This window comes from Indicator indicator, chromosome 40 (genome assembly GCF_027791375.1).
Source record: "Indicator indicator isolate 239-I01 chromosome 40, UM_Iind_1.1, whole genome shotgun sequence".
In the NCBI taxonomy this organism is placed as follows: Eukaryota; Metazoa; Chordata; class Aves; order Piciformes; family Indicatoridae; genus Indicator; species Indicator indicator.
Genome location: NC_072049.1, coordinates 220,243 through 462,640, shown reverse-complemented (window position 1 = coordinate 462,640; position 242,398 = coordinate 220,243). Strand labels below are relative to the sequence as shown.

At 52.7% G+C, this 242,398-nt stretch overlaps 12 protein-coding genes and 1 non-coding gene across 15 annotated transcripts; 8 read left to right on the top strand and 5 right to left on the bottom strand.

The window, feature by feature from the left end:
- Window positions 1-4,118: 4,118 nt before the first annotated feature.
- ASH1L (ASH1 like histone lysine methyltransferase) lies at window positions 4,119-58,765 on the bottom strand. Of its 2 annotated transcripts, none has more exons than XM_054397034.1 (28): window positions 58,304-58,765; window positions 51,834-52,445; window positions 47,693-51,677; window positions 43,220-43,321; window positions 39,938-40,682; window positions 36,979-37,161; window positions 33,493-33,591; window positions 28,473-28,569; window positions 26,100-26,145; window positions 25,104-25,212; window positions 24,181-24,387; window positions 22,902-23,048; window positions 21,642-21,750; window positions 20,745-20,906; window positions 20,437-20,531; window positions 19,566-19,720; window positions 18,513-18,665; window positions 17,630-17,684; window positions 17,376-17,508; window positions 15,880-16,128; window positions 14,152-14,238; window positions 13,159-13,249; window positions 11,977-12,115; window positions 11,155-11,327; window positions 9,285-9,451; window positions 7,937-7,977; window positions 5,900-6,201; window positions 4,119-4,480 (listed from the first exon to the last, which is right to left on the bottom strand). In XM_054397034.1, the coding sequence occupies exons 1-28, from the start codon at window positions 58,724-58,726 to the stop codon at window positions 4,389-4,391; spliced, it is 8,958 nt and encodes a 2,985-aa protein (XP_054253009.1). In that variant the 5' UTR covers window positions 58,727-58,765; the 3' UTR covers window positions 4,119-4,388. The 2 variants fall into 2 exon arrangements, with proteins under 2 accessions (XP_054253009.1, XP_054253010.1); XM_054397035.1 differs by having other exon boundaries at window positions 28,473-28,546; window positions 33,497-33,591.
- Window positions 58,766-67,272: 8,507 nt separating this feature from the next.
- On the top strand, window positions 67,273-82,841 carry DAP3 (death associated protein 3). Its single transcript, XM_054397050.1, has 13 exons — window positions 67,273-67,304; window positions 67,907-67,953; window positions 71,387-71,509; window positions 74,920-75,021; window positions 76,122-76,230; window positions 77,054-77,146; window positions 79,038-79,168; window positions 79,300-79,380; window positions 80,289-80,447; window positions 81,017-81,076; window positions 82,156-82,245; window positions 82,495-82,612; window positions 82,747-82,841. The coding sequence occupies exons 2-13, from the start codon at window positions 67,912-67,914 to the stop codon at window positions 82,830-82,832; spliced, it is 1,194 nt and encodes a 397-aa protein (XP_054253025.1). The 5' UTR covers window positions 67,273-67,304; window positions 67,907-67,911; the 3' UTR covers window positions 82,833-82,841.
- A 230-nt stretch (window positions 82,842-83,071) lies between these two features.
- On the top strand, window positions 83,072-87,933 carry MSTO1 (misato mitochondrial distribution and morphology regulator 1). The gene is made up of 14 exons (XM_054396925.1): window positions 83,072-83,146; window positions 83,218-83,332; window positions 83,401-83,455; window positions 83,526-83,709; window positions 83,770-83,858; window positions 84,609-84,788; window positions 84,904-85,021; window positions 85,126-85,260; window positions 85,364-85,516; window positions 85,882-86,013; window positions 86,154-86,341; window positions 86,563-86,664; window positions 86,758-86,876; window positions 87,559-87,933. Exons 1-14 carry the CDS (start codon window positions 83,072-83,074, stop codon window positions 87,795-87,797), a joined length of 1,884 nt encoding a protein of 627 aa, XP_054252900.1. The 3' UTR covers window positions 87,798-87,933.
- Window positions 87,934-88,049: 116 nt separating this feature from the next.
- Window positions 88,050-134,876, bottom strand: GON4L (gon-4 like). Of its 2 annotated transcripts, none has more exons than XM_054397036.1 (30): window positions 134,848-134,876; window positions 133,935-134,131; window positions 132,007-132,081; window positions 131,639-131,689; window positions 130,841-130,891; window positions 129,504-129,599; window positions 129,146-129,250; window positions 128,151-128,321; window positions 126,963-127,155; window positions 123,623-123,724; window positions 122,106-122,146; window positions 121,388-121,491; window positions 119,408-119,606; window positions 118,665-118,751; window positions 116,991-117,162; window positions 115,750-115,894; window positions 114,149-114,299; window positions 112,350-112,466; window positions 106,343-108,085; window positions 105,396-105,639; window positions 104,605-104,786; window positions 103,377-103,574; window positions 99,746-99,889; window positions 98,852-98,995; window positions 94,266-94,385; window positions 93,882-93,995; window positions 92,672-92,879; window positions 90,656-91,424; window positions 89,697-89,799; window positions 88,050-88,608 (listed from the first exon to the last, which is right to left on the bottom strand). In XM_054397036.1, the coding sequence occupies exons 3-30, from the start codon at window positions 132,049-132,051 to the stop codon at window positions 88,459-88,461; spliced, it is 5,949 nt and encodes a 1,982-aa protein (XP_054253011.1). In that variant the 5' UTR covers window positions 132,052-132,081; window positions 133,935-134,131; window positions 134,848-134,876; the 3' UTR covers window positions 88,050-88,458. The 2 variants fall into 2 exon arrangements, with proteins under 2 accessions (XP_054253011.1, XP_054253012.1); XM_054397037.1 differs by having other exon boundaries at window positions 103,377-103,457.
- A 1,101-nt stretch (window positions 134,877-135,977) lies between these two features.
- On the top strand, window positions 135,978-145,826 carry SYT11 (synaptotagmin 11). The gene is made up of 4 exons (XM_054397049.1): window positions 135,978-136,011; window positions 140,156-140,979; window positions 143,637-143,763; window positions 145,516-145,826. The coding sequence occupies exons 1-4, from the start codon at window positions 135,978-135,980 to the stop codon at window positions 145,824-145,826; spliced, it is 1,296 nt and encodes a 431-aa protein (XP_054253024.1).
- Window positions 145,827-154,196: 8,370 nt separating this feature from the next.
- On the bottom strand, window positions 154,197-160,684 carry RIT1 (Ras like without CAAX 1). The gene is made up of 4 exons (XM_054397055.1): window positions 160,594-160,684; window positions 159,745-159,818; window positions 157,501-157,692; window positions 154,197-154,653 (listed from the first exon to the last, which is right to left on the bottom strand). The coding sequence occupies exons 1-4, from the start codon at window positions 160,646-160,648 to the stop codon at window positions 154,423-154,425; spliced, it is 552 nt and encodes a 183-aa protein (XP_054253030.1). The 5' UTR covers window positions 160,649-160,684; the 3' UTR covers window positions 154,197-154,422.
- A 1,535-nt stretch (window positions 160,685-162,219) lies between these two features.
- Window positions 162,220-179,696, bottom strand: KHDC4 (KH domain containing 4, pre-mRNA splicing factor). The gene is made up of 14 exons (XM_054397043.1): window positions 179,605-179,696; window positions 179,225-179,462; window positions 174,952-175,080; window positions 174,177-174,256; window positions 172,927-172,979; window positions 171,797-171,960; window positions 171,043-171,254; window positions 169,981-170,041; window positions 169,112-169,169; window positions 168,177-168,430; window positions 167,171-167,326; window positions 165,901-166,013; window positions 164,552-164,643; window positions 162,220-163,560 (listed from the first exon to the last, which is right to left on the bottom strand). Exons 1-14 carry the CDS (start codon window positions 179,694-179,696, stop codon window positions 163,361-163,363), a joined length of 1,902 nt encoding a protein of 633 aa, XP_054253018.1. The 3' UTR covers window positions 162,220-163,360.
- LOC128978994 (small Cajal body-specific RNA 4) lies at window positions 171,339-171,469 on the bottom strand. Its single transcript, XR_008489445.1, has one exon. It is a non-coding gene; the product is annotated as a small Cajal body-specific RNA 4 (non-coding RNA).
- Window positions 179,697-184,421: 4,725 nt separating the features above from the next.
- HORMAD1 (HORMA domain containing 1) lies at window positions 184,422-194,628 on the top strand. Its single transcript, XM_054397051.1, has 13 exons — window positions 184,422-184,454; window positions 185,236-185,404; window positions 186,200-186,263; window positions 186,934-186,970; window positions 187,370-187,390; window positions 187,502-187,528; window positions 188,108-188,175; window positions 188,610-188,761; window positions 190,027-190,274; window positions 191,776-191,833; window positions 192,960-193,036; window positions 193,736-193,816; window positions 194,548-194,628. The coding sequence occupies exons 1-13, from the start codon at window positions 184,422-184,424 to the stop codon at window positions 194,626-194,628; spliced, it is 1,116 nt and encodes a 371-aa protein (XP_054253026.1).
- Window positions 194,629-196,550: 1,922 nt separating this feature from the next.
- GOLPH3L (golgi phosphoprotein 3 like) lies at window positions 196,551-205,458 on the top strand. Its single transcript, XM_054397053.1, has 5 exons — window positions 196,551-196,611; window positions 197,208-197,401; window positions 202,388-202,519; window positions 202,712-202,826; window positions 204,501-205,458. Exons 2-5 carry the CDS (start codon window positions 197,219-197,221, stop codon window positions 204,926-204,928), a joined length of 858 nt encoding a protein of 285 aa, XP_054253028.1. The 5' UTR covers window positions 196,551-196,611; window positions 197,208-197,218; the 3' UTR covers window positions 204,929-205,458.
- An 810-nt stretch (window positions 205,459-206,268) lies between these two features.
- On the top strand, window positions 206,269-212,205 carry ENSA (endosulfine alpha). Its single transcript, XM_054396965.1, has 3 exons — window positions 206,269-206,325; window positions 209,388-209,513; window positions 211,804-212,205. Exons 1-3 carry the CDS (start codon window positions 206,269-206,271, stop codon window positions 211,972-211,974), a joined length of 354 nt encoding a protein of 117 aa, XP_054252940.1. The 3' UTR covers window positions 211,975-212,205.
- Window positions 212,206-218,991: 6,786 nt separating this feature from the next.
- Window positions 218,992-224,453, top strand: MCL1 (MCL1 apoptosis regulator, BCL2 family member). Its single transcript, XM_054396968.1, has 3 exons — window positions 218,992-219,535; window positions 222,670-222,917; window positions 223,998-224,453. The coding sequence occupies exons 1-3, from the start codon at window positions 218,992-218,994 to the stop codon at window positions 224,112-224,114; spliced, it is 909 nt and encodes a 302-aa protein (XP_054252943.1). The 3' UTR covers window positions 224,115-224,453.
- A 12,772-nt stretch (window positions 224,454-237,225) lies between these two features.
- On the top strand, window positions 237,226-240,178 carry LOC128978888 (methanethiol oxidase-like). Its single transcript, XM_054396924.1, has 9 exons — window positions 237,226-237,408; window positions 237,884-238,004; window positions 238,086-238,268; window positions 238,579-238,757; window positions 238,921-238,999; window positions 239,194-239,315; window positions 239,416-239,508; window positions 239,725-239,843; window positions 240,016-240,178. The coding sequence occupies exons 1-9, from the start codon at window positions 237,241-237,243 to the stop codon at window positions 240,176-240,178; spliced, it is 1,227 nt and encodes a 408-aa protein (XP_054252899.1). The 5' UTR covers window positions 237,226-237,240.
- Window positions 240,179-242,398: the final 2,220 nt, after the last annotated feature.

Genomic DNA, 242,398 nt, shown 5'->3' with positions numbered 1-242,398 from the left:
AATCACACAGCCTACACCCATGCAGACTAAAAAGTTCAGCTCTAGTTTTTGTTGGGTTTTTTGTTGTGTTTTTGTTGTTTTTTTCCTTTTTTGTGTGTTTTTTTAGTTTTTTTTTTTTTTTTTTGCAAGTCCACATTTAGTGCTCCTTGGGTTCAAGGTGCCAGGCCCCCCCTCCCACCCCTCCCTCCCACCCTCCTTTCTCCCTTTCCCCTCTCCCCTTCCCCACAACCACTTTGCTTTGATTTTTTTTGTTTGTTTTCCTCTCCTCAGTATTTATAAAATAAGCCTCCCCCAAAACAATAAAAAAAGTCATTAATTTTCTACACCAGTAAGAAAAAAACCAAACGAAACGAAACCAACCCAAAATTTCTTTTTGCACTCACCTAAATGTTTTTTTTTTTTTGATTGTCTAAAAATCAGCTTTTTTTGTGTGTTTCTTTTTGTGTTTCTGTTTTCTTTTTAGTCTTTCAACAAAAGAAAGAGAAAATGACAGAGCTAACGTCTGGCTTCTGTATGCACTTTCATTTTTTTTAATTTTTATTTTTCTTCTTAAAAACTTTTTTTAAATTTTTTTTTTTTTTAGTGTTTGACACCATTTCAAGACTTTTTTTTTTTCCTGTTTTTCTTTTTTTTTTTTTTTTTTTCCTCAACTAAATGAAGGACAACTCAAGATCCTGGACATGCGAAATTCCTACTACACGCACGAGTATTTGATACTCAGGGGTCCTGGGGCTGTACAGTGCTTCTCTACAGTAAGAAAATATTCCAAACTATTTTCTTATTTATTTTTTTTAAGTTTTTTTTTAATAAAATATTTTTTTCCTCAAAGGGTTTTTTATTCCTTTTTATTATTTTCTTTTTTCCTTTCTTTTTTTTTCATTTATTCATTTTTTTCCTTTCAGTTTTTCCTTTCATTTTTCCTTTCTTTTCCTCCCCCCATTTTTTCCTTTCTTTTTCATTTTTTCCTTTTCCTTCCTTTGCCCCCATTTTTTCCTTTAATTTTTCTTCCATTTTTTCCTTTGATTTTTTGTCCTGCCTTTCATTTTCTCCCCTTTCATTTTTTCCTTCAATTTTTCTCCTTTCATTTTTTCCTCTCATTTTGTACTTTTCAATTTTTTTCCTCTAATTTTTTCCTTTATTTTTTCTCTAATTTTTTCCTTTATTTTTTTCTTCTTTTTCCTTTAATTTTCATTTCTTTTAATTTTTCCTTTAATTTTTTTCTTTTAAAGTTTTTCCTTTAATTTTCCTTTCATTTTTTCCTTTAATTTTTTTCTTTTAAAGTTTTTCCTTTAATTTTCCTTTCATTTTTTCCTTTAATTTTTCCTTTAATTTTTTCCTTTATTTTCCTCTAATTTTTTCCTTTCAATTTTTTCCTTCCATTTTCCCTTTTCTTTTTCTTTCATTTATTTCCTCTCCATTTTCCTTCCTTTTTCTTTTCATTTTTCCTTCCATTTTTTTCTTTCCTTTTTTTTTTAATTTTAAAACTTTTCTTCTATTTTTTTTTCCTGTTTTTTTTTTTTTTTTCTTCTTTTGAAATCAACACAGAAAAGTTAATGGAATGAGTCATGTTCCACTAAAGAGTAAAATAATTATAATAAGAACAAGAAATGTACATTAGGACAAGCTTGGTCCGTTCAAAAAGGGACATGGAGCTACTGTATTGCTTTACATCCACGCAGCAGATATATACAACTTGGCACATTAAAAACTGCTTCTCTTATAAGAACATCTAAGAACAGGACTGGATCTGCATCTGCACGGCTGAGAGACAAAAAGCGAAGCCATTGCAAAGGGGCAGCGCACGCCGACCGCCCCCTCCCCGTGCCACAGCCTGGCCCTGGGCACTGCTGCTTCCTCGGGGGTCCTGGTGCCATGCAGGGAGCCCCTGCCTCAGAACCAGGCCCTGGTGCCACGGAGGGAGCCTCCAGCTCCGCACCAGTCCCTGGTGCCCCCCAGCCATGACAGGGCTGTGCAGCAGGCTCAGTGCCAGGGCTGCTCCTCTGGGCCAAGGCTTCTGGGCAGGGCAAGGCAGGGCAGGGGGCGAGGGCGGTGCGTGGGGGCCGCTGTACCCCGGGTTGGAGAGGAGGCAGTGGGGAAGCTGCACACCCAGCACACAGCAACAGTGGTAAGCAGTTGATAAAAGATTCTACAGCTCACAACAAACACTGGCTCTGAATACTGCTCGAAAGGTTCATGTAGTGAAGGGTCCTTTGTTTTGTCTTTTTTTTGTTGTTTGTTTGGGTTTTTTGTCTTTTTTTTTTTTTAGCCTTTTGTCTTTTTTGTCTTTTGGGTTTTTTTTTTTTGTCTTTTGTCGTTTTTTTTTTTCTTTTGTTTTGCCTTTGAACAGATTTTTTTTTTCAGTTGCACAACACACTAAAGACACACAAAAACCCCCACAGCTTAGCAAAAAAACCAACAGCGATGGCATTGTCAGGATTTGACTTTCTTTATAATAAATTTTCTCTGCAGGAAGATAAAAAAAAGAAAAAAAAAGTGGAGAAAAGAAATAAAGTGAAATTAAAAAAAAAAGTAAAAATAAAGTAAAATAAAAAAATGAAATAAAGGAAAATAAAGTAAAATAAAATAAAGTGAAATAAAAAAATGAAATAAAGGAAAATAAAGTAAAATAAAATAAAGTGAAATAAAATAAAGTGAAATAAAAAATGAAATAAAGGAAAATAAAGTAAAATAAAGTGAAATAAAATAAAGTGAAATAAAGTAAAATAAAGTAAAATAAAGTAAAATAAAGTAAAATAAAATAAAGTAAAATAAAATAAAGTAAAATAAAATAAAGTAAAATAAAATAAAGTAAAATAAAATAAAGTAAAATAAAATAAAGTAAAATAAAATAAAGTAAAATAAAATAAAGTAAAATAAAATAAAGTAAAATAAAATAAAGTAAAATAAAATAAAGTAAAATAAAGTAAAATGAAATAAAGTGAAATAAAATAAAGTGAAATAAAGTAAAGTGAAATGAAGTAAAATGAAATGAAGTAAAATGAAATGAAGTAAACTAAAATAAATCAAAATAAAGTAAAAAAACCCAAAATAAAGTAAAAATAATAAAGTAAAATAAAAATAAACTAAAAAAGTAAAAAATAAAGTAAAATAAAATGAAAATAAAGTAAAATAAAAACAAAATAAACCAAAATAAAGTAGAAATAAAAAAATAAAAATAAAATAAACCAAAAAAGTAAAAAATAATAAAGTAAAATAAAATGAAAATAAAGTAAAATAAAAACAAAATAAACCAAAATAAAGTAAAAATAAAAAAGTAAAATAAAATTAAAATATAAAGTAAAATGAAATAAAAGAAAATAAAATAAACCAAAATAAAGTAAAATAAATAAAATAAAGTAAAATAAAGTAAAATGAAATAAAATGAAATAAAATAAACCAAAATAAAGTAAAATAAAAAAATTAAAAAATGCAGTAAAATAAAAATTTAAAATAGAAAAAAAAAAAAAAAAAGAATTCCAATCAGACCCTGCCCCCTCAGCTCCCCCTGCACAACCAAGTGCCTCAAAACCAGCCAGGTTCCTGTGTTCTGCTTTTTGCTCCAAGGAGACTTTGGAAGTTTCTCCTTGGCACAGACCTGCGCTGTTCCACCAGGAACCTTTTTTACCTTTTTTTTTTTTTTTTCTTTTCTTTTTTTTTTTCTCTCCACACCCCCCTCCCCTGGGGGTTTAAGTTTCTCTCTTCTTGGAACTTGTGCAAATCAAGAGGCCACAACTTTAGGGCAGCCTTGGAACTTTTGAAACCGCTTAGGCCTTCACCTTTCTTCCCCAGCTGGGATTTGACTCTCTGGGCGGCCTTGGGGCCGTGGTGGTGCCAACAGTTCTCTTCTACCATCCCAGGTGAACGTGGGGGGGGGAATGTTCTCAGCAGAGTTAGGGAAGTTCTCATCCTTCTCTTACCTCCCCCACCCTTTTTTTGTGGTGGGTTTTTTTTTTGTTTGTTTGTTTGTTTTAAAATGTTTTTTCTTTTTTTTTTTTTTTTTTTCCCCTCTGAGTGGGAATCACAACCCAAAAAAAATAAAAAAAAAAAAAAAAAGGAAAAATAATTAAAAAAAAAAAAAGAAAATATATAAATTAAATGTGACCATCCTGGACAATACCCACGAGGTTCTCTCAGTACCTAACATCGATACAAGGCACGGCCCAACAACACACACACCACAGAGCACCGCGGAGCAGGGCAGGGCTGGGACCCCCCCCTGCCTGCCAGCCCCACGCCTAAGTGCTAACTGTTTGTCATTTGTCAGTTTGCTGCTGCCCCTCTTTCTTCTCCTTGGCTGGTGCAGAGGAAGTTGGGTTCCTGCTCTCAGCCCCTCAAGCAGACCCCTGTAAGCAGACTCCAGACACAGCTTCTTTCCCCCCTTCCCGCTGTCACTTCCTGAAGCTGCTCTCCGGGATGGTCAGAGTGCGGCGCCTCAGTTTTCTTCCTGATCCTTCCTCCAGCAAGTAAGTGACATCGATGGCTGCAACAGACCACAGGCTTTTGGTAACAGAAGGTGAGAAAAGTCACAGCTTTCCTGCTCCCCTCTTCAGCTCCTACAGGAGTTCAGTCTGGAGAGGACCAGGCTCCCAGGAGACCTTATTGTGGCTTTCCAGTATCTGAGGGGGGCTACAGGAAAGCTGGGAAGGGACTTTTTAGAGTGGGAGGTAGTGACAGGACCAGGGGGGATGGATCCAAGCTAGAGGAGGACAGATTTAGATGAGGTATTAGGAAGAAGTTCTTCAGCATAAGGGTGGTGAGACACTGGCACAGGTTGCCCAGGGAGGTGGTGGAAGCCTCGTCCCTGGAGGGGTGGTGAGAGACTGGCACAGGTTGCCCAGGGAGGTGGTAGAAGCCTCATCCCTGGAGGGGTGGTGAGACATGGGCAGAGGTTGCCCAGGTTGGTGGTAGAAGCCTCATCCCTGGAGGTTTTTGCAGCCAGGCTGGATGTGGCTCTGAGCAACCTGATCTAGAGTGAGGTGTCCCTGCCCTTGGCAGGGAGGTTGGAACTAGATGATCCTTGAGGTCCGGTCCCTTCCAGCCCTGACAATTCTGGGATTCTATGAAGTTCTTCAGAACCCAATGAAAAGCTCATTAAAAGTCAAAAGAGACTTTCATATAATGGTTTGGGGTTGGAAGGGACCTCCAAAGCTCATCCAGTCCAACCCCCCTGCAGTCAGCAGGGACTAGATCAGGTTGCCCAGAGCCCTGTCAAGCCTCACCCTGAGTATCTCCAGGGATCTCCAACCACCTCCCTGGGCAACCTGTTCCAGTGTTCCTCATGGTGCAGAACTTGTTCCTATATTCTCCTCCTTGTTTCCCAGTTCTCCTCAGTCTTTCTTTGCACCTCTGTTAGGTTTCTCAGGTGTAAGCACAGAAGGATGGGGGAAAGGATTTGTCCTCAGGAAGCTTTTGTGGTTACTTAAAAACATTTTAGGAGAGGCAAGTGTCAGCCACGAGAAATTGCCTTTGGATTGAGGGAAAATTGTTATTGCTGTAAAGAAAACTAATTATTAACCAGAGAATGGGTTGGGTTGGAAGGGACCTTCAAGATCATCCAGTTCCAACCCCCTGCCATGGGCAGGGATACCTCCTACCAACCCAAGGCACTCAGAACAGCACAAGAGACCTTGAAGATCATCTGGTTCCAAGCCCCCTGCCATGGGCTTCAACCTCCCAGCAGCCCAGGCTGCTCAAGGCCTCATCCAACCTGCCCTTGAGCATCTCCAGGGAGGGAGCATCCCCAACCTCCCTGGCCAACCCATTCCAACATCTCCCCACCCTCACCAGCAATCCCTTCAGACGAAGCCATTTATTCTACCACCACCCCCTGCAGCAAAGGGACCCCCTCCCCAAGCCTGAAGAAGCAATGCCACAGTGCCAGCAGGGCAGCAAACCTCACCATTTTTCCCTGGGATCTTCTCCAAGAGGTTCAGCAGGATCTGGTTGAGCCTCTCCCTCTGCAGGTGCCTCCTCTCCTCTGGAGTGCACAGCTGCCGTGGCTCCGAAGTGCTTTCTTCCACCTTTTTCTCAGTCTCACAGCTCTCACCAGAGGCTGCCTCTTTGTCTGCCTCCTCTAGGTTGGGCATCTCACTTGAGGCTTGATCTGGGTTTCCTAACACCTCCTCCATAAGTGGAAGAGGATCCTCTTCTTGGTTTAAGTCTTTCAGCTGCGGTTTTGAGCGATCTGTTTTCCAGGATGATCTAGCAGGGAAAACAAACAAACAAACAAACCAAACCACAAAGGGTTTCAGCATCATCACGTTTCAGATGCACCTGCAGGGCCAATTACAGTAAGTCAAGGCCTCCTCAGGAGGTTGGGGGCCTTGTGGGGTCACTTGAGTGAACACAACACCTGTCCTGACCCACCAGCTCCTCTCTATGGGAGGCTACCTTCCTGTGACCTCATCTGCATGATCACAGAATCCTTGGGGACCCTCCACGGTCATCATTGCTCTTCCTTCCCCTGCTGTGTGTGGGGGAGGCAGGCAGTGAGTGGCTGACTGCTGGCTGCAGCCTGTCCACAACACTTTTAGAATCACAGAATGCCCTGGGCTGGAAGGGACCCTCCAAGGGGATCTTTGTCCAAGCCTCCTGCAGTCAGCAGGGACACCTTTCAACTACAGCCTGGGGCCACAGCAAGCTTTGAATGTCTCCAGGGATGGGGCCTCCACCACCTCCCTGGGCCACCTGTTCCAGACTGTCAGATGCAGTCTCCTAAAACCAAACTGATTCTTTAGTTTTGATTTGTGAAGTCATAACTAAGGTTCTGAGCAACCTGATCCAGTGGGAGGTGTCCCTGCCCACGGCAGGGGGGTTGGAATTGGATGATCCTTGAGGTCCCTTCCAAGCCTGACAGTTCTGGGAGTCTATAAAAGATTTTTATCTCCCAAGTCAGCTGAGCTCAGCACTTCCTGATGCTTTTCTGCAACACTCATAGCTCTTGATGGCTACATTGAAAGTCTCCAATAGACCTGAGAGTGCTCTGGCCTGGGCTCCTGGCACATACAGAGGTGGGCAGTGTGCCAGGGAGGCCCTTTCCTGCTCTGCTCTTATTCTGGGTTCTGCATCTCCCACATTCAGCTGCTTTTGGGAGGTGATCTGCTGGAGAGCAGCCCAGTGGAGGACGACCTGGGAGTCCTGGTGGAGAAGAAGGTCTCCATGAGACAGCAATGTGCCCTCGTGGCCAAGAAGGCCAATGGGGTCCTGGGGTGCATTAGGAACAGTGTGGCCAGCAGATCCAGGGAGGTTCTCCTCCTGTACTCTGCCCTGGTGAGGCCACACCTGCAACACTGCATCCAGTTCTGGGCTTCCCAGTTCAGGAGGGACAGGGATCTGCTGGAAAGAGTCCAAGGGAGGGCAACAAGGATGATGAAGGTACTGCCCTGTGAGGAAAGGCTGAGAGCCCTGGGGGTGGTTAGTGTGGAGAGGAGAAGACTCAGAGGGGATCTAAGAAATGTTTATAAATATCAGAGGGTTGGGGGTCAGGAAGGCCTTTGATGACTCATGGAAACTACAGCACAGGAGGTTCCACCTCAACATGAGGAAGAACTTCTCTACTGTGAGGGTCACAAAGCACTGGAACAGGCTGCCCAGAGAGGTTATGGAGTCTCCTTCTCTGGAGACTTTCAAGTCCCCTCTGGATGTGTTCCTGTGTGACCTGCACTGGATTCTATGGTCCTGCTCTGGACTCGAAGATCTCCAGAGGTCCCTTCCAACCCCTAACATCCTGTGAGCCTTTTCTTTCCTCTTCCTTATGCACATCAGTAAGCAATTACCAAGACTGCTGCTGGATTCTCTCCCTCTTCCCTTGCTCTCTTTTTATCTCTTTGAAAGTTTAGAGGATTTAAATAACTTAAACTTATTATTTCCACAGCATCCAGGGCACCTGGGTAGGAACAAAAAGTGGACACAACAAACAAACACTCTCAAGACTCACCTGCCTCCATTTCTCTTGTAGTTGTCTGGCACATAATGAGGCTGTAACAACAACAAGAACAAAGATTCTGGTTAAGACCAACTAAAAACTCACAGTGCTGCTCTCTTTGCTGTGTTTTAGATTCCAGAGTCTCTAAACTCACTACAAAAAATTCAGCTTCCAGGAAGCTCACTTTGCAAAAGATTTGCCAGATGTGGCAGTGCTGTGCTCTGAGAGCTGCACAGGAGCACAGTGAAGAGCTGCTGCTTCATGAAGCAAAGAGGGGACAATGAAATGAAAAGACACTGAGATGAAGGCTGTCAAGGGAATCTCTGCTTCATGTTTTTGCTGCCTTGGACTGCTGAAAACCAATTTTTAAGCTATTTAAGACATAGAGGAGAGAAAGCCCTCCACAGCCAGGTTGGCACAGCCAGGCTGGCACAGCCAGACTGCACTGTGATGCTCCAGAGAGCTGTGGCTGCCCCCTCCCTGGAGGTGTTCAAGGCCAGGCTGGATGAGGCCTTGAGCAACCTGGGCTAGTAGGAGGTGTCCTTGCCCATGGCAAGGGGGAGTTGGATCTGGATGATCTTTAAAGTCCCTTCCAACCCAAACCTTTCTGTGATTCCATGAAAACATTAAAAAAAAATATTTTACAGTTGCAGAATTGTGACCAAAAAGTGAGTTTTAAGCTTTCCTTCCCTCAGGAGGGGCCTCAATGAAATCAGCCTCTAGATTTTAGTCAGAACCCACAATCTGTAAACTCACACATCCCCATTTGGTCAACATCTGTTTGCCTTTGAATTGCTTATTCTGTCTACTGCCAATTTTTCTTTCTGAGCTTTTATTCCAGCCAACTTTTCACCCAGACTCTGGATGGTTCTGTGTCAGCTTCCCTTGCTGTCCTGAGCTTCACTCAGAGAGCCAGAGGCTTTTCTCCTGTGGCTGACAGAGAGTTAGGGCTCTTCAGTCTGGAGAGGAGAAGGCTCTGAAAAGACCTTATTGTAGCCTTCCAGAAAACTGGGGAGAGACTTTTAATGGTGTGAGGTAGTGACAGGAGTAGGGGGAATGGAGCAAAACTAGAAGTGGGGAGATTCAGATTGGATGTTAGGAAGAAGTTCTTCCCCATGAGGGTGGTGAGAGACTGGCACAGGTTGCCCAGGGATGTGGTGGAAGCCTCATCCCTGGAGGGTTTTTGCAGCCAGGCTGGAAGTGGCTGTGAGCAAACCTGCTCCAGTGTGAGGTGTCCCTGCCCACGGCGGGGGGGTTGGAACTGGCTGAGCCTTGAGGTCCCTTCCAACCCTGTGACAATTCTATGACTCTAAGATGTGTCCAGGTGGAAACTAACGAAGCCAAGAGCAGCAGCACTTACTGAGAAGTCTCTCTTGGGGGTGAGCTTCTTGGGGAAGTGGTCAAAGGCATAGGGCTTGGTGCAGACAGGGTAGCGGTTGCGGTGGATCTTGTAGAAGAGATGAGCTGATTTGTCCAGCCGGTAATCACAGATGTACACATCCTGCTCCTTCACACCTTTTGGCCTCCCTGCAGGTTCAAAGCCAAGCACAGAGGACAGAAAAAAAATGTTCACCAGATTCAACAGGACACCCAGGAGGCATCAAAACCAAGCCCCACAGAGTGTTGGAGAAGCAGGGCCTGCCAGAGCTGGCAGCGGGCTGGGCAAGCGTCCTGCCTCCCTTCTGGGTCCCCACAGTGGGCACATTGCAGGCTCAGCACCCAAACCTTTACAGAGCTATTAACCACTGCTAGCACTTCCTCCTCCCTGCCCACAGCAATCCCACACCCTGCTGCTGCTGTCTCTTCACAGAATCACAGAAACATTCAGGCTGGAGAAGGCCATTGGAGCAGGCTGCCCAGGGGGGTTGTGGAGTCTCCTCCTCTGGAGATATTCAAAACCTGCCTGGATGTGTTCCTGTGTGATCAGCTCTAGGTGATCCTGCTCTGGCAGGAGGATTGGACTGGATGATCTTTTAAGGTCCCTTCCAACCCCTAACATTCTGTGTTTCTGTGATCATCAAGTCCAACTGAGAACCCTGCTCTACAAACTTCACCCCTGAACCATACCCCAAACACCACATCTAAACTACCTTTGAACACATCCAGGGTCAATGACTCAACCAACTCCCAGGGCAGCACATTCCAATGCCTGACCACTCTTTTCCTAATGCCCAGTCTAAACCTACCCTGTTGCAGCTTGAGGCCCTCTTCAACCACAGAATCACAGAATGTTAGAGGTTGGAAGGGACCTCCAGAGATACTCAAGTCCACACCTCCTCACTCCCTCCTGAAAAGCAGCATCACCCAGGTATAGTCTGCACAGGAATGCATCCAGGTGGGTTTTGAAAGTCTCCAGAGAAGAAGAATCCACAACCTCTCTGGGAAGCCTGCTCCAGGGCTCCCTCACCCTCACTGTAAAGAAATTTCTCCTCATGTTGAGATGAAACCTTCTGTGTTCAAGTATGTATCCACTGGTCCTTGTCTTATTGCTGTGCACCACCAAAAAGAGCTTGGCCCCCTCCCCTTTCCCCCCACTCCTCAGACACTGATCACATTGAATCAGATCCCCTCTCAGCCTTCTCTTCTCCAGACTAAACAGCCACAGGGCTCTCAGTCTCTCTTATAGGGGAGAAGCTCAGGTCCCCTAATCATCCTCGTGGTTCTCCCTTGGACTCTCTCCAGCAGGTCTCTGTCCCTCTTGAACTGGGGAGCCCAAAACTGGACACAGTATTCCAGGTGTGGTCTCAGCAGGGCAGAGCAGAGGGGAGGAAGAACTTCCTTAGACCTGCTGGCCACCTCAGCACCCCAGGATCCCATTGGCTCTCTTGCCCACAAGGGCACATTGCTGTCCCATGCAGAACTTGCAGTCCACCAGGACTCCAAAGCCTTTCTCTGTGGAGCTGCTCTCCAGCAGGGCAACTCCTAGCCTGTCCTGGTGCCTGCTGTTACTCCTCCCCAGATGCAGGACCCTGCACTTGTCCTTACTGACCTTCATGAGGTTTGCCTTCCCCCAGCTCTCAGCCTGTCCAGATCTCAAGGATGGCAGCACAGCCTGATGGGGTTGTCAGCCACCTCCCCCTCCAGTTGTGTATCATCAGCAAACTTGCTGAGGCTCCACTCAGCTCTGCTGCCCTGAGCCCTTTGCACCGGCAGGAACTATTTCAGCTGATCTCCCACATTCCCAGCAGGCTGAGTTGTGTTTTAGGTCTCCTTCCAGGAAGTTCCTTTACCTTTGCAGTAGGTGTAGAGGTCAAGAACACAGCAGGTGCCCACCACGGCCTCCAAGGGGATGATCTCATAGAGAGGGACACGGAAGAGTTCGTTGTGGTAGAACTTGCGGGACGGGGAGTGGTGAGTCTCGTGCGGACGGAAGTAGTGGTGGCCGAAGGCGAAGCGCTCCTCCCTGAGTGTGACAAGTGGGAAAGCATCAAGGCCTGGCCCTCCACCTGCTCAGCCCTGCATTTCTGAGCTAGAACAAGACTCTATGAGGATCACAGATCACAGGGTGTTAGGAGTTGAGAAGGACCTCTGGAGATCTTCGAGTCCAAACCGCCTGCCAGAGCAGGAGCATAGAATCCAGTGCAGGTCACACAGGAACACATCCAGAGGGGGCTGGAGAGTCTCCAGAGAAGGAGACTCCACAACCTCTCTGGGCAGCCTGCTCCAGGGCTCTGGGACCCTTATAGTAAAGAAGTTCTTCCTCATGTTGAGGTGCAACTTCCTGTCCTGTAGTTTCCATCCATTGCCCCTCGTTCTGTCACAGGGGGGAAGCAAGCAGAGGCTGTCCCTGTCCCTTCCTTCCTGACACTCAGCCCTCAGATATTGATAGACATTTCTTAGATCCCCTCTCAGTCTTCTCCTCTCCAGACTAACCACCCCCAGGGCTCTCAGCCTCTCCTCAGCAGGCAGTGCTCCAGTCCCTTCATGATCCTTGTAGCCCTCCCTTGGACTCTCTCCAGCAGATCCCTGTCCCTCCTGAACTGGGGAGCCCAAAACTGGATGTGATATTCCAGGACCGTCTCAAAAGGCCAAGCAAAAGCCCTGGGACCTACTTCTCGTTTTTCCAGAGCTTCTCGATGCGGAAGATGTCCAACTTGTCCCTGTTGATGTGGGACAGCAGCCGGTAGGACTGACGGACGGGGTGGCCGTCTGGGGTTCTGCGGCTGTCTCGCATCAGGTAAACGCAGTCACCTGCCAGGAGGCACACAACACACCCTTGTGAATCACAGAATGCTCTGGGCTGGAAGGGACCTCCAAAGCTCATCCAGTCCAAACCCCTCTGCAGTCAGCAGGGACAACCTCCACTAGATCAGGTTGCCCAGAGCCCTGCTGAGCCTCACCCTTCAGTATCTGCATGGATGGGGCCTCAACCACCTCCCTGAGCAACCTGTTGCACTGCTCTGCCACCCTCATGGTGCAGAACTTGCTCCTAACATCCAATCTAAATCTGTTCTTCTCTAGTTTGAGGTCATTGCCCCTCATCCTATCACTGCAGGCCTTTGCATGAGTCCAGCAGACCAAACCCCATACAGCCCTAGAAAGCAAGGAGCCCAGCAAACCCCAGGAGCAAACAGCTGAACTCCAGACAGGATGGAGAATGAAGAGCAGCAATGAGAAAGGAAGACTGAATGCAAAGTCTGGAATGCTGCAGGAGGATGAAGAATTCCCTGCCCTTGGACTTTATTTTAATCCTGGACTTTCCAAAGACTCTCCCATTCCCCTCTAGTAAACATCTCAACTGGTTGGACTCCTTCAACAGCAGTTCTCTTAGTAACTATTTAGGGTTCTTTCTAACCTTGGATGTGTCTGAAGGATAAAACAACAAAAAATCATCAGCAGGGAACTGAATTTTGTGGCTGCGTAGCTGCCTCTGAAAGACTCTGGGCTCCGAAGCAGAAAGGTTGTTTAGGGAACAAGCAGGCAGTGAGTTTGATGATTTATCAACCATCCCACACCAAAACACTGAGGATCTAATGCCCTTCTTTGCCTTTGCTTCTAAACCACCACCAGAAGCAGGCTCAGCAGCTTCCTTCTCTGCCCAGGAGGAGACTCCCATCCATGCTAAAGTTAATTGATGTTTCTTCACCAAGCAGCCTGTGAGAACTCCTCCTGCAGGTCATTCCCATACAGGCAAGGTTTCTACTGGCACAAAAGCCTCAGGTGTTCCCAAGAGGGTGATGTCAGAAATCTCTTATCTGATGGCAGTGGCAGCACAGCCACCAGCTGGCACCTACCTTGGCGCAGCAGCAGATCATCCCGCAGCAAGCAGATGTAATACACACAGCCAGGCTGGGCGTAGTGAGGACGAGGAATCATTGGAACCTCCTGGGAATGAAAAAAAAGAAAAAAAAGAAAAAGAGAAAAAGGGAAGGAGTTTCTGAGGTGCCCACCATAATTAAGTGCAAAATGGAGCTGAGAGCCCTCTGGAAATCTGTAGAAGTGGACAGAGAAAAATCACAGAATGTTAGGGGCTGGAAGAGACCTCAAAAGATCCTCCAGTCCAATCCCTCTGCCAGAGCAGGATCACCTAGAGCAGATCACACAGGAATGCATCCAGGCAGGTTTTGAGTTATCTCCAGGGAGGGAGACTCCACACCACCCTGGCCAACCTGTTCCAGGGCTCTGTTGCCCTCACAGGGAAAATTTTTTCCTCATGTTTCCATGGAACTTCCTATGCCTCAACTTCCACCATTGCCCCTTGTGCTGTCATTGGGCATCACCAAGCAGAGGCTGGCTCCATCCCCTTGGCACTCAGCCTGCACATCTTTATCAACATGAACGAAGTCACTTCTCAGGCTCCTCCTCTCCAAGCTACAGAGCCCTCAGCTCCCTCAGGCTCTCCTCGTAAGGAAGATCTTCCACTCCCCTAATCATTTCTGTGGCTCTGCACTAGACACTTTCAAGCAGTTTTCTGAAGTCCTTCCTGAACTGAGGGGCCCAGAACTGGACACAATACTCCAGATGCAGCCTCACCAGGGCAGAGTAGAGGGGGAGGAGAACCTCTCTCAACCTACTAACCACAGCCCTTCTAATCCACCCCAGGATGGCATTGACCTTCTTGGCCACAGGAGCACACTGCTCTTGCTGGAAGAGCTGACAGAGTGTGATTGAATCTAAGCCAAAAAAGCTACTCAGTAAAGTGAGAATCCCAACCTGGCTTTGCCAGTCTCAAAACTATCCAAGCAGGAGCTGCTTTAGTTTATAATGAAGAGGAGACTTTTGTTTACCCTGTTCACAGATCGAGGTTCACACTGCTCACACAAGTAGTGTTCAACATCAGAATTCACCCCCATGCAGTCACAGTGCTGCCAGACCTAGAAAAACAGAGAGATCCCTGTCAGAAATGCCTGGGATGGGAGTTAATCACAAATAAAAACACCATTAAGGACAGCCAGGAAACAAGAAATGAACTTATTTGAACTAATCCACACTATGGCAGATGACAGACAAGATCCTCATGCAACTGCTTGTGGAAGAGCCCAGAACTGCTGGAGTTGGTTCTGCTGGCAGCTGCTGAGAACTGCCAGCTACTTTCTACAGGAATGCAAGTTGCATTTCCTCTGTGGAACACAATCTTTCCAGTCTTTTGGAGAGGAAATTTAGGTCTGAAGGGGCAGTGGAGGCTGCTGAGGGGCAGTGAATCATAGAATCTAGAATTGTTAGGGTTGGAAGGGATCTCAAGGGTCATCATGCTGCTGAGGGGCAGTGGATGCTGCTGAGGGGCAGTGGGTGCTGCTGAGGGGCAGTGGGTGCTGCTGAGGGGCAGTGGGTGCTGCTGAGGGGCAGTGGAGGCTGCTGAGGGGCAATGGAGGCTGCTGAGGGACAGCGAATCATAAAATCTAGAATTGTTAGGGTTGGAAGGGATCTCAAGGATCATCATGCTGCTGAAGGGCAGTGGATGCTGAGGGGCAATGGGTGCTGCTGAGGGACAGTGGGTGCTGCTGAGGGGCAGTGAATCATAGAATCTAGATTGTTAGGGTTGGAAGGGATCTCAAGGATCATCATGCTGCTGAGGGGCAGTGGATGCTGCCGAGGGGCAGTGGATGTTGCCGAGGGGCAGTGGATGTTGCCGAGGGGCAGTGGATGCTGCTGAGGGGCAGTGATTGCTGCAGAGGAGCAGTGGATGTTGCCGAGGGGCAGTGGGTGCTGCCGAGGGGCAGTGAATCATAGAATCTAGATTGTTAGGGTTGGAAGGGATCTCAAGGATCATCATGCTGCTGAGGGGCAGTGGATGCTGCCGAGGGGCAGGGAAGGCTGCCGAGGGGCAGGGAAGGCTGCCGAGGGGCAGTGATTGCTGCCGAGGGGCAGTGGATGCTGCCGAGGGGCAGTGGATGCTGCCGAGGGGCAGTGGATGCTGCCGAGGGGCAGTGATTGCTGCCGAGGGGCAGTGGATGCTGCCGAGGGGCAGTGGATGCTGCTGAGGGGCAGTGATTGCTGCAGAGGAGCAGTGGATGTTGCCGAGGGGCAGTGGGTGCTGCTGAGGGGCAGTGAATCATAGAATCTAGATTGTTAGGGTTGGAAGGGATCTCAAGGATCATCATGCTGCTGAGGGGCAGTGGATGCTGCCGAGGGGCAGTGGATGCTGCCAAGGGGCAGGGAAGGCTGCCGAGGGGCAGGGAAGGCTGCCGAGGGGCAGGGAAGGCTGCCGAGGGGCAGGGAAGGCTGCCGAGGGGCAGGGAAGGCTGCCGAGGGGCAGGGAAGGCTGCCGAGGGGCAGTGAATCATAGAATCTAGATTGTTAGGGTTGGAAGGGATCTCAAGGATCATCATGCTGCTGAAGGGCAGTGGGTGCTGCTGAGGGGCAGTGGGTGCTGCTGAGGGGCAGTGGGTGCTGCTGAGGGGCAGTGGGTGCTGCTGAGGGGCAGGGAAGGCTGCTGAGGGGCAGGGAAGGCTGCCGAGGGGCAGAGAAGAGAAAAAGAGCCCCAAGCACTGTTCAGACGCTCCCCACGCCCTCACCATGCACTTTTCACACTGGATCATGAGTCCTTCGTCTTTGTAAAGGCCACAAATGCAGCGGATCACATCCTCATCCTTCTCGTGGCCGTTCTCCTTCTCACAGACCGAGGTCTCACTGCTGTCAGCCTCGCTGGCTGTCTCCCCCACGATCTCATCGATCTGGGCAGAGGCCTCGTGCCGAGCGCTGTAGTAGGCCTTGCGCAGCCGGCAGACGTCGCGCCCGGTCGGAGATTTTCTGCCGTAGTATTTCTTGAATCCAAAGAAACAAACCCAAATTATTCTTTTTTTTTTTTTTTTTTAATTATCTTTAAATTTATTTTTTCCCAATTTTTTTAATTCTCCACAGGTTCCATTCTTATGGGGCATTTCTCCTGCCTGCAGGCACCCTCCGAGGTGTCTTCACTAAAGCTGCACTGCCAAGTGTATCGCAGGAGCAGTCGGGTTGGAAAAGATCCTCGGGACCACCAAGTCCAACCCAGAACCCTACACTCTACAAAGGTCACCCCCTAAACCATATCCCCAAGCACCACATCCAAACCACCTTTAAAAACACATCCAGGCTTGGTGACTCAACCACCTCCCTGGGCACCTGTCCATCTGCTTCCTGAGTGTGGCAGTTTAGAGGACAGGTGCCTTTAAGAACCACAAAGTAACAGACCCCCCAGAGGCTAGAAAGATTCAGGAGGTGGACTGGAAAAGTGCAATCTTTTGTATTTCATTCCCGTAAGTCCTGCATCCCTATAAAACTGGCTGCAAAATCAGTTTTCTTCCCTTTTCCCTTCCCTCTCTCCTCCTGGGAAGGACTCACAGGCTGTTACCACTTGCAAGGGAGTGAGGCTTGGTGTCAGCCTTGGCAATGCTGCCAGTTAGGCCTGGAGTAGCCTAATTGGGATCTGGTGTGGACTAACTGGGGTCTGGAGTGGCCTAATTGGGGCCTGGAGATGCCAAGCTGAATTTTTGCTGTGTCACATTGGTTTGGTACTGGGATATAGAGAGGCTTGGTAGGGAGGTGCATGAAGGCTTGGGTTTGATTGGCCCGGTTGAAGAACCAGGTTGGTTGGCCTCATGAGTGGGTAAAAAAATACGTAAGAAAATGTTTTATTCATAGCCACAGCCACAGGAGAAGGTTGGCTAGTGGGTCAAATGAATTTGGCACTCCAGAGCGAGCCATGGTAGAAACAAGGGTCACACTGCTTGAGTTTTAAAGAGTCATCCAAAAACATTTATTTAGTTTAAAAGGAGGTTTGTGTGAAGCTTTGTCTTAATGGGGTTCTGTGTTAAAGCCAGACTATGGATTTTTGTGTATTTTGTATGCTTTGTACTGTTGTATGTAGTTATGAACACCTAGACTTGGTTGCCCAAGGCCTCATCCAACCTGGCCTTGAACACCTCCACAGTGGAGGCATCCACAATCACTTTCATCACTGCAGGTCAGCAGGAGCATTAAACCAAGAACAACCTCCCCTTGTCCATGCAGTACATCCAGAGAGCCTCACCTCTGCGTTGCGGAAGACCTTCAGCATATCCCCGTCAAAAGCTTCCACAGTTTTATAATAGCCAGTCAGGATTTGCTTCTCAATTGTGGCCAGGTCCAACGGGTCAGAGATCTTTTCATAATAGTCTGCATTTCTGAAAGGAGAAGGTCCACCAAAAGTCACTTCCGCTGGCAACTCCAAGCTAGGCAAACCCAGTGCAGGGAAGCAGAGGCTGCTCTCAGAAGCAGGATCTGCTCTCAGAAGCAAAAACTTACTTTTTCTTTGGGGGTAGGTTCAGGAGGGGAGCTGCAAGAGCCTGCCTGGAAGAATCTGTAATAAGAAGACACAGTTCAGCAACATTTACTTGAACAAAAAAGCCTGGAAAAGAGAAGGCTCTGGGGAGACCTAATTGCCACCTTCCAGTACCTGAAGGGGGCCTGCAAGAAGGATGGAGAAGGTTTCTGAAGGCCTGCAGTGGTAGGACTAGGGACAATGGTTTGAAATGAGAGAAGGGATTTAGATGGGATGTTAGGAAAAAGTTCTTTACAATGAGGATGGCACTGGAACAAGTTTCCCAGAGAGGTGGTTGAGGACCCATCCATGCAGATATTCAAGGTGAGGCTTGACAGGGCTCTGGGCAACCTGATTTAGTTTAGGATGTCCTTGCTCACCGCAGGGGGGTTGGACTGGATGACCTTTAGAGGTCTCTTCCAACCTGGGTGATTCTCTGATAAGTATAAACAACATTCCATGGAGGTTAAAAAAGGGCTCCTCTGCTATCTGAGGCACAGGGAAGTGAAATGCCCTTGCACCTCCTTGGGCTGGTTGCCGTAGCTGGACTGCATGGATGAGAATGGAGGAAGCTTTCCTTGCAGTTTTGCTCATTGTACCACGTTTGCTCAACAACTGAAACACCAATTTAAAAGGACAGCAACATTTGCAGGTTCTGCTGGCAGAGGAATGAGCTGAAGATAAAGCAAAGTGATTACTGGCAGCAGGAGGAAAAGCAGCAGGGGGGGAGGGAGGTTATTTAACATCCTGAAATAAACTACTTTGTTGTTTTTTTTTTTTCCCCTAGTATTTTCTATTCCAAGAGCTCATTGTTCCAGAAGCTGGCAAAAATCTCCATGGAGGTATTTTTGGGAGTGTCACCTTCACCTTTATAGGATATGATGCTGTCACATATTTCCTTGAAGATCTGTGCCAGGCGGGCAGCTCGAGCCACTTCGATGTTCTCCTCGGCTGCAGCCAAGCGCCGCGTCCGGACCGAGCGGGAGGTCTGGAGGGCTGAGAACTGGGTCATGAAGACATCTGAAAGAGGGCAAAACATCCAAAAGAATTAGCTTTAAACAAGAAATTCAAGAGCAAATTACAGCACAGGTTTTTGATCCAGTAACTCAGCACCAATTATTAAACTTCCTCTTTTCTAAGCTACTATAAAAGGAGCGGATGTGGCACTTTGGAGCATGGGCTGGTGGTCATGGAGGTGTTGAGGAGAAGGTTGGACTGGATCTCAGAGGGTTTCTCCAACCTTAATGATTCTAGGATACCAGTAAAAGGCTTCATTTTCATCTTCCCCAGTCAGCTCACACCATTTACACCTCATTTAAATAGTTAAGCTGCTTAGCAAAGTATTTCATGGTGATAGAGGTGTTGGGGAGAAGGTAGGACTTGATCTCAGAGGGCTTCTCCAACCTTCATGATTCTAGGATACCAGTAAAAGGCTTCGTTTTGTTATTCCTCAGTCAGCTCTCACCACTTACAGCTCATCTAAATGGTTAAGCTGTTTAGCCAAGCATTTCATGGCTGTGGAGGTGTTGGGGAGATGGTTGGACTTGATCTCAGAGGGCTTCTCCAACCTTAACGTTCATCAATCACAGAATCATAGAAATACAGAACTGCCAGGGTTAGAAGGAATCTCAAAGATCATCCAGTTCCAACCCCCCTGCCATGAGCAGGGACACCTCCCACTAGACCAGGTTGCTCAGAGTCACATCCAGCCTGACCTTAAAAACATCCAGGGATGGAGCTTCCACCACCCAATCAAGCTCCCTGCCAGGTCCTTCTCTCTGCAGCCACTCTGCCCCAAGCCTTTAAGGCTGTGTGGGGTGGTTGTGGCCCAAGTGCAGCGCTCAACACCTGACCTTGTTGGCCCTCCAATGTCACAGAGGCTCTCCCAGCAGCAAGCTGAGGGACCCCTGGTGGCCTCACCAGATTTGATGTTGCCATCGTCCCGGCAGATGCCGTTCCAGCGGCTGTAGAGCGAGGAGCTGTGGAGGCTGTCGCTGTGCTTCACTTCCTCTTGCTTCTGTCGGATCTTCTCCCAGTTCCGTACCAGGAACACGTGGTGCTTGAGCACGAAATTCCTGCAGGGGGGTGGGAAAAGCATTCCAGAGTCACCTTCTCGCTCTAACATCCATTCCTTAACGTGGAGAACAAGGCAGGTATTCAGAGGTGCACCTCTGTACACCTCCTTCTCTTCTCAGGAGGTCCACCCTAGCTGGTAGTGCAGAGCTAAGTGCTGCTCACTCAGGTATGACTCTGGAAGGTGTCCAGAGAAGGGCCGTGAGGATGAGCAGAGGGCTGGAGCTCCTCTGCTATGGGGACAGGATGAGAGAGTTGGGGTTGTTCAGTTTGGAGAAGAGAAGGCTCCCAGGAGACCTTACTGTGGCCTTCCAAGTATCTGAAAGGTGCTACAAGAAAGCTTGGGAGGGACTTTTTAGGGTGTCAATGACTGGAGGGAATGAATCCAAGCTAGAGGAGGGGAGATTTAGATTAGACATTAGGAAGAAGTTCTTCCCCATGAGGGTGGTGAGACACTGGCACAGGATGCCCAGGGAGGTGGTAGAAGCCTCATCCCTGGAAGTTTTTAAGGCCAGGCTGGATGTGGCTCTGGGCAACCTGATCCAGTGTGAGGTGTCCCTGCCATGGCAGGGGGGTTGGAACTGGCTGATCTTTGAGGTCCCTTCCAATCCTGACAATTCTATGATTTAGTGATGCCCTTCTAGGAAAAGAAAAAAAAAATCAGCATTCTCACAAGCCTCCTTTTCTGAGGGCAATCCCAGTGCCATCATTCCTTTACCTCTCTCTGTTGGACATGGGCTTCATCTGGAGCTGTGGGGTCAGTCTTGTTGGTGCATTCACACTTTCACTGCCTTCCTCTGGGATGTGGCCCCTCTGGAAAACACATCACTGATAGACAAGAGCTCAGCAGAGTAGTGCAAGCTTCTGAGACCTGCTCTATTTCTCTACAGTGCTTTTCTGAAGGTTGAAATACACAAATACACTTTTTTTGTGGGGGGAAGGGAGGGTTTGATGGCACAATCTTGATTTCCTGTTAACCTGTACCCCTGCTCTCCCCACCCCAAAAAAAAGCTCTTTCCTACTTACTCTCTTCTTTAGTTTGTGCTTTGACTTCCTTTTCTCTTTTGACCTTCCAGGCCGTCGGTGGCTGCCCACTGGCTGATTGTTTTTGCTTGGAAGTCCATTCACTCGCTGACTTTTGCCCCCAATTATTCCTCTGCATTTGTCAAAACCACATTTGCAGAGTTGCTATGGGGAAAAAAACACACAAACAAACAAAACCCAAACCAACAAACACACAGAGAGAAAAAATAACACAAGGTAAATTATTTTAAATAAACCTCCAAGACATTTAGATGATCTCTGGTGAGACTCCACCTGCAGTGCTGTGTCCAGCTCTGGGGCCCCCAGCACAATAAGGGCATGGAGCTGCTGGAGTGGGTCCAGAGGAGGCCAGGAAGATGATCAGAAGGTGAGAACCTCCCTTATGGGGACAGGCTGGGAGAGTTGGGGCTGTTCAGCCTGGAGAAGAGAAGGCTCCAGGGAGACCTTAGAGCTGCCTTCAAATACCTGAAGTGGCTCCAGAAGAGCTGGGGAGGGACTTTGGACAAGGGCTGGGAGTGCTATGACAAAGGACAATGGCTTTGAGCTGGGAGTAGGGGAGACTGAGACTGTAGATTAGGAAAAAATTCTTGAGAGTGAGGGTAGGGAGAGCCTGGAACAGGTTGCCCAAGGAGGTTGTGGATGTCCCCTCCCTGGAGGTGTTTAAAGGCCTGGAGCAACTTGGGCTAGAAGGAGGTATCCTGGCAGGGGGTTGGAACTGGCTGATCTTTAAGGTCCCTTCCAACCCAACCCATTCTACGATTCTCTGACTATCAAGAGCCTGCTCTGGCAAATACACCACAAGTTTTATGAACAGATCTTCAACTTTATACAACTCTTGGCCCTCAGTGAGTTTTGTGAGTGTCCTGCACTGGTCCTTACCTGCTTTTCAACGTTAAAGGAATGAAAGTTGTAGTCATAGGTGAGCTCGGTGCCAGCAGGCATGTCCTTCAGCGCGTACAGCCCGATGCGGTACACTCCGTTCACAGACCTGCAGGGAAATACAACCAAACACTCCCAAAGAATTCAAAAGATCCACTGCAACTCCCTGGGAATGAGAATCTGCTCTGCTCTCCTGCCCACAGAGCCAATTCCTATCAGGACCTTCTGCTGCTTCACTCTCAGTTAGTCACTAGGCTGGCCCTGGCTATCTTTCGCTAGCGCAGAGCTGACACAGCTCTGGGTGTGCTGGAATCTGGCTACCCCCTGCTTGCCTGCTCCAAATACAACCACAGAATTGTCAGGGCTGGAAGGGACCTCAAGGCTCAGCCAGTTCCAACCCCCCTGCCATGGCAGGGACACCTCACACAGGATCAGGTTGCTCAGAACCATATCCAGCCTGGCCTTCAAAACCTCCAGGGATGAGGCTTCCACCACCTCCCTGAGCAACCTGTGTCTCACCATCCTCATGGGGAAGAACTTCTTCCTAATGTCCAATCTGAATCTCCCCATTTCTAGTTTTGCTCCATTCCCTCCAGTCCTGTCACTCCCTGACACCCTCAAAAGTCCCTCCCCAGCTTTCTTGTAGCCCCCTTCAGATACTGGAAGGCCACAGTAAGGTCTCCTCAGAGCCTTCTCTTCTCCAGCCTGAGCAACCCCAACTCTTTCAGTCTGCCCTCAGAGCAGAGGTGGCTCCAGCCCTCTGATCATCACAGATGCTCTGGTGACTTATCAGGCACTGGGGTATTGATCTATCAGGCACTGGTGTATTGATCTATCAGGCACTGGTGTACTGATCTATCACTGACTGCTCTATTGATCTATCACTCACTGGCCTACTGATTTATCAGTGATTTATCAGTCACTGGCCTATTGATCTATCAGTCACTGGCCTACTGATCTATCACTCACTGGTCTACTGATCACTGCAGGGGGGTTGGACTGGATGACCTTTGGAGGTTCCTTCCAATCCAAACCATTCTATGATTCTATCAGTCACTGGCCTACTGATCTATCTCTCACTGCTTTATTGATCTACCACTCACTGGCCTATTGATCTACCACTCACTGGCCTATTGATCTACCACTCACTGCTCTATTGATCTACCACTCACTGCTCTATTCATCTACCACTCACTGGCCTATTGATCTATCACTTACTGGCCTAAAATCCTTCCAGCACCCAGAATATCATCTTCTTACCACTTCTGCATCTCACAGTTGGGGTTGCAGCTGTGGTTGATGAAGCGTGCCTCGTTGCCCATCCTGTAGCTGTCTATCACCATCCCACTGTCCAGGTTCAGGCAGTAATGGTCACTGTGGTTGTGGTACTGCTCAATCATCCTGTTCCTAAGGGAGCAACACAGGGAAGTTAGTTGTGACTGCCCTGCTGATGCTGGCAAAAACAAAGAGGGAGTGACAGTAAATAAAGCGTTGCAAGGATTCTGAGAGAGGGTTATGAAAGGGAAAAAGAAACAAAAAAAGGCAAATGATAAATCTTTGATAGTTTACAGAACCCTGACACCTAGGGATGGAGGAAAACCATGATTGTACCTATTTTTATAAGGCCACTGACAGAGCTTGGGTTAGAGAATTTAGAAATGGGACTCCTCTGGAATGCTCCCTTTTGGGTTCTGCAGGGTATTTGTACACATTTCATGCTGATAACCTGTGTGTGGAAGAGAAAATGCAAGCAGACATTCTTTGGTGTCTATCTCTGCATGTGGCCAACCACCAGCTCCCTCCTCTCATTGGCTGGGGGCTGGATGCAATTCTTGGGATTACATCCATGGATTACAGCCCTTTTGAACAAGAGAGCAGAAGCACAGAAGTCAGTGGTGGTAGCAGTTGTGTCTGCAGGAGAAGACTGAGTTTGGCTTCTGATGGAGCTCTAAGAGGAGCAAGTCTGTCCCCCCGACCTCCAGTACCCTGTGATGCTCTGCAGTTAGAATCATACAATTGTCAAGGCTGGAAGGGACCTCAAGGCTCAGCCAGTTCCAACCCTCCTGCCTCGAGCAGGGACACCTCACACTAGATCAGGTTGCTCAGGGCCACATCCAGCCTGGCCTTAAAAACCTCCAGGGATGAGGCTTCCACCACCTCCCTGGGCAACCTGTTCCAGTGTTCTATCACCCTCATAGTAAAGAACTTTTTCCTGATATCCAATCTAAATCTCCTCTTCTCCACTTTGAAGCCATTGCCCCTGGTCCTGTCCCTGCAAGCCTTTGCAAACAGTCTCTCTCCATCCTTCCTGTAGGTAGATACTGGAGATGTTGGCTGATGGTTGGACTCAATGATCTTAAAGCCTTTTCCAACCAGGAGATTCTGTAGCTCTACAGTTCTGGTGGCTGTGAAAAGCATTCCTGGTCCCCTCCTCATCCTTCTCTTGGTTTCTAGCTAAGGAGTTCCCAGCAATGAGAGACGCTAAAGGCATTTCTTAAAAGCCTTCCAGGCTAAAAAGCAGCAAAGAAAATATTTCTACCTGAATTCTTGCTCACTAACAACTTCTCCCAGATATTCAATGATAAACTGTCCTGCTTTCAGGGGTTCCTTGGTACGAATCCCCCATCCTTTCTCCTCAGCCCGGAACCTCTCCAGGCACTGCACCCATTCATGCCTCTGGATCCGTTGGTTGCAGCATTGGTCACCACAAGGGCAGGTGTTTGGGGAACACTCAGCAAAGATCATCCTAAAAGAATAAATAAATAATAAAAACAAACAAACAAATAACCAGAAGTTAAAGGGAAGGTGAAAGGATTTTTTTTTTTTAGATCTGTTGTGTAAGGAGAAAATGAAACCACCCCCACCCCCATAAACACAGCAATTCTTCTGCTAAGGTATTCAAGAATTAAAAAGCTTCTTGGTTTCAAGGTCTAATTCACACCAAGAGTCACAGCCTGGCTCCCACTGCTACTCAAGGAGCAAAAATGGAGTTTTTAATGGGTTCCTTTCCCTCCAGAAAGAGGGAAGGGAGCATACAAGGAGCAGGGTCACCCTGCATGCTCTTTAACAATGCTGCTTTGTGACAGTCCCAGGAATAGCTGTGGTGGTATCCAGCACAACCCTCTTCTGAAGACAGTTGATGGTAATGCATCTAGTGATGGTAGATAAATTATTTCTGGTTAAGTTAGTCAAGAGCTTCTTGTTTTCAAGGTTTAACTCATACCAAGAGTCACAGCCTGGCTCCCACTGCTACTCAAGGAGCAAAAATGGAGTTTTTAATGGGTTCCTTCCCCTCCAGAAAGAGGGAAGGGAGCATACAAGGAGCAGGGTCACCCTGCATGCTCTTTAACATGCTGTTCTGTGACAACCCCAGGAGTAGCTGAGGTGGCATCCAGCACAACCCTCTTCTGAAGAGAGTTGATGTGAAGTTGTCCTATCATGCTCAGCCAAGCTGTTCCTAACCTGTTAAGACAGTCCTCCACACAGCCCTTCCCACTGTCATCATCTGGCTTCTTACAATTGCAGGTGGTGGCCTCATAGCCAGAAAGAGGTTTGACATCCACATAGACATCTGAAGAAAGAAAAACAAACAAAAACCAAACAGGGAAAAGGGTTCTTTCCAAGTGAAAAACTGAAACAAACCAGAGCTGTTTATCTACAATGCTTCCATTTCCAGGATATGAAGCAAAAGAATGAGGTGGGAGTGTCATGGGTAGGATCCTAGAATTGTCAGGGTTGGAAGGGACCTCAGGCTCAGACAGTTCCAGCCCCCTGCCCTGGGCAGGGACACCTCCCACTGGAGCAGGTTGCTGAGAGCCACATCCAGCCTGGTCTTAAAAACTTCCACCACCTCCCTGGGCAACCTGTGCCAGTGTCTCACCATCCTCATGGGGAGGAACTTCTTCCTAACATCCAATCTGAATCTCCCCTCCTCTAGCTTGGATCCATTCCCCCCCCAGTCCTATCACTCCCTGACACCCTAAAAAGTCCCTCCCAGCTTCCTTGTAGCCCTCTTCAGATACTGGAAGGCCACAGTAAGGTCTCCTCAGAGCCTTCTCTTCTCCAGCCTGAACAACCCCAACTCTCTCAGTCTGTCCTCATAGGAGAGGAGCTCCAGCCCTCTGCTCATCCTCGTGGCATTCTCTGGATACCTTCTAGCACCTTTTGATCTTTCCTATCATAGAGACTCCAGAACTGGACACAGTGCTCCAGGTGGGGTCTCAGCAGAGTGGAGCAGAGGGGAAGAATCACCTCCCTCACCCTTCTGGCCACACTTCTCTTGCTGCAGCCCAAGCTCTGGTTGGCTTTCTGGGCTGCAAGTGCACACTGGTGGCTCCTGCTGAGCTTCTCATCCCCCAGCACCCCCAAGTCCTTCTTGAGGATCAAGAGCATGACAGAAGAGAGCTGTCAGGTGGAAATTGCACAGTGAACACAGCAGAGGGGGAAGATTTCACTTACTGGAACGGATTTTTTTGTAAAGGGGGACATCTGGCTTTTTGTACAGCTGGAAAGGAAAAGAAAGAAGATTTTAATACACTGCATAACTCAAAGAGATTGTAAATGATTTGTAAAAATCCCTCCCCAGCTCTTCTGGAACCCTCTTCAGTACTGCAAGGCTGCTCTAAGGTCTCCCTGGAGCCTTCTCTTCTCCAGGCTGACTAAGTCCAACCTTCCCAGCCTGTTCCCATAGGAGAGGTGTTCCAGCCTCTGACCATCTTTATGGCCTCCTCTGGACCCATTCTAGTATTTAAGTGTCCTTCTTCTCTGTACTCCAGGTGGGTTCTCAGCAGTGCAGAGCAGAGAGGCTCTCCCTGCTTTGCCTGCAGCCCAGCACAGGGCTGGCTCTGGGCTGCCAGTGATCATTACTGCCTCATGGGGAGTCTGTCATCAACTGACACCCCCAAATCCTTCTCCTCAAGGCTGCTCTCTAGCCACTTAAGGAGAAGGACATCATTCAATACTACTTTGGAGAAAGCATCTTTGGTGGAATCACCATGTGCCCACACTCAAGGAAGTGAAAAGGAAAAGCTAAAGGTGGAATTCAATGATTTTAAGGTTCTTCTCCAAACTAAATGATTCTATGAAAACTGTGACTACAGGTAGGAGCCAAGAGCAGTGCAGATTCATCCTCTAATGAGAGAAATTTCCTCTGCAGATGGAGATAACTGGAGGGAAAAGGGCAGCTCAGAGCCTTCTTCCTAACTTCAGATCTGTTCCATCCTCTCAAGCAAGCTTGAAGGAATCACAGAATCACAGAATTGTGAGGGCTGGAAGGGTCCTCAAGGCTCAGCCAGTTCTAACCCCCCTGCCATGGGCAGGGACACTTCACACTAGACCAGGCTGCTCAGAGCCACAACCAGCCTGGCCTTAAAATCCTCCAGGGATGAGACTTCCACCACCTCCTTGGGCAGCTTTGTCAGTGTCTCACCACCCTCATGGGGAAGAATTTCCTAACATCCAACCTGAATTCACCCATTTGTAGTTTTGCTCCATTCCCCCTAGACCTTCCTCTGCAGATGGAGATAACTGGAGGGAAAAGAAGGCAGCTCAGAGTCCTCCTTCCTAACTTCAGATCTGTTCCATCCTCTCAAGCAAGCTTTAAGGAATCATTTCAAATCCTGACACACTTCAGCCCTCCCTCAGTCACAGATGTGGCAGGCAGGCACTGAACCACTCAGGGAGGGCTTTCACTACTCTAGGTAGACACAGCCAGTGTCAAGGGATTAGATCCCTTCTACTTATGTCCTGTTGAACAGAGGGACAGATGGAAGCAATCTTCAGCAGGTTAAGACCAGACACTGTCCCCAGATGAAATGCCAACAACAGTCAGGACTTTATGATCAGGTTTTGGGGGCACTACAAACTGTAGCTGGAGCCAAAAACCACCTGGGACTTTGTCTTGCTTGTTTCCACGCTGAAGTTACTCGTCTGAGGCTGCTTTTTAGGGCCAGATTTACCCTCCAGCCTTAAATCCTGTGTTAAATCACTTGGTGGAAACTTCTCAAGGCAAAAAAAAAAAAAAAAAAAAAATCTATTTTTAGGTTTGCACATATTTAAAGGTCTTAAAAAAACCCCCACACAACCAAGAATGAGACTCCTAAACAGTTCCTTGTCTTTCCTCAGGATGAAAATTTCAGCTTGCAAGTGAAAAAAAAAAAAAATCCACTTTGTTGGGAATGAGCCAAGAAAAACAAGGCCTGAAATTTCTCAGTGCTGTTGGCAGTACATCTGAATTCTCCTGAGGCGTTGTCTAACCCCAAGCTCACTGCAGAAAGCAGGAAGCCTACCAAAATAAAAGTCTGCAGCAAAATTCATGACCCAGAGGATTGTTTTGGTTGATTTTGTTTGTTTGTTTGTTTTTTTCATGAGATGGAATAATCACAGAATCCCAGAATGGTTTGAGTTGAAAGGGACCTCAAGGATCAGGCAGTTCCAACCCCCCTGCAATGGGCAGGGACACCTCCCACCAGCTCAGGTTGCTCAAGGTCTCATCCAGCCTGGCTCTGAACACCTCCAGGGGAGGGGGCAGCCACAACCTCCCTGGGCAACCTGGTCCAGTGTCTCCCCACCCTCACTGTCAAGAATTGCTTCCTAATCTCCAGTCTCAATCTGCCCTTTTCCAGCTCAGAGCCATTGCCCCTCGTCCTGCCATGGAAATTATTAACATTAAATACCCAGGCAGATCCCTTTTTCCCTCATCCAGGGGCAGGAACAAGAGCATTCCTCAACAGCCAGGACACACAAGCATGGCTGCACATTAGAATCCTGCTCTTTTTCTTTCTAAGGCCTCTGCTCCTAACCTTGGCAACCCAGCAGCTTTTTATCTGGTACCTGATTGTGTTTCCACTGCCAGAGGATGTCGTAAGGCAGCTGGAAGTCAATTCTCTTTTGTCTGAGATACTTTCCTGAAACAAAAAGGTTTGTAAGTCTCACATAACTCATATTCACATCTCCCCACAAGTGGAAAAAGAGCAGCTCCCAGGCACACTGCCAAATTCTGATAGGGCCTCTCCACGCCTGCAAGGCAGAAAGGCAGAATCCTCCCAGAACATTTTGTTTGTCAGCAGCAAGGACAGGACAGAGCTCTCCACAAGTCTCTTCTGTGTCCTGCTCTGTTGTGGTCAGGTGAAAGCTTTATTGGCAGCCAGGAAAGCTGCTGGCTTAGGTACAGGATGCCTGCTGAGGGAGGTGGCAGAGGGCAGCTGCCTTCTGCACTCAACCCCAACAGCCACAGGTGAGCTCTTCAGAGCAGTGCCAGGACCCAGCAGGGGCTGGCCCAGGAGGGGTCACTGAGTGTAGGCTACTGAAGGGACAACAGCAAGCAAGTGACAAAGCTGAGCACAGTTCTGTGCCTTCCAGCAGCCACTGGTGACAAAGCTGAGCACAGTTCTGTGCCTTCCTGCAGCCACTGGTGACAAAGCTGAGCACAGCTCTGTGCCTTCAGAGCAGCCACTGGTGACAAAGCTGAGCACAGCTCTCTGCCTTCCTGCAGCCACTGGTGACAGCTGAGCACAGCTCTCTGCCTTCCTGCAGCCACTGGTGACAAAGCTGAGCACAGCTCTCTGCCTTCCTACAGCCACTGGTGACAAAGCTGAGCACAGCTCTGTGCCTTCAGAGCAGCCACTGGTGACAAAGCTGAGCACAGCTCTCTGCCTTCCTGCAGCCACTGGTGACAAAGCTGAGCACAGCTCTCTGCCTTCAGAGCAGCCACTGGTGACAAAGCTGAGCACAGCTCTCTGCCTTCCTGCAGCCACTGGTGACAAAGCTGAGCACAGTTCTGTGCCTTCCTGCAGCCACTGGTGACAAAGCTGAGCACAGCTCTCTGCCTTCCTGCAGCCACTGGTGACAAAGCTGAGCACAGCTCTGTGCCTTCCTGCAGCCACTGGTGACAAAGCTGAGCACAGTTCTGTGCCTTCCTGCAGCCACTGGTGACAAAGCTGAGCACAGCTCTGTGCCTTCCTGCAGCCACTGGTGACAAAGCTGAGCACAGCTCTCTGCCTTCCTGCAGCCACTGGTGACAAAGCTGAGCACAGCTCTCTGCCGTCCTGCAGCCACTGGTGACAAAGCTGAGCACAGCTCTCTGCCTTCCTGCAGCCACTGGTGACAAAGCTGAGCACAGCTCTCTGCCTTCCTGCAGCCACTAGTGACAAAGCTGAGCACAGCTCTCTGCCTTCCTGCAGCCACTGGTGACAAAGCTGAGCACAGTTCTGTGCCCTCCAGCAGCCACTGGTGACAAAGCTGAGCACAGCTTTCTGCCTTCCAGCAGCCACTGGTGACAAAGCTGAGCACAGCTCTCTGCCTTCCTGCAGCCACTGGTGACAAAGCTGAGCACAGCTCTGTGCCTTCCTGCAGCCACTGGTGACAAAGCTGAGCACAGCTCTCTGCCTTCCAGCAGCCACTGGTGACAAAGCTGAGCACAGCTCTCTGCCTTCCTGCAGCCACTGGTGACAAAGCTGAGCACAGCTCTCTGCCTTCCTGCAGCCACTGGTGACAAAGCTGAGCACAGCTCTCTGCCTTCCTGCAGCCACTGGTGACAAAGCTGAGCACAGCTCTGTGCCTTCCTGCAGCCACTGGTGACAAAGCTGAGCACAGTTCTGTGCCCTCCAGCAGCCACTGGTGACAAAGCTGAGCACAGCTCTCTGCCTTCCAGCAGCCACTGGTGACAAAGCTGAGCACAGCTCTCTGCCTTCCTGCAGCCACTGGTGACAAAGCTGAGCACAGCTCTCTGCCTTCCTGCAGCCACTGGTGACAAAGCTGAGCACAGCTCTCTGCCTTCCTGCAGCCACTGGTGACAAAGCTGAGCACAGCTCTCTGCCTTCCTGCAGCCACTGGTGACAAAGCTGAGCACAGCTCTCTGCCTTCCAGCAGCCACTGGTGACAAAGCTGAGCACAGTTCTGTGCCTTCCTGCAGCCACTGGTGACAAAGCTGAGCACAGCTCTCTGCCTTCCTGCAGCCACTGGTGACAAAGCTGAGCACAGCTCTCTGCCTTCCTGCAGCCACTGGTGACAAAGCTGAGCACAGCTCTCTGCCTTCCTGCAGCCACTGGTGACAAAGCTTAGCACAGCTTTCTGCCTTCCAGCAGCCACTGGTGACAAAGCTGAGCACAGCTCTCTGCCTTCCTGCAGCCACTGGTGACAAAGCTGAGCACAGCTCTCTGCCTTCAGAGCAGCCACTGGTGACAAAGCTGAGCACAGCTCTGTGCCTTCCTGCAGCCACTGGTGACAAAGCTGAGCACAGCTCTGTGCCTTCAGAGCAGCCACTGGTGACAAAGCTGAGCACAGCTCTGTGCCTTCCTGCAGCCACTGGTGACAAAGCTGAGCACAGCTCTCTGCCTTCCTGCAGCCACTGGTGACAAAGCTGAGCACAGTTCTGTGCCCTCCAGCAGCCACTGGTGACAAAGCTGAGCACAGCTCTCTGCCTTCCTGCAGCCACTGGTGACAAAGCTGAGCACAGTTCTGTGCCCTCCAGCAGCCACTGGTGACAAAGCTGAGCACAGCTCTCTGCCTTCCTGCAGCCACTGGTGACAAAGCTGAGCACAGCTCTCTGCCTTCCTGCAGCCACTGGTGACAAAGCTGAGCACAGTTCTGTGCCTTCCTGCAGCCACTGGTGACAAAGCTGAGCACAGCTCTCTGCCTTCAGAGCAGCCACTGGTGACAAAGCTGAGCACAGCTCTCTGCCTTCCTGCAGCCACTGGTGACAAAGCTGAGCACAGCTCTGTGCCTTCAGAGCAGCCACTGGTGACAAAGCTGAGCACAGCTCTCTGCCTTCAGAGCAGCCACTGGTGACAAAGCTGAGCACAGCTCTCTGCCTTCCTGCAGCCACTGGTGACAAAGCTGAGCACAGCTCTCTGCCTTCCTGCAGCCACTGGTGACAAAGCTGAGCACAGCTCTGTGCCTTCCTGCAGCCACTGGTGACAAAGCTGAGCACAGTTCTGTGCCCTCCAGCAGCCACTGGTGACAAAGCTGAGCACAGCTCTGTGCCTTCCTGCAGCCACTGGTGACAAAGCTCAGCACAGCTCTGTGCCTTCCTGCAGCCACTGGTGACAAAGCTGAGCACAGTTCTGTGCCCTCCAGCAGCCACTGGTGACAAAGCTCAGCACAGCTTTCTGCCTTCCTGCAGCCACTGGTGACAAAGCTGAGCACAGCTCTCTGCCTTCCAGCAGCCACTGGTGACTTCTGTGTAGAGACCTCAAAGCTGATAGCTCCTGGACACAAGGATTAGCAGAGAGCACAACATCTGCATGCACAAACCATGAGATGTGAAACCACAGTTTTGTACTCAAACAAAACCAATCCAAGCCTGCTCCTGACAACCTTTACCAGAATAGACTTGGGAATGAACTCAGACTTGGCAAAAACATTTCAGAAAGCCTTCAGGATCATCTCCAGCAATTTACTTTCACTGCACAACTCCTCTCTGTTCTACAATTCCCACTCACTCCTATCCTCTTCCCAAAAGAAGGAAGCTGACCCATTACATACTTTGGTCACAGCAGACCTGACTGCTTGGTTAGTTCCAGCCATGATCAAAATGTTCTCTTCTGATTTTGTTTGAATGCTGTGTGATAGAATCAGAGTGAGAAGAGCATCTAAGGAGGAGGAAGGTCAGCTCCCTCTCTTGATTTTTCCACCTTTCTGTGCCTCAGCAGTCTGTGGTTTCATGTAAATTCACACACCCTCCCCACTGGAAAACAACAAATTCTGTTCCTTACAAATTTACTCCTAAATTACTTCTTATTTTCAATGCTTTATTCATCCCTAGCAGGTTCCAGGAAAGAGCAGAATCTGCTGGGAATTTGCTTTCACTTCTATGACCTCAGCAGGCCAAACAAAAGGCTCTTTCAGGTGCCTTGGCACTGTGCCTGGAGTGTATGAAAGGTCCCTGCAGCCCCTGTCAAGTGGGACCAGTGCAGGCATCTGGCAGAGTCCTAACCTCAGAACTCTGCTCTGCAGTGAAACAGCTCTGCAAGCATTGATGCTGTCATGGCAGCAGCTTCACCTTCAGTGCAGGAGCTTGCTGGTGTCTGTCAGCCCAGACCTGGGGTCAGGGCCTTGTGAAGAGAACAGAAGCAGGATCTGCACCTGAGCACAAATAAGCCAATTCAAAATGAACTGAGAAAGGTCACTCGTGTGAGAATTTCTCTCAACACCTTTAGCTCTAAAATCTCTTCTCTGGTCATTGAGATAAGGGGTTTGTCAAAATCTTTGCCTGCTGTGGCCTCCCTGTGAAAAGTCCAAGTTCACAGGCTCATAGGATGTTAGGGGTTGGAAGGGACCTCTGGAGATTCTTGAGTCCAAACCTCCTGCCAGAGCAGGACCAAAGAATCCAGTGCAGGTCACACAGGAACACATCCAGAGGAGGCTGGAGAGTCTCCAGAGAAGGAGACTCCACAATCTCTCTGGGGAGGCTGTTCCAGTGCTCTGTGACCCTTACAGTAGAGAGGTTTTTCCTCACATTGAGGTGGAACCTCCTGTGCTGTAGTTTCCATCCATTGCACCTTGGCCTATCACAGGGTGCAAGTGAGCAGAGGCTGTCCCTGTCCTTTCCTTCCTGATACTCAGCCCTCAGATACTGATAGACATTTCTTAGCTCCCCTCTCAGTCTTCTCCTCTTCAACCACCCCCAGGGCTCTCAGCCTCTCCTCACCAGGCAGTGCACTCCTTCAGCATCCTTACAGCCCTCCCTTGGACTCTCTCCAGCAGATCTCTGAACTGGGGAGCCCAGAACTGGATGCAATATTTCAGGTGAGGGGGAGGAGAACCTCCCTTGATGATGAGGCCCAGGGCACACTTGAGTGGCAGGCAGTGATTGCAGTGCTAGTTTGCAGGCACACAAGAAGAGATTTGGGACTCACCGACGTGAATGGGCGCTGGGAAGAGGCCGTGCTCGTGCTCCCCAGGAGTGTACTCCAGCTTCTCCTTCTTCAGCTGGATGAGTCGGCTCTTGGGACTGTGGAGCAAAGGGAAAAAAGTGAAATAGCAGCATGAGGAACATCTGTCAGCTGCAAAAAGCTCACTTGTTGCTTTAAATAAGGCGTGAGAATGATTATGGAACCGGCCAAAAGAGTTGACTTCCAGGTTGCCTGCCAAATGCACTTCTCACACCCATCTCAAAAGTCCTGATTTGATTTTCTTTTTTCCCTCCCCACCCCCCCCCCCCACAAATCCTGCTCAGGCAACACCTAATGGCACAGCTTTCCATGCCTAGGATGTGATACAGGAGTGATTACAAAAACTGCAAGCAGAAAAGATCAACAAACTGTAGCTGGTGTTGCCTGCTTAGGTGTCTGACAGGTTCCATCTGTGCAGTGCTTTCCTAAGGTGCTAATCATAGAATCACAGAATGTTAGAGGTTGAAAGGGACCTCCAGAGATCATTGAGTCCAACCCCCCTGCCAAAAGCAGCATCCCCCAGGGTAGTCTGCACAGGAATGCATCCAGGTGGGTTTTGAAAGTCTCCAGGGAAGGAGACTCCACAACCCCCCTGGGCAGCCTGCTCCAGGGCTCCTTCACTCTCACTGTAAAGAAGTTTCTCCTCATGTTGAGATGAAACCTTCTGTGTTTAAGTTTGTATCCATTGATCCTTGTCTTATTGCTGTGCACCACCAAAAAGAGCTTGACCCCCTCCACTTGCCCCCCAGCCCTCAGCTATTGATAGACATTGATCAGGTGCCCTCTCAGCCTTCTCTTCTCAGGACTAAACAGCCCCAGGGCTCTCAGTCTCTCTTCACAGGGGAGATGCTCAAGTCCCCTAAGCATCCTCACGGCTCTCTGTTGGACTCCCTCCAGCAGGTCCCTGTCCCTTTTGAACTGGGGAGCCCAAAACTGGACACAGTAATCCAGGTGTGGTCTCAGCAAGGCAGAGTAGAGGGAGAGAAGAACCTCCCTAGACCTGCTGGCCACACTTCTCTTGATGCACCCCAGGATGCCATTGGCTTTCTTGATTGGTTCCAAGAGTGAACATTCAGCTGTTGCTCCTTGAGGAGGCTGCTGCTGAACAGCAGCAGAGTTAAACAAACCATGAGGCTCTCCCTTTGCAGGAATGCAGTGTAGGAATGCACTGTTCTGGGAAAGCCACTGCTGGGCAGGCAGGTAAGGAGCCCTGCACAACATCCTCCTTTGTTTTCAAAGCTGCAGCTTTGTACAACCAGCCAAGGAACTTCTCTTCAGCCAGAGAACTGTCTGGAATGTGTCCAGAGAAAGGCAACCAAGCTGGGGAAGGGTCTAGAACACGAGTCTTGTGAAGAAGGGCTGAGGGACCTGGGGTTGTTTAATCTTCAGAAGAGGAGGCTGAGGGGAGACCTCATTGCTCTCTACAACTCCTTTAATGGAGGTTGGAGCCAGGTGGGGGTTGGTCTCTTCTCACATGCAACAAGTGACAGGCCAAGAGGAAATGGCCTCAACTTGTGCCAAGGGAGGTTCAGGTTGGCCATCAGGAAAATGTCTTCTCAGAAGGTTCTCAGGCCCCTGGCACAGGCTGCCCAGGGAGGTAGTGGAGTCACCATCCCTGGAGGGGTTTAAGACACATGGATGTGGTGCTGAGGGACGTGGGTTAGTGGCAGTGGTGGGACTGTGAGCTCCAGGTGGAGGGGATGATCTCAAAGGTCTCTTCATCAGCAGATTCAACTGGCCAAAGCCATGACACAACCTATACAGTTGTATCATTCCAGTGGGAGCTGATGGCTCTGGAAAACTCATGTAGAGGTGGAAGTCAGAGCAGCTGTGCTTGTCTGCTGGGGTAGAGCTGAGACTGATTCCAGAAACCATTTTTTTAACCTCAGTTTATCTGCAAGGAATCAAAGACTGAGCTTCCTTCACTGTGTTTTAATCAAGTTTGCAGATCAAGGTGAGTGGGAATGAAATCCTGTTCAGACAAATTGTCCAATAGAGAGAACAATGCAGAGAGTTGTGGAATGTGCAGAGAAATAATGCAGGCTCTGTTAACAGCACATTAAACCTGGCAATGACAGGACAAACATTCCTGGGGCTGTTCTCTAGCAGCTGGATGTGAGGCATGCAGAGAGAGGCTGCAAACTGCAGCAATGAACCTCAGGAAAACCTTCACTGCTTTGTAGGTTCTAATAACATTTAGGAAGTGTTTAAGATGCATCAGAGCAGGGAAATGGTCTTTAAGGCAAAGTGTCTGCAGCTGAACACTAGAGAAAGGCAGAAAAGCAGTTAGTGAGGAGTGCAGAGGCTGCTTGACTGCTGCCAGTGGCTGCCACTGGGCTGTGCCATCACTAGAGGGTGCCACAAGATCAGAACTGCGTTCTTGTTCCCAGAGCTGATCTGTGATCTTGGCTGATGTCAAGGGTTGGAAGGGATCTCTGGAAATCCTCGAGTCCAACCCCCCTGCCAGAGCAGGACCATAGAATCTAGAGCAGGTCACACAGGAACATATCCAGAGGGTCTTGAAAGTCTCCAGAGAAGGAGACTCCACAACCTCTCTGGGGAGCCTGCTCCAGGGCTCTGGGACCCTTCAGTAAAGTTCTTCCTCATGCTGAGGTGGAACTTCCTGTGCTGTAGTTTCTATCCATTGCCCTTCGACTTATCACAGGGTGCAAGTGAGCAAAGGCTGTCTCTGTCCCTTCCTTCCTGACTCCCAGCCCTCAGACATTTATAAACATTTCTTAGATCCCTTCTCAGTCTTCTCTCCAGACTAACCACCCCCAGGGCTCTCAGCCTTTCCTCACAAGGCAGTGCTCCAGTCCCTTCAGCATCCTTGTAGTGCTTCCTTGGACCAGGGAGGTTGTGGAAGCCTCGTCTCTGGATGTTTTTAAGGCCAGGCTGGATGTGGCCCTGGGCAACCTGATCTAGTGTGAGGTGTCCCTGCCCACGGCAGGAGGGTTGGAACTGGATGATCCTTGGGGTCCCTTCCAACCCTGACAGTTCTGTGATTTCTGTGAGAAAACCTTCACTCAACTGTGAGCTGAACCAGCTGCACATCTGAAACTCTCTCACACAAGAGATGAGCAGCCAGCACCAGTCAGTCAACAGAACCAGAAATCAAACAGCCCCTCTGCTGCTGCACCCAGGACCCAAACACCTCCAACTCTCTCACACTTCCACTGCCCTGATTGCTAGGATGCTTGAGCGCAGCTCTCTTACCTCCTTCCAGGCTGATAACCAGAATCACTTCCAGGCTGCTGGAGGCTGCTCTCTGACTGGGGTTACATTTTACTGGGTCAGATTGATTCTGGTTAATTCTCATGCATGCCATTTTTCACAGGCTTGGACTAAGTCGATGGTTTTGTTTCTCACTAGCAGCAGCGCTTTTTGGGCTCTAGCTGATAGGAGTCTCCATTGGGCTGTGAGAGAGCAGCTTTGGTGTTACTTACTCTGTTGTTTTGTACACATCAGAGTAGAGCCCTGCCTTCTGGTACTTCTTCTTTGGGGGTCGAGGAGCTTTCTTCTCACGCTGGGTTAGAGCAGGGGGAGGCTGCTGTTCGGTGGTTTCAGGCTCCTGCGGTTTCCCGAGGGCGTCGTTTGGGCTGGGAGGTTCAGCTACTGCCTCAGGAAAACTGCAAGGAAAGATGTAAAGATTATCTCACCACACTTCTGACCATAACCCTCCACAATCTGGTCATCAGGAGGAAAAAAAAAAAAAAAAGCTCCTGGCCCTGAATATTAGCTCTTGAAAGAAATGCAGTTCAGTGATGGTGCTCTGAGTGGCGGTTAAGCGTCGGCACCAGAAATGTTTGATCCTTTTTATAGTCATCCTGCTATTAATGACCACAGAAAGAATGCTGTTTGCACTCCTAATGTTTATCCCTTGGAGCCTCAGCTGAGTAATTTAGAAGGTGGCTTCTGCTATCTGCTTTTGTAGTCTAAAAATAGTTTGTGGTCAAGCTTGCCTCAGCCTTCAGGAAAGCCTCAGAGTGCAGCCTCTGGAGGTGTGCTCACAGCACCGCTCTGGGAGCCTCCACAGCTGCAGCACAGAGCTCAGCTCTCAGACACTCTTTGTTGCTTATCTCTCAGAACCACTCTGAAAACAGCTGGAGGAAGACTTCAGGAAGAGTTTGAGCTCTTTGTATTGATGACTCTGGGGATGAGCATATGAAGATTTAGACCAGCTGGTCCTTTACTGACCAGTGATTGCACAGATGCACACCTTAGCTCCTCCTGGCTGCTTTGGTTTTACTCTTCACACCTTAGCTCCTCCTGGCTGCTTTGGTTTTACTCTTCACACCTTAGCTCCTCCTGGCTGCTTTGGTTTTACTCTTCACACCTTAGCTCCTCCTGGCTGCTTTGGTTTTACTCTTCACACCTTAGCTCCTCCTGGCTGCTTTGGTTTTACTCTTCACACCTTAGCTCCTCCTGGCTGCTTTGGTTTTACTCTTCACACCTTAGCTCCTCCTGGCTGCTTTGGTTTTACTCTTCACACCTTAGCTCCTCCTGGCTGCTTTGGTTTTACTCTTCACACCTTAGCTCCTCCTGGCTGCTTTGGTTTTACTCTTCACACCTTAGCTCCTCCTGGCTGCTTTGGTTTTACTCTTCACACCTTAGCTCCTCCTGGCTGCTTTGGTTTTACTCTTCACACCTTAGCTCCTCCTGGCTGCTTTGGTTTTACTCTTCACACCTTAGCTCCTCCTGGCTGCTTTGGTCTTACTCTTCACACCTTAGCTCCTCCTGGCTGCTTTGGTTTTACTCTTCACACCTTAGCTCCTCCTGGCTGCTTTGGTTTTACTCTTCACACCTTAGCTCCTCCTGGCTGCTTTGGTCTTACTCTTCACACCTTAGCTCCTCCTGGCTGCTTTGGTTTTACTCTTCACACCTTAGCTCCTCCTGGCTGCTTTGGTTTTACTCTTCACACCTTAGCTCCTCCTGGCTGCTTTGGTCTTACTCTTCACACCTTAGCTCCTCCTGGCTGCTTTGGTTTTACTCTTCACACCTTAGCTCCTCCTGGCTGCTTTGGTTTTACTCTTCATACCTTAGCTCCTCCTGGCTGCTTTGGTTTTACTCTTCACACCTTAGCTCCTCCTGGCTGCTTTGGTTTTACTCTTCATACCTTAGCTCCTCCTGGCTGCTTTGGTCTTACTCTTCATACCTTAGCTCTTCCTGGCTGCTTTGGTCTTACTCTTCACACCTTAGCTCCTCCTGGCTGCTTTGGTTTTACTCTTCACACCTTAGCTCCTCCTGGCTGCTTTGGTTTTACTCTCCCTTTGATGCCTATCAACTGATCTCACCTGATGTTGTGTTGCTTGCAGGCACTTGTGATGCAAACAAGTACCACTCTAAGATCCCCAAGGCACGTGGAACTCCTACAGTTCCCTCCTCTGCACATGAGGAAGGAACAATATTTGCTCTGATACCTCATCAGGAAACCTGTTACCAGCTCCTTACAAGTGTTCTTTTCACCAAGCCAACTATAAATCTTGCTTTACTTGAGACACAAGCACAAACCCATCAGTTCCAGAAGATTCCATCCCCTTTTTGGGCTTTGTTGATGTTACAGTTTGGAACTAAAATTTTAATTATAAACAGGAGTTTTCAGAGGTTTCAGACAGCAGGAAAGGGGTGGCAGATTCTAAACAAAGTTACTGGGGGGAAATCCCAGTAACGTAACAGTTGAGTAACTTCAGAAGATCCTAAGGACACTTCAAACTGACCCATTGCTTCCCCTCCCAACAGAACATTACAGCAGGATTTTTTCCATGGACTGAAATGCAAAAAAAAACAACAAAGCCTGCACTGAGGATACAAAACTGTGTCAGATTACACCCACCCCTGGAGGAGGCTGAAAGGAACCTAGCCCCAAGGGGGGACAAAGAAACCTGACCCAGGTGGGCAGAGAGACTTCATTTCCCCTCCCAGGGGGAGGGGTGCCCGGGTCAAGTTCTATTCCACTCCCCCTTCCTATCCAGCAGCCTATTTAAGAGGAGGCATCTTCCTACCTCTGCCTCTTGCTCTTGTTCCTTGCCTGCTGCTCCTACCCTGTGGTGAGACCTGCTCATGCTGCATCCAAACTCCTCAGGATTGCCTCTAAAGAGAATCCTATGCCACCCGGGCCTGGTTTTGTATTTTTTTTTTTTCATTTACCCTTTTTTTCCTTATACCTTTGTAACTTCCCTTTTACTCAAATGCTACATATATTTTGTTAAACTTACTTTTTTTTTTTTTTTTTACTTCCAAATTGATTCCAGACTGTTTCTTTTGTGATTTTTACCTCTGCCTTCTCCTGCTTAACTTGCTTTTACCCTACCAGGATAAAGGGAGAGGGGAGGCAATAAATCTGTTCCATTTGGGTTTCTAGACTTTGGGAAAGCTTAAACCACAACAAACCCTGATGGAATCTACCTCTTATTGCTCTCCTGTTCCTCTTCTGGTAAAGGTTTCTGTCTCTTCCTGGCCTGCTCCTCTGCCAGCCACCTCTTCCTCTTCCAGCCTTTTCGGTGATCCGTGTTCAAGTTCACACTTTGCACCACAGCTTCGATCACATCTGTGATGGTATCAGGCCCAAGGTGTAAGGGGCTGCTGCTTTCCTCTCTTTTCTCCAAGTCCTGACTGACCAATCTGGCTGCCTGGAAGGCCTGCATGGACACCACTGCCTGCATCGGGTACTTGCGGGGCCTGCCAGGCCTGCGCTTCACGAAGTTGTTCCCGGTCCGGGACTGCCTCTGCAGCTTTTTGGCCTTCAGGATTTTATTGACGTGGTCAAGATTTTTTTTTGTGGCCAAGATCTTGTTGTAATTGCACATTTTCCTAGCTTGTCTCTGCATGGCTTCCACCACGCTTCTCTTGAGGTGGTGTGGGGAGTAGCTGTTGGGCAGCCGGTCCGACAGCAGCGAGATGCTGTCGCTGCAGGAGCTGCTGGGGATGGCTGGGGACACCAGGCTGTCCTGCTGCTTCCCCAAGCCTCTCTCCCTGCTGTGGTTTCGAGCAGGACTAGCTGATGGTGGAACAGACACGTTAGCCATGACTGCCTCTAAGGTTTTGTCCAAAGCAGCTTGGCCTTCCTGCTGTGCCATGCGCTGCAGCAGGCTGTCCACTGGATCCTCAGTGGCCACCGCCAGCCTCGCTCCCCGGCTGGGTACTGCAATCACTGCAAGACAGACAGAAAACAGGCTTGAGATACCATCAGACCAGCTTGGAATCAAAGACTGAAGAGACCTGACAGCCTTTTACACCCTACAGTTGCCTGGAATCTTTAAGGGCAAGACACCAGCTTCTGTTACACAAATTCTAATGGGCAAAGGGGCCCAGCGATGTGAGAGCCAAGTCTACAGCTTCCCTCAGCAGCTATTCTCCCCTCATTCCCCTCTCTTCTAGCAGCAATGAGGGCATTCCCTAGGTACATGCAGGATCACAGAATGGTAGGAGTTGGAAGGGACCTCTGGAGATCATCCAGTCCAACCCTTCTGCCAAGGCAGGAACACATCCAGGAGGGTTTGGAATGGCTCCAGAGATGGAGACTCCACCACCTCTCTGGGCAGCCTGCTCCAGGGTTCCCTCACCCTTCAATTCAAGAAGTTCCTGCTTGTGTTCAGATGGAACTTCTGATGTTCAACTTGTGCCTGTTACCCCTTGTCCTGGCACTGGGCACCACTGACAAAGGACTGGTCCCCTCCTCCTGCTACCCACACTCTAAGTACTGATCAGCACTGATGAGACCTCCCTCAGTCTACTCTTCCCAGTCTAGAGAGGAAGGACTAGGGGGAATGGAGCAAAAATAGAAATAGGGAGATTCAGATTGGATTCAGGAAGAAATTCTTCCCCATGAAGGTGGTGAGAGACTGGCACAGGTTGCCCAGGGAGGTGGTGGAAGCCTCATCCCTGGAGGTTTTTAAGGCCAGGCTGGATGTGGCTCTGGGCAACCTGTTCTAGTGTGAGGTGTCCCTGCTCAAGGCAGGGGGGTTGGAACTGGCTGAGCCTTGAAGTCCCTTCCAACCCTGACAATTCTATGACTCTCTGAGTTCCAGGCCATTATAGATCATGTTGTATTAAAAAGGGATTTGTTTTAAACTAAGAGGTTCCTGAAGCTGCCCTGCTGGTTCTTAGTGCTATCATTTAACCAGAAGCAAACCTCTGTTCTGTCTGGAATAAAATGGTGGCTGTCTTCTCATTGATGCATCACAACTGCACATCACCACGTACAAAATGTTACTTAATTGCAGCCAATTACTGAGATTAGATCTACTTAAAGTAGTGGCTCCCAGGCTGCAGCTGGAGAGCATGAAGGGAGTGTCAAGGTAGCTGCTGAAGGGAAGGCAACGACGTGTTGTTACAGGAGGGGTTTTGCCACTTGTCCTGCATTAGCTGACAAAGAGCTTAAAGATAAATATTTTTCTAGTCCTGGTGCTCACTGTTCTAAGTGTGGTGCTTTGGAAGCATGCATTGTGGCCCTCAATATAGGGAGGACATGGAGCTGAGGGAGAGGGCCCAGTGGAGAGCCACAAAAATGATCAGGGGGTTGGAGCAGCTCTGCTAAAAAGACAGGCTGAGGGAGTTGGGGGTGTTCAGCCTGGAGAAGAGAAGGTATCAGGGAGACCTAATAGCAGCCTTCCAGTACCTGAATGGGGCTACAAGAAGGCTGTTCCCAAATGCCTGCAATGTGAGGACCAGGGGCAAGGGCTTCAAAATACAGCAGAGCAGATTTAGATTGGATGTTAGGAACAAGTTCTTTACTATGAAGGTGGTGGAACCCTGCAATAGGTTGCCCAGGGAGGTGGTTGAGACCCCATCCCTGGAGATATTCAAGGAGGCTGGACAGGGCTCTGGACAACTTATCTAGGTGAGGATGTCCCTGCTGGATGCAGAGGGGTTTGGACTGGATGAGCTTTGGAGGTCCCTTCCAACCCAGACCATTCTGTGATTCCTCATTAAGATTCCAGAGTCAGGAATTTGCAGGTGCAAATAAAAAGATGCTTCAGAGGGTGCACAGTTTAAAGGAGGGAGAATCCACATACCAAGTTCTAAACATCCTCCTATGAGCAGGATCCTTCCTGCATGGTGAAAAGGAGGAAACAGAGAAGCACATTTGTCAGGTCACTGCTGGGAGCCTAACTGCAGTCACTAAGAAAACCCAGCACCAACTCTGAGAGAAATGAAGGGTTTACACTTTTGGCTTCCCATTTTAGATGAAAGAATAAATCACCCTTTGTTTTCTTATGCCCTTTGAAGCCACATCAGGAGGGAGCTGAGGGCTCTTCACAAGAACACCAGCTGCTAGCAGTGAGCTCTGTGAACAGCTGCACCATCCATCCATAACCAGACTATACAAACACAACACATGTGGACACAAAGTCTGATGGATGGCCCTGAGCTAGAGGTTTCTGCTTGGAAACTGATCCAAAGGGATGGGACAACTGGAGGCTGAGAGCCCCAAAACAGCTGCCAGCTCCCTCAGTATCCTGTTGGCACACATTTACTCAACACCACAGTTGACTCTGTGCACCTCAGACTTGATCCCCACTTGATAGAAATGAGCAGAATGCTACCAGAGTCCACAGGCCTTGCAGCACTTCCATTTCTCTCCTACCATCCTTTTTTGACCTGCCTGGCAATGCTGCTTCAGCTTCCTGGAGTAGCAAAGGTCTTAGCACAGCAGTGATCCTGAAAACAAGGCCAGGTGTTACTTGCCTGTCGAAGAAGTGCTCTCAGATGTTGATCTCTTTCTGGAAGGGCTGCAATTTGTGCTCTCTGACTGCCTCTGGGAAGGTTTGTCCTGTGTTGGCAAGGTGCCTGAAAAGCAGATCAGGGAAAAGCACAAACAAAAATCATTTCAGTCTGGCTGTGCCAACACAACACACTGCAGATGCTAAACATTTAAACCAAGATTAGTCTTTTTTTTTTTTTTTTTTAGCTGTAGGAACACTTGCTCACTATTAATGCATGGAGATGGAGAAGAATGGATAGGGACCACCCAGAATGTTCTCACAGGCTAATAGCATAGGTGGGACAGCAAACAAGCAGTGAGAGCCACTTGGTATCATCACAGGATTGGCTTTTATGGGAGAAACAAACCAACCCCCTCCCATTCCTACGTTCAGATGAACCACCCCTGAGCTTCATTCCTTGATTTTCACAGAACATTTCAGTTTGGAAAGGACCTCTGCAGATTATCTCCACCAATTACTCTGCTCAAACCAAGGCCAACTAGATCAGGTTGCTCAGGGTCACTATGTTTTCACTGTCTCCAATGATGGAGACTCCACAACCCAGAGTTCAGCCACCCTTACAGCAAGACAGTTTTTTTTTTTCTTCTGTACAAACAGAATTTCCTGTTGGGAAGGTGTCCATCACCTCCTGTCCTGCCACTGGGCATCACTGAGAAGAGTGTGGCTCCTTCTTCTTTCTTCCCTCCTGTCCAGCACATACACAAGTTGATTAAGGTCTCCCTTGCTCCTTCTCTCCAGGCTGAACAATCCAAACTCTCAGTGTGATGCTCCAGTCCCTCAGGCATCTTTGAGGCTTTTCCCTGGACTCCCTGCAGCATCTCCATATCTTTCTTGTACTGATGAGTCCAGAATGGGATACAGCACTCCAGATGTGGTCTCACCAGAGCTGAGGAGAGGGCAACTCTCATCATCCTCCACCTGTGGCAATGCTCTTTGCAGCGCAGCCCAAGACAGACGCAAGGATGCATGGCATATTCCTCCTGAGAGTCTTCCCAGCCTGCTTCACCAGCCAGTGAAGGTCCCTTTGAAGGCTGGCCTGGTGATCTGCCACATCCACCACTCCTCTCAGCCGGAGCAGACTTGCTGGGGGTGCCTGGGCCCCACTGTCCGTGCCGCTGACAAAGATGTTAAACAGCCCTGGTCCCAGTGCCCACCCCGAGGGATGCCACTGTCACTGGTCTCCATTTGGACACTGAGACATCAGTGTGGCCACCCAGGCCGCTCCTCCTCCAGGGCCACCGCTCAAGTCCATGATCCTCCACCAAGGGACCGCAAGATGCTTTGATTTCCTACAGCAGAGCCTCGCACAGGCACGCCGGGGCTGGGGGCCAGCCAGAGCCATGCAGCAGGCACAGGCTGTGCGCTGTGACCGGGAAACGGCGAGCGGAACCGGGGCCTGCTCCCGGCGGGACTGCGCAGCACCCGAACGACGCCGTCCCCTCCGCCACACCGCGCCGCGGGGCCGCGCTGCTCAATCCGCGCAGCCCAGCCGCGCCGCATCGGAACGCGGCAGAGGTAGCGGCGCGGCCAGCAGAGGGCGCCACCGCCGCGCTCCCGCCGCAGCCCGGTTCGCGTGCCCGGGGCGGGGACGCGCTCAGCGCCGCGGGCACGAGCAGCCGGCGGGGTTCGCCCTCTGGGGTAGGTCCCGCCCGGGCACGGAAAGGCTCGGGGGCGGCGGAGCCTTCTCGGCCGCGCTGATCCCTACGGAACGGCTGATGTCGGTTTTCCTTCCCGTTCCTTCTAGGAACGGCGAGCAGCAGACCCAGAGCCGTTCCTGACAAGCTGTCAGGTGTCTGAACTCACTCCCGGTGTCAGGCAGCGGCTCAGAGAGTGGGGTGGGGGGGAAGGGACCTCAAAGCTCGTCCAGCTCCGACCCTCTGCCATGGGCAGGGACACCTCCCACCAGCCCAGGTTGCTCAAGACCTCATCCTGCCTGGCCTTGAACCCATCCACAGCCTCCCTGGGCAATCTGTGCCAGGCTCTCCCCAGCCTCACTCTAAGGAATTTCCTCCTAATCTCCACTCTCAATCTCCCCTCTCCCAGCTCAAAGCCATTGCCCCTCATCCTGTCACTCCCAGCCTTTGTCAAAGTCCTTCCCCAGCTCTCCTGGAACCCCTTCAGGTACTGGAAGGCTAAGTGCTGTAGCACTACAAGCCCTTGTGAAAGGCTTTGACTTTGCTGTTTGAGGTTCTCTGCTACATTGCACAGACCATGGGAGGCACTGGGAGCTGCAAGATGAACCCTGAGCTGATGCCAGTCCCACCAGAAACCAGCTGGTTTCCACTGGATGCAACATGCTGAGAGCAATGTGGGGCACCTGAGGAGCACCCTCTAAGAGAGTGACCCAGAGCCTTCACAAGCAGATTTCAGCTTAAAACATCTCTGCCTTTTCTCTTAATTAGGTTGTTTCTCATGAAAACCCAGCTCAGATCATTGGCTGCCATGAAAACCCTCAGGAAATTCCCAGAGCTGCAGGAATTCCCAGCTACCACAACCACTCCTGGGAGTCAAATGTAACCCTTTTGATGACCTAACGCTTGGGAATTTTCCTTTCCGTGGCTGCAGGACAAGCAACCTCACAGCTTTATTGCTTCCTCCTGACTCACCCCCGCCCCAAATAGTTTTAGCAGTATGAAATAGTATGAAGTAATAAGGACTTGGAAAAGAATCCTGCCCTGAAAATAAGCAAAACATAAAACTCCCAAATGCCAAAAAACTCCTTCTTCCATGCATCCACAAGCAGAGCAGGGAGGTGGCCTCAGGAGTAGCACAAGAAAAGGAGGAAGATGAGAGTGAGGAGCACGAGAAGGGACTTATTGTTCCTCACTGGTAGCTGCTTGTTTGCTTGGCTCTTGGCCTGTGAAATATTAGTCACAAGTGGGTTTGGACAAATGCTTTAAATTTCAAGGGAAAGTGTAGGCAAGTACTGGAAAGAGGGAGGAGAAGGCATCAGCCTTCCTGTACACATCAGAAGCAAGCACCAGATCCTTTTTCTTTTGCACTAAGGTGTCCATGGCAATTAAGACAGTGAAAATTATCCCCCCAAACTTCTGCAATAATAAAGTACAGCAGGAAGTGACACCTCAGCTTGTGATGTAGGAAATGCAGTTTCCTCAAGTGTGAAATTTCACTTCAGAGTTGGGTTTTTTTTTTCCCCCCTCCCTGAATATTCTGCAGATGCCAAAGCCCCCAGTTCCAGAGGGGAGGCCTTTTTTTTTCTCTTCAACAGCAACACTGAGAGCATCACTGCAGCCTCAACTGGTTCTGTTTCAGCTTTGCCTAAGGCTATAGGTGAAGGTGCTCTGCATAAAGCAGTCATGACCAGGTTTGGTTTTAGGCATTCCCAGCATCATCCAGCAACTGTTCTGAGGTACTGCTGGAGGCCTCGAGGCAGGGATCTGCTGGAGGCCTCGAGGCAGGGATCTGCTGGAGGCCTCGAGGCAGGGATCTGCTCTTACACTGATGTAGAGATCGTCAAAATAACTGAAATAGGACTTAAAAAGGAAGAAGGAAACTTTTTCCTCAGCAATATTATTCAAAACAGTAGTACCCCATAGCTAAGTCTAAAACAAACACACCAAACCTCAAGACACAGCTTTTAGCATGAGAAATTTTTAGCTCATTTCTCCAGAAACTTCAAGTTGAAAGGAGAAAGCAAGCACCCTTAGCACAATTTTATGTCTAAAGCCAAGAAGAATCTGTTGGGAAAAAGTGCTTAGACAGTCCCAAAAGCAGTTCTGGAGGAGACACCACATTAGTCTGCACAGAACAGTGCTCTAAAGGAATGGAGACACTCAGGACTGAGCGCAGGAGTAGTCCTCAAATCACAGAACCATAGAACTGTTGAGGCTGGAAGAGGCCTCTGAGATCATCCAGTCCAAGCACTCACCTGGAGCTCACAATGCCACCACTGCTGCTAAGCCACTGCTACTAACCCACATCCCTCAGCACCACATCCATGCATCCTTTAAACACCTCCAGGGATGGTAACTCCACCACCACCTCCCTGGGCAGTCAGTTCCAGTGCCTGAGAATCCTTTCTGGGAAGAAATTCTTCCTAATATCCAACCTGAACCTCCCCTGGCACAACTTGAGGCTGTTTTCCTCTTGTCCTGTCACTCGTTGCGTGTGAGAAGAGCCCAACCCCCACCTGGCTCTAACCTCCTTTGAGGGAGTTGTAGAGGAGGATGAGATTTCCCCCTCAAGGCTGAACAGCCTCAGTCCCCTCAGCTGCTCCTCCCCACACCTTTCTCCAGACCCTTCCCCAAGCTTCGCTGCCCTTCTCTGGACAAGCTCCTGTAGAGAGGGGCCGAAAACTGACCCTCACCAAATTCAACACACAGAAGATTCCTACAGCTGCCTTCCTTTCCCAGCAGGTTTGGTACAACATAAGATCCCAGGCCCACAGGCCAGGCCCAAGCAGAGCTCCCCTTACCTGGCAGAGGCTGAAGGGCTTTGTCGCCGGAGGGCAGCGGCTCCTTTCGGAGAGGCCTGGTTAGCGAAGGGTCCTGGGCACTGAAGAGTCCAGGGCTGTCAGTTAACTTTTTACGTCCGTTGGTGCTAGCAGAGTTTGTGGCTCTGCAGCTGCCTATTGCACTTGTGAAAAGATTTGTGTGTTCATCGCTGCTGGCTGGCTCGGAGCTGGGGGTAAAACCCCCCAGGGACAGGCCCGGGGAGCTTTCCGCGCAGTCTATCTGCAGCGGCGCCTGCAGTCCCAGCGCCAAGGAGTTAGACTCCGAAGGCTCTCTCCTGACCCATTGTTCATCTCTGCTTAGCAAACCCTTTGGAGGTGACAGGTGTGGACAAGACATGTGACACCTGTGCTTCTCTTTGTGTTTGTACCTCTCGCCCACAGCCTCCTTCCCAAACCTGTAGCGCTTCAAAGACTCCAGAACCGTCCTAGAAGAGCTGTTGGCAGTGATGGTGTCCATGGCCACCTGGGGCTGCTCGGAAGAGCGATGCTCTCTGTGTTTGTGCCGATGCCTGTGCTTATGTTCCAGCATCCAACCGTAAGCCATTTCAGGGGGGACGCTGGGATAGGTGCTCATGGACAAGAGGGGAGTCCTGCTCGTGGTGAGGAAAGCCTCCTGCCGTAGAAGCTTATGCTTCTTCTTGTGGTATTTGGTGGGATTGAGAAGCAAGTGGCCTGTATGCATGTAAGAAGGGGGTGGCAGGGGGGTAGTGAAAGAAGGAGAAGGTGGAGGAGGGTAAAGAGTTGGAGGGTACCTTCCATAATAACCTAAGCCTATGGGAGCAGCTGTGAGGGGGGAGGGAGAGTAAGGCATGCCATAGGAGGGGTAGAACCCAGTGCTGGAGAGAGGGAAGCTGAGGCTGTGCATGAAGGGCATTTCTGCCATGGCCTCCCGCATCTTGGGGGGCCTGCCTCTCTTCTTCTTTAAGTCAGGTTTCCTAATGTAGTGCAAAGGATCCAAAGGAAAAGTCGGATGAGTGTAGAAACTGTTGAAGTTGATGCGAAAAATGGTAGGCAGCAGATCTCTGGGGATAAAATGGTGACTCCTGTGGGTGATTCTGATCTCACTTAACCGACTGATCAGCTCCTCCAGCTCGGCGAGGAAATCGGGGTCCTGCCTGCCCCGCAGCTGGGGATATTTCTTTTTCCTTTTCCTCTTCTGCCTCTTCATCTTGTCGTAGCTCAGGTAGTCGTGGCTGCGGCGCTTGCATTTGTGTTTGTGCTTTTCTTTGAGGTTGCTCAGCACGGTGGAGGTTTCGGGTGGCAGGAGGGAAACGTGATCGAAAGAGTGCCTCTTCTTCTTCTGCCCGCAGAACTTCTCGGCTCTGTCCGAGGTGCTGTTGTTGTCGGTGCCTATCCCGGAGTCGCTGGGAATGGTCTCGTCGCTGTGAGACTCGCTGACGGGGGAGGGGGTGGCTTCCTTCAGCGACGTCAGCTCGCTCAAGTGAGAAGGGGAGTTTGGTAACAAGGTAGGTGGGGACAGCCTCCTCCTCCCCTTAGCAGCTTTCTTCATGGCGAGCGTCTGAACCACGCTTCCCTGTCTGGAGTGTAAGTGTAAGTAGGGCACCGAGCTGGGCTCGATAAACCCTGCGTCGCTGCTGACAGGGCTCTGGCCCCCGCTCACCACAGAAGACTGAGAGCAAACTGGAGATGGAAGAATCTCTGAGTTAGGAGCTGCTGAGGGGAGCAAATGGGGAAGTACTTGTCCTAGTGATGTACCAGGGGCTTGCTGGGCAGACTTCTCCAGCACTGTCAAGCTGGCAGAACCGCTGCTTAAAAGCCCATTCAAGACAGCTTTAGGTTTCCTTCCCCTCCTTTTTCCTATATAAATGGTTCCTTTCTTGCTGACATTTATTTGCTGGCCTAATTTGGAACCAAACGTGGCAGCAAGAGTGGAGACTGTGTTGTGGAGCTTGGATTGCACTTTCCCTTTGTTATTTGGTTCCACTGTACTGGACAGAATCTGGTTCAGAAGTTTCTTCCTCTTCAGAGTTTTCATTTTATTTATTTTCCGGATGATCGTTTTCATCAACTGTCCGTTATTCCTCTTTCCAACTTTTCTTTCCGAGTCTACTTCCAAATCAGTCATGCTACAAAGAGCAGGTTTCTGGACTTCTTCTGGCCCTCGGAGCTGGTCCTTCCTCTCAAAGAAGTCCCCACTCCGATGCTGATCGCTTTCAGCCCCCAGCTTGCTCGAGGTCTCTGTTCCAACAAAAGGTGCCACAGAAAGAATCGGTGGCTTCATTTTAATCGAGGACCTGATCTGCCTTTTAGGTCTCCCTCTCTTTTTAGGAAAAGGTTGTCCTGACAGGCTCTGTTTTAAGGAGGGAATTTCCACTTCGGGCTGCAAAATTGGAGGTTCCTGCTCTTCTTTTGACTGCACTGAAAAGACCTTGGAGGCTGGGATCTTTAGAGTTCTTTTGGGAGGACCTTCAAGCTCCGGCATCTCCTTGGATTTAGGTCTTCCTCTTTTGGGCTTGTAAAGGTCGGGTAAGAAATCATCTGACATACACAAACTGGAGGGTGGTTTGTGACTACTGTAGAACTTCTGAGCTTGCTTGTCAGTCTCAGCCAGCAGTGCAAGGGGCTGGCTGTTAGCTTCGTTCAGCTTTGGCAGCTGGTGCTTGACAAACTCATGTTCCACAAAGGGAGAGGATCCCATGGTTTTCAGGAACTTGGCCGGCTCCAAATTACTGCTGGACAGTGCACTGTAGGAAATGTTTTTAAAAAGCTCTGACCTTTCTAGTTCTAGACCCTTTGGAGGTCGACATGTGCTTCTTGCCACCACTTTAGTCCACCGTGGTTTCCTTCCTTTCCTTTTCTTTAAGGGTTTGGATTGCTGAGTAGGGCTCAGGCTCTTCGCTCCTTGGCAGGATTTATCCGATGCAGCTATTGCACCAATCTTGAGGAACTGCTTGCTACTAAACAAGCTGGTGAAGCTAACTACTGAAGGGGTGACAGTAGCATGAATGCTTGTTTCAGCTGCCAAAATGGGCTTTTTCCCCGTGGAAGGGCCAGTTCTTGAAGTTTCCATGTAAGCAGCTTTGGAATCACTTAAATCTTTATCGGCACCTTTAAAATCGGCGCCCAGAGCGTGGTTCAATGTTCTGTTTATGTTCAGAAGGGGACTGTCAGCAGAGAACTGGGGTTTGCCAATGGGATCTGAAATGCCTTCTAGGAGGTCTGCTGTGGAACTTAAATGCAACGAGTTAGATGCTAACTGTGAAGATGTTGTTGAGAGGTTCCTGTTGGAGGTGGTAACGGCCACCGTGGGTGAAGGCGATGGGAGATTTCCCTCTCCCACTGCACTGAACGGGGACTTTGCTGTGGAGACGTCTGAAGCCCCTCCTGTTCTGAAGTCTGGTGAGGTGCAGTAGACTGGAGGCTGTTTCTCATGCTTGGCTGTTTCATAAATGCCTTTGTCAGTGGCTGGGTAAGCGTCCGGCGGAGCACGAGGTCCTTCGCTCAAGGTCTCTTTGCCCACGTCGCTGATTTCCTTCCGAATGGAAAACTTCTCCAAGATGCTTTCTTTATTCTGCCTCACCAGGTGCTTCTCAAATGGTTTGCCAGCAGGATTTTCCTTCAGTAAATCTGCAGTCTCATGGCTTTCAAGGCTACTGAGGTTTGAATTGCAAGGAAGTTTAAAGGGTTCCGAGGCGGGCAGCATAGAGTCTGAAAGCAGAGTTCCAGGGTCCTTGTTGACCAAACCAGATGGACTGCTGATACCTGCTGGCTTCTTCCCAGAGTCCTTGCTAATCAATCCCACTGGACTGCTAATTCCTGGCATATTCTTCCCAGAATCTTTGTTACCAGATCCCACTGGGCTGCTAATCCCTGGTGTCTTCCTCCCAGAATCTTTGTTAGTCAGAACTGTCACACTGCCAGTCCCTGCCATCTTTCTCCCAGAATCCTTATTACCCAGTGCTGGAGGAGGATTTATTCCCAACAACTTCTTCCCAACATCCTTGTTAATCAATCCTGCTGGAATGCCAATCCCTGATGGCTTCTTGACAGACTCCTTACTAGTCAATACAGTTGGAGTGCTGATAGCTGGAAGCTTCCTCCCAACATCTTTGCTGATTAACCCAACTGCAGAGCTGCTCACTGGCTGTTTCTTTCCAGAGTCTTTGTTAACTAACCCACTTGGAGTGCTGATCCCTGGTGGCCTTTTTCCAGAGGAGTCCTTGTTAACCAATCCCATTAGGGGGCCAATCCCTTGTGGCTTCTTCCCAGAGTCTTTGTTAACCAATATGGCTGCACTACCAATCCCTAATGGCTTCTTCCCTGAGTCCTTGTTAACCAACCCAACAGCAATACCAGATCCTGGCAATTTCTTTACCAAATCTTTAGGAACTAAACCACCTGCAGTTATGGTTCCTGGCAGCTTCTTCCCAGAGTCTTTAACCAAACCAGATGCACTTCCATTTCCAGGCTTCTTCTGCTTTGTTTTGGAAGACTTTGAAGGGGGACAAGTTGCAATGAGTTGAGCCAATTTTTCTGTGACAGTTGGTGCTCCATTAATTTGTGTTCTATCCTTTAAGTCAGAATTATGGCTACTGATAAGAGTCGGAGGAGATGACTTGATATAATCTGTCATTTCAGAGTGCAATGGGGAAACTTTCTTAGTTAAAGGGTTTGTTTCTACTTGTGTACCTTCTTCCACATGTAACTCAACTGTTGCAACTTCTCCAGCTTTCTTGTACAACTTTGAGGGGTCCTGGAATTAAAAAAAAAAAAAATAATAATAATAACAACAACAACAAATAACAACAACAACAAATAACAACAACAACAAATAACAACAACAACAAATAACAACAACAAACAACAACAACAACAAACAACAACAACAACAAACAACAACAACAACAAACAACAACAACAACAAACAACAACAACAACAAACAACAACAACAACAAACAACAACAACAAACAACAACAACAATAAATAAAAATAAAATAAATAATAAAAATTAATAAAAAATAGTAATAAAAAAAATCAACTCTTTAGGAACAGAACAAAAAGACTCTACAAGTAACACAACACCTTTGGATGTAGAGATGGTTAATTCCTGCTTCTGATGGTAGAGGAATGAGATTAACACATGCTCCATGATCCTATTCATTTTAAAGGCTACATGGACATGTTGAAGCTTTTCTGATGTTAAAGAAACCCAAACTTGCTCCCAGGTCTCAATCTGAATTATCACAGGATGTTAGGGGTTGGAAAGGACCTCTGTGGAGATCCTCGAGTCCAATCCCCCCGCCAGAGCAGAACCATAGAATCCAGTGCAGGTCACACAGGAACACATCCAGAGGGGACTTGAAAGTCTCCACAGAAGGAGACTCCACAACCTCTCTGGGCAGCCTGCTCCAGGGCTCTGGGACCCTTACAGTAAAGAAGTTCTTCTTCATGTTGAGGTGGAACCTCCTGTGCTGGAGTTTTCATCCATTGCCCCTTGGCCTATCCCAGGGCACACGTGAGCAGAGGCTGTCCCTGTCCCTTCCTTCCTGACCCCCATCCCTCAGATATTTATAATCATTTCTTAGATCCCCTCTCAGTCTTCTCCTCTCCAGACTAAGCACCCTCAGGGCTCTCAACCTTTCCTCACAAGGCAGTGCTCCAGTCCCTTTCATGATCCTTGTAGCCCTCGCTTGGACTCTCTCCAGCAGATCCCTGTCCTTCTTGATCTGGGGAGCCCAGAACTGGATGCAATATTCCATGTGGGGCTTCACCAGGGCAGAGCAGAGGGGGTGGAGAACCTCCCTCAATCTGCTGGCTACACTCTTCTTAATGCACTCCAGGATCCCATTGGCCTTCTTGGCCACGAGGGCACATTGCTGTCTCATGGAGAACTGCCTCCCACTTCTAACCATTTTCCATTTGCTGTTGATGTTTATCAAAACCCAGCCATTAACAATAATGTCCTGGGCTAACTATTTATAGCCTGGTAGCACTTGGAAGACCTCACATGCTCCTGAGAAGCAGCTGAGCAATGCCCTGCAAGGGCAGCTCTACCAGGATGTCTGCAGTTGCAGGTTCTGCTCTCAGCAGACTGCTGAGAACACTAAAAATCAGCCCAATTGTTCTGTTGTTTGCATGGGGCAGGGCCACTCTGCCCACACACAGAGTAGGTGAAATGTTCCAGTTCTGACCTAACCAAAGTGGAAATCTATTCTGGAGAAGCTAAATGGCAACACCCAACACCTCCAGAAACCCCATGAGCAACATCTCCACGTTATTTCTTTCTCTGACTGCAAGCAGGGGCTAAGAATGGAAACCTCTGATCCCTTGTAGGTCATGACATGCACACACAACCTGAAAGCCTTCTGGGATCTGCTATCTCAGACATTCAACAGAGAGCGGAAGGCACCAATGCCACAGCTCTTCATGCCCCTGCAAGAATGAAGAAGGCAACTGCATGGTGTCTACTGCAGTTGGTTACAACCAGCATTAGACTCATGATGTTTTACAAAGCTCTGGCTGGCCAACATCTCCTTGTGCTGAAGGAACACAGCTTGGAGTCCCTGGGAGAAATACTTGGAGAAACAGCAAGGTGTTGATTACAAGCAAAGAATTTGCTCAGTAAGCTACACCAGCATGGCTTGAACAGCAGACTGCAGCTGGATTCAGTCTGACAGTTTCCTAGAGATCACAGAAGCATGGAATTGTTTGGGCTGGAAAAGCCCTCTGAGATCACTGAGTCCAGCCATCAACCCAACCCCACCACAGCCATCAAACTATGCTCCCAAGTGCCATGGCCACAGGTTTCTTGAACACCTCCAGGGATGAGGACTCCACCACCTCCTTGGGCTGCATGTTCCAGTGCTTGGAGGAATTCTTGCAATTCTTGCAGGAAAGAAATTGTTCCTAACATCCAACTTAAACTTCCCTTGGCCTAAATGGTAGGTACCAACTACAGGTGTTTTAAAGAAGGTTATTTAAAGAGTAGTGAAAGCAGATGATGTGTCTCAGAGCAACCTTGGTCACTGCCTGCTTCTTCACTAGGTCCACACTCAGACACTTGATGTGCCAGAAGTTAGGTTTCACTCTCAGGATCCCTGCCCTAGCAACCCAAATGCTTCCAGAAAGCAAATGATACTTCACCAGGGCAGTGAGATGCCCCTGAGCAAAGTTCTCCTGGGAGAGGGTGGTCACAAGCCTCAGTTTGGGACATCTCCATTGTGGATGTCTCCGAAGTGCTGCAGCAGCAGCACAGAACCAACCCCACTCGTGCTGCTTGCTGGTTTTAAAGCTGTGCTATAAACCAGCCTGTGGCCTACAGAGAACAGTTTGGCACCTGGCCCAGCTCTTCTGTGCCAGCTGCAATCAGATGGAAATGCTGCTGGAGCATCATGTTTGAGGAGCTTGCCCCCAGCTTCACCCCCCTCATACTCACAAAACCTACAGCTGGGAGGCAGGGAGAAGCCAGCATTCTGGAAAACCCTGTGACAGGAAAGATCTGGAGGTGCTGGAAGCTGCCCAGAGAAGGGCCACAAGGATGAGCGGAGGGCTGGAGCTTCCCTGCTGTGAGGCCAGGCTGAGAGACTTGGGCTGGTTCAGTTTGGAGAAGAGAAGGCTCCCAGGAGACCTTATTGAGGCCTTCCAGTATCTGAAGGGGGCTCCAAGAGAGCTGGGGAAGGACTTTCTAGGGTGTCATGGAGTGATAGGACTGGGGGGAATGCATCCAAGGTAGAGGAGGGGAGAGTTAGATTAGACCTTAGGAAGAAGTTCTTCCCTGCTGGCACAGGTTGCCCAGGTTGGTGGTAGAAGCCTCATCCCTGGAGGTTTTTGCAGCCAGGCTGGATGTGGCTGTGAGCAACCTGAGCTAGTGTGAGGTGTCCCTGCCCCTGCCCTGCCCAGGGGGGTTGCAACTGGCTAAGCCTTGGGGTCCCTTTTAACCCTGACATTTCTGTGACCATCTGTCCCACAGCACTGGAGACAAGCAAGGTGCCAGGCTCTCCTGAAGTGACTTCTGTGGCACAGTCACTCCACTAAAGGAGAAGCAGAAATCTCAAGGCAGTTCTGTGAGGACTCTCAAATTGGAACAGCCTCCCCTAAGCATTTGGGTGTTTCACCTAACCTGTCTGCAAAAGAAACACCTCCTGCCTCTGCAGAATCACAGACCTGGTGAGGCTGGAAGAGACCTTTGAGACCATCCAGTCCAGCCTAGAGCTCACAATCTCACCACTGCTCCTAAGCCACTGCCACTAAACCATGGCCATCAGTACCACATCCACACAGCTTTTAAACCCCTCCAGGGATGGGGACTCCATCACCTCCCTGGGCAGCCTGGGTCAGTGCCTGAGAACACTTTCTGGGACAAAATTTTTCCTCACGTCCAACCTGAACCTCCCCCAGCACAACTTGAGTAATTTTCCTTTTGTTCTGTCACTTTTTGCAGGTGAGAAGAGACCAGCCCCCACCTTGCTCCAACCTCACAGAGAGCAGTAGACGGCCATGAGACCTCCCCTCAGCCTCCTCTTCTGAAGGCTGAACAGCTCCATCCTCCTGACACCCACCCTTGAAGTACTGATCAGCACTGATGAGATGCCCCTCAGGCTGCCCTTCTCCAGGCTCCAAAGCCCCAATTCTCTCAGTCTTTCCTCATCACAGAGAGGTTTCATTAGCATTTGCTTCCCAGCCTTCTAATTTCCATTTGGAATGTGATGGATCTCTTGCAGAAGAGCCTAGTATACAACCCAAGATGTCAAAGGTGAAGAACCCATGCTGTCACCAGCTGTATTTAAACATTAATTGTTCTCCCTGGGAAAAATTCCCAGGACAATGGGAGAGGTTCCATAGTTTATGGCTGTCTTTGCCAGTGAGAGATTTGCAGCTGCAAGCAGTACCTCAGGTGGACACCTGGAGTTCAGCTCCAGCTTGGCCCCAACACCCAACTCATGGCAACAGCCTTGTCAGAAAAGAAAAACCACAGACAGAGAACAAGTCATCAAGTGATCAGTGCAGTGGCAAACTGTGAGCTGCTCCCCTAATGGTTTTTCCAGATGAAGTTAAAGAGACCATTAGAAATAAGAACCTTGTTCTGAAGTGGAAAAATGTAAAGCAAAGGCCAAACAGCCAAAGTTCTCAGAGAATCACAGAACTGGCAGGGCTGGAAGAGACTTCAAGGATCAGGCAGTTCCAACCCCCCTGCCATGAGCAGGGACACTTTCCACTAGATCATAGAGTCATAGAATCAGAGTCATAGAATTGTCAGGGTTGGAAGGGACCCCAAAGCTCAGCCAGTTCCAACCCCCCTGCCATGGGCAGGGACACCTCCCACTGGATCAGGTTGCTCACAGCCACATCCAGCCTGGCCTTAAAAACCTCCAGGGATGAGGCTTCCATCACCTCCCTGGGCAACCTGTGCCAGTGTCTCACCATCCTTATGCTGAAGAACTTCTTCCAAAGGTCTAATCTCAATCCCCCCTCCTCTAGCTTGGATCCATTCCCCCCAGTCCTGTCACTCCCTGACACCCTGCAAAGTCCCTCTCTAGTTTTCCTGTAACCACCTTCAGATATTGGAAAGCCACAGGAAGGTCTCCTCAGAGCCTTCCCTTCTCCAGACTGAACAACCCCAACTCTCTCAGCCTGGCCTCACAGCAGAGGATCTTCAGCCCTCTGCTCATCCTGGTGGCCCTTCTCTGGACACACTCATTGCCAAGTGACAGCAAAGAACATAGCAAAAACAAAGGTTCTGGCAGGTAAGAAAAGATATCCTGGTGCTAGGGACAAGAACAGCAGATACACCAGCCCATTAGAAAAGACAAACCCCCCACTTCCTTCTATACAAGAGACAAAAAAAAGACATTATTCTGTTACAGGTATTTGCCTATCACCTTCATTCAAGATAGGATAGGAATTATCCTTCACTGCTGTTCAAAAAAAAAAAAAGTGTTGGAAAGCTGTGAAAGGGCAAAAACATTCTGGGTTTGGTTGTTGTTTTTTTTTTTTGTGGTCAATGGAAATGAAATTAAATCATTTCTACATCTGTAACCTATGTATCAGAGGTTACACAGAATCACAGAATGGGTTGGGTTGGAAGGGACCCTAAAAATCAGCCAGTTCCAAGCCCCTGCCAGGGGGGCAGGGACACCTTCCACTAACTGAAGGTTGTTCCAGGCCAGGCAGATGTGGAAACTGCTTTGTCTTTTTATAGTACTGAGTTGGAGACAGAAGGGAATGCAAAGCTGTGGTCAGATCTCCTGCCCAGTAACTGCTGGGATCATGGAATCATGGAATGGTTTGGGTTGGAAGGGACCTTAAAGATCACCCAGTTCCAAACTCCAGGGACACTTTCCCCCAGCCCAGGTTGCTGAAGGCCTCATCCAGCCTGGCCTTGTACACCTCCAGGGAGGAGGCAGCTACACCCTCCCTGGGCAACCTGTGCCAGGCTCTCCCCACCCTCACTCTAAAGAATTTCTTCTTAATCTCCAGTCTCAATCCCCTCTCTTCCACCTTAGAGATGGAAAAGCAGGCAGCAGAAAACCATCATACAGAGCTGCCAGGAGCTGTTAAACACAGATTAAATTTCCTATGACTTGCCAAACCCTCCATAAGCACTACTCACTTGCTTTGAAGGACAGTGCTCATTCTTCTCATCTGTCATCTTCCCACTCTTTGGTGTCCTTCTTGGTTGCTTGATGCTGGTTTTTATAGCAGGCCGGCACACATAGTTCTCCAGGTTCTTGGGAGGCTTTTTTGTTCTCTTTGCTTGCAGACCAATCTTCAGTTTCAGGTTTCCCTCTGAAAAGTTTGTTTCTTTCACTGAGAACTGTTGCTGTGCATCACTCAGAGTCTCATTCTTCCCATGCTCAGGACTGTTCCCCTCCCGACTCTTCCTCTTGCTGTCGTCTTCTTCCTTGCTGCAGCTTTCCAGCTCTCCTTCTCCCTTTCCCACCAAGGTGCCAATGCTGGCTGCAGAGGGGCTCTTCCCAGAAAACCCTTCAGAATCAGAGCCCAAGCCTAACATAGCAGTGCTCCGAGGGTCCATCACAAGCAGGGAAGTTCAGGGAAGGTTTACAGAGATATGTTCCACAGAAGATCTGTTCTACCACTGGCAGCCAGCATCTTTTACTCTGTAGAAGGCCAAAAAAAAAAAAAAAAAAAAGAAGAAAAGCCAGAATGAACTTTGCTTTTTCTAGTAGAAATGAATATTAAAAACATGTAGGAAGCAAAGAGCAGATTTCAGATAAGCAGCACCACACAGCTGAGGTTTCACAACAGCAACTCTGCTGCAAAAAAAAAAAAAAAAAAAAAAAACAACCCACAACAAAACAATTTGGCTGTAAATTCGCTTCTAAATGATAGCTAAAAATCAAAAGCATGGGAATTTTGTTACATAATCCCCAGTTTCTTCACTTTGAATGATGGTTAAGGGGTTTAATACTGATCAAAATAATTTCTTTTGTTTAAAACCAGATTCCAGATACTCCTAATACTGCCAACTCTGATAGAATCATAGAATGGTTTGGGTTGGAAGGGACCTCCAAAGGTCATCCAGCCCAACCCCCTCTGCAGTCAGCAGGAACATCCTCAACTAGATCAGGTTGCCCAGAGCCCTGTCCAGCCTCACCCTGAATATCTCCAGGGATGGGACCTCAGGTGCTTCCCAGGGCAACCTGTTGCAGAGTTCCACTACCCTCATGGTGAAGTTTGGACCCACTGAAACAGCTGCACCTAAGGAATGATTCAACTAATCAGACCTCTGATAAAGCACCCAAACCCCAGACCCATTTAAACTAGCTGAGCCACTAGGAAAGTTGTGCTTAACCCAAGCACATCTTGGTTTACAAACACACCACACTTAGGAGCTTAGGGCTTTCCAAAATTCAAGGAGAAGAATGGGAGAACAGGAAAAAAATCTCCAAGCTACCCCCTCCAAGCAGAGCCACAGATGAATTTGTACTTCCTGGAGCATGGGAACAGGAAAGTTCCCACCTCTGTCATCAGAGGCAGGGTTGTCACAGAATCACACAGAAAGGTAGGGTTGGAAAGGACCTTTGGAGATGATCCAGTCCAACCCCCCTGCCAAGGCAGGGTCACCTAAAATAGATCACACAGGAACACATCCAGGTGGGTTTGGAATGCCTCCAGAGATGGAGACTCTACCACCTCTCTGGGCAGCCTGCTCCAGGGTTCATTCATCCTTCAACTGAAGAAGTTCCTGCTCATGTTTAGAAGGAACTTCTGATGTTCAGCTTTGTGCCCTTGTCCTGTCACTGGGCAAAGGACTGGTCCCATCCTCCTGCCACCCACACTTTAAGTATTGATCAGCATTGATGAAATCCTCCTCAGGCTGCTCCTCTCCACACTAAAGCTCAAATGCTCTCAGCCTCTCCTCCTCACAGAGCTGTTCCAGTCCCTTCAGCACCTTTGTAGCCCTTGGCTGTCCCCTCTCCAGCAAGTCCCTGTCCTTCTGGAACTGGGGAGCCCAGACCTGGACACAGTACTCCAGGTTTGGCCTCACCTCTTTATCAGAGGGAACTTTTTTACCTTAACTAAAGCAAAAGTTGACTTGAATGGACTTGCTAAGGCCAAGGCTTGAGCCCCTGCCTGCCTCCTGTGCTCACAACACCCAGCCCTGAGCTGCTGCTTCCCCCACTGGCCAAGAACAACCCAAACCTCTGCACCCTGATGTTTTGATTGCAGAAGATACCAAAGCAGTGCATTGGTAACTACCAAAGAGGACAAAGCACAGTTACAAAGGAGAAGCTCAGCACAGACATTTCAGTGGGGTCAGATACAGAATTGTCAGGGTTGGAAGGAACCTTCAAGGATCATCCAGTCCCAACCCCCCTGCCATGGGCAGGGACACCTCACTCTAGATCAGGTTGCTCAGAGCCACATCCAGACTAGCCTTAAAAACCTCCAGGGGCATCCCTGGGCAACCTGGGGATGAAGTTAGAGAAGGGACACAGAAATGTTTATGGAACTGGGGACCTGGAAACCAGCAGCCTTCACAAGGGCTCTGTGCACACAGGAACTCCTGAGGTGGCAGCCGCGGGGACAGAGCCCATCCCTGTAGCACACTGACAAGTATTTGGTGCCTTCCACAGTGCCATGGCAACCCCTTGCCCCTACACCCATGCCCATGGCACACTGCACCACTCCAGAGCTCACCCTGCTTAGCTGCACGTCCTGGGTTTGAGTTTCAGGTTCAGAGCAGCTACAACGCTGCAGTCATTTGCTTACAAATGACATTAATTAATAAGCTCAGTATCTGAAACCAAATTAAAATGCACCAAGCCCATCTCCACTGCTGGATTTGGCTCCACATCTACTCCAGAGCAAGGCTTTGTGTGAGTCATTACAGCCCCACGCTGACCTCCCAAACTGCAAGTGCAGGCTGAGAGCGAAAGGGCAAAAACTGCTCAAATCTTGTCTGGGAGAGCTCAGAAGCAGGAACTGTGCCTGGAAACAAAGTGCCAGGACTGACAGCTCTCCTAAACACACAGCAGGGCAGTTTATTTATCCATTAATTCCTCTCTACACAGCCAACAAATGCTAATCCTGGGCCTAATCATCGTTTTGCCTCAATCTCTGTAATCTGCTTCTCTCTGACTCTCCAATTACCCAACTCCAACTCACAGGAACCGTGGCTGCCACTGTGATCCTTTTCCTAAGGGTGAACTGATGAGATCCCATCTCTCTGCATCCCAAGGATGCTGCTGCTTCCCTACCACATCAAGTCCAAGCTTCCTGGCATTGTCTTCAAATTGTGTGGAACTGTCCCTTGGCTCTTTGCTTGCTCTCCTTCCTCAGCCCTTCCCAGTTCACCAGTAACAACCAGTACAGGAGTTTTATTCTTCCTCTGTTTCATTTTAAGTGACACCACTGCTCTCCCTGGGCTACTCTTCACACTTTCTTATGCCCTGCTCACACCAGGCTACAGGACCTTTACCATTCTTCTTGCAGGTCCTGCCTTACAATCTCCTTGTGGAAGTCAAATGACAGCAGCTGCAGTCAGAGAAATTCCCTCTGGGTTGGGCACTGCTGAGGCTACACCTCGAACCCTGGGGTTGGTTTTGGGCTCCTCACTCCAAGAAGGACATTGAGAGGCTGGAGTGGGCCCACAGAAGGGCAAACAAAGCTGATGAAGGGTCAGGAGAAGAGGGCTGGTGAGGAGCAGCTGAGGGAACTGGAGGTGTTCAGCCTGAAGGAGGCTGAGGGGAGACCTCAGTGCTCTCTACAACTCCCTGAAAGGAGGTTGGGGCCAGGTGGGGGTTGGGCTCTTCTCACATGCAACAGGTGACAGGAGAAGAGGAAACGGCCTCAAGTTGTTCCAAGGGAGGTTCAGGTCAGATATCAGGAAGAATTTCTTCCCAGAAAGGATTCCCAGGTGCTGGTCCAGGGAGGTGGTGGAGTCCCCATCCCTGGAGGTGTTTAAAAGCTGTGTGGATGTTGTGCTGAGGGTCGTGGGTTAGCAGCAGTGCTGGGACTGTGAGCTCCAGGTGAATGCTTGGAGTGGATCACCTCAGAGCTCTTCCAGCCTCCAGTTCTAGGGTTCTATGAAAGCTTGCAGGAACTCACCCTGAAAACTCCAACGATTTGGCACCTCCAAGCTATCCTATCTGCCTGTGGGATGGAAGGTCCAGAACTGTGTCTTTGACTTCCACCTTTGCTTGATGACTTTGCAGCTCTTGTTTTTCATTATACTGTGGCCTTCTTTGAGGCAGACAGACAGATGATGGCCTTGCAAAGTACCTGCTCTGCTGCTACTGATCCCTGCAGGAGATCTCTGCATGTCTGCCCTCCCCAGAGCTCTCCAAGCACAGTGCTGTACCCACCTGGTGCAGCCAGGAGGGTGAGAGCAGTGGAGCCTGACTGCCCCTGCTTGCAGGTAGGGTTAGGGTTAGGTTAGTCTCCCAAGCTTGCACTCTGTCACCTCCCCACACTGCTCCAAGGCTGGAGAGCACCCTGCCAGTCATGCTGCACAGGACTCTGCTCAGCAGCTCCTGTCCCTCTGCTCACATTCTGCAGACCCTCAGCAGCTTTTTCCACAGCAACATTTTTACTTAAAGACTATTTTTTTGCTCCTGCCTTTTCCCTGAGGACTGTGTTCCAAGACCTATTCCACACTTTGCAACCACTTCCATGCAAAGGATCTTAGGCCAAGATGAATTTGGATAGATAAAGAACCATCAGGTATCAAATCTCTGCACGTCCTAACCATCTCCCACTAAGCACAGCACATTTCCAGTCTCTCATCCAGCAGATTCTGCAGGTTGCCCCTCAGCCTCCTCTTCTCCAGACCAAGCAATCCCAGTTCCCTCAGCTGCTGCTCTCAAAACCTGTTCTCTAGACCCTTCACCAGCTTTGCTGCCCTCAGGAAGAGGGTACCTGACAATATTCTACCCAACTGTTGGCAGCAGAGACAGAATGGGCCACGTGTTGGGCCAACAAATGGTAGAGAGACACTTGGACAGGCTGAGAGAGTTGGGGTTGTTCAGTTTGGAGAAGAGAAGGCTTCCAGGAGACCTTCTTGTGGCCTTCCAATATCTGAAGGGGGCTACAAGAAAGCTGGGAAGGGACTTTTTAGGGTGTCAGGGAATGATAGGACCTGGGGGGGAATGGAGCAAAACTAGAAATGGGGAGATTCAGATTGGATGTTAGGAAGAAATTCTTCCCCATGAGGGTGGTGAGAGACTGGCACAGGTTGCCCAGGGAGGTGGTGGAAGCCTCATCCCTGGAGGTTTTGAAGGCCAGGCTGGATGTGGCTGTGAGCAACCTGCTCCAGTGTGAGGTGTCCCTGTCCGTGGCAGGGGGGTTGGAACTGGATGGATCCTTGAGGTCCCTTCCAGCCCTGACAGTTCTGTGATTCTGTGACACTCTGCAGGTCTGCTCCAACAGCAGCTAAACTGTCAGCAGGTCGAATGTTTTCTTTTGGAATCTTGACCTTTTGATGTTGCACCTTAACTGCAGAGTTTGGAAACCCAAGACTGAATTTTTACTTCCCTGCCAATTGTTGTTGTTTCACTCTTCATATGCAAACGAAGACAAAATTGCTAAACACTGCAAAGCAAAGCCCAGGTCTGATCAGAGCAAAGGTTCAGCAGCCTGAGGCTGTTAGTTCCAACACCAGCTAGTGCTGACTGCCTGGGGAAAAGCAGCAAAACCCTGCTGCATGCTGTGGTAACTGCTAAAATACCCTCCCCAGGCTCTACACTGCTGACCCAGGAGCTTCCCCCAGGGCTGCCTCTAGGTCTGATACCTTTCTGGGGACTTTTCTGAACAAAACCTCTCTGTTCTTTCTATCCACCTAATAAAAAGGCAAGGAACACAGCAAAGCAGCCTTTCACCTTTAACTTCTGGAGCATCTTTCCTACAAAGACAGACTGAGAGTTGGAGTTCAGTCTGGAGAAGAGAAGGCTCCCAGGAGACCTTCCTGTGGCCTCCCAGTATCTGAAGGGGATTACAAGAAGGCTGGGGAGGGACTTTTTAGAGTGTCAGGGAGTGACAGGACTGGGGGGAAGGGAGCAAAAGTAGAAAGGGGGAGATTCAGATTGGATGTTAGGAAGAAATTCTTCCCCATGAGGATGGTGAGCGACTGGCACAGGTTGCCCAGGGAGGTGGTGGAAGCCTCATCCCTGGAGGTTTTCAAGGCCAGGCTGGAGGTGGCTGTGAGCAACCTGATCTAGAGTGAGGTGTCCCTGCCCAGGGCAGGGGGGTTGGAACTGGCTTATCCTTGAGGTCCCTTCCAACCCTGACAATTCTATGATTTTATGATTCTGCTATCAAGTGCAGACAATGCTTCTGGTTATGCCCCAACAGCCCAGTGCCAGGCCAGCCACAGGCAGGGTGTGAGCCTTGCTCCCCATGGCAAAAACCAAACTAGAGGAAATTAGCCACAAACACAGATATTTTTTTTTTCTTTCATTCAGAGAATCATCACATCAGGGCTACAGAGCAGAGGTTTTTCTTTCTTTTTAAAAGCTGTGAGATGAAACACATGACCTCAGTGGAGGGGAAGAAATATGTCCATGATGGTAAAAGTCAATCTTGTGCCTATGGCAGCACAAATTAAGTTGATTTTTGGTTGTTTTCAGCAATACCTCTTTACAAATAAGGGCAGCTCAGCAGCTACAGGTGGCACTGCCACTTCTCTCTAGTGACAACAGCATCACCACTTGTATCAGTAAGGCTGACACCTGGCACCAAGTGTTTGAGCTGCTTTCTGTATCCTGAAGGGCAATTTAAACTTCTGAAAACAACTGAAAACAAAACAGCTTCTTTACACCTCAATCAGGACTCCCAAGGAGTTTACTCTTTATTACCAAACATTAAAGTCCTTTTTAGATGGCTGCTGACAGTCTGCAGCAATCAAATGTAAGTGAAGTCCACCAAAAGTTTGTGATGATTTTGTCTTTAAAGATGTACCGAGACCCTCCCTCAAAATAAAGCCCCCAACTCTTACACTCCTATACAGTTTCAAACAGCTACTGAAGCTTTGATTTTGGAGTCAGAATCCTTCTTAGGAACTTGAGCAGGCAGACAGATGATGGGTTTAGAGCCTATTTCTATCCATATGTTCAACCAGCTGCTAGAACTTCCCCATTCACGTAGAGGCAGAAGCACCCAGGGATGGTCTCAAGGTCCTCAAGGGTGACCACATGAAACAAATCTTTCAGGATTCCCCCAGCAGAACCCCTCCATGCTCCTGGAAAGTGTTGCTTCTGCAGGTGCAAGCCCCCATGAATGCAAGGAAGACAACCAAAACACACAAGGAAAGACTGTGCACTGTGCCTGGAAACGAAGACTAACTCCACTTAAATGGACCAAGGGAAAGTCAAATATTTTTTCCCCACACACATCCATCCTACGACTCCCCAAATCTCTCCTAGCCAAACTGCTCAGAACCCAGTCCCTCAAGCTTCCCTTATTTGCTCCTGACAATGCACAACTACCAGGAAGGTGAATGAGTGTCCTGAGGCCACCTGATGGAAACCCACATCCCAAAGTGCTTCTCGTTCTCTGCTAGGTAATTAACAGGGTGAAGGAACCACAAACCAAAAGGTGAAAAACACGAGGTAGAAAGTCAGGAGGCTGCCTAACAGAAAAGAAGGGACAGCAACATATTTAGGCTTCTGATCTGAGAGCTGGGTAAGGCTAAAATACATTAGGCTCAACCAGCTAAGCTCAATTTACCAGTCAATAAAACTACAACAGGATTAAAAAATCCAAGGAAAGTAACATTTCTGAAGTATGAGTTGGAGAGGAAGGGAGGGAGGATTAGGAGCAAAGAAGTCTACAAGCCACCGACCTAGCAAAGGAGCCAACCTCCCAACAAGCAACAACAAAAACGCAGCAGAGAGATCCCCGCACTCCCCAAACACACAGCCCCGGACCCCGCACCGTCCCCTCCGGCGCTGGGCCACAGCCCGCACGGCCTCTGCTCCACCGAGCAACGCAAGTTTCTGGGGCTACGGAGCCTTGCGCACAGCCCTGAGCACCAGGAAACTTCCTGAAAGGCGACACGGCCAGCGGCCGCGGAGGGGCTGTCGGGGGCCGCCGTCCGGGGTGCCCCGGCCCCCCCCCAGCGCAGCACCGGCCCCGCTGTCAGCTGACAGCCGCCCCCCCGCTCCCGCGGGGCCCGACACAACGCATGAGCGCGGCTGGCAGGCTCTCCCCACCCCCGCAGGGCACAGGCCCGGCCGCGGGCGTCCCGCCGGCACACACGGACCTCCCCGTGGGCAGCGCTCCTGTCACCGGGACCCCCCGCGCAGCGCCGCCCCGGGCCTGGGCCCCGCTGCCGGGGGATCCCCCCCTCCTTCCCCGGCGCGGGCCCGGTTGTCAGGGATCCCCCGCCCCCTCCCGGCGCGGGCCCGGCTGTCAGGGATCCCCCGCCCCGCTTCACGCAAGGGCCCTGCCGGGGTGCCCCGCTGCACTTCGGGCGCGGGCCCTGCCGGACCACACCGCGCACGCCCGCCGCCACCGGGGATCCCCCGCCGCCGCCCCGACAAGCCTCGCCGCTGGGGATGCGCCCGCGAACGGGGCCCGGAGCGGCGCGGCGGGGCGGGGATGTAGAGCAGCGCGCGCCTCGGCGCCGGTGCGGGGCGGGGCGGCCCCCGCGGCGGCTCCCCGGCCAAGCTCCCCTCCCCCCGGGCTCCGGGCCTGAGGCGGTCCCAGTCCCCGCCCGCCGCCCGCTCGCTCGCTCGCCCCGCTCCTCACCGTGTCAGCGACAACACGGCCGGGGCCGAGGACGGGCTCCTCCGCGCCGCATCTTCCCGGCCGCCTAGCGCGGACGGGGCCAGGGCGGGACCCGCACCGACCGGCCGCCGCTTCGGCCCTGCTCCGAGCCGAGGCAGCGAAACCAAAATGGCGGCGGCTCCTGCTCCACCGCGAGCGAGCGCCCGGCGCCCCGCCCTCCCCGCGCGCGGCCCCGCCCCCGCCCGGCCACACCTCTCGGAGCCGGCCCCGCCCCCGCCGCGCGGAGCTGCCGCCAGCCCCGCGGTGGGCGGAACCCGCGTGTCCCGCCCCGCCTGGCCCTGCCCGCGACCCGTAGCGGCCCTGCGTCATTCTCGGGCTCTGGCGCGGCGGAGCCTGCCAGCGGGAAGGAGCTGCCGGCACCGGTGAGTGCCGGGGCGCCGGCCTCGGCTCCGGCGCGGCAGAGGGGGGATTGCCTAGCCGGGGTAGGGAGATCGCCTGTTCCCTGCCTGGAGCCCGCGGCCCTGCTTCTGCTTAGCGGCCGCTGCCCTTGGGACCCTGCCGGGAGGCGCGTGGCGGCGGCCGCTCGGGCAGAGCCGTGCGGGGCCCTGCCCCACGCGGTGCGGCAGCGTGCGGGCACTCCGGGGCGCGGTCCGGCTGCGAGGCTGCAGGAGGGATCAAGCGGAGCAGCGGCGGGGGCCCGGGGGGCAGCTTGCGGCCTGCCGGGTGCTGGGGCGGGCGGGCGGCGTGAGTGGAAGGGCTGCCTGCCTTCGGTTGCCCTTCACGGGTTTTACGAGCAGAGCTTTCTCGGTTTTCGGTGGTGGCGCCCGTTTCTAGATGGGGTGAAATGCTGTACTTTACGCCCCGTTGTTATCTCAGTCTTATACGTGTCTAAAGAAGAACGGAGCAGGAAGGTTTGACCAGGAACATTTCTCTCAAAGCATAAATAAAAATAATAAAACAAAATAAAAATAATAACAAACAAACAAAATCCTAAAAAAAAAAAAAATCCCCTCTGTCTCTGCAGGAGAAATGCTGAGAAGCCTGAAGAGACTTGTCTGTCATCCTCAAAAGGTAAGTCCTTGATGGTCTTGGAGGTCTTTTCCAGCCCAGACAATTCCATGATTCTATGAACTACTTGTTTGCAAAGTTGTGATTCTGGCTGCATGTGGCTGTGGTGGCAGCCTCTCTGAAATTCAATTCAAGAGAGACAGGGAACTGCTGGAGAGAGTCCAACAGAGAGCCACAAGGTTGATTAGAGGACCTGAGCATCTCCCCTGTGAAGAGAGACTGAGAGCCCTGGGACTGTTTAGTCTGGAGAAGAGAAGGCTGAGAGGGGACCTGATCAATGTCTATCAATAGCTGAGGGCTGGGGGGCAAGTGGAGGAGGCCAAGCATTTTTTGGTCTTATTTTTTACAATAATACAAGGAGCAATGGATACAAACTTGAACACAGAAGGCTTCATCTCGACATGAAGAGAAACTTCTTTACAGTGAGAGTGAAGCAGCCCTGGAGCAGGCTGCCCAGGGGGGTTGTGGAGTCTCCTTCCCTGAGGATTTTCAAAACTCACCTGGATGCATTCCTGTGCAGACTACCCTGGGGGATGCTGCTTTTGGCAGGGGGGTTGGACTCAATGATCTCTGGAGGTTCCCTTCCAACCTCTACCATTCTGTGATTCTGTGAAATCAATTCTGGAGGCTGAGGTCAGTGGAGCTGTGGAGGAACAGCTCCGTGGAGGAACAGAGCTGTGTAGGAGCAGCTTCGTGGAGGAACAGCTCCGTGTAAGAGCAGCTGCGTGTAGGAACAGCTCCACCTCATGGCACACAGCTTTGGGATGCATCTCCAGGCATCACGTGGGAGCTCGCTGCCATTTCAGGGATCTGAATTAGGCTGCTCTGTCCCTTGGCAGCTGGAGCTCACTCTCGAGTCACACAGAATCATAGAACTGTCAGGGTTGGAAGGGATCATCCAGTTCCAACCCTCCTGCCATGGGCAGGGACACCTCACACTCGTTCAGGTTGTTCAGAGCCACATCCAGCCTGGCCTTAAACACCTCCAGGGATGAGGCTTCCACCACCTCCCTGGGCAACCTGTGCCAGTGTCTCACCACCCTCATAGGGAAGAGTTTCTTCCTAACATCTTAATTTAAATCTCCCCTCCTCTAGCTTGGATCCAATTCCCCTCAGTCCTATCCCTACCAGACACTCTAAAAGTCCCTCCCCAGCTTTCTTGTAGCCCCCTTCAGATGTTGGAAATCCACTCTGCACTCGAGGCTGAAGGGTCATAAAATCTCAACACACTCAGAGCAAGAGGTTCACCCTCATTTAATTCTCCCTCCCTGTTAACACAGCAGGACAAAGACTTCACAGAGCCTCCACTTGCCTTTTAAATGAGCAAAGCTCCTGGGCCCAAGAGCTGGGAAGGAGGGGAGGTGAGATGCTGAAAGCAAAGGAGCACTGTGATTCCAGGCTGGGAATGACCTGGGGCTGGCATTTTCTAGGTGAATAGATGCCAAAGAGTTACATGCTGTAGTTATTCATCTATTCAATTAGCATCTTAGCACCTTGCTCTGGGCTGTAAATTAAGTCACTTCTGTGGACTTATTAATCTAGCCAAAGAAGTCTAGAGCCTGATTGGTCAGGTTTGAGGAGGGAAGGAAAGAGGAGGGAAAGAACTTTGTGGGAGCAAGAGAAGAATGTGGTGAGAAAAGTGAATGTTTCATGATCTTCTGCATTGACTTTGCAGTAGTTTGGTGTCTGGTGCTGAGTAAAACTCCTTCCCCAAAAGGAGAGTGAGTGCTGAAACACTGATTCAGGGGTTCCCTGTGTGTTCAGGGTGGGCTGTGGGGTCACAGGATGTTAGGGGTCACAAGGGACCTCTGGAGATCCTTGAGTCCAACCCCTCTGCCAGAGCAGGAGCAGAGAATCCAGTGCAGGTCACACAGGAACACATCCAGAGGGGGCTGGAAAGTCTCCAGAGAAGGAGACTCCACAACCTCTCTGGGCAGCCTGCTCCAGGGCTCTGTGACCCTCAGAGTGCAGAAGTTCCTCCTCCTGTTGAGGTGGAACCTCCTGTGCTGGAGTTTCCATCCATTGCCCCTTGGCCTGTCACAGGGTGCAGGTGAGCAGAGGCTCTCCCTGGCCCTTCCTCAGATATTTACAATCATTTATTAAATCCCCTCTCAGTTTTCTCCTCTCCAGACTAAAAAGCCCCAGGGCTCTCAGCTTTTGTTTTCTGAACTCTTTTGGCTTTCCAGTGACTTCTGGAACACTGATTTGGGGGTTCCCTGTGTGCTGAGGGTGGGCTGTGGGGTAATTTGACTTCTAATTCTGAACTCTTGGCTTTCCAGTGACCTCTGAAACACTGATTTGGGGCTTCCCTGTGTGTTCAAGGAGGGCTGTGGGGTAATTTGACTTTTGTTTTCTGAACTTTCAAATGACCCCCTGAGGAAAATGAGGCTGACAGCAGCAGCACCTCATGCCCTGGAGAACTGCCACAGCTGTTCCTGTCTCTAAACTCCAGTTTATGGCAGCTCTCATCTGTGCAGACAGACAAAATAGGAAACTGCTCTCTCTGTTTACACTGGGAGCCTGCAACTGTTCCAGTCAGTAATCTGGAGGGTGGCTTTCAGTTTTGCTTGCTCTGGGGCAGCTTCTCTTTGCAGTGTGCATTCTGTTAGCTGTTGACAGAGGCTTCACTTTTTCTTCCACCCTAACAGAGTCAAATTCTTGGCCTTCTGCTCTTCCCTTTCTTGCCTGTGTTGGTTGGGTTCTGCAGGAAGGCTTCAGCAGGCTGTGGGGGAAAAGGAAAAACAACCCCAAAGTAATCAGCTTAGCTGCCTGCTTCTCATGAGCCCCCACCTGGACTACTGTGTCCAGTTCTGGAACCTCTGTTCCAAGAAAGATCTGGAGGTGCTGGAACCTGTCCAGAGAAGGGCCATGAGGATGAACTGAAGCTCTTCTGCTCTCTCTGCAGGCAGAGTTGGGGTTGTTCAGTCTGGAGAAGAGAAGGCTCCAAGGAGACCTTCTTGTGGCCTTCCAGTATCTGAAAGGGGCTACAAGAAGGCTGGGGAGGGACTTTTTAGGCTATCAGTAAGTGACAGGACTGGGGGGGATGGAGCAAAACTAGAAGTGGGGAGATTGAGATTGGATGTTAGGAAGAAATTCTTCCCCAGGAGGGTGGTGAGATGCTGGCACAGGTTGCCCAGGGAGGTGGTGGAAGTTCCACCTAAACATGAGGAGGTTCTGGAGCCCTGGAGCAGGCTGCCCAGAGAGGTGGTGGAATCTCCATCTCTGGAGTCATTCCAAACCCACTTGGACATGTTCCTGTGAGACCTTCTCTGGGTGACTCTGCCTTGGCAGGGGGCTTGGACTGGATGATCTCCAGAGGTCCCTTCCAACCCTCACCATTCTGGGACTGTGTGAAAGCAAACTGAGGGGGGTTGGGTTTTTTTTTTTTGCAGGTGATCTGTAAAGTTTGTTGTCTCTCTCTGCCTTTTCTCCTTAGCTGGACCATGCCTATGCCCTCCACACAGCAGCCAGGGATTGCTTAGGTGCTGCTGTCAGCCAGGATGTCCAGACCCCAGCAGAGAGACCAAGAGCAATTTTCTGCACCAGCGAGAGCGACCCTGTGAGTCACTGCCACAACTGTTAACTGTCACACAGCAAGGGCCTGGATGCCATCAGTCTGCCTGGGGACTGCCTGGAGCCAGGAGTGCTGCCTTTGTGTTTTTGGAGGGAGGGGGAGCACAGAGGGCTGAGAGTGGGAGTCTGCACCCACCCCCAACCACCCCCTCAGCCCAGAGGGGATCAGGCCGTGGCTGAGCCTGGGTTTAAGCAAGATGTGGCCAGTCCCCTGCCTGAAAGCTCCTGGGGCAGGGATTGATTCCTTCTCTAGAGCTGCCCAGATGAGGCAGGCTGAGTATTGTAGAAGCTGGGCTGGGGCTTAGTTTGTCATCAGCCCCCATGCATTTCAACTCCAGGGTTATCCTTCCCTCCCCAAACTGGCTACGAAGGAGGACTGAAAAAAAAAAAACCAACATACAACACACCCCAGATGACCTCAGCACAGCACAGCCCCTCCAGCATCATAATTCCAGCCTCACACTCTCTGTCTCAAGCACAAAATGAAGTGGAATAAATGAATGGAATGAGCCTTTGAGGTGCTTTGCTGCTGCCTCTGTAATTGGAGTCTTTCAATACCGATTCCTCTGGGGTCTCTATGGAAACAGCAGCATGCAGATGATCTTCCTCACGTGATGAGAGTGTCTCTATAGATTGCACAGAAGAGTCCAGATGGCAAGGATTGTCCCCACTGTCCTGTGCCTACCATTTAGGTTGCCAGGCAACTGGCTGTGGCATTCTGACTTGCTGTGCCTGATGTTTGGCAGCGGCAGCCCTGGCCGTGAGCAGGTTCCTGGCACTCCTGGGATGTGCTGCTGGATCCTGGCCTGCAGCAGAGGCCTCTGGCTCCCTCAGCAAACCTGAGGGCTCTGCCTGCACCCACCCTTGGCTGCCCTCAAGTCCCATTAAAAATGGATTAAGGAGGCCAGATGAAAACTTCAATTTTTTAATAAGACTTAGGTTTGGTTTTTTTTTTTCCCCTCTCTGCCTTGCCATCAGGAAAACTCCGACTGGCTTAAGGAGGAGGAGAAAGATCCTTGACCCAATTTAGAGTGAAGAGTGAAGGAATGTGCCCAAGGTTAGGCAGCAAGTCAGTGATGAAACTGAGAATGAAAAAGGTCTCTGGAGTACTGCTCTGCTGTTTGAGTCTGTGGAGAACACTGCCATGCACACAGGTGCTGGAAATCTGTGTCCAACTAGGAATCCTCCAGGGGGATCCAGCCCTGAGCTGGAATCACAGAACCATAGAATTGTTTGGCTTGGAAAAGGCCTCTTAAGACCATTGAGTCCAAACATTAACCCCAGTCTGCCAAGGCCAGCACTAAGCCATATCCCCAAGCACTGCTCTTAAACACCTCCAGGACAGAAGCTCCAAAGCTTGGCAGAGCTGCTGAAGGAAGCAGCCAAAGCCTGGCACAGGAGTTACTCCAAGTCACACAGGAAGGAATGCAGAGTGGTGGCCTAATTACACAAGACACAAAACTGGGGACTAGACCAAGAGCAAATAAAGAGCTGCTTTGTGAGCATTGCATGGTAGGAAAAGAGAACAGTGAAGGGGAAAAGCAAGGAGCTGACAAGGCATGGAGTGGGTGTTTTCAGATGCCAGGAACAGCCACTTCTTAGAGTGCAGGCAGAGCTCTTCAAGCAATCACTATAAATAAATGCAGAAGGATGTGAGCCTGCTGCAGGAGTACCACTGACCACGAGCCAGAAAACACAACTTGGTCCCAGACATAAATCTGAGCCCAGCAGATCACACATCCAAGATGTTAGGGGTCAGAAGGGACCTCTGGAGATCCTCGAGTCTAACCCCCTTGCCAGAGCAGCACCACAGAATCCAGCACAGGTCACACAGGAACACATCCAGAGGGGCATGGAAAGGCTCCAGAGAAGGAGACTCCACAACCTCTCTGGGCAGCCTGCTCCAGGGCTCTGGGACCCTCACAGTAGAGAAGTTCTTCCTCATGTTGAGGTGCAACTTCATGTGCTGTAGTTTCCATCCATTGCCCCTCGTCCTGTCACAGGGGGGAAGCAAGCAGAGGCTGTCCCTGTCCCTTCCTTCCTGACCCCCATCCCTCAGATATTGATAGACATTTCTTAGATCTCCTCTCAGTCTTCTCCTCTCCACACTAACCACCCCCAGGGCTCTCAGCCTCTCCTCCCCAGGCAGTGCTCCAGTCCCTTCCTCATCCTTGTAGCCCTCCCTTGGACTCTCTCCAGCAGATCCCTGTCCCTCCTGAACTGGGGAGCCCAGAACTGGATGCAATATTCCAGGTGAGGCAAAGTAGAGGGGGAGGAGAACCTTGGGAGATGACTCCAAAAGGATCATAGTGCTGTTAAGAAGCTCTAAAATGCTGGCTCTCAGGAGGTGATCCCTGTGAGTGAGCATTCCCTCCCTGCTCCACTCTCACAGCCCCTCTGCCTCCAGAGCAGCAGGATCAGACTGCCCTGAGGGTTCCAGTTTGTGTTTGCTCCACTCTCAGATCCATTCTGCATCCAGAGCAGCAGGATCAGACTGCCCTGAGGGTTGCAGTTTGTGTTTGCTCCACTCTCAGATCCATTCTGCATCCAGAGCAGCAGGACCAGACTGCCCTGAGGGTTGCAGTTTGTGTTTGCTCCACTCTCACATCCATTCTGCATCCAGAGCAGCAGGACCAGACTGCCCTGAGGGTTGCAGTTTGTGTTTGCTCCACTCTCAGATCCATTCTGCATCCAGAGCAGCAGGATCAGACTGCCCTGAGGGTTCCAGTTTGTGTTTGCTCCACTCTCACATCCATTCTGCATCCAGAGCAGCAGGACCAGACTGCCCTGAGGGTTCCAGTTTGTGTTTGCTCCACTCTCAGATCCATTCTGCATCCAGAGCAGCAGGATCAGACTGCTCTGAGGGTTCCAGTTTGTGTTTGCTCCACTCTCACATCCATTCTGCCTGCAGAGCAGCAGGATCAGACTGCCCTGAGGGTTCCAGTTTGTGTTTGCTCCACTCTCACATCCATTCTGCATCCAGAGCAGCAGGACCAGACTGCCCTGAGGGTTCCAGTTTGTGTTTGCTCCACTCTCACAGCCCTTCTGCCTGCAGAGCAGCAGGATCAGACTGCCCTGAGGGTTACAATTTGTGTTTGCTCCACTCTCACAGCCCTTCTGCCTGCAGAGCAGCAGGACCAGACTGCCCTGAGGGTTCCAGTTTGTGTTTGCTCCACTCTCACATCCATTCTGCATCCAGAGCAGCAGGATCAGACTGCCCTGAGGGTTACAATTTGTGTTTGCTCCACTCTCACAGCCCTTCTGCCTGCAGAGCAGCAGGATCAGACTGCCCTGAGGGTTACAATTTGTGTTTGCTCCACTCTCACAGCCCTTCTGCCTGCAGAGCAGCAGGACCAGACTGCCCTGAGGGTTCCAGTTTGTGCTTTTCCTCCCCAGGCCAAGCACACGGAGCAGCACGAGGGTCGCCACTACACCATTCCACTGGAGGAGGTGAAGGTTGTGTTTCCACATGGGCTGCCCCCTCGCTTCCAGCAGCAGGTGCTGTGTCCTGGAGCAGATCTGTGGGGAGTGGGGCACGTGGGAAGAGCCAGACCCATCTGGTTTCCTCTTGGAATGAGAGATGTGCTGCAAGAATGCCATTCCTTACCCCTGGCCCTTACTGTTCTTTCCTGTATCTGAAAGGTATGAGGCAACCTAAGCAGAGTAGTGGCAGAAGGGTGTGAGGGTTCCACCTTGTCACAGAGTGAATCAGCCTGGAAAGGACACTCCAGGGGCATCTTGTCCATCCCCCCTGCACTCAGCAGGGACACTTCCAACTAGCTCAGGCTGCTCAGGCCCCCATCAAGTTTGACCTTCAGTGTCCAGGGATGAGGCCTCCACCACCTCCCTGGGCAACCTGTTCCAGTGTCTCACCAGCCTCATAGTGCAGAACTTCCTCCTGATGTCCAACCTAACCCTACCCTGCTCTGGTTTCAAACCATTGCCTCTCATCCTATTGCCACAAGCCCTTGGGAACAGCTCCTCCTCAGCTTTCTTGTGGTCCTGGTGAAAGGAAGCCTTGCAGCCAACAGTTTTGATCTCCACCTTTGAGTTCCTGAGGCATGGCAGGAACATTGCCCACAGTTCCTGTCTGAACCAGGCTGTCTCCTGAAGTTAATTTGTATCAGCAACGAAAATAATACTGCCTCTTGATGTCAGTTGTGAGCCAGCCCCTGCTGTGAGTGGCTCAGGCTTTGCAAGCAGCCTCCCTGCTGGAGTTCAGGAAGAGATTTCTGACCTGGGAGTCAGGGCTGTGAGGTGATTGAGCCCTGAGAACCTGCTGGAACTGCTAATTTCCAGGCCAGCAGGGGTAGTCAGCATGGCCTCACCAAGGGGAAGTCACACTTGAACCACCTGATAAACTTCCCCTGGAAGGCAGGGGGAGAACAGTGGACATGGGATGTTAGGAAGAAGTTCTTCCCCATGAGGGTGGTGAGACACTGGCACAGGTTGCCCAGGGAGGTGCTGGAAGCACCAACCCTAACAATTCTATGATTTCAGACCTTGCACAGTGCCAGTCAGAGATGGAATGATGCCAGGAACTGCTGTGGTGTGTGCCAGCAGCTGGCTCCTTGTTCATCTTCTCTTCCTCTTCTCAGATTAAGACCTTCAATGAAGCCTGCCTGATGGTGAGGAAACCAGCTCTGGAACTTTTCACTTACCTGAAGAACTCCAACTTTGCCCACCCAGCTGTCAGATACCTGATCTGTATCCTTCAGCATGCCTGGATGGTAGAAGGCAGGTTAAATCCAAGTGGAGTTTGCAGATGGTCCTCTGCTGACTGCTGTGCTTCATAGCCTTCAGGAGGTGGTTCTGCTGCATGTCTGTTGGCAGCAAAGTTTGAGAAGTCACAGCATCAGAGAACTGTCAGGGCTGGAAGGGACCTCAAGGATCATCCTGTTCCAACCCCCCTGCCATGGACAGGGACACCTCACACCACAGCAGGTTGCTCACAGCCACATCCAGCCTGGCTGCAAAAACCTCCAGGGATGAGGCTTCCACCACCTCCCTGGGCAACCTCTCCCCACCCTCATGGGGAAGAACTTCTTCCTAACATCCAATCTGAATCTCCCCTCCTCTGGCTTGGATCCACTCCTCCCAGTCCTATCGCTCCCTGACACCCCAAAAAGTCCTTCCCCAGCTTTCTTGTAGCTCCCTTCAGATACTGGAAGGCCTCAATAAGGTCTCCTGGGAGCCCTCCCTGCTCCAGACTGAAGCTCCAGCCCTCTGCTCACCCTCAGGGCCCTTCTCTGGACACTTTCCACCCATGAAGCTTGGATGTTTTTATTCAGACCTGCAAGCAGGGCTATCAGCACAGCTAAGGGAATGGGAACCACCAGCTGGGATGCAGCAGAGGGGTGTACAGAAGGAACTCCTGGGGCTAGGTTTGCTGCTGAACAACAGCATGACTCAATGCCAACCTTTCTTTCACAGCCTTGGAGCTTCCTTTATGCCTTTTGCAAAAGAATTCCAGTCAAGTAAGAATTCCAGGTGGCTTTTCAGAGCCTTTCCTTGACAGTCCATGTTGGAGATGGTGAGAAAGGGACAGGGAAGACCATGACTCTGTGCCACGTGGTTCACTACTGCATGAGGCAGGGCTGGCTGGTGCTGCACATCCCTGATGGTAAGAGCTCTGCTGTGGCCTGTGCTGCACATCCCTGATGGTAAGAGCTCTGTTGTGGCCTGTGTTGCACATCCCTGATGGTGAGAGCTCTGTTGTGGCCTGTGCTGCACATCCCTGATGGTAAGAGCTCTGCTGTGGCTGGTGCTGCACATCCCTGATGGTAAGAGCTCTGCTCTGGCCTGTGCTGCACATCCCTGATGGTAAGAGCTCTGTTGTGGCCTCTGCTGCACATCCCTGATGGTAAGAGCTCTGTTGTGGCCTGTGCTGCACATCCCTGATGGTGAGAGCTCTGCTGTGGCCTGTGCTGCACATCCCTGATGGTGAGAGCTCTGTTGTGGCTGGTGCTGCACATCCCTGATGGTAAGAGCTCTGCTGTGGCCTGTGCTGCACATCCCTGATGGTGAGAGCTCTGCTGTGGCCTGTGCTGCACATCCCTGATGGTGAGAGCTCTGTTGTGGCTGGTGCTGCACATCCCTGATGGTAAGAGCTCTGCTGTGGCCTGTGCTGCACATCCCTGATGGTGAGAGCTCTGTTGTGGCCTGTGCTGCACATCCCTGATGGTGAGAGCTCTGTTGTGGCTGGTGCTGCACATCCCTGATGGTAAGAGCTCTGTTGTGGCTGGTGCTGCACATCCCTGATGGTAAGAGCTCTGCTGTGGCCTGTGCTGCACATCCCTGATGGTAAGAGCTCTGTTGTGGCCTGTGCTGCACATCCCTGATGGTAAGAGCTCTGTTGTGGCCTGTGCTGCACATCCCTGATGGTAAGAGCTCTGCTGTGGCCTGTGCTGCACATCCCTGATGGTAAGAGCTCTGTTGTGGCCTGTGCTGCACATCCCTGATGGTAAGAGCTCTGCTCTGGCTGGTGCTGCACATCCCTGATGGTAAGAGCTCTGTTGTGGCCTGTGCTGCACATCCCTGATGGTGAGAGCTCTGCTGTGGCCTGTGCTGCACATCCCTGATGGTAAGAGCTCTGTTGTGGCCTGTGCTGCACATCCCTGATGGTAAGAGCTCTGCTGTGGCCTGTGCTGCACATCCCTGATGGTAAGAGCTCTGCTGTGGCCTGTGCTGCACATCCCTGATGGTAAGAGCTCTGCTGTGGCCTGTGCTGCACATCCCTGATGGTAAGAGCTCTGCTCTGGCTGGTGCTGCACATCCCTGATGGTAAGAGCTCTGCTGTGGCCTGTGCTGCACATCCCTGATGGTAAGAGCTCTGCTGTGGCCTGTGCTGCACATCCCTGATGGTGAGAGCTCTGTTGTGGCCTGTGCTGCACATCCCTGATGGTAAGAGCTCTGCTCTGGCTGGTGCTGCACATCCCTGATGGTAAGAGCTCTGCTGTGGCCTGTGCTGCACATCCCTGATGGTAAGAGCTCTGTTGTGGCCTGTGCTGCACATCCCTGATGGTAAGAGCTCTGCTGTGGCCTGTGCTGCACATCCCTGATGGTAAGAGCTCTGCTCTGGCTGGTGCTGCACATCCCTGATGGTGAGAGCTCTGCTGTGTTAACTCTGATCCAGGAGATGCTACTTCAAGAGAAGGGCTTAGGGTGGGGGTGGCAACTTACCTTTCTTTGTCCAGAGTAGAGAAGGCTTCTAAAGCACACAACCCCCCCCAAGACAAAGTAGAAGAGAATTAGTTACCTCCACCTGCTCTCCCATGCTCACAGTCAGCCTTTTCTCCTTACTCTTAACAAGGGTGACAGGAGACACCCTGTGTGTCCCCTCTGCTCTCAGTGGGGAGTGATCACCATTTAATGGCAGATTTTGCTTACCAGTGGAGCAGAGGAAGAGCTCCAAACACCTCCACCACCCAACTCATACAATTAGTTTGGAAAAAAAAAAACAAAAAACACAGACCACAAACCCCAAACCAAACAACTGTTTTATTTGCTTACAGCTCACCTCTGGGTGAAAAACTGCAGGGAGCTGCTGCAGTCATCCTACAAGAAGGAAAGACTTGATCAGCCTTTGCAGGCAGCTTTCTGGCTCAAGAACTTCAAGACCTCAAATGAGCGCTTCCTGAAGGAGGTTTGTAGAGCCTGCCTGGGTTAGGAGCTGAGAACTTAGCCCCCCAGGATCATCACACTGGCAGAGAAGCAGGGATCTTGCCACTCTGCACTGCTTGCTTCCCAATCTCATCCTGGTTCTCTTCCCTGCAGATCAAAACCCAGAGGAAATATGTTTGGGGCAGAAAGGAGAGCACTGAGGAGGGCAGACCGCTGGGTGAGGTGGTGGAACAGGTGAGGAACAGCAACTGCTGCTGTGGATGCAGGACAAATGGCTTCTGAAGGTCACACAAACAAATGTTCTGGGAAGTGGAAGGCAATTCCCTATCAACAGGGTGACTACAAAAACCTGGTTGTGGAACATGAGAGCTTGCAGCCCAGAAGGCCAATCACAGCCTGGGCTGCATCCAAAGCAGCACTGCCAGCAGGTCCAGAGAGGATTCTGCCACTTTGCTCTGCTCTGGGGAGACCTCACCTGGAGTGCTGCAGCCAGCTCTGGAGCCCTCAGGACAGGAAGGACATGGAGCTGAGGGAGCAGGTCCAGAGGAGGGCCAAGGAAATGCTCAGGGGGTTGGAGCAGCTCTGCTCTGGGGACAGGCTGAGGGAGCTGGGGGTGTTCAGCATGGAGAAGGCTCCAGGGAGACCTAATAGAGGCCTTCCAGTACCTGAAAGGGTCTACAAGGAGGCTGCAGAGACTCTTTACAAAGATCTGCAGTGAGAGGACCAGGGGCAGTGGCTTCAAACTAGAGCAGAGCAGATTTAGATTGGATGTTAGGAACAAATTCTTTACTATGAGGGTGGTGGAACACTGGAAGAGGCTGCCCAGGGAGGTGGTCAAGGTGAGGCTGGAGAGGGCTCTGGGCAGCCTGAGCTAGGTGAGGATGTCCCTGCTGGCTGCAGAGGGAGTTGGACTGACTGGATGAGCTTTGGAGGTCCCTTCCAACCCAGACCATTCTCGGATTCTGTGATGGCTCTGTGAAGGAAGCTTCCTCCATCTGGTGCTCAGTACCTCGGAGCAGACTTCTGTCATCTTCCCGTCCTTACCTCCCCCTCTAGAAAGGGCAGGCAGTGCCCAGCGTGGCAGCATCAGACAGGAGGAGCACGAAGCCCCTCCTCAGCTGTGTGCCTTTTCCCACTGGCAGGGTCTAGCTCGTGCCAGGATTGCCTGTGATGCTGTGGGGGTTGTGCTGAAGGAGCTGAGGCAGCAGTGCCAGCTTGGCTCCTTCCGGCTTCTCGTGGCGGTGGACGGCGTCAACGCGCTCTGGGGGAGGACCACCTTGAAGAAGGAAGACAAAAGCCCTGTAAGATCTGCTCTGATGGTGCTTCAGGGGAGGTGGAGGTTGGATATCTTCACCCCAAAGAGCCAGCAGGCCCTGGCCCAGGCTGCCCAAGGTGGAGTCACCAGGCCTGGAGGTGCTTAAAAGTCGTTGGGATGAGGAGCTGAGGGATGTGGTCTAACAGCTGTGTGCTGTGAGGTTATGGTGGATGACCTTAAGGTCTTTCCCAGCCTGGCAATTCTGGGATTGTACTGCAAGGGAGAGCAGGGGAGAAGGTTTTGTTCATTTTGAAGTCATTCCTGAAAGGTGGACACCTGCTGCTAGCTTGGAGGGACCTGCACAGTCCATGTGGTGCTTTAAGCAACTTCTACTGAAGGAAGTTCTCTCAGCAGGAGAAGAACCACACACACACCTTGGGCCAGCATTTCCCTCTGTAGCACAACTATGGCTGGATGCTGAAGTGCTAAGGAAAAGAAACTGAAGGATGTAAAAGATCCTTTCCAGTCCAGTTTAAAGTGGGGAAGGGAGATTTATGTCCAGGGTAGAGACTGGTGGGGAAAAAACCCAAAAGTGATCCAGGCAATCTTCACCAGGTTTCTCCTGAGGAGCTGACCCTTGTGTACAACCTGAGGAAGATGATGATGAATAATTGGGTGAGTTCCAGTCTGTACTTTTTGGGGGGGGGGGGTGGAGGAGGAGGCTGATTCTCAGCAATTAAAGCTGTGTGCTGCCAAGCATAAAGCTACAGCTCCAACAGCAGCAGAGTCTGAGCAGAGGCTCACAAGGGTCAGGGTCTCACCAGTGCTGCTGCTATTACCCAGAGGGAAGCAGAGCAGGTCAGACACACAGCACTGCCAAGCTCCAGCTCATGCCCCTGAGCCAGAACCTGCTGAAGAACCCTTAGAACACTTTGGTTTATTATTTGTAGAAGTAGTAAGACCTTTTTGTCTCTAAATGTTTTGCTATTAAGAGGCCAACTCCTTCTGCCTCTTTTTCAATCCACTGATACCTACCGGCAGTCTTCAGATTTAAAAGTGTAGAGAAAAATCCTTCTTAAAGTATTGAACTCTGGAGTGGGTCCAGAAGAGGCCATGGAGGTGATCAGAGGCTGAAAAACCTCCTCTATGGGGACAGGTTGGGAGAGCCTGGAGAAGAGAAGGCTCCAGGGAGACCTTAGAGCAGCCTTCCAGTAGCTGAAGGGGCTCCAGGGGAATGATAGGACAAGGAGTGATGGCTTTGAGCTGGAAGAGGGGAGATTGAGACTGAAGATGAGGAAGAAATTCTTGACAGTGAGGGCTGAAAGACACTGGAACAAGTTGCCCAGGAAGGTTGTGGATGTCCCCTCCCTAGAGGTGTTCAAGGCCAGGGCAAGCTGGGCTGGTGGGAGGTGTCCCTGCACATGGGAGGGGGTCAGAACTGGATATTTAAGGTCCCTTCCAACCCAACCCATTCTGGGAATTCTATGATTTCAGTAGAAGACCATTTCTGGGGAGGAATAGCACATTTAACTGCCAGCACTGTTAGCACCCAGTTGTGTTCCCTGTGCTGCAGGAGAGCTTGGAGTTGCCAGGATTAAAGTAGTTAGGAGCATGACAAGAAATCCATTCTGTAGAGTTTTGGAATTGAAGTACCTCCAGGATCAAAGAGGAGAGACCTCACTTCTTTCAAATCCACCCCTAACTGTGGCACAAAGGCTGTTTGCAGCTAAAAGGGTTTCTGCTCTCCCTTGCAGAACGGAGGTGCTGTTGTGGCAACCCTCAGCCAGACTGGCTCCCTCTTCAAACCCAGCTCTGCCTATTTGCCCCAGGAGTTGCTGGGAAAGGTGAGGCACAGTCTTCTGTGGGGGGGTTTCCCCTCTTGCCACTGGGAAGCAAACAGCCATCCTGGTTTGGGAGCTGCAGTCCGTTCAGGGTGGCAGATCCAGCTTTAGATTCTCTTCAGCTCCCACACTTCTTTATTCTCCTCTGAGTTGGCTCCACTCGAGCTCATTTGTGGCTGGACTGCACCCTCTCCCAGGCAGCTCTGGCACGACCAGGCAAGCCAGGCTCTCACCCTTGGCTCTCCTCCCCAGGAGGGCTTTGATGCTCTGGACCCCTTCGTCCCCATCCCGGTCCCCAATTACAGCCCGATGGAGTTCGAGAGCTGCTACCGCTACTACCTCGACCGCAAGTGGCTACAGCACGAGAAAGGTCAGCGCCCGCCCGGGGAGAGCCTGTGCGGGGCTGGGGGGCGGGGTACTGAGGCAGGCCGGGAGGGGTCCTGGGGCGGCTGGGAGGGGTCCTGGGGCGGAAGCCGCACCCCCAATGCACCTTCTGCCTTGCAGCGCACACGGAGGACGGGAAGGAGGAGCTGCGGTTCCTGAGCGGCTCCAACCCGCGGCAGCTGGAGCGGCTGGCGGCACCCCTCTAGCGCAATAAAAGGCGGAACGGCAGCAGCGGCTCCGCCAATTCTGTCTCCCGTGTCGGTGTCCCGCTCTGTGTACCTTGCGCCGCGCTTCCGCCCTGGCGTGACGTAGTTCCGCCCTGCCTGAGGCACTTCCGCCCTGCCTGAGGCACTTCCGCCCTGCCTGAGGCACTTCCGCCCTGCCTGAGGCACTTCCGGGCCGGCGTTGCGGGGCGCGCATGCTCGGTGGTGCGCGGCGCGGGGCGATGCCGGGCGAGGCGGTGACCCTGCAGCTCGGGCACTACGCGGGCTGCGTGGGCGCACACTGGTGGGGGCTGCAGGTGCGGGCCGGGAGCGGGTGAGGGGTGCCGGACTTGAGGAGCGGGTCTGAGCCGCATCCTTTCCGCCACAGGTCGCCGCGCTGCGCGGCCCTACCGAGCTCCGCCCCAGCACGCTGCTCCGCGCCGAGCGGGAGCCGGGCGGGCGGGAGACGCACACCCCGCGCCTGGTGGCGCTGGAGCTGAAAGGTACCGGGCGGCGGGAGGGGAGCGGTCCCGCCGTGGAACAAGCCTGCCGTGACCGGGCTCTCTTGCAGGCGGCGTGGGCGCGCTGAGGCTCAGCGGTGCGGACGCCGAGGCGCCGGTAACCTGGTGAGTGCGGGGCGGCAGCGGGGGCGGCGCGGAGCCTCCGGCCGGCAGCTGCCGCCGCTCTGTGTTGCAGGGATGGGGAAGTCGCCACCTACCTGGACTGCGACTCGGTCGGGAGCTCCGCGTCGCCGGACGCCGGGAGCAGGACGGTGAGGGCGGGCGAGGTGGCGCCGCGGGGGAACCGGGTCCCGGAGGCCGCCAGGGTGTTTGCGGCTTCCCCGCAGGTTCTCTCGGCCTTTGCTGGGACCTCCTGCCCGGTAACGCGCGGAGGATGAGGCCGAGCATCGCCTAACAGCCACCTCCGGGCTCTTTCCTAGGGAGATGCTGCCGGTGGTGGGAAGCGGAGTCCCAGCGCTGCCGCCCCAGGTCTCTGCACTTTCTGCGTCGCTTCTTTGGGTCTTGTCCGGTGTGCGCTGTCCCGGGGGCTTTGGGTTACTTGCTGCTATCAGCGAGCTGCAGGAAGGGGAGCACAGGGCCCGGGATAGGGAGCTGAGGATGGACAACTGACAGTGAATGAAGCCGAGGGGAGAGGGAGAGCCATGGGAGATTTCTTTGCTTACAGAAAAATGAGGCAAAGAGCAGGAAATAGGTTAAGAAAGTGGATGGGAAAACAAGCTGAGGTTGTTTGCTTTATTCAAGGAGATATTGGAGAATCCTGGAATTGTTTGGGTTGGAAATGACCTCCAAGACAAGATTGAGTCCAACCCAACCCCACCGTGGCCACTAAACTCTGGCCCCAGGTGCCATGGCCACAGGTTTCTTGAACTCCTCCAGGGCTGGAGACTCCACCACCTCCCTGGGCAGCCTGTTCTAGTCCCTGACCACTCCTGCAGGACACAAATTGTTCCTCATGGTCAACCTGAACCTCCCTTGGGGCAATTTCAAGGCATTTCCTCTTCTCCTATCACCTGAGACTAGGAGGAAGAGATCAACACTGCCTGGCTCCAACCTTTTTTCAGGGAGCTGCAGAGAGCAATGAGGTCTCCCTCAGCCTCCTCTTTTCCAGCCTCCCACCCCCAGCTCCCTCAGCTGCTCCTCCCCAGCCCTCTTCTCCAGACCCTTCCCCAGCTCTGTTGCCCTGCTTCAGCCTTGCTCCAGCCCTCAAAGTTCTTCTGGCAGTGAGTGGCCCAAACCTGACCCTAGGTTGCCTCACCAGTGCCCAGCACAGACCATTGCTCTTCACATCTCTCATTCCAGACACATCTGCAGCCTCTTCCCAGCTTGGTGGTCCCCAGGAAATTCCCTCTGGCAGGAGGGTGCAGCTCTGGTCTGATTACCTCAACGTCCCCTTGCACCCCAAGAGCCTCTTTGTGCTCCGTCAGTACCTGCACGATGGGTAGGGCCCAGGGGGTTGGGTCAGGATCTGGCATCCAGAACAGGATCTTAGTTCTCCCTTCAAGGAAAACAAAGAGGGGGCAGCAGAAACTTTTTTTCCCCCTTGTTTTTTGTAGGGACTGTGGTTGTCTAGAAGCCTTTGGACAAGGTGAAAGCCTCCTGCAGGACCAGGGCTGTGTAGAGGAGCTGGAGGATCGTCTGCACTTCTATGCTGAGGAGTGTGATCACCTGCAGGTCTGCCAGCTCAGGCCAAGCTTCCTTTGCTTTGAAGCCAGCTCCTGGTTAAAGCTCAGCTCAGCTGCTGCCACCCTTCCTTTTTTTCCCCACCCCCCACCCAGGGTTTCCAGGTCCTCTGTGACCTCCACAATGGATTCTCTGGAGTTGGTGCCAAGGTGACAGAACTGCTCCACGATGAGTACTCAGGCAAAGGAATCCTGACCTGGGGCTTGACTCCAGTCATGAGTGATGGAGGAGTACGTGAGCAATGGGGCAAAGCAGGAGGAGGTGCCACTTGCCCCCCCCCCCAGCTCCTGGTTTGCCTCTGGGATGCTCATGATTGGATTTTGCTTTCCCCAGGACCGTCAGAAGAATTTTTACAGACTGCTGAACACAGCCCTGGGGATCGTTCACCTCTCCACTCACAGCTCACTCTTTTGCCCTCTGTCTCTCAGTGGGAGCCTGGGAATCAGGCCACAACCTCCTGTCAGCTTCCCCTACATAAACTGTGATGTACGTAGGGGCCAGAGGCTCACCCAGCAACCTGTCCCAGGGTCTCCCCTCCCTCCTTCTAAAGAATTTCTTCCTCATCCCCAGTCTCAATCTCCCCTCTCCCAGCTCAAAGCCACTGTCCCTCATCCTGGCACTCCCAGCCCTTGTCCAAAGTCCCTCCCCAGCTCTCCTGCAGCCCCCTTCAGCTCCTGGAAGGCAGCTCTAAGGTCTCCCTGGAGCCTTCTCCAGGCTGAACAGCCCCAACTCTCCCAGCCTGCCCCCATAAGGGAGGTCCTCAGCCTCTGATCCCCTTCGTGGCTTATTCAGGACCTGCTCCCACAGCTGACTTTATTTGTCCTGTAACTTCCACGTCCCTCTCCCCACAGGCATCACTGAACTACCACAGCAGTGCAGTGCTGGCAGCAGCTCTCGACACCCTCACAGCTCCCTACCGGCTCTGCTCCTCTCAGGGCTCCATGATGCACCTGGCTGAGTCCCTCAACTTCTCTGGCAGAAAGGTAAGGGCCTGGAGGGCAACCTCCCCTCCTTCCAGCTCTACCTGAAGGCTGCAGGCCAGAGCTGCTGCTGTGGCACACATCCTGCTCCAGGTGGATGTGGGGAGCTGGGTCTGTGTCATTTGTTCTTCCCTGGCTTGCAGGTGGTAGCTGCCTGGGCTGCTGTCCCCTTCCCTGCCCTACCTGGCTGCTCCCTGGCAGATGCTTTGTCTGCCTACCAGCAGGATGTGCCCTGGCAGCTCCTCTCTTCCTGGAGGGAGCAGAAGGGCAGCTGCTGCTTTGCTCAGTCTGTTGTGCTACGAGGGATTGGCAAAGCAAACAGCAGCAGCAGGTAATCAGTGCTGGAATTCAGAGCTCTGCTGCTCTCCACAGCAGTGGCTGCTTACAAATCCCTCACACTCCCCCCAGTGTCAGCAGGATGGGGGATAAAAATCATCCACTGAGCTGGCCAGTTGTGTGCTGAGCTCAGAGCAAAGAAGCTAAACCAGCAGCTGAGTCACTGCCACCTTCACTCAGCTGCCCTGCAAGGTCCTGACTTGGTTTCCTTTGCAGCCCCTACCCAGCAAAGCAGCCTCTGTCTGCACTGCACAGCTGTGGGAGCAGCCAGCAGGTTCTGCAGCACTACCTGCACACCATCTTCCCTGGGGCATTCAGGTTGGTCAGAAGCTGCTTTTCAGACCAGGAACTGCGACTGGGGAGCAGAAGGGAGACTGAGCTTTGAGTGACTTCATTGCCCTCTCCTTACAGCACAGCCCACGTGCTCCAGCAGCCCTGCAGCACTCTACCTCCATACCCCCAATTCTTTTCTCCTCTTCTGACCAAAGAAGGCTTCCTCCAGGACAAACCTTCCAGTTACCCCCCAGCAGGTAACAAGCACCCCTGAACCTTACTCTGCAACAGAGAGGGGAGTGTGGGGGCACAGAGACTAACAGAGAGGCAGAAGAATTTGATTTTTACAACCCAGAACACCTTTATGAGTGCTGTGAGGGCAAGCAGAGTTCATCAGCTGCTGTGCTAGGCTGGGTTCATAGAATCACAGAACTGTCAGGGTTGGAAGGGACCTCAAGGCTCAGCCAGTTCCAAGCCCCCTGCCATGGGCAGGGACACCTCACTCTAGATCAGGTTGCCCAGAGCCACAAAAACCTCCAGGGATGAGGCTTCCACCACCTCCCTGGGCAACCTGTGCCAGTCTCTCCCCACCCTCATGGGGAAGAATTTCTTCCTAACATCCAATCTGAATCTCCTCATTTCTACTTCTGCTCCTTTCCCCTCATTCCTATCATTCCCTGACACCCTAAAAAGTCCCTCCCCAGCTTTCCTGTAGCCCCCTTCAGATACTGGAAGGCCACAAGAAGGTCTCCTGGGAGCCTTCTCTTCTCCAGACTGAGCAGCCCCAACTCTCCCAGTCTGTCTCCAGAGCAGCTCCAGCCCTCTGCTCATCCTCATGGCCCTTAAATTCAAGTAAAGCAACTGCTTGTGAAGCAGAAGAGGGAAGGGAAGGGAAGGGGACTTTGGTGGGTGTTTAACTCCAGCTGTTTGTCCCTGCAGCTGTGGAGAGTGTTCCTGTCCTGGCAGCCCTGCAGTCCTCCCCTGTGCTGCAGGCTCTGCTCCGCAGCCTGCACAGGGACCTGCAGAAGCTGAACCTGCGGCGCTGCCTCAGCTTCTTCTCTGCTGGGGTGGAGCAGGAGGACTTCCAGGAGGCCTTAGAGGAGCTGAGGACTCTCTCCCAGTGCTACGACCCAGGCCTGGGAGCTGATGAGTCTGAAGATGAAGCAGATTCTGACTAACTCACCTTTATTACCAGAGAGAGCAGAGGAAAGCTCTTCAGAGTGGCTTTGAAGGTGGCTCAGCTGCTGCTTTGCTTTGCAGCTCAGCACAAGCCTGGGACAAAGCCTGGCTGCAGCTGTCCAGGTTGTGTTGTAAAGGAGGTGAAAAAAAAAAAACAAAACAAAACTGGTTTTGTATGTTTAAAAAACAAAACAAAACAAAACCCAGCAAAGAAACCACAAAAGAACTTTGCAAAGTTGCTTTGCTCTGCATCTTGGCCTGAGAGCACACAATAAATACAGAACTCAAGACTGGAACCCTCCCTCCCCCCAGCTCCAATCACCAGGAGGGGAAAAAACTTAGCAACAACAACAAAAAAAGGATGAAAGCAGCCACCTTCTGCTACAGTATTTACAGCTCTCTTCAGGGGTTGGTGGCCCAAACCTACACCATGGAGTGAGATCAATGTCCACAAGCATCACTCCTGGCAGTTCCTTGTTGAAGCTTCCCTGGGTGGGTCCTGAAGGATGTGCTCAGCCCAAAGCCTTTCTGCACTCCTTGAGTTTTGAGAAGTGCAGCAGGAAAGCAAACAACAACAAAAGTGCAGGACCTGTGCAGACAGCACCTGGCTAGCAGCAAACAGCTCTCCTGAGGCAGGCAGTAGCTTATGAAGCCTCCCCCTCAGTCGTCAGGTTCTTCCTCAGAGAGCAGGAGATCTTTATCTGACAGCTGGTCTGTGTTGCTGGTACTGGTTGCATCCTCCTCATCTTCAGAGCTGCCATCACAGGACGTGTGGAACAGCCTCATCAGTTCCCTGAACCTGTGAGACACCTGAAGGAGGAGGAGGGAAACCCAAGCTGAGGATTCTGGAGTCCAGGCTTAGTGCTTTTAACAAACCCAAAGCCAACCACAGCATCAGAGAAGTGTCAGGGTTGGGTCTTCAGCTGAGAGAGAGAGGAACAGAGAGCAAAGGAGTTGAATTTCAGGCCATGCTGGCACACTCCTCTCAGAGGACTTCTCAACTCCAAGTGGAAGATCAAAGCTCATCAGACCTCCAGCAGGCAGGTTCCCTGCTTGCCCTGGGGCTGCTTCAGGAAGAGCCTGGCCCCTTCCTCTTGCCCCCCACCCCTCAGATACCTACAGACACTGATCAGATCCCCTCTCAGCCTTCTCCTCTCCAGGCCAAACAGCCCCAGGGCTCTCTTCAGAGGAGATCAGAGAATTGTCAGGGATGGAAGGGACCTCAAGGCTCAGCCAGTTCCAACCCCCTGCCATGGGCAGGGACACCTCACACCACAGCAGGTTGCTCACAGCCACCTCCAGCCTGGCTGCAAAAACCTCCAGGGATGAGGCTTCCACCACCTCCCTGGGCAACCTGTGCCAGTCTCTCACCACCCTCCTGGGGAAGAATTTCTTCCTAACATCCAATCTGAACCTCCCCCCTTCCAGTTTTGCTCCTGTTCAACCACATTTTGTGGAAGATTGAGTCACAAAGGGCAAGAGACAATGGAGGAGTCCTGGGCTGCTCCAGTTTCTTGTTTCATGCTGCTGACTTGCAGGTAAAGAAGTGGCAGTTTGAGGAGGTTCCTCTCCAGGGATGTGGGGAAGGGTAAAGATCCAAAACCTGACAGATTCCTTCTACTGCTCTGGAAGGCTGAGGAGCCAACTGCAACAATTCTGGGGCCAAATAGAAGCCTGGAAAAATCAAAGGTCCATGGCAGCCATGACTTTGGGCCCCACCACAACAGATCAGGGATTATTTGGGGTTCATTTCTTTCTTTCTTTGCACTTGGGATTATTTCCTCTGATGCAGCATCTACTTGAAGTGAGGTCTGTGAGATCAACATGGCAGCAGAACTTCCTCCTTTCCCCTCCCTTTCCCTGCAGCAGATCCAAGCATTCCCACACCACTTCCTCACCTCACTGGCAGTCTTGTTGCCCAGTTTCTGGGAGATGGCCTGGAAGGTTTCCAGGTGAGCTCCTTTCTCCTGACAGGTGGTGAGGATGACTCTGTCAGCCTCCCTGCAAAAAGCAGCACAAGGAGCTGTGAAAGCAGCTGAGAACAGATCCCAGGATGTGAGGGGTTGGAAGGGAGCTCTGGAGATCCTCGAGTCCAACCCTACCCCTGCCAGAGCAGGAGCAGAGAATCCAGCACAGGTCCCACAGGAACACATCCAGAGGGGGCTGGGAAGGCTCCAGGGCAGGAGACTCCACAACCTCTCTGGGCAGCCTGCTCCAGGGCTCTGGGACCCTCCCAGGGCAGAAGTTCCTCTCCTGTTGAGGTGGAACCTCCTGTGCTGGAGTTTCCATCCAGTGCCCCTTGGCCTGTGCCAGGGCACAGCTGAGCAGAGCCTGGCTCTGTCCCTGACCCCCAGCCCTCAGATATTTATCAACATTTCTCAGATCCCTTCTGAGTCTTCTCCTCTCCACACTAACCACCCCCAGGGCTCTCAGCCTCTCCTCCCCAGGCAGTGCTCCAGTCCCTTCCTCACCCTTGTAGCCCTCCCTTGGACCCCCCAGCAGAATCTCCACCTCCAGCAGGAGCCCAGGAGGTCTGCTCCCAGGGTAACAACCACAGGGCAAGCCCTGCAGGCTGCTTCCTTTGCTGGGCTTAGCATCACTGCTCCCAAAACACCTCTGGAGCAGAGCTGCATTCAGCTTTAAGGAAGGGAAAATTCTTTCCCAGCCTGAAGCAGAGGAATGAAACTGCCAGGAGCAGAGTTTCTCACAGGACCAAGCTGGCAGCTGGTAGAGAGGACAAGGCAGGAAGATCCCAAGGGAGGGGAGAGAAAATGGGAACCCAAATGCAAATGAAGGATCCTGTGGGAGCTGAAAGCTGAAGCCAAAGGCTGTAAAGCTACATCTCAGGCAGCCATACCTGGTCCAGAGGACAACCTTCTCCCCAGTGGAGCTGACTTTGCTGTTCTTGGCACACACAGTGGCTTCTGTGACTCTCTGCTGCTGCTGCTGCTGCTCCTCCTTCTGCCCCAGGGAGGCAGAGACCCCTCTGACCTCCAGCTGCTGCTGCACCTGGAGGCAGCTGTTTGCATTTGACTTTACTCTGTCCTCAGGAGGATTTCCAGTGCAGCCTGCCTCATCTGTGTCCAAAATGCAGCCAGCAGGGGACTGTGGGCTGCAGCTCTTAGCCTGTGCTGCTTTTCTGCCCAGGGCCACCCAGCCCTGCTTTGCTGCAGGCTTTCCTTCCAGAGCCAGAGGTGGTCCCTCCAAGTCTGTCACAGCTGATTTTGAAGCAAGCTTCTCTGAGGACTCAGAATGAAGCCCTTCAGTCTGACACAAACTCCTTCCAGAAGAGGACCTGGGTCCTGGCAAACCTTTAACTGCAGCAGAATGGGAAGACAGCAGCAGGTCCCTGCTCAGCCCAAGGGGAGCAGCTGCATTCCTTTGTTGCTGCTTGAATCCCTCACTCTCAGCCCCCACAGGGCAAGGGCAGTCTTTGGTTTCTTGAGGTAGTTTGAGAGTAGCTTTTTGTAGCTGTGTCCACCTGGGGCCAGTGGCAGAAGGCTCAGTGTCCTTCTCAGGAGTGACAGCAGCAGCCACAGCTGCTTCCTGAGCCTGGGTGTCTGGCAGGGAAGCTGTTTCAGAAGGAGCATCTCTGCTGGAGCCAATCTTTGCTTCCAGGGGAGATCCTGGAGAGAAAGCCAAAGAGATTGGCTGTTAGTAAGAGAAGCTGCTGGAGGCTTTATAAATTTAAGAGAATCCTTTTTTCATTGTTGTTCTCCTAGAGCAGAACACTGCAGATGAGAGCACAGAAGAACAAAGCTGCTCCCAAACTCCCAGGCTGAGGGAGCTGGGGGTGTTCAGCCTGGAGAAGAGAAGGCTCCAGGGAGGCCTTCCAGTACCTGCAGGAGGCTACAGGGAGGCTGCAGAGAGATTGTTCCCAAAGGCCTGCAGGGACAGGATGAGGAGAAATGGCTTCAAAGTAGAGCAGAGCAGATTCAGGTTGGATGTTAGGAACAAGTTCTGCACCATGAGGGCGGTGGAACACTGGCACAGGTTGCCCAGGGAGGGGGTTGGGGCCCATCCCTGGAGATATTCAGAGGAGAGATCACAGAACTCTCAGGGGGGGAAGGGACCCCAAGGCTCAGCCAGTTCCAACCCTTCTGGAAGGGTCCTCAAGGCTCAGCCAGTTCCAACCCCCCTGGAAGGGACCTCAAGGCTCAGCCAGTTCCAACCCCCCTGGAAGGGACCTCAAGGCTCAGCCAGTTCCAACCCCACCTGCCCTGGGCAGGGACACCTCCCACTGGAGCAGGTTGCTCACAGCCACCTCCAGCCTGGCTGCAAAATCCTCCAGGCATGAGGCTTCCACCACCTCCCTGGGCAACCTGTGCCAGATGGTCAAGTCCCTTCATCATCCTCACAGCCCTTCACTGGACCCTCCCCAGCAGATCTCTGTCTCTCCTCAACTGGGGAGCCCAGAACTGGATGCAATAGTCCAGGTGTGGTCTGCCCAGGGCAGAGCAGAGGGGGAGGAGACCCTCCCTGGACCTGCTGGCCACACTTTTTACTACTGCCCCCCAGGACACCCTTGGCCTTCTTGGCCAGAGAGATCCAAAGCCCAGCAGGCTGCTGTTTGGATGTGCTGCTGCACAAGGCACAAAATCTGCATCCTAGAAATCCTCCTTACCAGAGCAGCCTCATTTGCAGCCACTTTCACCCCCCCTCTAGCCACCCTTGCCCCACCTGTAGCCACTTGTAGCCACTTGTAGCCCTGTGTTGGAGCATCCTGACTGGATGCACACAAGGAAAGAACTGAGGGAGAAAAAAAATAACTGTGAGCAGTTCTTATCTGAGTGAATTTGCAGCAGGGAGTCCCAGAGCTCTCTCCACTGGGAGCTGAGTGCTGCCCCTGCCTGCACACCAGACTCTCACATACCTGAAGCCAAGGTCTCTGCTCTCCTAGAGCTGTTTTTTGTTCTGCTCTGCACCTCCTCTCCCTCATCCCTGTTCTCCAAGCTCTCTTCTGCAGGTCCTTTACACATTCCAGGATCTTTCCCTTCGGGATGAGGACTTGATTCTCTTGGCACAAGGCTTGCAGTCAGCTCTGGAGAATCTTTGTTCTTATAAAATTTGTTTTCACATACCTGGAAAAAAAAATAATCAAGAGATTGAGAAATAATCAGAGCTGGGGCATCAATCCAACCCCAACACCTTGGCCTTGGCTTCCCAAGGGATTCCTTGATCTTTCCATTTAGGAAGCTGAATCCTTTGTATGACTATGAACAGGAGCAGTTCTTTGCACGTTGAGGCCACACAAATATCTTCCACTAACAGAAGAAATCATCAAAAGATCATCAAAATTTGCTCTGTTTAGCTTAGTAAGGAGGAGCAGTAGGAAGTGAGCTGGAGGTGAGACAGGAGAGGGCCAAGGAGTGCAGGCAGAGCTCCAGGCAGAGCTCTCCTGCTCAGCTTTTGTTTTGGCCACACAGAGCCCAAGGCCTGGACATCACAACAGAGGACTCTTGGCAGGCTCACAGATGTTAGGGGCTGGAAGGGACCTCTGGAGATCCAATCCCCTGCCAGAGCAGGAGCAGAGAATCCAGCACAGGAACACATCCAGAGGGGGCCTGAAAGTCTCCAGGGCAGGAGACTCCACAACCTCTCTGGGCAGCCTGCTCCAGGGCTCTGGGACCCTCCCAGGGCAGAAGTTCCTCCTCCTGTTGAGGTGGAACCTCCTGGGCTGGAGCTTCCATCCATTGCCCCTTGGCCTGTGCCAGAGTGCAGCTGAGCAGAGCCTGGCCCTACCCCTGACCCCTACCCCTGACCCCCAGCCCTCAGATATTTATCAACATTTCTCAGATCCCTTCTGAGTCTTCTCCTCTCCACACTAACCACCCCCAGAGCTCTCAGCCTCTCTTCCTCCTGCTCCAGTCCCTTCCTCATCCTTGTAGCCCTCCCTTGGACTCTCTCCAGCAGATCCCTGTCCCTCCTGAACTGGATGCAATATTCCAAGGGAGGTCTCACTAGGGCAGAGCAGAGGAGGAGCAGAACCTCTCTGAGTGCTTAAGCCCAGGGCAGACTTCAGGGGCAGGCAGGACCCCACTTGCCTCTCACCACACCCCCAGGGGCTTGGCCTAGCAACCAACCTTGCTGCTGCAGTGGCTGCAGCTCCTCCTTTTGCTTTTCTTCAGCTTGAGGTCACTGCTCCCCTCGTGGCAGGAGCAGGAGCATTCCTTCATCCCATCCACCCACTCCACCTCCTAGGAACAGACAAACTCCAGCTGGCACCGTGCAGGGTGCACAGGGGAGGACAGGCAGGGGGAAGGGGAACCCCAGAGGCAGGCAGGAAGGGCTGAGTGAACCCCAGAGAGAAGGAAGTGGAGGCACTGCTGCCAGCAAAGCACAGCACAGCACAGCACAGCACTCTGGAAACCTTTTCAGTCCTCCTTCCTCAGCTCTTTCCAGGCTCTCCTCAAGACTCTCAACTCAGGGTGCAGGCAGGTGGAGCAGGGAGGTGCTGCCAGCCTCACCTTGTCGTTGTTCTGCCCTCCCATCTCCTTCCTCTTCTTATTCTTGGAGGCTGCAGGCATCTTGGGTGGCTCCTCCTCCTCTTCCACATCTGGCAGAGACACCTCCTCAAAGCCATCAAACTGCCAAAGGAGAAGCCCACAACAGGAGCTCTGTCAGCAGCCCAACCTTCCAGCTTAGCCCCCAGGAGTTCCTGGCTGCTGAGCTCAGCTGCAGGCTGGGAAGGGTTTGGTTATGTCGGGAAGGAAAGAAAGAAAGGCTGGGAAAAAAAAAACAAAACATTGAGCAGTTTGCTTCACCCCAGCCCCAGCCCCAGCTCCTCCTGCAACCCCACTCCACCACCACCTCCTCCTCCTCCTCCTTCTCCCCACTCCTCCTCCTCCTCCTCCTCCCCACTCCTCCTCCTCCTCCTCCTCCCCACTCCTCCTCCTCCTCCTTCTCCCCACCCTCCTCCTCCTCCTCTCCCCACCCTCCTCCTCCTCCTTCTCCCCACTCCTCCTCCTCCTCCTCTCCCCCTCCTCCTCCTCTCCCCCTCCTCCTCCTCTCCCCTCCTCCTCCTCCCCACTCCTCCTCCTCCCCTCCACCTCCTCCTCCTCCCCCTCCACCTCCTCCTCCTCCTCTCCCCTCCTCCTCCTCCTTCTCCCCACTCCTCTCCTCCTCCTCCCCCTCCTCTCCTCCTCCTCCTCCACCTCCTCCCTCTCCCAACTCCTCTTCCTCCTCCTCCTCCCCACTCCTTCTCCTCCTCCTCCCCACTCCTTCTCCTCCTCCTCCTCCCCACTCCTTCTCCTCCTCCTCCCCACTCCTCTCCTCCTCCTCCTCCACCCTCTCCTCCTCCTCCTCCCACTCCTCTCCCTCCTCCTCCTCCTCCCCCTCCTCTCCTCCTCCTCCTCCCCTCCTCTCCCCTCCTCCTCCCCTCCCTCCTCCTCCTCCTCCTTCTCCCACTCCTCTCCTCCTCCTCCCTCCCCCTCCTCCTCCTCCTCCTCCTCTCCCCTCTCCTCCTCCCCTCCTCTCCCCTCCGCCTCCTCCTCCTCCCCCTCCTCCTACTTCTCCTCCTCCTCCCCCTCCTCTGCCCTCTCCCCTCCTCCTCCCCCTCCCCTCCTCCTCCTTCCTCCTCCTCCTCCTCCTCCTCCTCCTCCCCCTCCTCTCCTCCTCCTCCTCCCCCTCCTCCTCCTCCTCCTCCTCCCCCTCCTCTCCTCCTCCTCCCCCTCCTCTCCTCCTCCTCCTCCCTCTCCTCCTCCCCTCCTCCCTCCTCCCCTCCTCCTCCTCCCTCCTCTCCCCTCCTCCTCCCTCCTCCCCTCCTCCCCTCCCTCCTCCTCCTCCTCCTCCCCTCCTCCTCCTCCTCCTCCTGCCTTCCTCCTCCTCCTCCTCATGCCTTCCTCCTCCTCATGCCTTCCTCCTCCTCCTCCCCTCCTCCTCCTCTCCCTCCTCCCCTCCTCCTCCTCTCCCTCCTCCCCTCCTCCTCCTCTCCCTCCTCCCCTCCTCCTCCTCTCCCTCCTCCCCTCCTCCTCCTCTCCCTCCTCCCCTCCTCCTCCTCCTACTCCCCCTCCTCCCCCTCCTCCTCCTCCTCCTCCTCTCCTCCTCTCCTCTCCTCCTCCCCCTCCTCTCCTCCTCCTCCCCCTCCTCTCCTCCTCCTCACCCCCTCCTCCCTCTCCCCTCCTCTCCCCTCCTCCTCCCCTCCTCCTCCTCCTCCTCCCCCTCCTCTCTCCCTCCTCCTCCCCTCCTCCTCCTCCTCCCCTCCTCCCTCCTCCTCCTCCTCCCCCTCCTCCCTCCTCCCTCCCCTCCTCCTCCTCCTCCTCCCCCTCCTCCACCTCCTTCCTCCCCCTCCTCCTCCTCCCTCCTCCTTCCTCCTCCCTCCCCCTACCCTCCTCCTCCTCCCTCCTCCTCCTCCCTCCCCCTACCCTCCTCCTCCTCCCTCCCCCTACCCTCCTCCCTCCTCTCCCCTCCCTCCTCCTCCCTCTCCCTCCTCCTCCCCTCCTTCTCCCTCCTCCCCTCCTCCCCTCCCTCCCCTCTCCCCCTCCCTCCTCCTCCCTCCCTCCTCCCTCCTCCCCTCCTCCCTCCTCCCTCCTCCTCCTCTCCTCCCCTCCCCCCTCCTCTCCCTCTCCTCCCCCTCCCTCTCCCCTCCCTCCCCTCCTCCTCCCTCCTCCCCCTCCTCCTCCTCCTCCTCCCCCTCCTCCCTCCTCCTCCCTCCTCCCCTCCTCCCCCTCCTCTCCTCCTCCCCTCCTCCCTCCCCTCTCCTCCCTCCTCCCCTCCTCCTCCTCCCCCTCCTCCTCTCCCCTCCTCCCTCCTCCCCCTCCTCCCTCCCCCTCCTCCTCCCTCCTCCTCCTTCCTCCCCCTCCTCCTTCCTCCTCCCTCCGCCTCCCTCCTCCTCCTCCTCCTTCCTCCCCCTCCTCCCCTCCTCCTCCCTCTCCCTCCTCCTCCTCTCCCCTCCTCCCTCCCTCCTCCTCCCTCCTCCTCCTCCCCTCCCTCCTCCCTCCTCCTCCCTCTCCCCCTCCCTCCTCCTCTCCCTCTCCTCCCCTCCTCCTCCTCCTCCTCCCCTCCTCTCCTCCCTCCCCTCCTCCTCCTCCTCCCTCCTCTCCCCTCCTCCTCTCCTCCCTCCTCCTCCTCCTCCCTCTCCCCCCTCCTCCCTCCCTCCTCCTCTCCCCTCTCCTCTCCTCCTCCCCTCTCCCCCCTCCTCTCCCTCCTCCTCCCCTCTCCCCTCCTCCTCCCTCTCCCCTCCTCCCTCCCTCCTCCTCCTCCTCCCCCTCCTCTCCTCCTCCTCCTCTCCCCTCCTCCCTCCTCCTCCTCTCCCCTCCTCTCCTCCTCCTCCTCCCTCCTCCCCCTCCTCCCTCCTCCTCCCCTCCCCTCCTCCTCCTCTCCTCCTCTCCCCCTCCTCCTCCTCCTCCTCTCCTCCCCTCTCCCTCCCTCCTCCCTCCTCCTCCCTCCTCCCTCTCCCCTCCTCCTCCTCCTCCTCTCCCCTCCCCCTCCTCTCCTCTCCTCCTCCTCTCCCCTCCTCCCTCCTCCTCTCCTCCTCCTCTCCTCCTCCCCTCCTCCTCTCCTCCTCCCTTCCTCCTCTCCCCTCCTCCCTCCTCCTCCCTCTCCTCCTCCCTCCCTCCTCCTCCTCTCCTCCCCTCCTCCTCCTCCTCCCTCCTCTCCCCTCTCCTCTCCTCCTCTCCCCTCTCCTCCCTCCTCCTCCTCTCCCTCCCTCCTCCCTCTCCTCCTCTCCCTCCTCCCCTCCTCCTCTCCCTCCCCTCCTCTCCTCCTCTCCTCCCCTCCTTCTCCTCCTCCCCTCTCCCCCTCCTCTCCTCCTCCTCCTCCCTCCCTCTCCTCTCCTCCTCCTCCTCTCCCCCTCCTTCTCCTCCTCCTCCTTCTCCCCCTCCTCTCCCTCCTCCTCCCTCCTCTCCCTCCTCCTCTCCTCCCTCCCTCCTCCTCCCCCTCTCCTCCCTCCTCCTCCTCTCCCTCTCCTCCCTCCTCCTCCTCTCCCCCTCCTCCCTCCTCCTCCTCCTCCCTCCTCCCTCCTCCTCCTCCTCTCCCCTCCTCTCCTCCTCCTCCCTCTCCCCCTCCTCCTCCTCCTCCTCCTCTCCTCCTCCTCCTCTCCTCCTCCTCCTCCTCCCCTCTCCCTCCTCCTCCTCCTCTCCCTCCCTCCTCCTCCTCTCCCACTCCTCTCCTCCTCCTCCCTCCCCCTCCTCCTCTCCCCTCCTCTCCCCTCCTCCTCCCTCCTCCTCTCCCCCTCCCTCTCCTCCTCCCTCCCTCCCCTCCTCCCTCCCCTCCTCCTCTCCCCTCCCCTCCTCCTCCTCCTCCTCCTCCCCCTCCTCTCCTCCTCCTCCTCTCCCCACTCCTTCTCCTCCTCCTCCTCTCCCCACTCCTCTCCTCCTCCTCCTTCTCCCCACTCCTCTCCTCCTCCTCCTTCTCCCCACTCCTCTCCTCCTCCTCCTCTCCCCACTCCTTCTCCTCCTCCTCCTTCTCCCCACTCCTTCTCCTCCTCCTCCTTCTCCCCACTCCTCCTCCTCCTCCTCTCCCCACTCCTCCTCCTCCTCCTTCTCCCCACTCCTCCTCCTCCTCCTCTCCCCCTCCTCCTCCTCCTCTCCCCCTCCTCCTCCTCCTCTCCCCACTCCTCCTCCTCCTCCTTCTCCCCACTCCTCCTCCTCCTCCTTCTCCCCACTCCTCCTCCTCCTCCTTCTCCCCCTCCTCCTCCTCCTCCTTCTCCCCACTCCTCCTCCTCCTCCTTCTCCCCACTCCTCCTCCTCCTCCTTCTCCCCACTCCTCCTCCTCCTCCTTCTCCCCACTCCTCCTCCTCCTCCTCTCCCCACTCCTCCTCCTCCTCCTTCTCCCCACTCCTCCCCACTCCTCCTCCTCTTCACTCCTCCTCCTCTCACTCCTCCTCCTCTTCACTCCTCCTCCTCTTCACTCCTCCTCCTCTTCACTCCTCCTCCTCTTCACTCCTCCTCCTCTTCACTCCTCCTCTTCACTCCTTCTCCTCCACTCCAACACTTCCTTCACCCTGCTGCTTCCCTCTCTGGCAATGCAGCCCCACTTTTGAGTTCTTCAAGCTCCAGCCCACTCAGATTCTCTGCTTTTATCCTTTCTGCCCCTGGGGCAAAGCTTTCCCCACCTCATATTCCTTCTCTTCTGTCCAGTTGATCTCCTCAAAGTCTCCCATGCGGCTGGCTGAGGGCCTGAGGTGATCAAAGAAGATGGAGAACTCATCCTGCAGGTGGTCATGGCCCTTCAGCAGCTGCCACATTTGGGTCTTCAGCTGAGACAGAGAGGAACAGAGAGCAAAGAAAGCTGAATTTCAGGCCATGCTGGCACACTCTTCTCAGAGGACTTCTCAACTCCAAGTGGAAGATCAAAGCTCATCAGACCTCCAGCAGGCAGGTTCCCTGCTTGCCCTGGGGCTGCTGCCTGAATATTTTGAGCTCATTCCACAGGCAAGCTACCAAATGAGCCTAGAAATGTCCCCTCCACAATTCTGGGTGGGCTCTGGAGGAGGCACTTCAGCTAACATTTCACCTGCCAGGTGCTAAAAGGAAGGTGGAGAGAGGAGAGACAGAGCTCAGTGCATTGTAAAACCTCTTGGAGAGGCAGCTGCAGGTCTCTGCTGGGCTGCATGGAAGGAGCTGGGCTCCAAGAGCAGCACCTGGGAGCAGTCCAGCTGGGGAGGGACTCTGTAGGGTGTCAGGGAGTGACAGGACTTGGGGGGGGATGGGGAAAAAAAAAAAAAGAAATGGGGAGATTCAGATTGGATGTTAGGAAGAAATTCTTCCCCAGGAGGGTGGTGAGAGCCTGGCACAGGTTGCCCAGGGAGGTGGTGGAAGCCTCATCCCTGGAGGTTTTTGCAGCCAGGCTGGATGTGGCTGTGAGCAACCTGCTCCAGTGGGAGGTGTCCCTGCCTGTGGCAGGGGGATTGGAACTGGCTGAGCCTTGGGGTCCCTTCCAACCCTGACACTTCTGTGACTGCCCTGAGGGCTTGATGGAGGAAGGAGGTAGGTGGGTGCCTGATTACCTCTGCAATCTCCTGGGGGAGGCAGTCTGCACAGCTCTGCAGCACTTTGATGATCTTCTGGTGGTGGGCAGGGTTCTCAGCAAAGCAAATCTCCAGCTGCCTGAGGAACTTTCTGCTCTTCTCGAACGCCTGCTGCTCCTCAAACTGCCCCCGAGAGAAAGGGTCACCTCCTCCTCCTCCTCCTCTTCCTCCCCCTCCTCACCAACCACATTCCCAAGCATCTCTAACTGCCTCAGGCCACCTCCACACCACTGCCTGCCTTGCTCTTTGTACTGACACCCACTGCAGAACTGGGGAAAAGGGAAGGAAGAGAACCAAGACTTTGTAGGAACAAAACTGAGTGACCAACAGCTTGGCTCCAGCCACAGGCAGGAGAAGGCAGAAAGAATGGAGCAGGTGGGCAGCAGGAGCAGGGAAGTGCTGGGCACTGGGGAGGCCACAGTTGGAATCCTGGGGTCAGTGTGGCCAGCAGGAGCAGGGCAGGGATTGTGCCCCAGGGCTGGGCACTGGGGAGGCCACAGCTGCAATCCTGGGCTCAGGATTGGGCTCCTGACTGCCAGAAGGACTTTGAGGGCTGGAGCAGGGCCAGAGAAGGGCAACAGAGCTGGGGAAGGGTCTGGAGAAGAGGCCTGGGGGTGGTGAGGCTGGAGGAGGCTGAGGAAGATCTCCTGGCTCTCTACAGCTCCCTGAAAAAAGGTTGGAGCCAGGTGGAGTTGATCTCTTCTCCCTAGTCTCAGGTGATAGAAGGAGAGGAAATGCCCTGAAATTGCCCCAGGGGAGGTTCAGGTTGGTCATGAGGAACAATTTGTGTCCTGCAGGAGTGGTCAGGGACTGCAACAGGCTGCCCAGGGAGGTGGTGGAGTCCCCATCCCTGGAGATGTTCCAGAACCCTGTGGCCATGGCACTTGGGGCCAGGGTTTGGTGGCCATGGTGGGGCTGGGTTGCTGCTTGGACTCAATGCTAACCTGGGAGGTCTCTTCCAACCCAAACAATTCCAGGATCCCTTAATTCTTCCAGTCCCAGCTCTCTGCCTTCCTTACTGAGGGAAGCTTCCTTAATTCTTCCACTCCCAGCTCTTTACCTTCCTTACTGAGGGAAGATTCCTTAATTCTTCCACTCCCAGCTCTTTACCTTCCTTACTGAGGGAAGATTCCTTAATTCTTCCACTCCCAGCTCTTTACCTTCCTTACTGAGGGAAGCTTCCTCAATTCTTCCACTCCCAGCTCTTTGCCTTCCTTACTGAGGGAAGCTTCCTCAATTCTTCCACTCCCAGCTCTTTGCCTTCCTTACTGAGGGAAGCTTCCTCAATTCTTCCACTCCCAGCTCTTTACCTTCCTTACTGAGGGAAGCTTCCTCAATTCTTCCACTCCCAGCTCTTTGCCTTCCTTACTGAGGGAAGCTTCCTTAATTCTTCCACTCCCAGCTCTTTACCTTCCTTACTGAGGGAAGCTTCCTTAATTCTTCCACTCCCAGCTCTTTACCTTCCTTACTGAGGGAAGCTTCCTTAATTCTTCCACTCCCAGCTCTTTACCTTCCTTACTGAGGGAAGCTTCCTTAATTCTTCCACTCCCAGCTCTTTACCTTCCTTACTGAGGGAAGCTTCCTCAATTCTTCCACTCCCAGCTCTTTGCCTTCCTTACTGAGGGAAGCTTCCTCAATTCTTCCACTCCCAGCTCTTTGCCTTCCTTACTGAGGGAAGCTTCCTCAATTCTTCCACTCCCAGCTCTTTGCCTTCCTCACTGAGGGAAGCTTCCTCAATTCTTCCACTCCCAGCTCTTTGCCTTCCTCACTGAGGGAAGCTTCCTTAATTCTTCCACTCCCAGCTCTTTGCCTTCCTCACTGAGGGAAGCTTCCTCAATTCTTCCACTCCCAGCTCTTTGCCTTCCTCACTGAGGGAAGCTTCCTCAATTCTTCCACTCCCAGCTCTTTGCCTTCCTCACTGAGGGAAGCTTCCTCAATTCTTCCACTCCCAGCTCTTTGCCTTCCTCACTGAGGGAAGCTTCCTTAATTCTTCCACTCCCAGCTCTTTGCCTTCCTTACTGAGGGAAGCTTCCTTAATTCTTCCACTCCCAGCTCTTTGCCTTCCTTACTGAGGGAAGCTTCCTTAATTCTTCCACTCCCAGCTCTTTGCCTTCCTCACTGAGGGAAGCTTCCTTAATTCTTCCACTCCCAGCTCTTTACCTTCCTTACTGAGGGAAGCTTCCTTAATTCTTCCACTGCCAGCTCTTTACCTTCCTTACTGAGGGAAGCTTCCTTAATTCTTCCACTCCCAGCTCTTTACCTTCCTCACTGTGGGAAGCTTCCTTAATTCTTCCACTCCCAGCTCTTTGCCTTCCTCACTGTGGGAAGATTCCTTAATTCTTCCACTCCCAGCTCTTTGCCTTCCTCACTGTGGGAAGATTCCTTAATTCTTCCACTCCCAGCTCTTTACCTTCCTCACTGAGGGAAGCTTCCTTAATTCTTCCACTCCCAGCTCTTTGCCTTCCTTACTGAGGGAAGCTTCCTTAATTCTTCCACTCCCAGCTCTTTGCCTTCCTTACTGAGGGAAGATTCCTTAATTCTTCCACTCCCAGCTCTTTACCTTCCTCACTGAGGGAAGCTTCCTTAATTCTTCCACTCCCAGCTCTTTGCCTTCCTTACTGAGGGAAGCTTCCTTAATTCTTCCACTCCCAGCTCTTTGCCTTCCTCACTGAGGGAAGCTTCCTCAATTCTTCCACTCCCAGCTCTTTGCCTTCCTTACTGAGGGAAGCTTCCTTAATTCTTCCACTCCCAGCTCTTTACCTTCCTCACTGAGGGAAGCTTCCTTAATTCTTCCACTCCCAGCTCTTTACCTTCCTCACTGAGGGAAGCTTCCTTAATTCTTCCACTCCCAGCTCTTTGCCTTCCTCACTGTGGGAAGCTTCCTTAATTCTTCCACTCCCAGCTCTTTGCCTTCCTCACTGTGGGAAGATTCCTTAATTCTTCCACTCCCAGCTCTTTACCTTCCTTACTGAGGGAAGCTTCCTTAATTCTTCCACTCCCAGCTCTTTGCCTTCCTCACTGTGGGAAGATTCCTTAATTCTTCCACTCCCAGCTCTTTACCTTCCTTACTGAGGGAAGCTTCCTCAATTCTTCCACTCCCAGCTCTTTACCTTCCTCACTGTGGGAAGCTTCCTTAATTCTTCCACTCCCAGCTCTTTGCCTTCCTCACTGTGGGAAGATTCCTTAATTCTTCCACTCCCAGCTCTTTACCTTCCTTACTGAGGGAAGCTTCCTCAATTCTTCCACTCCCAGCTCTTTACCTTCCTCACTGTGGGAAGATTCCTTAATTCTTCCACTCCCAGCTCTTTACCTTCCTTACTGAGGGAAGATTCCTTAATTCTTCCACTCCCAGCTCTTTACCTTCCTTACTGAGGGAAGCTTCCTTAATTCTTCCACTCCCAGCTCTTTGCCTTCCTCACTGAGGGAAGCTTCCTTAATTCTTCCACTCCCAGCTCTTTGCCTTCCTCACTGTGGGAAGATTCCTTAATTCTTCCACTCCCAGCTCTTTGCCTTCCTCACTGTGGGAAGATTCCTTCCTTCCTCCGCTCCCCCTCAAGGCTCACACACAGCCTGCAGGAAACCTGCTGTCCCCTCCTCTCCTCCTACTCACCAGGCCACACTCCAGAGCTTGTTCTGGCAGAAGAAAGGCAGCAAAGTCTGTGAGCAGCTGGGGCCAGTCTTGCAGCAGGCTCTGCAGGGTGGAGTAGAGGTCCACAGCTGTCCTCCTGCCCGTGCTGACCTCGAACTCGTAGATGACTCGGAGGAAGTCCTCATACTTGCCAGGGATGTGCTGCAGGGCTTCCCTCACCTGCCAACAGCAACCCCCAGCAAGGGACCCACTGAGTGCAGCCTCCCTTTGCTCCCTTGCTGCTCACAAGTTACACACTGCTGCTGGAAAGCCTCTTCCCCTTGAAGACGAGTTGGAGCTGGCAACCAAATCCGAGGCTACGAAGGTCTGCGCCGGTTGGAGGTCTCCCTGCTGACTGCAGGGGGGTTGGAGAAGGTTTCCCTGGAGGCTCCCTTCCAACCTCAGAGCATTCTGTGATCCTCAAAGAGCTGTGGACAGGCTGCAGCCAGCAGCCAGCCACTCGCTCACTGCCTGCCTCCCTCACACACAACAGGGGAAGGAAGAGCAAAAAGCAAAGCTCAGGGGGAGGCACAGGCAGCTGGAGGAGCACAGGGCATGGAGGGAGGTTCTCCTCCTCCTCTGCTCTGCCCCAGAGAGACCACAGCTGGAGTATTGTGTCCAGTTCTGGGCTCCCCAGTTGAAGAGGGACAGAGATACACTGGAGAGAGTCTCTGAGAGGGATGCTGAAGGCATTGGGACATCTGCCTGAGGAGGAAAGGCTGAGCCCTGGGACTGCTGAGCCTGGAGAAGGGAAGGCTGAGAGGGGATCTGATCAATGTTTGCAGTTATCTGAAGGGTGGGGGGCAAGAAGGGGCCAGGCTCTGCTCAGGGGTGTGCTGTGACAGGATGAGGGGCAGTGGACACAAACTGGAACCCCAGGAAGCTCCACCTCAACACGAGGAGAAACTTCTTCCTGTGAGGGTGCTGGAGGCCTGGGGCAGGCTGCCCAGGGAGGTTGTGGAGTCTCCTGCTCTGGAGCCTTTCCAGCCCCCTCTGGATGTGTTCCTGTGTGGCCTGCCTTGGGTGATTCTGCTCTGGCAGGGGGGGTTGGACCTCTCTGGAGGTCCCTTCCAACCCAAACCATTCTATGACCCCAGCTGGCTCCTGCACCCTTAGGTAGAACTGGCAGTGATGTGGCTCAGGCAGGAGCTGTGTTAAGAGGTTTCAAAGTGATGTTCCTGTGCCTGGGTTTCACCCTGGCCTGGCTTACCCTGCTCAGGTAGGCTTGGGCAAATGCCAGATCCTTCTGTTCCCTCAGGGGATCTCTCTCCAGGATGTCTTCATCATACAAGAGCAGCAGCTTGGATGTGTCTTTGCTAGCACGAGCTCTGCCCCTCTTATTCCTGGTTCTGTGAGACCTCCTGCTCTTCCCAGGGGCTTTCAGGTTTTCTCCTGTGGAGAAGCACAAAGCAAGCTGCACAGGGACCTCTCCTCCATCCCTTGGGCTGGCAGACAACAGCTCTGCTAGATCAGTATGGGGAGGCACTGGCACAGGTTGCCCAGGGAGGTGGTGGAAGCCTCATCCCTGGGAAGTTTTGAAGGCCAGGCAGGATGTGGCTCTGAGCAACCTGCTCCAGTGGGAGGTGTCCCTGCCCATGGCAGGGGGCTTGGAACTGGATGGTCCTTGGGGTCCCTTCCAACCCTGCCAGTTCTGTGACCTGCATGGATGGGGCCTGCACAGATCACAGAATCCTAGCACTGTCAGTTCCAACCTCTCCTGCCATGGGCAGGGACACCTCCCACCAGCCCAGGTTGCTCAGAGCCACATCCAGCCTGGCCTTAAAACCATCCAGATACTACCAGGGTGAGACTCAGAGGGCTCTGGGCATCCTGATCTAGTTGAGGATGCCCCTGCTGAGTGCAGAGGGGGTTGGACTGGATGACCTTTGGAGATCCCTTCCAACCCAGCCCATTCTGTGATGCTGTGATTCAAGTCCTCCTTCCCCCTTGCTTTGCTTTTGATGCAGCCATCAGCTGCTGCCCCCTGCCCACCCTCCTTACCTGCTGGCACCCTGTGGGCTTCCACCTGTGGGGTGGTCTTTGCCAGCGTGCAGGCAGATTTAGGTTCCTCTGAGACATCTCCACAGGTTTCATCATCTTTCTGCAAACTCTCTATTCCTTCCCCTTCCTCCTCCTCCTCTTCCTCAGGCTCAGAGTTCTCTTCCTGGGAATTCTCTTCTTCAGAATCTCCTTCCTGGCTCAGTCTCCTCTCCGTGGCAAGCCAGGTCAGCTTCTCCATCGTCTCCTTCAAAGCAACCACAACAACAACAACAGCTCCTTGGCTGCTTGCTTTTCAATCCATCCTCCTCCTCCTCCTCCTTCTCCTCACACCTGATGCCACAGATCAACACCTGACCAGCTACAGGATTTAACAACCACACCAGAACTGCCTCTTTTTGGCTCCCACACAAAGCTGCCCTTCATGAAAGCCCTAAAGGAGGATCCCAGACTGGGTTGGGTTGGGAGGGACCTTCAAGCTCCTCCAGCTCCAACCCCCTGCCAGGGGTAGGGACACCTCCCACCAGCCCAGGTTGCTCAAGGCCTCATCCAAACCAGCCTTGAGTGTCCACAGCCTCCCTGGGCAACCTGTTCCAGGGTCTCCCCACCCTCACTCTGCAGAATTCCTTCCCCATCTCCAATCTTGTGACCATCTTAAGTTCTTAAGAGACTTGCTGGAAAAGAATTATCACTTGAAATGCTGCTTCTTAAAGAGCAGCCCCAGCTGAGGACCTCCTTAGAGCTCAGCCCAGTTTACATCTCCCTGCTTGCAAGATAAGCCTTTAGCCTGGACCTGAACCCATCTCAGGAGGCTGTGGTGTCCAGTTCTCAGCTCACCTCCAGGCTATGAGAGAGTTAAGAACCCAACTGGCTTCAAGCTGTGTGATTTGCCCTGACCCCAGCAGGGTTTCAGGACACTGAGATTTGTCACCAGTTTTGTTTGCTTTTACCTGAAGTTCTGGCACTGAAAGAATGGATTCTTCAGAGGCTGATGACATTTCTTCATCCTCATCTTGTGTGAAATCATCAAAGTCATCTTCTTCCTCCTCTTCCTGTCCTTCTTTCTCTCCTCCAGCTTCAGGGCCAGCTGGGGTCCCAACAGATTTCCCATCTATGCTGGATGAATCCTCAGGTCTCCCTGCTGGGCTGCTGAAGTCTGCCTCAGTATCTGCTGCACCAGAAAGATTCTTTGGAGACTCACTGCTTGCTTGTGGTCCAGCAGCCACATCTGCACCCATCTGCTGTTCACCACAGGGAGATGACCTCGAGGCTCCTTCTTGTTCTCCTCCCTGCCCCTCACCCAGACTGTGCTGCTCCTTCTTCATTTCCTTCACATCACCTGAACAGGAACATGCAGCCTCCATGTTCAGCTCCTGCCCAAGGTCCAGCATGAATTCCTCCTTCACTTCAGCACATAAAAGGTCTCTCTTCTGTCCTGGATTTACCTCCTTGCCAGCCTCACTGGAATCTTCAGGCTCAACTTTCACTGCTTCCTCTGCATCTTCTAAATGAGGCAAGAGGTCCACTGCCAGTGGCTCTGGAGTGTTCCCTTCTCCTTCCACCACTGCCCAGCTACAGCAGTCACCCTTACTGCCCTTCTCCTGACTGCCACTGCTTGCAGGGGCAGGATTTGTACCACTCTCCTCCTTGGGGGACCCAGCAGAGCAGGACCCAAACAGCTCTGGAGCTTCAGCTTTGGGCTCCACCGTGGGGTAGCTGCTTTTGCTGTTCCCAGCAGGGCAGGAAGGAACCAGAGTCAGCTGCTCTTCATTTTCACCAACAGATGATGCAGAGAGACCTACAGGGTTAGGGGAGACTATGAGGGAAGGAATTGAAGAGGTGACCAGGGGTGGATTTAGGGGGCAGGGGAAGGTGGAAGGGTTGACCAGCAGGGTTGTAACCGGGATGGCCTGAGGGCCTCTCCCAACTGCTGCCCCCAGGGGCTGGATCACGTTGCAGCCATTGCCTATGTTAACCACCTTCACCGTGGTGGCAGGCACAGTGAGGATGACAGGAGAGGGCTGGATCAAGGGTGAAGCCTTCACAGGTGGGGCAGGCTTTGTGCCTCTTCTCTTCTGGTATCCCTTCCGGACAGAGGCTCTGCGAGCTCTGGCTCCGGCCAAGGCTGGCACCAGCAGCTTGGGCTGCAAAGGGACTGGGCTGGAGGAGAGCAGAGCTGCTGGCACAGCAGCTGGGAAGCTTGGTCTGGAGTCTGAATGGGAAGTGGAGAGCACGTTCTGAAACTCCAGGCCGTCCCCACTCCCCACCACTGCTGGAACACTCAAAGGCTGCACTCCTGGCACAGTTTGCACCACTGGAGCTGGCTGGATGAGGCGAGGAAGCTGAACCATCACTTTGCTGGGAGGAGCTTCTGCCTGGGCCAGCTTCACAGCCTTCTGGAGGTGGAGAGTGTTGGAACTGGGCTGCAGACAAGGGCTGGGTCGAATGAGGAGAGGCTTCAGAGCTGAAGATCTCTGCCTCCTCCATGCTTTCCTAGAGAACCTGTTGGCAAGGGGCTTTAGGGTCAGCACCAGCCCCTTTGGCACCAGCAGAGGGTATTTTTTGTCATATTCTGCCTCTGAAGTTTCCTTTCCTGTCCCCAAGAAGGCAGATTCTGCATCAGGTGAACTTGGCATCTCCCTGGCATCCTCTGCCAACTGTTTCAGTTCCCCTTGGATGGAGGGCAAGCTTGCCTAGAGGGAACAACAGTTCATTAGTCCAACCCACGGAGGGTTCCTCCACCACCACCTTCAAACAGCACCAACAGAAGGCAGCTGACATCAGCCTGCCTCTGAAAGGAGAGCAGGGCACATTTAGCCAGCTGCCAAAACCCCAACCCCCCCAAAACAACACCAACAAACCCCCCCAAACAACACCGACAAACCCCCCCAAACAACACCGACAAACCCCCCCAAACAACACCGACAAACCCCCCCAAACAACACCGACAAACCCCCCCAAACCAACACCGACAAACCCCCCCAAACCAACACCGACAAACCCCCCCAAAACAACACCGACAAACCCCCCCAAAACAACACCGACAAACCCCCCCAAAACAACACCGACAAACCCCCCCAAAACAACACCGACAAACCCCCCCAAAACAACACCGACAAACCCCCCAAAACAACACCGACAAACCCCCCCAAAACAACACCGACAAACCCCCCCAAACAACACCGACAAACCCCCCCAAAACAACACCGACAAACCCCCCCAAACAACACCGACAAACCCCCCCAAACAACACCGACAAACCCCCCCAAACCAACACCGACAAACCCCCCCAAACCAACACCGACAAACCCCCCCAAACCAACACCGACAAACCCCCCCAAACCCACACCGACAAACCCCCCCAAACCAACACCGACAAACCCCCCCAAACCAACACCGACAAACCCCCCCAAACCAACACCGACAAACCCCCCAAACCAACACCGACAAACCCCCCCAAACCCACACCGACAAACCCCCCCAAACCACACCGACAAACCCCCCCAAACCAACACCGACAAACCCCCCCAAACCCACACCGACAAACCCCCCCAAACCAACACCAACAACCCCCCCCAAACCAACACCAACAACCCCCCCCAAACAACACCAACAACCCCCCCCAAACAACACCAACAAACCCCCCCAAACAACACCAACAACCCCCCCAAACAACACCAACAAACCCCCCAAAACAACACCAACAAACCCCCCCAAAACAACACCAACAACCCCCCCAAAACAACACCAACAAACCCCCCCAAAACAACACCAACAAACCCCCCCAAAACAACACCAACAAACCCCCCAAAACAACACCAACAACCCCCCCCAAAACAACACCAACAAACCCCCCCAAAACAACACCAACAAACCCCCCCCAAACAACACCAACAAACCCCCCAAACCAACACCTACAAACCCCCCAAACCAACACCAACAAACCCCCCCAAAACAACACCAACAAACCTCCCCAAACAACACCAACAAACCCCCCCAAAACAACACCAACAAACCCCCCAAAACAACACCAACAAACCCCCCCAAACCAACACCAACAAACCCCCCCAAAACAACACCAACAAACCTCCCCAAACCAACACCAACAACCCCCCCAAAACAACACCAACAAACCCCCCCAAACCAACACCAACAAACCCCCCAAACCAACACCAACAAACCCCCCAAAACCAAAACCAACAAACCCCCCCAAAACAACACCAACAAACCCCCCCAAAACAACACCGACAAACCCCCCCAAACAACACCGAAAAACCCCCCAAAACAACACCAACAAACCCCCCCAAACCAACACCAACAAACCCCCCCAAACCAACACCAACAAACCCCCCCAAACCAACACCAACAAACCCCCCCAAAACAACACCAACAAACCCCCCCAAACAACACCAACAAACCCCCCCAAAAAAACAACTACAACCCCCCCCAAACAAACCCAAAACCAAACCACAGTGCAGGTGAAGATAACCTTCAAAACCCCAACCCCTCAGAATTTTTCTTGCCCTTAGCAGGTGAAGGTTGAGAGAGGACACCACAAGGTGACCCAGCAGGAAAGATGTCAAGGAAAGGCTCAGCCTCTGCTGATCAATAAACTGACAAAAGCCTTAGCAAAAAAATCAGAATCCCTAGAAAGAACCCCAAGGAGCAAAAGGAGGCAGGGGATGACCATGAGAACTTCAACCATGCAGCTGGGCAGAGAGGGGCACCAAGAGCAGTGCCCACACTTCAGGCTGCTGAGTGCTCCTGATGACAGCACCACAGAACATGAGAGGCTGGAAGGGACCTCCAGAGGTCACTGAGTCACAGAATCACAGAATTAAGCAGGTTGGGAAAGACCTTTGAGACCATCCAGTCCAACCTATCACCCAACACCATCTAACCAGCTGAACCATGGCACTGAGTGCCTCATCCAGTCTTGTTTTAAACACCTCCAGGGATGGTGACTCCACCACCTCCCTGGGCAGCACATTCCAATGGCCAATCTCTCTTTCTGTGCAGAATTTCTTCCTCACCTCCAGCCCAAACCTCCCCTGGCACAGCTTGAGGCTGTGTCCTCTCCTTCTGTCACTGTCTGGGAGCAGAGCCCAACCCCCACCTGGCTACAACCTCCCTTCAGGTAGTTGTAGACAGCAATGAGGTCTGCCCTGAGCCTCCTCTTCTCCAGGCTGAACACCCCCAGCTCCCTCAGCCTCTCCTCACAGGGCTGTGCTCCAGACCCCTCCCCAGCCTTGCTGCCCTTCTCTGGCCACTTTCCAGCACCTCAACATCTTTCTTGAACTGAGGGGCCCAGAACTGGACACAGCACTCAAGGTGTGGCCTAACCAGAGCGGGCACCAGGCGAAGGATGATTTCCCAGCTCCTGAGGCCCACACTAGTCATGATCAAGGACAGGAGGCATTGGCCTTCCTGGCCACCTGGGCAAACTGCTGGCTCCTGATCAGCTGAAACTGTCACCCAGCACGCCCAAGGTCAAAAAAATCAGAATCCCTAGAAAGAACCCCAAGGAGCAAAAGGAGGCAGGGGATGACCATGAGAACTTCAACCATGCAGCTGGGCAGAGAGGGGCACCAAGAGCAGTGCCCACACTTCAGGCTGCTGAGTGCTCCTGATGACAGCACCACAGAACATGAGAGGCTGGAAGGGACCTCCAGAGGTCACTGAGTCACAGAATCACAGAATTAAGCAGGTTGGGAAAGACCTTTGAGACCATCCAGTCCAACCTATCACCCAACACCATCTAACCAGCTGAACCATGGCACTGAGTGCCTCATCCAGTCTTGTTTTAAACACCTCCAGGGATGGTGACTCCACCACCTCCCTGGGCAGCACATTCCAATGGCCAATCTCTCTTTCTGTGCAGAATTTCTTCCTCACCTCCAGCCCAAACCTCCCCTGGCACAGCTTGAGGCTGTGTCCTCTCCTTCTGTCACTGTCTGGGAGCAGAGCCCAACCCCCACCTGGCTACAACCTCCCTTCAGGTAGTTGTAGACAGCAATGAGGTCTGCCCTGAGCCTCCTCTTCTCCAGGCTGAACACCCCCAGCTCCCTCAGCCTCTCCTCACAGGGCTGTGCTCCAGACCCCTCCCCAGCCTTGCTGCCCTTCTCTGGCCACTTTCCAGCACCTCAACATCTTTCTTGAACTGAGGGGCCCAGAACTGGACACAGCACTCAAGGTGTGGCCTAACCAGTGCTGAGCACAGGGCAGGATGAGTTCCCTGCTCCTGCTGGCCACACTATTCCTGATCCAGGCCAGGATGCCATTGGCCTTCTTGGCCACCTGGGCACACTGCTGGCTCCTGTTCAGCTGCTGTCACCCAGCACCCCCAGGTCCCTTTCTGCCTGGCTGCTCTCCAGCCACTCTGTCCCCAGCCTGTAGCTGCATGAGGTTGTTGTGGCCCAAGTGTAGAACCTGGCACTTGGACATGTTGAATCTCATGCCCTTGCACTCTGCCCATCTGCCCAGCCTGGCAAGGTCCCTCTGCAGAGCCCTCCTACCCTGTAACAGATCAACACCTGCCCCCAGCTTGGTGTCATCTGCAAACTTATTGATGATGGACTCAATCCCCTTGGCCAGATCATCAATAAAGATATTGAACAGGATAGGGACCAGCACTGATCCTTGGAGGGGGGACACCACAAGTGACTGGCTGCCAGCTGGATGTGGCACCATTCACCACCACCCCCTAAACCCTCCTGCCAAAGCAGGAGCACCTGGGCTGATCTTGCTACACTTCCTAGCTGGCCTCAAGACCACACTTTTGACTGCAGAGCTGTCGCCCAACCAAACTCCCTCTGGACCTAGGTTGGAAAGCCACCAAAAAAAAAAAAAAAAAAAAACAAAAACAAAAAACCAACAACCCAAAACCAACCACCCAACAAGAAATCAACCACACAGCAACAAGAACTCCTCTGCTGGCTGAAGAGGAGCAGAAGCTACCTTCAGCCAGAAGGGCAGGCGATGCTCTTCTCTCTCCACAGGAGGTTTCCACTCATTGGGTTGGATTTCCTCACAGCACTGGGACAGAATGGGCAACTGCTTGGTCTTTTTGTAGTACTGAGTTGGGAGACAGAAGGGAATGCAAAGCTGTGGTCAGGTCACCTGCCCAGTAACTGCTGGGATCATGGAAGCAAGGAATGGGTTGGGTTGGAAGGGACCTTCGAGTCATCATCCAGTTCCAAACGCCAGGGACAGCTCCCCCAGCTCAGGTGGCTCAAGGCCTTGAACACCTCCAGGGAGGAGGCAGCCACTGCCTCCCTGGGCAACCTGTGCCAGGCTCTCCCCACCCTCACTGCAGAGAATTTCTTCCTCATCTCCAGTCTCAATCCTCCCTCCTCAAGTTTCAGTCCATCCCCCCTCATTCCATCACTCCAAGCCCTGTCTAAAGTCCCTCCCCAGCTCTCCTGCACCCCTCTTCAGTCCATCCCCCCTCACTCTGTCACTCCAAGCCCTGTCTAAAGTCCCTCCCCAGCTCTCCTGCACCCCTCTTCAGTCCATCCCCCCTCATTCCATCACTCCAAGCCCTGTCTAAAGTCCTTCCCCAGCTCTCCTGCACCCCTCTTCAGTCCATCCCCCCTCATTCCATCACTCCAAGCCCTGTCTAAAGTCCCTCCCCAGCTCTCCTGCACCCCTCTTCAGTCCATCCCCCCTCACTCTGTCACTCCAAGCCCTGTCTAAAGTCCCTCCCCAGCTCTCCTGCACCCCTCTTCAGTCCATCCCCCCTCACTCTGTCACTCCAAGCCCTGTCTAAAGTCCTTCCCCAGCTCTCCTGCACCCCTCTTCAGTCCATCCCCCCTCATTCCATCACTCCAAGCCCTGTCTAAAGTCCCTCCCCAGCTCTCCTGCACCCCTCTTCAGTCCATCCCCCCTCATTCCATCACTCCAAGCCCTGTCTAAAGTCCCTCCCCAGCTCTCCTGCACCCCTCTTCAGTCCATCCCCCCTCACTCTGTCACTCCAAGCCCTGTCTAAAGTCCCTCCCCAGCTCTCCTGCACCCCTCTTCAGTCCATCCCCCCTCACTCTGTCACTCCAAGCCCTGTCTAAAGTCCTTCCCCAGCTCTCCTGCACCCCTCTTCAGTCCATCCCCCCTCACTGTCACTCCAAGCCCTGTCTAAAGTCCCTCCCCAGCTCTCCTGCACCCCTCTTCAGTCCATCCCCCCTCACTCTGTCACTCCAAGCCCTGTCTAAAGTCCCTCCCCAGCTCTCCTGCACCCCTCTTCAGTCCATCCCCCCTCATTCCATCACTCCAAGCCCTGTCTAAAGTCCCTCCCCAGCTCTCCTGCACCCCTCTTCAGTCCATCCCCCCTCACTCTGTCACTCCAAGCCCTGTCTAAAGTCCTTCCCCAGCTCTCCTGCACCCCTCTTCAGTCCATCCCCCCTCATTCCATCACTCCAAGCCCTGTCTAAAGTCCCTCCCCAGCTCTCCTGCACCCCTCTTCAGTCCATCCCCCCTCATTCCCTCACTTTAAGCCCTGTCTAAAGTCCCTCCCCAGCTCTCCTGCACCCCTCTTCAGTCCATCCCCAGCCCAGCAGTAACAGGCACCTGCCATGCACAGAGGACAAGGCCTGGCTGAATCCACCCTGACTGCTAACAACTTTTAAGATCGTTTTCCTTGAAGGAAATGCCAGCACCTACACAGAAAGGATCCCTGGAACAAGGACCACATCTCCTCTTGTGTACCAAACCCCCAAGGGGACAGAGCAGGCTGCCAAGAGCAAGCCATGGCCTGCATCACTCACTCTGATGATGTTGTCAGGGGCTCTGTTCATGTTGAGGTTCTTGATGCGCACTGTGAGCTGGTGAGCAGTTTTGGTTGGCAGCAGATATTTGCTGATCAAAGGCTTTGGGAACTCTGTCCCTTCAAAATGTTTCAAACCTAAAGCCAGTAAACTGAGAAGGAAGGAAGGGAAGGGAGGGGAGGGAGGGGAGGGAAGGAGAGGAAAATACATACAGAGACTCAGTGAACGGGAAGGGGTTGGAAGGGACCTCCAGAGATCATCAGGTCCAACCCCCCCTGCCAAAAGCAGAATCACCCAGGACAGGTCACACAGGAACACATCCAGAGGGGGCTGGAAAGGCTCCAGAGCAGGAGACTCCACAACCTCTCTGGGCAGCCTGCTCCAGGCCTCCAGCACCCTCAGAGTAAGAAGTTTCTCCTCATGTTGAGGTGGAACCTCCTGGGGTCCAGCTTAGCTCCACGATTCCCTGTCCTATTACCAGGTGCCACTGAAAAGAGCCTGGCCCCTTCCTCTTGCCCCCCACCCCTCAGCTATCTATAGACATTGATCAGATCCCCTCTCAGCCTCCTTCTCTCTACACCAAACAGCCCCAGGGCTCTCAGTCCTTCTTCAGAAGACAGATCAGAGAATTGTCAGGGCTGGAAGGGACCTCAAGGCTCAGCCATGGGCAGGGACACCTCCCACTGGAGCAGGTTGCTCACAGCCACCTCCAGCCTGGCTGCAAAATCCTCCAGGCATGAGGCTTCCACCACCTCCCTGGGCAACCTGTGCCAGATGGTCAAGTCCCTTCATCATCCTCACAGCCCTTCACTGGACCCTCCCCAGCAGATCTCTGTCTCTCCTCAACTGGGGAGCCCAGAACTGGATGCAATAGTCCAGGTGTGGTCTGCCCAGGGCAGAGCAGAGGGGGAGGAGACCCTCCCTGGACCTGCTGGCCACACTTTTTACTACTGCCCCCCAGGACACCCTTGGCCTTCTTGGCCAGAGAGATCCAAAGCCCAGCAGGCTGCTGTTTGGATGTGCTGCTGCACAAGGCACAAAATCTGCATCCTAGAAATCCTCCTTACCAGAGCAGCCTCATTTGCAGCCACTTTCACCCCCCCTCTAGCCACCTTTTAGCCCAACCTGCAGCCCCTTCCTTCCTTCCAGCCCCTCTGCAGCCACTCCCTCTGCAGCCCCTCCCTTCCACCCCTCTGCAGCCACTCCGTCTGCAGCCCCTCCCTTCCACCCCTCTGCAGCCACTCCCTCTGCAGCCCCTCCCTTGCAGCCCCTCTCTTCCACCCCCTCCTCAGCCCCTCCCGTGCAGCCCTTCCCTCTGCAGCCCCTCCCTTTCTACCTCCCTCTGCAGCCCCTCCCTTCCCACCTCCCTCTGCAGCCCCTCCCTCTGCAGCCCCTCCCTCTGCAGCCCCTCCCTTTCTACCTCCCTCTGCAGCCCCTCCCTTCCCACCTCCCTCTGCAGCCCCTCCCTTGCAGCCCCTCCCTCTCCACCTCCCTCTACAGCCCCTCCCTTGCAGCCCCTCCCTCTCCACCTTCCTCAGCAGCCCCTTTCTTGCAGCCCCTCCCCCTGCAGCCCCCTCCCCTCCAGCATTCCAAGCACCTACTTGTCCTCAGCTTTGGTGAAGATAATCTTGTCCCGGGGAGGATTTGCTTTCAAGGAACAGACTGGCAGCAGCTCAGGGTACATGAAGACTCTCCTGGTTGCCAAAATCCATGCCACTTGCTTTGGCAAGCATGGAAACTCGTTGGCTGTAGGAAGAGTTCACAGATAAGGACAGGCAAGATGCAGGCAAATCCTGATTTTCACAACTGGATGCCTGGAAACTTTTCCTTTCACTGCAAAATGAGAGAGATTTTTCTCCTTGCTTTTTAGAATTTACCTAGTTCTTTTTTTTTTTTTTTTTCCCTCAAGCTCATGCCAGCAAAAGGCAAAATTCCTTTCCCCCCCTGCATCTTCTTCTTTTGCTCTATCATGAAAAGCACCTGCAAAAAGCTGCTTGTTTCAAGTTCACTCTCTAGAGGTGGCAGAGAGCAAATCAGAAGCCAAAGATTTGAAACCAACTGCTGGGAAATGTTTTTCCTTTGGGGAAATACTGAAATGAAGGGAATTATTTCCTTGATGTGTGGTAACTTAACATCTTTGGGACATGATCTCCAGTTTCATGGCTGCTTGATTGATTTCTGCAGCTCAAAAGAGCAGCAGCAGAGTGATGAAGGGCAGGGTTATGACATCAAACAGGAAAGAGTTCAATTCATGGACTTGGCACAGAATGGGTTGGGTGGGAAGGGACCTTCAAGATCAGCCAGCTCCAACCCCCTGCCATGGGACAACTCCCCCCAGCCCAGGGTGCTCAAGGCCTCATCCAGCCTGGCCCTGAACACCTCCAGGGAGGGAACAGCCACAGCCTCCCTGGGCAACCTGTGCCAGGCTCTCCCCAGCCTCACTCTAAAGGATTTCTTCCTCATCTCCAGTCTCAACCTCCCTTCTTCCAGCTCAACACCATTGTCCCTCATCCCACCACTCCAAACCCTTATCATAAATCCTTTCCCAGCTCTCCTGGAGCTCCTTCAGCTACTGAAGTGCAGCTCTAAGGTCTCCCTGGAGCCTTCTCTTCAACAGCTCCAACTCTCCCAACCTGTCCCCTTAGGGGAGGTTCTCCAGCCTCTGATCACCTTCATGTTTCACTGTGTTGCAAGGGCAGGCAATAAAAAGGGAATGACTTTTGTCTTCTTCTTTGCACTTTGGGAAGGGTCTTCAGACAACCTGCAGTCTGAACCCAACCTCAGCTGCAGGGCAACTCCCACCAGGAACGCTCCTCCCCACACCCCCACCCTGAGTGCTCACCACTCTTCTTCACAGCCTTACGAGGGCTCCAATCCACTTGGACCTGGGCATGGAAATCCTCAATGAGCTGCAGAGCTTCCTTCAGGTTGCATGGCTGGAACATGGTCTGGAACTTGGGGCTGAAGGACTGCCGGAGGAGGGTGGAGCTGCGCGCGAAGTTCCCGAGCTCGCTCTGCCAGGGGAGGACACAACAGGCAGGGCTGGGAGGGACCCCAAGGCTCAGCCAGTTCCAACCCCCCTGGGAGGGACCCCAAGGCTCAGCCAGTTCCAACCCCCCTGGGAGGGACCCCAAGGCTCAGCCAGTTCCAACCCCCCTGGGAGGGACCCCAAGGCTCAGCCAGTTCCAACCCTTCTGGAAGGGACCCCAAGGCTCAGCCAGTTCCAACCCTTCTGGGAGGGACCCCAAGGCTCAGCCAGTTCCAACCCTTCTGGGAAGGGACCCCAAGGCTCAGCCAGTTCCAACCCTGCTGGAAGGGACCCCAAGGCTCAGCCAGTTCCAACCCCCCTGGGAGGGACCCCAAGGCTCAGCCAGTTCCAACCCTGCTGGAAGGGACCCCAAGGCTCAGCCAGTTCCAACCCCCCTGGGAAGGGACCCCAAGGCTCAGCCAGTTCCAACCCCCCTGGGAAGGGACCCCAAGGCTCAGCCAGTTCCAACCCCCCTGGGAAGGGACCCCAAGGCTCAGCCAGTTCCAACCCCCCTGGGAAGGGACCCCAAGGCTCAGCCAGTTCCAACCCTTCCGGAAGGGACCTCAAGGATCATCCAGTTCCAACCCCCCTGCCATGGGCAGGGACACCTCACACTACAGCAGGTTGCTCACAGCCACATCCAGCCTGGCCTTAAACACCTCCAGGGGTGAGGTTTCCACCACCACCTCCCTGGGCAACCTGTGCCAGTCTCTCCCCACCCTCATGGGGAAGAATTTCTTCCTAACATCCAATCTGAATCTCCCCACTTCTAGTTTTGCTCTATTCCTCCCCTGGTCCTATCATTACCTGACATCCTCAAAAGTCCCTCACCAGCTGAAGGACTCAATAGCTCATCCAGTCCAACCCCTTCTGCAGCCAGCAGGGACATCCTCACCTAGCTCAGGCTGCCCAGAGCCCTCTCCAGCCTCACCTTGAATATCTCCAGGGATGGAGCCTCAACCACCTCCCTGAGCAGCCTCTTCCAGTGTTCCACCACCCTCATAGTAAAGAATTTGTTCCAACATCCAATCTCAATCTGCTCTGCTCTAGTTTGAAGCCACTGCCCCTGGTCCTCTCACTGCAGATCTTTGTAAAGAGTCTCTGCAGCCTCCTTGTAGACCCTTTCAGGTACTGGAAGGCCTCTATTAGGTCTCCCTGGAGCCTTCTCTCCTCCATGCTGAACACCCCCAGCTCCCTCAGCCTGTCCCCAGAGCAGAGCTGCTCCAACCCCCTGAGCATTTCCTTGGCCCTCCTCTGGACCTGCTCCCTCAGCTCCATGTCCTTCCTGTCCTGAGGGCTCCAGAGCTGGCTGCAGCACTCCAGGTAAGGTCTCCCCAGAGCAGAGCAAAGTGGCAGAATCCTCTCTGGACCTGCTGGCAGTGCTGCTTTGGATGCAGCCCAGGCTGTGATTGGCCTTCTGAGCTGCTCACCTCCAGTGACCAGCAATGCTTAAAACCCAGGTAGCTCTGGCTGTAGCCATGTCCTTACCAAGAACATCCTGGTAGTGCTGGCCTCTGAACTTAGAGCAGGGTTGGAACTTGCAAGAAGATGGACTTGAGTCAGAAGCTGAACATGCTTGAAGAACAAAACCAGACAAATGGTAGCAGTGCATCAGAAATCACAGAATCACAGAATTGCCAGGGCTGGAAGGGACCTGAAGGCTCAGCCAGTTCCAACCCCCCTGCCCTGGGCAGGGACACCTCCCACTGGAGCAGGTTGCTCACAGCCACATCCAGCCTGGCTGCAAAAACCTCCAGGGATGAGGCTTCCACCTCCTCCCTGGGCAACCTGTGCCAGTCTCTCCCCACCCTCATGGGGAAAAACTTCTTCCTAACATCCAATTTGAATCTACCCACTTCTAATTTTACTCCATCCCCCCAACTCCTATCACTGACACCCTAAAAAGTCCCTCCCCAGCTTTCTTGTAGCCCCCTTCAGATACTGGAAGGCCACAAGAAGGTTTCCTGGGAGCCTTCTCTTCTCCAGACTGCACAACCCCAACTCTCTCAAGTCTGTCTCCATAGGAGAGGTGCTGCAGCCCTCTGATCATCCAAGAAACTGGAAAGCATGAGTATAGAGGCACCTGAGCACCCCAAAAAAAGGACAATTCTGACTTCAAAATTCATCTCTTGATGGAAGGCCACCAAAGTGCTTCCTGCAGCACTGCCTTTCCCTGCCCTCCCCCCCCAGCACACAGCAACCACCCATTAGGCCAGATGACATTTTATCACCTGCTGCATTTGCTGCTGGAGCCTCTTTCTTTGCATGCTGTCCAGGACAAGGCTCTGGAGAGGTTTCTCATTTTGAGGTTTGGATTTTTCTGACTCTTGTGGTGGTTTGATTGAGGACTTTTTAATCTTCAGCTGCTCCAGCTGCTCCTTCACGGTGCGGTGCTGTTCGTTCAGCAAATTGGCCAGAGGCTCTTCAAACCTGTGTGGGGTCAGGCAGATCAAAACACAATCAGCCAGGACTTGCTCACCACTCCTGTTTAGTTGAGAAGATTTGGCTCTGGCCCTGGGATGCACAGTTTCAGCCCCCTCAGCCTCCTACTCCTCACCACTTGCACAGGATACCTGAACAGCAACCATCAGGCTTTATGCAGTTGGCTTCTGCACAAATCCTTTCCTCTGCCACAGCTCTGAGGGAGTTCTGGGATGCAGGGTTTCAACTCTTTATGCCAAGCACAGCTAAGTCTTGACCACCATTCCCCATCACATCCCATGTGTGTTCCCCTCACATGCTCAGATCCTATCAACAGCAGTCAGGATCTGACAGGGAATCACAGAATGGGTTGGGTTGGAAGGGACCTTTCAAGGCCATGCAGTTCCAACTCCCCTGCCATGGCCAAGGACACCTCCCCACTAGGCCCAGGCTGCTCAAGGCCTTGAACACCTGGTGTAGGAAAAAGGAGGTCTTCAAAAGCAGCTTCAGTTATCCCCTGCTTCATGAGAGACCTCATTTCAGACCCTGATTTCTGCTCATTAGCAGCTCTGCTCCTCTCCAAGTCCCCAAGTCAGTTGTAAGTGAAGTTGTTCCACGATGCCTCCACCACAAGGTGCCACAAACCCACCAAACCCCCAGCAAAGGGATATTTTACCACTTTAAGAATGAATTGAGGTAAAACTGGGCAAGAATCAGCCCTGAGAGCTGCCAATACAACTGGCCAGCAGCAGTCACAGGCTCACAGATGTTAGGGGTTGGAAGGGAGCTCTGGAGACCCTCGAGTCCAACCCCCCCTTGCCAGAGCAGGAGCAGAGAATCCAGCACAGGTCCCACAGGAACACATCCAGAGGGAACTTGGAAGTCTCCAGAGAAGGAGACTCCACAACCTCTCTGGGGAGCCTGTTCCAGTGCTCTGTGACCCTTACAGTGAAGAAGTTCCTCCTCATGTTGAGATGGAACCTCCTGGGCTGGAGTTTCCATCCACTGCCCCTTGGCCTCCCACAGGGTGCAACTGAGCAGAGGCTGTCCCCTCCCTCTTGACACCCAGCCCCCAGATATTTATAAACATTCATTAAATCCCCTCTCAGTCTTCACAAATGCACACAAGCAGTAAGAGAGAGCACCAAGCTTCCCTGCTCTCAGTCTGTAGCTGGTTTAAGAGAGGCTGCACTCCCCTCTGGCACTGCTCACCCCAGAGAGAGTATCAAGGAACTCCAGCTTTTGTTTTAGCTCCTTTCCCAAACAGATACAGCTTGATCTTGAGCTGACCTGCCCCATAGACAAGGAGACAGCACTCATGCCACAGCTCACCTGGTGACAGCTGCTGGAAGTGGTTCAGCAGAGCAGTGCTGCTACCTAGAAAGGAACACTTTAGACTCTTTCCTCTTCAAGTTACTGCTTCAACTATACCCCACCAAAAGTCACCCAAAGCCAATTTCCAGGCTTCAGAGCTGTTCCAGACAGACTTCAGCTATCCTGTGCAGGCTTTTATTCCCTTAGGAAATGCCATTCCATCCAAGCTAAGTTGGTCAAACCAACTCCTCAAACATTTCTTGGTTCAGATCCATTTCAATGAGTGAAGTCAAAGGTGGTAGCCAGAAAAAAAAAGGGTGAGGTGTTCAATCCCCAAAATAAAAACTGGCTCAGAGCCTTCAGAACAGTGACCTGTGCTGAAAACAGGACCTTGTCTCTTTGGTGGGTGGCACAGCACAGCTGCAGGTAACCACAGAAGACCTGGGAGTTATTTTCCTCTCACCAAATGATCCTACCTGAGAGCCTGAGGTGTATTAAAACTGGGCCGTGGCTCTGGGACAGTATCTTCATCCTCTGGACCTTCATCTTCCATGTTTGAGAACCCCATCTCATCCTGAAACTGACAGCAAAGAGGAGTCAGAAAGCTCAAGCCATAGATTCAGCACCACTAAAGCTCCTGCCAATTGCTCTCAGCACAGATCCCTGCAGGGATGTTTTTAAGGCCAGGCTGGATGTGGCTCTGGGCAAACTGATCCAGTGGAGGGTTGGAACTGGAGGGGGTTTGGAACAGTAACAGGATTTGAGCATCTCCTCTGTGAAGAGAGACTGAGAGCCCTGGGGCTGTTCAGTCCTGAGAAGGCTGAGAGGAGATCTGATCAATGTCTATCAATAGCTGAGGGCTGGGGGGCAAGTGGAAGAGGCCAAACTCTTCTTGGTGGTGCACAGCAATAAGACAAGGAGCAATGGATACAAACTTGGACACAGAAGGTTTCAGCTCAACATGAGGAGAAATTTCTTTACAGTGAGAGTGAAGGAGCCCTGGAGCAGGCTGCCCAGAGGGGTTGTGGAGTCTCCTTCCCTGGAGACTTTCAAAACCCACCTGGATGCATTCCTGTGCAGACTACCCTGGGGGATGCTGCTTTTGGCAGGGGGGTTGGACTCAATGATCTCTGGAGGTTCCCTTCCAACCTCTACCATTCTGTGATTCAGTGCCATAACAAATTCATCACTTACTGTCTCAAACAGCTCCTCCATCAGCTCATTCACTTCCTTTTCTGCAAGTGAAATGAAGAGGATAAAACAGAAGCAGCAGCAGCATGAAGATTCCCTTTTAAACTGCAATCCTGCCATCAGATCAAATCCCTGAAGGCATTTCTCTTGCCAAGGAAACTCTCTTCTTGAAGAGAGAGAACCAAGAAGGAAAACCTCCTGACATTATATCCTCTATAATGCTGAGCCCCAAACCACTTCATCCAAAACCACATTTGAGCAAAATTCACCTTCAGAATTACATTTCAGGTTCTGCTGAACTGTAACAAGGACTAACCAAGTCTGCTCTAGAGAGCAAAATGCTGTTTCTAGAGCTTCAATGAGTAAAGTGCTGTTTCTAGAGCAACCTTTAATGCTTCAGTGAGCAAAGTGCTGTTTCTAGAGCTACCTTTAGTGCTTTCAGTGAGCAAAGTGCTCTTTTCAGAGTTACCTTCAGTGCTCCAGTGAGCAAAGTGCTGTTTCTAGAGCTACCCTTAGTGCTTCAGTGAGCAAAGTGCTCTTTCTAGAGCTACCTTCAGTGAGCAAAGTGATCCTTCTAAAATGAACAAAGACTGTAAGGCCTTGGGAAATTACTTAGTTGACTCAAGCCACAAGGCAAGCATTCAGTTGTGACCTGGCTGAAGCTTTCTGAAAGGCTGTGCCACCACACAAGTATTTTTCTACACCCTCAATGTGGCACTTTGAGGCTGGTTGAGCCTTTAAGAAAGCCACAAAGTTGCAGACCTCCAGGAGCTAAAGAGTCCAGGAGGTGTAACCCAAAGTGTAATCTTTGTGATTTCTTGCCATAAATCCTACATCCACATAAATCTGGCTGCAAAGTTGTTTTCTTCCCTTTCCCCTCTCCTCTTGGGAGGGCATCCAGGCTCTTATCTTTTGCAGAGGAGTGAGGCCTGGTTGTCAGCCTTGGCAATGCTGCCAATTAGGCTGGGGTGGCTTAATTGGGGCCTGGAGGTGCCAAGCTGAATGTTGTGCTGTGTCACATTGCCTTTGTGGTATGGAGGGCAGAGAGGCCTTGGTGTGGGTGTGGATGAAAGGCTGGGTTGGTTGGCCTGGTGTAAAGGGAGTTTTGTGTGAAGCTTTGTCTGGCTGAGCTTCTGTGTTAAGCCCAGACTAGGGATTTTTATGCTTTGCTGTGCTCACCACTGCAGCACTGTAGTTTGTACACAGCCTTTCCAGTTAAACCTCCCACTGCTACCCAAATCCAACTGTGTGAGCATTATTCTTTTACCCTTTTAGGAGCAACAGAGCAAATCTGTCCTCTCACTAAACTTACAACACTCTGCCACGGAGGAAAGCTGCATCTGACAGCCAGATGCCTCCTTGCATTCAGAGAGAGCCCCCAGCTCTGCACAGGAAAGCTGTTCAGCTCAGCATGCAGATTTTATTCTACCAGGCCTTAAAACACTGCAGAACCACTGCAACAAAGCAGAAGGAATCCCTGCTCCTCCAAAGCAGGCAGGAGGGATGGCCAAAGGACTCACTGGTAATCCTCACGGCACGATCGTTCCTGAAGTCTTCCGTGTCAGGTTCATCCAGATCTTCCAGGAAGTTGTACTCAGGGTCATCATCATCATCTGCTTCATCTAGTAAAGAAGCAGAACTGTCATTACCCTGCCCCAACAGCAATCAACTGCTACAGGCAGAAGCACTTCAGCTGCTGCCTGACCTGGGATCATCACTCCAAGGTAATTGTCTCTTCCGTTGCACGTGTTATAGAATCACAGAACTGGGAGGGCTGGGAGGGACCCCAAGGCTCAGCCAGTTCCAGCCCCCCTGGGAAGGGACCCCAAGGCTCAGCCAGTTCCAGCCCCCCTGGGAAGGGACCCCAAGGCTCAGCCAGTTCCAGCCCCCCTGGGAAGGGACCCCAAGGCTCAGCCAGTTCCAACCCCCCTGGAAGGGACCTCAAGGCTCAGCCAGTTCCAACCCCCCTGGAAGAGACCCCAAGGCTCAGCCAGTTCCAACCCCCCTGGAAGGGACCTCAAGGCTCAGCCAGTTCCAACCCCCCTGGAAGAGACCCCAAGGCTCAGCCAGTTCCAACCCCCCTGGAAGGGACCCCAAGGCTCAGCCAGTTCCAACCCCCCTGGAAGAGACCTCAAGGCTCAGCCAGTTCCAACCCCCCTGGAAGGGACCTCAAGGCTCAGCCAGTTCCAACCCCCCTGGAAGAGACCCCAAGGCTCAGCCAGTTCCAACCCCCCTGGAAGGGACCCCAAGACTCAGCCAGTTCCAACCCCCCTGCCCTGGGCAGGGACACCTCCCACTGGAGCAGGTTGCTCAGAGCCATATCCAGCCTGACCTTCAAAACTTCCAGGGATGAGGCTTCCACCACCTCCCTGGGCAAACTGTGCCAGTCTCTCACCATGGTCATGGGGAAGAACTTCTTCCTGACATTCAATCTGAATCTCCCCTCCTCTAGCTTGCATCCATTTTCCCCTTGGATCCATTCCCCCCCAGTCCCATCACTCCCTGACACCCTACAAAGTCCCTCCCCAGCTTTCCTGTAGCCCTCTTCAGACACTGGAAGGCCACCAGAAGGTCTCCTGGGAGCCTTCTTCTCTCCAGCCTGCACAGCCCCAACTCCCTCAGTCTGTCCTCATAGCAGAGCAGCTCCAGCCCTCTGCTCATCCTCGTGGCCCTTCTCTGGACACCTTCCAGCACCTCCAGATCCTTCCTGGAGCAGGGGCTCTAGAACTGGACTCAGTACTCCAGGTGGGTTATGAGTTTAAGAAACTGCAATGTCTTAAACCACAGAGTACAGACCTCCAGAGCCTAGCTAGGTCCAGGGGTGGACTGGAAAGTGTAAATCTTTTATTTCATTGAGGCTACCTAGGTCCAGGGGTGGACTGGAGAGTGTAAATCTTTTGTTATTTCATTGAGGATGGATAGGTCCAGAGGTGGACTGGAGAATGTAATCTTTTGTTATTTCATTGAGGCTACCTAGGCCCAGGGGTGGACTGGAGAATGTAATCTTTTGTTATTTCATTGAGGCTTCCTAGGTCCAGGAGTGGACTGGAAAGTGTAAACCTTTTGTTATTTCATTGAGGATGGATAGGTCCAGAGGTGGACTGGAAAATGTAATCTTTTGTTATTTCATTCCCAGAATACCTGCATCTCCTCTTTATAAGGGAACAGCACAAAGCTGTGCTGCTCCCTTCCTCTCCCTCACTCCCTCCCTCCCCTACCTTTGCTACGTGGAGGAGGTTTGCAGCCTGGCTTTGGCCAAGCTCATTTTTAGCTTGGGGTTTGGTGTGGGAGGGGGAGCAGAGAGGTAGAGTGGGGATGGGGCATGGAGGCCTGGGGGTTTTGGCTTGGCTTGGCTTGGAGGGAGGCTGTGGAGAGTGCCAGCCTAAGGAGGTTCCTGAAGAAGCATGGCTGAGGTGGACTGTGGATTCTGTGGGTTCTGTATGCTTTGCACTGTTAGCTGCAGTTATGAACAATGAACAGAAATGTTCAGTTATGAACATTTGAACTTCTCATTCCTTCCAGTCTGGGCTGCAGCATTTTTCTTTCACTCCTTTGAGAAAGGTTAAAGAGCATCTCTCTCACTCCCTTAAAGGAAGACAGCACAGAAGCTACACCCCAAGCTCATTCTCTCTTCAAACTGAGCCACTACCAGCAACCCTCAGTGGTAGCCATTCCCTTTGAGAAATGTTGGATTTTTTTCCTGTGGAGGGAAGCAGAACTGGCTCCAGTGGTGGTTTACATTCAGCTGGGACAAGTGGTAAGCAACAGGTAAATTCAAAACAAATGGAAGTCAACCCCCAAAGCTTCTCCTTGTTTCTTCCCCAAGAAGCAAAGAGTTTGTATTTTTTTTTCTAGCAAAACAAGTCCTGTCCCTGCTCAGGAGACACTCAGCTGCCAGCTTCATGATGTGCTAAGGGCTGAAACATCTGATTTTCATTTATGGTTGAGTGACTGCACGTGCTGGCTGGCAAATATTTACAAGTGAGACACCTCAGGTCTAAAATAACCACATCAATGTCCATGGAGAAGATGAGGAAAGCCAACTGCACACCAACCAGAGGTGCACTGCTCAGGGAGGTACTGGATGCAGCCCAGAGCACCCTGGTTAAAGACAAAGCTCCAGGCTCTCAATGCATCCCCAACTCCAGTGAGCAGCAACAAAGAACCACTGATATAGGTTGGGCAGGGAGTGGCTGGAGAGCAGCCCTGAAGAAAAGGACTTGGGGGTGCTGGGGGATGAGAAGCTCAGCAGGAGCCACCAGTGTGCACTTGCAGCCCACAGAGTCAAGCAGAGCCTGGGCTGCAGCAACAGAAGTGTGGCCAGCAGGGCAAGAGAGGTGATTGTTCCCCTCTGCTCCACTCTGCTGAGACCACTCCTGGAGCTGTGTCCAGTTCTGGAGCCTCTATGACAGGAAGGATCTGGAGGTGCTGGAAGGTGTCCAGAGAAGGGCTATGAGGATGAGCAGAGGGCTGGAGCTCCTCTGCTATAAGGATTGAGAGAGTTGGGGCTGTTCAGCTTGGAGAGAAGGCTTTGAGGAGATCTTATTGTGGCTTTCCAGTATCTGAAGAGGGCTACAAGAAAGCTGGGGAGGGACTTTTTAGGGTGTCAGGGAGCGACAGGACTGGGGGGGAATGGATCCCAGCTAGGAGGGAGGGTTTAGATTAGACCTTAGGATGAAGTTTTTCACCATGAGGGTGGTGAGAGACTGGCACAGGTTGCTCAGGGAGGTGGTGGAAGCCTCATCCCTGGAGGTTTTTGCAGCCAGGCTGGCTGTGGCTGTGAGCAACCTGCTCCAGTGTGAGGCTGGCTGATCCTTGGGATCCTTTTCCACCCTGAGAATTCTGTGACCTGTCCCATACCTTCATTCTCCACATCATCATTCATGAGGCCTCCCAGCCACCTCTTCCATTCTTCATCATCTGCAGTGTTGGGATCATACATGTCAGGGGTGATGTCAGGGGCTCTGAGCTCAGCCTCCAGCTGCCCCAGGGGAACATCCTTCAGGGGCCTCTTAGACCGAGTACGGAAGGCAATGAGGCTGTCTTCCAGAGGCTGAAAGGGGAAGGGAAAGCAAAGTTACAAATGGTTCCTTTTTTTCTTTCTCAGCTTCTCCAGCTGCAGGGTTTTCAGCCCAGTCATAAAAAAAAAAAAAAAAAAAAAAAAAAAAAACCAAAAAACACAGTACCACCAAAATAGTAGATTCTTGCCACAAAGAATCATAGAAGGGTTTGGGTTGGAAGGGACCTCCAAAGGTCATCTCTGCAGGCTGCAGGGACAGCCTCAGCTAGAGCAGGTTTTGCCAAGCCTCACCTTGACTATCTCCAGGGATGAAGCCTCAACTACAACCCCTCTGAGCAACCTCATTTAATTCAGTATTCTGAGAAAGCTGAACCTTCCTCATTCTCACCTGGAATACTGCATCCACTTCTGGGCTCCCCAGTTCAGGAGGGACAGGGATCTGCTGGAGAGAGGCCAAGGGAGGGCTACAAGGATGAGGAAGGGACTGGAGCACTGCCTGGGGAGGAGAGGCTGAGAGCCCTGGGGGTGGTTAGTGTGGAGAGGGGAAGACTGAGAGGGGATCTAAGAAATGTCTATCAATATCTGAGGGATGGGGGTCAGGAAGGAAGGGACAGGGACAGGCTCTGCTTAGTTGCAGCCTGGGATAGGCCAAGGGGCAATGGATGGAAACTCCAGCACAGGAGGTTCCACCTCAACATGAGGAAGAACTTCACTGTAAGGCTCACAGAGCCCTGGAGCAGGCTCCCCAGAGAAGTTATGGAGTCTCCTTCCCTGGAGACTTCCCAGCCCCCTCTGGATGTGTTCCTCTGTGAGCTGTGCTGGATTCCATGGTCCTGCTCTGGCAGGGGGGTTTGAACTCAAGGATCTCCAGAGGTCCCTTCCAACCCCTAACATCCTGTGAGCCTGAGATTCAACTTTGTGTGTAAAGGTAGAGCAGGAAGCAGTGAAACAGCAGAGACCACCACAAAGCTACCTTCTTTCTAGCAAGTTTTACTCCAACTAAACCTCCCTCCCCCTCAAGCCAGTACCTGGTAGGGCTCCATGCACACTGGGCTTGAAGCCAGCTCTTCATCCACTGCATGCAGCTTCTCCATGAAGGTGCTGTCTTTGTTTTGCTTTGGTTTAGGTGGTGGTGGTGGTCCCATGGGAACTACTTCAGCACTAATATGCCTAACAACAGGTGTAGGAACCTTCTCCACCTAATTACAAAGGTCTTGGTGTTAAAAGGTTTTATGTAGAACATCAGTTCCCAAGGACAGGGCAAGTCTCTCTCTCTCTGCTCAACTAGAAACTAGCACAAGAGACAGGAAACACTTCACAGAAGCAAATGGACTCTTCATCTCTCACTTACTTTCATCTCTCAGAAAGCATCAATACATTCATTATACAAAAGACTTGCAGGACTTTGGAAGGTCTCAGCATCAGCCTCAACACTTCCTGGTGTTCAGATTTCCCAGCTCTGGAATCATGGCACACTCCCAACCCCTCCCAAACACAAACCCATGGCAAGCCCCATGTGGAAATCTTCATACAGGGATTGCTCCTTCTTGGATTCCAGCAGCAGAGGTCAGTTCTCACAGTTGCCTTCTCATCCCTGTCTGCTGCTGCTTGGCCCTTAGCACACTGCCCCTTCTCCTCCAGCCACAGACACCTTTATGCTTCTCTCAAAAATCCCTTCCTCCTTCCCAAGCCAAGCACAGAAAGCAATCCTCCTGCACCCCTCTCAGAAAGAATCTGAAACAAAGTCATTATCTGAAGAGAAGCCAACTGTCTGCACTGGCAGGGAGGTTTTCAAGCACTGCTCTTTATTTCCAACCCCATTTTTTTTTCCTCCAAGGCTTGCACCTCACTGCTCCAGCAGGAGGCAACCCCGGGGCGGGGGGGGGACCCTAAAGCCACAGAGCTCCTGCAACGTCAGCACAAATCCAGACACAGAGCAGGAGGTTTGGCTTCTGCATCAGTAATTTAGGGAAACAATGAGTGAAAATTGTTTAGAGAAGGGGAAAAAAACTCTCAAGTTTACCTCACAGAGTGTCCCTCCTTCTTCATCAGATGACCTCCTTGTCCTGGACCGTTTTGCTCCCCGAGGGGAAGAAGCTGTGCTCTCCACATCACTCTCCAGCAAGCTCTACAGTGCAGAAAGCAACCAAAACCATCATGCCACAGGCAAAAAAAAAATCCTTCAACCAACACTCTAAAGCTTCTTTTTCTTGTTTTCTTTTCAGCCAAAAGAACACAGCCTTGAAGAAAGATTCCTTAGAAGGTCTGTGATGGCTGAGAAGTTTTTTTCATGTGTTAAAACTGAGCCAGCATTTTACTGCCTCAAGCAGGCAAGGAACTCTCTGCTGAACAGAGCAGATCTTTGCACAGGTTGCATCTACCTCTTCTGCAGTCTCATCCTCATCCTCATCATCAGGCTGGTACTCTTCATCAGATGAATCATCTTCCTCCAGAGGAATGTCCACAAACTGAGGAGGCTGCAACAGGAGAAAGGTGACAAGGGGAAAGGTGTTAGGAGAATGATTGGATTTGATCTTGGGGTTGTTCAGCCTGGAGAAGGCTCCAGAGGCACCTCAGAAGGCTCCAGGGGCACCTCAGAAGGCTCCAGGGGCACCTCAGAAGGCTCCAGGGGCACCTCAGAGCAGCCTTCCAGTAGCTGAAGGAGGCTACAAGAAAGCTGGAGAGGGACTTTTGACAAGGGCTTGGAGTGCCAGGATGAGGGTCAAGGGCTTTGAGCTGGGAAAGGAGAGATTGAGAATGAAGATGAGGAAGAAATTCTTCACAGAGAGGGTGGGGAGAGCCTGGAGCAGGTTGCCCCAGGGAGGCTGTGGCTGTCCCCCTCCCTGGAGGTGTTCAAGGCCAGGCTGGATGAGGCTTTGAGCAACCTGGGCTGATGGGAGGAGAGTTGGAACTGGATTATCTTGAAGGTCCCTTCCAACCCAAACCATTCTGTGATGATTCTATGATCTCAAAGGTCTCTTCCAGCCCAGGGTATTCTGTGATTCTATGAACTTTTCACAGGCAAGATGGAAGAGATGCACTCTGCTGAGGCAATTCCTGAGATCAGAGATTGCTAACTGAGGAAATGCCCTGAAGCTCAGAAAGAAACTGCTGAAAAAAGGCCAAAGAAATGACTGAAGTAAGATTGGCAAAGCCAAGTAAGGGCTGTGGAAAGGTGCAAGAAGGGGCACGAGTGACTTAAATGATGGAAACCCTGCATGAGCAGACACTCAAAGACCTGCTCCTAGTACCTGAGTCACCTTTCACTCCTGCCACACTGCTGAATCCCACCTACACCTAGGCAGCAAATCACTGGCAGCAGGCAGAGCTCAGGAAAAAACTAAAAAGATATCCAGGTGACATTTCCAGGCAGTCCTTCAGGTCATGCAACAGCCTCAGGGAGAAGCACAAGGCCTGGGCACTGGCACTCACTGTCAGGAGCTTCAGGTGGAGGCTGAACACAGGAAGGTGGAGCAGCCAGCAGAAAAGACATCCCTATGGCATTGTCCTCACCTCCTCATGCCCTCTCTGCCCCTGCAGGCAGCTCTTTTGGGTCCCCTGTGCTCCTGCTGCTGCCAACTGCCTTGCAAACCCTGTTTGTGTCACCCACACTCCCAACCCATCAGAGACAGCTCTGCTCCAGCCTCCAAGAGAGCTCACCCTCAGCAGGGTGCCTCTGGTGTGGTCTCTTGATTTCCCAGCAGCACACTTCACTTACCTTCACCTCATTTGCCTTCTTAATTGGAGAAATATTCCACGTTGGAATCACCTAGACACAGCAAAAAGACTTGAACTGTTCCTGCAGAGCAGAGTGTTCCACAGCTTAGACAACATTCCATCAGTGGAGGCCTTGTCCTCCAAAGCAGCCAAGTGACAAAAGGCTTCAACCAAAGGCTTCCCAAACCACCCCCAGCATCTCCACAGATATGAATTTTAGTGCAGGAGGCACTGTCAGATCCCTGCCACTTCCTAACTCTGACCTCTTGTCTTCCTACTCATCCTCAATCACACTTCACATTCTGAAGACCCAAGGACCAAAATCCTTTGGGTGGGGGGAGAAGGTGCAATAATAAAAGCAGTGATGGACATGGACTTGATGGAGCAGGTCCAGAGGAGGGCCACAGAAATGCTCAGGGGGTTGGAGCAGCTCTGCTATGAGGACAGGCTGAGGGAGCTGGGGGTGTTCAGCCTGGAGAAGAGAAGGCTCCAGGGAGACCTAATAGAGGCCTCCCAGTACCTGAAGGGGCTACAAGGAGGCTGCAGAGAGACTGTTCACAAAGATCTGCAGTGAGAGGACCAGGGGCAGTGACTTCAAACCAGAGCAGATTCAGATTGGATGTTAGGAACAAGTTCTGCACCATGAGGGTGGTGGAACACTGGAAGAGGCTGCCCAGGGAGGTGGTTGAGGCCTGATCTAGGTGAGGATGCTCCTGCTGGCTGCAGGGGGGTTGGACTGACTGGATGAGCTTTGGAGGCCCCTTCTGGCCTGCAGCATTCCATGATTCCATGTACTCACCACTCCTTTCTCCACAACTTCTTTCAGCTTGGACCGAGTCATTTTGGGCTCCTAAAACAAGACATCAGCAACTTGTTCAGCCACTTCCTTCAGGGCAAACCTTCCCCCTGCAATTCTCCCACCCAAAACTTTTCTCTTGTTTAAAATTGGTTCCCTTTTTAGCCCCAGAGTGACATCAAACCCAACCCCCTCAGAAGTAGGGGTCTGTAATTTACACTCAAGACACAGAAACTTTCTCACTCCAGCTGACAAAAGTGGCAATGAAACCTAAACTGCAGCTCTACCTCTGCTCTGCATCATGAGCCAAGGAGATGGACTGGAGGTGATGTTGTGTGCATTTGGGGCGAGTGGAAGAGGTTTTTACTTACAAACAAAGGGATGTCTTCTGTCTCACTGATGGCTGCCTTCATCATGGCAACCACATGTTCGTTCGTGATCACTTCCTACAGGGACACAAACACACACACAAAAAAAAAAGATTGGTTTATATCCTGCATGCTACAAAGAAGCAGATTTAAGGTTAAAACAAACTAGGCCTAAAAAAGAGAATCGTGTCCTCTTGGGAATGTCCCAGGGAAGAAATCCCCAGCAGAAGGGAAGCAGTTGAGAAAGGAGTCCCTTGGTGGACAGCAAGTTCTGCATGGGTCAGCAATGTGCCCTGGTGGCCAAGGCCAAAGGGATCCTGGGGTGCATTCAGAAGAGAGTGCCCAGCAGATCCAGGAGGTTCTCCCTCTACTCTGTCCTAGTGAGGCTCCACCTGGAATGCTGCATCCAGTTTGGGGCTCTCCAGTTCAGGAGGGACAGGGATCTGCTGGAGAGAGGCCAAGGGAGGGCTACAAGGATGAGGAAGGGACTGGAGCACTGCCCTGTGAGGAGAGGCTGAGAGCCCTGGGGGTGGTTAGTCTGGAGAGGAGAAGACTGAGAAGGGATTTAATAAATGTTTATAAATATCTGAGGGCTGGGGGTCAGGAAGGAAGGGACAGAGCCAGGCTCTGCTCAGCTGTGCCTTGGGACAGGCCAAGGGGCAATGGATGGAAACTCCAGCACAGGAGGTTCCACCTCAACAGGAGGAGGAACTTCTGCCCTGGGAGGCTCCCAGAGCCCTGGAGCAGGCTGCCCAGAGAGGTTGTGGAGTCTCCTGTGGAGAATTTCCAGCCCCCTCTGGATGTGTTCCTGTGTGACCTGCACTGGATCCTCTGCTCCTGCTCTGGCAGGGGGGATTTGGGCTCAAGGATCTCCAGAGGTCCCTTCCAACCCCTAACATCCTGGGATCTGTGAGCCCACAGCAGCTTCCCTTCCCCTGTGCCACATAATCAGCAAAACATGCAGACTGCAGCTACATGAGAAGTGCTGCTGTGAAATATTGTGCTCCATCACTTCAGAACTATTGTCTATGTTTAAAAGAAATAAGAGAGGAGAGACCCAGATCTCTCTGGCTACATTTCCTGACTGTCCCTCACAAGGTTTCAGGGAACTGGGAAATTCTTACAGCCCTTCCACAGTGCTCCATGAGAGAGAAAATCATTGATTTATGGCACTTGGTCAACTTGACAACCCCTCCCCTGCCCCCAAGAAAATAAAATCCTGGCAGTCTCCAGTTTGTTTGCCACAGGGATGGCAAAAAGGAAAACATTTGACACCATTTGGATGCAGGAAAAAAGGGAAGAAAACCCAACAAACCAAACCACACAAAGAACCACCACCAGCAGTCTTGATCCTGTGGGAGAATAAATCCTCCTGCTCTCCAAACCCTGCTCAGGAGATAAATTCCAACCTACAGGTGCAGAATTGAAGAGTTTCACTGCACACAGCTGTGACAGCACCAATGTCCTGCCTGTGATTTCTTGCTACCTGGGAGCTGTGTGGTTGACTGAAAGCTTGGCTGGGGTCATTAAGTCACAGCAATGCCTTCCTGTCAGCACCACCAGGATTCCACCAGGACTTGATCAGGACTTTGGAATGGTTCCCTCAAAACAAGGAACAGTGAGTTCTCAGTCTACACCATCTCAGCTGGAACCAGAAGGATGCATTTTAGTTGCAGCTGCTCTTACAGTAAACCAGAGCCATTCCCCACTGTAAATAAATGGAAGCCAGGGATCAATGCACACCAAGAAAGCCAAGCCCAGGAAACCTGCCCAAATCCCACAAGATTCCCCTCTTCACAGGAGAGATCAGCATGTGGGTGCCTTGTCCATGAAACCAAGTGCCACCAGCAGTGCTACACTCAGGGCTGGGCTGCAATTCCTTCCCAAGGTTGGCCTTCCTGCATTCCCTGCCCTGCTCCCACTGCACTCACATGCAGGATGTTCCTCACGTTGACCACTGTCAGGTTGTGTTGCTTAGCTCCATCTTCCAGGGTCCTATCCAGGGTATCATCCAGCTTGATGTCACAGGACAAAGATCCCTCCTCTTCCTGACTTTTCCCTTCTCTTTTCCGTTTGGTTGCCTTCCTCCTCCTCTTCCTCCTCTCCAGATCCTCTTCATCTTGCTCCTCTGAGAAGCAATAAGAACGGAATCTGAGATTTACAAGGGCTTGTAGCAACAGGATGAGAGGCAAGGGCTTTGAGCTGGAAGAAGGGGGGTTGAGACTGGAGATGAGGAAGAAATTCTTGACAGTGAGAGTGGGGAGAGCCTGGCACAGGTTGCCCAGGAAGGCTGTGGATGCCTCCTCCCTGGAGGTGTTCAAGGCCAGACTGGAGGAGGCTCTGAGCAGCCTGGGCTGGTGGGAGGTGTCCCTGCCCATGGCAGGGGGTTCAAACTGGCTGAGCTCTGAGGTCCCTTCCAACCCAACCCAACCCATTCTGTGATCCTATGATAAAATTGTGAAAATGCATGCAAGCTGGCAAAACCAGGCTGAAACTTGGAAGCACAATCAAATAACCAAACCCCAAACACCACCACAAAACACTCCTGAATCGCTTCAGCAGTACCAGAGGCAAGTGGCTCCTCCAGCCCTCCACTCATTTCCTTGTGTTTTGAGGGAGGAAAGGCTCCAAGTGTGCAATGCAGCTGCCTGCAGGACTTCAGAGATAGAAGCACCGCGAAGCCGAAGCGCCCAAAGCAGAAGTTTTCTACAAAGGAAGCTCTCCCTCAGCCAACCCCGGCGAAGAGCAGAGCTCAAGAAACGGAGGCCAGACCGGCGGCTGCGGAAACTACGAAGCACTGCACACCCCCAACACCCAACCGTGACGAGCGGCTCAAGTATTTACCTTCCGCCACCGCTTCGGCACTCCCGAGGCTCTCGGGGACCTGGGCGGCAGCGCAGACATCCGTCGCGGCCGGCGCCTCTTGCCCGGAGCCCGGGGCCGCTCTACCGGGAGGCCGTTTCCCGCTTTTCAGCGACGCTTCCACAGGCCCCCTCGACACTCCGGGGCCAGAGAAGAGCGGTCCGGCGGCTCGGGCTGCCGGCAGGGTTTTGGCGGAGCCGCCGCCGCCATCAGCAGCGCCCGACGAAGAGGAACCGCCAGCGCCGGATTGCTCCCCGTCCTCCCCGGCGGCCCCGCGCTCCCGCGGGCTCTGCGGCCCCGCCACCGCCGCTCTCCTTTTCTTACAGGGCAACATCTTCAGCGACAGCGACATGCCGGCGCCCACCTGGAAGACAGGAAAGCGGCTGGCCATGGGGCACCGCCGCCGGGGCCCGCAACGCCCCGTCCCGTCCCGCTCGCTCTGGCCGGAAGCGGAAGCGTCCCCGGGGCCCGCCACGGCGCACGCGCGGCGCCGCCATGTCGGCCGGGCGCGGGGCGAGTGGCCGCCATGTTGGCGGCGCGCGGGCCGCCAGCCCCGCCGTGACGCCGCGGGGTGGCGGGGGAGGCGAACGCGGCCGCCGCCATCTTTGCTGGGCGCCGCCGCCGGGCGCCACGCCCGCTGCTGCCTAGCTCCAGCCTCCCCCTCCCCCCTTCCCGCCGCCGCCGCCGCCTTGGGAGGGTCAGTCTGTGGGAGCCGGAGGGTCTGGCCGGTACTGCTGGGTGCGCTCCCCGCAACTCGCCGGCACAACCTGTCGGCCCCGGTGCCGTCCCCTCCCGGCAGCAGCGAGGTCACTGGCCCCGTGAAGCCCACGCACACGCCCCGCCGCTCCGCTGCCAGCCGGCTTCGCGGCCGGAGCCCTGACACTTGCCGAGTCACCGCCGGGCGGCTACGGGGCGGGGTCGGCCGCCGGCTGGCGGGGGAGGGGCGGGCCGGGCACCAGGCGGGGCCGGGCCGGGCGGGGCCTGCGCCGCAGCGGGACCAGTCGGCAGCTCCTGCATCCCGGGCTAAGAGCATCCTCCGGGCGGGGGCCGGTACCGCGGCGTCTCCGCACGCGGGCTCCGCATCCCGGCCGCCCCGGCCTAAGCTGTGGGCCATGGCGGAGATCACCAGTGTCCACCCCGGCTTCGGTGAGTGGCGTCCGGCCGCGCGGAGGGCTCCTTCCTCCGCCTCGGCGGCACCCGAGCGAGGCCCCGCGCGTCGCCATGGGCCCCGCTGCGCCGGGCCGAGCCGGCATCGCCTCCCTCCGCCCCCGCGGGCCGAGCGGGTTTTTTCTCCCCCGGCGGTAGCCGACACCCACCGCTCGCCGCTGGCAGCTGGGGCGGTGGCAGCGCTCGTCCCCGGAGCGGGTCCGCGACCTGGCCCGGCCAGGGCCGTCAGCCGGAGCGGCGGGGCCGGCGGGGAGCAGGTGCGCGGCAGGGCCGGGCGGCCCCCGCCGCATGACGTGATGTCTGTGCCGGGCTGCGCCGCGCCCCGGCCTTTGTTCGCGCTTCCCTGGGGGCCAGGGCGGCTGCGGCACCGGCACCGGCGACCCGACGAGGCGGGGCCTGACAAGGCCTCCTGACAGCCGGGAGAGGGGGGCTGAGGGCGGCGGCAGAGGCGCGGGGCCGCCAAGTGGGGGTGGGCGGCGGGCGGGTGGGGACGGCGGCGGCCAGAGGGCTGGGGGTGCGGGGAGCCGGGGTGGCGGGCAGCGAGAGTCCTGCCGGCTGGGCCGCGCTGGAATCGGGAGCCGTTCCCGAGGCGGTGCGGTGGGGAAACCACAGACCCTGCTAAATCATCCGAGGCGAGGCGGCCTGAAGCCGGCTGCGTGGCTACAGTCCAGCCCGGCACGGCCGTGGCGCCGCTGCCGGTTTGCAGGTGAAATAATTTTGCAGGGTTGGCCGATTTCGGCCAATTGTGGCCAATTTTTCAGATGCTTTTTTTGCGGGTGTGTGGTCCGGTGGGTGACAGAGGCTGGTCCCCTTGCACTGAGTGGCTCTGGCCGTTGGGTTTCTCTGGTTGGAGCTTGCTGCCTCTTCTTGTCCTCCAGCAATTACCTGACCTTTCCCTCATGCCGTTGGGCTCATAGTTAAAGCAGTTCCTACGTTTGCCTTTAATTCTGAAGTGCTCAGGAATAATTCTCTCCACCAGATCGTTTCTCTAATGTGCAAAGTATCTACTTAGCATTTACCATCAGTGAAGTCCAAGGGCCATGTGCTAACCTGGGTAGGTAGAGGGGAGACTGAGACTGGAGATGAGGAAGAAATTCTTGATAGTGAGAGTAGGGAGATCCTGGCACAGCCTAGGGAGGCTGTGGCTGTCCCCTCCCTGGAGGTGTTCAAGGCCAGGCTGGATGAAGCCTTGAGCAGCCTGGGCTGGTGGGAGGTGTCCCTGCCCATGGCAAGGGGATTGGAGCTGGCTGATCTTGAAGGTCCCTTCCAACCCAACCCATTCTAGGATTCATTCTATGATTCTCTGGTGTTTTCCAGGACACTTTGATTGGCAGCTGATTGGTTTGTTCAGGAAGACAAATCCAAGAGCCAGGTGTTAGCATGAGTAGATAGAGGGGAGACTGAGACTGGAGATGAGGAAGAAATTCTTGACAGTGAGAGTAGGGAGACCCTGGAACAGGTTGCCCAGGGAGGTTGTGGATGTCCCCTCCCTGGAGGTGTTCAAGGCCAGGCTGGATTAAGCCTTGAGCAGCCTGGGCTGGTGGGAGGTGTCCCTGCCCATGGAACTGGCTGATCTTGAAGGTCCTTTCCAAGCCAACCCAACCCAGTCTGTGCCTCTCTGATCATAATTTAGCTGGTGGCCACCATTAGCCATTGAGGTATAATTAGCAAATGTCCATTTTCAAAGGAAGTTTTCCAGGATTTTTCACTAATTGCCATTAGCTCCCCAAAGTTGGGTTTGTGCCAGTTAAATCCTAGCAGCAAAGATCTCTTCCACAAAGCTGGAATGAGAAAGCTCAGTCCTGCTCTTTTTGAGAGAGGAGAAAGGGCCACGGTGCCATTTACAGTGGAGATTGGACAGAGCCAACTGCTTTGGGAGCTGCAAAAGCTTCACTGAAATGGGTATTGGGCAGCTTTACATCAGCGTGTAAATTCCAGCTGTAAGGAATTCTGGAGGTAGGTCTCATGTATGTAGGGAATGATGACATAATTAGGAGTCTTCAGTCAGGAAAAGGGGTGTCAGGAGCAGCAAGGGGTAGGGAATAGTTGCTCCTTCTTCTAATGCAAGAGCAGGCATCCAGTGAGCCAAGGTGGGGCTCAAAATCATAGAATGCTCCAAGTTTTTAATCATCTTAATCGTTTTGATCATCCCCAGTTCAAGAGGGATCTGCTGGAGAGAGTCCAAGAGAGAGCTACAAGGATGAGGAAGGGACTGGAGCACTGCCTGGTGAGGAGAGGCTGAGAGACCTGGGGGTGGTTAGTGTGGAGAGGAGAAGGCTGAGAGTGGATTTAATGTTTATAAATATCTGAGAGCTGAGTGGCAGGAAGGAAGGGACAGGAACAGCCTCTGCTCACTTGTGCCCTGGGATGGGCTAAGGGGCAATGAATGGAAACTCCAGCACAGGAGGTTCCACCTCAACATGGGGAGAAACTTCTGCACTCTGAGGGTCACAGAGCACTGGAACAGAGAGGTTGTGGAGTCTCCTTCTCTGGAGACTTTCAAGCCCCCTCTGGATGTGTTCCTGTGCTTGATTCTATGCTCCTGCTCTGGCAGGGGGGATTTGGGCTCAAGGATCTCCAGAGGTCCCTTCCAAGCCCTGTTAGTCTTGGTGGACCTTGACTGGAATTGTTTGGGGATGCCACTGTAACGTACTGGGGGGCTCAACACTGCTGCTTTCATTCTGTGTCTTGGGTAAGATTTCTCCAGTCAATGATCATAAATAGAAGGGAACTGGCATGGCTGCTAAAAATGAATGCAGGCCTTGGCATGACTGAAGAACACAGCTGACAGAAAACAGCAAATTCCTACATCCAAGCAGGGGATTTTCTCTCCATTGCTTTTGGACCCTGGATATCCACATCCAGCTTTGTGTATTCCATTGGTCCTGGATCAGCCATAAAGGGGCTGGGACAAAACAACCAGTTCAGGCCAAAGTGCTTGCTGGGGAAAAAAAAAAATTGCTTCTCAAGGCTAACTGCAGCTCATTTATTGCTCTCTGGTTTTAAAGCAGGGCTGTGTCATGTTTCAGGAAAGGACATTAAAACCCAAGAGTGCTTCCTGCATATCAAGAGCCCAGACTGCTGTGGAGATGCTGGTAGTGTGGGAGCTGGATTGGGCAAGAGAAGGCAATGAAACCCTTAGCCTGTGAAACACAGGTCAGGCCTGCCTTAGGAGCAGACTTACTCAGTGCCAGGTTCTACACTTGGGCCACAACAACCTCAAGCAGTGCTGCAGACTGGGGACAGAGTGGCTGGAGAGCAGCCAGGCAGAAAGGGACCTGGGGGTGCTGGGTGACAGCAGCTGAACAGGAGCCAGCAGTGTGCCCAGGTGGCCAGGAAGGCCAAAGGCATCCTGGCCTAGATCAGGAATAGTGTGGCCAGCAGGAGCAGGGAACTCATCCTGCCCTGTGCTCAGCACTGGTTAGGCCACACCTTGAGTGCTGTGTCCATTCCAGGGCCCCTCAGTTCAAGAAAGATGTTGAGGTGCTGGAAAGTGGCCAGAGAAGGGCAGCAAGGCTGGGGAGGGGTCTGGAGCACAGCCCTGTGAGGAGAGGCTGAGGGAGCTGGGGGTGTTCAGCCTGGAGAAGAGGAGGCTCAGGGCAGACCTCATTGCAGTCTACAACTACCTGAAGGGAGGTTGTAGCCAGGTGGGGGTTGGGCTCTGCTCCCAGACAGTGACAGAAGGAGAGGACACAGCCTCAAGCTGTGCCAGGGGAGGTTTGGGCTGGAGGTGAGGAAGAAATTCTGCACAGAAAGAGAGATTGGCTGCCCAGGGGTGTGGTGAGGTGGTGAAGTCACCATCCCTGGAAGTGTTTTAAAAAGACTGGAGAGGAACTCAGTGCCAAGGTTTGGTTGGATGGTGCTGGTGATAGCTTGGACTCGATGATCTCCAAGGTCTGTTCCAGCCTGGTTCGTTCTGTGTGACTCTGTGAGTGTCAAATGTTTTCCATATGGGGGGGAAAACCCCCAGAAATTAAAGGAAGTCATTTTTTTTTTTCCTCTCTCCTGGGGGTAGCTCTGACACCAAGATCACACCACAGTAGTAGCCTCTAGATCTCTACAGATCTGCTTGGCCCCCACAGAGGTAGGGGCTGGCTCCTGACCTCCTTTGTCTTCTCCGCAGATGTCTCTCCAGTTGTGGCAGGCCTCATCGGTGCTACCGTCCTCGTGGTCTCTGTCTCAGTCACAGTTTTTGTGTGGACATGCTGTCACCAGCAAGCAGAAAAGAAGCACAAAACCCCCCCCTACAAATTCATTCACATGCTGAAAGGAATCAGCATCTACCCGGAGACCTTGAGTAACAAGAAGAAAATTCACCGCATCCGGAGAGACAAGAACGGCACCGCCAAGGAGCCTGGAAGGGGCAACCTCCTGGTGGATGCTGCAGAATCTGGCTTAATAGGCTCTGAGAAGGCTCCCGAGGGGCCAAACGCAGCCCCCCACGTCGACCAGCTCCCAATCAAAGTAGATTATGGAGATGAACTAAGTCCAGATCAAAGCCTCACTCCGGGAGGAAGTAAAACCTCCTCCCCGTCGTCTCCGGGGGACGACGTCCTGTTGGGGGAGTTGACTTTCTCAGTGGACTACAACTTCCCTAAAAAAGCTCTGGTGGTTACTATCCAGGAGGCTCACGGGCTGCCAGTGATGGATGAGCACACCCAGAGCTCTGACCCTTACATCAAGATGACAATTCTGCCAGACAAGAGGCACCGGGTGAAGACTCGAGTCCTCCGCAAGACGCTGGAGCCAGTCTTCGATGAAACCTTCACCTTCTATGGGATCCCTTACAGCCAGCTCCAGGATCTGGTGCTCCACTTCCTCGTGCTCAGCTTCGATCGCTTCTCTCGAGATGATGTTATTGGAGAGGTCATGGTGCCCCTTGCAGGGGTGGATCCAAGCACTGGGAAGGTTCAGCTGACCAGGGAGATCCTCAAAAGGAACATACAGGTAGGACACCTCCGCTCCTTGTGGTGCGTTTGACCTGCCGGCCTCTGGGGGCTAACGAGCAGCAGTGCTGCAGATGATAGAATCAGAATTGTCAGGGCTGGAAGGGACCTCAAGGATCAGGCAGTTCCAACCCCCCTACCATGGGCAGGGACACTTCACCCTAGATCAGGTTGCTCAGAGCCACATCCAGCCTGGCTGCAAAAACCTCCAGGGATGAGGCTTCCACCACCTCCCTGGGCAACCTGTGCCAGGCTCTCACCACCCTCATGGGGAAGAACTTCCTAACATCCAATCTGAATCTCCCCATTTCTAGGTTTGCTCCATTCCCCCCAGTCCTATCACTCCCTGACATCCCAAAAAGTCCCTCTCCAGCTTTCTTGTAGCCCCCTTCAGATACTGGAAGGCCACAAGAAGGTCTCCTTGGAGCCTTCTCTTCTCCAGACTGAGCAGCTCCATCTCTCTCAGTCTGTCTCCATAGCAGAGGAGCTCCAGCCCTTACCCATTTGTCTACAGGTACCCTGTGGCTGTTTTCCCTTGGGCAGCTCTCTGCTGGGTGGTTGTGGCAGTTGGATGAGGCAGGGTCACAATTTAGGCCTAGGACTGATGGATGTTGGAACTGATGATGGCAAGGGAAAAGGCCAAGTCTCCATCTCTGAGTGGAAGCTGCTGTCACACCAGGGCCCTTCACCTCCCACAGAGGCTGGGGGGAGGTTTGTCTGCTCTGACCATTTTAGCCACCAGCTACAGCTGAGTTGTTGCTGCAAGCTGGAAGTGGGAATACACCAACACAGTGGAGCCTGAGCTGGCTGCTCCTGTCCTGGAGCAGATGTCTATAAATCAACTCAGATGAATCCTACCCTAGATGGTTGTTGGTTGTTCTTTTCTTCACTTGAGAACAAAGTGTCTTAAGATGCTTTTGTCCAATGTAGATATTTCAAAGGTAATGTGAGGGCCACTCTTGCTCTCTAGTTGGGTAAACCAGAAAGATCCATGGAAGATGTTCAGTGTTCAGGCAGGAGGAAGGATGAGGAGGGACTTCAGGGCTTTGTTCCCTTGCTGGGTTTAGTTTTGCTACCCATCCCACAGGCTAAGTAGAAAAAGAAAAGGCCTCTGGGCTCCCTGATTGCCTTAATGTGTTAGAAATGAGGAGGAGATCTATAAAATCCTTCACTACATCCTGGAATATTTCACTTGAAAAGGATTTTGCAATAGGGGGCATTCAACTGCTCCTCTTAGGAAGCACTTTAAAGGAGGCTGGGAGTCAGTGACCCAGAACAAACAAAAAGAATCCCAACAAAACCAAAGTTCTGCTGATTCTTTTGCTTTTCTCAGGTTCTTGGGGGCTGCCTTTACAGCAGGATGAAACAAGAGGCTGGTTTAGGTTCTCCTGACAGCTTTCTTTTCAGTGCATTGCTCAGATCTCTTAGATGTAATAGAATCAAACCAGAGGAGAGAAAGTCATGCTAAATAAAAATGGCTTTAAGGAAGGATGATAATTAGTTAACATTTCTAAGCCATCCCAAATAGATTTACCTTGGTGCCAGGTGTGCATTCTTGCAGGTTTTCACAGTGTCCAGAGAGGCTTTTCCTGAACAGTTTCCAATGCCAGGAAGTCCCAAAATCAGGAATCCAGCATTTCAGCCCCAGGAAAGGATTGCACTGACCCAAGCTAGCAAAGGTCCACATCCCATCCTAATGAGCAGTGCCAATAATTTCTAGCAGCACACAAATCAATTTGGAGTGACTGCATTCAATGACTCCAGACCAAAAGAACCCCAAAACTCTACCACCCTGCACACCCCAATACTCTCAGGTGAGGAGGGTTGGGACTGCTCAGCCTGGAGAGGAGAAGGCTCCAGGGAGACCTTAGAGCAGCCTTGCAGTAGCTGAAGGGGCTCCAGGAGAGCTGGGGAGGGACTTTTGACAGGGGCTTGGGGTGATGGGACAAGGGACAATGGCTGTGAGCTGGAAGAGGGAAGATTGAGACTGGAGGTGAGGAAGAAATTCTTGAGAGTGAGGCTGGGGAGAGCCTGGCACAGGTTGCCCAGGGAGGTTGTGGCTGCCCCCTCCCTGGAGGTGTTCAGGGCCAGGCTGGATGAGACCTTGAGCAAGCTGGGCTGGGGGGAGGTGTCCCTGCCCATGGCAGGGGGTTGGAGCTGGCTGAGCTTGAAGGTCCCTTCCCACCCAACCCATTCTGTGATCTTTGATCTTTCATCTTCTGGCAGACTAAGGCAATAATGAAACTGTCAGAGCACACCTAAAGATCTGGAGGTGCTTGGCCTTTGAAGCCCTACCAAACATCAGTGAGATTTAAGCTCCTAACCCCCCCCCCCAACCAGGTCCTTTAGTCTTGGATCTCAAGAGGCAGCCACAGCTGCTGTTGTCTCAGAAGGTGCCCACCAGGATTATCCCCATGGAAGCACAGCACTCAAGAGCCAGGTTGCAAGGATGCTTTGTGCTCAGCAGGCCTAGGGGCAGCAGTGCAGTGCAGTGCAGTGCAGTGCAGTGCAGTGATCTCCCTCCTGACACTCCTCCTACAGGCACTGGAAAGGAGCTAACTGTCCAGTTCTGAGGCATTTAGCAATTCCAGTGACCTCCACCAAACCTTTCCTAAGCCCACCTGGTCCTAATGAGTTCTTTCTGGTTCTTTCCCACAGAAATGCATCAGCAGAGGGGAGCTGCAGGTCTCCCTGTCCTACCAGCCTGTGGCACAGAGGATGACTGTGGTGGTGCTGAAAGCCAGGCACCTGCCAAAGATGGACATCACTGGCCTCTCAGGTAGAAGCTATTTTCTCCACCTCTTGAATGTGTAGAAACCTCCCAAGTCCCCTCTCAGCTCTGAAAGGTCTCCTCTGTTGCCAGAGTTCTCCTCAAGCTCTTCCCAAGGGTGATGGAGAACTCTTGAGTTGTTGCAGCACTTCCCAACAGATGCTTGCACAAACCAGGCCCAACCCTCCCTGCTGTGAGACTGCAGCCACAGCTTTCTGGCCTCACCTGGTGGGTTGAGCAGGTCAGAAGGTCCTCACCTTGCTTGTGGCCAGGCCTCTGCAGGCTCTCTGCCTCCATACTGCTCTTAGCAGCACTTTTTCCACAGCCAGAGGGCCCTTTGCTGTGTCTGCCTCTAAGCCTGCCCCGGGGAGAGGAGGAAGAGACTTAGGATAGAGAGCAGGAAATTCCTCAGCCAGGTGGGGTTGGGTTCTTCTGCCATGCAGCAAGTGACAGGACAAGAGGAAAAGGCCTCAAGCTGTGCCAGGGGAGCTTCAGCTTGCACAGGAGGAAAAATTTCCTCCCAGAAAGGGTTCTCAGGTGCTGGCCCAGGCTGCCCAGGGAGGTGGTGGAGTCCCCATCCCTGGAGGGGTTTAAAAGCTGTGTGGATGTGGTGCTGAGGGAAGTGGAGGGGCTGTGAGCTCCAGGTGAGTGGTTGGAGTGGATGAGCTCTGAGGTCTCTTCTGGATGAGCTCTGAGGTCTCTTCTGGATGAGCTCTGAGGTCTCTTCCCGAGTGGATGAGCTCTGAGGTCTCTTCCCGAGTGGATGAGCTCTGAGGTCTCTTCTGGATGAGCTCTGAGGTCTCTTCCAGACTGGATGAGCTCTGAGGTCTCTTCCAGACTGGATGAGCTCAGAGGTCTCTTCCAGAATGGATGAGCTCAGAGTTCTCTTCCAGAATGGATGAGCTCAGAGGTCTCTTCCAGAATGGATGAGCTCTGAGGTCTCTTCCAGAATGGATGAGCTCAGAGGTCTCTTCCAGAGTGGATGAGCTCAGAGTTCTCTTCCAGAGTGGATGAGCTCAGAGTTCTCTTCCAGAATGGATGAGCTCAGAGCTCTCTTCCAGAGTAGATGAGCTCAGAGGTCTCTTCCAGAATGGATGAGCTCAGAGCTCTCTTCCAGAATGGATGAGCTCAGAGCTCTCTTCCAGAGTAGATGAGCTCAGAGGTCTCTTCCAGAATGGATGAGCTCAGAGCTCTCTTCCAGAATGGATGAGCTCAGAGGTCTCTTCCAGAATGGATGAGCTCCGAGCTCTCTTCCAGAGTAGATGAGCTCAGAGGTCTCTTCCAGAATGGATGAGCTCAGAGCTCTCTTCCAGAGTAGATGAGCTCAGAGGTCTCTTCCAGAATGGATGAGCTCAGAGCTCTCTTCCAGAATGGATGAGCTCAGAGGTCTCTTCCAGAGTGGATGAGCTCAGAGGTCTCTTCCAGAGTAGATGAGCTCAGAGGTCTCTTCCAGAATGGATGAGCTCAGAGGTCTCTTCCAGAGTGGATGAGCTCCGAGCTCTCTTGCAGCCTCCCCAGTTCCGTGTTCTGATTACTGAAGTTTACACAGGACTTGCTTTCCCCCAAGCCCCACATCAAGAGCTCGCTTTGCTGCCATCAGCTGCTCGCTTTGCAGTGCGGGAACGCAGCAGCAGTTTCCCTGCCCTGGGGCTCGCAGCGCTGCCCGCAGCTGGCCGCCGCTCGGGGCGCCGCCGAGCCCTGGCCGGGAGCGGCCGCAGCATCCCTGGGCTGTGTTATTGGCTGCTGCCTCTCTTCCTCCCCGGGCAGATCCCTACGTCAAGGTGAATGTTTACTACGGGCGGAAGCGCATCGCCAAGAAGAAGACTCACGTCAAGAAGTGCACTTTGAACCCAGTCTTCAACGAGTCCTTCATTTACGACATCCCTGCCGACCTCCTGCCGGACATCAGCATCGAATTCCTGGTGATCGACTTCGACCGCACCACCAAGAACGAAGTGGTCGGGAGGCTGATCCTGGGGGCTCACAGCGTCACCGCCGGGGGCGTGGAGCACTGGAGGGAGGTTTGTGACAACCCTCGGAAGCCAGTGGCCAAATGGCACAGCCTGAGCGAGTACTAGCAGCAGGGGGTGTGAGTGGCAGCAACAACAACCGGCTGGTAGAACAGACTTAACCCTTTGTTTTAGCTGTAGAAACTAAACCTTTGGTAACGAAGCAGCAGCAAGCAGCTGATTGGTTCTTTAGTGATGTGATGATGACATTTTTTTTAACTTTTTTTTTTTTTTTTTTTTTTTGCAGGGCACTAAAAAAAAAAAAAAATTCTAAAAGAGCGTTAAATGAATTAAAAAAAAAAAAACCACACACAAAAAAAAAAACAAAACCAAAAAAAAAAAAAAAAAGAGATCCCACAACTCTGTGTAATGATTGTAACCACTCTATTGCATGCCTACTACAGACTGACCTTAGTGTAACTGCCACTACCCAGCTGCAGACTTTCCCCACAGTTCTCTGTCACTATGGAAGTTGTGTTTGTGCCAAGCTGTTCTTTGCTGGTGTTCACCAAAACCTGGCCTCTCTCTTTCTTAGGGCTTCTCCCAAAGTTTCTGAATTCTGCTGTTTGAACCTCTAGTTTATTGTTTGGGTTTTGGTTTGGGTGTTTTTTTTTTATTTTTTTTTTTTTTTTTTTTTTTTTTTTAAGTTCTTGCAGTTCTGTTCTTTGCTGGTTTGGGAGCTCTGGCTGCATTTCCATAGAAAGGTGGTTTTAGGATTCTGCACTAGCACAAAAAGAAGGGGGAAAAAAAAAAAACAAACCAAACAAAGCAACCAACCAAGGGGAAATGGCACTTTGCTTCAGAGAAGAAAGAATTCTCTTGCCAGGTACTGAAATCTTTGCTGTTGCAGTGGGCTGGTGGAGCTCTTAAGGTCATGACCTCAAAGATTTGCATCTCAAAAAGCAAGGCCAAGGAAGGGCTCAGGTTCCTTTGGTCAGGTGGAAGTTAGCACAGGCTGCTAGAACTGGGGGAAACTCCACTCTGGTTCATTTCATTTACCTTTACCTGTGCATCAAGGGCCCAAGAATAAAAACCTCAACTGACCTGGCCTGGCTTAGTAGGGAAACTCTTGCTGAGTCCTTTAACACTAAAGGTGAAATTCTACCTGACTGACCTGGTCCTGAAGGGATCACAGCTCTGAGATAGATAAAAAAAAAAAAAAATCTTGGGGAAAGAGGTTTGAAGTGACAAAATGACAAAGCTTCCTTTCATTCACACTTGAGTCAGTTTCCATCACAGGTGATCAGCCAAGGAAGAAATCCAGGGCAAGGCCTGGCACTATGAAATGTGTCAGGCTCTGCATTCAGAGTGAGCTCTTACTTTGTGCATGACCTCTGAGCCAGGAGAAGCTCAGCATCCCCTCTGAAATCCCAAAGTGCTGCTCCACAAGGTGACCTCTAGCACTTCAGGCTATTAACCCTGGAGAGTTTTGAACAGGAGTTCACAGAGCCCAGTTCCACAAAGCCAAGTTTGGAAGGAGCTGCACCACCAGAGACCTTGTGGCACAAGACAGGAGCCCCTAAAGCAGCTTCCTACAAGGCAGCAGCATCCTGGCAAGCAACTCCCTTTGGCTTCTTGTGACATTCAGGCTAGGAAAGGTAGAAGGATGATAATTAACAGCACAGAAATTGATTGTAAGCATTGGTGGCAACTGAGCAGAAATGCAACAGGCTGCAGAAACTCCAATTTTCTGGACCCTGCAATGAAAGGATGGAGCAGAAAGGAGCTTGCAGAGGGGTGTGTAGAGGACCACAGTGCTTCACTAAGCTGCTTGCAGGCAGCCAGGCTGTTCTGTGTGACCTGTGGAATGTCAATCATGCAGCATGACTTGAAATGGTTAAGATCATTTCAGTGGTGCAAGACTTGACCTACTGAATTTTAGCAGCCCTGTTGGGGAAAAAAAAAAAAACAAACCAAACAAAAGAGCCCTTCCCATCTCCCTGCTCCTGAAAGTAGAATAAGGGAGCAAGTCTTAGTGGGGTCAGCTGCTGGGAGGGCTCCTGGTGTGAACAGTCAGCGCTGTGTTAGTTGGCAGTGCTTTGGCATCTCTCCCCAAGAGCTTCTGAATGCCCAATTCCTCCTAGCCACTCACTGATTGGAACTCCCTTCCAGGCAGTGTCTTTGTCACAGTGCAGCTGAAACTGCCTGCTTCTCAGCCTTGCATGGCAGACTAAGGCACTGACTGCACTCCTGCTTTATTGTCCATCCTGATGAGGAGGATTTCTGCCTGAGGTTGGAGCAGGTTTGTATCTGTCTCTTCAATGCTTTCTAGCTGATGTTCTCCCCAGCCACAAACCACCTTGCAAAGTGGTGTAGCTCTACTCCAAGCCTAGGTTGGTTTGGTTTTTGCACTAAGTTGCAGTTCTGTTGCTGAAGGTCAGCAACCCTCACCCAACTTTTTCCTCAGCAGATGCTTTCCAGCACCACTCCAAGCATCCAGACAGGAGGTGCTAACAACAAAAAAAAAAAAACATAAAGGTTCCTTTTTTTTTTTTTTTTTTTTTTCTGTCCCCCCCCCTCCACTTCTTGGGTGTGGAAAGCAGCTTGAGCCTAGGGTAGATCTCCAGAAGCTTTCTGTAGTTGCAAAGGAGGAAAGCTGAAGTTCTTGTCAAGGAAACATGCTCAGGGTTAATAGGACTTAAGGCTAAGGGGCAGATAACAGGAGGAGCTCCACCACTCTTTCTGGAGTCCTGGGAGAAGTGAAAAGGTGCAGATCTCTCTATTTTTTAAATGTACAATAGACAGTAAAGTGACAGCAGCCTCACCTTCAAGCCTCCCAGGTGTGGTTTCATTTCTTTACCTTGTGTCTTCTATTGTAACATTAACTTGGACCAGTTACAACTTTGTGTGAAAAATGCAAAAGAAACAAAGAAGAAGAAAAAAAAAAACAAACAAACAAACAAAAAAGGCAAAAAAAAAAGAGAAAAAAAACCACACAAAAAAAAAAAACCAAAAAAACAACCAACAAAACAACCCTGAAGTCAGTGTGTTGGAACTGCATAATGCTGTAAGCTAATCTCCATGATGTTAATTGCTACCTTGTATGTTGAATTTGTTCATGCACAGCGAGCGTGCAAATAAAACAAACTGAACTCACTTCAGCTGCTGCCTCTGCCCCTGGCTGACCTCCTCTGCAGGCATCTCCCTGGGGCTGAGGGCTTCCATCGCTTTGTTTGGGAAAAACAAACCAAACCAAACAAACTCTGATTTCATAGAGAATGGTCTTGGGGTGGAAGGGGAAGAAAAAAAAGAAAACAAAAGTTGATTTCATAGATTCATAGAATCGCAGAATGGTCTGGGTGGGAAGGGGCCTCCAAAGCTCATCCAGTCCAAGCCCCTCTGCAGTCAGCAGGGAGATCCTGGGGTGCATTCAGAGTGTGGCCAGCAGATCCAGGGAGGTTCTCCTCTCCCTCTACTCTGCCCTAGTGAGACCCTACCTGGAATATTGCATCCAGTTCTGGGCTCCCCAGTTCAGGAGGGACAGGGATCTGCTGGAGAGAGGCCAAGGGAGGGCTATAAGGATGCTGAAGGGACTGGAGCACTGCCTGGTGAGGAGAGGCTGAGAGCCCTGGGGGTGGTTAGTGTGGAGAGGAGAAGGCTGAGAGGGGATTTAATAAATATTTATAAATGTCTGAGGGCTGAGTGGCAAGAGGGAGGGGACAGCCTCTGCTCACTTGCCCCCTGTGGTGGGACAAGGGGCAAGAAAAAGCAGCAGCAATTTGCCTCTCAAATCTGTAATTCAGAGACATTCCTGAATTCCCAGCCCCAAGCTGAATGTTCCAGGAATGCTTTTGTGCACCTCACCCTGTGCAAGCCTTTCCTCAAGCTCTGGCTTCTCTGAGTTGTTTTTGTGCAGCTCCCCCCAGCACTGCAGAGCATTGCCAGGCACAGAGCCATGTCCTGGGCACATGCCAGCAGTTTCCCCAGCAACAGAGCACAGCAGAGGCTCCAGTGCTGTACCTCCCTCTCTGTGATGGCTTCCCATGGAGCACAGCACCAAGCTCCAGAGCTGTTCAGGTGGCTCAGTGCTTCAAATGAACTTCAGGGCTCAGCTTCCAGGAATCAGTTGCAGTTTACAGAACACTTTGCCCAGGGAGAGGCCTCTGGCTGCAGCTCCATGCCGGGGGGAAGGGCATCATCCCCACCAAGGCCTTGCAGGACCTCCCCTGCCTTCTCCAACACAAACACAGCACAGCTGACACTGAACCCAGACTCCTTTACAAGGGGGACAAAGATGAAAACCCTCCAAGTGCAGCAGGGCCATTCCCATCCCTGCTCCAGCAGTGACCTCCTCAGCTGTTGTAGATAGAACAAGGAAGGAACCACAGAATGATGCCAGTTGGGAAGCAACCTCAAGGATCATCTGGGCCCAACTTTTCTGGGTGATGGTGCAGCTGAAACGAGCCCAGCACCCTGCCAAGCTGAGCCTTGGAACTGTCCAGTGCAGGGGAACCCACTGCTTCCCATGGGAGGTTGTTCCCAAGTGGCTGAAGCATTCCAGAAGTTGAAGGAACTTGACCTGACTCCTGCCCTGGTGGTTAAATTCCAGCAGTGGCAGCCAGAGAAGGTGCTGAGCACACAAAGCCCTGGGGGTGATGGGACCCAGAGGACTTGCATCTGGGGTCAGAGCACAATGACTCAAGCCAGGGTGGTTCATTTGACACCTGTGCTGCCCCTTTAACTTCCTTGTCCTCAGCCTTTCACCACTTCCAGTTGCTTCTCCTGGCAGGTTTGAAGCAGTTGGCTGAAAGTGCTCAGCCAAGGCCCTCAGTCACTGATCCTTTTCTTCTTATTGTGCAAAGATGTGAAAGAAAAAAAAAAAAAAAAAACAAACCACAACAAAAAAATTCTCTCCTCATCCTTCCCTGCTTGGCTTCTGCATCTCTTACTGCATGCCTTGAACAAACCACCAAATGGTTCTTACACCATGCAGCTGACAGAGAAACAAAAGGATTTGCATTAAAAAAAGGGGGAAACAACAACAACAACAACAACAACAACAAAAAAAGCCAAAGGAATGAGTTTGACAAAGCCCCTGGAAAGAAAAGTGGATTTGTGGGGAGCATGGAAGCTCAGCTCTGACTCTCTTCCCACCTTCCCTAGGTCTGGCTGCTGCTGCCATTGAAACCAAGAGGATTTTGTGTTGCTTGCAGCACAGCTCAGCCTCTCCTCCTGACGGCCTCTGCCTCACCTAATTGCCGGCAGGAGCAGGCCTGTTGCCATGGCAATGTTGATCTGCTTCCCACGGCAGACGCTGGCTCAGGCCTCTTTGGGTATTTCCTTTCAGCAGGCAGAGTCAGGAGCAGCTTCTTTCCCAGCCTGGGGTTCATGGGATTGTGCTCAGCAAGCAGAAGCTGCCAGCAGATGAGTCATGGAATCACAGAAGGGCTGGAAGGGACCTCCAGAGGTCATCGAGTCTGAGGGGCTTCAGAGTGCCCTCATTCCACCCTGGTTCAAATGCTGCAGCTCAGCCCTCAGTGAGGCTTTCCCCCAGCTCAGACAGAGCTCAGGGTCACAGCCCTGGCACTGGGATGGTCCAAACTTCCAAGGTCTTCTCCAGTCAGGGGAGGCAGTCAGGAGGGGACAGGCTCTGCTCAGCTGTGCCCTGGGACAGGCCAAGGGGCAGTGGATGGAAACTGCAGCACAGGAGGTTCCACCTCAACATGAGGAAGAACTTCTCTGCTGCAAGGGTCCCAGAGCCCTGGAGCAGCTCCCCAGAGAGGTTGTGGAGTCTCCTTCCCTGGAGGCTTTCCAGCCCCCTCTGGATGTGTTCCTGTGTGACCTGCACTGGATTCTATGCTCCTGCTCTGGCAGGGGGCTTGGATCTCTGGAGCTCCCTCCCAACCCCTACCATCTGTGATCTGTGAATACCTACTTGGGGCCATCCTGACATGACTGGAGAAGAGCATTCAGCTGTTGGGGAGAGAGAAAAGAAGAAGATTCTCTGCTTCAGCACTCCCTGAGCAGCCTCCTCCCCACCCTGCCAAGACCCCACAGATCAACACATCCAATCCCAAGGCTTGTATTCAAAATCATGTATTGTGTCAAATAAAAGCAGGACTCTGTGGTACAAATTTATAGATGACAAAAATAAAAAACCCCCACCAAAACTCTTCTGGAATAACACTGTGTAAAAAAAACAAAACAAAACAAACCCAACCCAAACCACAAAACAAACCAAAACCCAACCCCCAACCCCCCAAAGTGCTTTGCTGCTGTTCTGAGCTAAGAATTCTACAAGCAAGAGGCTCACAAAGAAGCTTCAGTAAACACTGATTGAATTGAAGGAACTGGGTAAGGCACAGAGGGGGAATTGAAAGGTGGCAACAGCCTCCCCTGAGGGCTCTCAGTGCTGCTGCCAGGTTACCTCTGAGCTGACTAAACTCTTGTGTTAATTGACTGCACCAAGGCAAAATGCAGGGAAACTCTGTGGCCACCATCAAGGCCCCTGGGGCTGAAATGCTTTTTGCAGTGACAGAGCAGGCAGCTGCCTCCAGAGCAACTTTTCCTTCCAGTTTTCTGCCAGATGCTTTGCTGGGAGTTACAGACAGCATCCAACCCACCAAGGAATGGGCCCAGGAGGGCTTGCAGTTAACACTGGAAGGGAGGAACAGAAACCAAACGTTCAGCTCAGCCACAAACCAGCATCCCAAATGTCATCCCCTCCGATTTCAAATCAATACTTTGAAGCCCAACAGGCACAGAATTTCCAGCCCTAGCTTTAAGCAACAAGGAGCTCAGCAAGAAGTTCATCTCTTTGCTCTCCTCACTTCCTGCACCAAAGGGATTTTCAGTTCTGGCTGCACTGCCACATGCAGCACCCCCAGGGCTGGCACTGCAGAGCTGATTTCTCCTGCTGCTGATCAAAGACTACCAGGAGCTTTGCTACCTAGAGCCTACTCAGCTCCTCCCTCTTCAATGGCAACTTTCTAGGCACTTAAATTCTCTTGAGAAACTTCTTCAAACCAAGTCTGAGCTCCCTGCCCATGCCCTGCTCTAACCAAAGCCAGGAGGAACACAAACACCTCCCTGGGGGCTAATATCTCATAACTGATGTGCAGGCAAAGCCAGCTCCAAGGCAGAGCCTTTCCCTGTCTGTCTCAGATGCACTTCCCTGCCCAAACTCCTGGCCCTGCCCAGACCCCTGGCCCTGCCCTGCCTGCACACAGAGCTGTGAGGATCTTCCAAGCCTTTCACTGTGCTCAGCTAATTGCTTCCTCCCTCTTCACTCACAATCCTGTTAAGACTGCACTGGAAGAATCTGACCTGGATTAGGGAATCTCAATTCTGAGCCCAGACAGACACCTCAAGTTCTCTACCAAGGAGTTAACAGAGAACAATTTGCAGTTACTGTGTTAGTCAGCAAAGATGTTGGGTTCTGGAAGAAGAGGAAACAGAAAGGGAATAAATAAGCTCTGATTTGAACAAGCCAGAAAATTCCAAGCTGTGTCCTTCACAGCACCTCCAGAACCCTGAGCTGCCACAAGCTCTGGCAGCACAGGAACTGCTCATTGTGGCAGCAAAATGCTACATCTTCAGGCACTGCTGCCAAGGTGCAGCTGCCACAGGAACCCTAAATTTGCCTTTTTTTTTTTTTCCCCTGACTTGGTTAGAATCAACTCCCCAGCACTGCATTAAGATAAAACCTGGGACAAATATTCCACGTCATTTTTTTGAGGGGAGAAAAAAAAAAAAAAATCTCTTCAGTGAGAACACAACTGTAGCACAGCTGCCCTGGATCCCTGCACAGCTGCCTTGGATTTGTGCACAGCTCCCCTGAATCTCTGCACAGCTGCCCTGGATCCCTGCACAGCTGCCCTGGGATCTCTGCACAGCTGCCTGGATTTCTGCACAGCTGCCTTGGATCTCTGCACAGCTCCCTTGGATCTCTGCACAGCTCCCTTGGATCTCTGCACAGCTGCCCTGGGATCTCTGCACAGCTGCCCTGGGATCTCTGCACAGCTGCCCTGGGATCTCTGCACAGCTGCCCTGGGATCTCTGCACGGCTCCCTTGGATCTCTGCACAGCTCCCTTGGATCTCTGCACAGCTGCCCTGGATTTGTGCACACCTCTCCTGGATCTCTCACAGCTGCCCTGGGATCTCTGCACAGCTTCTAGACACAACACAGCCTCTGTAAACCAGCTTCCAGCACGACCTCCAAAAGCCACCTCTGGTGACACTGCTCCAGAGAGCAGCAACACTTTTTTTTTTTTTTTTTTAAATTCTGCAAACAACCAGGAACAAAATGAAATTGAAGTTAGGTTGGGTAGAACTTCAGCAAGACTTTTTTTTTTTTTTTTTTTTTTTTTTTTTTTTACACAATCCAGCTGCCAGGATGCAGTGACCAAAGACAATTCCAAAGCGCAGGGCCAGAAACCTATCAGCATTTTGCAACCATTGACATCCAAGCAACGTTTGCTGCAGCCAGTGAAAAACAAAATACCACAAAAGGTCCACAAAACAAAAGAGTGGCTTGAGTTAAATGTCCAAACTGAAGGGGAACAATCACTCTGAACAAGAAGAATTGGTAACAGTTAACACTTTGCCCTCATCAAAGTCCCCACTGGGTTCGGAAGGCGCTGGGCAAAACTTTTGTCACTAACCCAACTTTGGTTGCTAAAAGGCTGCTCACAGGTTTGGTTTGGCAGAGGAAATTCTCTCTCTTCAGGTGACTGAATCCTTCTTCCTCCTAAAGGGGGACTTGAGTCTTTTCCAGACGCTGCTTTTGGGTTTGGATTTCTTCTCCAGGGCCATCACAGCTTCCTTCTCCTTCCGGCGGATCTCCCGCACCAGGGCGTGGAAGACGTCGTCGATGTAGTACCGGTAGGCAGCTGATGTCTCAAAGAAGGGGCAGCTGAACTCTCGTGCCAGAGCTGAGCCTTCTTCTTTGGAGACCTGGAAATGAAGCAAGAAAGGGTCATGCTTGTCAAGAAAACCTAACCCAGAAAGCTTCTTTCTTCACCGCTCCTTCTGCTGCCTGCTGTGTAGCTGTGCAGCTGCTCGGCCACCTGCGGAGCAGCTCCGCTCAGCTCTGGGTACTGCTGCTGGGAGGAGAGGCTGAGAGAATTGGGGCTGGAAAAGAGCAGGGTGAGGAGGGTCTGATCAATGCTGATCAATACTTAAGGGGTGGGTAGCAGGAGGATGGGACCAGTCCTCTGGCAGTGGTGCCCAGTGCCAGGACAAGGGGTAAGAGGCACAGACTTGGAACAGAAGCTCCACCTTGCGTGTTCCCTGAAGTTCCACAGAAGTTCCCTGAGCATGAGCAGGAACTTCTTGAAGGGTGGTGGAGCCCTGGAGCAGGCTGCCCAGGGAGGTGGTGGAGTCTCCACCTCTAGAGACTTTCAAGACCCCTCTGGATGCATTCCTGTGTGGCCTGTACTAGATTCTATGGTCCTGCTCTGGCAGGGGGGGGTTGGACTTGATGATCTCCAGAGGTCCCTTCCAACCCTAACATCCTGGGATCCTGTGAGAGGGAGCAGAACCTCTGATGCCTTTTGCAGCTGTATTGGGTTTGGCTGAGCTGGAATTAATTCTCCTCAAAGCATCCTTCCTGTGCTGTCTTTTGCAGCAGTAGTTGGTAACACAGCAGTGTTTTGGCTACTGCTGAACAAGGATCCAGGCTGTGTCCTGCCAACGTTTCCCTGCCCTGAGAGTACACTGAGGGGTGGGCAAGACCTTGGGAGGGGACAGGGCTGAGCCAGCTGACCCAGACTGGCCAAAGGGGATTCCATGCCATGTGATATCAGCTCAGCTGTAAGAATGAAGTGAAAGAAGGAAGTGTTGGGGATCCACAGGATGTTAGAGGTTGGAAGGGACCTCCAAAGATCCTGGAGTCCAACCCCGCCTGCCAGAGCAGGAGCAGAGAATCCAGTGCAGGTCACACAGGAACAGATCCAGAGGGGGCTGGAAAGTCTCCAGAGAAGGAGACTCCACAACCTCTCTGGGCAGCCTGCTCCAGTGCTCTGTGACCCTGGAAGAACAGTAGAGAAGTTCTTCCTCCTGTTGAGGTGGAACCTCCTGTGCTGGAGTTTCCATCCATTGCCCCTTGGCCTATCCCAGGGCACAAGTGAGCAGAGGCTGTCCCTGTCCCTTCCTTCCTGACACTCACCCCTCAGATACTTAGAAACATTTATTAAACCCCCTCTCAGCCTTCTTTCCAAACTAACCACCCTCAGGGCTCTAAGCCTCTCCTTGGTAGCTCTCCCTTGGACTCTCTCCAGCAGATCCCTGTCCCTCTTGAACTAGGGAGCCCAGAACTGGATGCAATATTCCAGGTGTAGCCTCACCAGGGCAGAGTAGAGGAGGAGGAGAACATCCCTGGATCTGCTGGCCACACTCCTCCTAATGCACCCCAGGATCCCATTGGCTTTCTTGGTCACAAGGGCACATTGCTGACCCACGGAGAACTTCTTATCCACCAGGACTCCCAGGTCCTTCTCCACTGGGCTGCTCTCCAGCAGATCACCTCCCAGTCTGTACTGCTGCAGTTTATTCTTCCTTCCCAGCTGCAGGACTCTGCACTCACCCTTGTTGAACCTCATTAGGTTCCTCAAGAGGAACCTCAAGGATCATCCAGTTCCAACCCCCCCTGCCATGGGCAGGGACACCTCACACCACAGCAGGTTGCTCACAGCCACATCCAGCCTGGCTGCAAAAACCTCCAGGGATGAGGCTTCCACCACCTCCCTGGGCAACCTCTGCCAGTGTCTCACCACCCTTATGGTGTAAAACTTCTTCCTAACATCCAACCTGAACCTACCCACTTCTAGGTTTGCTCCATTCCCCCCGAGTCCTATCACTCCCTGACATCCTAAAAAGTCCCTCCCCAGCTCTCTTGTAGCCCCCTTCAGATACTGGAAGGCCACAAGAAGGTCTCCTGGGAGCCTTCTCCTCTCCAGACTGAATCTTCTCAGTGCTTCTACCTCATGGCTGCTCAGTGCTTTCACCTCCTGGCTGCTCAGTGCTTTCACCTCCTGGCTGCTCAGTGCTTCTACCTCATGGCTGCTCAGTGCTTCTACCTCATGGCTGCTCAGTGCTTCTACCTCATGGCTGCTCAGTGCTTCTACCTCATGGCTGCTCAGTGCTTCTACCTCATGGCTGCTCAGTGCTTCTACCTCATGGCTGCTCAGTGCTTTCACCTCATGGCTGCTCAGTGCTTTCACCTCATGGCTGCTCAGTGCTTTCACCTCATAGCTGCTCAGTGCTTTCACCTCATGGCTGCTCAGTGCTTTCACCTCATGGCTGCTCAGTGCTTTCACCTCATGGCTGCTCAGTGCTTTCACCTCATGGCTGCTCAGTGCTTTCACCTCATGGCTGCTCAGTGCTTTCACCTCATGGCTGCTCAGTGCTTCTACCTCATGGCTGCTCAGTGCTTTCACCTCATGGCTGCTCAGTGCTTCTACCTCATAGCTGCTCAGTGCTTTCACCTCATGGCTGCTCAGTGCTTTCACCTCATGGCTGCTCAGTGCTTCTACCTCATGGCTGCTCAGTGCTTTCACCTCATGGCTGCTCAGTGCTTCTACCTCATAGCTGCTCAGTGCTTTCACCTCATGGCTGCTCAGTGCTTTCACCTCATGGCTGCTCAGTGCTTCCATCTCACAGCTTCTCAGTGCTTCTATCTCATCGCTGCCTTTAGTTACATTTCCCCCTTTCCCCTTCCAGTTAAGAAGGGGAGCCCTAGGGTGGCTCTGGTGGGCCAGGGCCAAACCACCACAGGTGCTGAGCCTCTTCTGTGGGCCTTACCTGCCTCAGCTGTGCCAGGTCAGACTTGTTGCCCACCAGCACCACGGGGGTGTCGTCGGTGCGGCGCACGCGGTAGATGAGCTGCTTGAACTCCCGCACCTCGTGGAAGCTGCGCCGGTCTGTGATGGAGTAGCAGATGACAAAGCCCTCCCCAGCCCTCATGTATTGGTCTCTCATGGCTGTAAACTCTGCCTAGGAACAGAGAAGGACATTTCAGTGGCACAAATCCAGCCACTTTCTGGCCTGCTGAGAAGGGGGAACGTGAGATGGCGCTCCCCAGGCGGCTGCGCAGGAGCTCCGCTGCTCATCCTCAGCTCCTTGGGGGCAGGATGAACACCCAGGGGGCCCAGGCTGCAGGAGTCACCCCCAAACGTGTCAGTTATCCCCAAAGACAGCCTGCTGTGGATCATCAACAGCAAAGTGCAGCAGAGAAAGCAGGGCATGAATCACAGAACCACAGAGCTGCTGAGGCTGGAGGAGATCTTTGAGCTCATCCCCTCCAAGCACTCAGCTGGAGCTCACAATCCCAGCACTGCTGCTGAGCCACTGCCACCAACCCACGGCCCTCAGCACCACATCCACACAGCTTTTACACACCTCCAGGGATGGGGACTCCACCACCTCCCTGGGCAGCCTGGGTCAGTGCCTGAGAACCCTTTCTGGGAAGATATTTTCCTTAATGTCCAACCAGAAGCTCCCTTGGCACAACTTGAGGAAGTTTCCTCTTGTCCTGTCACTTGTTGCATGGCAGAAGAGACCAACCCCCACCTGGCCCCAACCTCCTCTGACAGTTGTAGAGGGTGATGAGGTCTTCCCTCAGCTCCCTCTTCTCCAGGCTAAACACCCCCAGTACCCTCAGCTGCTCCTCCCCAGCCCTGTTCTCCAGACCCTTCCCCAGCTTTGTTGCCCTTCCCTGGCCCTCCTCCAGCCTCTCAATGTCCTTCTGGCAGTGAGGAGCCCAAACTCGACCCCAGGATTCCAGCTGTGGCCTCCCCAGTGCCAAGCAGAGGGGAACAATCACATCCCTAGACCTGCTGGCCACACTATTCCTGATACAAGCCAGGATGCTGGTGGCCTTCTTGGCCACCTGAGCACACTGTTGGCTCATCTTCTGCTGCCCATCAATCAACACCCTCAGGTCCCTCTCCTCTGGGCAGCTCTCAGCCACTCTGCACCAAGCCTGCATCACTGCAGGGGGTTGGTGTGGGCCAAGAGCAGCACTCAACACCTGACCTTATTGGATCTCACACTGTTGGCCTCAGCACATCAACCCAGCCTGGCCAGATCAAAAAACCAACCACCCCAGGGATCAGTATAGTTTGGGGACTGACCTGTTGGAGAGCAGTGAAGGAGAAAAGGACCTGGGGGTCCCAGTGGATGAGAGGTTGACCATGAGCCAGCCTTGTGCTCCTGTGGCCAAGAAGGCCAATGGCATCCTGGGGTAGGTGAGAAGGGCTGTGGCTAACAGGTCGAGAGAGGTTCTCCTCCCCCTCTACTCTGCCCTGGTGAGGCCACATCTGGAATATTGTGTCCAGTTCTGGGCCCCTCAGGTCAAAAAGGACCTCAGGGAACTGCTTGAAAGAGTCCAGCACAGAGCCATAAAAATGATGAAGGGAGTGGAACATCTTCCTTACAAGAAGAGCCAGAGTGAGCTGAGGGCTCTGTAGCTTGGAGGAGACTAAGAGGTGACCTCACTGATGTTTATAAACATGTAAAGGCTGAGTGCCAAGAGGCTGGAGCCAGGCTCTGCTCAGTGATGCCCAAAGACAGCACAAGGGGCACTCTGGTGGAAGTTGAGGCATAGGAAGTTCCATGGAAACAGGAGGAAAAGTCTTTTCCCTGTGAGGGTGATGGAACACTGGAACAGGCTGCCCAGGAGGGTTGTGGAGTCTCCCTCTCTGGAGATATTCAAGACCAGCCTGGAGGTGTTCCTATGTGATCTGCTCTAGGGCACCCTGCTCTGGCAGGGGGGTTGGACTGGATGATCTTTCCAGGCCCCTTCCAGCTCCTACCATTCTGTGTTCCCCATGCAAACACAGCACCCTCTTAGCTGCCTAAACACAGACAGTGTGACCCAGGTGCTGGAAGCAGCACAGTGCTCAGAAGCAGTATGGGAGCTCGAAAGGAAACCAAAAGCCAGCCCTGCTTGCTGTGGCTCTCTGAGACTGTGAAAGGATTTCTAGCTGCACAGCTGCCCACCACAGGCTACTCCACACCCTCCCAATCCATTCAGCACTCTGGTACCTGTCCTGCTGTGTCCAAGATATCCAGGTTGGCAGGTTCGTCGTCGATACGGATCCGGATTTTGTAGGCATCCTCTGTGGATTGAGGGCAGATTGGGGAGGAGAGGATTGGAACACCAACTGCAGGACTCAGCACTCATCCAGTCAGAAGGAGAATGTGGCACCAGAGAACCTGCTCTGCTGATATTTCTATGCTGCATGAGTTTGGTTTTTATCATCTAATTAAAGCTTTAATCATCCTGCTGTGATTTAGAATCCTTCCAACTAACTGCTGGCCCAAACCCTGCTGCTGTGCTTCCTACTTCTGACCACCTCTTTCTGACACCTTGGTGGAAAGCAGAGCAAGAAGAGCAGAAAACCCCAAACCTGCCATCTTCTTAACAGGTTAAAGACTCTCAACCAAAACCTGGCTGCTTTTCTCACTTTTCCTTCATCAGTGCAACTCTTGGCAAAGGTTTCTCTTAAAGAGATGCTGCAAAATGTTATGCAGCAACTTCCAGCCCAATCCATTTCCAAAACACAGAGCACAATCTCACCTGTCAAATTAATAGCAGAGAGCTGATTTTTTAAAGGCAGCTAATAATCAGCAGTTTTTCAGCCATAGCTTCCAACACACAAAGGCTGAACCAGCCCAGCTCCCTCACAAGGCCCTTCAACAGCTTCCTTGCTCTTTTCACAGCAGTCTCAGAACCTTCAGTATCTTTAAATGAGCAACCTAAGGGACTTGGATCCTCAATTTGCAGCCAAAGTTAAGCTTTCTTGAAAATCCATCAAAGCAAGGGACTCTAAACCCACTTAACCTGCAAAGAGAGGGAGCAAACAGGGACAAGAAGAGAGAGACTTCTCTTACCAATTGTGGGATCATGATCCTCTGGAAAGCGGTGACTGATGAACTGCATAGTCATGGCTGCAAACAAAAATCAGAGGCACCATTGCACACCACTCTGGACTTCAAGACCTTACAGCAGCCTCCCAGCACCTGAAGAGGGCTACAAGCTGAGAAGGCACTTTGGACAAGGGCTTGTTGTGCTAGGAGGAAGGGAAATGGCTTTGAGCTGGAAGGGGGGAGATTGAGACTGGAGATGAGGAAGAAATCCTTTAGAATGAGGGTGGGGAGAGCCTGGCACAGGTTGCCCAGGGAGGCTGTGGCTGCCCCCTCCTTGGAGGTGTTCAGGACCAGGCTGGATGAGGCCTTGAGCAGCCTGGGCTGGGGGGAGGTGTCCCTGCCCATGGCAGGGGGTTGGAGCTGGCTGAGCTTTAAGGTCCCTTCCAACCCAACCCATTCTGATTGCACAAGGCTCGGTGAAGATCTGCCCCTTCAGCACATTATTTCCCTAACAGCTGAAAACAAAACCATTCCGGGTGCGAGAGCGGAAAACAAGGCGGTGAATGGATTCGAACAGCTCAGAGGACGCGGAGCTGAGGCCTCATCCTTAACAAAGCGCTGGGTTAGGAGTTCCCAGAAACAAAGCTGACCACGGCCGAAACGCGGAAGACGACGAGGAGCAGACAGCAGCTCCCGCGGCACGCCGCGGGCAGGGGGACGGCGCAGGGCCCAGAGCGGAGATGTTTTGTCCCAGGCGCACGTCACGTCCTGGCTGCCCAGCACCCTGACCCCCGGACCGCCACCGGACTGAGGATCTTCAGGGCCGCCCCCGCCCCGGCCGCCCCCCGCGGTTGGCGCTCGCTCCGTACGCACCGCTCTTGCCGACGCCACCGGCGCCCAGCATCACCAGCTTGTACTCGCGGGACTGCCCCGGAGCGCCGCCACCCGGGCGGGCTCCAGAGTCCATCTCCTCAGCGCCGAAGCCGCTGGCCGCTAAAGAGGAGAAAGGAGCGCGGGCAGCAGCAGACCCCCGCCCGGCTCTGCTCCGCCGCCTCCCACTGGCGCCTCACGCCCAGGCTCCCCGCGCCCTCCGCTCCCCAAAGAGCCGAGGCGGCGACGCTAAAATGGCGGCAGCGGTTCCACGGCCTGGCCACGCCCCCAAGGCGCGCAGGGGGCGGAGCTCGGGCGGCTGGCCTGCGGGGTAGGTCCTAGCGCCTCCCGCAGCCCCGCGCCGGACCTCTCGGAACCCGGCGCCCGGCTCCCGCCGCGGAGCGAGTTTGCAAACGCAAGAGGGCAGATGCAGGTTGGACATCGGGGGATGTTCTGCACAGTGAGGGTGGTGAAATACGAGAAGAGGTTGTAGGGAGATGTGATGGAAGCCCCATCCCTGGAAACATTCAAGGTCAAAAGTGATGGGGGCCCTGAAGAACCTGCTCTAGTTGGAGGCATTCCTGCTTCCTGTGGAGAGGTGGGGTTGGAAAAGATGACCTTGGAAGCTCCCTGTGATATCCAACCTCAACTCGAGGTCCTCTCATCTTTTTCTTAGCTGAAGAGCTCAAGCCCCACCTCTCTCGTGGACCCGCACCTCAAAAAACTCCCTACTGCAGCAGAATCTTTATACATTTATTTATAATGAAAGTACAATCCTCATTATTTACAACATATAGGAAAGACAACATTTGTACAAGTAAGCCAGCAAGGTCTGGAGGTATGCAGCAGCAGCACCCTCCCTTCTTTTTTAAAACGACTTCTCCCATGCCCAAAGCTGACCAGCACGTCATCAGTCCCATCTGTCCCTTCTCCATACAAGAGTTCTTTCTGCAAGAGGCTGTCCCACCACAAAAGCCCAAGGTGCAGTTCGTGTCCAACAACTTATTTCCAGGTTCCACTTCCATGCTTTGAGGCAAGAGCAGCAGCTGTGCTCAGGCCACGGGTGCCGTGTGGGGGGAGCCAGTTGTTGCCTTTTCTTTGTCAAACCACCATGAAACAGAAGGGATAGAACCAAGGAAGTGAATGAGTTAAGAGATGAGGGCAAACCTGACAAGGAGTCAGGAGTTCTGAACCAACTGCTGGATGGGAGTGAATCCAGGGATTGACTGAAGGAACAGTGCTAAGGTGCCAAGAGCACCTGGGGCTTAGCGGCAAGATGAAAGCCACCAAGCATTCCCCCTGCCCTGACTTCCAGCTAGAAGGAGAAGTTGTGGGGTTAGTAAAAAAACACGTTTTAGGAGAAAAAAGCTGAGTTACAGGAGATGCTTAAAGTAAAAACCAATGAAGAGCTGTAGGAAGTATGATCCTCATGTTTCTCAGAACTACTGTGCAATCCTTTTCCTTTGTTCAAAGTCCAAACATTGAAGCTGGGGTCACCAAGAGCTCAATGGGACTGCAAACAGAGGCTGACAGCAGCAGCACTCAATAAAAAAAACCCACAAACACCAGGTGTAGAATGAGGTCAGCATGAATGACTTTTAAGTTACCCTGGAAAAATGGGAAACAGACTGCCAAAGGCTTCCTTAAGTTTCTCTTTTGAGTCCTTCCCCCATTGGATAAGGGACAAGCCCTGGCAAAATACTCTTTTTTTCTTTGTTTGTTTGTGATTGCCAAATTCACTGCAGAACTCAGGATTTTAAAACCAAATGGAGCCCTTTCAAGGGGAAAATGCTGAACGCTTTAGCTTCTGCAAATGTAAAACCAATGCCTTGTTTGCAAAGTCCATTCTGCAATCTACATGCAATTATTGCTAGGAGGGAGGGGGAAAAACTGAATGAAAAAAACCCCTCTTTTGAAGCTCTTATGGTGCCATCCAAAATGGCATCTGTTGTTTAGCTCTTTGCTGTGAGGAAGGGTACTGGTACCCCAAACTCCATCCCTGTGAAAAGCTACTTGCGTTTTTATGGCCCCCATGTTCCTCCTCTTCATCTGATGAATCTCCAGCATATGCCACTAATCCAAAGCCTTTCTCTGTAGTTTTCATCTTCTTAGCTTGATGATCTAGGAAGGAGGGGGGAGAAGAAAAAAAAAAAAAAAAAAAAGCCCCAAACCCAACCCACAACCCCCCAAGAAGGAAATAAATAATTTAAAAAAAAAATAAAATCAAGAGATAAAATGTCCCAAAAATGAGTTAATAACAACAATAATAATAGTAAAAAAAAAAGATGTTAATTGTAAATAGTTAGTTGGACACCATTTTGAGGTCACAAGGGCAATGGTCATCCAAGGTCGAAGGCCACAGGAAACAGCAGCAGCAACAACAGCACATTGTGATCCATCAGAACCATGTAAGAGAACAGAGAAAAGAAAAAAGAAAAGAAACACACAGAAAAGGTCAAGTTAGCAAACGGGCTCTGAGCCACGGCAACCGCAGCGTCCCCGAGACAAACGCGTCCCGAGCAGCGCGACAGAGCTAACAGAAGCACAGCCTCCTGCACCAAGACTGCAGAAAAACTAAGGTTAAGAGAGGCCTATGGTGAGGTACCTGTGGACTGGAAAGGCACTGAACTACCAAGGAGAGTTAAAAAAATAACAAAAAAGGTCACAAGCTGCAAATACCTTCTGCGTGAGAGCCCTACGAAAGGCTGCGCCTGCCGGCACCTGTGCTGTTTGCAGACATAACTCATGTCTGTAAATCCACACCTGAAACACAGCTCCCACCAACAGTCCTCAGTGCAGAGCCACCACCTGGGTTTCCAAACCAGCCCAGGAGAGTCTGTGCCTCAGCTGACTGAAGGGTCAGAACCAGCTGGCTTTACTCTCCTCGCTCACACAGACATTAGTTAAAGTGCACAACCACAGGGCACAGAAGTGAACGGAGGGCAGTGCAGTGGGACCTGCTTTTCACTTCCAACACCACACTCTAAAGAACAGCCAAGACAAAAACAATCAAATCCAAGTGAAATCACCCATTTAAAGGACTGTTAAGACCAGTGCCAAGTCGTTTGGGAGAGAAGAGGACTTTCAAGTGTCTGTTATGCACTGCACTCACCATGGCTGCCTGGTAAAGACCCTGCACCGTTTCTTTCTTCAGATTCCGATTTCATCCCAGTGACAGGAAAAGCTGGTGGAGGCATCAGCTGCCTGTTGAAAGCAAGCCAAGCCATTATTGTTAAAAAAAAAAACAAGCCAGGAATCAAAGGTGACAATTAACAAACTCAGAACCCAGTCCTCCACCTGAGTTTAACTTTTAATTGCCTGACTAACACAGTGGCCATCTGTGAAGAAGTGACTGCACCACTGGGTAAGAGAAGAGCAAATGTCACCTACCTGGACCTCTGAAAGACCTTCACCACTGTGCCCTCCCACATCCTTACCTCTGAATCAGACAGAAATGGATTTGATGGGAAAGGAGTTGGGCAGATGGCCATGTTCAAAGAGTTACAGCCAACAGCTCAATATCCAAGTGGAAACCAGTAACAAGTGGTGACCCTTGAGAGTCCATACTGGGAGCAGGACTGTTTAATGTCTTTTGTCAGTGACAGACAGGGCACCTTCAGCAAGCCTGCAGGTGATAGCAAGCTGAGTGGTGCAGCCTGGACAGGCTTGGGGAGTGAGCCATGCAAACCTCAAAGTTCAACCTCAAGTGCAAGATCTTGCACCTGGGTTGGGGTAACCCCCAATATGGGCACAGGGTGGGGGTGAAGGGCTGCAGAGCAGCCCTGTGGAGAACAACTTGGGGTGCTGGGGAGTGAAAAACTGGAGATGAGCTCGCACCAAGCACTGTGCCCTGGGCTGATCCCCCTAGCCGTGAGGGCAGCAGGGGCAGGGAGGGGACTCTGCCCCTCTGCTGTGCCCTGCTGAGGCCTCCCCCACTGCAGGACTGAGGCAGCTCTGGAGTCCTCAGCACAACACAGAGGAAAATGGGCCAATAGGAAGCCACAAAGATGATCACAGGGATGGAACACCTTTCCTGTGGGCACAGGCTGAGGGATTTGGGGAACAGAAAGGCCTGGGAACACCTTAGGGAGGGCCTTCCAGTCCTTAAAAGAAAGATGGGGAAGGACTCTTTTAGCAGGTAGTGTAGTGACAGGACGAGGGGTACGAGCTTCAAAATGAAAGAGGTTAGACTTAAATATTAGGAAGACATTCTTTACAGTGAGGGTAGGCACTGGAACAGGCTGCCCAGTGAAGCTGTGAACACTTCCAGGGATGGAGTGGCCAAGGCCAGCTTGGATTTGGCTTGGAGAAACCTATCTAGCAGAAGCTGTCCCTGCCCACAGCAGGGGGAGTTGGAACTAGATGTTCTTTAGGGTCCCTTCCATCTCAAAGCAACAGACATGGCAATCAGCTTTCCATCAGAACCACAGAAGAGCTGAGGATCATTTTTCCATGACCCACCTGTCCCTCTCTCTTTCCTTTCCTGAGGAACTTGCTGGCTTCGATCCGGCTCCATCGATTTCGCTCTGACTGGAGAAGCCTGTACCTAAATTAGTCATATGAATGGGTCCATGCTATGAGCAGAAAAACACATGGCATTAGCAAACCTACAGCTACAACACAAGCTATAGCTCCTTAATGACAACGACAGGAAACCCAACTTTTCACAGCCTACACTGTTAACTACCAGAAGAAACCACTAATTGCTGCCAAACAACAGCTTTCTCCTAAAAAACTGCTAGAGGGTGACCTAAGAAACAGGCCTGAGCAAACAATATGGAAGACAACTCAGCACCTACTCCACCTTTTCAGCAGTAGCAGTTCAGGGCAGTAAAGGGAGCTGCTTAGGTTTCACAGATCAACTTATTCCCTCCTCAGCCAGCTAATTCTGAGTGCTGTATAGACCTCATGCCACAGCTAGCCCTGCTCAAGGTACCAACATGAGGCAGTTCCTTACTGTCTCTAGGCAAAGCTGTTAAGGGTTTCAGGCTCTGAGCAGGAGTGTGGCAGAGATATGTTTGCAGAAACTCCTTTTGCTCACATATGAGTCTGAAGAGCCCAAAGTGAGCCCCACTGAAGAGCCCAAAGTGAGCCCCACTGAAGAGCCCAAAGTGAGCCCCACTGAAGAGCCCAAAGTGAGCCCCACTGAAGAGCCCAAAGTGAGCCCCACTGAAGAGCCCAAAGTGAGCCCCACTGAAGAGCCCAAAGTGAGCCCCACTGAAGAGCCCAAAGTGAGCCCCACTGAAATCAAGTTTAATATTTGCTATTAAAAAAAATTAATCTCAAGCCTTTAAAATTAGGCTTCTTGAAATCCTCTCAAATGCAACCTGCAAGGTAAACAGGAAAATCTGGAAGTTATCACTGCTTTTCCCTCCCACTCCTCAAAGAGCACCCAAAAAACCTAACCAAGCCCCAAATAATCTCCCTCTGAAGGTAACCAGTGGCACACTGTTGTCACCTCTTTGAGCTGCATGCACCACTGCTTTTCAAGAGAGACTGAGGGGGTGGAAAGCCAAGCTGCCCACAAACCCAGTCAGCTGTGGCTCGAGCACAGTGCATCCACTCAAAGAAGCCTCAGTGTGGTCTCTCCCTGCTTCCTAACAACTGCTGCCACCTGCTAAGCCTTACACCACTGCTGACAAACTGTGCTAGGAAAACAAAACCACCAGAACTCTCTCTCCAGCCAAGCCCCATTTTGGTGAATGAAGTAAAATTGCTGATTTTATTCCACCTGATATCCCAGCAGTCCTGATTCTCTCTCATCCGGCAGCTCCTCGGTGAAGCGTCTCTTTTGACCCTGGGGATGGGGCTGAGCTGGGGGCTGGGTACCAGTTGGCATGGTTGTTTTGACTGGGGCAGCAGGAAGGAAAGGACCACTCAGTGGACTCTGGCATGAAGAAGTTGGAAACAGAACACAAAACCCTTTGGTAATATGCATGGAAAGCAGTAACTCAGTGTAGAATCATACTCGGGAGAACACACAACCAGTTTCTCTTTGCAGAGCTTAAGAAAAGCTAAAGGGAAATTTACAACTCCAGATAAAAATTTGGATTTTATGCATAGAGTGCTCCCACCTCAGACTCATCACTGCCTGGAACTCAAAATCATTGCATCTACACAGCTGCATCACAGCCCAGGACCACCTCTACAACGGAGCCAGGTGGGAGTTGGCCTTGCAACAAGTGACAGGACAAGAGAAAAACAGCCTCCAAATTATGCCAGGGGAGGTTCAGGTTGGACATGAGGAAGAGTTTCTTCCCAGAAAGGGTTCTCAGGCACTGGCCCAGGCGTCCAGGGAGGTGGAAGAGTCCCCATCCCTGGAGTGGTATAAAAGCCACATGGATGTGGTGCTGAGGGAAGTGGTTTGGTGGCAGTGGCTTAGCAGCAGTGGTGAGATTGTGAGCTCTGGGTGAGGGCTTGGACTGGATGATCTCAAAAGGTCTCTTCCAACCTCAGCAGTTGTAGGGTTCTACAGCTCTACAATCTTTTCATAAACAAGCCACTGCCCCCCCTGCAAACACCTTTTATGCATGAGAACTGCATCATGAAGCAGCCATGGCAGGAATTTAATTGCTTAGCCAGAAGCATCAGCAAAGCAATAATCAAACAACTAACCAAACCAGAAAACCCTCATAAAAATTCTCCACCTGGAACTACTATTTTTAATTAATATTATTAGCAAAGAAGCAGCTTGGTAAGTTGCCAGTTACAGAGGAATGAACAATCTATGGCAGTACCTGGCCAGTGCTGGCTGGAGGCTGGACTTGAGGTATTGGATACTGCGTTGGCACAGGTGGCACTCCTGTGGGGAGCGTTGTCAGGACTCCAGGTGCTAATGGCACTGCAGGTGGGACTATGCCTGGTACACCATATGGGGGCTGAACTGGTTGTTGAGGAGGGGGCACAACAGGATAACCAGACTGATACCCATTGGAAGGGTAATAGGATGGCTGGGAGGGGACACTGCTGATGGCAGCAGGCTGCGTGAAGCCTGGGGAGAGAAAGGGGGAAAAAAAGAAGAGTCAACAAACAGGCAACATCTCAAATCCTGGGGTCAGTTTGGGGCCCCTCACTACAGGAAGGACATTTAGGGGTTGGAACGGGGCCAGAGAAGGGCAAGAGAGCCAGGGAAGGATTTGGAGAACAGGGCTGGTGAGGAGCAGCTGAGGGTGTTTAGCCTGGAGAAGAGGTTGAGAGGAGACCTCATTGCTCTCCACACCTCCATGAAAGGAAGCTGGAGGGAGGTGGGGGTTGGGCTCTTCTCCCATGTATCAGGTGATAAGAGAGGAAATAGCCTGGAATTGTGCCAGGGGAGGTTTAGGTTGAGGGTATTAGGAAGAATTTCTTCACTGGAAGACTGGTCAGGGATTGGAGGAGGCTGCCCAGGGAGGTGGTGGAGTCCCCATCCCTGGAGGTGTTCAGGAAACCTGTGGACATGGCACTTGGGCCCAGGGTTTAAGGGCTTTTCCAACCCAAACAATTCTATGATGCTGTGATTAAATTCAATTAAGATCCCTAAAACCCATCCAATTTAATTACCAAATGTAAAAGAAGCCAAACTCCTCCTTAATTGGAGAACTTAAAAGACTTCCAACAAGTAAATAAATTCCACAAAATTAAGTCCAGCTCTGCAGAAAGCAGCTCCAAAGCCTTCTTCATTGCTCACATTTACCTGCTAAGGGCACTGCAGTGGTTATCTGATTCACAAATCGAGAGTACTCAGCATGAACCTACAAAGACATTTCAAAGATCAAGCAGAGAAATCTCTCTTTTAATTTTTTTTTCCACCCCTATAAAACTGAAAAGGGACTTTGATTACAGAACATATTGTGCACAACACTAATCCAAACAGCAAACCTGCAAACAGCACCTCACCAACTCGACCCCTGCTGATCTCTGGTGTCAAATCCAAGCTAATCTTTGCCAGGGAAGAGTGGCAAATGAAATAATTGAGCAGAAAGAGAGAATCTAAAAGCTTCCAGATCTTGGTTTAAAGAAGAGATTTTGAAGCCCTAACTTAATCAGCAGCACTACCAGAAAAACTCTCAGGATTTTTTTTGTTGCAGTCACATAAGAGAAGCTGAAATTAATTCTCAGTGTGTACACATCAGAGATTTTCTGACATTTTTTGGGGTACAGCAATCACTTTAGGGGAAAAAAGAAAACAGACAGTAACTGGGCAACATTTAAAGCTAAAGCAAGGGAACTGCAGCTATCAGGGGAAAAAAAAAAAAAAAAAAAAAAGAGGCAAGATTCCTTTGATTGCATACAGTCAGACAACCCCCTGGCCTCCCACCTCCTTCCCAGTCCTGCTCAGGGAAGCCTTTGCCTTTTTTTTTCCCCTCCCCACTACTGCAGCTCCATGCTGAGAAACATTTATTCACTGTATAAGAATTAGGGAGGGAAAACTCAGAAGTCAGAACACAGGGAAAGTTTTGCTGAGAGCATGAAAAAAAAAAAACAAACAAATAATCATTAGCCAGGCACATGTGAAAGCTACAACAGGCTCTGAAATCTCTACTGTTTGTAAGAGCTACTCACAGTCTGCAACAGATTCTCGCACAGCTTTTTAGCAGCTGCCAAACCTTCTGGCTTTGGGTGACTGAAAACACATAAAAAAAGAAACAACAAAAAAACCTCATAAGCACAAATGTTGCAACCAAATCTGGGAGCTACTTCTTTCAGCATCAATCTGCTGTCAGATCTCTCTGCTCTGCCCTAGTGAGGCCCCATCTAGAATGCTGCATCCAGTTCTGGGCTCCTCAGTTCAGGAGGGACAGGGATCTGCTGGAGAGAGTCCAACAGAGGGTACAAGGATGAGGAAGGGACTGGAGCACTGCCCTGTGAGGAGAGGCTGAGAGACCTGGGGCTGTTCAGTCTGGAGAGGAGAAGGCTAAGAGGGGATTTAATAAATGTTTATAAATATCTGAGGGCTGAGTGTCAGGAAGGAAGGGACAGGGACAGCCTCTGCTCACTTGTGCCCTGGGACAGAACAAGTGGCAATGGATGGAAACTCCAGCACAGGAGGTTCCACCTCAACATGAAGAAGAACTTCTTTACTGTTCTTCCAGGGTCACAGAGCCCTGGAGCAGGCTGCCCAGAGAGGTTGTGGAGTCTCCTTCTCTGGAGAGTTTCCAGCCCCCTCTGGATGTGTTTCTGTGTGACCTGCACTGGATTCTATGGGCCTGCTCTCATTGCATCCAAGCCCCCAAAGAAACCAATTTTACTGCATTTAGAATCATAGAATTGTCAGGGTTGGAAGGGACCTCAAAGCTCAGCCAGTTCCAACCCCCCTGCCATGGGCAGGGACACCTCCCACTAGTTCAGGTTGCTCAGAACCACATCCAGCCTGGGTTTCACAAACTCCAGGGATGAGACTTCTACCACCTCCCTGGGGAACCTGTGCCAGTGTCTCCCCATCCCAGGGCTGCATTTCACTTCCTACCACCACAGGGTGACCTCTATTAAAAAAAACATAAATACCAGGGCCCAAATTTCTTCCATGGGCATGAAGTCAATCAGAATAAAGAGCTTCCCAACAGACTAACCATGACTTTGCACCCATGACTGGTCAGCAGAACATTTAGCACCCCCTTGCCATACCTGATGTAGATGTACATGGGCTCAAAAGCTTCTCTGCCCGACGCAGGCTCTATGCAACCTGAGCCTTTCCCACGGAGAAAAACTTTGGCTCCTGTTTCAATCTGAATGTGCTGCAAGTAGGAGCAACCAGGCCCTTCCACCTTCTCCTTCACGTTGAATGTAGGCACAGCATGTTCCAGACCAACAAACAACTTGTCCTGGACATAATGCATCTGGAAATGGAACAGTCAAAGCTAATTTAGGTTGGGTTTCAGTGAAAGACAAGGACAATTTCTTTGCTTTCAGTGCAAACAGTGGAGTGTAGGATGGCACAGTCAAGTCCTTTGCTCTTCTGTAAGCAGGACTGGGTCTCTCCATCCCTTTTCTTTTAGGAGGCCACTGCCACCTGAGTCTCATTCATCAGACTCAGCCTGAGCAGTCCTCCAGTTTTTATGACATGCAAGGTTGGTTTGGTTTGATCTATTTCTTCCTTTATTTTTCTGGCCCTGGTGTTCATTTTGCTGGTTTGGGGATTTTTTGTTGTGGTGAGGTTTGGGTTTTTTTGGTGGGTTGGGATTTTGATGTTGTTTTGGGGGGGGAGGGTTTTTTTGAATGGTAAGGGGTGCTTGGGGGGGAAGGGGTGTTTGTTGTTGCTGCTGGGGTTTTGTTGGGTGTTTTGTTTGTTTTCTTAAGCAGAACACAACAGACATGCTTTGGAACAGGCAAATCTTGCACCCAGTGAATGCAACAAAATTCCCATGAATTAATTACTCACCCCTGACTGGAATGAAGGTTTTTGGCCAACTGCTGGAGACAGCTGAGTAATAGGAGCTGGCTGATGATAGACAGTCACTGTAGCTCCATTGAAGGTTGGACTAGAACCTGTGGCTGCTTTCACTACTCCATTAGTGATGATCTCTTTAATTCGGTTAACAGCTCCTAGGTGATGGAACAGGAAAGTTCATTTCTCTTTCAGCCCTTGCCAACTGTCCACATTAACTTAGTCATGGCATGGTTTGGTTAATTTCATAGAATCCCAGAATGGGCTGGGCTGGAAGGGACCTCCAGAGCTCATCCAGTCCAATCCCCTTTGCAGTCAGCAGGGACGACCTCAATTAGATCAGGTTGCCCAGGGCCCTGTCCAGCCTCACCTTGAATATCTCCAGGGATAGCTCCCAACCACCTCCCTGGGCAACCTCTTCCAGTGTTTCACCACCCTCATAGTAAAGAACTTGTTCCTAACATCCAATCTAAATCTGCTCTGCTCTAGTTTGAAGCCACTGCCCCTTGTCCTGTCACCACAAGCTTTTGTAAACAGTCTCTCTCCATCCTCTTTGTAACCCCCTTCAGGTACTGGAAGGCCTCCCTGGAGCCTCCTCTTCTCCAGGCTCAACACCCCCAGCTCCCAGCACAGAGCCACAAAAATTATTAGGGGGGTGGAACATCTTCCTTATGAGGAGAGCCTGAGGGAGCTGAGGGCTCTGTAGCTTGGAGAGGAGGAGCCTGAGGGGTGACCTCATTCATGTTGATAAAGATGTGCAGGCTGAGTGCCAAGAGAATGAAGCCAGGCTCTGCTCAGTGATGCCCAAGGGGACAAGGGGCAATGGTGGAAGTTGAGGCACAGGAAGTTCCATGGAAACATGATAATCTTTTCCCTGTGAGGGTGACAGAACACTGGAACAGGCTGCCTGGAGAGGAGGGTGTAGAGCCTCCTTCTATGGCGATATTCCAAACCCACCTGGATGTGTTCCTGTGTGAGCTGCTCTTGGTGACCCTGCCCTGGCAGGGGGGTTAGACTGGATGAGCTTTCAAGGTCCCTTGCAGCCCCTACCATTCTGTGATTCTGTGGTAACAAAGCCCCTTTACCACAGATGAGAGACAAACCAGAATGCTTCAGGCACTTACTGTCAACCAGCTCCCGTGTCTGACCCTGGACGTGGAGGTACAGAGGACGATCTCTGGAAAGGAAATGTCAAATACTCCATTAAGTCCACAGAGACCACACAGCCATGGATTCAATCTAACCACATTAGAGTCACCCAGACATAGGTCTGCAGAGAGATTTGAAATGTTCTTCCAAGAGGGAAGTAAAGACAAACTCACTGAGCAGCACACAGCGTTGAAGGAGCAAAACGAAAGAGATTCAGGAAGCTAAGCACGTGATGACATGGAAGTTAAAAGTTAATTTGCTGTCCACATGGAAGTTCAACTAACCAAAAAGATAATGTTGTGAAATATTGTCCCTCTTTGTGACTGGAGAGTTCATAGATTCATAGGAGAGTTCATAGATTCATAGAATACCAGGTTGGAAGGGACCTCAAGGATCATCTAGTCCAACCTTTCAGGGTAGGAATACAGTTTACTTGAAGTGGTCCAGCACCCTGACAGTCTGGGCCTGGAAACTGTCTGATGTGTTCAGCAGTCTTGGCAAAATGGAGCTTTTTAGTCTGGAGAAGACTGAGAGGGGATTTAATATGTGTTTATAAATATCTGAGGGCTGAGCGTCAAGAGGGAGGGGACAGCCTCTGCTCAGTTGCACCCTGTGATGGGACCAGGGGCAAAGGATGGACAGAAAAAGTAGCAGCAATTTGCCTCTCAAATCTGTAATTTAGAGACATTCCTGAATTCCCAGCCCCAAGCTGGACTAGGGGCAATGGATATAAACTACAGCACAGGAGGAACTTCTGCACTGTGAGGGTCACAGAGCACTGGAACAGGCTCCCAAGAGAGCTTGTGGAGTCTCCTTCTCTGGAGATTTCCAAGACCCCTCTGGATGTGTTCCTGTGTGACCTGCACTGGATTCCATGCTCCTGCTCTGGCAGGGGGTTGGACCCCAGGATCTCCAGAGGTCCCTTCCAACCTCTGACATCTTATGATCCTGTGACACTACTCAGTCAGAAGTGGTTCAGCACAGCCTGGCCTGCCACATTTGTGCTTGGTGACAGCACAATTTTATTTTCACCCTCTCATCACTAAGCAGGTAGAAAGCAGCTCTGCACACTCCTGACAGCACACATTCAAATCACTCAGTGTTTCATCCACTCTGGCACACAGAGGTGATGCTGCTCATGAAAAACAAACCCCCACCCCCACCACTTAGCCACTCAATGAGGGGGAAAAAAGAAAGGCGGAAACCTTCAAAAAGAAATACAAACCCAGGTCCCACTTTGGCTTTCTCTTCTGCAGTCATGAATCTTCCTCGAGTAGAAACAGCTGCTCCACTCAGTCGACTTATCTGCAATTGAAAAACCCCAGTGACAGGTTTGCCAACAACAAACAAAGCACACACACTGAAAATGAAGTGGCTTAAGCCCTGTTGGGTATAAAAAGGCCAGAATCCATTAATAAAGTGCTAGAAAAATGAGTGGTGCCTGCTAAAGGACACTAGAGTTCTGCTACCTTACCTCAGCACAGGATATTTTACTGAACAAACCACTAAGCTACCAATCAAAGTGTTCTGGAAAACACCAGAGGGGTTCACAGAATCATAGAATGAATCCTAGAATGGGTTGGGTTGGAAGGGACCTTCAAGATTGTCCAGCTCCAACCCCCCTGCCATGGGCAGGGACACCTCCCACCAGCTCAGGTTGCTCAAGGCCTCATCCAGCCTGGCCTTGGACAACTCTTGGGGGGGTGGGGGGTGAGCACACCCTGTTCCAGGGTCTCCCCCCACTCACTGTCAAGAAATTCTTCTTCATCTCCACCCTCAACCTCCCCTCTTCCAGCTCAAAGCCATTGCCCCTTGTCCTGTCACTCCAAGCCCTTGTCCATAATCCCTTCCCCACCTCTCCTGGAGTCCCTTCAGGTACTTTTTGCAAAAGAGGAAACCACCTCTGAATTTAATTTATTGCAAGCTCCTTTCAAAACTTTACTAATGGGTACAAAATGTGCTTCCAGGCCTAACAAACCAGCTGCAAATCCTGAACTTACCTCATCCTGAGTCTGTCCTCTCGTCAGCAGGTTCCTGCACGTGAGGGGGACATCATTGATTTCCACCTCTGCCACCACAAGGTCATCTTTGCTTTTGCTTGTAGCTGGACCTTTTCCCAGAGCCTGCAGCTTCAAACACAACCATTGCAAAAGACCAGCAGTTGGAAAGCAGAGAGAAATTATGTAACCCACAAAGTGACCCTTAGGACTCTAGAGGGGAATTATCTTCCACCTGTGGAACCCAAAAGCTTTACAGATATTAGCAGGAAGCTCATGGTGTCTACTACTTAATAGAATCATGGAGTGGTCCAGGCCAGAAGGGACCTCCAAAGGTCATCCAGTCTGACCTCCCCACAGTCAGCAGGGACACCCCCAACTAGATCAGGTTGCCCAGGGCCTCGTTGAGTCTTACCCTTGATACCTCCAGGGAAAGGGCCTCAACCACCTCCCTGGGCAACCTCTTCTAATGTTCCACCACCCTCATAGTGAAGAACTTCTTCCTGATATCCAACCTGAATCTGCCCTCATCTACTTCTTCATAACCTCGAGCCCAAATAAAAAGATGTAGTGGTTTGAGATTAGTTTTCTCTCCAGCACATCTTAATAGAACAAGTAATTAAGGTTTCTGTTCTGTAAGAGATGTAAAAGCAAGCAGTAAAGTTGCTCAAATGGAAATCAAGGCGTCTCTGACAGAAATCTGAGAGCAATGAAACATCTAATTCATAGCTCTCTCAGCTTCCCAGACACACAGTTTAGAATTGCTGTTCAAGATGTAAATGAATCCACATTTTTGTGTCAGAATCTAAGTGCTGAGAAAGAAAAAGCCACAGAGCGACAGATTCAGAAGACAGGACACGAGCTGGGAGTTACAGCTAAGACCTTGGAGCTTTTCCATGTACATCCTTCTAAGAATTCTGAAACAATTCTGGGGACACAAACATCAAGCCAGACACTAGAGCAAGAGAACCATGGAATTATTTTGGCTAGAAGAGACCTTTAAAATCATTAAGTCCAACCATTAACCCATGGCCCTCAGCAGCACAAATCTTCCAGGAACATCCAGAAAGTATCAATCCACTCTCAGAAATAGCACAGGAAGCACAGCACTGGCCTGAGAGCCAGGAGGCAGCTGAAGGAGGACCTAAATCTTCCTCAGCTCCAGTCTAACCCTGCTCTCCCTCAGCTTCAAACCATTCCCCCTTGTCCTGTCTCTAGACATCCTCATCAGAAGTCCTTCTGCAGCCCTCCTGTAGGATGTCTTCAGCTACTGGAGGGCAGCTCTGAGATCCCCCTGGGGTCTTCTCCAGGCTGAACACCCCCAGCTCCCTCAGAGCGTGACCTCAGGGGTGCTCCAGCCCTTGGATCACCTTTGTGGCCCTCCTCTGGGCTCACTCCAGCAGCTAATACACTGCACACATTCTATAGCTCCATTCCTTCCACCCTTAACAAAAATTACTTTCATCAACCTGCAGGCTCCTTAATTTCTCTTTGCTCACACTCTGAAGTGCCATCAGAGTTAATTCCTCTGGAAATGTCATCACTGAGCATTTCCTATCAAAAGCAGCACATGCAATTAAAAAAAAAAAAATCAAACAAAAAACCCCAAAACAATTCCATCTGCTAATTAATTAACTTGGTAAATGGTTCCCCCAGCAATACAATTTGTCACGAGATGCCAGAATGACACCAGATGGAACTTAAGGATGAAAAAAGTGACATGGAAGCAAGAGACATTTACAACATCTTCCATTTTTCAGGTGTGCCATTCAGCAAACAAACTTCACTCCCATCTAGAATGGCTATGGAGGCTACCTGAAGCCAAGCCACGTTGCTCAATGCTGCAAGTTTCATATCCTCAGATGGCTGCTAAGCACTGAGAAGCAGACACCACGGTGCAGCAAACAATGTGTAACAGCACCCAGGGCTGCTGAGAGCAATGATCAAAGCACCACCTGCTACTAAACCTCACCTGCTAAAAACTCTGAAATCATCAGAAAGTCAGAGAAATCCCTGGTTGGAAGAGACCAACCATAACCTAACATCTGCTTGCACACAGCTGTTAGACTAATGCCCCTCAGGTCCTCATTCAAAGGTCTTTTAAACACCTCCAGGGATGGGGACTCCACCACCTCCCTGGGGAGCTTGGACCAGTGCCTGATGCAACTTTTGTTGAAGACATTTTCCCAGTACCCAACCTGAACCTCTCGTGGTGCCACTCGAGGCCATTTCCCCTCACCCTATCACTTGTCACCTGGGAGAAGAGACCAACTCCCACCTTACTACCATCTCCTTTCAGGGAGCTGCAGAGAGCAATGAGGTCTCCCTTCAGCTTCCTCTTCTCCAGGCAAAACAACCTCAGCTCCCTCAGCTGCTCCTCACCAGACCTCTTCTCCAGCCCCTTCACCACCAGGTGAGGACTGACCAGAAGCTGACCAAGTTGTTCAGAGATTGGATGTTCAGCTCCTACTGATAACTTTTTAAAGCAGAGAATCAGAGAATAGTGGGAGTTGGATGGGACCTCCAGAGATCACCGAGTCCAACCACCCCCCTGCCAAAGCAGGATTACCTAGGGCAGATAATTTGGATATCTGTTTTAAACAGGCTGTTTTACATAGCAGTTTTTACATCAGCTGTACTGCTTAGAAAATACTTTGGAAAAAAAAAACTTCATCATCTTCCTACAGATTGGTTAAACCTTAAAGAAACCTCAGTGCCAGGGAAAATCATGGAGCAGATTGTCTTGGGGGCAATCACTGTGCACCTGAAGGATGGCCGAGGAATCAGGCCCAGCCAACATGGATTTAGGAAGGGCAGGTCCTGCCTCACCAACCTGATCTCCTTCTATGATCAGGTAACCAGCCTGGTGGACGTGGGAAAGGCTGTGGATGTAGTCTACCTGGACTTCAGCAAGGCCTTTGACACTGTCCCCCACAGCAAACTCCTGGCCAAGCTGTCAGCCTGTGGCTTGGACAGCAGCACTGTGCTGGGTTAGGAACTGGCTGGAGGGCAGAGCCCAGAGAGTGGTGGTGAATGGTGCCACATCCAGCTGGCAGCCTGTCACTAGTGGTGTCCCCCAGGGATCAGTGCTGGGCCCCATCCTGTTCAATATCTTTATTGATGATCTGGATGAGGGGATTGAGGCCATCATCAGTAAATTTGCAGATGACACCAAGCTGGGAGCAGGTGTTGATCTGTTAGAAGGTAGAAGGGCTCTGCAGAGGGACCTTGACAGGCTGGACAGATGGGCAGAATCCAACAGGATGGCATTCAACAAGTCCAAGTGCCAGGGGCTGCACTTTGGCCACAACAACCCCATGCAGAGCTACAGGCTGGGGTCAGAGTGGCTGGAGAGCAGCCAGACAGAAAGGGACCTGGGGGTACTGGTTGACAGCCGCCTGAGCATGAGCCAGCAGTGTGCCCAGGTGGCCAAGAGAGCCAATGGCATCCTGGCCTGCATCAGGCATAGTGTGGCCAGCAGGAGCAGGGAGGTCATTGTACCCCTGTACACAGCACTGGTTAGGCCACACCTTGAGTACTGTGTCCAGTTCTGGGCCCCCCAGTTTAGGAAAGATGTTGAATTGCTGGAGCATGTCCAGAGAAGGGCAACGAGGCTGGGGAGAGGCCTTGAGCACAAGCCCTATGAGGAGAGGCTGAGGGAGCTGGGGGTGTTCAGCCTGGAGAAGAGGAGGCTCAGGGGTGACCTCATTGCTCTCTACAACTACCTGAAGGGAGGTTGTAGCCAGGTGGGGGTTGGTCTCTTCTCCCAGGCAACCAGCACCAGAACAAGAGGACAGAGTCTCAAGCTGCGCCAGGGGAGGTTTAGGCTGGAGGTGAGGAGAAAGTTCTTCACAGAGAGAGTAGTTGGCCACTGGAATGGGCTGCCCAGGGAGGTGGTGGAGTCACCATCCCTGGAGGTGTTCAAGAGGGGATTGGACGTGGCACTTGGTGCCATGGTTTAGATAGTCATGAGGTTTAGGGTGACATGTTGGACTCGATGATCTTTGAGGTCTCTTCCAGCCTTCTTGATTCTATGATTCTATTCTATGATTCTAAGAGGCCTCACAGCCCTGCCTCTGGCTTGGTCAACTGGAAAAAAAAAAAGTTACGAAGAGGTTTTGTCTGCTGTTACTTCCCAAAGCGCACCTGCATCATTTCTCGTCTCAGTTCTGAGCTATTCAGACAAATAAACGTCGCACATCACCAGAAAACAGCCGTGAGAACCGCCGCCTCCCATCCCCCCCATGCCTGTTGCTGCCACCCTCCAGACCCCCACCTTGTCCGCCGTGCTGGGCGCCGGCTTCAGCTTCCCTTTGGCCATCAGCATCGCGTTGATCTTCGCGGCAACAGCCGCGGCCGCGTCCAGCGCTCCCGAAGGGGCTGCGGAGCTTTCGGAACCTGCCACAGCGGAGCCGCCATCTCCGCCGCCGGGAAAGGGGCGCCCGGGCAGCGGCGCCGTACCGGGCAGAAGGAAGGCAGGGGCTGGGCCGGGTTGGTCCCACTTACTGCGGCGCCTAGAAGAGAGAGAGAGAGGCCTCCAGTCCCGGCCGCCCCCCAGCCAGCTGCTCCGCGGCAGCTTCGGGACCCGCCGCGCCTCGGCCCCGCCGCACCGAGGTCCCTCTCTCTCTCCAGGGGCGCCCGCGGCCCAAGCCTCACCCGCCTGCGGCCCCGCTGTCTCGCTGCCCTCCGCCACCTGCTGACATGGCTCCGGCCGGGCTTCGCCGCCTCCGCGCCTCCCGCAGCGTCATTTCCGGCCCCGGGCCGACTCCAGACGTCCCTTCCGGCCGTTGCGGCGGAGAGCCGCGGCGATGTCCCCTCAGCCCTGCCTGGGGGAGAACCGCGACTGTCTCCTAACCGCGACTGTCTCCTAGCGAAAGGCCCGTGTAATTGACAGAAAACGACCGCTCCAATTTTATGTGGTTAAATTTAAAGTTTTATTTGGTTTGGTACGTGAGCAAAAACAGCGCTGGGCAGCCGGGGGAATCTCCTGTTCCTCCACGGCTCGCAACTGACAGCATCGTATAGACTCCTTTTATAGGGTAGGAGTTCAGCATCATCTCAGTCTCTTTGCATTGTTTCAGTTCCTTATCGCTTGTTCTGCATATTCGGAGCCAGTTTATCATTCTGCATATGCGTAGATATCCAGCAAGGAGTCGTGGATCCGGCTTAGGAATGTTAGAATACAGGACTTTGACAGATACACAAAGTTGCCTATGATACACAAGGCTGTCTGTTGTAGTTTAATTACAAGGTCTTGGCAAATAAGCAAAGCAACCTACATTCCACTATTAAGCTATTAGCCTGGAGAAGAGGAGGCTCAGGGGTGACCTCATTGCTGTCTAAGCTGGGACTGTTTAGCCTGGAGAAGAGGAGGCTCAGGGGTGACCTCATTGCTCTCTACAACTACCTGAAGGGAGGTTGTAGCCAGGAGGGGGTTGGTCTCTTCTCCCAGGCAACCAGCACCAGAACAAGAGGACACAGTCTCAAGCTGTGCCAGGGGAGGTTTAGGCTGGAGGTGAGGAGAAAGTTCTTCACAGAGAGAGTGGTTGGCCATTGGAATGTGCTGCCCAGGGAGGTGGTGGAGTCACCATCCCTGGAGGTGTTCAAGAGGGGATTGGACGTGGCACCTCGGTGCCATGGTTTAGATAGTCATGAGGTTCAGGGTGACAGGTTGGACTCGATGATCTTTGAGGTCTCTTCCAGCCTTCTTGATTCTATGATTCTATGATTCTAAAAGATAATTATTAATCTAACATCATTTCAACTTAACATCATGTGATTAACAGATAATTCCATTTCTATTTATTACAAAGACTTCGGATTAGATACGTATTTTATGGGTAAGAAATATGTAGAAAACAATTATTGTTGTGATGGAGTAGATGGTTCATTACATTTTAAAGTCAAGGAATTTTAAACTCTCCACTAGCTATGGCACAGCAGATTTGTCCAGGCCAGTACAAGGGTAATGGTGAAGTGAAACTCTTCTCCTTGCCATGAGGAGGGAAGCAATGTATATGATAGACATTATGTAACAGCTACATATTTAGTATCCACTCCTTAAATCTTGTTTTTCATATTTCAGTGGCTTTTTAGACATCCCAGCTCAGCTGCTTTCATTATTGCTGTGATTTGAACTCGAGCTTTTTGTCTGTCGGATACAGGAACTAGTTGAAGTGCCGAACAACCCAAATTCAGAGACCTGATGTCTGAACCCCACAGTTAAACACTCATTGCCCCAGATTTCCTGCTCCTTAACACTGGCTGCAGGATTTAGCAGATAGGATGAGGAACTCTTTGTCAGAGCACTAACAGAATCTACAAATCCAATCTGCCCAATCTGGAGGCTCCCTAGCTGTATTCACAGCCCATATCAACCTCCCAGGACCTTCAGTTTCTCCTGATGTGAGTCAGGTCTGCAGCTCCCCCACCGCTCTGCCCTGGCCTGGGCAGTCTCATCAGCAGAGGTCTGAATAGAGGAGACAAGATGTGAAACGTTCTTCCCCTGCCCTGACGACAGCAATAGTCACCTATTGTCACTGGCCCCACAGGTATTTACCAGTGTGAGGAGAAGCCCTCTGGGATTTGGAAAGGTGATAAAGGGGCTATTGCACATTTTGGCTTGAACAGATTGTCTAGGAAAGGGTAAGCAGAGAACAGTCAGGGTCCTCACATATGATTAACAAATAATTTCATTTTTATTTATTACAGCCCGCACCGTCCCTGACCGCGGGAAACCGCCCAAGGACCGCGCAGCGCCGCGGAGAAAGCCGCAGAGCGCCCGAGGCCGCGGCGGTGGGGCCGGAGCAGGCGGCGGCTGCAGACCGTCACCTCCCGCAGGCGCGGTGCGGACCGAAGCTAGGCGGCGCCCCCTGGGTACAGCAGGAGCCGCGCAGGGCCCGTGGCTTCCCCGAGTTCACAAAGCGGTTCTCAGACGAACGGATTCGCTCAGCTGGCGTGCAGCCGCCGAGATACACAAGGAGCCGCGATATTGGTTAATCAACACAGTTGTACAAGTCTGGGTGCTAGGGAGGCACCTGCGGAGCAAGCAACCCTTTCAAAAATTCATCACGCGTTATAGACCATTTCCTATCACCTTTTCCTGCTCAAAATAAGTAGAAACGTAGAACAGTTTGGGTTGGAAGGAACCTTTAAAGATCATCCAGTTCCAACCCCCTGCCATGCCCAGGGACACCTCCCATCAGCCCAGGTTGCTCAAGACCTCATCTAACCTGGCCTGGAACACCTCCAGGGAGGGGACAGCCACAACCCTCTCTGGGCAACCTCTTCCACAGTCTCCCCACCCTTACTCTAAAGAATTTTTTCCCAATCTCCAGTATGAATCTCCCCTCTTCCAGCTCAAAGCCATTGTCCCTTGCCCTGGCACTCCAAGCTCTTGTCAGAAGTCCCTCCAGAGCTTTCTTGTATCCCATTTCAGCTACTGGAAGGCCACTAGAAGGCCTCCCTGGAGGGAGCCTTCTCCAGGCTGAACATCCCCAACTCTCACATACTAAAAGGTCTTGGCTTCTACTGTGCCAAATTTCCCAGCCCTCTGGTTTTCAGGAAGGCATTTTGGCTTGGACTAGAATAGCAGTTAACATCTGCATGGCACACCACCAACAAACCCAAAGTGTATTTTGGGGTCAGTCCAGCTCTGACACCCTCAGCTTGAATATAAACTTTTTGTTTAAAATGTTTACTCTACCCAGAAGCAGAGCCCAGATCCCCTGAGCTGACTAAGAGGTCACAAAGCTGTGCTCACATCTGCTGTTGGGAGAAGAGCTTCAGGTGGAACAGAACATGGTGGAGGCAGTGCTGCCAGAGGCCAAGCGTTGTGGCTCGCTGAGGAATGAGCTGCAGTCAGTCAGAGCTCCAAAAGCCATGGTAGGTGAGCTTGGTTGAATGAGCAATGCTGAGCATGGCCTGTGCCCTGTCCTGCTGCTTTTCAGCCAAGTAAAGGCATAACTTATCTAGGTGATGGCCTGACCAAGACCTACAGTCATTGAGCATCTCATTCGTCTGAAAATGCCAGTGACAAGAAGCAGCCTTTCAGTATTTGAAGTGGGATACAGAAAAGATGGAAAGTGACTGACAAGATGAGAGGCAATAGCTTCAAACTGGAAGAAGCTGCATTCAGATTGGACAGGAAAAAATCCTTCCCCAGGAGGGCGATGAGTCACTGCAAACAGGCTGCCCAGGGAAGTCGTGGAACCTCCAAGCCTGGAAACGTCCAGAGCTAGGTCAGATGGGACCTTGCGCAACCTGATCTAGCAGGAGGCGCGCTTGACCACGGCAGGAGGGGTGAACCTAGATGATCTTTAAGACCCCTTCCAACCTGCACCGGTTTGGCCTCTACCTCCCACACGCAGGACCCCAGCGCCGCGTTGCGGAGGCGCTGGCGGAGGCGGCGCTGCGCACGGCTCGCAGCGCTGAGCGCCGGCAGGGCGCGCCCCGCGCCGCCCTTTGCACTCGGCCCTCTGCTCTCGGCCGGCTGCCCTTTGGCTGCGGCGGGGGGGCCGGGCGGGCTCCGCGGCGCTGGGTGGTGGCGCAGCGTGAGGGGACGTTGGACTTGCAGGCCTTCAGCCCCGCCAGCGCCGTCCTCTCGTGTCATCTCTGCTAGTTTGTGGGCTTTTATACATTGAGGCGGCAATGTGGCTTTCCTAAGGGTGCTAGTGCTAGAGGGGGCTCCTCGATTTCAGCTTCTCTCACAGAGGTGCTGAGGTGAGGCGCGGACTGAGCGCAGCTGCGTGTGTGGAGCCTCAGGTGAGGGGAGTGCAGTGCCCTGCCTGGGGAGGAAAGGTGTTTTCCATGTTCTCAGATACGGGTGCGTTTAATTTTCCCAAAGGATGAGAAGGGCTTGTCTTGTGGAGTCAGTCTCACGGTGCTGAGGTTTAATGAAGGCATGGCTTGGGAAAGAAAAGCCAAAGCTGGAGAGAGGTCTCATTCCTCCAGTGCTCATTTCAATTACAAAGGAAAACAACCTAAGGCTGAAGGTATTTTCCATGACTCAGCTGTGGCTGCAGGTGACAACTGTGGTGAGGCTTTTCTTAAAGGCGTTTGGAAGTCAGCCTGGGTGCTGGTGAGCACTCAGAGCATTGCTTTTAAAGGCTGTTATAAAAGCCTTGAACACTTGCAGGCTTGCAGCCTCCACAATTTCTCTGGGCAACCTATTCCAGTGTCTCAGTACCCTCATGGGGAGGAACTTCCTCCTGTAACTGCCACATCCTGCAGCCTGGGGGGGGAGGTCTGTGCTGCTTTGAAAGTCAAGCATTTCATTCTTGTGGTTCCATTAACAGTCCTCATCTGCTTCCTTAGCATCACAGGGGTGATTTGAACTGCCACACAGTAGAGGTGTTTGTAGGTTCAGGAGCTGACTTGTCAAGCTGAATAGCTGTGGTTTGGGCTTGCATGGACAGTGGTCAAACAAGTCTTAATACAGATGTTTTATTAACAGACAGAAGAGTATCTACAAAATGGCAACTGCTCAGAAGCAAAGGAATCGTGTGGTATGATTTTCTTGTCTATTTCAGCACAGTGTTTCTTGAATCAGAATTGGTTTGCTTGGAAGCCACCACTAAGATCATCGAGTCCAACCCTTGACCTAACACTACCATGGTCTTTAACCAGTCAGCTAACTCCATCCCCTTTAACCAGTCAACCAACTCCATCCCCTTTAACTGTTATCATTACCCAATGCTGGAATTTAGTTTGTCTAGTGGTTATAAGTTGCATTTTCAATGCAAAATACAACTAAATATACTAAATATATAAAAATATATCTACAAAATATAACTAACAAAATGTAACTAAAACAAGCCTTGCCCTCACTAGAACCTGCCTGCTGTGACAGGTGGATGTCACTTAAATTCATCAATGTTCCAAAACAGAGAATACAGTTTTGAAATGCACAAACCAAATCTATCCAATGTCCTGCACTCAGGAATTCCTTATCTATAAAGGTCAGATGCTTCACTCTTAACATACTAACTTGAATTAGAAAAATCGTTGTAGCTGAAGGAGTGCACTCAGCTGCTCTATAATATTTCTTCATTTGAAAATTGCAGGCTGAATAAAGTTGCTTAATAGCAAACTAGCTTTGAGTCTGAGCTTTGTGGTTATGCACTTAGAATAAAACAGCTATGCCCTAAAAACACCTAACACAAGCATTGGGAATATTCTGACTTTTTCTAAATGATGAAACATTCTTTCTATTAATTTAAAACTCTGAGCAGCCATTTGGACCAGATGGTAGACGGTACAGATTTGTTGCTATGGACAGAGATGAAGTATCTTCTTTCTCTTAACTTGCAGAGTGCAGTTGTGTTTCCTAACAAAATATCTACTGAACAGCAATCCCTGATGCTAGTGAAAAGACTCCTGGCAGTAGCAGTGTCCTGCATTACCTATCTGAGAGGAATTTTTCCTGAAAGTGCCTATGGAACAAGATACATGGATGGTAACAGGCTGTGGGAATGGTTCTTTGCCAAATATATTGTCACAGGGTTGTTAAAGAACTTACTGGGCATTTTTAAAGCCACTTGGTCTTCTTAATTAAAGGCACAACTAATTTTTATTGGCTGCTATGGAAACTTCACTAATAGGGTGTTGACTTTTGTTCTAGTGATGATGCTAACTCAAAATTAGGCCTACACTGCACCTATGGGTAATGTTGTGTCTGCTTTTGACATATCCAGGAAACTAACTTCCCTTTCTTAGCAATCGAGTTGCCTTGGGTTCTAGATAAATAAGCATAGAATCATAGAATTGTCAGGGTTGGAAGTCATTCAGTTCTAACCCCCCTGCCATGGGCAGGGGCACCTCATGCTAGATCAGGTTGCTTGGAGTCACATGCAGCCTGGCCTTAACAACCTCCAGGGATGAGGCTTCTACCACCTCCCTGGACAACCTGTGCCAGTCTCTCACCACCCTCATGGGGAAGAATTTCTTCCTAACATCCAATCTGAATCCACCCATTTATAGTTTTGCTCTATTCCCCCCAGTCCTATCACTCCCTGACATCCCTAAAAGACCCTCCCCAGCTTTCCTGTACCCCACTTCAGGTACTGGAAGGCCACAAGAAGGTTTCATTGGAGCCTTCTCTTCTCCAGCCCCAATTCTCTCAGTCTGTCTCCATAGCAGAGGAGCTCCAGCCCTCTCCGGACCATCCTCATGGCCCTTCTCTGGACACCTTCCAGCACCTCCACATCCTTCTCGTGTATATTCTATTTGTTTTGTTTTATTTTGGTTTTAGATGTCTGTGTCAAAATTCTGAGGGAAGACAAGAACTGTCCTGGCTCTACTCAGCTGGTGAAATGGTAACTTACAGTGCTTATATAGCAGCTCATAGCATGATGCAAAGGAAAAAGTAGCTCACTTGCTGTGATTGAACAACTGCCCAGGCAATGCTTTTTGTGTATGGTGTCAGCAATTTATTCTATTTTAAATGGAAAGCCAAAATTTGTGTGCTTCAGGGGAGAGGTAATTGACTTTCACACCTGAGCTTCTAGAAAGGCTTGCAACTTGAGGCTTAGCAGGGCACAAAGCCTTGGTTACAGAGGGGTTATACTTTACATTTAGCTTCTGTGGCTGTATTTCAGTGCTCAGAGGTGTAAAGATATAAACATCTAACCACTAATTCCTCTTTAGCTGAACAGGAGATGCAGTGTAGCCATTTTGCATCTTGCATTTAATGATCTTGCTCTCATGTAAGAAAGTGGTGCTCTTGGTCTTCACATTCAAACTTTGTATTCAAGGGCAGAATTGTGTCTGAAAACTGACACAGCTGAGTGCCAGCATTGTCACTTGGGGCTAGAGGGATTTCTTTTGCTGTAATTCCTCTTCACAACTTGAAAGTATTTATTGCTCTGATATGATATTAAGAAGGCTAAACACAAGAATTTCAGATTTTTGGGAGTATTTTCTTTGGTCAGAATCAAAGCAAATGGTAATTAGTGGTAGATGATCAACATTACTTGATTTTTGCAGGATGTTAGGCTGCTATGATGCCTTGCAGAAGAAATATGTAAGTCTTCCAGAATCATTTCACTGTTCTAAATGTACTGAAACATTCATTTATGGAGGTCCAGTAGCTGCCAGGATAGTTATAGGAGTTTCTGGTTAGGAAATAGCTGAGCTTTAATATGTTTATACAGATAGCTACAATGTGGGAGGCAGAGAGATTTCAGGAGAGTATCTTTTGTAAACAGAAACACTTAAAAGTCAGCTATACCTAGGAATTTTCTTCTGCCAGTTGAGTGAATCCTTTCTTAAACAGGTAAGGAGTGAAGCATATAAAGAGGTTTATCTTCAAACAAGCCTTAGTTGTGTATATTGCTTTCCAAAAACCCCAGCTTGGTAGGCAGAAATGGGCTATGGAATATATTTAATGTTCTTTTCCTTTCTCTGATCATGTTCCCAACAGCTAAGAATGATTGTCCTGGCAGTAAGTATCACTGAAAAGTAAGGTACACTATTTTATTTTTTTTTTCAGGTAGATGCTTAGAGATAGGTACAGCTCTTACTCTTGTTTCCTCTCTTTACTTTCCAAATCCAGGTCTATACCCATCCAGAAGATCCTCAGGTAAGTTTGCTGTAATATTTCACTGGATGACCAATGATAGCCTGGCTGTAGTGAAATGTCTGTATAAGCAACAGTCATGAAAGGACATCCTAAAATATCAAATGCAAGGTTCACTAGAGCTAAGCAGGATTGCTATCTAGAATTGCCTTTGAATACCTGGTGTCAGCTTATTCTCAGGCTACTGCAGGAACCCCCAAAGTGTGCTTGCAGAGTTAAATGCCCACAAGGATGCATCGTTCTAAATCTGCATAACAAACGGATGGAACTTCCTTGTGGAAAACGCCATTTCCTTGGGGAAGACTTACCACTAGGTGTCACCAGGTCTCTGTTAGGCGTGAAACGTTCTCAGAGAATGAATATTTCATTCTAAATAGCGGAGAAAATCATGGAGAACATAATCCCTATTTGTATCCATTAATACTCTTACTAATGACAGCAATAGAAAGCTGTATTCAGGGTAAGTGGATCAGGGTAGTATTATTTTCTTTAAATGCAAGGATAATAGATGTCAGAAGTAGCAGCAGCAGCATTAACAGCTTTTTTTGCATCTGATAGCTTAATGACTGCATTTGTTTGCAGACAATTACAGAATGTTACCACTTCAAGTTCAAGTACACCCACAATGGACCCCTCCTGGATTTTGGCAGGTACTGCCACTGGGACTTCATTCTGTTCTGTGCTTTTACAGTTTGCTTACATCCACTTCAGAGTTCATCTCTTTGGTGTGTCCTTTCCTAATTCTGTATCTTAAGACTCATTTTATCAACATATACTGTTAGCTTAGGCTTAGAATGGTTTGGGTTAGAAGGGACTTTAAACATCATCGAGTTCCAACCCCACCCCTGCCAGGGAGGTTGGAACTTACTCTTAACATCCGATGAAGTCCCTGGCTCAGGATTTGACCTTCCAAAGGGCAGAGAACATGCAGGTTTCTTGGCCAAAGATTAAGAGTTGCAGTGTTTGTAATCTCAGCCCTTTGGCCACAGTGCTTCTGACACTGCTGTCTGTCAGCAGCCTGTATCTTGGTGCTGGAAGTGGGTCACGCTGTGTGAACACAACCCAGTGCTTTGTCCCTCCTTAGTAAGGACAAGAAGAGCGACTCCACGATCAGCTGTGCAGACACCAGGAAAGCAAGTGTCCTCCTGATCCGCAAGATTTTTGTGCTGATGCAAAACCTGAGCCCCTTACCAAGTGATGTTTGCCTGACTATGAAGCTGTTTTATTATGATGAAGGTACTGTTGCCATGTTCCCTTCATTTAGCAACTGTGCTCGCACCCTGGAAAATAACTCGCAAGGAATAGCCTCATGTTTAGTCTTTGTGTTTGCTGCTGGGACTTGTTAAATGAAGTTCTTCTGCACCTGTTTGTTCCCCAGATGATTGCTAAAATCCAAGGGGAACAGATTTGGTCATGCAATCACTGAATCATTAAGGTTGGAAAAGCCCTCTGAGATCATCAAGTCCAACCTTTTACCCAGTACCTCCATGACCGTGTCCTGAAGTTGGGGTCCTGCAGTGTTCTCATAATAGGAACACAGCCTGGTCACTGACATCACTGGAGCAAAGGTTTCAGTGTGTTTTAAACCCAGAGTTTTGCTGCTTATGTTAGGATGTAACATGTTTGCCAGGCTAGTTTTAGTTTGAATTACTTTTTTAATGCCTTAACTCTGCTTTCAGAATGTATTTATTGCTTCAGAATGAAAACTCAGAGCTTCTAGCTCTTCTCTATGCATCTAGAAACTGTCAAATAGTTTTAATCAGCTTTTGCTTGTGCTATAAGAGGAAAAAAGAACAAAATCAGAGCTTTTAGCTCTTCTCTTTGCATTTTAAACTCTTTCAAATAACTTTAACTGGGTTTTGCTTGTGCTATAAGGGGAAAAAGAACAAACTCAGAGCTTCTAGCTCTTCTCTTTGCATCTAGAAACTCATTCAAATAGCTTTAATTGGCTTTTGCTTGTGCTATAAGAGGAAAAAGAACAAAATCAGAGCTTTTAGCTCTTTGCATTTTAAACTCATTCAAATAGCTTTAATTGGCTTTTGCTTGTGCTATAAGGGGAGAAAGAACAAACTCAGAGCTTCTAGCTCTTCTCTATGCATCTAGAAACTCATTCAAATAGCTTTAATTGGCTTTTGCTTGTGCTACAAGAGGAAAAAGAACAAAATCAGAGGTTTTTAGCTCTTTGCACCTATAAACTCTTTCAAACAGCTTTAATTGGATTTTGCTTGTGCTATAAGGGGGAAAAAAAGAACAAAATCAGCTTTTAGCTCTTCTCTTTGCATTTTAAACTTTTTCAAATAACTTTAATTGGGTTTTACTTGTGCTAGAAATGGAAAAAGAACATCATTTAGGCCAAGTTGAATAGTTATCCCTTCCCCACAGTCAATCCTTTTGGAGTAGTTCTTTCTATATAAAGGGGAAAAGAGTCTTTCTGTCATGCAAGTGATAATTGTACAGAAACATGGTTCACTCTAACACACCTATTGGATTCTTCTCTGCAGTTACACCCTCTGATTACCAACCTCCTGGGTTTAAGGAGGGTGAATGTGAGGGGATTATATTTGAGGGGGAGCCCATCTATCTGAACGTGGGGGAAGTGCCAACACCTTTCCATATGCTGAAAGTGAAAGTTACAACTGACAGACAACGAATGGAAAACGTTGATAAAAGCATCCTAAAGCATGGAGAGAGGAACCTGCCCCTCCAGGTGCCCAGAGATGATCCAGAGGAAGAGAACCAGGACATGAATGTAAGAGTTTAAATCTTTTGTGTAGCTTGTTGAAATGTGTTAGCATTTAGAGGCTAGCAAAGGACCAGTGATTGTTTTCCTATGTCTTGCTCTAACTGTTATAAACCCCTCTGTTTCCAGATATGTTGAGAAAATAGCTTTTCAGGACATTTTGGCTTTAGGTTTACTGATCCAGTTAGCAATCTGTCACTGTTAAAGCAGTGTTGAACAGGTGCAGCAGCAGCTTGGTGGTCATCAAGCAGCAGGGTGAGGAGCAGAGGGGCAGCACTTTGCTGGGGGTGCAGGTGCCATTTGTGCATCTCCATGCTCAGGAATTGGGTGAAACCCCCCTGGAGGTGCCTTCACCAGTCCTAAGTCAGCTGCTGCATCCAAACAGTATTGACTGGTGATAAACTTGCTCTGAGATCCTCTTGTACAGCAGCATCCATACAGCTAATGATGCTAGAGCTAAGGATAAACCAAGTTCAATGCTGTATTGGGAAATCTGCCTAGAAAAAGCACCAAGTGAAGCTTGCTGGAGGCAGGAGCATGTGCCAGACTCTGGGTCCTGGTGCTGGAGCACCCTGGTCAGTGCTTCTGCAGGATTCAGCAACTGGAGGCACAGAATTACAGAGTGGTAGGGGCTGGAAGGAACCTGCCAAGGCAGAGTCACCTAGAGAAGGTCACACAGGAACACACCCAGGCAGGTTTGGAATGTCTCCAGAGATGGAGACTCCACCATCTCTGGGCAGTCTGCTGCAGGGCTTCCTCACCCTTAAGGAAGTTCCTCATGCTCAGATGGAACTTCTGATGTTCCAATCTGTCCCTGTTACCCCTTGTCCTGGCACTGGGCACCACTGACAAAGCACTGGCTCCATCCTCCTCCCACCCACCCTTTAAGTATTGATCGGCATTGATGAGCTGATTGATGACCTCAGTCTGCTCTTTCCCAGACTAAAGCCCCAATTCTCTCAGCCTTTCCTTTTCACAGAGATGTCTTGGTCCCCTCAGCATCTTTGCAGCCCTCCTCTTTGTGGCCAGAGGCAGAGACTTGTGGAGTCAGTTGAGGCAAGCAGCAGATCCTTGCAGATGTGTCGCTCTGTAGTGGCTGTAGGGGAGGAGGAGGGGGAGCTTCAGTGCTTTTGGTCCGGCCCCCTCAGTCGGCGTTGCTAGGACTGCCGGTGGGTGATGGGATGGAAACAAACCATTTGGCCTTCTGAATCTGCAGGTGCCCCTGCATTGCTGTTTCACAGGCAATAGGAAGGTGGCAATCAATGCACTAACAGCATTTTAGTCACCATTTTAGCATTTTTACAGATGCTTTTCTTGGTAGTTAACTATGTGCTTGCATTAGTAATTAACTAACACAGAGGTAGCCTGCCTGGTCTCTGTCAGATTCAATCATTCCAGTGCAGTTTGTTCCTCTGAGAAGCCCTCTAATAAATCCTGGCACTAAGCATCCAAATACAAACCCTCTTCCTTACTTCTCTTCAGTAAGTGATAGACCTTTTTCTTAATCTAGGAAGATCCTGTTTTGGATAATGAAGATAGGAATAATGTAACCATTTCAGAAGCTCAAGGTAACATTTTCAAAATGTCATTTCAGATATAGGTAGCTATATTTTTTTTTTTCCAAATCTCTTTAGTTTGTGCCTTTTTTTCCTGATGTTACTACAAAGAAAACTCAAATTTTCTGACATAGACCATTACATAGAAATTCTCTTTTCTTCACAAACGTTCTTGGAGATAAATGCTTTGATCTTCTGGTGTGGCTTTGTTCTGTGAAGCACTTGGTTAGCACGTCATACAATGGTTTGGGTAAGAGACCTTAAAGATCATCCAGTTCCAACCCCCTGCCATGGGGGTTGCTCAAGGCCTCATCCAGCCTGGTCCTAAACATCTCCAGAGACTGCTTCAGTTTGGGTGGTTGTGGAGGAATCAGAACCACCAAGACTTGTGTCCGCAGAAGAGTTTTACATTGTGGTAGACTGAATGATACTCCTAGGAAAATACCTACCTGTATGATGTGTGTAGCCACCCTTTATGTACTGGTCCATGGTGATAGAAGCCTTCTCAAGGCTGAGCACCCCCAACTTCCTCAGCCTTTCCTCACATGGCAGCTCTGCCAGTCCTCTGAACATTACAGAATCACAGAATGTTAGGGGCTGGTAGGGACCTCAAAAGATCCTCCAGTCCAACCCCTCTGCCAGAGCAGGATCAGCTATACCAGGTCACACAGGAACACATCCAGGCAGATTTTGATTGCCTCCAGAGGGGTGGACTCCACAATCCCCCTGGGCAGCCTGTTCCAGTGTTCTGTCACCCTCACAGGGAAAAATGTTTTCCTCATGTTTCCATGGAACTTCCTATGCCTCAGCTTCCACCATTGCCCCTTGTGGTATCACTGGGCATCACCCAGCAGAGCCTGGCTCCATCCTTTGGGCACTCAGCCTGCACATCTTTATCAACATGAATGAGGTCAGCCCTTAGGCTCCTCTTCTCCAAGCTAAAGAGATGCAGCTCCCTCAGGCCCTCCTCAGAAGAGAGGCCCTTCTCTGGCCACTTTCCAGCCTATTTCCAACTTACTTGCACAAAGTAAGCCCTTTTGAAGCACCTGTTCCCTGCAGTAATGAAGTGCCTGTGTTCCTTGTGGCTAAACATCAGCAGGCTGCTAGCTTTCAGCACTCTGCTTTAACTCTCTTATAGAACCAAATTTAACTCATAAAGAAGATGAAGTTATGAAGGCTGAAGGGAACCAGAATCTCTCTGCTTCTAATCCTCAGGTAGGAAAACTCCACTCTTGTCATCTTAGACTTTTCCTAGAGCTTTTGTGAAGCTTCTTTCCTGCTTTGAGGGATTAAGAGGTAATCTGCTAAAAGTTTCCTTACTATAGGCAATAAATGGCCTTTACATTTTGACTTCCCAGTGTTTTACAAACCCAGAGAACACTAGAAAGCAATCAAAAGCAGTAATAAAAGGCTGAGAGACAAACAGGTGATCTGAGTGCTGGTAAGAGAAATGGAAATGCAATCTCCATGTTTATAAACTGCCATAACTAAACACTCTGCCTAAGAGAATTTTCTCTAATTCTGACAACCCAAATTTTGGTTTAAAGGTTGTTTAGAAATTAAAGTGCACGTTTATTGATCAGACTGAGAAGTCAGGCTGTATTCCCTGCTTACAGCAAAATGCTGTAATTGCAGTGAGGAGGACAACTTCCTTATGATTTCTGAATGCAGAATAGCCCCAGAGAAGTTTGAGTGAGTGACTGCATCAAAGTAATTGTTGCTTCAAACTGCTAGGGCTCTTTGACACAGTCAGCTGTAAATACTGCTGTAGGCTACCATAGGTATGGCTCCTGGACTGACATTTCATGTGAAGTGCTGTGGTGAGCAGAGCCAGAGCCCTGAACCCTGCTGCAGCCTCTAAATATATTTGGGTTTACTGCTCTCACAAGACTACATCTGTTTTCTGATTTTTAGGTTGATCATTTGGCAAGTAAGACATCTGAACTTAACATGTCTGAGAGCAGGACAAGAAGTGGAAAGATATTTCAAAGCACTGTTAGTACTGGTTTGTTTGTATGTTTCTCTAGCTCTTTCAGTTTCTGTTCTTCAAGCCTTTTTCTGTTCCAAAGGGTGAATAGAACTCTTAGGTTTTAGTACATTTCATGTTGACAATTCCCATGAATGCTCCAAGCTTGGAGCAGAGTGGTTGGAAACTTTCCAGTAAGAAAAGGACCTAGGTTGAATGATTGGGAGGCAGGGTCACTTCTGCCAGAAAATAGTAACAAGATCTTACTCCAGGCTTAGCAGCTCTGGGCAGGGACCAGGGAATGGCAAGGGCAAACCTGTTGCCCTCCCACAGCTCTTGATGTGGGACAGACAGACACCCAGCTGCCTGGTTCAGGGAAGGCTTTTCAGGATGTTAGGAGTTGGAAGAGACTTCTGGAGATCCTCGAGTCCAAGCCCCTCTGCCAGAGCAGGACCACAGAATCCAGTGCAGGTCACACAGGAACACATCCAGAGGGGGCTTAAAGTCTCTAGAGGAGACTCCACAAGCTCTCTTGAGAGCCTGTTCAAGTGCTCTGTGACCCTTTAAAGTTCTTCCTCATGTTGAGGTGGAACTTCTTGTGCTGTAGTTTCCATCCATTGCCCCTTGGCCTATCCCAGGGCACAGGTGAGCAGCAGCTGTCCCTGTCCCTTCCTTCCACATTAAACTGGCTAAGGCCATGACACAGGCCACGGTCTGTGCCCTGCACCAACCTGTAACAATATTCATTTTCCCTTGGCAGTTTTACCAGCTTGAGCTCTCATCTAGCCAGGATGTGCTGCCCAAAAGGAGGAAGATGAGTGAACCAAAGGACCAGTTCTAGACATCCATCTCCCTGCTGTTGGTTTCCTGAGTTCCACACCACTTCCACGTTGCCGTTTCACCTGAATGTTTGTGTTCAAGTATCTTCTAGAGGTATTTTCTGTTCTATTTGTAGTCCAAATTGAGTGTTTTAAGCAAAGAAAACCTGTCAGGAGGCATAGCTGAAGAAATCTGAACGTGGTTTTCTTCTGAGGTTGTACCCATCAGGAAAGGCAGAAGGTACCTGGCTACAGATGGAGTTGAGGGAACTTCTGCAGTGAAGGGAGGGATTTAGCTCTGCTTATGAGCTGGGTAAATCCTGATGGTGATAAGGGAACAACACTACCCACAGCACAAGGTTCCACCAGTTACTTTGGGCTACATTTCAAAGCTGGGCCTGCCTCATAGGGCACAGGACCCTTCAAGTCTTGAGTTCATTTCCAGAGCTTTTTGGAGGGGCTGACCCTTTGCATTTCTTCCAGACTCTTAGGCACCAGTCAATTAAAACCCAAGAATTCACCATACCTTCAGTGACATATTTTATGCCAAAATGCAGGAATTTCTGTACAGCTGTTCTGAGAGGTGACTAGAAAGCTTTAACCTGTGGCAGCAGTTTGTCATAGTGCTGTGAGGTTATTTGGAGACACCTGTGTGCAGGTGAAATGAGGAGCTGCAAGGTTGGGCACGGTGCCATTTCTGACCAAAATGTTTGTTTGTCCTGCACTCTGAATGAATTGAAGCTGTTTCTCTGTGGCAAAGAGCTGCCAAAGTCTCTGGGTGGGGATGGCTGAGTGTTCTTTGACATGTTTGACCCTCAGAAAGGTTTTGACTCTTACAAAGGCTTTTTGTCATCCTCCATTAAACAGTGTTAGGAGCTGCTACCTGTGTGTGTACATTAACAAACATGATCAGAGTGCATCAGGTTGGGAGGGACCCTCCATGGGCATCTTGCCCAACCCCCCTGCAGTCAGCAAAGACACCTCCAACTAGAGCAGGCTGCTCAGGGCCCCATCAAGTTTGACCTTCAGCCTCCATTGATGGGGCCACCACTTCTCTGTGGACAACCTGTTCCAGTGTCTCACCACCCTCACTGTGCAGAACTTCTTCCTAATGTCCAACCTAAATCTCTCCTGCTCCAGTTTCAAACCATTTCCCCTCATCGTATCACCCCAAGCCCTTCTCAACAGTCCCTCCCTAGCCTTCCTATAGGTCCCCTTCAGATATTGAAATGCAGCTTTAAGGCCTCCCTGGAGCCTTCTCCTCTCGAGGCTGAACAGCTCCAAATCTCCCAGCCTTTCCCCATAGGGGAGGTTCTCCAGCCCTCTGATCATCTTAGTGGCCTCCTCTAACCCCCTCCAGCAGCTTCATGTCCTTCTTGTGTTGGGGGTCCCCCAGCTGGACACAGCACTGCAGGTGGGTTCTCCCCAGAGCAAAGTAGAGGAGCAGAATCACCTTCCTCCATCTGTCGGCCACGCTGCTTTTGAAAGCAGTTCCTGCAGCAGTTCCTCCTCGTTCCTCCTACTCGTCCCTCCCGCTCTGCGGGTTGCGGTTGCTCGGTCTCGTTCCGTGCGGCCCCGCGGGGAGTGCGGGCGGCGGGTACGAGCGCAGCAGAAATAAATCTGGAAAAACAAACCAAAAAAAACCCCAAAGTAGCTGAACTGGGGGTCGGTGCTGGGAGCGGCGCTTGTCGCGGGGTGCTCGGTGGTCGCCGGCTCACAGCGGTGCCCAAGCTAGGCCAGACCCTTCCGCCCGACGCCTCCCGCAGCGCCGGCCCTCGCCGCGCGTGCCACACGTGACGTACGGGGCGCGGGGCCAGCCCCCCCTCACCGTGCCGGCCGCGCTCATTGGTGGTTCCCGGCCGCGCCGGCTCCCATTGGTTCCCGGAGCCCAGGAAGTGGCCGGGTCGCTCCCGCCCCCTCCCTCCCCCAGCCCCTCCAGCAGCTTTGCGTCGCCCCGGCCACGAAGTTTGATCGCGGGGGAGGTTTGGGGCCGACCTCGGGTCAGGGTAAGACCTGAGATTTGTTCCTCAGTCCTGAAGCTCTGCGCCGAGAGGGTTTTCTCGCTGTTGGCACGTATTCTGCGGAGGAAAAGCGGTGGGGTCTTGTTACAGCTGCAGGGGGTGTAGGGTGCTCGGGAGGGGCTCGGGGCCGGCCCTGAGAACCCTCGGGACAAGGCGAGTGTCAGCTGTGGGTGGGCTGTGCGTTGAGAGCCAAGAGCTCTGCCGGGGAAGGTGCTTATCGACATTGCCTTGGGACGCTGCCGGGTGTCTCGCATCTTGGCTGGGGTCAGGACCTCGCCTCTGCTCGGAGTGCGTGGCTGAAGGGTCCGCAGGGTGAAGGCCTCGGCTGTGGCTCCGAGTTCTTCTCTCCCCGAACCTGCCACCGTCTCCTCAAGCATGGCCGCTGCTTTCATTGCCTGGTACGGCCATCCTGGGCCGGGTGAGCCAGAGTTCCTGGGTAGGAGGGGCGAATGATCCTTGTAGCTGTCCGAACCTCCCTGGATCTTGGGTTGGGCCCTTGGGCTGTTGAACTATCATAGGCCCTCGTGTTTAGAAAACACAAGGAAAACCAAAGTGGGCAGAGCTTGGCTCTCTGTGTCCAGCTGGAGGGGAGATGACGACACTGACACGCCGAGCACGGCGCGCTGAGGCGGGAGGAAACTCACACAAGAAGCCTGATGGTGAGGAGGATGGAGCTGCAGACAGAGACCTGAACGAGGAGGATCCTGATGATTCCAAAGATATCCGCCTCACACTCATGGAGGAGGTGCTGCTTCTGGGGCTGAAGGACAAGGAGGTAAGGCTGGCACCTGACAGCTGCATGCACGGTGGTGGCAGCGCTGCCTTGGTGCACCTGGAGGTCAGGCTTGAAGTGAGCAGCAGAAGGGATCATATGGATGCCTCTGAATGTTCTTCAGCAAAGCCATCTGCTTAATGCCAACCCCCTTTGTCTGCAGCTGAGTTTTGCAAGGGCTGTCCCTCTGTCTCTGCCACGGGGGCTGCGGGAAGCAGCTGGAGGTGAGGAGTGCCTCATGGCATTGTGTGACTGCCACCTGCATTGTTCTTTGCTGGGGTCAAAGGTGTGTGGTAAAAGGAGCCTCACCTTGTGCATCAGGTGGTCAGTGTCCTCTTCCCTAGCTCAAGTCCCCTTTCCTATCCAACCCCATCTGCTGAAACACTCTGAGCATTATTTTCACTTGGTTAAACATTGCTGCAACTTACAGCAGGGGCAGGTTTGGAGAGGAGAGAGCAGGGCAGGGGAAGGTAACTGGAGGGAGACATGGAAGCAGATGCAGTGTGGGTGTGAGCACAGTAATGGCAGAGGAGGTAGGAACCAGGTCTGTGTTTTACAGGCTGCTGATTTCCTTAACCAGGCAGGAATGGTGTCCTGCTGGAGGGATCTTTGCTGGGTGGTTGTCTTGCCCATGTGTGCCAGTGGAAAGGCTTTCCCTGGCAGCTGTGTACAAGCTTTGCAGCTGATGATTTGTGTGTGGGGAGTTATCCTCTGCAGGAAAGTGACCCTGGTCAAACTGAATTGGTTTTGGTTTATCAGCCGATAGGAACTCAATTCTCAACTGTGCCTAGAATGAGCTGTGGGGAATGGAGAAGACCTCTTGGTGCTGAGCTCTTGGAGATGCTGGACCTTTATCATAGAATCACAGAATGGGTTGGGTTGGAAAGGACCTTCAAGATCAGCCAGTTCCAACCCCCTGCCATGGGCAGGGACACCTCCCCCCAGCCCAGGTTGCTCAAGGCCTCATCCAGCCTGGCCTTGCACACCTCCAAGGAGGGGACAGCCACAACCTCCCTGGGCAAACTGTTCCAGTGTCTCTCTACCCTCACTGTCAATAATTTCTTCCTAATCTCCAGTCCAGATCTCTTGCATCTTAGCTGCTGTGTTGCCACTGCTTTGTCTTCCTTAGCACATGCATCATCTCCATCTCTTTGGGGCAATCTTCTGCTGCTGTTTTTGTTAAATAGAGGGGGAAATTGAGGCCACAGGAAGCCAACCAGTTGCTCAAGGCCCTCCTTGGGCTGGTGATGGCAGAGGAGAGCCTTAAAGAGAGCTTTTCAGGCTCCAGGAACACTCTTCCTGTGAGCCTGTCTCCTACTGTGAGGAAAGGAGACACTGTGGTTGTCAGAGCTGTGGTAGATGAGCCTCCTTCTCTTCATCTGTTTCTCTGGGATGAAATTAAGCCACTGTGAGGTGTTTGAACTTCTTTTTCCATGAGGCTCTGCTGCTGCTGAGTTAGTCTGAGCTGCTGTCCTGCTCTCACGTAGATCTGCTCAGGCCATGGCTTCTGATGGGGACCACACTTACAGGTCTGGCAGGGGAGAGCTGGAGGCTGTGTGAGTGACAGAGGGCTCCTAGCTGCCCTGTTTAACAAACCCAGATAAGATCTGGGACTTGCTGAACCAAATAGGAAGTAACAAGGGAGCAGGGAAGGCAAGGTGCAGATCGTTTCAGAGCAAATATTTGAGCCCAGCCCAGGAGCATGGCAGGATCTGGTTTTTTCCTGGGCTAGTTTGCAGTGTTCTTGGCTTGGTTAATTCCTGGTTGTTCCTGGTAATGATCCTTCAGCCACCAGGAAGTTAGGAGAGCACAAGAGATTAAAAAAAAAAAAAAAAAAAAAACAAACCAAAAAACAAATAACTTTATTGGGATTTCACCTTCTGCCCTCCTATCCTGTCCTTCTGCATTCCTCCAGCTCCAAAGGAATCAGAGAACCACAGAACTGTCAGGGCTGGAAGGGACCTCAAGGATCAGCCAGTTCCAACCCCCCTGCCATGGGCAGGGACACCTCACTCTAGATCAGGTTGCCCAGATCCACCTCCAGCCTGGCTGCAAAAACCTCCAGGGATGAGGCTTCCACCACCTCCCTGGGCAACCTCTGCCAGCATCTCACCACCCTCATGGGGAAGAATTTCTTCCTCACATCCAATCTGAATCTCCCCACTTCTAGTTTTGCTCTGTTCCCTCCAGTCCCATCACTCCCTGACATCCTCAAAAGTCCCTCCCCAGCTTTCTTGTAGCCCCCTTCAGACACTGGAAGACCAGGGGCAGGAGCTGGGTTCCTGGGCATTGAGTTTCCTCAGCTCTGTTGTTCACTCCTGATTTGATGATTGGGGGAAAAGAAAAAAACAAACAAACAACAAACCAAGACAATTGGAGCCAAATCCAGCAAGCCTGCAGTGTAATTCCATTAAGTCCCAGTCTGTCCATCCAGGAGAAAATGGCTGCACCCCAGCCCTGGTGTTTGGTGCTGGAATGATAGAATGGTCCAGGCTGGAAGGGAGCTGCAAAGCTCATCCAGTCCAACCCCCCTGCAGTCAGCAGGGATATATCCCCAACTAGCTCAGGCTGCCCAGGGCCTCCTTGAGCCTCACCTTGAGTATCTCCAGGGATGGGACCTCAACCACCTCCCTGGACAACCTATTCCAATGTTCCACCTCCCTCATCTAGTCTGATTCCGGAAGCTGGACGTAACCCAGGAGCTTTCAACTTGTTTGATTTCAACCCCCTTACTATTTTCTCAGGGTCACTTCCCTTCCAGCTCAGCCAACTGCAACTTTTGATCCCCTCCACACCCATTTCTTGGACAGCTTGTTCCTAAAAGTGTCTGTGTGCCAAAAAAGAAAGAAACCCCAGGGGCGACTGCCAGGGAGGGAAGTCAGCAGGGCAGGGATGAAAGGTTGCTTTGTCTTCCCTCACAAGGAAATTAAGAAAGCAAATACAGATTCTTTTTTTTTTTTTTTTCTTTGCCTTTTTATGATTCTGTGTGCTGCACAAGCAGAGCAGCCTGCTGTCCAGATGTAGTGGATAAACAGACCTGGGGATGAGGGTTTGCCCTGGCCAAGTGGGGAAGCTTCTGTGCAGGAGGGCTGCCTGTCCTCAGCCTTCTTTCCTTAGGAGGGAGGTTTGGTAGGTGGCTATGTGGGCTGCTAGCTTTTGTGCCTGCCCCCTCCCTCCAATCTCCCTCTCCCTCCTGCCCCTCCAATCTCCCTCTCCCTCCTGCCCCTCCAATCTCCCTCTCCTCCGTGCCACTCCAATCTCCCTCTCCTCCGTGCCCCTCCAATCTCCCTCTCCCTCCTGCCCCTCCAATCTCCCTCTCCCTCTTGCCCCTCCAATCTCCCCCTCCCTCCTGCCTCTCCTTCCTCCCTCCTCTCCCTTCTTCCTGCCTGCCCTCCCTCCTGCCCCCACTTCCCATCTCCCCCTCCCCCCCTTCCCCTCCCCCCCTCCCCTTCCCCTCTCTCCTTCCCCTCTCTCCTTCCCCTCTCTCCTTCCCCTCTCTCCTTCCCCTCTCCCCTTCCCCTCTCCCCTTCCCCTCTCCCCTTCCCCTCTCCCCTTCCCCTCTCCCCTTCCCCTCTCCCCTTCCCCTCTCCCCTTCCCCGTTCCCCCCTCCCCCGTTCCCCCCTTCCCCGTTCCCCCCTCCCCCGTTCCCCCCTCCCCCGTTCCCCCCTCCCCCGTTCCCCCCTCCCCCGTTCCCCCCTCCCCCGTTCCCCCCTCCCCTTCCCCCCTCCCCTTCCCCCCTCCCCTTCCCCCCTCCCCTTCCCCCCTCCCCTTCCCCCCTCCCCTTCCCCCCTCCCCTTCCCCCCTCCCCTTCCCCCCTCTCATTTCCCCCTCCCCTTCCCCCCTCCCCTTCCCCCCTCCCCTTCCCCTCTCCCCTCCCCCCTTCCCCCCTTCCCCCCTTCTCCCCTTCCCCCCTTCCCCCCTTCCCCCCTTCCCCCCTTCCCCCCTTCTCGCCTTCTCCCCTTCTCCCCTACTCCCCTTCCCCCCTTCCCCCCTTCCCCCCTTCCCCCTTCTCCCCTTCCCCCTTCTCCCCTTCCCCCCTTCCCCTCTCCCCTTCCCCCCTTCCCCTCTCCCCCTCCCTCCTGCCCCCCCTTCCCCTCCCTCTCCTGCCCCCTGCCCTTCCCATCTCCCCCTGCCTCCTCCCCCCCCATCTCCCCCTCCCAGAAGGGCCACAGCACTCCTGCTGCATTTCTTGGTGGGACTTTGTGTCCCACTTGGCTCACCCTTGCCTTGGGCCCATCTCAAACCCCAGCAACCTGTCCTGTTCCCAGCCCTGCTTCTCCCTGCAGCCCTGCCTGCTGCTCACCTGTCTTGAAATCCAAGGGCTGCCCCTGTGCCATGCTGCAGCAGTGCTTGGGCCAGGCCAGCTGAGCTTTGTTCTCATCAGGGGATGAAAGACATGGAAGAAGGGAGCAGAGAGGTTGCCTGAGCTGTCCCAGTGCTTCAAACCAGGCTCAGCTCTCCTGAGAAGCAACAGTTGAATATTCTTAGACTTCAAGGGACAGAGACTTTGCTTCCCTGCCTCCTCCATCCGGGAGTGAACCATTCCTGGGCTTCCTTGCCCAGATGGTTATGATGCCCCTTCCCTGGAGGTGTTCAGTGCCAGGCTGGATGAGGCCTTGAGCAACCTGGGCTGGTGGGAGGTGTCCCTGCCCATGGGGGACATCCAGACTTGAACTGGATGATCTTTGAGGTCCCTTCCAACCCACACCACTCTAGGATTTCCTCCTGGTGCCAATGCCAATCTTTCTGGCTATGATTTAAGCCCAAGACTCTGTCCCATGCAGAGTGGGACCTGCTTTTTATGTGTCTTACTCCCCCTTACCTGACTTCCCTGGACTCAGAACCCCAAATTCAATTGCTGGTTCCTTGTGGATCCTATTTTCCAGACCTCTGGGAGCTGGGCAGGTCCTGAGCAGGCTGGGAGGGCTGGTGGGATTTGGCAGGACTCACCCTCCCATCTCTTCTCCCCCTTCCATCCCCTCTCTCCAGGGGTACACCTCCTTCTGGAATGACTGCATCTCCTCAGGCCTGCGGGGTGGCATCCTCATCGAGCTGGCTCTGCGTGGCCGGATCCACCTGGAGCCACTCTCCCTCAGGAGGAAGAGGCTGCTGGAGAGGAAGGTGAAGGTGCCACAGGAGCTGGGCTTGGGAGCCTGACCCTCCTTCAGGGCTTTATTCCTCTCCCTTCTCCCCCAAGCCAAGCTCCCTGGCAGCAAGCTTTGCTGGAGCACACCAGGGCTTGGCTGTTTCTTCAGGGAGGGAGTGGTGGATCTGTGCCCAGCCTCAGGCCATGCTCCCATGGTGTCCTTCCAGGTGCTCTTGAAGTCAGATGCCCCCACGGGTGATGTCCTGCTGGATGAGACCCTGCGACACATCAAGGCCACGGAGCCTGCAGAGACAGTGCAGACCTGGATAGAGCTGCTCACTGGTAGGGCCCCTCAGAGATCATCTCCTCAGCTCCCTCGGGGCCTGGCCCTGCCACCTGTGCCCTTGGCACAGCTTGGCCATTCCCTTGCTTCACTGGAGGAGGTGGTCAGAAGACTGAGAGCAGGGCTGAGGAAGGCAGAGTCATAGAAGGCACCTTCAAGGCTCACCTGGTCCAAACTCCCTTCAGTCAGCAGGGACACAAAATTCAGCCCTCAAGGCTCAGCCAGTTCCAAACCCCTGCCCCTGCCTCATTCTAGATCAGGTTACTCAGAGCCACATCCAGCCTGACCTTAAAAACCTCCAGGGATGAGGCTTCCACCACCTCCCTGGGCAACCTGTGCCTGTGTCTCCCCACCCTCATGGGGAAGAACTTCTTCCTAACATCCAATCTGAATCCCCAGCTAAATCAGGTTGCTCAGAGCCTCATCAAGCCTGACCTTGAATGTCTCCAGGGATGGGGCCTGCACCACCTCCCTGAATGTGGGGGCAGATGATGGTTTTCTGGGTCTGTTTCTGGGGGGATCAGTGGAAGGCATGGACCTTGCTCCCCATTGCCTCTTCTTTCATACTGAGTCTTCACCAAGCCTGGGATCCAAGGTCCTGGGCAGAAGGGGCTTGCCAAAGGGATCTGCATCTGGGAGCTGCTGGGAGCTTTGCCAGCATGGACTGATGGGAGAAGTGGATCAGAGTCAGGCATGGGAGAAGTGGGGTCAGAGTCACAGGATCACAGATCACAGGGGTTAATCTCTCTGGAGATCCTCGAGTCCAACCCCCTGCCAGAGCAGGATCATAGAATCCAGTGCAGGTTGCACAGGAACACATCCAGAGGAGACTTGAAAGTCTCCAGAGAAGGAGACTCCACAACCTCTCTTGGGAGCCTGCTCCAGGGCTCTGTGACCCTCACAGTGCAGAAGTTCCTCCTCATGTTGAGGTGGAACCTCCTGTGCTGGAGTTTATATTCATTGCCTCTTGGCCTATCACAGGGTACAAGTGAGCAGAGGCTGTCCCTGCCCCTGTCCCCTCTCTCTTGACCCCCAGCCCTCAGATATTTATAAATATTTATTAAGTCCCCTCTCAGTCTTCTCCTCTCTAGACTGAACACCCCCAGGGCTCTCAGCCTCTCCTCCCCAGGCAGTGCTCCAGTCCCTTCACCATCCTTGGAGCCCTCCCTTGGACTCTCTCCAGCAGATCCCTGTCCCTCTTGAACTGGGGAGCCCAGAACTGGATGCAATATTCCAGGTGAGGCCTCACCAGGGCAGAGTAGAGGAGGAGGAGAACCTCCCTGGATCTGCTGGCCACACTCCTCTGAATGCACCCCAGGATCCCATTGGCTTTCTTGGCCACAAGGGCACATTGCTGACCCACGGAGAACTTCTTATCCACCAGGACTCCCAGGTCCTCCTCCACAGGGCTGCTCCCCAGAGGATCACCTCTCAGCCTGTACCGCTGCAGTTCCTTTATTTAGTCAGGCCAAGGGATCACAGGATCACAAGATCACAGGATGTTAGGGGCTGGAAGGGACCTCTGAAGATCAAGTCCAGGAAGGAGCAGACTTCCTGCAGTGGGGGACCCCTGTCCACACCTGCCCCGGGGTGGAAGCAGCCTGGTTGCTGGGGCTGGGTGGCGAAGCCATCCTCGCTTGCCACACGTCCAAACCACACCTCCTGTCCTGTAGGGGAGACCTGGAACCCCTTCAAGCTGCAGTACCAGCTGCGGAACGTGCGAGAGCGCCTGGCCAAGGCGCTGGTGGAGAAGGGAATCCTCACCACGGAGAAGCAGAACTTCCTCCTCTTCGACATGACCACGCACCCCGTCAGCAACGCCTCCGAGAAGCAGCGCCTGGTGAAGAAGCTGCAGGAGAGCCTCCTGGAGCGCTGGGTGAACGACCCCCAGCGCATGGAGCGCAGGACTCTGGCTCTCCTGGTGCTGGCCCACTCCTCAGACGTGCTGGAGAACGTTTTCACCAGCCTGGCGGATGACAAATACGATCTGGCGATGAACAGGACCAAGGACCTCCTCGATATGGACCCTGAGGTGGAAGCTTCCAAAGCCAAGGGTGCAGAGATGATCTGGGCTGTCCTGGCAGCTTTCAATAAGTCCTAAGAAGCCTCCAATCCAGGGTTGGGGGAAGCTTTGCCTCAGCGTGAGGCCTGGGGATATTTGGGCATGGAGCTCCTGTGGCAGTGAGCAGGCTTAGCTGGGGGGGACTGGGGAGTTCTGCTCTCCCCCCCCTAGCAAGGCAGGTCACTCCTTCCTCCCAAGGCCAGTGCCTCTGGGGAGAGGTGGTGGTGGTTCTTTACTCCCCTTCCAGTACTTCTTGCCTGTGGGCTTCATTCTGAGGCCAGCACAGAGCTGGAAGATGGCAGAGCCCAGCCCAGCCTGGGCTAAACCACAGCAGAAAAGGGGCTGTGGAGCAGCCTCCACTCCCACTGCACTCCCAGCTCGTTTGGCTGCCTCTGTGGTCCCCTCTTCCATGCACAGGTCTTGCCTTGGACCTACCTGGGTGGGAAGACCTCCTCTATGACACCCTCTTAGAGCAGGCTAGGGGCAGAGAAGGAGGCAGGAGGCTGGTTTGGGGGTGCCTGGCAGCTGGGACCACTCCATGGGGCAGCCCAGAGCCCTCAGCACTATTGAGAAGCAGCTCTGGAAGGCTGCGGAGCCCTGCCCCGGGGTTGTACCCGTGTCACACACCTGCCCTGTCTAATAAGAGGAAAACTGTGATTTTTAATTTTTTTTTCACCATTATACTCTTCTGTAGTCCATTTAAATGCATTTCTCTGCAGCCCGAGGCACTCCTGTGTATTTCATTCTATTGCAGCCATCGTGGGGGAAGCTGCCTCGGGGTGTTGGCAGGGGCTCGAACGTGGCCCAGGAGAGGTTCCCCGCTGGTGCCACTCGTGTCACGACCTTGCTGGGTAGTCTCAGCTGCAGCTCCCTGCCTGCACCCAGGGGGCTGTCAGGGGGCGGTGCATCTGCTTCTGTCCCCTTTTCTCTCCTCCTCCTCTTTCATGTGGGCGCTCCAGGCTCCATTTGTTTTTCCATGGGCCTGTCTCCTTCGCTAGGGCTGTCCCTGGGAAAGGTCCCCCCCCGAGCCTGGCTGGAGGGTGCCAGTCCCGGGATGCTTGCTGCGGCCTCGCTGCCCGGCCCCGGGCGTCGCTCCGCGCCCCCTCCCGCAGCGGTGCGGCAGCCCCGGCCCCTGTCCCGCCCACATGGCGCTGGCTTACTTCCCATTGGCCAATGGTTCCTCCTATGCCCGTCTCCCGCGGGCTCTGGTTGGTCAGGTATGATGTCACCCAGGCCGCCTCCCTATGCCTATTGGGTGGCGTGCCTGTCCGTCAGACAGCGGAGGCGGTTGGGGGCGGCAGCGGCCATTTTGGAGCAGAGCGCGGGGCCGAGCGGAGCGGAGGGAGCGCGGGCGCGGAGGCTGCCCCTCCACCGCCGCTATGGCAGCCCCGATCGGTACCAGCGCCCGCCCGGGAGACGCTGGACAGGAGAAACAGGTAGGGAACCGCAGGGTCGGGCACGCTCGGCTCCCATTGGCTTAGCCGCACACAGCACTGTGCGGTTATTGGTTGCTCCTGGTGTCCGTCTGATGAGTGCCGGTCTCTCACTGGCCGAGGGGCTGGGGAGGGCGGGACTTCCGGCAGGGCCGGTGCGTAACCGGTGCCCGATGGCGGCGTGGGGTGTGGGCAGGGGGCTGGAGGCGCCTGGGCATTGCGAGGGTGGTGTCCCCCTGCCGAGGTGGGGGTAGGCCTGGCCTGGCTGCTCCGTCAGCATCTGGACGAGGCCCTCTGCGGTCAGGGGAACGCGGGGTTCCCGTAGCCGCTCCTGAAAACCGGCGTTCGCTCCAACCGCCCCCGGGTTCCTTGCTTGGACCAACGCCGGGGCTGTGCCACCAGCCCTGGCTGCGGATCATTGGCTGCCCCGGGGGTACCGGGTCGGCGTCCAGCAGCGGAGCTGGGCCGGGCCGTGGTTCCCAGGCGGCTCAAAAGCGGCTGCTGCATCCCCGAATCCTGATCCCGGGGCAGTCGGACATGCTCCAGGGCGCAAGCAGAGCTGCTGCCGTCCCTTGCTGCCAGCGTCCTTCAGGCACCGTGGACTTGCTCGGAGAAGCTTTTTCCGTTCCCCTGGCGTTAGTTTAGCGCGGGGGGTGGGTGTTGGGAGGAGGCAGATGTGTTGCCTTTTGGGCACGCAGGTGGGCGCTCAGTCTGCCATGGTGGAGGAGGAGTCCTGATGGGAGGCACAGCCGCGGGTGGCTCCGAGATCCACTGGCAGGACCCCGAGGCAGTGCTGGCTCTGCTGGGTGCCACAGAAGTGGTGTCCACAGTAGGGGGGTAGCAGTACACCCATGACGGCGTGGGAGAGCTGGGGGACAGGAGCCAGGGGCAGGGAGGAAGGAAGCTTGAAGATGAAGAACCGAGACCAGGATGAGTTGGTGGAAGGGCTGCGAGGGATGAAACTTCAGCTCCTGCTGCCAAACCATCCCTCAGCACATCTGATGTGACTTGTGGGGTGTCTTGTCAGTATGGCATGGCCAAGTGGCATGCCCTGGCTGTGGCTTTTATTCCTGGAGCTGGGTGAGAAGAGCCAGGCTCCTGCAGGCTGTCCATGGGCAAAGCTCTGCAGCATTCAAGCTGAAGCTGAAGATTGTGATGAGAATCTCAGGACCCTCCCTTGGCTTTGCTCCCCACTTTGCTCCCTTGGGGTACCCTGTGGATGAGGATGTGAAGAGCAGATTGCATGTTTAGGGCTCTGAGGACTCTGCACCTCACTTTGCTGCTGCCAGCTCCACTTCTCCCAGTTTGTACTGCGGGGGAATGCCTTTAGCCCAGCTTGGGTTTGTCTTTTTGGGGCCCAGCTGAGGAGCTGTGGCATGGCAGCTTCTCCCCACATGCTCTTGCAGCCTCTGTGGGGAGCTGGCCCTCAGGACCAGCACCAGTGGAAGATCACCTTGGGAACCTCTTGCAGTGCTGGCAACTTTCCAGCACAGGGCCTTGGATCCTGACTCCACCCTTGGGCACCTGGGAAGGCAATTCCTGCAGTCCTGCACAGGAGCATCTTAGTGACACCAGGCTGAGCTTCAGGACCTTATGTCCCTGGGGGGCCTGGGACCCTCATCCCATCCACTCCTGCCCTCTGTGGCTGCCTGCTGCATCCTGCCAGCTTGCTGCTCCCACCTGGTGCTGGGAGCTTTCCTGCTTCACAGGTGGGGTGCAGGCTTGTGGTGGCAGCCTTCTGCCATGCTTCTGGTGTGGCACATGCCACCTCTGCTGGGCTGAGAGTGGTTCTGGGCCCCAGCACTGGGGACAGGATGCACGCAGCAGTGCAGCTGGGCAGGCAAGGACCATAGCTGCCAAGTCTGCCAGCATCAGCCCTGCTGAGAGGGAGCTGTGGTGGAAACCACCTCTGGCCAACATGCACTGAAACAGCAACTCCTCCCCCCCCCAGGGGGCCACTGGCAGAGGTGGCCACTGGTGATGTGCTCCTGGTGGAGCTGGGCCAGTGGCCAGCCAGAACTTGGCCTTGCTGGAACCCTGACTCCTTTCCACCCCAGACTGAAGCTCCTGGAGCAGGGACTGCACCTCCTTGAAGAGAGTGAGTGGTGGGTGGTGAGCTGAGCCCAAGCTCCTGGGAACCTCTCTGGGTATTGCTGCTCTCTGATGTTTCTTCAGTGGCTGGGTGGTCAGAGCTGCAGAGGGGCCAAGTGCCAACCAGGGCTTGTCACCTCTGGCTGCAATCAGCCCTGGGGGTCCCTAGGCTTCAAGCAGGTTTGGTGGCTTCCCAGAACATCCTGAAACTGCTGTGGCTGTGGCGTGGGCACTGCTTTGCTGCCCGTGCAGGTTGTCATTCCCTGGGTTGGGAGCCAGGAGGGTTCCTTCCATCTCAGTTGTGCTGCAGCAGGGCACAGCAAGGCTGAACTCAGCCAGCACTGTGCTGGGCAGCTCTGGACTGAGAGTTGTTGGCTCTAGTCTGACCTGTTGCTGGGCAGGGGAAGATGTTGGTCCAGCAGTGAAGTTTTAAAGCAGTTTTGCAGAGCCAGGTGGCAGTGGAAGTGCCTGCAGGAGCTTCTGGCTGGGAAGGAGGCAGGGAGAAGGTGCCTGCCTGTTTGCACAGGTACTGGAGGTGCAAAGTGTTTCTGGCTGGGCAGGTGTTTGCTGTGTTCTCCAGATGGGTTTTGCAGAGGACCAGACCTTGCTGGGCAAGCCAGGTGCCAGGGTTTGGGCACCTGGCTGAATATTGTCTTGCAGCATCACAGCTGTATGTGGAATGGCCTGAAAGGGTGCCAGGGGAGGGTTAGTTTGGCCACGAGGAGCAGATTCTTTACTGGAAGAGTGGTCAGGCACTGGCCCAGGCTGCCCAGGGAGGTGGTGGAGTCCTCATCCCTGGGGGTGTTCAAGAAACCTGTGGCCATGGCACCTGGGGCCAGGGCTTGGTGGCTGTGGTGGGGTTGGGTTGCTGCCAGGACTCAGCCTTGCAAATCTTTTCCAACCAAACCAATTCTCTCTTCCTGTGGTGTTCAGAGAGGGTTGAAGGAGTCTCCACCCCCTTCTTTGTTTTTCAGGACACCCAAGAGAAGGAAACTGTCAGCCCTGAGAGAGCAGAAGAGGCAAAGCTGAAGGCCAAATACCCCAACCTAGGCCAGAAACCTGGAGGCTCTGACTTCCTCATGAAGAGGCTGCAGAAAGGGGTAATTACTTCTCCTCCACGTCCTTACCTCCCTTCCTGGCACAGGCAGGCAAGCTCCAGCCAGGCCAGAGCAACCACAACAACATTCTCCAGGGCAAAAAGTCATTTCAGACCCATGGGGCAGGTTCCTTCCAGTGCCTGCACTGCCTGGGGCACCCAGCAGCCACAAGCTGGAAGCACTGAGGGCTGCTGTGGGTGAGCACAAAGGGCTTCTGCCAGCTCAGAACCCCAAAGCTGCCACCTCTCAGGTGGTTTTTGCTCTGTGTATCTCCCCCAGCAGAGGATTTCACCCCATTCTCCACACCTTGGCCTAAAACCTGGGACCTAGAGGTGCATAAATGCCAGGCTGCCTGCTGCCCTGCTCCCTAGGGTTCAGTAGGCCACTGAGATGCTTCAGGCTTGAGTCATTTCTCTCTTCTCTGCCTGTGCAAAGGGCACTCAGCACAGCAGTGAATCAGCTGGCTGCCAGCTCCATGCTGGCACCAGTGTGAAAAGCCAAACCTCTGACTGTACTCCCTCTAAAGGGAATTAAATCCCTCCCTGAGAGCCAGCTTCATAGAATCACAGAATCAGATTGGGTTGGGAGGGACCTTGAGGATCATCCAGTCCAACCCTGCTGCCAGGGCAGGGCCCACAGGAACACAGCCAGAGGGAGCTTGAAAGTCCCCAGGGAAGGAGACTCCACAGCCTCTCGGTGACCCTCACAGCACAAAAGTTTCTCCTCATGTTGAGGTGGAACCTCCTGGGTCCCAGGTGGTGTCTGCTGCCTCTCATCCTATCCCAGGACACCACTGAGCAGAGCCTGGCCCCTTCTTGCTCCCCACCCTGCAGATATTTCTAACCATTGGTCAGGTCCCCTCTCAGCTTTCCCTTCTCCAGGCTCAACAGCCTCAGGGCTCAGCTTTTCCTCCTCAGCCATGTTCCAGAGCTCTCAGTATCCCTCACAGCCCTTTTGAATGAGGCCAGGCTCCCTTGCTTGGACTTTTCCTCTTGCTTGGACTTTTCCTCTTGCTTGGACTTTTCCTCTTGCTTGGACTTTTCCTCTTGCTTGGACTTTTCCTCTTGCTTGGACTTTTCCTCTTGCTTGGACTTTTCCTCTTGCTTGGACTTTTCCTCTTGCTTGGACTTTTCCTCTTGCTTGGACTTTTCCTCTTGCTTGGACTTGACTTTTCCTCTTGCTTGGACTTGACTTTTCCTCTTGCTTGGACTTGACTTTTCCTCTTGCTTGGACTTGACTTTTCCTCTTGCTTGGACTTGACTTTTCCTCTTGCTTGGACTTGACTTTTCCTCTTGCTTGGACTTGACTTTTCCTCTTGCTTGGACTTGACTTTTCCTCTTGCTTGGACTTGACTTTTCCTCTTGCTTGGACTTGACTTTTCCTCTTGCTTGGACTTGACTTTTCCTCTTGCTTGGACTTGACTTTTCCTCTTGCTTGGACTTGACTTTTCCTCTTGCTTGGACTTGACTTTTCCTCTTGCTTGATGTTCTTGTGACCTGAATTTGAACAACCTCAGCTGCTCCTTAAAAGGATCCTTGGGGGTGCTGGGGGAGGAGAAGCTCAACAGGAGCCCACAGTGAGCACTTGCAGCCCAGAGAGCCAAGCAGAGCCTGGGCTGCAGCAGGAGAAGTGTGGCCAGAGGGGAGGGAGGAGATTCTCCTCCTCTGCTCCACTCTGCTGAGACCACTCCTGGAGCTCTGTGTCCAATTCTGGAGCCTCTGTTCCAGGAGGGATCTGGAGGGGCTGGAAGGTGTCCAGAGAAGGGCCATGAGGATGAGCAGAGGGCTGGAGGTGCTCTGCTCTGGAGACAGCCTGAGAGAGTTGGGGTTGTGCAGTGTGGAGAGGAGAAGGCTCCCAGGAGACCTTCTTGTGGCCTTCCAGGATCTGAAGGGAGCTCCAGGAAAGCTGGGGAGGGACTTTTGAGGGTGTCAGGGAGTGATAGGACTGGGGGGGAATGGATCCATGGGGGGAAATGGATGCAAGCTAGAGGAGGGGAGATTCAGATTGGATGTCAGGGAGAAATTCTTCCCCATGAGGGTGGGGAGACACTGGCAGAGGTTGCCCAGGGAGGTGGTGGAAGCCTCATCCCTGGAGGTTTCTAGGGCCAGGCTGGATGTGGCTGTGAGCAACCTGCTGTGGTGTGAGGTGTCCCTGGCCATGGCAGGGGGGTTGGACCTGGCTGAGCCTCGAGGTCCCTTCCAACCCTGACAATTCTGGGATCCAATTTGTGGGCAGGCTTCTGTGTCTCTGCTCCTGCAAAGGAAAGTAACCCAAACTCCTCTCCTTCCTCCAGCAAAAGTACTTTGACTCTGGTGACTACAACATGGCCAAGGCAAAGATGAAGAACAAGCAGTTACCAAGTGTGGGGCCAGACAAGAACCTGGTGACAGGAGACCACATCCCCACTCCTCAGGACCTCCCACAGAGAAAATCTTCACTTGTAACCAGCAAGCTGGCAGGGTAGTCTGCACCCAGAGTTTGGTTTTGGTTTTTCTTCTTCTTTCTTCTTTTTATTTTTTTTTTCTTTTCTTTCTTCTTTCTCTTTTGGCTAAAATGGATTGAACTTCACATAGGGATGGGAGCACCCCACATAGTTCTTTGGAGTATTTACAGTGAAACCCCCCCCCAGAGAAGGCCAGCAAGAGGCATTCCTAGCTTGAGACTCACAGGGAGGTTTGATTTTTTTTTTTTTTTTTTGGTTGGTTTCTTTTTTTAGCATGAAGTTTTCCTGCTGTTTGAAACTCTCCTCACCTGCAGAGCCACTCAAGTGCTGCCTTCTCCTTGAGAGTCAAGGAGAAGGCCCCAGGAGAGGCAGGAAAGTGTTGAGAGGAGTCCTGGGCTGTGTGCTTGGCACTGGGCAGGAGAGCAGAGCAGGGAGCTGTGGGGTGTGGATGCCTGGCAGGTGTCTGCAGGGGAAGAACTGGTTGGGCAGAAGGTGTGATAGGTGATCTGGAGCTGTGGTTAGGGGTGGGGTGGGGGTGTGCTGGAGCTTCAAAGTGCAGAAACTGCCTGACAGGCAAAGAAAAGGAGGTGGCTGTGTTGCTGGTGCAGCTTCCCAGGGTCTGTGCCCTGCTGGCAGACAGCAGCTGAGCTCCCAGGACAGGACAGTGTTGGACTTGGAGCTGCCATGAGGAGTTTGCTGCTCCCACCAGGGCTGCATCTGAGCCTGGCTGCCAGGAAGGAACTTGGCACCAGGCTGGCAGCTGCCCCAGAGGGTTTGGGGGCAGTTTCTCTTGCCCTGGTTTCTTCTGGCTCCTCTCCAAGCAGGCAGCAGGAGGTGGTGAGCTGAATGCCCACAGGCAGCAGGGCACTGGGGATGCAGGAGAGCGTGGGGCAGGCAGGCAGAGCCCTGTCTGCTTCTGTGCAGCCCCTGCCTGAGGCCCAGGCTTTGGTGCTTGCAAAGTGGGGGCCAGGGGCAGCTGGTGAGGTGGATGTGAGCTGTTGGAGCTGATCTCTGGCAGGACTGGGAGTAAACACCCAGAAGCACCAGAGACAGAGAGCATGGAGATGAGGAAGAGAAGAACATAGAGGCAGACCTCTGTTGACACTCTCAGGCACCCCAAGCTTGGATTTCTTTCTGGTTTTCTCACCTTTTTTTATTTTTCCTTGCCTTTTGTTTGTTCCAGGCCTGAAAGAAAACCAAACACTCCACCCCCCCCCCCAAAAAAATCAACCCCAAACCGACCAAAGCAAACCCCAAACAACCTCAAACAAACTCAAACAAAGCCCAAATAACCCAAAACCAACCCAAAATCAACCCCAAACTCAAGGCAACCCCCAAACAAAACCCAAAATCAACCCCAACCAACCCAAAAACAACCCAAAACAAACTCAAAGCAAACCCCAAACAACCCAAAACAAACTCAAATCCCAAACAACCCAAAACCAACCCAAAATCAACCCCAAACAACCCAAAACAAACTCAAAGCAAACCCCAAACAACCCAAAACCAACCCAAAACAAACTCAAAGCAAACCCCAAACAACCCAAACCAAACTCAAACCCCAAACAACCCAAAACCAACCCAAAATCAACCCAAACCAACCCAAACCAACCCAAAACAAACTCAAAGCAAACCCCAAGCAACCCAAAACAAACTCAAACCCCAAACAACCCAAAACCAACCCAAAATCAAACCCAAACAACCCAAAACAAACTCAAAGCAAGCCCCAAACAACCCAAAACCAACCCAAAACAAACTCAAAGCAAACCTCAAACAACCCAAACCAAACTCAAACCCCAAACAACCCAAAATCAACCCCAAACAACCCAAAATAAACTCAAAGCAAACCCAAAACAACCCAAACCAAACTCAAACCCCAAACAACCCAAAACCAACCCAAAACCAACCCAAACCAACCCAAACCAACCCAAAACAAACTCAAAGCAAACCCCAAGCAACCCAAACCAAAATCAACCCCAAACAACCCAAAACCAACCCAAAATCAAACCCAAACAACCCAAAACAAACTCAAAGCAAGCCCCAAACAACCCAAAACCAACCCAAAATCAACCCCAACCAACCCAAAACAAAGCAAACCCCAAACAACCCCAAACCAACCCAAAATCAACCCAAAACAAAGCAAACCCCAAACAACCCAAAACAAACTCAAAGCAAACCCAAAATCAACCCCAAACAACCCAAAACCAACCCAAAATCAACCCCAAACAACCCAAAACAAACTCAAAGCAAACCCAAAATCAACCCCAAACAACCCAAAACCAACCCAAAATCAACCCCAAACAACCCAAAACAAACTCAAAGCAAACCCAAAATCAACCCCAAACAACCCAAAATCAACCCAAAACAAACTCAAAACAAAAGCCCAACCCCAACCCAAACCCAGTCCAAAACCAACCCCAAACCAACCCCCAAACAAGCAAACCCAGCCCCCCAGGAACTAAAAAGAGAAAAAAGAATTCACCCAAACCCCAGCAAGGTTTGGTGTGGTGGCTGCAGCCTCCTTGTGCAGCAGAGAGGAAGCAGCCTCCTGTCCTGGGCAGCAAAAGGTCCTCCCTGTCCCTGCTGTCTGGTTTAGGCCTAGTTTGGAGGGAACAGGGCTGGGGGGGGGGTCTGTTAGGTTGGGTTTAGGGAGTCCCATTGGGTCAGGGAGGCAGTGAGGGATGCTCTGCTCGTGGCTTTCCCTCTTGGCTGCCTGACTCAGGCTTTCCTAAGCATCTCCACTGCAGTCTCCTGCTGCTCCTGGAGCCAGGCATTGTGGTGGTGCTTCCTGGGAGGGTGTTTGCCAAGGGTGTGCTTGGAGCACCTGAGTTTGGCCTTTGGGGAGTTTGGAGCAAACCAGAAGGGCTTTGATCAGAGGCTGGAGAACCTCCCTGACAGGGCCAGGCTGGGAGGGTTGGGGCTGCTTAACCTGGAGAGGAGAAGGCTCCAGGGAGACCTCAGAGCAGCCTCTAGGAGCTGAAGGGGGTCCAAGAGAGCTGGGGAGGGACTTTGGACAAGGGCTGGGAGTGCCAGGATGAGGGATGATGGCTTTGAGCTGGGAGAGGAGAGATTGAGAGTGGAGATGAGGAAGAAATTGTTGAGAGTGAGGCTGGGGAGAGCCTGGCACAGGCTGCCCAGGGAGGCTGTGGCTGCCCCCTCCTTGGAGGTGTTCCAGGCCAGGCTGGATGAGGCCTTGAGCAGGCTGGGCTGGGGGAGGTGTCCCTGGGCATGGCAGGGGCTTGGAGCTGGCTGAGCCTTGAGCTCCCTTCCAACCCAAACCATTGTAGGATTCTCTGAAGCCAACCATGGCTCCCATTTACCAGGGCCCCCTGAGCAAAGGCCTCCATTGCCAGCCCTGGGGCCTTGGGGGGCATTTTTCTCTTGGTGGAAGGGGCAAGGAGCATAGCTGGGGGGAGGGGAGGGTGGGGGAGCTGCCCACCTGGAACTGCAGCTCCATGCTGCAGTCTCTGTTGCCTTTCCAACCCCTGTGTTAGCCTGGCCAGGGCAGTGCTGGCAGTGGCTGTGCAACCTCCTGGGGTGTTGTGCTGTCTGTTCCCAGCCATGTTGTAAATAGATGTGAATGGGATGTATAAAAATATATCTAATTTTTTAAATGTTCATCTCTCCTCTCTTCTGGAGTGTGGTGCTTGGGGGGGTGGTTAAAAGAACAAGAGGAATGGGAAGGGATGTGGCAGCTTAGGGGCTGCTGGGGATGGGCACAGCTCCCAGCCACAGCTTTCCCTGCTTTTCCAGTCAGGCCAGGCTGCTGGTGCTGCAGGAAGGGGAAGTGGTGGTGGTGACAGCACAGGATGAAGAGCAGCAGGAGCCATTCTGTACAAGGGTAGTAGCCATGGGCAGGAGTTCTTTCCACCCCCACCCAGAGCTGGGCAGGCAGCGAGGGGGTGATGGGCTGAGAGAGAAAGGTCTTGAGTTGCAGCAGGAGAGGTTCAGGCTGGACATCAGAAGCACCTCTGGTGGCTGTGTTGGGTTGTTCCCTGGCAAAGGGAGCCATGAGATGCATGTGGGGGTTCCCAGGCAGCTCTGGAGCCTGGAAGGAGGGAGAGCTGACCCCCAGTGACCCCCAGCAGTGGGGCTGTGGGGTTCCTCCCTGGGGATGAGGCCATGGGGGCTGTGCTGTGGGTTCTCTGTGGGGCCGTGGGACATAGGTAGGGCTCTGGGGGGTGTGTGTAGGGCAAGAAGGTAGGTGAGGGGTGGGTGTGGGGCTCAGTGATGGGGCTTGGGGAAGAAGGTTCCTGGGGTCCACCCCTGCACAGCCCCAGGGCTCCCTTTGGCACACGACTGAGTTTTCATCCTCCTGCCTCCACCACAAATCCCTGCCCCCCCTCCCCGCTGTGGGCAGGGACTGCAGTGGTCAGAGCTGCCCCAAGGTGACATCCCCCTGCCCTGCCCTGCTGTGGCTCCCTCTCTGCCTGCTGGCAGCCATCCTGGAGGTGTCAGCTCTGGGATTTTCATCCTTGGTGTCACCTTCCCTTTGGAGTGCAGCAGCACAGCTGCCACTGCTGTGGGCTGCTGCTCACAGAAACCCCAAAAGGGGAGGTGGAACACTGGAACAGGTTGCCCAGGGAGGTGGTTGAGGCTCTTTCCCTGGAGATACTCAAGGTGAGGCTCAACCCTGGGCAGCCTGATCTAGTTGGGGATGTCCCTGCTGACTGCAGAGGGTTTGGACTGGATGAGCTTCAGAGCTCCCTTCCAGCCTGGACCATTCTGTGATTCTAAGACTCTGCATGGAGCCTTCCTCCCCTCCGAGCTGGGCATTCTGCAGCCCCTCAAGGCCACTCCAGAGCAGGGGCCAGGGCTGGGTGTTTGCCCAGGGACGTGCTGTTCCAGCCTGGTGCCAAGTATGTGCTGCTGTTTGTTTGTGCTCTGGAGCTTGGCACTGCTCTGGAGATATGCACTGGGCGCTGCCCCAGGCTGCCGGAGCAGCCCCAGCTTGCCTCTGTTGTTGCTTCTGCTGCCAAGAATTTCCTTCCTGACAAGGATTCCTTGGGGCCAAGGGAAGGATGTTGAGGGGGCCAGGTTCTGTCTTTTTGGACCCCAGTTGTGCTCTCAGCCTGGTTCGTGGGGGACTGGGAAAGGAGCTGGTGAGGGGGGGAAGGGGCACCCAGGGGTGGGTGCACATCCTTGGTTCTTGAAAGATGTGGGGCAAGAGTAGTTTGGGGCCCTTGGGATGGGGCTGTGCCCTGCAGTCACCACAGCTTCCTGTGCTGTTCTGCCAGCTCATGGTGGTGCTTAGGGTGGTGACAGAGGCTTGGGTTTGCCTCAGTTCCTGTCCCTAAAACCGCTGACCCGAGAGGGGCTGCTTCATGGTGGCAGCTCCCCTGAAGGATCCCTCTGAGGAGCTGTGCTGGTGTTCTCTCCCCACACCTGGGGTTCCTTCCACCCCCCAGACCCCAAACTCCTCTGTCCTCCAGGCCCTGAGGCATTTGCTGGGTGCCTTTCACAGGGGCTGCTCAGGCTTCAGCAGTGAGTCCACCTCCTGCATCAGGAGGGGAAACCACTCCACTCCCCACCACTGTGGCCCTGTTCCAACATCTCACTCTCATCAGGCCTCAGGTTGTGACACTGCAGTGCCTTGGCCAGGTGACTGCTGGCTGGCATCGACTTCCCAGCTGGGGGCCAGTGCTCTGCTGCTGCAGGCCTTTGGATAGAGTGGTGATGCCAGGAGGCAATCTGTGTGCCAGGGGGGGCACAGGGAAAGCCCAGCCTGCCTTCAGAGAGGGTAACTGGGGCCCCAACACCCTACTTCCAGTCTTGGGTCTGCTTAGGCACCAAAAGGCCCCCAGGCTGGAGCAGGTTGGGCTGCAGCAGTGCAGGTGGAAACCCTGCAGGAGCTGCTTTCCCCCCATGCTCTCCTCCATCTCAGCCTTTCCAAAGGGATGGAGCTGTCCCCAGGACACAGCCCCAGCAAGGGGTCTAGCAAAAAGGCTCTTGGGACACCTCCTTTGCTTCTCCCCCCTCCCCATGGCATTGGCCTCCCCAGGGAGTGTGGCTTCTTCCCCAGCCAAGTTTTGCCCAAACCTGGGCAGATTTCGAGGGCATTTGGCTCAGTCCCAGCAGGTGAAGGAGGGTCCTGTGACCAGAGAAGACCTGAACTGAGAACCAGTGCCCCCAAAGATGATAGGACTGGCCAAAGTGCCTTGGGCTGCCTCATTAAGATGGGTGGTGGTAGAGCAGGTCTGGCCTCACAGGGCCAGCTCATTGGTGACCCAGCCCTGGCTAGATCCTGCCCATAGTCCAGAGGGCATGGGGCACTGCCCTGCTGGGTGGTGATGCCCTTTGCAGGGCTGGTGGATGCAAGGAGGTGTCGAGGAAATGGGGGAGATGGGAGGCAGCCCTCTGGCAACTGGAAGAAATGGGGCAGTGTCCCAGGTGGCTTTAACCAGGCAGAAGCAGCTGAACTGCCAAACGTGACATAGAATCATAGAATGTTTCGTGTTGGAGAGGACCTTTAAAGCTCACCCAGTCCAAGCCCTCCGCAGCCAGCAGGGCGATCTAAATCTCTCACTTTAACAACCATCACCTCCTGCCCTGTCCCAAGGCGCCCTGCTAAAAACTCTGTCCCCAGCTTCCTTATCAGCCCCTTTCACACAGTAAAAGGTCTCCCTGGAGCCTTTCCTTCCGCAGGCTGAACTCCTCCGACTCCCTCAGCCTGACCCCCCCCGCAGAGGGCTTCCAGCCCCGGCACTGCTATGGCCTCCTCCGGCGCCGCTCCCCCAGGTCGCTGTGAGGGCTCCAGGGCCGCACGCAGCGGAGGCTCCGCACTGCCAAGGTCCTCCCTGGGGTGAATACCCCCCAAAAAAAAAAAAAAAGCCCCCGCGAGGCGAGCAGCGACCCCCGACCCCCACGGCGCTGCTCCCCCCGCAGGGCCGGGCCGGAAGCGGGGCCGGAAGCGCGGCCGGAAGCGGAACCGGCGCTCCCTCGGCCCGCCCCCGGCCGCGCCCCGTGCGTCAGCGCCGCCATATAAGCGGCGGCGCCGTTCCCACCCCCGCAGCTGGCCGTTGGTGCTGGGGCAGCGCCATGTTCGCCGTGAAGAGGAACGCCGTCATCAGCTTCAACCTCTACTGCGGCGGCGGCCCGGCCCTGCCGCCCGCCTCACCGGGGGCAGACCCAGCACCGCCGCCGCCGCCCCCCGCCAGCGCCGCCGAGGTCCCGCGGGCCCTGGATGGGGAGGGGGGGAGGCGCTGGGCCACCGCCGGTCCCCCCGAGGCTCCCCGCGCGCTGATTGGTTGCGGCGCGGCCCCCCCGGCGGCTCGCTGGAGCCCCGAGCAGGAGCTGGACGGCTGCGAACCCGACTGCGATCGCGGCCCGGGCGGGGGGTCCCTTCCCTCCACGCCGCCCGGGCCCCCCGACGAGCTGTGGCAGGACTCGTTGGAGCTCATCAGTCGCTACCTACGGGAAGTGGCGGGGGAAGCCGAGCCTAGCGTCAAGAAGCTTTTCCCGGGGTTGCTGGGCGGACCCGGCCGGCCCGGCGGATCGGGCGATGCCGTGATGGAGAAGGCTCTGGAAACGCTGCGGAGGGTCGGCAACGGCATCCTGAAGAAACACGAACTCGCCTTTCAGGGTGCGTGGCAGCCGCCTTCGCCTTTTGCCGGCCTGGGGTGGGAGCCTCGGGCCCTGCCCTGCGCCCGCCGCGGCGGGGGCGAGGCCGTTGGAGAGGAGTTAGACGTCGGGGGGGCCGGATCTCGGGTGGGGAAGTGTGGGTGCCGCGGCTTGGCCATCGGAAAGGGGCGCACAGGGGTCCCCATCTCCGCGCCCGCTCCGCCTGGGTGGGCGCTCGGGGTGGGTGGGCTGCAGGCTGCTGCATGGCGAGGCTGGGAGGGGCCTGAGCTGGGGCTGGGGCTGGGGGCTGGGGCTGGGCGGGGGCCTCCGCACCACCCCCACCGCCCCTCCAGTGCTCGGGGGAAGTGCGGGAGTGGGCGCTGAGCGCTCGGCGGGGTCGTTTGCCGGACGGGAAGTGAGCCTGCTTCCGAGGGAGCTGAAACAGCTGAGAAGTGATTAAAAATGAAACTGAACTTTGCTCGATGGGGAGGTGGAGAAGCCGCGGGTGGCGTGTGCAGAGGAGATAATCTGGTTACAGATTAGCTTCGGCTCCTTCTGGCCGCCTGCTCTGCTCACCATGACTGCATGCAAATCATCCCGAGCGTCCAAAGATTGGGCAGCTCGGGAGTTCAAATTCCTTCCACCCCTGCCTCAGGTGGAACAGGGTCTGAGGAGGGGGGGGAAAAAGTTCTCCCGGATGACGTGTTTGAGTTACAGCTAATTTCCTGTCTTTTGCTCATTCCTGAGGAGTCTCAGAATAGCCTCAGGAACTTGACCCCGGTGTCAGGGCTTGCGTGAGCAAACGTCCTCACTGCAGAGTGTTCTGGAAATGGACTGGAAGTGAGGGCTGGCAGTTTTGACCTGGTTTTGTGGCACTTGGAAGTGAGCTGTTTGAGGCTAGCCTGAGCTGTTGGGGTGCTGAGGCCAAGCTCCTGCCCTCAGAGCTTGTGCTGGGGCTGCTTTAGGCACATCTGCTCCCACCTCAGCGTGGTGCTGCCTGGCACAGGAGGTTGGTGTCTGTGTTTCAGCTTGTGCTGAAGTGGCTGCCTGGCAGGAGGATGTTTCAACTTCTCTTTATTGTTAGTTTTTAAATGCAACAGGCTTCAGTTCCTTCCTCGTGTCTTGAGCTGAGCTGGTACTAAAGGCTGGGTCCAGTCCCCCCTGGCCAGGTTCCTGGAGATGTTTGTTGAATGAGCCACGCTTGGGAGGCACGTCCAGCCCCAGTGGGTGGTTACCTCTGTGCCTGCAGAAAGGGAACTGGCCCTGGGAAGGCTTCCTGTTAGTTTGTGCAACGCCAGGCAGTGCCTTCCCGTGTTGCAAAGCCTTCTCCTGTTTGTTACTCTTCAAGGGGCACTGCAGGTCAGGCTGGGGAAATTCTCTCACTCCGCTCCCTGGACCCTCAGCCATGAGGTGGTGACACATGCCAGGATGTAGGTGACTCTGCCGCAGCTCCATTTGAGGGCCAGGCCTTGTGCCAGGCTGCAAACCGATTTGTGTGCTGGAGATTTAAAGCCCTTCAGATGGAGGGAGTGATGTGCACAGAGGTAGGAGCCGTGCCTGAGGTGGGCAGGAAGGAGCTAGGTCTGGGTTGTGGCTGCTTTTGGGCTGGCCCAGGCAGATGTTTGCCCTCCATCACTGACAGAATCAGAGAATTGTTTCGGGTGGAAAAGATCTCTTGAGATCATCCAGGCCAACACCACCATGGCCCCAAGTGCCATGGCTAGGGATGGGGGCTCCACCACCTCCCTGGGCAGCCTGCTCCAGTCCCCGACCGCTCCTGCAGGACACAAATTGTTCCTCATGGCCCACCTGGAACAATTATAGAGCATTTCCCTTCCACCTGATCCTAGGGTGAAGAGTCCAACCCCTGCCTCAATCCAGCCTTCTCTCAGGGGGCTGCAGAGGGCAATGAGGTCTCCCTCAGCCTCCTCTTCTCCAGACCAAACCCCCCCCACCCCCAGCTGCTCCTTCCCAGCCCTCTCTCCAGACCCTTGGCAGTGACTCCTGCAGCTTTTGGACTTAGAGGGCTGCAGCTCCTCACTGGGGGCCCTGGTGGAGCTTGGAGGGGGTGTGGGGCAGGGCACCCTGGTGGAGCTTTTCTTTGGAGGGGGGTGCCCTGGTGGAGAGCTTTTTTGGGGCAGGGGGTGGTGTCCCTGGCATGGGGCTCTTTTTTTGGGGGGGTCCCCTGGCATGGGGCTCTTTTTTTGGGGGGGTCCCCTGGCATGGGGCTTTTTTTTTGTGAGGGGTCCCAGGCATGGGGCTCTTTTTTGGGAGGGGTCCCTGGCATGGGGCTCTTTTTTGGGGGTGGGGGGGAGGGAGGGTCCCTGGTGTGGAGTTCTTTTTTTGAGGGGGGTCCCTAGTGTGGAGCTCTTTTTTTTTGGGGGGGGGGGACGGAGGGAGGGTCCCTGGCATGGAGCTCTTTTTTTTTGGGGGGGGGGGGTGGTCCCTGGTGTGGAGCTCTTTTTTGGGGGGGGGAGGTCCCTGGTGTGGAGCTCTTTTTGGCAGGGGGGAGGTCCCTGGTGTGGAGCTCTTTTTTGGGGGGGGAGGTCCCTGGTGTGGAGCTCTTTTTGGCAGGGGGGAGGTCCCTGGTGTGGAGCTCTTTTCTGGGCGGTATCCCTGGCATGGAGCTCTTTTTTGGGGGGTGTCCCTAGCATGGAGCTCTTTTTTTTGAGAGGTGTCCCTGGCTTGGAGCTCTTTTTTTTTTTTTGGGGGGGGGATGTCCCTGGCATGGAGCTCTTTTTTTTGGGGGTGTCCCTAGCATGGAGCTCTTTTTTTTTTTTTTTTTTTTTTTTTGGGGGTGTCCCTAGCATGGAGCTCTTTTTTTTTTTTTGGGGGTGTCCTTGGCATGGAGCTCTTTTTTGGGGGGTGTCCTTGGCATGGAGCTCTTTTTTGGGGGGTGTCCTTGGCATGGAGCTCTTTTTTTTTTTTGGGGGGGGAATGTCCCTGGCATGGAGCTCTTTTTTTTGGGGGTGTCCTTGGCATGGAGCTCTTTTTTTTGGGGGTGTCCTTGGCATGGAGCTCTTTTTTGGGGGGTGTCCTTGGCATGGAGCTCTTTTCTGGGGAGTGTCCTTGGCATGGAGCTCTTCTCTGGGGTCCCTGTGGAGCTTTTCTGGGGGTCCCTGCGGATGCCCTGCTCTAAGTCAGCCTCTCTCGCAGGGATGCTTCGGAAGCTGGAGATCCAGAAGGAGGAGGACCTGCAGTCCTTGTGTGAAGTGGCTGCCCACATGTTCAGCGACGGGGTGACAAACTGGGGTCGGGTGGTGACTCTCATCTCCTTTGGGGCCTTCGTTGCCAAGCACCTGAAGAGCATCAAGCAGGAGCAGTGCATCAGCTCCCTGGCCACCATCATCACCCACGTCCTCGTCTCGTCCAAGCGCGAGTGGCTGACGAGCCAGGGAGGTTGGGTGAGTCACTGCCTGGCCCAGAGCAGCACTTGGCAGCTTTATTTAGAGCAATCCAAGAGTTTGGGTTTATGCTTTGTGCTTTTTTGGTTTTTTTTTTTTTGCTTTCCCCCCCCCCCTCCCCGTTTCTGTGAGCTCCTTGCTGTCAGCCCACGTGTGTCAGCGCGGCGCAGCAGTGACTCACTCACTGCTCCCCTTCCAACCACAGCCTCGAGTTGTGGTGTTTGAGGAGCTCCTTACAATGAGCTGCCTTGAAGCAGCCTTAACCCAGAGCTCTGCTCCCCCCCCAGGTAGCAATCACAGAATTGTCAGGGTTGGAAGGGACCCCAAAGCTCAGCCAGGTCCAACCCTCCTGCCATGGGCAGGGACACCTCAGACCAGAGCAGGTTGCTCACAGCCACATCCAGCCTGGCCCTAGAAACCTCCAGGGATGAGGCTTCCACCACCTCCCTGGGCAACCTGTGCCAGGCTCTCACCACCCTCATGGGGAAGAACTTCTTCCTAAGGTCTAATCTGAATCTCCACTCCTCTAGCTTGGATCCATTCCCCCTACTCCTATCCCTCCCCAATGCCCAGCCTGAGTCAATCCCCAGCTCTCTGAGCTTGCTTGAAGCTGCTCCACAGTGGCTTTGGTTCTGTCATGGAATCACAGAACTGTTAAGGCTGGAAGAGACCTTTGAGAACACTCCAAGCACTCCCCTGGAGCTCACAATGCCACCACTGCTGCTCAGCCACTGCCCCTAACCCACATCCCTCAGCACCACATCCCAGCCTCTTTTAAACCCCTCCAGGGGTTGGTGACTCCACCACCTCCCTGGGCAGCCTCTTCCAGTGCCTGAGAATCCTTTCTGGGAAGAAATTTTTTCTAATATCCAACCTGAACCTCCCCTGGCACAACTTGAGGCCATTTCCTCTTGTCACTTGCTGTCATTTGATTGCCACCTCTGCTGGGTGGGTGGCCAGGAGCCTGGGGGGGAGCTCATGTGGTGAAGGTGCTGGCTGGGCAGTACCTCGGGGGTAAAAAGGCTTTCTGCCAGGGGAGGGTGACTGGCACAGAAATGACTTTCCCTTCTTTTCTTTTAGGAGGGCTTTGTGGATTTCTTTCGAGTGGAGGACATGGAAGGCAGCATCAGGAAGATGCTGATGGCGCTGGCAGGCGTGGCTGGGGTGGGTGCAAGCTTGGCCTACATGATCCGGTGAGCCTGGGGCACAGAGCTGCAGAGGGACAGAGCTCTGGAGTGGACAGGCCCTGTTGGGGGCTGGAGAGCTGATCACTTCCTCCTCTGAGCACTGGGCAAGCTGGACTTGAGTGAGCCGAGGAGAGCAGCTGGGCCTGCCCTGAGCAGCACTTCCCGAGAGGGAAGGGAATCTGCTGGGATGTGGATTCTGCTGAGGATGGAGTCCTCTGCCAACAGGAAGTGGGAGAATTGATCCTTCTGCTTCCTGTGAGAGGATGGTGATGGAAAGCTCAAGTTTACCACTTCAGTTTTATCCTGGAGGCAACCTGTCTGCTTAGCAGCAAAGCCAGAGAGCACCAGCAGCAGCAGCTGGCTGAAGGCTCCTGGGCTTGGCACAGCCCCTGGGCACGGAGCAGATGGTTCGAGCTTGGGGGTTTCTGGAAGTGGCATCTTCTGCTGCTGGTGTCCTGCCTGATCCCTGCAGCTTTTCTGCTGGAGCAGAGCCACTGGATGCTGGAGCAGGATGCAGGAGCCCTGGAGCAGGCACTGCAAGCCTGCCCCTGCCCGGCTGTGCCAGCGAGGCAGCCTTTGGGCACTGCTGGCTGAGTGCTCCTCCACCAGCCACGAGTGCCAAGAGCTGTGCCAGCAGCCAAGATGTGCAACCTTCTGCCAGAAGACAAAGCCCTGCCAGGCTCCTTCCTTCCCAGCAGAGCTCCAGCCAGGCACTGAGCAGGAGAAGAGCTCCAGGGCTGTGCCCACAGCCTGCTGCCCGTCCTGGGCTCATCACTCACTGCACACAGGCAGCTTAAAACTCAAGGGGAGAGAGTTCCTGAGTTTGGGGGAGGGGGGGGAAAAAAAAAAACCCAACCCCACATGGGCTGGGGAAGCTGTAAAGAACCTGTAAATATCTCTCCATCTGTAGAATATGTACAGTTTTACAGAGCCTAATAATACAAAAAAGAAACAAAAGGAATTTGGAATGTGGTAGAGCTGCTTCTGGCTGCCCTGCTCTTGGGTCCTGCTGGGAAGCATTTTTGTGGCAAAGCCTTCTCCTGCCTTGACTCCACACAAGCCTTTCTCTGGTCTACTTGAGCAGCATTGCTAGGGAGCATAGCAAGGATCAGTGACCTCTCCTTCTGCCCACAGCTTGCTGGCAACAGTTGATGTTTCTGTTTTGGTTTAACCTTTTTTGGGTTTGTTTTTTTTTTTCTTTTTTTTTTTTTGGGGGGGTTATTGTAGCTCTTCTGGGGGGTGGGGGAGCTGTGGAAGTTGTTGGTATCCATCGCTTCCTTCCCTTCCTGTTGAGCCTCTAAAGCCATGAGTCAACTGAAGCTGATGTTTGAATGTAAACATTCTGGAGCAGAATAAAACTCAGCTTGGATCTGCAGCTTTGTGCAAGTTCCCTTGGTGCCAGCCATAGGCTTGGTCCCTGCTCCTCCCCCAAGCTGCTGCTGGGAGGGTTTGCAGCCCTCCCCTGGCTGTGGGAGCAGTTTGGCTCTTGGGGAGCTCCACTCTGGGATTGGGATCTGCACAGGGAGGAACATCCTCAGCCAGGGGCAGTTTGACTCTTGGGGAGCTCCACTCTGGGATTGGGATCTGCACAGGGAGGAACATCCTCAGCCAGGGGCAGTTTGGCTCTTGGGGAGCTCCACTCTGGGATTGGGATCTGCACAGGGAGGATCATAGAATCAGAGAATTGTCAGGGTTGGAAGGGACCTCAAGGACCAACCCCCCTGCCATGGGCAGGGACCCCTCACTCTAGCTCAGGTTGCTCACAGCCACCTCCAGCCTGGCCTTGAAAAGCTCCAGGAATGAGGCTTCCACCACCTCCCTGGGCAACCTGTGCCAGTCTCTCACCACCCTCACAGGGAAGAACTTCTTCCTAATATATCCTCATCCAGGAGCAGTTTGGCTCTTGGGGAGCTCTGCCCTGGGCTTGAGTTGTGCATAGTGAGGAACATCCTCATCCAGGAGCAGTTTGGCTCTTGGAGAGCTCCACTCTGGGCTTGGGTTCTGAGGAACCCATCTGTGGTGCTTGACCTGCAGCCTGAGTGGTGCCTGATGGAAGGCCAAGCTGCAGGGTGCTGCTGTTGTTCAGGCCCTGCTGCTTTGCTGAGCCAGCCTCAGTTTTGTCAATAAAAAGTCTTTTTGTTCTCAGTCCTTTCAGAGCTGCTCTTTCCTCCTCCCAGATGCTGAGCTGCCAAATGCTGCTGCCCTGCTCTGCTTTGCTGCCCTGGGCCTGTTTGCACAGGTGCTGCTCGTAGGCCAACCCACAGCTTCTTGCTGCTCTGGGAAGCTCTCTTGGGTGTCTTGTGTCACCTGTGCAGGCTCCCTAGAGCTGTTCCACGCTGAGAAACTCTTCACTCCCTGTTGGGAGAGTCTGGCAGGTGCCTTACTGCCTGGGCAGCAGCTCTTCGCAGTGCCCTGAAGTCTGCTGGGGCTCTGTGGGCACCCTCTGCTTGGTGGCTGGGGCTTGGCACACTGGCAGTGGGGTGGGGGCCTGGCACCTCCTGAGGAGAAAGGACTCCTGGAGCCTGGGGCTCAGCCTGCCCTGGCCAGGAAGAGAGACAGAAGCTGGGTGGCTTTGGCTGCCCAGGGTTGGTCTTGACCCTCCTCTGCCTGGGCAGAGCAAGCAGCTGCCTGAGGAGGCTTCATTAGGGGAGGGACCCAAAGTGCTCCCTGCCATGTGGCCCACCCTGGTTTCAATTCCTGCAGCTTGGGGCTGCAGGAAGCCTGTGGCCTGCCTGGGACTAGAGGCTGCAGATCTCACTTGAACAGCTTCCTCCTGCCAAGAGCAGCTCTGCTGGGGGAGCCTTGGCTGGGAAATGCTCCTCTGGAGGACCAAACCCTGATGGCTGCAGCCTTGTGGGGCCGGGAGAAGGCTTCCTGCAGAGCTGCTGAGGCCTTTGCTGCCACAAACTGCCCTGCAGTGCAGATCCTGCCAAAGAATTGGTTTGGTGTTGATTATTTTTTTTTTTGGTTGGTTGGTTGTCTTTTTTTTTTTTTTTTTTTTTTTGGTTTGGTTTGGTTTGGTGTTTTTGTGTTTGTTTGTTTGTTTGTTTTCCCCGGTGTGTTTGTGGCCTTTTCTTTTTGTTCAGTTTTGTCTTTTGGGGCTGTCTGAGGGCCTGCTGGGTGTGCTGCAGGGTCCTCATGCAAAGCTGGCTCTGTGCCACGGCAATATGCAAAGCTGCTGCTGGGGGCTGCTGCTGCTGCTTCCTGGAAGCTGCAGCTCAGGGCTGTGATAAGAGCAAGCTGCTGCCTGCCGGCCCTGCACAGATAACCCTCAGGGCTTCCTCTGCCCACCCCCCGGGCCAGGGCTTTTCACAGAACCTGCCCTGGGCTTCTCTGAACCCTCTGAGTAAATGAGGGGGGGAGGGGGAGCCCGGGCAGGCAGCCTGCCTGCTGCTGCTGCAGCTCGGGGGTGTAGCCAGCACCGGGCATGGCTGCTTCGGGGCTTGCCCTGCGGCTGGGCTGAGCCTTTCCTGCCCTCGGGGAGCTGCCCTGAGCTAGCAGCCTGGAAAGGCAGCGACCTCCTGGCCTGCTGCTGGGCACCAAGCAGGATGGAAGCAGGGGAGCAGGGAAGTTGCCGGCCAGGGAAACAGCTGGGAAGGCCTGGAGGAGGTCTCTGGCCTGAGGTCATCCAAGCCAGCTGCTGACCTGCAGCTCACAACCACACCACGAACCTCAGCACCACATCCACGGCCCTCAGCACCACGGCCCTCAGCACCACATCCACGGCCCTCAGCACCACGGCCCTCAGCACCACTTCCATGTTCCTCAGCACCACATCCCTCAGCACCACATCCACATCCCTCAGCACCACGTCCCTCAGCACCACTTCCATGTCCCTCAGCACCACTTCCATGTCCCTCAGTACCACATCCCTCAGCACCACTTCCATGTCCCTCAGCACCACATCCACATCCCTCAGCACCATGTCCCTCAGCACCACTTCCATGTCCCTCAGCACCACATCCCTCAGCACCACTTCCATGTCCCTCAGCACCACATCCCTCAGCACCACATCCATGTTCCTCAGCACCACTTCCATGTCCCTCAGCACCACATCCACCTCCCTCAGCACCACATCCACCTCCCTCAGCACCACATCCATGCAGCTGGGGACTCCATCACCTCCCTGGGCAGCCTGGGCCAGCACCTGAGAACCCTTCCTGGATTTAGGAATCCTTCCTAGTGTCCATCCTGCAGCTCCCTGGGCACAGCTGGAGGCAGCATCGGCAGGGCTCCTGGGTGGTGTCCCGTGGGAATGCAGCCCCAAAGCCCCAATCCTGCTCACTTCTGGCTCAGGGGCCCCAGCTGTGTCCTGGCTTTGGGTACCCTCCCCTGCCCCTTCCCAGGACAGAGCTTGAGCTGCTTTTGTCCCAGGTGTGGCCCCTTCCTCTCCGGGGGGGTTGCAGAAGGGTTTTGTTTTGTTTTTTTTTTTTGGGGGGGGCTGCTCTGTAGCTGCATCCCTGCCTTGCTGTTCTGATGCCTCCCCTTGGATCCCACCCTGGGGGGCACCTCCCTCCCTCCCTCCCTCCCTCCCTCCCAGGGGGGCAGTGGAGGGGCTGGGAGTGCAGGTCAGAGCTTGGCCCCTGGGAGCTGGGGCAGTGACAGGATCCCTCCCCCCCCTCCCCCCAGACCTGGAGAGAGGCTTCCTGGCTCAGCAGTGCTCATTCCTCCTGCCCCCTCCCCAGGGTGAGTCAGCTGCTGGCTGCTGCCCCTGCCCCCAGCTGCCTGGGGCTGCCCCTGCTGGGGGGAGGCTGCCAGGTGTGGGAGCTGCTGCCCACTCTGTGCTGAGGCTGCTGGCTCTGGCGGCGGGGGGGGCAGGGAGGTGCCACTGCCCTCCTGTGCTGAGCCTGCCAGGCCTCAGCTCCCAGCGGCAGGATGGTGTCCCACAGAGGGGATGCTGGCCCCGGGTGGGTTCCTGGCTGAGCCCAGGGGTTGGGCCCTTTGCTGAGGTGCCAGGCCTGGGTGCCAGGGTGCACCTCAGGGTCCTGTCCTGCCTGGCAGAGCTCTGCCCAGCAACAGGCACTGCTAATAGCAGCTGGGGAAGTCACGTGGGGCTCTTCCAGGAACCCAGCACCCGGTGCCCATCCTCCACCCGGTGCCCATCCTCCACCCGGGCCCTGGGGTGGCAGCAGGGTGTGGGCAGAGCATGGCCCTGGGCAGGAGGCTGCCCCAACAAAGGCTTCCCTCCTCCTCCTCCTCCTCCTCCTCCTCCTCCTCCGCCCCTCCCTGGCAGGGGGTGGGGGGGGTGTGGCAGGGGTGTGTCTGTCAGTGGGGGGGGTGCAGGGCTGGGTTGGGGGCTTCAGGGGGTGGGGGGCTACGAGGGGGATGTGTGTAGGGCAGAGGAGGTACAGAGGGAGTGAGGGGCTCTGTGGTGCAGGATTTACAGGGGGCACAGGGGCAAGGGGGGGAAGGGCACCAAGACAAGGGGGGGGCAGGGATGGGTGGGGGTGGGGCTGGCCCAGCTGCGGAGCATGGGGGGGAGTGGGACTGATGTGGGATGGAGTGGGACGGAGTGGGACTGCTGTGGGATGGAGTGGGACTGATGTGGGGGGGGAGTGGGACTGCTGTGGGGTGGAGTGGGACTGCTGTGGGGTGGAGTGGGACTGCTGTGGGGTGGAGTGGGACTGATGTGGGATGGAGTGGGACTGCTGTGGGGTGGAGTGGGACTGATGTGGGATGGAGTGGGACTGATGTGGGATGGAGTGGGGCTGCTGTGGGGTGGAGTGGGACTGATGTGGGATGGAGTGGGACTGACGTGGGGTGGAGTGGGACTGCTGTGGGATGGAGTGGGACTGACGTGGGGTGGAGTGGGACTGATGTGGGGTGGAGTGGGACTGATGTGGGGTGGAGTGGGGACTGCTGTGGGGTGGAGTGGGACTGCTGTGGGATGGAGTGGGGCTGCTGTGGGATGGAGTGGGACTGACGTGGGGTGGAGTGGGGACTGCTGTGGGATGGAGTGGGACTGCTGTGGGATGGAGTGGGACTGACTGTGGGGTGGAGTGGGACTGATGTGGGGGGGGAGTGGGACTGATGTGGGGGGGGAGTGGGACTGCTGTGGGGTGGAGTGGGACTGATGTGGGATGGAGTGGGACTGATGTGGGGTGGAGTGGGGACTGCTGTGGGATGCAGTGGGGACTGCTGTGGGGTGCAGTGGGGCTGCTGTGGGGTGGAGTGGGACTGCTGTGGGGTGGAGTGGGGCTGCTGTGGGGTGGAGTGGGGCTGCTGTGGGCCTTGTGTGACGCCAGCGTGGGGCTGTGGCCCTGGAGCTGCCCAGGCAGGAACTGTCAGTGACTCAGGCAGGAATGTGCTGGCAGGACACAGAGTTCCAGCAGGACACTGCACTCTGGCAGCACCCAGCCCCACACACAGGACATTGTTCCACCAGCACCCAGCCCCATGGGCAGCACCCTTTGCCCAGCCCCATGCCTGGCATCCTGCCAACAGCCCCAGGGCCGGTGCCTCACACAGTCCTGGTACATTTGGCAGAGCCATTGGCCCACACCCTGGGGCAGCTCTGGAGGCCCCAGCACTGGTGTGGAGCTGTCAGAGAGGGTCCAGAGGAAAACACCAAGATGATGAGAGGCTGGAGCCTGTGGGGCCAGGCTGGGAGGGCTGGGGCTGTTCAGCCTGGAGAAGAGAAGGCTCCAGGGAGACCTTAGAGCAGCATTCCAGTACCTGAAGTGGCTCCAGAAGAGCTGGGGAGGGACTTTGGACAAGGGCTGGGAGTGCCAGGATGAGGGACAATGGCTTTGAGCTGGGAGAGGGGAGACTGAGGGTGGAGATGAGGAGGAAATTCTGCCACTGGAGGTTGTGGCTGCCCCCTCCCTAGAAGCGGTCAAGACCAGGCTGGATTTGGTGTACTGGGAGGTGTCCCTGCCTGTGGCAGGGGTATTGGAACACGACTCTGGACTCCTGTTCCTTGTCCCCTTTCTGCCTGAGGACATGGCCCTGGACCCCCTGTCCCCATCCCCTCTCCTTGGGGACATGACTCCATGGACTCCTTGTCACTGTCCCTGTCTCCTCTCCCTGCAGCCATGGCCCTGAACCCCCTATCCCTGTCTCATCGCCCTGGTGACACTCAGGTCCTTGCACTCCCTCCACCCCACTGCACACTCAGACCCCTGCAGCCTCCCAATTTCACACTCCCCCCTCCACTGCACATCTAACTCACTACATGCACCCGACCTGCTCCCATTGCATGAAGACACCCATGGAGGGACACCCATTTTAGGATTTGAGAATAGTCAAACCATCCTAAGCAGAGTTCTGCAAGGCTTTAAAACACAAAAATAACCTGGCTGCAGCTCAGGGGAAAAATAGCGACCGTGGCCGCGCAGTGCTGCCGCCCGGTGTTCAATTGCCGGCACTGCAGGTCTGCAGCCGCTTGTGCCGTCCCGTCACAGCTCAGTGCTGCCCTCGTGTGTTCCATTGCCGGTACTGCAGTTCTTCAGCGGTGTGTGCCGTCCCGACAGCTCAGTGCTGCCCTCGTGTGTTCCATTGCCGGTACTGCAGTTCTTCAGCGGTGTGTGCCGTCCCGACAGCTCAGTGCTGCCCTCGTGTGTTCCATTACCGACACTGCAGTTCTTCAGCGGTGTGTGCCGTCCCGTCAGCGCTCAGTGCTGCCCCCGTGTGTTTAATTGCCGGCACTGCTGTTCCCTAGCGGCATATGCCGTCCCGACAGTGCTCAGTGCTGCCACCGTGTGTTTAATGCCAACACTGCAGTTCTTCAGCGGTGTGTGCAGTCCCGACAGCGCTCAGTGCTGCCCTCGTGTGTTCAATTGCCAGCATTGCAGTTCCCCAGCGGCATATGCCGTCCTGACAGTGCTCAGTGCTGCCACCGTGTGTTTAACGCCAACACTGCAGTTCCCCAACAGCGTGTGCAGTCCCGCCAGCGTTCAGTGCTGCCGTCCAGTGTTTGTCGGCACTGCAGTTCTGCAGCGGCGTGTGCCGTCCAGTCAGCAGCACAGAGCGCTCTAAATGCCCTGAATGCTTGAGGAGGGTTAAAATTCCCGGGCGCAGAGGATTGAAAAAACATTTAAACCTGTAGGTATTAGCTTAAGAAGTTAGACAGAAATATCTCGTTTTTATCTAGATACTGAAACATCGTGTTCATTTATAGTTTAAGAAAAGGATTTCAAAAGTTTGGCCTGCAGAAGAGCAGCGTGAGAGGTGATCTGAGCAATGTTTGCGAATACCTGAAGAGTGGGGGAAGAAGAAGAACTTGGAGAACGTTGGAGCCTGTCCCCTTAGTTGGGGGAGTTCTTGCTGGATGTTTAGAGTAGACTTGGTAGAGTTGGTGAAGCAAGATCTTCTCCCAGCACATTGTGTGCTCTGCCAGTCTGCACTCCATTGCATCACCTGCTCTTATCCATGAGCACAATTCCAGCATGTTCTTCCTTATCAGGGCTGGAGGAGATGGCCAGGAGGAGGGGACCAGTTGCCACCTCAACATGGACTCCCTCTGGAGCCCTGATTGCTTTCCCATGCCATGGCTTCCCATCTCTGCTGGCCACAGCAGCTGCTGTTGGGCCATGAGTAGACCACGCTGGTGGAGTTGTCCGTTCACCACGGTGCACTGGCTCGTTGGTGCTGCTGAGCCTGCTCTTATCCTCCCTGCTATCAGCTTAATTAGAAAAGTCTGCTCCCCACAGCTGGGTTTGGTGAGGGATGCCAAAGACGTCACTAGGGGAAGCCAAATGGGATGAGCAGCAAAGGTGGTTAATGAGGGGAAGAGTAATGAACTTTTTAATGAGCAGGTGTGCAGGTGCCAGAAGAAGGTGCAGTGAGACATGCACATCGTGACAGCAGAAGCCTGCAAAGAGGAACCAGCAGAGTACCTGAAACTGCCTCAGCTGGAGCAGTTGCTTCTTCCAACTCCTTGATCCTGGCTGTGCTCTTGCCTGGGGCAGCAGCAAGGCAGGTACAATGCCTGAAGATCTCCTTTGTGCTTGGTTGGAGGATGATGGACATTTCTGCTCAGCTCAGGGCAGTGCGGGAGAGCAACTGGGAGCTCTGAGCAGGCCAGCAGAGAAGAGTCCGAGGCCCTAAGTCTCTCTGATGAGGACTCTGTGAAGGTGCTCCCAGGCTGAGGGCTGCCTGCTGTTAGGTCAGGGCAATGCTCAATCCCCCAGTCCCTGCTGCCTTTTAGCCTCTAGGTCAGCTCACTTGCAATCTGTGTCCTACTCTGCCTTTGCCTGTCTCAGCTGCTGCTCTTCTCAGCACTGGACCAGAGCTGTGGCTGCATCCTCCCATCATGCCCAAGTGTCCTTCAGTGGACAGCATCCTCTGGCCCACATTGCCTGAAGATGGTGCTGGAAATTGTGCCAGAGGAGGTTCAGGTTGGCCAGGAGGAACAATTTCTGTCCTGCAAGAGTGGTCAAGCATTGGAACAGGCTGCTCAGGGAGATAGTGGAGTCACCATCCCTGGAGGTGTTCAGGAAACATGGGCATGGCACCTGGGGACATGGTTTAATGGTCATGGTGGTGTTGGGTTGATGGTTGGACTCAATGATCTTGGAAGGCTTTTCCAACCCAAGCAGCTCTAACATTAAGTGATTCTACAGAGCCATCTCACCAGCTTGGACATTGACATTTGTGGAAGAAGAGACCATGAACCAGCATAAAGCTCCTATTTTTTCCCCCTTCTCTACTGACTGAAACAAAGCACTTGGCACCCTGGGCCCACCTAAGGAAACTCCTCAGAGCTGGGCAGTGGTACCCGGAGCCAGGCTGCTCCCTTGAACTCCTGTCCCATGGCTGAAGGGCTGTACTGGAAAGAGAGAGCCATTAATGTCCCTGATGGGACAGGGCTATCTCCTCTGATGGAGATCTCCTGAGGGCTCCTCTAATGGCACTGTCAGATGTTCCTGCATCCCTGTGTGGAGCAATTCCTTACCCATGTAATTTGCCCACAGATTGAGGAGCTCTTCCACAAGATCTGATGATCCTCACTCACATTCCATGGCACTTGGTGTTCTCTTCCTGCTTTAGCTTGGCAGCTGCTGACAGCCAAGGCCATGCTGACCTCAGGAGGGGACTCTTCTTCCAAAATGCTGCCCTCCAGCACCTCAGACCCCTTCATGATGCTTTTGCTATTCCTGGGTCTGTTTTGTGGCAGTTTAGTCCCGTTTCAATCCCACCAGTGCCAGGCACTTCGTGGTGGTGTTGCCTGCCATGGGGCTCTGTGTGAGATTTCCCTGGATGCAGCCCTCAAGCAGACTGGGCATAACTGTCACTCAGAGCTGCAGTTGGTCCAAGCAGGTGGGCACAAAGCCAACCCTGTCGTTAGCTTTCCATGGCATCATTCTGCTGCCCTGAGGTGGGGAGAGCAAACTGCTACTGCTGAGGCAGGAACTGTGCTGACTGGCCCCAAATCTGAAAGCTTCCCATTTGACAGAGCTGGCATGGCTTTCCCACATGGAGATGCAAACCTGAGAGGCACCAGGCATGTCCTGACCTTGCAGGTGTCACAGCAACAAGGGCACAGACTCTCTTTCCTCAGGCACCCATTTCTAGCCTCAGGAGTTTTCCAGCTGGCTGGCAGACACCAGCAGCTCCTCATCCCAGCTCAGCACTGCTGCAGCCCCCTCCCTCCTCTGACTGCTGCTGTCTCCCTCCCTGCAGACCTTGGAGCTCCAGAAGTCTCTTCTGGGTAGAGGCACCTCTGAGCTGGGCTCACTCAGTTCACACCACGTTGCCTGTGATGCCTTCAGCTCAGCCCTCATCCAGAGACGTGCCTTCTGTCAGGGTCCAGCTTCCACAGGTGCTTTTGGTGACCTCCTCAGGCTCCAACCTTGTAATTTCCAGGAGGCTGCTGATGGGGCCCATTATCTAGCTGGGCTTCTCAGCCCTTCTCTGGAATTTGCAGCCTCTGCACATTTGTATGGCAGCAACCTGGGCATGGGGGATGGCTTTCATAAGCTTGTGTCTTGGCTGGGCCATGGAGGCTTCCAGAGCCTGAAGAAGTGCCCTGGAAATGGCCTCAGCCCCAGGATCAGATACAGGAGGCTGTGTTCAGGGAAAAGACCTGCATGGCCAGCAGATTTCCCCCCAGATCGGTGGTTTTCAAGGCGGAAACAAGCCGCAGCGTGGTCTGGCACCTCCCAAACGCTGAGCAGCCATGGCTCCTCCCTTGGCAGGTGGCTTCTCCCCCCACCCCTTTGTCCTCTATATAAGGTCCCCTCTGAGCACCCTCAGCACATCACAACCCACTCCAGCAAAGCAGACAGCAAGCTGCACCTCCAGCTCCAGCACCCCTGCTCTTCACCACAGTCACCCAGAAGCCTTCAGCATGGGTAAGAGACTCTGCAGCTCCCCACAGCCACAGCAGCTCCAGCCTGGCTCTGGCTCCAGACACTGCCTGCAGGCTGCAGACATCCCAGCTGGGAACCCACTGGGGCACTGGGAGGTTTGTTCCTCTGCAGCGCTGCAGCAAGGACAACGGAGGGACTGAAGGGTGGAGTTGCATCGGAGGAGCTCCACTGGGTGGGACAGAGGCTTCCCATTAGGCAGCCTTTAGGATGTGGACATTTCTCATTTGGTTCTTCTTCTCCCTTCAGACAGATGCAGAGTTCAGTGCTACGAGTACCCCACCTGCCCAGATGCTGTGAAAGGCAAGTCCTGCTGAGCCTGTCTTGGGCTGGGTGCTGTTTGGGGAAGAGCTCCATGGTAGTGGACACCACCAGTGACAAAGTGGCTCTGCTGAGGGCCTGCCCCCACCACTGATGAACTCTGCCTCTGTGCACATCCACTGGTGGGGTTCTCTTCCCTCTGGGTCACTGATGGACCAGGGCTGCACAGTTGGCAGTGAGCAAGGAGGAAGGTTGTGCTGGGCAGATAAAGAAGTTGAGTCCTACCTGAGAGTGGCTGAAGCTTTGCTTTTGCTTCCTGCCTGGTTCATGCCCTGGTTTAACACCAACTTTCTGTCCACCCAGCTCCTAGAGAGGAGGTTGCCTACGTGGCCTGTACCTACAGGGAGACATGCAACGACCAACCTGACTTCCTGGCCACCGTTGACCTCAACACCAGGTCTCCAACCTATGGCCAGGTACCTCTGTCCCAGCTGTTTTTTCTCCTGGGCTGGTGACCAGCTGCTGGCTCTGCGCTTCACTGTGCTTCCAGATTCCAGGCACCGGCTCTGCCTTGCTGGGGAAGATCAGGTTGCTCAATAGCCTCTCTGTCCTGCTGCTGGCTGTTGATGCCTTTCTTCTTCTTGTCTTTGGGCATCTTCCTATCTCATCCACCCTGGCCTGACTCTTGGCTCTTGCAGCCTGGCCATGCCGTGCCAGGACTTGTCTAGGAAACCCTTTGGGAGTTTCATCATCACAACTCAGCTTCTGCTTCTCCACTGGTGCTGTGCACATTGTGTGCTCGGAATGTCACCTTCCTGCTCGCCCTCTGCTCTCCCTGTCCACCTGGCTCTGGTTGGATCATCTTCATCTCTGTGTCCTTGGGACAGGTCGGCTCTGACTCACTTCCCAACTCATTTCCAGAGAACCTTGGTGCTGTGAGTGAACTTTTGAGCACCTGCTCTGAATCACCCTGTCAGGGCTGCTCGGCATGGGCAAAGGGCTCTAGTGACCCAGCAGCTTAGGGCAGCCATCACTGCAGAGAGTTCAGAGCTGCAGTGTCAGATTTTCAGTGCCGCTCTGCACCAACCTGTCTGCTCCATCCTCAGGGGCAAATGGGCAGTGACCTGTCTCTGAGGGCTGCAGACAGGTTGCCTACATCAGGGCTGATAGAGGACCTAATTAGTTCATTACTGCAAGACCTTTGAAGACAATGCACTTTCAACACACTATTGGCTTCACCACTCTTTGAACTCCATTGTTGGGAGGAGTCTGCAGAGCAAAGCAGCAGCTTTGTCAAGATGATCACAAATTCTTCCTAGCCAGGATCTCCTGAATTTCAGTGGCATGGGGTGAGGAATTCTTGAAAGAATCACCACCTTTCTCCAGGACACAAAGGGCAGTGACCAGCGCAGGAGCAGTGCTCTCCTCCCTCAGGCAGTCCCAGCTAAAGCCCACTGGAGGTCACCAAGGCAGAAGCATCTACCAGCAATTAGTGTCCCCATTTCTCCTGCCTCCCTGTGTGAACTCAACTCTCTCTTGGCTGCTTAGGTGATCCACCGCCTGCCCATGCCCAACCTCAAAGATGAGCTGCACTGCTTGGGCTGGAGCGCTGCCTGCGGCTGCTTTGACAATGCCACAACAAAAAGGACCAAGCTGATCCTTCCCTCTCTGATTTCCTCCCGCATTTACGTGGTGGATGTGGGTTCACAGTGCCGGGCTCCCAAGCTCTGCAAGGTATGCCTGAGGTGATTCAAAGACAGCTTTCTGGGAAGGAGTTGGGAACTGGTGCTTCTGGAATAGAAACCAGGGAAGAAAGCTTCTCTCTCTGTCTTCTCTTCCACCCCGATTTGAGGGAGCTGAGTCATCTTTCCCTCTCAGCTCTCTCCTTGTCACACCAAGGAAGGCTCCAAGCATTCTGGAGTTCAGAGAGGGTTTGATCACTGGAAGTCACAAAACACCCAACACCTGCTCCCCACTCAAATGCTGAGGTGGACAGACAAGGGGTTATGAATTAGGTGTTGCTGCAATCTTCTCTGAGGTTTCTGTGATCTCTGCAAGGAGAAGCAAGTCCTAGGAATGAGAGCTCTTGGAAAGAAAGCTCCTGCAAGTGCCAGAGAGTGTAGAAGTCTCTGGTAGCCAAAGACACTGCTGGAGAGTATGAAATGAGCTGAGCAGTTGGAGGCTGAGGTGTGTGTGTCAAAATTTCCAGACAATTGAGCCAGTGGATGTCTTCTGGAAGTGCAACAAAGGATACCTGTCTGTAGTCCGCAGCCTGCCCAACGGGGATATCTTGATTGCCAACACAGGGGACGCAGCTGGCAACGGGAAAGGTGAGGCCTAGAATCCTTCCAGCAGGAAACTCCCTGCTTTGGATGTGTGTGATTTGTGACCAGTCCCCTCTTGTATCCCAGGTGGATTCATCACACTGGAGAGAGAGAACCTTGAGTTGAAGGGGAACTGGGAAAATGAGTGTGATGTTCCCCCAACTGGCTATGACTTCTGCTACCAGCCACGCCACAACGTGCTGATCAGCTCCGCTGGATCAGTCCCAAGACGGGCAGGACGTGGATTTAATCCTGATGACTTGAAGAAAGGTGAGGGAATGTGGCTGCAGGTGCTGAGCCACAACTCCCTGAAGTGCTGGGTGGGAGTTGAAGCCACCCGAGGGAGGGGACAAGCAGAGTTTTCCCCAAACCAAGCATTTGAGAGCGAGAGCTACAGGAGGTGCAGCACCTGTCCCTAAGACAGGCTGCTCCCAGCTTCTCCTGCTGCTCCCCAAACCACTGCAGCTCCTCTGCTGATTCTGGCTGCTCGCTGCCGTGGCTCTCCCTGTCTGTCAGCAGTTTGGGATTCTTCTCCATGGGCTGTCCCCAACTCTTCTCACCTGCTTTTCCTTTTCCTCAGGGGTCTATGGGCACCGCCTCAACGTGTGGAACTTGTCCTGCCGCAGCCTGACTCAGTGCTTTGACCTGGGGGAGGACTCCCTGCCCCTGAGTGTGAAATTCCTGCACAACCCTGATGCTGCCGAGGGCTACGTCGCCTGTGCCCTCAGCGGCATCATCTACCGCTTCTACAAGTGTGAGGTGAGGGCTCTACAGGGCAGTCCCAGCCATGCTGAGCTACAGAGGGAAGAGCATGAGGAAGAGCTTTGGGGTGGCAGACAGAGCGCAGGAGGTGCAGCGAGTTCCTGCAGCACTCAGGGCTCACCAACCAGCATCACTCATGGTGCTTGTGTCTCTTGTGCAGAGAGAAAACTGGGCAGTGGAGGAGGTGATCCGGATCCCAGCCAAGGACGTGTCAGGATGGATTATGTGCAAGATGCCAGGTTTGTGTGCCCTGAGCTGCTGTGTCCTTTTCCCTCCCAGAGCCCTCTGCCCCAACTGGAGAATGAGCCCTTGAGCAGGTCTCCCGTGCTCCAGGCATGACCCCAGCCATGGTGGGAAGGGAGCTGGGGCTCGAGGCAAGGCTCATGTCCTGCTGCTGCTGCCTTCTCTGGAGCTCTCTGTTTCTGTCTCCCAGCCTTCACCACTGACCTCATCATCTCCATGGATGACAAGTTCCTGTATCTCTGCAACTGGCTGCATGGAGACATCCGCCAGTACGAGCTCTCCAAGCACTGCAAGCCCCGCCTGGTGGGACAGGTGAGGCAGGAGCAGGAGGGTTTGCACTCTGGCCTTCCTTAGCAGCATCTGCTGCTGGGGGGTTGAGAAGCCAACCTGCCACCCACTGCTTTGCTTCCAGGTCTTTGTAGGAGGCAGCATCCTCAGAGGAGGACCTGTGACTGTGTGCAGAGATGAGGAGCTGAAGTGCCAGCCTGAGCCCTTGGTGGTCAAGGTGAGTTCTGCAGCCTCTTTCCCTCTGGCGTCCTGTGGGCTTTGGCTCTGCTCTGTCTGGGGTTGGTCTCCACTTTGGGCCCCCTGTCTGCAATGTCTGGGAGCTGCCTGGGGCAGGGAGGGGAAGCAGAAGCTCTGCTCTGCTCCCTGCTTCTCCTCTGCTGGGCAGCCCAAAGGCAGGAGTCAGGAACAGCTCTGCTCTCACTTCTGCCTTCAGTGCAAGAGGATCTATGGTGGCCCCAGCAAAATGCAGCTCAGCCTGGACGGCAAGAGGCTGTACGTCACCAACTCCTTCTACAGCACATGGGACAAGCAGTTCTACCCCAACGTGGTCAGGTAAGACACAGCTGGGAGCAAAGGCATCTCTTTTGGGTGGGCTCTGTGTCACAAATGGGAAGGGAGCCTCTCCCCTCTCCAGGAAGCAGAGAAGGTCTCCAGGAGAAGCTGGAGGGGCAGCAGCAGGGTGAAGGGCAGGGTCTGCAATGGCTGTCTTCTTGTCCCCTCCCAGGGAAGGCTCTGTCATGCTGCTGATCGATGTGGACACCGAGAAGGGAGGCCTGACTGTGAACAAGAACTTCCTGGTGGATTTTGGCAAGGAACCCAATGGGCCTTGCCTTGCCCATGACATTCGCTTCCCCTCTGGAGATTCCACCTCTGAAACCTTGGCCTAGGCACCACCTGACACACTCCCTGCTTCTCCCTCTCCTGTAGTGCAGCCATTAGGAAAGAGTGTGGCTTACTTGGCTTTGGGGGTCCCTCTTAGTTGCTAGAGTCTTGACTTCTGTTAGCATGAGCTGGAGAAGCTCTGGGTGAGGGCTTGGTGCAGCAGACCAGTGAGCAGCGACACACGGCCTGCTTTCAGAGTTGTTCTCAATGCAAAGTGATCCCTGGGCCTGATCCTCAGAGCAGGGCCCAGGGCAGCTGTCAGGCACAGACATGTGCAGGACACAAACCAAGTTATGTGCCCAGTTCTTCTGAGTTACTGTTCCTCAGCCAGGTGCTTCCTGGAGAGCCTTCCCCTGGCATCAGAGTCCTCTGGACTCCCCTTCCCCCATGCTGGGGTCAATGTGCCACAGCCACAGGCGTGGGAAGAGCTTTGTTCTGAAGAGAGCCTGGTCCCTGACACTGGTTTGCTCTGGAGTTCTGCTTTAAACACCAATAAATCTGCATTGCATCAGCTGCAGCTTCACATCTCTTTCTTGGAAGCCTTTCAGATCCATTTCAGAGGCAAGCAAAAGCCACAGTGCTCAATCACCCCCCATGAGGTGTTTGACACCTCCAGAACTGTGCAGCAGTCCCTGATGGGCTTCCTAGAACTTTCTGGTTGCCTTTCCATGGTCTGGTTTTCGATGGGTTCTTGTAGAACATGGTTTGTAGGGAGTCATGGTAACCTTTTGTTCTTTTTCTCTCTCAAACAAAGCTACCTTGTCCAAGGCATCTGGGGCTGGCACCACCCAAAGCAACCTTTTGGCTCTAGGATAGGTGAAGGATTGGAAGCACACATTTAGTAGGCACTCCAGTGCAGTTCCTTATGTTTGATAAATTGTTGGATTGATGCTGGTGAGAACACTGGTTCCAGCTTGATCCATTCTCATGGACATCATTCTAGCACAGCTGAGGTAGAGGAAAGTCAGGGATTTCACCCAAAACACTGCATACCCTTGGCATGGTGTTGCTAAAATGACCTCAACCCCTTAAAAAGTCTCTTTGCTCTGAGTTTTTCACAAAAGCAAGATGTGGGTCCTTGAGCTGTACATCTCCCTCCTGCTCCTCACATGTTGTGCAGGATGTCCCATCCCAGTCACACATTGTCAGCCTGTTTACTGCACAGGACAGCAGCTGCTGGCCACCCAAACCCTGCTTCCCTTTGCCTTGAGCATCTTCACTGAACCACAGCTTGCAGCCAAACTCAGCTGTAGTTTGGAGGCTGCAAAAATTAGAATGCAAAGAGGATTCCCTCTAACTTTTAGCCTTTATTGTACTTCCCTGGGAAGGAAGCAGCTTTCTTCACTGCCACACATTGCAGCAGCTCTCTGGTCTATCACGATGGCTTCAGTGTGACACCCAGTTCTGAACCTCCAGAGCTGCCTTCTTTGAGCAGCCTTCTCAGGGACATCTCTGCTGTTGAGGTGGCTTTGCAATAAGCCTTATCTCACCTACCTTCAGACCCTGCAAAGCAGAGGAGCCTCCTCCTCTCCACTGGCCAGCCAACATCCCCAAACCAGTCCTTCACAGCTTCCAGCAGCTCCCAGAAAGTGCTTTTCTTCTGGGGCTTGGAGGGAGAGTGGAATTTCATGAGGAGCTGAGACTGCTCTGCTCCTGAGTGCACCAAATTATCATCTTGTGACTCATAGCTACAGGGCAGGACTGGAAAGCATGGTCCTGACAAAGCATAATGACAGCAGATGTTGTGACTGCTCCATTCTGCCCTGGGTTTCCCTTTCAGAGGAACTTTCCACTTTCCCTCCCCTTCCAGATAGCAGTAGAGGCAAGAAGTAATCCCAGCTGATATTCAGCTCTTGGCAGAAGAAGACCTACCCACCTGATTTCCTCCCCTCCAGTCTGCAGGCTGCAGCAGATGGGTGTTGAGATCTCCTAATCCTCCTGAAGGCTTCTTGCTGAACTTTTGCAGCATTTGCTCATTCTGGTGTTCAGAAGCTGGGCTGAACATGCAGAATTGCACTGAGTGTGGATGTGACCTTGAAGAACACTGCCAGGGAGATGAGGATGCAAATGGAACTTTCTGGCTGGTTCTTGAAGTATTTTGCAGAGCAATCATGGCTATTGCAGAGACTGGAGAAGGGCTTCGATTGGGTTGTTTCACCACAGATAAAAATGAGTCCTTGGAGAGGAATCTGAAATGTTTGGGGACCTGCTCAGTGTCTGCAGTC

What these genes read in the sequence shown, in the direction of transcription:
- ASH1L (XM_054397034.1), bottom strand. Translation starts at nt 58,726, where the DNA reads ATGGACCCTCGGAGCACTGCTATGTTAGGCTTGGGCTCTGATTCTGAA. An exon ending in CGATGGCAACATCAAATCTG is followed by an intron (nt 18,666 to 19,565) that starts GTGAGGCCACCA and finishes GCCCTCTTTCAG; the next exon opens with ATGTCTTCATGACCCAGTTC. An exon ending in AGGTCTTCCGCAACGCAGAG is followed by an intron (nt 16,129 to 17,375) that starts GTGAGGCTCTCT and finishes TTTGGATTCAAG; the next exon opens with AAATACTACGGCAGAAAATC.
- DAP3 (XM_054397050.1), top strand. Translation starts at nt 67,912, where the DNA reads ATGCTGAGAAGCCTGAAGAGACTTGTCTGTCATCCTCAAAAG. An exon ending in GGTGCTGCACATCCCTGATG is followed by an intron (nt 77,147 to 79,037) that starts GTAAGAGCTCTG and finishes ATTTGCTTACAG; the next exon opens with CTCACCTCTGGGTGAAAAAC. An exon ending in GTGGCTACAGCACGAGAAAG is followed by an intron (nt 82,613 to 82,746) that starts GTCAGCGCCCGC and finishes TCTGCCTTGCAG; the next exon opens with CGCACACGGAGGACGGGAAG.
- MSTO1 (XM_054396925.1), top strand. Translation starts at nt 83,072, where the DNA reads ATGCCGGGCGAGGCGGTGACCCTGCAGCTCGGGCACTACGCGGGCTGC. An exon ending in TCCCCTACATAAACTGTGAT is followed by an intron (nt 85,517 to 85,881) that starts GTACGTAGGGGC and finishes CTCTCCCCACAG; the next exon opens with GCATCACTGAACTACCACAG. An exon ending in ATCTTCCCTGGGGCATTCAG is followed by an intron (nt 86,665 to 86,757) that starts GTTGGTCAGAAG and finishes CTCTCCTTACAG; the next exon opens with CACAGCCCACGTGCTCCAGC.
- GON4L (XM_054397036.1), bottom strand. Translation starts at nt 132,051, where the DNA reads ATGATGAAGGCAGCCATCAGTGAGACAGAAGACATCCCTTTGTTT. An exon ending in AGAAGGCAAATGAGGTGAAG is followed by an intron (nt 129,600 to 130,840) that starts GTAAGTGAAGTG and finishes CTCCTGTTGCAG; the next exon opens with CCTCCTCAGTTTGTGGACAT. An exon ending in TTCACCAAAGCTGAGGACAA is followed by an intron (nt 114,300 to 115,749) that starts GTAGGTGCTTGG and finishes CTTCCTTCTCAG; the next exon opens with TTTACTGGCTTTAGGTTTGA.
- SYT11 (XM_054397049.1), top strand. Translation starts at nt 135,978, where the DNA reads ATGGCGGAGATCACCAGTGTCCACCCCGGCTTCG. An exon ending in TCCTCAAAAGGAACATACAG is followed by an intron (nt 140,980 to 143,636) that starts GTAGGACACCTC and finishes TCTTTCCCACAG; the next exon opens with AAATGCATCAGCAGAGGGGA. An exon ending in CACTGGCCTCTCAGGTAGAA is followed by an intron (nt 143,764 to 145,515) that starts GCTATTTTCTCC and finishes CTCCCCGGGCAG; the next exon opens with ATCCCTACGTCAAGGTGAAT.
- RIT1 (XM_054397055.1), bottom strand. Translation starts at nt 160,648, where the DNA reads ATGACTATGCAGTTCATCAGTCACCGCTTTCCAGAGGATCATGATCCC. An exon ending in TCTTGGACACAGCAGGACAG is followed by an intron (nt 157,693 to 159,744) that starts GTACCAGAGTGC and finishes CTCTGTTCCTAG; the next exon opens with GCAGAGTTTACAGCCATGAG. An exon ending in ACCTGGCACAGCTGAGGCAG is followed by an intron (nt 154,654 to 157,500) that starts GTAAGGCCCACA and finishes CTTCATTTCCAG; the next exon opens with GTCTCCAAAGAAGAAGGCTC.
- KHDC4 (XM_054397043.1), bottom strand. Translation starts at nt 179,696, where the DNA reads ATGACGCTGCGGGAGGCGCGGAGGCGGCGAAGCCCGGCCGGAGCCATG. An exon ending in GACACGGGAGCTGGTTGACA is followed by an intron (nt 171,961 to 172,926) that starts GTAAGTGCCTGA and finishes TCCATCACCTAG; the next exon opens with GAGCTGTTAACCGAATTAAA. An exon ending in CACTGCAGTGCCCTTAGCAG is followed by an intron (nt 168,431 to 169,111) that starts GTAAATGTGAGC and finishes TTCTCTCCCCAG; the next exon opens with GCTTCACGCAGCCTGCTGCC.
- HORMAD1 (XM_054397051.1), top strand. Translation starts at nt 184,422, where the DNA reads ATGGCAACTGCTCAGAAGCAAAGGAATCGTGTG. An exon ending in AGAAGCAAAGGAATCGTGTG is followed by an intron (nt 184,455 to 185,235) that starts GTATGATTTTCT and finishes ACAGAGATGAAG; the next exon opens with TATCTTCTTTCTCTTAACTT. An exon ending in GCTGTTTTATTATGATGAAG is followed by an intron (nt 188,762 to 190,026) that starts GTACTGTTGCCA and finishes TCTTCTCTGCAG; the next exon opens with TTACACCCTCTGATTACCAA.
- GOLPH3L (XM_054397053.1), top strand. Translation starts at nt 197,219, where the DNA reads ATGACGACACTGACACGCCGAGCACGGCGCGCTGAGGCGGGAGGAAAC. An exon ending in AGAGGCTGCTGGAGAGGAAG is followed by an intron (nt 202,520 to 202,711) that starts GTGAAGGTGCCA and finishes GTGTCCTTCCAG; the next exon opens with GTGCTCTTGAAGTCAGATGC. An exon ending in CTGGATAGAGCTGCTCACTG is followed by an intron (nt 202,827 to 204,500) that starts GTAGGGCCCCTC and finishes CCTGTCCTGTAG; the next exon opens with GGGAGACCTGGAACCCCTTC.
- ENSA (XM_054396965.1), top strand. Translation starts at nt 206,269, where the DNA reads ATGGCAGCCCCGATCGGTACCAGCGCCCGCCCGGGAGACGCTGGACAG. An exon ending in ACGCTGGACAGGAGAAACAG is followed by an intron (nt 206,326 to 209,387) that starts GTAGGGAACCGC and finishes TTTGTTTTTCAG; the next exon opens with GACACCCAAGAGAAGGAAAC. An exon ending in TGAAGAGGCTGCAGAAAGGG is followed by an intron (nt 209,514 to 211,803) that starts GTAATTACTTCT and finishes TCCTTCCTCCAG; the next exon opens with CAAAAGTACTTTGACTCTGG.
- MCL1 (XM_054396968.1), top strand. Translation starts at nt 218,992, where the DNA reads ATGTTCGCCGTGAAGAGGAACGCCGTCATCAGCTTCAACCTCTACTGC. An exon ending in ACACGAACTCGCCTTTCAGG is followed by an intron (nt 219,536 to 222,669) that starts GTGCGTGGCAGC and finishes CCTCTCTCGCAG; the next exon opens with GGATGCTTCGGAAGCTGGAG. An exon ending in TGACGAGCCAGGGAGGTTGG is followed by an intron (nt 222,918 to 223,997) that starts GTGAGTCACTGC and finishes CTTTTCTTTTAG; the next exon opens with GAGGGCTTTGTGGATTTCTT.
- LOC128978888 (XM_054396924.1), top strand. Translation starts at nt 237,241, where the DNA reads ATGCCCAACCTCAAAGATGAGCTGCACTGCTTGGGCTGGAGCGCTGCC. An exon ending in AGCCCCGCCTGGTGGGACAG is followed by an intron (nt 239,316 to 239,415) that starts GTGAGGCAGGAG and finishes CTTTGCTTCCAG; the next exon opens with GTCTTTGTAGGAGGCAGCAT. An exon ending in CTGAGCCCTTGGTGGTCAAG is followed by an intron (nt 239,509 to 239,724) that starts GTGAGTTCTGCA and finishes TTCTGCCTTCAG; the next exon opens with TGCAAGAGGATCTATGGTGG.